General features: G+C 39.1%; 5 protein-coding genes across 7 annotated transcripts; all 5 read right to left on the bottom strand.

Moving 5' to 3' along the window:
* Nucleotides 1–10,228: 10,228 nt before the first annotated feature.
* acss2 (acyl-CoA synthetase short chain family member 2) lies at nt 10,229–30,866 on the bottom strand. 2 transcript variants are annotated; one of them, XM_056250013.1, is made up of 19 exons: nt 30,117–30,866; nt 29,359–29,554; nt 25,007–25,098; nt 24,762–24,865; nt 24,451–24,523; nt 23,163–23,238; nt 22,122–22,233; nt 19,860–19,904; nt 15,917–16,054; nt 15,630–15,800; nt 15,366–15,499; nt 13,128–13,260; nt 12,965–13,021; nt 12,191–12,271; nt 11,896–12,004; nt 11,723–11,791; nt 11,218–11,394; nt 10,666–10,740; nt 10,229–10,560 (listed from the first exon to the last, which is right to left on the bottom strand). In XM_056250013.1, exons 1-19 carry the CDS (start codon nt 30,241–30,243, stop codon nt 10,433–10,435), a joined length of 2,097 nt encoding a protein of 698 aa, XP_056105988.1. In that variant the 5' UTR covers nt 30,244–30,866; the 3' UTR covers nt 10,229–10,432. The 2 variants fall into 2 exon arrangements, with proteins under 2 accessions (XP_056105988.1, XP_056105989.1); XM_056250014.1 differs by lacking the exon at nt 19,860–19,904.
* A 2,514-nt stretch (nt 30,867–33,380) lies between these two features.
* Nucleotides 33,381–35,738, bottom strand: rps21 (ribosomal protein S21). 2 transcript variants are annotated; one of them, XM_056250015.1, is made up of 6 exons: nt 35,673–35,738; nt 35,263–35,347; nt 35,002–35,065; nt 34,514–34,585; nt 34,324–34,379; nt 33,381–33,442 (listed from the first exon to the last, which is right to left on the bottom strand). In XM_056250015.1, the coding sequence occupies exons 2-6, from the start codon at nt 35,310–35,312 to the stop codon at nt 33,433–33,435; spliced, it is 252 nt and encodes an 83-aa protein (XP_056105990.1). In that variant the 5' UTR covers nt 35,313–35,347; nt 35,673–35,738; the 3' UTR covers nt 33,381–33,432. The 2 variants fall into 2 exon arrangements, with proteins under 2 accessions (XP_056105990.1, XP_056105991.1); XM_056250016.1 differs by lacking the exon at nt 33,381–33,442 and having other exon boundaries at nt 34,320–34,379.
* A 118,381-nt stretch (nt 35,739–154,119) lies between these two features.
* On the bottom strand, nt 154,120–178,748 carry cables2b (Cdk5 and Abl enzyme substrate 2b). Its single transcript, XM_056250012.1, has 9 exons — nt 178,171–178,748; nt 166,612–166,704; nt 164,825–164,902; nt 160,928–161,036; nt 160,582–160,735; nt 158,337–158,431; nt 157,769–157,875; nt 156,259–156,463; nt 154,120–154,841 (listed from the first exon to the last, which is right to left on the bottom strand). The coding sequence occupies exons 1-9, from the start codon at nt 178,677–178,679 to the stop codon at nt 154,701–154,703; spliced, it is 1,491 nt and encodes a 496-aa protein (XP_056105987.1). The 5' UTR covers nt 178,680–178,748; the 3' UTR covers nt 154,120–154,700.
* Nucleotides 178,749–179,942: 1,194 nt separating this feature from the next.
* ccm2l (CCM2 like scaffold protein) lies at nt 179,943–193,881 on the bottom strand. The gene is made up of 10 exons (XM_056250011.1): nt 193,713–193,881; nt 189,359–189,526; nt 189,204–189,287; nt 188,922–189,105; nt 187,778–188,397; nt 186,217–186,346; nt 185,220–185,283; nt 184,712–184,862; nt 181,941–182,079; nt 179,943–180,232 (listed from the first exon to the last, which is right to left on the bottom strand). The coding sequence occupies exons 1-10, from the start codon at nt 193,740–193,742 to the stop codon at nt 179,952–179,954; spliced, it is 1,851 nt and encodes a 616-aa protein (XP_056105986.1). The 5' UTR covers nt 193,743–193,881; the 3' UTR covers nt 179,943–179,951.
* Nucleotides 193,882–201,987: 8,106 nt separating this feature from the next.
* xkr7b (XK, Kell blood group complex subunit-related family, member 7b) lies at nt 201,988–275,598 on the bottom strand. Its single transcript, XM_056250010.1, has 3 exons — nt 275,028–275,598; nt 212,896–213,095; nt 201,988–203,877 (listed from the first exon to the last, which is right to left on the bottom strand). The coding sequence occupies exons 1-3, from the start codon at nt 275,588–275,590 to the stop codon at nt 202,901–202,903; spliced, it is 1,740 nt and encodes a 579-aa protein (XP_056105985.1). The 5' UTR covers nt 275,591–275,598; the 3' UTR covers nt 201,988–202,900.
* Between the last annotated feature and the right edge of the window lie 12,760 nt (nt 275,599–288,358).

Genomic DNA, 288,358 nt, shown 5'->3' with positions numbered 1-288,358 from the left:
AAGTGACACACTTCCTGCTGCCAGTTGGTGGCGCTATAACTTTGACTCACAATAGTCACATCCATGTGATCGGCCTCTTACAGCGAACATACTGTTGAAGTTTCATCAAGATCAGTTAATGTATGCAGAAGTTATAACACACTTCCTGTTTCCATTATTCGCCATAAATTTGTTTCCTCGCCACGGCCAAACCGTTCGAGATATCAAAAATCCCCTGGCAATTTTTCATCCTCAATGTCTTGACATCATGCTGACCGAGTTTCCTTGCGATTGGTTGAATTCTCTAGGAGGAGTATATCGAATTCCAGGGGCATACGCTTCCAAACAAACCATAATAGCCGACTTCCTGTTGGGCTGGGGTAAAAAGTAAAAGTACAAAGGATATATGAACCGATGAGATCTATATGTGTACCGAGTTTCATATTATTACATGGAAGCGTGTTTGATTTATGGACCAAGTTTTCGGACCCCGTTCCAGGGGGCGCTGTCGAGCCCCCCTGCCACGCCCGGGTACCAGCTTCAGCCCGGCCCTGATGGCCGCGGGTTCTGACCAGTGTGCAAAGTTTCAAGAGTTTTCGTGCACGTTAAGAGCCCCAAAAGTGCCCGAATAGTCGATAAAATAATAATAATAATAATAATAATAATAATAATAATAATAATAATAATCCTAAGGAAAACAATAGGGCCTTCGCCTTTTCAAGGCTTGGGCCCTAATAATAATAAATAATCCTAAGGAAAACAATAGGGCCTTCGCCCTTTGGGCTTGGGCCCTAATAATAATCCTAAGGAAAACAATAGGGCCTTCGCCTTTTCAAGGCTTGGGCCCTAATAATAATAATAATAATCCTAAGGAAAACAATAGGGCCTTCGCCCTTTCAGGGCTTGGGCCCTAATAATAATAATAATAATAATAATAATAATAATAATCCTAAGGAAAACAATAGGGCCTTCGCCTTTTCAAGGCTTGGGCCCTAATAATCCTAAGGAAAACAATAGGGCCTTCGCCCTTTGGGCTTGGGCCCTAATAATAATAATAATAATAATAATAAATAATCCTAAGGAAAACAATAGGGCCTTCGCCCTTTGGGCTTGGGCCCTAATAAAACTCGCGTGCAAATTAATTAATGCGGAACTACTGTTAGATACGCGGGTTATTTAGGGACACATGATCTGTAGCTCCGCCTTAGCTCTGAAGCTCCGTGGCTATAATGAACAGGCTTCGATGTCAAGATTGCAATGCTGGAATATGTTGGTGTTGGTGTGTGTGTGTGTGTGTGAAGCAGCACTAAAGTAGAGAGAGAGAGAGACGCGAGAGAGAGAGAGAGAGAGAGAGAGTGAGAGAGAGAGAGTGAGAGAGAGAGACACGCGGGCGCGATCGAACAGTGGAAACATAAAAACTGGAAGAAATGTGCGCTGCAAATGACCGAAGTCTTGGATACCGAAGCAGCACTGAAGTCAGCGCGTTTGGTCCGAACAAAGTTGACCCAGGCACGGAACACAGACCTGCTTTTTGGGAAAAAGTGGACTCTGTGACCGGTTTTAACTGTGTTTTAGCACCCAGCACTACCGCAGTAATTCACCATTGTGAAAATACGCCTGCATATACCTAACTAACTACCTAACTTAAGTAGCTAACTAAATAAATAAATGTCCTAATCACTAATTATCTCGCTCTATCACTCGTACAATTATCAACACAGCTCACAGACTCACTTTCTCAGCGCTCTGGGAGATGTCTCCCTCTTATGACGTCAAGCGATCCGTTTGGGCGGAGGAGCAAGTTTAAGTGAGTCCTGAAAATAACAAACTTTTTCATCTTATATTCTGCCTTTAGGTATCGAAAATCATACAAAACAATACAACAACTTGTCAAACGTGCATTTCCCCTAACTATTTTGTGTTAATCCTAATTACAAATTTAACCTGACATACGCACTTTAAAGGGGCCACACCTTATTTCAACTCGTTACAGCGTCCATCCTACTGAACGGGTACCGGTGTACAGGGGGAGGGGATCCGGCCGTGAGTGCAGAGCCATCTCTGCGTGAGTGCTATTCACGACAGTACAAGTACTCCACAGCGACTCTAGGGGTCGCTGTTTGACAAAAACAGAATTCCTGCATAGTGCACCTTTAAAAGGAAGGGAATAGTACTTGACTGCATGTAATATTAATCTCAATAGATTATTAAACGTGTTTCCAATAATCTTACATTGCAAGTCAAGTCAAGTCAAGTCAAATATATTTATATAGCACTTTTCACAATACAGATTGTATCAAAGCTGCTTCACAGTATCAATCAAAACAACTTAACAGTGTTTGTTTATTACTGGAAAAAGACATCCAAGTTTGGTAGAGCTGATCAGTGGTATGATGGGTCATTTAATTTGAATATCCCCAACTGAGCAAGCCAAAGGCAACAGTGGCAAGGAACCGAAAAACTCCATCAAGTGACCCGATGGTGTCCTAAAACTCCATCAGATGACCCAATGGAGAAAAAAAAAAAACCTTGGGAGAACCCAGGCTCAGTCGGGGCCAGTTCTCCTCTGGCGTTTATGAAATAGAGGCCGAATTTACAGTAACTGTAAGATAAAAAATGTATATGAATGCCTGGCTAAATAGATGCGTCTTTAGTCTAGTTTTAAACTGGGAGAACGAGTCTGAGCAACGAACAATATCAGGAAGGCAATTCCAGAGCTTCGGAGCTAAATGTGAAAATGCTCTCCCTCCTTTGGTGGATCTGGATATCCTAGGAATGACCAGAAGCCTCGAATTTAGTGATCTTAAAGAGCGCGATGGATTATAGGGCGATAGAAGATCCGTTAAATAGACTGGAGCTAAACCATTTAGAGCTTTATAAGTCAAAAGCAATACCTTGTAATTAATACGGAACTTTATAGGTAACCAATGAAGTGATTAAAGAATCAGTGTTATGATCATATTTTCTTGATCTAGTAAGAACTCTAGCGGCTGCATTTTGGACTAACTGTGGCTTGTTTATTGAAGATGCAGGACAACCAGCAAGTCTATGGAGCAAAGCAAGCCAGTTGCCAGTTTACTGCCTTTATATGTATTTGATAGGAGTTAAAACATAAAATCACTTACTAACCATGCTAAGTTAAATTTAATCACACCTGTGATTAAATACTTATACTTCATATAATGTGCATTTAATGTTTATTCAGGTGCAATGCTTTGCCCCATAGACTTCCATTGTAAATGCATTATTATTATTTTTAATATAAGTTCAGAACCCACAACTTTACTTTTAAGACACAGAATGACAATTCCAGCGGCCTGACACAACATAGCTTGCGTACTCCAATTATAATAAACAGAGCTGTCTACAGTGACATCAGAGTTATAGATAATTAATTTAACATGAGGGCAACAGGAGTGAAGTAAATCATCTCTGTTTACAAGTCTAAGAGCAGCCATTAAGCACCTGCAGTATCAGTTGAGTTTAGAGAGCTGGAAGGCCGTCAGTGACAGCAGACAGTGAAGTGAACAGTCTGTGCTGTGATTGGGGTTGCAGATATCCAGCTGAGATTACCAGCTGCTCTCATGTTCATATGCACCCCTCTCTCTCTCTCTCTCCTCTTCTTCCTTTCTACCCTATTTCTCTATATCAGCCTAATTTTCAGTTTCAGATCCCCTTAGACTCCAACAGAGGGAGACAAGCAGAGGGGAAACTGAAAGATGTGTTGTGTAATGGGGCTTTTTCCTCCTCATCTTTGAAACTGGGATTTTATGGGAATATCACTACTCTTGTCTTGTTGACACCCTGTTCTGGGGAAATGAATGGGAAACTCCACTGGAGACTTATGGGGATTACCTGGATACTGGAAAACAAATGAGATCTTTTTAATATATCTAGTAATTCTAGACAGCAATGATATCAAAAGGAGAGCAAACAGAGGCTTTTCTCATGAGAAAAAGGCTCACACACGTCTCTGCATGAACATTGTTTCCATTACAATTTCACAAGACTGTTTTCTTTATAAATATCTATTCACAATTTATCAAAATTAGTCCACAAAGTCTGGTCACTTTATTTAAAAAAACATTATTTATATAATATTTAAAAAATAGTATTATATTATATTTAGAATTTAATTGTTATTTCCCTGAAAATATATACAGTATATATATTTTTTGTCATTGTTTATGCCCTTTTCTACTCCTTGTTAATCCAGCTCTGTTATTCCTGTATATATATATATTTTTTTTTTAGGATTTATCCTATTCAAAATAAGTCCACGAAGTCTGGTCATTTTATTTAAAATATATAATTTTACATATATTCAAAATATTATTGTATTACATTGAATTTAGAATATTATTCATTTTTCCCCCCTGAAAATCTCATTTTTCATATTCTTTTTTATCATCATCATTGTGCTCTTTTCTCCTCCGTGTTAATCAATCACTGTTATTGCTGTATTCTTAGTATGTAGCACTCTGGCTCTCGCATCCCTTATGACTCCTTTTGTTCCTTGCTCTCTATCTTTTTGGCCCTTCCATTTTCCCACCTGTCCCAGGCCTGTCTGTATCCTGGAGTGTGACAAGTGTGTGTATAATGAAGGCCCATTAGGAGAAACAATGGCAGCATCTCCGTGCTGCATATGTTCAGTGGTCAAATGTTGATGACAGCTGGGCCAACACACACACACACACACACACACACACACACACACACACACACACACACACACACACACACACACACACACACACACACACACACACACACACACACACACACACACACACACACACACACACACACACACACACACACACACACACACACACACACACACACACACACACACACACACACACACACACACACCAGAGACCTCCCTGGGTGTCCCACAGTCTGCCAGACGAAACGATGCAGACAGCTTCAACAGGAGGCTCGACCTGAGGATATAAACGGCGTGTGGGGGTCGTGCATGACACTGACATTATGGCACCATGACATTTTTGTCAGGCTGAATCCACTGTGTGCGTGGGTAATATAAACTAAAGGTAAATCATTAGATTCAGAGTATAGATCTTAATAGCCAGTTATATGATTAATCCATATCCAAGAATCTTGATGGATATTAAGTCATAAGCATCTGCCTTCTTTGCCAATGGTAGATTTGTATGTTCCTACCATATGTCTCATATTAGTGATAGGACAACAGCTTTTTCATTTGAATTCACAGTCCCATCACTAAAAGGATGATCTACACATCTACACAAAAACTTTACAGAAGAATTGAGCACTTTAACCAAAATGTAAGCATTTATCAACGTTTATAATGCTTATTCTCACCAATGCTGCATTTATTTGATCAAAAACAGTACAAACAGTAATATTGTAAAATATTATTACAATTTAAAAGAACTGTTTTCTATGTTGATATATTTTAAAATGTAATTTATCTCTGTGATGTCAAAACTGAATTTTCAGCATCATTACTCCAGTCTTCAGTGTCACGTGATCCTTCAGAAATCATTCTAATGATGATTTGCTGCTCAAGAAACATTTCTGATTACCGTATTGCCAATGTTGATTATTACCACCCGTTTTTACGGTATTTGTGATCAAATAAATGCAGCCTTGTTGAGCATAACAGACTAAAAAACAACATTAAAATATCTTTCTGACCTTTTCAGCAAATTTGCTTACCAACCTCACCAACTATACAGAGAGCAAGATTCACAAACCAATAGTAGCCTAAAAAGAGGCACACCTTTACAATTCTTCTTTAAGCTGTTTGTAATCTTTATGTAAACTATATTTACCACATGGAACACCAAACTGAAATGTGTTTGTTTATAATCGCTTACGACTGACAATGAAGTAGGCTAACATAAAGAGGCTTTCTTTTTTATTAAAACACCTCCAACAACAAAGATATAGCCTCAAGTGAATCAAACCGCATGTTGTACTGTGCGTTTTCACCTGCCTCTTGCCGCAGTAAATCCCAGCGCACAAAAACACGAGACCGGACAGCCTTCAGCCATACAGATACAAAAGACAAGAAGGCCGTAGAGCTTTCAGCTGAACCGCTAAACCTCCTGAAGAATATTAAACTATTATCTGACACAGGGCTTGTTGCCTCCCTGAAGTACCACAGAACAATACTGCCTAAAGATGAAAGGATGAAGAGACATGAATGGAAGGATAAATCAAGGAGATATGAACTGGTAATAATCTTAAAGGAGAAAATCTGTTGTTGTGTGTGAGTGTTAATATACTGTCGAAATGGCCTGAACTGAAGACTGAACAGAATTACAGTCTTGTGTTATGAAGATCAATAACATCAACATGGGATTCATGAAGTGAGCAGTTCACCAGCTGCAGACAAATGTTGTGTATTAAATATACTCCAACTGAATATGAAGCACTCTATCTTGTTGTCGCCAAATGCACAGATTCATCTGTTTCCACACTTGATTATCAAACCATACGTTGTCCTATGAATATCACTTCATCATGTCTTGTTTAAAATGCATATGTGAGGAAAGTAAAAATAGTATCATTAACCCACTCCCTGGCCTTCATATACACACAGATACACAAAGGAAAAGAAGTGGACTGCCCTCTGCTCCTCACAGCAAACTGAGCAGTGTGGCATGAATTATTCAGTCACTTTCACACGGCTTGAATAACAGATGGCCAGTGGGCTTTTCACCCAGGAAAAGAGCACCAAAACATGAACTTATGGGTTAATTAAATGGACACGTGTGTATTTCGGGCAGAAAAGGGGTGTTTTGTAATGGAAAAAAATGACATGAAACCTGCTTTGGATCCTTGGTAGACAGAGGACCTCTTTTCTCTTTGTCTTCCTGAAGTGAAAGACCTGGGAATCACTGCCATCTTGTGGAGGATTGTTGATGTGTAGTTGGAACATGGACCAAAAAAATAAAAATAAGATATGGTAAGTATACACGACGTGTATAAAATTATATTATATGCATTTTATATGCAAATCTTTATTTACTCACCCTCATGCTGTTACAAAAACGTATCTTCTGTGGAACAAAAATGTACACATTTACACGTCTTTTCCATTCAACAACATGGCCACATCTGTTAATCTCCAAAAAAAAAGCAACACAAAAAAGTAAGCCTACTATAAAAGCTGATCATACGACTGGACGCTGTATTATGATAGATTTGTGTGAGGAGCAGACCGAAATTTAAGTAATTATTGATAATCTTTTAAACCAGAGGTAACTCGAAAACGCTGCGACCATACTGAATCAGTGAACTGTGTACGAATGATTCGTTCAATCCAGATTTTAATCCGGATCAAATCCGACTCAAAAGAATGATTCATTTACTGATTTGGTTAAAGAGTTCAAGTTCAACTCAAGAATATTATTCACATAGCCTATAAATCTTAAAGGTACAACAGCAAAAACTGGCTTGTGAATTGTAACAAAATTGTTTTGACAATATTAAAGAATTGTAGGCTAAATTGTGTGCAGAGGTGGACAGTAACAAAGTACATTTAGGCCTACTTTAGTATAGTGTATTAAGTAAGTAGGCACTTTTTGAGTATCTGTACTTTACTTGAGTAGGCTATATTTTTTTCTGTGTGAAAAATAATAAGTGAAACTTTTTACTTTAACGCTACATTTGAAAGACAAATATCATACTTTTTACTCCACTTCATTTCTGTCAAGGTCCTCGAGTAGAAAGTAGTAGCTAACGTCAATCAGTGGATGATTTGCAGGGGTTGCATTTGTTGCATGGTTGGAAATGAAAGCCGGGTTGACGCCAGAACCAGACTGATGCTGGTTTCTGACATCAACCCGCCTGTCCAACGTTGGAGATCAACATCAATCTGATGTTGGATTCTGACATCAACCTGATTTTCATTTTCAACGTTGGGTTTGGTCTTCTAAATGCGAATTTTGTCATTGTTTTGGAGCACACTAGTTTATAGATTAGTAAGGCTGCCATATTCCTATTAAAAGTAAAAAAAAACTTTAGGGCACTATTTGAGGGTACAGCCATTTGGGTGTCCGGGTGTCCATTTGGGTGTTGATATTGATATGAGAGTAGGCAGGCATATATTCAGAGGCATAAGGTACTACATACAACAATGCAACAATAATAAAACAATGCATTGACATTTACTTTTTACTTTTGATACTACTTTTAAAAATACTTCTGTACTTTTACTTAAGTAAAAATAGGTCTTTACAACTTTTACTTGTAACGGAGTAGTATGTACTTTCAAGTAAGGAAGTTGTGTACTTTGTGTACCACCTCTGATTGTGTGCCTCTTTTTACTGGTTTCCGAATTGTTGAGTGTTCAAAAGCTTGAAGTCGTTAAGATTTCTTATTGTTTTTAAAAGAAGTCTCTTATGCCCACCAAGGCTGCATTTATTTGATCAAAAATACAGTAAAAACTATAATATTTTGAAATGTTTTAAATATTTGTGAAAATGTTAATATGCTGATTTTGTGCTCAAGAAACATTTCTTTTTATTATCAATGTTTAAAACAGTCGTGCTGCTTAATATACTATGTGTTGAAACTGGTCATTTTTTTCAGGATTATGTGAGGGATATAAATAGCATTTATAGTCTTTACTGTCACTTTTGTTAAGTTTAATGCATCGTTACTGAATAAAAGTAATACTTAATACAATTTATATATACAGTGCTGCTCAAAATTTTACACACCCCTTGCAGAATCTGTGAACATTTATTAACAAAATAAGATGTACTATATGTACATAATACAAAATGCATGTTATTTTTTATTTTAGTACTGTCCTGAATACACTATTTTACATAAAAGATGTTTACATATAGTCCACAAGACAAAAAAAGAAGCTACATTTATAAAAAATGACCTTATTCAAAAGTTGATGTACCCCTTTTTATAAATACAGCTATTTTTGGAGCTATTCAGCTACATAATGTCTTGTGGACTATGTAAACATTTATAATGTAAAATATCTTATCCAGGACAGTACCAAATAAAAAATAACATGGATTTTGTAAGATCCCTCTTTTTTTTTTTTAAATAGTTAACATTTTCAGATCCTGTAAACGTTTGAGCAGCACTGTATATACAGACCCCAAACCCTTGAGACTTTAAGGACCAGCTCCACCATAAAATAAAATGAATTAAATTACCCTGCAGTACAGGCACATAATTCATCAGATAGTAAACATTGCAAAAGTAAAGCACAAACAGAATCCACACACAAGAAAGAGCACAAAAACTATTTCAAAATTTCAGCACTTTAATTCACCCAGTTCTGTTTGTTGCTCTGCACAAATGAATTGATTACAAGGAAAAAACCTATCTCAAGGTCAAAGGTTCAGTTGCTCATCATAGGCTAGTGAGTGTTTAGAGGGTTGAGAAAAGCACTGACAGCTAATACTCATCCACATCAAGAGCTATGAAAGTCAAAACTCGACCAAAAAAAAACAAAAACAATTAATGCCAAGCAGGAAAAAATCAATCTGACAATAATAACAAATGCAATCCAGTAGTGGTGCATGAGAGCGTCATACACTCATGAAACGGCAGGAATTTGATCACTTTTCTCCAGAAAATATTTTAGAAGAGGATACCTTCACAATATAAAATGGCAGATTTAAACACTTTGAAATATGATTTCATAAATGGAAAGCCCACTGAACAGGTCTAAGTGTTGTCTATAACAAGACCATAATGGTCAGAAATGTCATTTACTATATTTGAGTATGTTTTCAAATAAACACACAGCCTTTATGCAGTCAACCAAAGCCAATTCATAACTTTCCTGGAGAAATATAATATCAGTTCACACACAAACTTTCAAAGCCACAAACTGTTCCAGGGTAAATCATACATAGTTCAGTTATAACATATTGAAACGCCTGCATGATACCATGTTATTCTGGTAAATATTAATGCATGCTTTGGCTTGTTAGGAAAGTTAAATGTTAAAAATTAAACCTTCGACCAAAGCAGAGATTTACCACAGTGCTATTTCAGAGTACACAACAACAATTGTGACATGACAGTCTTATTTACCGTTTTAGGAGATAAAAACAAAACAAATGATAACCTGTTTTAGGTTATGTTGGCACATTGAAAGCTGGACAGTGTAGTCATATAAAGATTAATGAATAAACTGAACATGGAAAAAAGGAAGAGGAAAATATAAACAAAAATTTGGGGGAAACAATGATTTCTAATATACAGGTGATTCTTGTAAAAAAAAAAAAAAAAAAAAAAGTGGTTAAAACTGTGCCCCTCCCAATCCTTAGGTTTTCTTAGAGAAGTCTTTCATTTTTTTCATTCTGTCTGCGCACTAGCATTATCCTAAACTCCATTCTAAGCTCAGACTCATCCTTTTCCTTCCAGAACTGAAGCTTGTATTGGGGCCAGACAGTGGCGTTGTGTTGGATGCCCCTGGTGGTCACACAGCAGAACAGCAGCGGTTCTCAAACAGCTGGTCAATGACGGAGCTGTCTGCTAATGTGGACACGTCACCTAAATCCCGTTCATTGCACGCTATCTTCCTCAAGACACGACGCATAATCTTACCTTTAAAAAAAATCCAGAAGAACACAAGAATCATCAAATATTAACGTTTTAATAATAATAATAATAATAATAATAATACAAAAATTATCCATTCAATATTAATACCTGATCTGGTTTTTGGAAGGCTGGGCGCATTCTGAATATAGTCAGGCGTAGCTATGGCACCAATCTTCTCTCTCACTGTTTCATAAAGGAAATGAAAAGAAAGCCATTACTCAGAGTTTATGATTCAACAAAAATCATTATTCAATGGTTTGTCAAGTAAGTTATTATTTAAATCAGCAGACACAAGCTCAAAACACAAGGAATAGTTTATAAAATAGGAATATTAGAATTGAAATAGGAAAATTTGTGAGCTCTGGCAGATTATCAGTAGAGATCATCAGTAAAAATAAATAAATAAATAAATTAACAGTTGTATGACTTCAAAAGATGGCGAATAAGCTGTACGGATTGTTTTTTTTTATGATACTTTTTAAGTTTGATGATATAAAATCACTTTCGCTGTAGGAAAGAGCAGTTCAAACATTCTGGCTAACATCTACTTTTGTGTTTTATAGAAGAAAGAGGATCATATGGGGTCCGACTTACATGAGAGTGAATAAATTATGACAGAATTCAAGTTTTTGCATGAACCATTCATTGAAGCACAGATACCTTGCTTTTTAAGCTCCGCCTCCAGCTTTTGGTTGAAGTTGATTCCGTCATTGAGGGTGACAAAACAGTAGAGACTCTCGCCTTTGACAGGGTGTGGTCTCCCCACAACCGCTGCCTCCGCCACGGCTTCATGCTCCACCAGAGCCGACTCCACCTCTGCAGTGCTCAGTAAGTGTCCTGGGAGAAACAAATCCACCAGCAATATAAGCTTTTGCTCTATTACTGGCTATTTATTGTACGGTTACTGGTATGTAAGCTACTTTAACGCTTTGTAAATCTCTAGAGTCATATCACTAAAGAGATAGAAAGCATGCAAGAGACAAATGTAATGTGTGTCCTGAATTTCATCAACTTGTCTTTCGAAACTCATTAATCTGCATTATTTCAACATCTGTAGGTCCAAGCCACACATTCTCTCTCTCCACACTGAGGGAAATTACACAACAGGAGACTTTTTTTTGTTGCAAATCAATAAACGAACAAAATGTCCTCATCCTCTACTCACCAGACACATTCAGCATGTCATCTATCCTTCCAGTGATCCAGTAGTACCCGTCTTTATCTCTACGACAACCTGGACAGACAAGACACGCTTAACTAAAGCACAAACTCTCACCTCTCACAATTATATGAAGCACACTTACTGTAAAACTGAAAACGAATCACAGCACAAATTACCGTCTCCAGTCACGTAATATCCAGGAAATTTCTTGAAGTAGGTGGTCTCGAACCTCTGGTGGTTTCCATACACTGTTCTCATCACACCCGGCCAAGGCTGTTTAAACACCTGAGGAAGAGAGGAGTGGAGTGAACACACAACAACTCGTGTTTTGACATGATTAATTAGTGTTAAGAATTTTAAAATTAACATGGAAATCAAGCAAAATGTATGGTTATCAAATCATCTCTTAACTAAAAATAGTATGAGGAAAAAAAATTACACACACACACACACACAAAAAGATCATTGTACCAGATAGCCTTCACTCGGTCCTTCAAGTTCCTCCCCCGACTCATTCAGAATAGCAGGTACAACCCCAAAAAAGGGAAATGTCTACAAACATTAACCACCATACAGAAGTTAGTAAGCGATTCTTCCACATTAATCTCAAATTAACATAATTCTGTTTTGTGGAAATTATTTAACATTAACTGTGGTAATGAATATTATGCAACAAATGCTGTTAATCAACTTGTATCCTTTAATGGTTACTTTGTGCAAATATATACACTTCTGTTAAAAAAAATTGGGGTCAGTAAGATTTTTTTTTTTGTGAAAAACACATACTTTTATTAAAAAGTGATAGTGAAGAAGACATTTAGAATGTTACAAAATATATTTCTATTTCAATTAAAGGCTTTTCAGTTTCCAGAAAACTATCAAGCAGCACAACCGGTTTCAACATTGATAATAATGAGAAATGTTTCTTGAGCATCGAATCATCATAGAATGATTTCTGAAGGATCGTGTGACACTGAAGACAGGAGTAATGATGCTAAAAACTCTGCATCACAGGAATAAATTACACTTAAAATTGTAAATTATTTAAAATTTTAATAATATTTCACAACATAACTGTTTTTACCATTTTTTATCAAAAACATGCAACCTTGGTGAGCATAAGATACTTCTTTCAAGAACATAATAATAATAATATCTTACTGACCCCAAACCTTTGACCACTAGTGTATGTTTTTATTCATTGCTATATTTTTATTATTTATTTATTGCACAAAGCTCACTCACGGCAGAGCCAGGCTTCAGGGGTGTAGCGGCCGGCAGAGGGGTCATCACATGCCCACCCTGAGGAACATACAAAAAAAAAAAGACAAGTGACCTTTATGGTAGACGGCTTCAAAGCAACATGGATGTAACTGCTCTGGCCAGAGTGTTATAATTCAGTTCATACCGTCTCGGTCTGCCAGAAAGTGTCCACCACCGGACATCTCTTCTCTCCCACCACGCTGTAGTACCACTGCCAGGCTTCTGGGTTTATGGGCTCCCCTACTGTCCCCAAAATCTTCAGGGAGGTCCGCTTATACCTGACCACACAGACCATTGCACGGTTTTGTAAATTTGACTATTTTTGTCAAATGTGGTAAATAGTAATAAAGACTGGCACATTCTGGCACCGGTTGTATGCAAAAACACACTATGGACGTATAAACGTGGCTCTGTTAGCAGACTTTGCACACAAAGAGACAAATACTATCAAGTGTAACTATATCATATCATTATAGTAGTTATCATAAAGTTACATCATCAAGTCGTGTTATCTGGAAATGGGAGAAAGTGTCCTAGACAGATAACATCACCAAGCAATGGCAATTATAAATAAACATTTATAATACTGTCAATAGACTCAGTACTTATTCCTAAACACCATACTTCATAATGTAAACACTATATTATATATACACTACACACAGTGTGTCAATGAAAAATATTACTGGATAAGAATTTCACAAAAAACTATTTTAAGGTCATATATTTTGATAGCTGAAGAACATAACAATGGGGGGTTCAGTGTCACATGTTCCTTCAGAAATCATTCTAATATGCTGGGTTTGTGCTCAAGAAACATGTATTATGATCAGAGTTGAAAACAGTTGTGCTTTCATCTTTTTCAGGATTCTTTGATGAATAGAAATTTCAAAAGAACATACTTTTTTTTATAATTTTGGTTGTAATATTATAAATATTCATATTTATGTAATATTGAAAATATGAAATTTTCAGCCGAAACAGCTATTTTCGGGTCGAAATGGTATTGGAGGGCCAAAATCAGTGGGCAAAACAGATGCTTAAAGGACAAGTTCGGTATTTTACACGTAAAGCCCTGTTTCAAGATCGTTTCTGATGAAATAGAACGGTTAAGATTAAAATTTGGACACATGCTGCTGTCCCGAGAAATGCTGCTGTTCTATTTCATCAGAAACGATCTTGAAACAGGGCTTTAAGTGTAAAATACCGAACTTGTCCTTTAATTAGCACTTCTCCGGCGGCATGATTTGACTGTTTTAGTGTCTGTTTCGTGACACAACGTGGATAAGCTACAACAGTGCTACAACATGTCAGCTGTGTGGACACTAGTCCTGGATTGACAATATTCATTTCTCGAATTTAATCGGTAATGATACGGTTTCTAAATCTAAAATATTTTAGTCTGTGCTGTTTTCTGTTGATGCGTGAACAAAACTTCACTAAACGTGTAGTGCCTGCCATTCAATAATCGCAAAAACCTTTGTGCTTTGTTTCTTTTAATATGAAGCAAAGTCTCAACTTCAAAATTCTGTCGATTTTATTACGAAATTCTACGAATAAAGCGCATATGAACCGATAATCTCTTCCTCTTTACTAGTAACAGCATGAAATAAACTTGGCTGAACCCCAGAAGGTATGTTGAAAGATATACTACAACTTACCGAAATTAAACCTCATGTAATCGCCGTTTCAACTGAGGAAAGTCATCAATAAAACAGCTTGTACACTATACAATGTCACTTAATGTTACATTTACCTCAAGAAAGCGATTCAAATGCCCATTAATTCACTATTTACTGTAGCTAGAAAAAAATAACTCCGAAGAAGAGCATTTGGCTAAATATATGCACTGTTTTACACATTCGTTATATTTTTACTTAACCTGTTAGTGATGTCTTCATGATTTAATGTATGTTTGAATAAATCTGTCATGAAAACAAATGATTACGGTTTATTGTCATTTAAATGTTTATATTTCACCAACAAACTAGAGTAGAAACAATTCTGTTATTAAAAACTTGATATAAAAACTGCCTTATGTGCAATTTAAATGTTTATACAACTCAGTTTTAGCCATTTGAGTGTTGATTAAAGTTTGATTAATTGGTTTTCAGCCAAGTGCATCCTGAATTTTTGGTTTCGGCCCGGAATTTCAATTTCAGTGCATCCCTATTATAAATGTATTAACAGTCACTTTAAAGTACTGCATTTCTTTAATTTTTTTTTTTTTTTCCTTTGTAAAGATTAATTGATTCCTCCAGGGCTGTAAATCACAATTTTAAAATGGTCTGATATTATGAAAACGGTCTGAAATTTCCCATGACTACAGAAACCCTCTCTAGTGTACTAAACCTAGGACAGACACAATAGACACCGAACTCACTTCTGAACGGGCTCGCTGCCGTACTTCATCAGTAGCCGGATGGCGGTGGGTGCTGTGTAGAACTTGGAGACCTGATATTTATCAACAATCTCCCACATTCGGCTCACATTCGGGTATGTTGGAAGACCCTCAAACTAGAAACAGAAGATAAAAAAATATATATTTATATTATACAACAATAAAGGCCTTTGTAGATAAGTCAATATGCTTTCAATCACTTAAAGACAGTGACTACAAAGAGCAAAATCAGGATGTACCCCTCACCAACACACTGGTTGCGCCATTGGCCAACGGCCCATATGTGATGTATGAGTGACCGGTGATCCAACCAATGTCCGCAGTGCACCAGTACACATCATCAGAGTGATAATCAAACACCAACTTAAAGGTGGCCGCAGTGTAGAGCATGTAGCCACTCACGGTATGCAACACACCCTAGTGGAGCGGTAGAGCGTGAGAAAAAGAGGGACAAATAAGAGCTGTATACGAAAAGCAAATAACGCAGTTATTAAAAGTAGTTCAAGGAGGATTGGGTTGTTTGGAGGATCTACCTTAGGTTTCCCAGTAGAGCCACTGGTGTAGAGGATGAAGAGCGGGTCCTCTGAATCACACCACACAGGCTCACACTCCTCTGACGCTCCACCAATCAGAGTGTGCCAACACATATCCACCTCAGGATTCCACGGCACCTGCACCAATCACAGCACAGAGAGCGCTCATAGTTAACTCGGCTCGTGTAACTTTGTTCACTCTTCCTGGTGTCACACGTCAGAGAATGATACAAAATTTAGGGAACCTGAAGTTATCAAATCAGTCTGTGAAGGTTATAAACTGCTGGATTGAACAGAACAAATGCTGCTTTCAAGTCATGGGAAGTGATTTTGGTTGTTTTAGAAGTAGTGCAACATAAATACTGAGCCAATGGTGTACATCATGTGCGTAACTGATGATGCTTTATTTACTTCAAGTACTTTATCATTGTCACACTACAACAGAGGATGACGGGTAGTTTGGTAGTCCGTCATCTCATAAATTGGCTAAATTAGTAATATTTTCTCGTATCAATAAAACGATAGATACCATTTGTACATATAAGCTATTACATTTCTGACACAACCTTATCAGTGTTATGTATTATTTATTTACTATCATAGTATTTTCTTTAGTACTAAAAGTTTGTTTATATAATGTGATATATATATATATATATATATATATATATATATATATATATACAAACTTTTATGTTAATGCGATTAATCGATTTGACAGCGCTATTTATTTTACATTTTGAATTAGCTTTGAATATTTTTGTTCAGTTTTAATTTTAGTTTAAGCTTCAGTAATTTTGTTGTTTTTTATTGTTTTTTTATTCCATTTCGCTTTAATTTATTTTTTACTTAAGTTTTATTTGTAATCATTTTTGTACTTGAACTTTTTTTTTATTATTATTAGCATTTCTAACTGCCGTTTAAGTTTTTCTATTTAATATCTATATCTATATATTTATTTTTATTTATTCATTTATTTATTACTTTATTTAACAAAAAAATTGATGGGAGAAAACATTTTTCAATGCTTTTGTGTTCGCTCGCAAAAGTTTTGTGTTCTTTGCGTCTCTGGGGGGAACGCAAAACATTTTTGAGAGAAAGCGAAAGCATTCACAAAATAATCTTTCCTCCCATCTCATATTTGTTTCCTTCACCATGTCCCTTTAGGGGCTCCGTAATAAACACTCAAGTCCACATGCCCCATAGACTTCTACTGTAATCACTCTATAACTACAATGGGTTTTCTATTTGTTTTTATAATGGAAAAATCATTGTTGTGTCAAGCATTCGTTCATCTCGTAAATACAACTATTCCAGAATGACTTGGAAAGCGGCAAAAGATGAAATGAAAAGATTGTATGCAAATAATATGTTAATTAGAGGCACACGTTGGTATTTATTTCAGTCAGACTTATTAGACAGATTCAGTTCAATCTAACCGAACTGAATTCAGCACAAATGCCCGTCTGCTTTAGCCAAAGCGTTTTCAAAACTGAAAGAGAAAGCATCTGAAAAGATCAGGTTTAGTTAACACAAAAACACTAGACGGACAAACAAAAAGAGACATGAACGCAACAGAAGTCTAAAGATCTAGTTTTTCATGCAGTTCAGAGACAGGGGGAACACTATAGTTCATTTAAGTGACAAGAGCATTAGCATGGAGCTCATAGGTGAGAGTTAGTGTTTGACTACTACACAGAGAGAACCGTCAAATCCATTAGACTGTCTAAGCAGAAAAGGGTTAGCACATAAAACTGCTAACACCGAGCGTTTAGAGTCTAGTCACTACCATGACATAAGAGCTTCCCAGATACATTTGTGATGAAATCGCAAAGCGTATGTGAGGAGATCATCTAGGACATGGACACACTTGTCATTTAACAGAGATGTGGTCCTTTTACTAGGAACAGTAAAAGGTTTCAGTGCTAGCTCCTGGATCAGAACTGGCGACCAAATCAAGTGGAAACACTTCATAATAACCATTAACAAAACAGGTCAGTAGTTGGCATTTCTAACCTTTTACATCTCTGAATGTATTGAGGTATTAAGGAATTATTTAATATTTTATGTCATAAATGTTTTTGATGTTAATGAACATTTTTATGAAGTGTTACTGAACAAACCAATACTTGACAATGAGGGACTGTTTCAGTCTTGGAGTAAAAAAAAATCTAAAAAAGAAAAACAAACACTTCCATATAAAAGGATGAGGTCAGTAAGACAAAAAAATGTTTTTCTTTTATTCAGCACGGATGCTTACCATTGATAACAAGTATCAGTAAAGCCATTTATAAATGTTAAACGAAACCATTTTCATCTCAAATAAATGCTGTTCTTTTGAACTTTCAATTAACCAAAAACCCTAAAAAATTATATGCATTTTATAAGAAATATGATGCAAAATAAGAAATGCTTTAAAGGGATAGTTTACTCAAAAATGAAAACATCGAACTTGAAAAACTTCGACATCAATTACTCGCCCTCATGTCGTTCCAAACCCGTAAGACTTTCGTTCATCTTTCGTTCAACACAAATCAAGATCTTTTTGATGAAATCTGAGAGATTTTTTTGTCCCTTCATTGACAGCTACGCAACTACCACTTTGTTGCTTCAAAAAGTTCATAAAGAGATCAAACGTCAAGTTTGAGTTTCTTCCGAACATTTGGACTAAACAGCTCAATTCATATGGATTAGTTTTACAATGTCTTTATGAACTTTTTGAAGCGTCAAAGTGGTAGTTGTGCAGCTGTCTATGGAGGGACAGAAAACTCTCAGATTTCATCAAAAAGATAGATCTTCATTTTGTGTTCCGAAGATGAATGAAAATATTAGGGGTTTAGAACAACATGGTGATGACAGAACTTTCATTTTTAACTATCCCTTTAAGGCTGATTTATAAAGACATTTATAATGTTACTATAATGTCCTAAACTATTTATCAAATAAATGCTGTAAAACCTCTACATTCATTAAAATATCCCGAAAACACACAATTCCATATAAAAATTGAACTGTTTTCAAGATTGATAATAAGAAATGTTTATTAAGTTCCAAATGGACTCGAGTAATGGCTGGTGAATTCAGCTTTGTCATCATAGTAATAAATTATATTTTAAAATACATTAAAATAGAAATGTACAATTCAAATGATATTTTACTATATTATAGAAATAGTGTATTTTTGATCAAATAAACGCAGCCTTAGTGAGCGCTAGAGACTTCTGTCAAAATCTTACCAACCCCAAACTTTTGAACAGCAGTGTATAATGTTGTAATTGTTGTGAGAACATTGTGAACGTCATATTGTGCAATACAGTCACAATTATGAGAAGTAATGTCACAGTTCTGATGAGAATTGTAATTACATTTTCATGTACAACTCTGAGAAAACACATTTTTAACACTCGCAATACTGTAAACTTGACTACTTTAAAAACAATAAGGAACATTCTAAATTATTTTCAACTTAATGTCTACTTAAATACCTCATCTATGATCTGCTGTCAACAACAGCAGTTTATTTCTATTAATTACTTAGTTTTTACAGTTTAGTAAAAAGAAATAAAAAGTCCAAACAAGTCAATTATCATAGGTAATCGACTGAATACAACATTAATGCATTCATTAAGACATTATTTAGCTCAAGTGAAGACATTAAGTTGTTAGTAAGTCAGAATATGCCTTTAATGTATGGCCTTAGAATTGAACGCCAAGTCTGATGAGTGTGTACATGGTGAAATGCATTTTCAAAAGCAAACACACAGCAACACACACAAACATCGTGTTGTGTGAGAATGTGAGGACAGGTGATAAAGGTCTCAAGCCGTTCCTAAAAACAAGAGAGCCGCCCATGAGCACACAAACAGGTGTTAATAAGACAACCAAAAAAAAAAAAAAACCCCACACACACACACAACTGATGCACAAAGGAGACATGAAATACCTGTGGGGGGGGACGGACCTTCCTTACTCTTTTCTGTTTCTCCTGCTAAAGGGGGTTAATGGAGAGATTACTCACACCGAAAGAGGAAAAGGACACAGACATGGACCCACATTGATGGAGAAAAAATTATCTTTTGCATAAAAAGTCAAATTGACATTATTAGAATTACAGGTTTAAAAGAGGTCAGCTTGCACAGGTGAGCGTCACACATAAAACGTTCAACTGTTTCAAAGGTCTTCGGCACAATAGCTCAGGGAAAACACACCAGACCTTTATGGATTTACAACAGTAACAGTTAGCCTTTGTTAAATAACCAGGAGATATCTCTAACACACAGGACAATGCAAGACTCAAAACTCCACAGGAGATGTACAGGACAAGAGTTAAAGGGTTAGTTCACCCAAAAATGAAAATTAAGTCATTAATTACTCACCCCCATGCTGTACCAACCCCGTAAGACCTTCGTTCATCTTCGGAACACAAATGAAGATATTTTTGATTAAATCTGAGAGCTGGATCACTCCTCCATAGGCTGCCTAAGGGACTGACACTTGACGGCCCAGAAAGTCATTAAAGAAAATGTTTAAATGTTTCATGTGCCTACAGTGGCTCCACTATAAGTTTATCAAGCGACGAGAATACTTTTTGTGCGAAAAAAAACTAAAATAACGACTTTATTTGACTATTCCATTGCTTCCTTGTGGGCCTGAGACGAGAGTTCAAGAGATTTCCAGGACGCATGCGCGAGAAGTGACACTCTTCTTCTACTACTATGTACAGCACGCGTCTTCCTCTGCTTGTAAGACGCGCGCTGTGTAGTAGAAGAAGAACGTCAGTTCTCGCGCATGCGTCGTGGAAATCTCTTGAACTCTCGTCTCAGGCCCACAAGGAAGCAATGGAATAGTAGAATAAAGTCGTTATTTTAGTTTTTTTTCCGCACAAAAAGTATTCTCGTCGCTTGATAAACTTATAGTGGAGCCACTGTAGGCACATGAAACATTTAAACATTTTCTTTAATGACTTTCTGGGCCGTCAAGTGTCAGTCCCTTAGGCAGCCTATGGAGGAGTGATCCAGCTCTCAGATTTAATCAAAAATATCTTCATTTGTGTTCCGAAGATGAACGAAGGTCTTACGGGGTTGGTACAGCATGGGGGTGAGTAATTAATGACTTAATTTTCATTTTTGGGTGAACTAACCCTTTAACATTTGAGAGACCAGAACAAAGACTTATGAAAGTCATTTTCTCATCTGAATCTATTCCCCACTTACATGGACAGATATCCATTGATTCAGGTGTAATAATAATCATTAATTTTTGCCATGTGCTCAGGAGGGAACCTGGTCTGCATCTGTTCTGATATCATTCCTTCCTCTCTGTTTGCAATTATATTCATGTATTATGAGTGATTATTTAGTAAAGAAGTGTTTATAAAAAGTAATCTCAGCAATTTTGTGTGCACTACTGTTCAAAAGTTTGGGGTCAGTAAGATTTTGTTTTTATTTGAATTAATACTTTTCAGCGAGGATGCGTTAAATTGATTAATAGCGACAGTAAGACATTTATAAGGTCGCAAAAGATTTCTATTTCAAATAAATGCTGCACTTTTGAACTTCCTATTCATCTAAGAAAAATGTATCCGTTTCCACATAAATATTAAGCCGTTAACTGTTTTCAACATTGATAATGTTTTTTGAGCAGCAGATCATCATATTAGAATGATTTCTGACGGATCATGTGACACTGAAGACTGGAGTAATGATGCTGAAAATTCAGCTTTGACATCATAGGAATAAATTATTATTTTTATTATATTTAATAAAATAGTATTATAATTCAAAAATGTATCATCATTTTAATTAGATTTTTTAAATTCAAGTTTTTTTTTGTTCAATTTTTGTTCAAATGAATGCAGTCAAAGCATTAAAACAATCATACAGACCCCAGACTATTGAACGGTAGTGTCTATCTTTAAATTGGTCACCCTGGTCTCTATTGGTATCGGCAATTGAGAAAAACCCATCGTGCTTGCTTTAATATCTATTTAATTGACCAAACAAAATGCATTTGTAACTGAGATATAATGTAATGAAAAGAAAAAAGAAAAAAAGAGTGCTCTGGGACTCTACTAAGATAAGCTTGAGATAGAAAAAAACACCTGTAGCAATATGGAGATGTCCAAACGAGTAAGAAACATAAACAAGACAAAATGAAGAATGAAGTCTGTTAGTTGTATGGCTGTGGTGCAGAGGTTAAGCTGTACCTGCAGGTCGGGACAGGAGCGCTTCGCTGGGGGTGACAGTGAGCCCGGCGGTGAGGCCTCGTCTTCCTTTGTGAGGTGTTTTAGCATTATACATTTCTCCACAGTGAAAGACCTGACAGTGTGAAAGACATTAGAGAATCAAGTGAACAGAAAATACACTGTTAAGCATGTACACAGCTACAGTGGCCACTTTACTAGGGGTTTCCAATATTAACCTACTTCCATTCTCCAAAACTGACTAAATTTCAGTAAGATTTTAATACTTTTATTCAGTAAGGACGCATTCAATTGATCAAAAGTGACCATAAATGCATTTATAATGTTACAAAAGATTTCCATTTCAAATAAACGCTGTTCTTTTGAACTTTATACATACCAAAAAAAAAAGAATGAAGACTGGAGTAATGATGCTGAAAATTCAGCTTTGTCATCAGATGAATAAATTCAATTTTAAAATATATTCAAATAGAAAACAGGCATTTTAAATTGTTGTAATATGTCCTGATTTGTTATTATAGCTCTGTTTGAATCTCAAATAATCTCACTGTGGCCCTCATTTATCATTCTCATAATATATCATATCTTTGTTTGTCAGTGCGTTTTGTGGTGTTAGGAATTGTTTTTCTGCGCATTTCCGCACTAACTCAAAACGTGCGTACACCACCTCCTGAGCTGGCGTAGGATTTGAGCGCGCCGTACGCCAACGTCCATATTGATAAATCTCAAAGTCACCGTGGTTTTGAGTGTACGCTGGAAATTTGGTGTACGCACTTTTGATAAATGAGGGCCTGTGTGACTAAAGGCTGCTACAAGAATGCAGGAATTACTGTCAAGTCCAGCATTTCTCCCTCAAAATGAACATTTAGAGGCAAAAATTGTTGAGAAGAACTGAATCAGAACCAAATTTGTTTCCAGTCTTCAAGAATATCCCTCTACTGCTACTATTCCACATTTGACTGAATGAATCTAATAAAGTTGCCACAGTGTGTTTACGTGCACATGATAAGCATGGCACTACTACTTAACTAGAGTTTATCATACTTGTCCCTGCATTTCTGTAGCGCTTCATCGGCTATAAGCTTCAGATTGATCAGCTTATCACCGCGGTAAAACCCATCTGGGGAGAGAAAGAAACACAATAAAACAACTTATTTACACATTTCACAGAAAATCCCGAAAAGACAAAGACAGTAAACGTTTATTAGGTGATAACAGATGTTGATCTTATCATGGCTGAAATGTTTATTTTATGGTTATAGTCCACTCTCAAGCTCAAAGATCTATCAGGCACTGTTAATATCCTGATATTTTTCCGCAAGACTGATCATTATAGTTAACAATGAACCATATGAATGAGCTCATTTTCAGAAAACTCAGCCAAGTACTGAACATAATGCTTTATCGTTGCAAATATTGTTATTTATCCTGATTTTTTTTAAACAATTTGACATTTTCATTATCTTGCATTGTAACGACGAGCCTCCATTATCTTTCCTGCTTGTGGTTGCCAGATGTCAGGAGAATAAATCCCCCAAACTGAGCTTTTCTCTTAAAAGTATATGTTTTCTATCCCTTGTTTTACTTAACATTCCTGCCCAGTAGAAGCGCTGATGATCTGACAAAACCGACAAATATGTAAGTTGAAGTTTAGCCATGTTCATTGATAAATAAGTATCATACAGCCAGTCTGCGTTCCTTCACGAGGCCACGTGTGCGATTTGCTGCTACTGTACTAAATCTGCAAGGTTTTCTGTGACAAACTGTAATAAATCCAAACATAAATCTCGACCACATTGTGTGCAATCATGTTTGACGAATAAATGCACTAATGCAACCTCTGTGCTAGAATACAAAGTAAAAATGCAACATTTGAAATTACGATTAGGAGCCACTGTGTGTGTGTGTGTTAAAATGATCTTTCCCTGGAATATCTGTTTATTATTTGTGATTAATAATTGATTATAATATAAGAAAATAACCCTTATTATACAGCACCATTCCAGCCTTCAAAAATAGCTTAATGATGGATTATGGGATTCTTCCAGGTCATATTTATCCCAAAAACATATTCCCCTTCGAAACATGTCAAACTCTTGGAGTGGAGTTCCCTGTTACTACTAAAAAATAAAAATAAATAAATAAATTCACAGGCTAAATAGCTTTTGATAGTAATACGATTACTGCCACATTCAATCCACAGACTAGTGAACAATGTGAAATGCAGCACTCCTTTGCAGTAGATGGAAACTCAGCAGATTAACTTTGGGATTAGCAGAGTTTATATACTTTGAGTAAATTACGATTGATTTTTTTGGCATGCTTTTCTTACCGGCTGTTATAAGAAGACAGCACTGAGAGTCCATGATCCTCTCACACAGCGACTCGGCGGAGAAACCGGCAAACTGGGTCGTGAACACAAAAAAACGTGAATAAATTGAATGTTGGAAAAGCATTTTTCCTTTCTGAATTTCTGAAATTTTAAACAGTTGGCAAACAGTCCAACTGTTGAAAGAAAGTTGAAACATGTATAGGTGCTTTTTTTTTTTCTTTTTTTTTTTTAAGCTGATTGGTCAATACAGTGCTCCAGCTAAATTCCAAGGGAAGACAAAGGAAATGAGTCTCAAATGACAAAGGACTGACCACAATAGAGTGAACCGCTCCAATCCGAGCGCAGGCCAACATGGCCACCACCAGCTCCACCACCATGGGCATGTAAATAGACACACGGTCACCTTTCTTCACTCCTGCACAGTCAGAGAGAGTAAGAGAGCAAGGGATGACAAGAGGACATTTCCTTAATACACTACATCGGTGTCAAATCTTTAACCTGCTGCTGGTCCATTATACCATTCTTAACCAGTTCAACAGCATTTGTGTGAGCATACCTTGTGACTTGAGGACATTAGCAAACTTGCAGACTTGCTGGAGCAGTTCTCTGTAGGTCACCGTCTTCTCATCTCCAGGTTCATTACCCTCCCTGTACAAATCAAAGCCAGAAATGTTACTCTCAATAGCATTCAATAATTTTCTCTTTTTTTGGCCCATTTTACCTGTAAAAGAAAACCTACTTAAAAATGATGCACACCTGAATACATTTATTAATACACCCTTAACATTTATATATCACTTATACATGATTAAATAAAAAATGAGCAGTAGTTATTAAGATTGATGAGGTTTGGAATTGGTAAAATGTGCTTGGAAATAAAATATGATCAGAATATCAACTTGCATAATCATTATGCACACTGTATAAAAAAAGTATTTTTATTTAGAAAATATGCATTAAATTGATCAAAATGACAGTAAAGACTTTACAATGTTATAAGAGTTATTTTTTAGAAAGCAAGATTTCTATTTCAAATAAATGTTTTTTTTTTTTTTTTACGTTCTATTCAAAGAATCCTGAAAAAATGTATCATGGTTTCCACATAAATATTAAGCAACAAAAACTGTTTTCAACATTGGTAATAGTAAGAACCATTATCAATAATTGAGCAACGAATTATCATATTAGAATGATTTCTGAAGGATCATGTGACACTGAAGACTGGAGTAATGATGCTGAAAATTCAGCTTTAACATCACAGGAATAAATTACATTTTAAGATATATTCAAACAGTTATTTAAAATTGTAATAATAGGTCACAATATGAATGTTTCTATTGTATTTTTGATCAAATAAAAGAGCATTAGAGAGTTTTTAAAACTATTTGTAAAACCGTACCCACCCCCAACTTTTGAACGGTAGTGTATTTCTCATAGACATATTTTCTTACTTAGTTCATTTAGTCACAGTCATAATCATGTACATTGCCATTGAACATAGCATTAGTACTCAAGGATCAAAGTATGAACTTGAGACACTGAGCAAGATTTGTGCATCTCCTAGATTCAAAGCCATGTTCAATTTTAACATTCAGTGTTTGTTTGTGATATGCTCCAATTACTGTAAACCTCTGATAACACTATTTTGGCGTGAGATGTGCCCTTAAATGTCCCCTACAAGTTAACGTGTAACTTTTTATTTTTCCTTGACTTTGGATGTCAGCAGACATTCTTAAAATACAGCTGCGTTCTGACACAAAGGAGAAGCCTGGTAAAAGACCACAACTGCAGAAGAGAGTCAAGTTTGAGTGTTACAAACTTATGTTGTATTGCTAAACTGGCATTGCAAAAGCAGAGAATTAGCAACTGCCCCAGGCAACATTCGTTGAAGTGCTTGAAGGCTATTTATGTAGATCTGAATGCTAATGAACAATGACCTTAAAAAAAGTCCTCATGAACTGCATGGACAGCATTCAGCACAGAAAAACCTGATCCACTGCAATGCACATGAACAAATGAAGCCTATGAAGATGCAACACTAAAGATACACTTCATTCTGGTTGGACTGCTATTGGCGGGACCTGGTTCAAGCTTACTAAAATAGCTCCAATGTGCCCCTGTCTGTCAACAAGCCTGTGTATTAAATTATTACACGGATATAATAACAGCATAGCAATACTGTATCGACTCAGGTAATCTGAAAGTGGACTAAACCATGTAGGTTTGTGGCTTAATATACAGGTCTTAACCTAAATACAAGTGTGGCTTAACCTAAAGGTTTTAGTGCGGGGCTGGTTACTGAGAGGTTGTAGATTGAAATTCGGTAAGGGCCGAACCATGAGCAATCATCATCAACCAATGTTAATTTAGAGGTATTAAAGTGCCCCTATTATGCTTTTTCGCAGTGTGTAATATAGCTGTTTTAAAGATCAAAGTGGACGACAAATAAAGGTATTGTCTCCTAAAAAAAAAGATTCGATTCTGAACTGCTGAAACAAGTCATCAGCAATTCCAGTCTCACTTCCTGTTACACACCTACATAACAATGTAACAAATTAGCAAAATCCCTGTTTATGGTCTTCATTAGCTCCCCACGAACAACATCTACTTTGACCCGCCCTCAAAATCTTTAGTTGTAACTGAGGACTGGAAGAGTTTGGTTTGTGTTGTCGAAATGTCGAGAAGATGCTGTTTTCACTGCTTCACTTGAGCTGGACACAGAAAACATCACATCAGCGACTCCACTTCTTGCGGCAGCTCAAAAAGTTTGGTGTCAGCCGAGTTGCCATGACCCACTTTTATAGGTCTACTATTGAAAGCGTCCTCACTTTCTCCATGCTTGTCTGGTTCGGTCATACAACCGCTCAGGACAAAACTAGGATGGAAAGAGTAGTATGCAGGGCTTCAAAAATCATAGGCTGTAGCCTCCCTTCACTTTCTTCACTCTTCTCCACTCTTATAATTAGAAAGGCTAAAAACATCATAGCGGACCACTCTCACCCTGCTCATCATCTCTTTAATCTCCAACCATCAGGAAGAAGATATAGGAGCATTAAGACTTCCACATCACATTCCGCTTCAGAGACAGCACCTTCCCTCTGGCTATTAGACATCTGAATTTGCACTGACTGCTAGCCGCACCTTTATTAACAGCAGGCACTGTGCACTTTCTGGGCCGTGGGGTATTATCCTTTGTACGACTGCAGGGTTCTGGTCTAATGTCTTAATGTTGTTGGGGACTATTGATGTATATTGTTGGTGTACTTTTGATGTCTGTCTTTTAGGTCATTTATGTCTGAGAGTTGTACCAAGACAAATTCCTATCAACTTGTTGACATGGCAATAAATTATTGAATTGAATTGAAAAACCGGCGCAGTCGTTACTGTTCGTATCATCGTATATCAAGTGCCGTGGAAGCTCTGGGGATGAAATTCAGATATGGTAATGGCCGTTTCATTTCGTAGACCAATCACAACAGACTGGGCCGTCTGACCAATCAGAGCAGAGTAGACCAATCACAACAGACTGGGCCATCTGACCAATCAGAGCAGAGTAGACCAATCACAACAGGGGCATGTTCAAGTTCAAAACGGTGCGCAACGTTTTGCTACGGTTTCCGGGTTGAACGTCGTGTTTCCTGGAAACGGCGTGCACCAGGGTTTGAGATGCGTTTTCTCTTGTTTGGTGGGTGTGTCAGAACTGCAGTCCAATCAGCAGCAACATGTATATAAAGCACGTGGTATTAAAGTGAACTCGCACAATGGGTTCAAGGAAAGTAATTTACAAATGTGTTCGATGCAGCTCGCTATACGCAACAACTGAGGATATTAGAAGACATGTTTGTCGTAAGTTTTGTAAAATTATAGGATATCAACATAATGATGTAGTTGTTTATATTTTTAGCTTCATTGCAAGTGTATGACATTTAGTATAGAAATAAACAATGGTAATTAAGTGTTTTTCCTAAAAATGAGAAAGAAAATACAGGGTATTAAAACAGTATGAACTACAAATAAAGTCAGTATGTGAGGCTAAATAGATGTGCTTTAGTCTGAATTAGGTAAGATGTGTGCTTCCATTTCAGTTTCCACAAATCCCTTTACTCGACTGGGATGTTCTCTTGTGTTCTGGGTGGCAAGTGCAGTAACTGTAACATCGGGCATATTTTGTAGTATTAAACACATATTTATACCGACTTCATCAGGCTCTGAAAATTCTTCACAAAGAACACAAAGAATGGCCTTCTCAGCTGCCATAGTTGCAACTCTTGCGTCATCAGAACAGTGTGTTCAGCGCATCACCGTTTCTGTTTAAAAAACGTTGTGCAACGTTTTGTCGGGGCTGAATGCAGCCCAGACTGGCCTGTCTGACCAATCAGAGCAGAGTAGACCAATCACAGCAGAGTAGACCAATCACAACAGACTGGGCCGTCTGACCAATCAGAGCAGAGTAGACCAATCACAACAGACTGGGCCGTCTGACCAATCAGAGCAGAGTAGACCAATCACAACAGACTGGTCCGTCTGACCAATCAGAGCAGAGTAGCCTGGCGGTAAAGGAGGGGTTTAGAGAGACTGAATCTTCGAACAAACCTTTTTCAGATTCTGAGAAATTAGGTGATGCTTCAATGTATAATATGAAAAAAATTTAAGCGTTTTTTGACCTTGGATGCATGTAAACCTATTGATGGAGACCTCCAAAACAAAATTAGGAATTATTTAAAATAGCACAGTAGGGGCACTTTAAGTGTACTCTAAAATGTTGTTTTGTATAATAATATTGACAAAGTAGATGAAGATCAAAACACTGACATCACCATTCTCAAAATAAAAAACAAGACTCTTAATGTCACGTGCACAACTTCCGGGTAAACTGAAACATTTAAACCACATGCTTCAAATACTTACCAGTAAAAAGCCACTCTGTCACCCAGTTTCCTCTCATGGACGATGCGGTCCAAAACATTATAGCAGATGTTGGTTGTGGCGCCTTCCATGCACTTCACGTAAATCTCACCCTTGGTCACGTCGAAATTGTAGTCCAGGAACTTCCCAGTGTATTTTGTCTTCCAGAAAAAATCTTTGGCGACATCTCCCCAGAACTCTGGACACAATGGGACAAACAAATGCTGATTCAGAACTTGTGTACAGAGAACCAGAAGAAAAACCACAGACAAATTCACTACCTATATGGTACTAGTACAAATTTTTTTTTTTTTTTTTTTAAACATACACAATAATAATAATGAATACATTAATGAAGTATTAGAATTATTATTAAAAACATTTTATTTCAATGTACTAGTATAGATGTTTGAGTCATTTGGTCTGTATGGATTTTTATCGTTTCAGAAAGTACAACAACAATAAATACATAAAGTGTGTATTATTAAAGAATAAACTATTATTTTATACATTAAATATAGATACAAGGCTACATGAAGCTTTGCTGGCTAGATCTAAGATTCAAAGCAAAGTTTACAACATCAAAATAATACACCGACCTAACCGTAATTCAAAAATAGAGCCTATAGGTGGTTAGATACAAACTGCTGTCTACCAAGGGCACAAGGCTTTAAAAAACAGCCATGTGAAGTTTTTGTTTTTATTTTGCTTCTCGAAAATATTTAACCCGTTAATAACCTGCACAAAAGCATGAAACTCACCCTCAGGAGACTCGACAGAGTTGATGTAGAGCTCTTTGTATTTCTCAAAACTGGGGATGTGCGCTTCTTTCTTCAAGTCCTCTGAAGCATGTAACACGTTATCGCCTGGTGCCTTATCAGGGATCATTTTAATAACCAATTAAATGAACGCAACTAATATAAAAACAGTAAGAAAGCACACAGTGATCACTGGCCTAATGTGTGTAAGTCACTTCCGTGTGGGAGAGTTTCACTCCCATTCAGCGCCGTGTATTTGAGCCTGAAATTATTATCAAAACGAGAGTAAAATCTAGATTTAGTTTTATATCTAGATGTGAACGCGCTGCTTTTGTTTTAATAAAGAAGTGGCGATTCGGATTCAGATTGCAAGGACGAGTCGTCTGAAACGCGTTAAAATTGCACTTTAAATAATTATTACTATTTTAAGTAAGCTCGAAATGTTGCTCCAACGACACTAGACGGAATAAAAAAGTAAGTTTGGATTTAGAAGAAGTCTCACATATATATTAAAAAATTAAGATGCACTTGAGAGCTGTCAGACAGCAGGTCTAGCTCCTTTAGCTGGAGGTTATATTGTGCAAGGTCGATTAAAGCTGGAAATAATTCCCCGCATTTGAGAGAAATCTTAGCCTGTAACTGAACCAGACATGTAATTAAAATAGCCGTGCATGCAGTATGATATTATTCATTCTTCCACGCGTGGATTACAAATCCTCAGTGTGTCTGCAGGAGGACAGCCATTGAAGAGTAGAAATAATGTAAACGCCTAGAAGGGCAAATTACCGATAAACGTATGTTCTTAGATGGGCGGGGCTTAGCCTTAAGGATGTTGATTCTTATTGGTTCCTTCACAATGTACATTTTATTTAAAAAAGAAAAATACTTATACAATACTATATTCAGCAAAGAAGAAAAAAGGCCAGAGCACATTTTTAAAAAATACACAAACTAAAAAAGAGTCTATGACAGAATTAAATCATTAAACGGATAGTTCACCCAAAAATTAAAATTCTGTCATTTACTCCCTCAATTTGTTCCAAAACCTGTATGAATTTTCTTCTTCTGCTGAACAGAAAAGAAGGTATTTTGAGGAATGTCGGTAACCAAACACTTGATGGGCTCCATTGACTTCCATAGTTTTTTCCCCCAATACCATGGAAGTCCATGGCTACCGTCAACTGTTTGGTTATCCATATTCTTTAACATATCTTCTTTTGTGTAAAACTGAAGAAAGAAACTCATGCAGGTTTGGAACAACTTGAGGGTGAGTAAATGATGACAGAATTTAATTTTTTTGGGTGAACTGTCCCTTAAACACCAAAAAGTTGGGTGTTTAGTAAATTGATTTATTTGAAATCTATTCAAATGTTTACAAATATTAATCCCATTTCAGACAATACATTTGGAGATTTTGCAACTTTTAGTCTTCTACTCCAAAGGGATTTCAAGTATGGTAAAAAACCGTTGTAATAGCTGCTCTATTATTATTATGTTTGGTAATCAGTTTGCAGTTTCCATCTAAACTGTCAAGTATATAAAGAGGGGGTAATTAAAAAAGATATTCAAAACAGTTGTCAAAAGGAACTCGCAACTCCCGGTATATCATATATTGTATTATGGTCTAATAAGACAATTAAAAAATAAATAAAAATAAAAAATAGAATGAGACAATGCAGCTCCGGCTTTCTGGGCCGCCAAACGCCCCCTAGAGGAAGAACACAGTGCGGCCTGAAGCTGTTAGAAAGATTTACGAGAAATGACAACAGGAGATGCACGAGTGTGTTTGAGCTCACAATGACCTCTACCGGACGGAGGACAATCGTTGACAGTGACGCTAAATATTCTAACATGCATTCTTGTTAAAAAAAAAAAAAAAAAAAATTTCCTGCAATTAAGCAAACCTTTTTGGGTGTAATTCGATAAAATTAGGTTTTTATGTTATGAAACAATGAAGTTTCGTTGTGACATCATGTTTTTTTTTATTGTGTTATTCTATCAAATTTAGTTTTTATGTTTGTACAACTGTTCAGAACTGTGCTAGGTAACCATGTGCTGGTTATCATCTTTGAACTCAAAAGTACCTTAAATTGTCACTACCAAAACAGTCATGACTGAAACATGCCATCATTGTTTTGGTAGTGACAAAAGGGAACACATAATCATTAATTGGGGGGTAAATAAACAAAAATTGTTTACAGTTAAGCAAATCATTAGTATCTTAGTATGTTTTAGTATGCGAGTTAAAATTCTGTAATGCGATGTGGTCGCTACCAAAACATTGCGGTCACTACAGAAAATGTGCCGTTTCGACCGAAACATGGATGTTGTGTCTAAAATAAAAGTATACTGAATCATCAACTAAGATGTTATTATAGTGTTTGGTTCTATGTATATTCAAACTAATGAATCCTTAACTTTGAAATCAATATGATTAACTTGATGGCTTTTACAAAGAAAGATTGGGTTCAAAATACAACAAATCTTATAAATTACACTTGAAATATTGTTAAAATTGTAATTGTTATTGATTAACCTGTGAAAACTTTTTTTTTAAAATAGCAAAAAATATATTTACAAGGTAAATGTAAACAAAATATTAATAGGTCAATATAAGCCTTATTAAATGATGTATTATTGTTTCAGTAGTAACAAATTTGGGGAGAGGAAAAATATTCCAAAACTTTCTGAAAATACAATATAATAATTAACTGCACAATTGTACTAGAAATGTGTACCTTGGATGTTATACAATTTGCATACAATGTTTATGGAAAAAGACACCCTTTTTTCCCCAAGACGTTTCCAACTCTGACTTTGAACCAATTCTGCAGAATGGCCCATATACAAAAGTGCGCTAGGGGCTGTTATTTTAGTGCATACCTTTGGATGCTTTATATGTTTAATTGATCATCTTTTAGTGGCTAGATGATATTTTATCTTGCTATTATTTCTACTGAAGTTAAAACTTATCCAAAAGCTTGCTTTGACAGTGTACCACACATACATCACTTGCTTTAACTGTTGCTCATTCAAAGACACATTGACCAACAGTGAATCTAAGGAAACTGTATCCTGTCACAGTAAAACACTGAACAGATATTCTCACAACACCACAATTGGTTTCCTTTTCCCATGGTTAATTAAATTCCCTTCTAATTTAATAATACTACTCCTCAAATAGTTCATTTTAATTATTCGCATGGAGCCTAACAGTCATTAATAACAACTTTAATCCACTCACATTATTAAAAACAAACACAGGAGTCCAATTTTACTTTTTATTTTACAAAGAAACTTCCAGATCCCATCCTTAAAGTTAGATGTTCCTGTAAAGAGAGAACGCAATCATTAGAATCATAATCCTCATCCGGCTGCCTGATTTAAACAGATCCGCAATTAAACCACATTTGATCAACAGCTATTACAATCAAAAGGCTTTTTAAAGTAGTTTGCATTATTATAAAAAATAAAAAAAGACTCTTCTAAGCAGTTTCAATACAAACAGTTTCACATAAGCACATATTTGCTTTGTCACTCTGCAAGACTTGTCATCTTCGGAACACAAATGTAGTTAGACCGCAACTACTTTGACAGTTTAAAAAGTTCATAAAGGAGTCTAAATGTATTCTTATGCAACATGTTTGAGCTTTCACAAGAGGTTTGTTCTTGCAGGTTTGGTTGAGCTTCTGTTTATGTTCGCTGACCAATGTTCATTTGTGAATAAAAGCATAAATCATTAATCTGTTCAATAATCTTTAATCTGTTCCACATAAAAAGTGATCGAGTCTCTTCAGAAAATTTGGACTAAACTGCTCAATTCATATGGATTATTTTTACGATCTCTTTTGAAGCGTTAAAGTGATAGTTGAGTAGCTGTCAATGGAGGAACAGAAATCTCTCCGATTATCAGAAAGATCTTCATTTGTGTTCCGAAGATGAACGAAAGTATTACGTGTTAGGAACAACCTGCGGGCGAGTAGATGACAATTTTCATTTTTGGGTGAAATAACCCTATAAATGTTCTCACTGAAGTTCACTGAAAATCATGACTAGGAAACATTTCTTACTATGAAAAGCAGTTTTTCCCCCCACACAATCATAATGGAGCAACACTTTAAACACTAGTAATTTTATAGAGCATTTACAAGCCGACAGAAAATTCAGAGGAAACAACAGCAGCATTAGTCGTCCACTGGCAGGAGCTTACTTTGCCACAATGCTGTCGTTCTTTGCAAGCCTCAGGAGGGAGTCATCAGCTTCACCCTGTAGATGACAACGCAAACGTCTTGAGACCACAACAGATGTGACACCATACATTTATATGAACACCTTCCAAACTTCACACATATGAGGTAATGTCACGGTAAAATGGGCTATAAGTGTGATTGAACACATACCATTCTACGGATGGCGCCACAGATGGCGTAAGTCTTGAACTGGCCATTGAACCTGCCTGTTGCCCTGTCCACCTGTAACAACAGGTCGAGAGCCTCATTAAAAATCACAACTCTTGAGGTTTTGTTGGTGTGATTATAATAGACTAATAACAGTATTGTTAAAGACAAAAACAGTTAATATTGTGTTTAAATAAGATCATAATCGTGTACACTTCATCTGCTTTAAATAAATAGCATTTTTTACTTTGCATGCATTATTTACATGACTTTCAATATATAAAAACAGTTTTGCTAATGGAAAAATTAAAAATCAAAAGCAATGTGTGTTTTAGCTAAATCTGGAGTAAATAGTGTAAAATAAGTGTTCATTTACGTGTACACTTACTTGCTCTAATTAAATAGCATATGGCTTGTATATATTATCAAATTGCATTTATGAATGCATGTCTGCAAAGACTAGCTCTGTAATGATCAAACTCATGTCAAACCTCAGCAATGTTGAGTTGGATGGAGGCATGGTCCTTGGCACCGATGATTCTGTTGCTAGCAGAGCTGGGAATACAAAAAAAACTTAATATTGACAAATTTGGGCGCTCAACGTATTTATAACTAGTATTCAACTGTTCTAATATGACTATTTCAAAGGTAAAACTGAATTCTAGCACACACAGCTAGTGACAATTCACATTAGTATTAATATAGGTATTTGATCGAAGGTTGAACCTTTCACAAACTTCATGTGAACTCACCATTTACGGGGGACGTACAGGTCCACGAATTCACCAGCATCGTTCTGCATCTTGACTTTACTTGATGACTGTCAATCAGCTCAGTCTGTATCAAACAAAGAAATCAGTCAATCAAACAACATTCTTTACAAGTTGGAGGCGGGGTTGATTCTTATATTTTTAGACACTTATTTCAATCGCAGACAGTGAACTAAAGGATCTGGAGAGCGGCCGCGATGAGCGATGCTCTCCACATGTGTAGCGACTCAGCCCTGCTGAGTTATTCACCATAAAACGCACAGAAAACGCGAATATCTGATACACCTTGTGTAGAACAGTCCCGTGCATAGATGGTGTGAGAAAAACGTTGTTAATGTTGGCTTGAAACAGTAAAAACTATAACAGTAAGCTAGAGCTCATGGTGTTCTTACCGAATTTCACAAATGGCCGACGCGGAAAGGAAGGAGAAAGGGTCAGGAAGTGACGTAACAGGAAAGACAGAATAAGAGTGCATGCTCTTTATTTAACAGAATAAATATTCTCACCAGTGCCGAAATTGGAAACTTTACAAACAAACCTTTGTAAAAGGAAAAGTCCGAATTGTGAAATAATTCCTTTTTAATTTTTTTATTTCGTTGCGGAAACAAGCGTCAAAGTTACATCTTTCTGACTAGTATTTTCATCTATTCTTAAAGACGCCACAAAACAAAAAAGCTTATAAAACAATACATTTTTAAAGCTTTTAAAATTCATGTAACTGCCCTACAAATTATGTATAACTTTTTATCCCCGTATTTTTAATTATTTGTAACAAGAATTGTGAACCTGGCTGTATCCAATTTTCAGATTATTTTTTCATAGTTAACATAACATTAAAAAAGCTTGTAGTACAAACCCCTTTTCTTAATGTGTTGTGATTAATGATGAAAATATGGTGATACCTATTGGTTCAATTTTTTTGCTTCGGAAACTAGGCTATATAATATTCAATGTCCAGTAAACTACACCTGAATTCTGATATTATTCTGATAATATAAAAATGTGTCAGTATTGTAAAATGCAAGGACAGCACATTTAATCAAGTTTATCAAATTAAAAACATTAGACACCAGATTTTCAAATGAAACAGAATACTCCTGTTATGAATGCAAATAAAAAGAAATTAGTGGCAATGTTTTAAGTATGAGGAAGACACCTTATCCTATCTGGTAAAGCCTTCCTTCTTGGACTGTCACAAGTTTTTAAATGCAAGCAAACATGCATGCACAAAAAGTTCCATCCGACATAGTAGACAAATACTAATTTCTTGTTAAATAATTTTTACAAGATAATGAAATTGAAAATGAGTAAATAAACCTCAGATACAGGCATCTCAAAGTATGGGTGGAAGCATTAAAGTTTTTTTTTTAAATATTAAAAGATATAATAATTTAAACCTTCACATTATACCATTTTAGGGCATGCAGACGATATCCCTGTCACAAGCTGTTTAGCCTACATCATCAAAGTCAAAGTATCTTTATTTGTCTCCCCGAGGATAAATTAGTTGTGGAAATAAAGAGATTGCTACAAATAGATTACAACAAGACAGAACAGAGGTATAGGTTTAAAACAGTTAAAAGACAAAAGTACATAAATCATTAAGGCTACACAAAGAGCTGTGCAAATAGCAAATCACTTTTCTAAAATCTGCTTGTGCAAAAGTAATATCATGTCCATAAATAATACAATCACAGATTTCACAGATATGCAGGGTTAAAAACAGTTAAAAGACAAGAAGTACATAAAACATTAAAGTCCCCTTGAATTCAAAATTGACCATACTTACTTTGTTTGCCTAAATTGATCGTTTTGTGGTGAACAATTCATCCATGCAAGTCAATCCACACAAAAAATTTTTTTGGCTTCGTAATCTTTAATCAAAATCTGAAATTTCCCCTCCCCTCTGCGTTGGAGGACCTTGCCTGATGACGTAGGCTTTACGGTTTGGGCGTCTTCTTAACATCCGTAATCACGCCCCTCCAACTGACAGTAGACAGGCTGAATGAAAACACCTACTTTTCTAGATCCAATCAGGTGCTAGTAGGGAAAAAAGCCACGCCCACCATTTTGCCTCATTTAGTATTCCGTTTCTCTCAGAAATACGTCACAACACTGGAGAAAAGTCATTTGCAACTTCCGGTTCACGGGGACTTTAAGGCTACTCAAAGAGCTGTGCAAATTGCAATTAACAATTTTCTAAAGTCTGCTTGTACAAAAGTAGTATCATGTCCCTATACATAACATTCAATTACAGATATACAGTACATTAATAAATTCATGGTCACACGTTCATCGCTGATCATTAGCCGCGTTTCCACTGCCGGGCCAGGGCCGGGCCGTGCTAGTGCGTGCCAGGGCCAGTCGCGTTTCCACTGTCACTTCCGGGGCTTGATCGGGGCTTACTCGGGGCCAACGGCCAGGATTTCTGGCCCGTCGAATACCTTGGGCCAAAGCGGGCCAGCTCGGGCTAGAGGAGTGGTTACGAACAGAGGCGGGGATTACCTGAGTCGAGAGACAGGAGCGCCGAATGATTCTGTCAGCATTAAAGACTTTTAAAATAATTTAACTCACTTTCATGTTTTAATGCCTTCTGTTTGTGATCCGATGTGGATTCTGATCACCGTATAAGGCAGAAATATTTATACGCGATGCAAAAGACTATGCATTGCGCGCTAACCATTACCATAGTAAACATAGTAAACGCTTGAAGATACGCATAGTAAAAAAACATGGTGAACGCTTGAAGAAGTCAGACCATTCATAAAGGCTATCACAATCCTGTTTTTATTTTATCTGTCAGTAGCCTATACTAGCCTACATAGTAGTCTCTTTATACCGGACTATCTACTTTTTTTTTCGGGAGCTTCCTGTTTCTCTGACTGAAAATATATCTGTAGCTACTGGGAGTCGAGACTGTGCTAACGCTCCTCAGGTCGTATTTTTGGTGGCATATAACATTATTTGTAGAAATGATCATTCTTTCTAAATGTGATATATGTCCTGTAACTACCAAATAAACAGAAACAGCCTCGACTGAATAATGTAGCCTAAGTGTGTCCTCTTTCTTTTTTGAAATAGACCTAACGGTCGTTTATTTCTGTGTGACTAATGTGCAATTTTGACATAAATTAATTCATTATGATCAATGTATCACTTTTTATTGTAAACCTGTGGTAAAACATCGATGCTTGGGTTTTAAATATTCAAGTAAACAACAAAAATGCCAGCAAACGGCCGCTTTTATCATGTTTGTTTTGCGATGCACGCTGTTTCCAGTGATTTCTTTCTGATTAGTTTTCTGGTAAAACTTCCATTTGTTGGTGAAATGATGGGTTAGTGTGACGTTGTTCCAGAGAGGCGTGTTGCGGGCGTGTTTTAGTGACGCGCTGTGGAGCTTCTGGCCCGACAGTGGAAACGCAGGCCAGGTGCTACTGGCCCGAGGCTATTAGCCCGGCACGGCCCGTTTAAAGCCCTGGCCTAGCACTGGCCCGACAGTGGAAACGCGGCTCCGCGGCTTCCTGTCTTCAGGATTACTAGGGCTAAGGCTATAGGCAGGAGAGGTTTTTTTCAGTGTTGGAGTCAAACTCTGCAGGATAGCGGCTCTCAAGGACCGAACTTGCCTACCCCTGCGTTAAGGGGTGCCGGTGTACCCATAATTTTACCTTTTTCGTCTGGACCAGATTAAAAACCTGAGTTTTTGATTTGACTGTCAAATTGCCAAACCAGCTGGTGATACCATACCGAAGAATGGACTATTGTTTTTTTGTCTATCATACATAGTTCAACAAAAATTCACTGGAATTTAATTTCAAAACAAAACACTATGCAATCCCACGGATACAACCACTTCTTTTGAGTGTTCTTTATTGGAGGAATAGCTATTTCACACCTGCTCTGTTTTCTCATTGTTGTTTTTTTCTCATGCACCAAATGCTAAACAATAGATTCCGGCTTGCGGCAGAATGCCATTACGAGAGTCTGTGGGAGATGTGAACAGCTTGTGGGCTCCGACAGACCATCAGAGTTACAATGCAATGAGAGAAAGGGAGTTCCATCCTATCAGTCATTCCTCTGTCTATGCCTTTAAATTACACTGTTTCAGGTTGACTTTACAGCTTAAATGATCATTTACATATATTTTTTTAATATATTGGTTTATTTCAGTATAGGGACAGTACAGAAAACATGATTCCAGCCAAAAGCTGTAAATGATGCATTGCACATAGAGAGTATAACATAGGCTAATTTGCATATTAGGTCCCTATTCAGACTTAAAAAAAAAAAAAAATATATATATATATATATATATATATATATATATATTAGGGGTGTAACGGTACACAAAAATCACGGTTCGGTACGTACCTCGGTTTTAAAGTCACGGTTCGGTACGTTTTCGATACAGCAAAAATTAAGAAATGCCAGAGAAATTTCCTATTTGTTAAAAGAAATTTTTTTTTTAAATAAGTGTGAGTTTTCCTTCATCTTGAAACTTTCAGGTTTATAAATGGGTGTCATCTTTGAAGGATGAACAAATAATGTTTTGGTCATCACATTAAAAATAACATTTAAATATATGAAGAGTTTAGATGCAAAAGCCATTTGAAATTTTCTTCTAGAATGATCATTTTTATCAAGCTTGTATATTTAAGTTCAGTAATTTCACTTAAATGGCAATGAATATTGCCTATTAATTGTCATTTGAGTGAAATTACTGAACTTAAATGTACAAGCTTCATAAAAATGATCATTCTAGAAGAAAATTTCAAATGGCACTTATAGAGGCTTTTGCATCTGAACTCTTCATATAGGCTATTTATATAATATTTGAGTTTTGAAGTGCTGGAAAAAGATGTGTGAAGTACTTGAAAGCATTTCACTATTCCAGCCAAACTGGTTACAATTAGTGTTACTATATTAAATCCATGGTGAATGTTGCTGGTCTGAGGACGTAAAGTATTACTAGTTCATTCACGGCACAATGTTTCTCCTGGTTTCCACGTCAGCGCTGTTTGATCTAATAGAGATCTACGGTTAATAACGGAGAAATTTGAATGCTTCTCACTAGATCTCGCAGCGATGTTATTACTTCAGTGGCGAATTCAAATGTTTTCTTTACTGGATCTCTTAGCGCTGTGTTGTAACGACTGTAACAGTGTCGCTTGATCGAGGTCGGCTCCATAGGTCGGCTCCCGCTGCACAGATGTTGCTGCTCCGAACCATAGACAGTAAAAGAAATGGACAGAGCGATCTCATTGGAACTCAGTTGAGACAGTTGAAGCCCACTTTTAGCGATTTTTGAGAACTTCCGTTCCTGACGCGCAGACTCAAACCGACTCAAACTAAGCTTGATGACGTGAGCAACCTGTCTGACAGACGTGAATCTTCTAGTAGCTGTGCGTGAAAATTGCCAACGTTAATCTTGCAGAGACGGGGAACTTGAGCAAAGAGTCCTTTATCGTGAGTGAGCAGGAGTAAGTATTCCGTTGCTTTTATGGACTCATTATCTATGGGCTTCTCTCTTGACGGGACGTCCCCCCGATTGCCTGCGAGCTTCTCCTCCTGTCTGTACGGTAATTTCTGTACAGCGCGACAGAGAGTCGAGTGGTTATGACGCAATCGTTAGCCTATTTTTACTAAAACTGTTTCTACGGGGCCATAATGTAACATAGAAGGTAATGGAGCCATTTATACATTGTCGTGTTTCTTTAGAAATAAATAATGGACAAATGGAGTCTTTAAACGCCTCAGATGTAAAGTTATTCGCTGTCAAAGTGACGCCAAAATGAATGGTAGTCAATGGAAATGCTAACGCAAGTGAAGTTCTGCTACAAGATGGCGGTACCCGGCCGGCTTCAACTTCCGGTCGATGGATTACCCCCTTGCTCCGAACTGATAAACGATCCGTGAAGCACAATAGCGCAGTTTCGTTCCGCTTTCATTACGCTTGCCATTTGATGTTGCGCAACGTTGTGGTGATCGCGCCAGCGCGGATTTTGTCGGCAGGAAAAATGGTCCAAGGAATCGTTCGGTTTGTATGCGTACCGAACCGGAAGCCTCGAACCGAAACGGTTCAATACGAATACATGTACCGTTACACCCCTAATATATATATATAACAGCCCTGCTTACCCCAGGTTACAACTTGTAAGATGTAGTACATGCAAATACCTAAATATCATATTTGTCACGGTGTGGTTTGGGGAGAAGAAGACTCAAAGTCCAAAGGCTCCAATAAAAACTTTTACTAACAACAAGCGGGCAAAGGGTGTACACACACAAAGGTAACATTCACAAGAACCTACCAGGACTGACTGAACAGAGGGAAACTAAGGCCCTGTCCCAAATGGAACCCTAAGCACTCGCGGTCTTCCTCTGAGTCCGCACTTTCGTAACGTAATGCCGCTTTGACTGCCGGGAAGAAGTCTGCTGTGGAGTCCGCATCAGCACGGGCTCGGCAAAAGTGGCGCATCAAGGGCGCAAATCGCACCCTTCTGAGATCTAAAAATGACAAATGGGACACACTACGGTCTCACGGACTTAACGGACACGCGCACGCGGCAGCCATTGTAAGTCCACAAGACCGAAAGTGCACATGAAGTGTGCCATTTGGGATTGGGCCTAAATACAGATACAAATGAACACTAACGAGGTGAGGACAGGTGACTTATGCTGTGTCCGAAATCTCCCACTACTCACTATATAGTGGTTTATATAGTGAGCTCGCCATTTTGTAGTGCTGTCCGAATGTATAGTGATGATTATTATACCCTACATAGTCCACTCAATGTATCCCACAATGCATTTTGAAAAGTAGTGTACAACCGATGGTCACTAACCCAAGCCCTACATACCATTATGCATTGCGCTGATCGTAAAAGACCTGTCAGCATCATCTTCATCTTTAACTTACAATTTGATGGCGTCTCGCTAGCGTAGCAAGAACAGCACGTCGTTTTCTTTGTCTAGAAATCCTGTTTCTTTTGCTAATCCGCAAAATCTTCTGAATCACGAGAACAAACAAACAAAAAAGAGAAATATTGAGTGGCATCTCCACATCAACCTGGTCTCACAGAATTCCGTGAAATGAACACGGACACTTAACTCAAAATCTGTGGCAGTTTCACGGAATCGCCGAAAATTCCGTGATGGGCCCACGGAAATGATGCCTATGTAAGTCAATGACAGGCAGCATCCGTGGCCCACACACGGATTCCCTGTTCGGACCTGCGCTCCCCCAATTGACGTCGTTTTATAATTTGGAAACGTATCGCTTCATTCTCAAAAATCTATTTAGCCCAGAGCTGGCTCGGCACCAGCTGACAGATGATGAATCAACGGCGCCGAGAGACGATCGAGTAGTGTCCGAAAGTGGTATTTCTATTATGCTGGTGAGGCTGAGCTCACTATATAGTGCTCTAATCACTACCCCCTACATAGGGGTTAGGGAGTAGTTTGAGTGGAGATTTCGGACACAGCCACAGATGATGATGACGAAGAACAAGTGGGTGATTGAGGGAGTGAGTTCAGGTGTGGAGACAAGGAGGATTCTGGGATGTGTAGTGAAGACGAAGACAGGATGGTGCAGACGATGACTGTGACAACAATATTACCACATAATATAGTTTAGGGGATACTTCTGTACATGTATGGTCTGTCTCCTATGTTTCATTGTGTGTTTGGTTTAGTCCTGGGACTTTCCCCCAGTCTGTTTAAGAAATATTTAGAAATACAAGACAAAATCATTACATGTAATGAGCTGCCTGATTTGAGATACTGTCTTATAAGTTTAAAACTATTTAGATGAATCCTTACCATTTTTGAATTTTTGTTTTATGTTCATCAAATTTAAGTTGTGAATCTAAAACTACACCTAAAAATTGTATGTGTCTACTACATCCTCTATTTCTTCTTTATGTACTCTAAGTTTTCTTTTTGGTTTTTATTAGAAAAACACATAAAAACTGTTTTCCTAACATTAAGTGAGATGATTTTCCTGCAGCCACACGGATATCCTCTCCATTTGTTCATTTAAAATTGTGACAACTTTGGCAGATGACTTATATCAGATAAGTAAATTACGTGTCATCAGCATAAAGTTGACATTCAGCATCTGGAAAACAAAACAACGTGGCAAATCATTTATAAACAAACTAAAAAGCAACGGGCCTATCCCTTCATCTTGTATTAGATCATTATTGGAGGGCCACCGGTAAAAATGACGCTTCAAGAAAAATGGTTAAATCAGTTTATTTAGTGTCCTTTATATTTACAAATTTTAGTTGCTGTGTACATGCACAGTTAAAATACATATTTGTCAAATGTCAAAATATATGTGATATATAGGTAGCCTATGCAATTCACACATAAAAGGAAGTTGTTGTCACGCTTAACACTTTGAAATACATTGAAATTATTAATGAATGTGCACCCAACAATCAACGTATAAACCTCTTTGGAGAGTCTGTAGCTGCCGTTGCTAGATCTAGATGCTTTCTAAAAGTGTTTATATGGACTCTGATTCCGGCTGGTTTTGCAGGCACTTCCAGCCTAAAGCAAGATTTATCACATACAGCATTACAAATGAACATCGGAATCCTCTCCATATCCACAGTGCAACTGGAAAAGACAACAGTTAATCAGATACACATTTTCAATCCAAGCATTAATAGAAGAACAATGCGAGGCAACTCCACTTACTTATATGTCCATGGAGACAGAGATGTTTAGCTGATATCATAATTTAAAATGGGGATTTTGAGATTTCTTGTAACACTTTGAAATTGTGCTGCTGTGCAGTTGAATGTGGAGCATTGGTTATGGACTTCAACAGTCAACAGCAACATCAGGAAACCAAAGCAGAAAAAAAGAAGAACATTTTAATGCAATTATTATACAAGATGTGTTTATGAGTATAAAATACCTCCAATACTCGACAATGACAGTACATAATAAAAAACAAAAAAAAAACTACATAATGGGAGTGAATGCACATGGATATATAATAAAATAGTATTAAAAAAATATGAATTTATGAATAAACATGTAAATAGATATTCCCAAACAATATAGATCATTTAAATACTCAACTGAAATGAAAATGTCTTTGCTTATTGAAAACTATTTAAGTTCTGTACAAAGTTACATTGACAATATAAAATGCTATTTTATGGTTTAGAATGAAAAACTAGTGAATCAAGTAAAAAGCATCATGTCACTTACCAGCAATAGACATCATTATGAGATCAGCTTTAGTTTTGTTGTATTACAAATTTATTAAATGTTTAATTTAGGTTCCAATACAATAGCATATAAACTGAGAAAGTTCTGTACATTGTGTTTTACATTTTATGATGATATCAGCTGTTAAGCATAGTTTCCACCACGAGATTCCTGCCAGTCCTTTTCTCATATTGTAAGTTAAAATGAGTCAGATTATTTCTTCCAACAGTCCAGCAATCACCTTGAGCGGACCCATCAACAAATGACGTGATCCACTGACGTTTCCCAAACAAATTTGCATATGCAAATATGCAAGAGAGCTGCCTCTCATATTCATTCTGCTACACTGGCCTAAGGCAATGTGAGTGTGACAATCACAATCAAAAACAAAGAAGCATAAAAAAGTAAATAATGTCATCTGTTGCAGGCATTCGCCCAATGTGTTGATAGATTGTGGTAAATGAGAAAGGTCAGTCGTGGGCAACATTTCTGCCAATCCTCCCACAGTATTCATCAATATGATGATGTTACTATGTTATTTTTTATTATTTATTTTTCCATATGTAAAGCTTATCTTGTAGTGTAACCATGACAGGCATTTTAAGGGTACTTTCCTTGTATAACAAAACCATAATAAAATATCTAACTGGTGATGAATATTTAAAGATTTTTGGTGTACATTCATCATAAGTAATTTTAAGCTTATTTTAAACTTAAGATAATTGTGATAATTATAGAATAATACAGTGAAACAGCACAAACATATGGTGAGAAAGCTATCCCTCTCTAAGCGGGCATTCTGTCATAGGGAATCAGATTAATTCTCCTTCAGCGACAATCATCTTCTCTTCACTGAAACTCCGAGACTAAAGCAGCCTTCCTCGCCGTTTAAAAGCCACGTAGAAGAGCAAGTTGAATCAGCGGCACTCTGCAGGCAAGCTGATTCAGCATCTCCCCTGCGGCTATCGGCTATTGCCATAAAGGTGATTTTCTGTGCATTCCGCTGACATTCAGCGGCTGAGAATGACGCTTCTCCCCTGCAACTATCAGTTGAGTAAAACTGCTTATTTCTCTAAAAGAGCATTTTTTAAAAGAGCGTCGCTTGCTGGGCCTGCCCCCACAAACCGCGTTCACTGAAGACAGACACTCTCTCAATGAGAGTGAGAGTCTTGCCTCTCTGGGTTCACGTATCACATTCTCTAAAAGAAAAACGACGACTCCCCTTGTTCTCCACCGTTCTCTTTCTCTCAAGCTTGAGGCGAAGAAACAATGGAGTTACAATGGGCTTACTGAACTGGACTAAGTGACCTCATGCCGGTCTACATCCCGCATGTCTTACTCTTCCTGCAGCAAGGGGATTCCTCAGTGCGGCTCTGTAATCATCAGGTGAGACTCATAAAGCATATTTCTCCCTAAAAGAGCATCTTTTCACCGGCGTTTTGTTCTTAAAACACCCACGCCTCTGAGAGCATCGCTTGCCGGGGCTATGCCCATCAAGCCGTGTTCAGAGACAGTTGCTCTCACTGCGAGAACACGAGCTCAGCATCGACCCAGGTGCCGAAAGGAAAGCCAGAAGTCAAGCCACGCCTGACCAAACGCTACTCATTTCATCTCAATGCTGTAACAGGTGCTGTTCTCCCGCATCAGCGGGAGACGCAGCCTGTCATACTTCAACCATTTACCACTCGACTCGGGGCATGGCAGGCTACTCCCGGAGCTAGATTTTGGGGACAATCAAATGAGGTTACTATCTTAAATTCTTCAAAGAGCTGTGAGAGAACGGCGCGAGGCAGGTGGCGTGACTGATAATGAGCCTCACCTGTGTGCCGCACCGGTCTCGAATCTCTCACAGCTTTTTTTATTGAGCTTCGGAAGCATAAAAGGAGGAGCGACGACAGTGAAGGACAAGAGAGGACCAGGCCTGAATTTTTATGTTATGTTTTGTTTATGTGTGTGCGGCAGTTGTCCGTGAGGGGCTGCCGCCTTTACTTACGTTTTGTTGTTTGTTTATTTTACATGATTAAAATGTGTTAAATATTTGTGGTTCAATATTGCCAAGAGCTCACTCTCTTCCAGCCAGCGAACCTAGTTCATGGATGTCGATTCAGCCCAAATGTGGGCCACGCTCATGCCCGAATGAGCCTTGCCGATTCGCGGCATCCTTCAAGGTTGGGTTCTGGATGCTGAGAGACATTTCTATGTTTGGTAAAATTTTGCTGACAAAAGTCTCCTCAAGTCATGAGCGCCACGCCAGAACCTTGTCAAGTCATGGTTACCAAGCCAGATACTCTCTTAAAACACCCACGCCTCTGAGAGCATCGCTTGCCGGGGCTATGCCCATCAAGCCGTGTTCAGAGACAGTTGCTCTCACTGCGAGAACACGAGCTCAGCATCGACCCAGGTGCCGAAAGGAAAGCCAGAAGTCAAGCCACGCCTGACCAAACGCTACTCATTTCATCTCAATGCTGTAACAGGTGCTGTTCTCCCGCATCAGCGGGAGACTGATGTAACAGGTGCTGTTCTCCCGCATCAGCGGGAGACTGATGCGGGACTGATGTAACAGGTGCTGTTCTCCCGCATCTGGCGTGGCGCTCAAGAGAGTATAAGTGAGGCTACAATGAAACTATTGTACAGTAGCCTATCAGATAAGGTCAGGTTTGCCGAAGTGCGTTTAATTTAGGCTATTTATTTATTTTTGTCCCTGCGCGCCGATCGGAGACGGAGTTCACTGCTGATATTCTGAGAGCTTTCTAGTCTCGCGGCTGTCATCAGCAGCGCCTTGTATCGCCCAATCAGCGGATGGCGGGCGGGTGCGGTTTTGAAAATTGGTCAAAAACGTTGGTGCGGATGGATGGCGGACGGATGATGAGTTTTGTAATGCGGTTGCGGATGAAATAATAGCCCATCCGCACATCTCTAAGTGGGACAAACCATTGTCACGGGGTGGACCCTTTCCCCCATAATAACACTCATCACTGAATTCCACAGCAAAACATTGGCACCTAAATAATATAACTAATGTTCTAGAACTCATTTCTGACATGTAATAATCATAATACAAACATGCATAACATACGAACACAAACTTAAACATTTAACACCTCAGAGCACTCTGTCACGGAAGGTCAAAAAGTGAAGCGAGGATTCAAGTGCATGTAAGGATATTTATTAAATAAATAAACAAAACAAAACTACAAACAAAACCTCCCCTCTGAGGAAAACAGGACAGTCATCAGCAGGAACATAACACAAAGAAAACAGACAACAAACAAGCACAGGACTGCAAACACAGGGAGACTAAGGTCTTGTCCACACGGACACGGGTAGTTTTTCCTCCTGCGTTTAAAAAAAAAATCCCGTCCACGTGAAAACGCAAAAACACGCTATCAAGCGCTGTCAAGAGCATGCCACACCAGCAGGTGGCGATATAACCCTAACCGTAAAGCCACGTTGGCCAATCAGAAGCCTAACAAAAAGTTATTACAGGTTCCGGTAGGTGGATAACGGTGCACAATCTGACGTCAAACACAGCGGATAACGACGCAAACTCTGACGTTGCAAGGCAAAACCCCCGGTTTTACTGTCTACACACGACAACACTGTCACCGGCGTTTCTGAAAATCCTCACCCTGGCAGGGGTTCTCAAAAATGTTCGGTTTCAGTGTCCTGATACTGCGTTTCCGTGTGGACGAACTGCGTAAAAAAAGTCACGGTTATAAAAATACCCTTGTCCGTGTGGACAAGGCCTAAATAGGAAGCAAACAAAAGAAGGTAACGAACAAGGCAGGTGGGGCAAATTAATCAATAATCAGGTAACAAGATGGGAGGGGCCAGACAATTGACAAGAGAGCACATGGCACAAGGAATACAAGAAACACAACATGCTCACAACAAACCAGACTAAACACAAACACATGACAAACCGGGAATGTCAGAGCACTCTCACCAAACCAGAAATAAACTAAACAGAGGTGACAGAGACCCTGACATTACCCCCGCTCAAAGGGATGCCACCTGGCGGAGACGTCCAGGGCGGCACAGGCTGTGCAGTCGACCAGGGCAGAGCAGGCCCTTCGGGCGGCCATGGCGGAGACGACCAGGGTGGAGCAGGCTGTGCAGACAACCGGGACGGGGCAGGCCCTTTGGGCGGCCTTGGCGGAGACGACCAGGGCGGAGCTGGCTGTGCAGGCGACCGGGATGAGGCAGACCCTTTCGGGCGGCCATGGCGGAGACAACCCTTTGGGCGGCCATGGCGCAGGAACAGACACCGGCTAAGGAACAGGAACAGACACAGGAACAGACACAGGAACAGGAATGACCACCAGAATGACCATCTTGTGGGACACTGGCTCGGCGGCGCCCATCCTGTCCGGAGACACTGGCGTGGCTGACCTGGTGCGAACAGACTCTGTTTCGGCAGACGTGACATGTCTCTGGCTCGGCAGGCACAACGTGGGGGGGCCCATATATATATATTTTTGCATATGGTCCCGAGTCCCTGATTAGTTAACCTTCGTCCACCTGTGTCTAATTAGTTCCCTCGTTTACCCTGTGTATATATTCTTCCCGTTCAGTTCCATCCCTTATCGGTTATTGTTCATGTCTATATTATACACGCTGTTACGTCCTGTTCACCTGGCTGTGTACATTAAAGCTTTGTTACATTTTTAAATGAAGCTTCGTCTGTCTGCTTCGTCAGCCAGAGCGTGACACTATGTCATATGCACGGTTTAACTTGAAGGTTATTTTACATGATTATTAAATAATAACCTAAAAATATCCAGTAGGAAACGTTCTGTATAAGTTATTTTTAGGTTGTTTGAAAATAGCCTATAACTGTTGAAAAATAATAGCCTAAAAATAACCATTAGGGAACGTTCTGTAGCCTATAAGTTATTTTTAGGTTGTTTAAAAATAGCCTATCCTGTTGCAAAATGATAACCTAAAAATAACCATTTGGGAACGTTCTGTATATAATAATAACCTAATAATATAATAGAATAATAACCTAAAAATAACCATTATGGAACGTTATGTAGGCTATAAGTTATTTATAACTCCCTGCAACATTTTAGGAACGTTATTTTATTGCAAAATAAATAAATACAAATAAAACCTAAAAAGAACGTAATTATTTGGTTCTCAAAAAAAATAGCCAAACGGGAACAGAATACTAACGTTAGGGTAACGTTCTGTGTTTGCTGGGGTAAACCTCGCTCCAGACCAAAACGAAATTAATTCGCTTCAGCTGTGCCTGCATCAGGTCAGTAACTAGTTTGCATGTCTGTTCTTCCTATGTGGAGTAGCGCATCAAAGTTCAAGGAAATATCAATACTTTAGTCTAGTAAACATGCTCATGTGAAAAGCCTTTATATAGTTATGTTGTGTTAGTTTTATGTTTGAGAGTAGATATGACTTTCTTTTCCTCACTGTAATTCCACCACAACTTGTGATATTTTAAAACAACATTTAGAGGCAATAAATATTAAGGCAATAGCGTTGTATGCATGTGTTGTGTAAACTTAAAGGGATAGTTCACCCTAAGATGAAAATTAAGTCATCATTTACTCACCCTGTGTTGTTCTAATGCCGTATGCCCTTCTTTCTTTTATGGACCACAAAAGGATTTAAAAAAAAAAAATGTCCCGCTCTTGCTCATGCATACAATGGCAGTGAATAACAGCCAGCATCAAGATTTAAAAAAAAGGCTAAATGGATGATATCCCTTTAAAGCCTGTCAATCAACATTAGAGAGCAACCCTCAGGCTGAATAACACAACCTCTGCCAAAAGTTTTCTGCGTGTGTTCAGCGATTACAATAATGTTTATCGTGAACTGACGCTAAGACCCAGAATCTGCCCTATACCTAAATAATTTACGGTCAGGAGCCACAATGGTCACAATAAGTCATTTCAGAATATTACAGATACACATCTTTTCTCCATGGTTCAAAGAAAAGGTGGGTTTACTTGATCACTTTCAAGCTGAATGTGACCTTTCCATAGTATAAACAAATCCTAAACAAAACAAGCAACCACAATGCAGTTCTAGCAGTGGCATTCACACTGCAGATGCATTTCTATTGGACTATAATGCTCTGGAGAAGACGTGTAGGTTGAAGTGTGGGCTACAATGGCTGAATCTTTCATTTCAGTTGAAGATCATTGTTAGCATCCACATGATCATAAAAACATTTGATGATCAATGAAACTGATAAAAAAGTGAAATTGCAAATAGAAAAAAATTATCAAAACAAAATATTTTAAATTTTACAATTCTTCTTATATATTTTGTAATATTTGTTATCATTACTGTTAGATATAGGCCTATTTTTATATATACACCAATCAAAAGTTTGGGGTCACTAAGATTTTTTTTTTTTTTACAAGAAGTTACCTTTTATTCAATAAGTTTACGTTAAATTGATCAAAGGTGACAGTAAAGACAATAAAAATGTTACAACAGATTTATTTTCCTTTCAAGGGAACTTGCGCTGCATCGATTAACTACGTCATGAAGCACATGTGAAAACAGTCCATTGGTGTGACGAGACGTCAGACGGGTGACGTCATGGACCAGGAAACTATAAAGCATGCCCAAACAATGTAACGCTAGCTTCTGTGTCTTCAGTAAGCGCTCTCTGTAAAATCGTTTGTCTTATTTGGTGTTGTCTTTCCCTCATAAGCATGGCCTTATCTCTGCCCTCACCTGCTATATCCAGTGCCTTCTCTCAAGGTTTGGAAGCACTTGCTGCGGTGTCTTCCGCACTGAGTGAGACACCGGTGCTACAATTATCTAGCTCTGAGGAGTTAGATGTTGTAAGCATTGAGGCAGGAGATATTGAGGACTCGCCACCTCACTCTCCTGCATACGAGGAGCTGGAGGATGTTGTGACTCGCGGTGTTGCCAGGTTAAACATTGACTGGCCAGCTGAGAAGCAGGACGTTCATCCAAAGAGTGAACTGGATGAACGCTTCATGCCCTCGTGAGCGCTGCCTCCTTGTCGGGACCTGCCTTTTTTTCCCAATCTCCACAGCGAGGTGTCAAGATCATGGACGAAACCAGTCTCCTATCGCTTGTATACAAACATCACACTATTCATCAATAGTTGGCTATAAAGAGCACAGCTATGTTTCGATGCCAAAGGTGGAAGAGACACTAGCCATCTATCACTCCCCTCAGTCTGCATCGTCCCTAAATGCCCCGACATTGCCCACCAAGCCGGTCAGAAGAACTTTGGCTTTGGTGAGTAAAGCACTGGTCAGGCTGCAGCATGTTTAAACACCATGTCATTGCTGCAAGCCTACCAGGCGGATTTGTTAGGAGACCTTGATGAGGGCAGGGGTATTGGCCCAAGAGAGACGCCCAGGTCCATCGGCCGTGCTATGGCAGCCCTGGTGGCCAAGTAGAGGCACATGTGGTTAAATTTGAGTGCCATTAAGGAGGGAGACAAGAGTTTTCTTATGGACACCCTACTATTACCTCCTGGCCTCTTCGACGACGCTGTAAAAACAACTGTAACCCAAACTTCAAACGGAGAAGGGTGATCGGGGAGCCGTTCTCAACCGCAGCCTTCGAGGGGTAAGACGGATCATTGTCGTCAGAAAGGCTGCGGGAAAGAGGTCCTGACGTCTGTGGTGCCAGACTTCTGAGGCTCTCAACCGCAGCCTTCGAGGGCTACGACAGATCTGAGGACCGTCATTATCGTCAGAAACGCTGCAGGAATTAGGTCCTGACGTCTGTGGCGCCAGACCTCTGAGGGCAGTCCCCTCTGGGGGGAAGTGGTCAACACCTCATTATACGGTGCCCATTTCTCCCCAGTGCCCTCAGGGGGCCGTTCTGCCAACCCCGCCACCCTGTGTGCTTCAGGGCGCAGACGATTTAATCTCGCCCGCCCAGATTTATGGTCCTGCCCACAGTGGTAGGCCCAAGCAGGCTCTGGTTATGAAACAAGAGGTAAAAACTTTGTCGGGGGAGGAGACCATAGAACGTGTACCTCCCCTCGACAGAGAAACCGGTTTCTACAGCCAAAGAAGGATGGGGGGTTGTGTCCCAAATGTGGATCTGTGTCATCCGAACCAGTCAGTCATGCAGCTCAAATTCTAAATGTTAACACTGAGACCAGGGGTGGACTGGCCATCTGGCAGACCGGGCACTTTCCCCGTGGGACGACGTGCTTTTTTGGCCGATACATCTCATACTTTTTTATTTTATTTGTATTAACGGCCCATAAAACTTGTACATCGGCGGCCCATTCTTTTTGTTTTGTTTTGCTTAATTGGCGGTGCTGGGGTCTTTGCAGCTCGAGGCAGTTTCCGTCAAAATAAAAGATCATGTGTTTATCTCTTTTAAGTATAGAAATTAGTACAAAACTAATTATGAAAGTTTCCTTTATTTTTCAGTGCATTTGTTTAACAATATATGGCTATTACTGTCATGGGATTAATATTATAATTATTATTATGTAGTAGTGTAATGTAGACAGACTGTCACGGTTCATTAATTCATTACTTTCTTCTCGTCTCCTGTCGTTGTTTTGTGTGTATGTGTGTGTGGGCGTGATCGGTTCCATTCAAATACTCACTGGTTTCTCTTCTCCATTGTCAGATCGCTGTTTGATGTCTCCGCGTGCTGTCTCTCGTGTCCTGTTCCTGTTGGCGTTCCTGTTCCGTGCTGCTGTCTGGTGTTCGTGAGTCGGTGTTTCCATTCGGTGTTGCAGTTCCTCGTTCAGTGTCTGGGTTACTTCACTCTCACCATCGGAATTCACCACATCACCACCATTCACCTGTGTTGTCCGTCTAGGTCCCTGCACCACTCATCGCCCTCGTGTTGCTGATCATTTCTTCACTCATTGTATTCTAATAAAGAGAGATTTCACTCGCAGTATTGCTTCCTCGCATTTGTGTCATGACAGAGCGATCTGACCAGTCAAAGGAAGCAGCGAGTGCGTCATTGATTTCCCTGGAGACATTCATCGCCAGAAGCATCAACAGGATGGATTCCCAGGAGGAGAGTCTGAACAACACGGGTCGTCCTGTTCAGGCTTTAGTGGCGCAGGTGTCCGAGCTCACCCAGCAATTCCAACTTCTGCAAGCTCCCACTGCGCCGCCCACGCCGCCGGTTCCCCCCACACCACCCGAGACCCCCTTCCAGTCGGAACCACGCCTACCTGTTCCCGAGTCATACTCCGGTGAGCCCAGTTACTGCAGAGCCTTTCTCACATGTTGTTCCATGCATTTCTCTCTACAACCAAGAACTTTCAATACAGAGCGAGCCAAGGTCGCTTTTGTGCTGACTCTACTGACTGGAAGGGTGGCATTATGGGGAACGGCGGTGTGGGAGAACCAGGATCCATGCTGCGCCTCATTCCAGGCACTCTCCGCTGAGATGAGGCGAGTATTCGACCGTGCCGTCGCTGGGAGAGAAGCGGCCAGAATGCTCGCCGACCTTCGTCAGGGAGAGAGATCCGTATCCGATTATTCCATAGAGGTCCGGATCTTAGCGGCAGAGTGTCACTGGAACGAGGAGGCACAGTGGGACATGTTCCTGCATGGGCTGGCTGACCGCGTCCAGAAGGAGATCTACGTCCTGGACCTCCTGACGACACTCAATGGACTGATTGAACTGGCCTTAAGAGTAGATGCACGGTTGTCCAGAGTCGAGCAACGCGTTCCTCTCAGCCGAGTACCTGGTAGAGCTGAGAGTCTGCGGTTCAGCGGCGGGGACGTGGTCAGCCCTACCTACGATCACGAGCCCATGCAGGTAGGGCGAGCTCAGCTTTCCCGGGAGGAGAAGGAGAGGCGGAGATCCCAGGGCCTCTGCCTCTAATGTGGAGGGGCAGGGCACTATCTGAACAACTATCTTCAGCTTTCGAGAGGTTGCAGGGAGCGTCAATCTTCACAAAACTAGATTTATGTAATGCTTATCATTTGGTCCGCATTAGGAAGGGGGATGAATGGAAGACTGGTTTTAACACCCCCAGGGGGCATTTTGAATATTTGGTCATGCCTTTCGGTTTGTCTAACTCCCCAGCAGTCTTCCAGGCTCTCGTAAATGACTTGCTGTGAGATATGGTAGATCAGTTCATATATGTCTACCTGGATGACATATAGATTTTTTCGTCTTCTCTCCAGGAACATGTGCAGCACGTCTGTCGAGTACTTCATAGGTTGCTAGAGAATGGGCTTTTTGTCAAGGTGGAGAAATGCGCTTTTCATGCACAGTCTGTTCCTTTCCTAGGGTACATCATTTCGTCTGAGGGAGTGCGTATGGATCCTGAGAAGGTTAAGGCTGTGGTTGAGTGGCCAAGTCCAGATTACCGTAAGGCCCTATAGAGGTTTCTGGGGTTCGCTAACTTCTACCGGTGTTTTATTCGCAACTTCAGCCAACTAGCCGCACCTCTGACTGCCTTGACCTCCCCCATAACTACGTTCAGGTGGTCAGACACAGCCGAGGCTGTGTTTACCAAACTGAAAGGCCGCTTTGTTTCAGCCTCCATCCTTATAGCCCCTGATCCTTCACGTCAGTTTGTGGTGGAGGTCGACGCGTCAGAGGTGGGGGTAGGTGCAGTGCTATCCCAACGCTCTTCCGCAGACGACAGGATGCATCCCTGCGCGTTTTTGTCTAATCGTTTATCTCCAGCCGAACGCAATTACGACATTGGTAACACAGAGTTGTTGGCAGTCAAGTTAGCGTTGGAGGAATGGCGTCACTGGTTAGAAGGGTCAGGGGTACCTTTTATCGTCTGGAGCGATCACAAGAACCTGTAATATATCAGAACCGCCAAAAGACTGAACTCCAGGCAGGCTCGGTGGGCACTTTTTTTCGGTCGTTTTTATTTTTCTCTCTTGTACCGCCCGGGTTCCAAGAACATCAAACCCGATTCTTAATCGCGTATTTTTGACCGTTCCGAACGCCCGTCTACTCCCGAGTGCATTTTACCCGAGACCCTATTTGTCTCCACACTCACATGGGAGGTCGAATCGAAGGTCATGTAGTGTATCTGGACTGTGTCAGGATGACTCATTCAGTTCTACATTCTGAAAAACCTTTGAGCCCTGACTCTTGTTCCATAACTCGCCAGTATGGCACCAGAGAGTCTGATTCAAATTGCCCATTGACACCTTTATGGCATGCGAATGTTTACACACAAATGGATGAGGGAATCGATCGCGCGGGCGCGGGCGACAAGGAGTGTGTTTCGTGAGCAGGTGAGTGTGTTGCCCTCCCTCCCTGTTAATTAGTTTGGTCTACTCCATTGGGTATCTTGAAACACGCACTCTTTCACGTCCTGGAAACACACCAAGCCAACGCCGATGAACTAGCGCAGATGAAAGCCGACTGTGTTGTGGCGTCGCCTGTGTCGCGGGAAAAAAGCTGCACTTGTACACACCGAGAGAACTACTGCCGACTGCACCTGCGTGTAAATGAGGCAACTGTCTATTTCTGCAGATATATTCGTCTATATTCGTCATTCAAAAAGAGAAACTGACGCTGCAGGCTGCAGATACACATACCGTAAACAAAGCAGTGCGTGCTTACTGTTTTGAATATCAATCCTGCTAAACACTTTCTTTATTCCACTCCGCTCATGTTAATATTTAAATATTCGCCAAGGAACACTCAGGTAATATGACGTAACATTAGAACAGCCTTCTATCTGTGCTGCTTTGACTTTTTTGCTCGCTGTTTTGCTAATATTTCAATGACTCGTTCACTAAGCTGAAAAGCCAATCAGAGTTCATTCTTTCACTGACATGTCGAATCGGGGGAGGGGGAGAGGGGGGAGAGGGGGGAGGGGGATGGGGGGAGGAGGGGAGGGGGATGGGGAGAGGAGGGGAGGGGGATGGGGAGAGGAGGGGAGGGGGATGGGGAGAGGAGGGAGGAGGGAGGAGGGAGGAGAGGGGAGGGGGAGAGGAGGGGAGGGGGAGAGGAGGGAGGAGGAGAGGAGGGGGAGAGGGGGGAGACGGGGGAGAGGGGGGAGAGTGGGGGGTACTGTCACGGTTCATGAATTCATTGCTTCCTTCTCGTCTCGTGTCATTGTTGTTTTGTGTGTATGTGTGTGTGGGCGTGACCGGTTCCGTTCCTCTAATCAGCGACAGCTGACTCTCGTTAGCACGCCAGCTGCGGCTCATCAACAACTCATCAACTCACCTTCAAATACTCAATGGTTTCTCCTCTCCTCTTGTGTCATGACACAGACACTATAACTAAAAGAGGTTTGAGTTTTTCTTTGTTCAATTTGCCCACTGAATATGGGTTGGAGCTTTTAATTTGATTGATTGATGAATTTAACATTAAAATGCACAAAGTTTTCTTCCGGGGGGGGGGGGGGGGCGGGCATGCCCCCGAACTTCACTAGAGGACCCGAGGTCCACCCACCACAGTTTTACTAAAAATCCTGTGAGAAACACTGGTATTGTCACAAAGTCAGCCACACCGTCACAGCCCCAATCATCATTCAATCACCAGGACCCACCTACTCGTTCACAATCCCCAGAGTACTCATTCGCTGCACTTGCACTCCCTCATCAACACACCCTTTATATGCCCTGTTCAACTTTTCTTGTCTGGTCTCATCGCAGTATACACTGCTAATATCAGACTCCTTACCAACCTGATCACCAGAGATCATCCCGTCCAGTATCCTGTCCCCTGTCCATCTCATCCTGTCCCCTGTCCATCTCATCCTGTCCCCTGTCCATCTCATCCTGTTTCCTGTCCATCTCATCCTGTTTCCTGTCCATCTCATCCTGTTTCCTGTCCCCTGTCCGTCATCCAGATCCTGTTTGTCTGTCTTTGTGTTCACTCGTTACCTGCACAGATATCCACTTCAGTCAGTGCCAGCCAAGTCACCATCCTCTCACCATCACCTGGTTCCCGTTGATCCACCACCACTCTGCTTTCAATAAACACTGTGTTCACTTAAACCTGTCTGTCTCCTTCTGTGTTTGTGACAGGCATTGCTATGCCAATGCAGCTTATAGCTTGTTTTAGGATTCATCACTGTGGAGTATAGTTCATTTGTTTAAATAAATGACAAAATGAAAATATTTGTAAAAATAAAATAAAAATTTTTTTGGGCCAAAATGCCCAGGCTGATTTTTTTTTGTACCAGCCCTGCCTGAGACAGATCATGTCACAGATCAGATCCGAGGGCTGGTTTGTCACGATAGATCTCAAGGATGCATACTTCCATATATCCATCCTTCCACAACACAGAAAATTCCTGAGGTATGCTTTTGGGGACGAAGCATACCAATATCGGACTCTAACCCTAACCTAACTTGATCTCTACAGCAGAGGGCCAGGTGCTTTTGTCACAGGCCGGGGCGGTTGACCGGCCTGGCGCGGACCGCCCCTGTAACCCGTACCACCTTGAGGAGCTAGCAGAGAACACCACCAGACCAGACAATCAGATAACAGGTAAAAAGTTCTTCTTTATTGAATTAAAAGTATTTCTTAAAATAAAGTATCACTCAATCAGCTTCTTCCTCTTCTCAGAATCCTGGTCTTCCCCCTCTTTGATCGAGGTGTACACGACTGAGGTAAGTACGTGGCTGGGAGTTCCTCTTCAAACTGTACAGTGGCGAATAAGCAGATAACTGGTCCTCTTCAAGACAGGTCAGAACATCAAGGGACGAATGACTCCCGTCTTTAACGGATCGACTCCAGGCCGGACAATGGTAAGTACATGGGTAATGGCTCCTCTTCAAGACAGGCCAAGACAGCAAGAATCGGCTCTAGGCCGAACAACTATGAGTGTACAGATAACGGTTCCTCTTCCAGGAAGGTCAGGGCAGCAAGTATCGGCTCCAAGCCGAACAACGATGAGTGTACAGGTAGTGGCTCCTCTTCCAAGCAGGTCAAAGCAGCGGGAGATGGGTAACTCACGTCTCTAACAGCTCGAGTAATGGCTCCTCTTCTAAGCAGATCAAGGCAGCGGGAGATGAATAGCTTACGTCTCTAGCGGCTCGGTTCCAGACTGGACAATAGTAGGTACACAGGTAATGGCTCCTCTTCAAGACAGGCCAGCACAGCAAGAATCGGTTCCAGCCAGACAACGGTGAGTGTACAGGTAATGGCTCATCTTCCAGGCAGGTCAAGGCAGCGGGAGATGAATAACTCACGTCTCTGACGGCTCAGCTCTAGACTGGACAATGGTAGGTACACAGGTAATGGCTCCTCTTCAAGACAGACCAGGACGGCGAAAATCGGCTCCAGGCCGAACAACGGTGAGTGTGCCAGTGATGGCTCCTCTTCCAGGCAGGCCAAAACAGCAAGTATCGGCTCCAGGCCGGACAATGGTGAGGGTACAGGTAATGGCTCCTCTTTCAGGCAGGCCAAGACAACGAGAATTGGTTCCAGCCAGACAACGGTAAGTATACAGGTAATGGCTCCTCTTCCAGGCAGGCCACGACAGCAGGGGATGAATAGCTCACGTCTCTGTATAAGACACACTCAACAAGCACGAGTTAGTAAAACCCAACACCCCTTGAGTTTAGACGATCCAGCAGGTCTCAGCAAAAGCACTTCAAACACTTCACACGTGCAAATATCCACCATAAGCACTGCAATCCACACACTCACAGTGAACTAGGGCCTTTGCTCGTAGCCCCGACCAGGTACCTCGTCTTCGATGGAACCAAAACTCGGGGGCAGGTGCGGGAGCTGAATCCTCGTCCTCTATGTATTTGGACTCAAGACAACACGAAAGATGGACAGCAACAAGCGTGGCTGGTTTTGAGAGATCAGAACATCATAATGTTAGTTTGAAGCAAACCATCATCGGAATGGCTTGTACGCACAGGAACAGAATCTTCAGCTTCGTGGAGACTATAGCTCAAAGACAGCGTGAGAGATGAACAACTGGACAGCGACAAGCGTGACTGGTTTTGAGAGATCAGAACATCATAATGTTAGTTTGAAGCAAACCATAATCGGAATGGCGTGTACACACAGCAACAGAATCTTCAGCTTCGTGGGGATTATACCTCAAAGACAGCGTGAGAGATGAACAGCAACAAACATACTGGCTTTGAGAAAGCAGAGCATCAAAGAGTTTAGTTCTCAACCAGTAATCATCCGACCATCACATCCATGTAGGAACAAAGAGTTTTAAATATAGAAGATAGTGTGGTACTTAACTTGTTCCAAAGATAGCATGTGCACATCCGTTCTTCGTTCTCCGAGAATCCTCCTTTACAGAATCATTTTTACCTCCAGTCAACAGCCTGCGAAAATCCATCTCTACCCCGCTTCTTCTCTTCCCGATCTCTCTCTCTCTCTCTCTCTCTCTCTCTCTCTCTCTCTCTCTCTCTCTCTCTCTCTCTCGCTCGCTCTCGCGCTGGTTTCTTCCACTGTGTGCCTCTCTTCCCCTCAAAGTCTCTTTTTATAATCCGTATCTCAATCACCGATCGCCATCCTCTTCTCGCGCACCTGACACTCATTTCCTTCTCTAATCCCCGTTTGATCATAGCTCATATGACAACCGGAACCGGTCGGGTGTCGCACCGGAACTGCTCCGGTTCCAAAAGAAAAAAAGGTTCCGCTTGCCTCTAGTCACTCCGTGACACTTTCGTCTTAGTGCTTTTCTCATTGATTTCACACTAGACAGACACTTGTCATTATGGCTGTGTGGGTATAAACATTCCCACAGCTTCAATCGACACAGCGTCTCATTCCCACTTCAAGGAACCAAGGTTACCATCGTGACAATGTTTTATCTGTAAAACATCTGATACATTAAGCTGCATAACTGTTTTCAACAATGATAATTAGAAATGTTTCTTGAGCATCAAGTCAGAATGGTAGAATGATTTCTGCAGGATCATGTGACACTGAAGACTGAAGTAATGTTTATTTAAAATTTTTGTTTATTGGAAACCGTATTTATTTTTATTTTTTCATAATAATAAATTGACACATGTGCTTCCGTCATGTGCACCTCAACTGTGTCTCTCTTCTGTACTGATTTAGGAATAAGTCAAGCAAACTGTCTAAATTAAAAGCAACTTATTTTGTAAATAGAGTGAAAAAGTTCTCTTTAAAAATAATAATTAATTTTGAGAAATATAACTTCTCCATTATCATTAGTAGCAAATTATTCAAGTGTACATTTACATTTAGCTAAGACACTAAATCACGTGTGAGTATTTTGCAATGTGTTACTGTTACGGATGGTGTATGGCTGGAAGCACGAGGAGACGAGGATACCAGGAAAACAGGATTTAATAAACAAAAACTCAGGAACCATACAACACACTCAACATTAACGAGAACGGACCAGGAATGAGGGAGAACACAAGGTTTAAATACACAGGGAACAGATTAGGGAAACAAGGCACAGCTGGGACAAATTAACTAAACACAGGTGGAGGAACTGAACACAAACGAGGAGCGGGAAAACTGAGACACAGGAATAAACCAAATACACAATGAACGGGGGGAAACTCAGGACACACATGTAACATAACGCCCCCTCCAAAAAGGTGCGTCCTCGCGCCGTATAACTTCAATAGGGGTTGGGGGGCGGGCGCCCTGGAGGCTGACGAGGGCGTGGCCTACCCTGAGCAGGAAGCCTCCAGGGCGGAGCAGGCTGGTCAGGGGGCCATGGCGGAGTAGGAGACCACCCCTCGGCGGTCCTGGCGGAGAATCCCCTTCGGGCGGCCATGGCAGAGAATCCCCTTCGGGCGGCCATGGCGGAGAATCCCCTTCGGGCGGCCATGGCGGAGAATCCCCTTCGGGCGGCCATGGCGGAGAATCCCCTTGGGGTGGCCATGGCGGAGACGCACCTTCAGGTGGCCTATATCCCCCCCCCCCAAAACTTTCTTGGGGGGAATCACAGGCTCTGGGACAGGCTCTGGGACGTGGACAGTCTCTGGGTGGGCAGACGGGACGTGGAAAGTCTCTGGCTGGGCTAGCGGTGAAGGCCCGGCTATGCTGGATGGAACCAGTGGTGAAGGCTCAGAAGGGCTGGACGGGACCAGCGGAGAAGGCTCTGGCTCGGCAGGCGTGCAGGTAAGCTCAGGCTCGGCAGGCGTGCAGGTAAGCTCAGGCTCGGCAGGCGTGCAGGTAAGCTCAGGCTCGGCAGGCGTGCAGGGAAGCTCAGGCTGGCAGGCGTGCAGGTAAGCTTAGGCTCGGCAGGCGTGCAGGGAAGCTCAGGCTCGGCAGGCGTGCAGGGAAGCTCAGGCTCGGCAGGCGTGCAGGGAAGCTCAGGCTCGGCAGGCGTGCAGGTAAGCTCAGGCTCGGCAGGGCTGCAGGGAAGCTCAGGCTCGGCAGGCTCGGCAGGGCTGCAGGGAAGCTCAGGCTCGGCAGGGCTGCAGGGAAGCTCAGGCTCGGCAGGGCTGCCGACGGGCTCAGGCTCTGGCGGGCAGGCGACGGGCTCTGGCTCTGGCGGGCAGGCGACGGGCTCGGATTGGCTGGACAGAACCAGCGGTGCAGGCTTGGCTGGGCTGGACGGAACCAGCGGTGAGGGCTTGGCTGGACTGGATGGAACCAGCGGTGCGGGCTTGGCTGGGCTGGACGGAACCAGCGGTGAGGGCTTGGCTGGGCTGGACGGAACCAGCGGTGAGGGCTTGGCTGGGCTGGACGGAACCAGCGGTGAGGGCTTGGCTGGGCTGGACGGAACCAGCGATGAAGGGTCGGCTGGGCTGGACGGAACCAGCGGTGAGGGCTTGGCTGGGCTGGCTGGGATCAGTGGCGGAAGCTCTGTGTCCCAGTCAATAAGCTCCTCCTCTTCCCCTGGACCGATGGTGAAGGGAGAGCCACAGCTCGCCAATACCCACTCAACAAAGGCAGCGAAATCATCCCGTGGACCTTCTCCGGACAACTGCGCTCTGCACGAGCCGTTTAGACTCACCAGATAGAATGTGCAGAGGCAGTAGTCCGGGTAGTGAATCAAATACGCCGCCTCAAGAAAGGTCCGGGTGTGGTCCTCCAAAGTTTGATCCCCCTGTTCGAGACATAGGAGGCGAACAGCGGGGATAGTCATCTTAAGGTCCGTTCTTCTGTCACGGATGGTGTATGGCTGGAAGCACGAGGAGACGAGGATACCAGGAAAACAGGATTTAATAAACAAAAACTCACGAACCATACAACACACTCAACATTAACGAGAACGGACCAGGAATGAGGGAGAACACAAGGTTTAAATACACAGGGAACAGATTAGGGAAACAAGGCACAGCTGGGACAAATTAACTAAACACAGGTGGAGGAACTGAACACAAACGAGGAGCGGGAAAACTGAGACACAGGAATAAACCAAATACACAATGAACTGGGGGGGGGGGGGGAAACTCAGGACACACATGTAACAGTTACATTGTTGAGTAATACAAGTAAAAGTGTGAAACGGAAAAGCTTATTAAACATGACGTATGATGTGAGGAATTTCTGTCAAGGCAATGCAATGAAGATCGTCTTTGTGTCCAGGATTTCTCTAGCAGTATTAATCTTTGTGGTAAAGAAATCCCACACAAAAGGAATCCCCACTATGGAACAATAGCTTCCATAATAGCAATATTGCCCATCACGGTTTGATCCGATCGGAGGCGCATGTATTGTTTTGCATGTCATCTGAAAAACAAAACAGAAAATGAATGCCTGAAGCAGCATTAACTGTTAGTCTATGCTTGTTCTGATACACTCAGAAATGCAATAAATTGAATAGAAACAATACTATAAAAAAATATTTATAGTTCTCACCAATATTGCCATTTAATATTATCAAAGGTATCGTCATTATGCTCATCTTCAGATAAAGACAAATTAAGCACAAAACAACGATTTATTTATGTATTGGTTTGAAAAATGTAATGTATTTTTTAGTGCTGGGCAAGTTAACGCGTTATTATCGCGTTAACGCATTTATTAATTAATGCCGACAATTTTTTTATCGCGCGTTAACGCAGTTTTTTTTATTATTATTATTTTGAAAGTCCGTTGCCCACTGGCTCTGAATACACATAGGCCTACAGTCAAACCATGATCACAGGAGGGGTGGGATGTTGGTCAGCCAGCAAATAACCCACCCAAACAAGCAGTGGAGAGGCTTTGGCAGGTTCTCTCAGGTGAACAGAAAGGGAGACAGAGCTCCGCGAGTGAATGACAGGCGCTCCATGGATAGTAACCATGCAACGGCTTCTGTGCGCTACGCAGCTGTAGCCTTTTTAACTTAAATTAAAATTATACATAACTTTACCTGATAGGCCTGCGTTTAGTTTAGCGGGGATGCTCTGCCATGTGAATTCCCTCCTGTTGATGTCCTGATAACTATTTAGATTCTGGAAACTCACAAACAGCGAGCCAAGGATCAGTCTCTCTTCCAATGATTTGTGCTGCGCGTCGTGTACAAAAAGTTAGACAATTCAACTTCGGCAACGCGCGGGCGCGTGCGTGAGGCGAGCATGACCGCAGCAGTTTCACAGAAACGCACCCGCTTGTTGCTGCACCTGTGCTCGACCACTTCACCTCACTCTAGGCTGATTTATAATTCTGCGTCGGACCTAAGCCGGAGCCTCTACGCTATAGACTACGCGTTGGTTTTCATTTAAATATATCTGCGTCGTTGTCCGCGTTGACGCGCAATTACACATGCAGAGGGAGAGTGTGAAACCCGGGGAGTGGTTCTAGCAATCACAGCGCTTGCGGTACGCGTAGAATTGACGTTACATTTTTGGAGAGATGCACGTCAGGGTACGCGCGCTACACAGCTACGGCGTGAGTTCGACGCAGAAGTATAAATTGGGCTTTACCTCTGTTTAATGTAATCTTACGTGGGAAACCATTAACCTGACTCCGCCAGATGGATTTGCTCCGCATATCCATCTGGAAACCTTCCGTTGAAGTAGTTTTGGTAAGGGGCGAAAATACTGGTTAGCTGATTGCAGGGGCGATTGGATTTTTTCAACTGGGGGGCACAAGAGGGGCCACAATTATTACAGAGGGGCCATTCTTATGTTGTGTATTTATGTAGAACTGTAGATATCCAAATCATTTCAAGTTCAGTAAGCTTTAAAATCAGCAATAAACAGTGATACCCTATTATCTTTTAATAGCAGTTATTCACTGCTCAAAATCAAAACAATAAAATACAATTTATATTAACTTTTCACTTTACAAAAGTGAAAGAAAAACTGTAATAAATAAAATAATCCAATGTTTTAGTGTACAACTCACAAATATTAATAGAACAGCCTTATTTATATAAATGCATAATTATATTAATCATTCATATAATACACAATTAATGAATTCATATAACTGTAATAAAATTGTATATAATAAATCTTTTTTAAATCCTTGATTATGCGGCGATGGAATATGCAGGATATTTATGCAATTTTATGTGATGAAATTGTGGGAACTTGCAAAAACTGCGGTTTGATGAAAAAGAGAGAAAAAGTGATTCCCTAACACCCTGTTCTCACTAGGCTACTATCTTAATGTAAAGAGCTATTTCTTATTACTTCCTATGATAAGCAAGCATACTACATCACAGAAAGTGCTGGAATATTTAATCTTGTTTTATTTCAGACCTTAATAAACGCATGGCTCAAACTTACAAAACATTGATGAGTCAAACAAGTTCTGTAGCTTTACAAAAGGAATATGCTACAACTTCTGTAAAAATGAATAAATAAAATATGAAAAAAATGTTTCCTGTTTCACAGTTTTTCAATGATGTTCATGTCGCGCAATTACGTCACTTCATAACGTTCCCATGGCAACAGGGGGAAATGGCTGCTCTTGTGTGAAGTAAACGCAACATTTTTCAACTTTCTGCTAAGATATATGTGACTTTCTTTTTTGCAACAAAAATGCGGGGATTATGAAATCATACAAGCCCCGCATATTTTGCGTGGAAATCGGCAATTTATACGGCAAAAGTGCGGCGTATTTGAAAAAATGCCCCCGCATAAATATGCAGACTTTGGCTGATTATGCATTGAATCATCATGCGATCGCATAATCGCGTTTTTCTGGAGGGACTGAAAGGTGATGTTCATAATAATAAATTCTAGATGGAATAGCAATTGGCATTTTACAGCACCCTAGTGCAAATTTTGGGAACATGCCATGATAGCTTACAGCAACCTATTTTTGTGAAATCATACTCGAAATAAAAAAAATATTGCAGGACTTGGGACTTTCAGACAACTGTGGACATCTATACTTTATTTTTATGAAATAAAGATATTTTATGATATTTACAATATTTCAGTTAAACTACACTTGAACAATAACTTTTATCTTAACGTTACTTCTTAACAGTTGGACAAAAAAAAGTGTTCAATGAGTAGTAGATTACATCTAGCCTACAGTAATTTTATACAACAGACATTTTATAAAAAATATATCAATAAAACCTAAATCAATGTATTCGGTAGGCATCAATTTAACATTGACATTAGATGTTGAATTTACATTGAATTTTGGTCACCCGACGTCGCAACTAAAATTTAACCAAATATCAACGTCTTATGACATTGTGTGCCTGCTGGGAATAATCTGTTATGTCTCATTTAACAGACGCTTTTATCCAAAGCAACAAGTAGGAGAGCATTTAACACACATTCGACACAATCGAGACACAAACTATCTTACTGCGTTACAGTAGGTTAAATCATAACAAGGACACTTTACGTGTGATTCATGTCATCGCGACATACTGTAACACATTATACTTACAGTGTGTGTCAAAAAAAAAGATGTAATCGTCCTCTGCTCTTTTTCTGGGGTGCATGCATGGAATATATTAGACGGCCAAACTGCAACTAAACGAACACGAAAATTCGCAAGAGCAACAAGAGATTTGAAGCACAACATGGCAGACGCGCCCAATAGATGCTTCGCGCTGTGATTGGCTGAATGTTAGTTCACTCAAGTCTAAGTAACAAATCAGAGAACACGGGCGGAAATATTGGCGCTGAGTCAAAAAAAATGAAAAAGAAATAGAAAAAACTCTAGCTCGCTATTCTTGGTCCTCGTTGAGAAGCATCGCGGCGCGGAATCATGAATTATTCTACTACAAACTGAAAGATTATGATTTGAATTTTTGAGTGACAGACAAGTAGAAGGGTGGGGGCACACTGGGGGGCCAATCAGTTTTCAGGAGGGGCCAGTGCCCCCATGGCCCCTCCCCTGTCTACGCCACTGGCTGATTGGCCTATGTTGGTGATAGACGGGCCAAATCAACCAATCAGATCAACGAAGCATATGACGTACTAACAGAGCGTATCTTTTCCTCTGAGAAAAGCCCCCAGAGCAGTGTTTTGCTCTTCTTTCAGTGAAGAAATACTCTGTAATTCCGAAAAAACTTGCTCGATAGCCACGCTGATGCTAGTTTCATCCGCTGAAGCCGACATGTTCTTTAGACTGAACTGTCGCGCTTCTCGTTGCATCACACCTCAACCCGCCTCAAAGCCAACGCTGATTGGACGTTCGTTTGGTGAACTGCTCCCAAATTTTCTTTAACGGAAAGTATCCAGACTGATCTGCGAGTGAAACCTTGAAAGCTCGCGAGATCAGGATGGTCTCACGAGGCTAGGAAACCATGGCATGCCATGACCAAACCTAAGCTGCTATCAGAGATGTAACGTTGGTCGACTTATATCTGTAGTAGTGATCATGACCCTTTGACTAGACTGTTTCTGCTGCTCCCTGATAAGATAGGCCTACCTGTTCAGAAAAAAAGAAAAAAAGAAAAAAAAAGAAAACTGGACTCTTTTTAACAAGCTAGATAAAAGGTAATGCCCTGGCAGTGGCAAATAGCTTTGTTTAAATATTTGATTTGATTACGTTAATGTTTAAGTTGAGATTTACAAGAAATATTGTATTGATACTGTGTAAAGGGAATACTGCTGGTATAAAAGCACCTTATTTGTTTAAAGTTTTTGCAAACCACATGTTATTGCACTTTTGTAGCAGTACATTTAAATCAAAAGTGCACAATACACTACTTTAGAATTCATTATTCAATATTGCGCGCAACAATGCGATTAATCGCGATTAAATTTTTTAATCGTTGCCCAGCACTAGTATTTTTCCCAAGTACCCTACATGTCTTACCACCACAGTAAATATTTCGAGCAATTGATAAGATTTTGTCCTCCTGAAACATTTATCATGTCCTTTAATCTGTATGTCCATCAGAAAGAGAATGTGTTTTGTTGTTTAGTTATGGAGTTTTAAGGCAAACATCTTATAAAAGTTCAAGATACATTTAAACTATTCATGTTTTGTGCAATCATCTGTGCACTGCATTATAATGTACTGCACACCTCAATACAATAAAACAAAATGCGATGCAATGCAAAAAGAAATCTATACAGCTTTTTCCCCCAATGCATTTCTAAGTCACAGCGTTGGTAAAAATAATGCATTATGTCTTTATAGAGCACACTTAAGCTCATTTCCCCTGGAGCATCATGACTGTCAGTACGACATTGTAGTTGCTCTTTATTCTTTTCGATGGGTTTTGTGTGTATGCGACTTTATCACACTCAATACAAAGGGAGAAAAAGGTTTATTCCCTCACCTGAATGCACAGGTCACTGTATCATTATGGAAAAACAGAGCAGGCACAAGCGCCGCCACTGTTTGTTCCATGCAAATTTGTCATGTAGGAAAGAGGTTGGTGGACTAGCCTACGTCAGTCGAAATCATGAACTTCAAGGTATAAAAGTGATCGTGAAGCACACTATGGCAATATTCCTACTTTGCCTTGCAGTTTAAGAGTGACACTGAGAGACTGAAGAATGAATATCTCTGCTCTGAGGGTGAGTAAATCTAGAAATATTATGTGCAAAATTTGACAAAGAAATTGTTCAGGATGTATATATACAGTATGTGTATTATTTGGTGTATATGAGTGTCCACTAACTTGTGCTTGTGTTTAAAACAGGTGTTTGTTTTTGCTGTCATGTCAGCTTATGTTTATGCGAATATTCGCTGCTCTGACTGCTATCGTCCATGTCCTGCGGATCAACTGAACAACGTTACAAAGGAGTTCACCAAGATCATGAACTTTCCACATTGCGGAAAGAATAACGGCATGTCAAACAAAGCAAATCCTAAATGGGATTGCATGTAAGTATTCATACAATGCATTCAATTAAATTTATGATAGTAATTTTTTGTGTGTAATGTTACATGAGAGGCTGTTGGGTAGTAAAGGAACAGTTCACCCATCATGTACTCACCCTCAAATCGTTCCAAACTTTTATTATTTCTTTCTTCTCTGGAACACAAAAGAAGACACTTTGAACAATTATTGGTAACACTTTAGAATAATGGTCCGTCATTAATAAGTAACTATGCAGGAAGTAATGCAGGACTAATGATTAGTACTACTTTAACACCTCAGCTAGTAGTATTAACTAATATGGAAACAAGCTTAACTAATCAGTAAGTAATATCAGAATTAGGACTAAGCTTATTAGGTAATCAATAATTACTTAATTACCTAATGATGCCAATCTCATTATGACAAATTATAAAGAATTACTAATTAATTACTTGATTACAACATTAACGTGCCTGAGACGTTAGCAATTGTCTTTTGTTTTACTTTCAACATGGTCATAAAATGGTCAAGATCACTAGTAGGTCCTGCATAGTGACTAGGTAACACTTGAGTAATTAGTGATGTACTTTGTTACTTATATTCTGAGTAAAAATGATGACTGATTACGTCTCAGACACACGATAATGTTCTTTTATAATTTGCCAGTTAGTTATTAATGAGGCTAATCTCATTAAGTAATTATTGATTACCTAGGAACTATCTTAGTCCTAATTTGAATATTACTTACTGATTAGTTAAGCTTGTTTCTATATTAGTTTATAGTAGTAGCTGAGGTGTTAATGTAGTACTAATCACTAGTCCTGCATTAATTCCTGCATTGTTACTTATTAATGACGGACCATTATTCTAAAGTGTTACCCAAATGATTCATATGTTTGGACGTTCATCGTGTAGACAAAAATAAATAAATAACACTTTAATTGCTTTAGGATAAGACATATTTTTAGCTGCGATGGTGATAAAGAAATATGATCTGTAATGGGGCTCCAACACTTATGACTCTTTCTTTTCTCAGAGTATCAGAATCTGATATCGACAGGAATCCTAAGACATACTACTATGCCAAATGTGGACAGTGTGAAAACGAGGCAGAGGCAAAGGCAGAGGCAAAGCCGATTTTACAAGATTTCAACATGTTATTCAAACGGAGTTGCGAGAGAACTCATAGTCACACTCTCTATGTATTAGAATTAAAACCAGTCACGGTCTCATTAGGCTGTACGTGTGTTAAGAGATGAAGCTGAATAACATGTGAATCATGTATGAAATCTTGATAATATCTCTGAACTGCAATTTGTTTAAATCAAAATGTTCTAAATGTTTTTCTTAAATGTTTCTCCAAGCCAAACATTATCTGCAGGGACTGGGTTTTATAATATACAAGTTATACATATCTGAAAAAATTACAATGTTATTTTTTGCTGATCTATTCTTCTTATAGAAGTGGATAAAGCTTGTTTTCTTTTTTGTGCATGATAATAAAAAATACTCTACATTTGTGTATAGCTGCTCATTCAGATCCCACACTATGTCACATTATAGTTGTTTTTCATCTCAATTCTATAGTTCTATCTTCTGTTTAGACTTTCTGTTTAAACTTGCATAACATAACATGAGGGATTCCTCTGTGTTCAGGGTAAAGGAGATCCTCTTTGTTTGAATGTAGTAATCATTGTGGTAAGGATATCCCACACGAAAGGAATCCCCACTGTGGAACTATGACGGTCATGCTTCAGTATCTCAGACAAACAGTATCTATTGTTTTGCATATAAACTTTAAATAGAGGTTAAGGTTGTTTGTTTATTTAGAGTCAGACACCTGATTAGTACAGTATCACTGTGAAATAATTTGATTCAGTTTCATACATTTCATTCTAGAATAGAACAGAAGCGTGAACTCTTAAAATCCAGCCAATGTCCCACTTTCATACATATAATAACCTATTAAGGGACTATGGTTCTAGGTGAAGGAAATTCTGGTTGTAGATTAATTCAGCTACACACCTTTTGTAACCATATCCTATGTAAATGTAAATGAAAATTAGGGTAAGTCTACCCATTAAGCCCATGTTCCCTTTAAACCTACTTTCAAATCAAAGTCAAATTAAAAAAGGAGAAAATCATATTTTATGCTGCTCATTATTTTAACCCAGTGATTTGTTTCTTCCGTGACATTTGTTTATTGCACACAAATCACATTTGGCAATGATAAGCCCCACACATGTGCATGCTGTCTCGGGGGACTCACACAAAGACACCCAAAAACTTTGGTGTTTCGGAATCCTGCAGAAATCAACACATTTATGCCATTTTTAGCCATTTCTATGGTAAGTACGATATGTCAAATAAGAGATACATGTATTGTTTTTGAACAAATAGTACTTTATCATTTTATATCATTTTCCTTTTTAGATAGATGAGTTTTATTAGCTTGCGCACAAAGTTAATCTCAAGGTCAAACCATTGGCCTTATTCAAAGTTTGACTGCCAAAGAATTAAGCATGTGAACTACAAACACTAATTCAATTAGGGCATTTAAGTAGCTTTTATAAATGTTCCTTAAAAAACAAACATTTCTGGTGTGCATCTTAAGACAAAACAATGGCTTTGATATATTTTTTTTGTTTAAGTTGCTTTCAGTTAAAACAGTAACACATTTTTGTCTAGGACTCTACCAGTCTCCATATGTTTTACAAATAAATGCATCATTGTTTTGTAGACCAGATTATTATCATAAATTAACTTTTTTTAAAAGATGGACTTAAATGGTGCAGGGCCACAAAACCCAGTATAGCCAATGCAAGCTAAACTTGACCCATTTCTTAATGTGGGCAAAATGAAAATTACTATGATGCTTAGTCCACAGTATATTTAATCTCAATTCATGTATTTGTACATATCTTACATTTTAAAAGAAAAACGTTGTCTTTTCACCATTACTGCACTGTGGAACCATTTAAGTCCACCTTATGTGTTTCAATGAGGAATCCCTTACAAACTTTGATCAATTTTCTGAGTGAAAGTGTTTAATGATAACAGTTCCCTTTCAGGAACGTCGAGCTGCGTGAAACGCTGTGGGAACGCCTCTTGCACTGTGCGTCATGAAGCACGTATGGAATCAGCTCAATGGCGAGACGGAACGAGTGACGTCATCGACCAGGAAACTATAAAGCACACCCCTGAACACAATGGCGACAGCTTCTGTTGTCTTCAGCAAGCGCTCTGTGTGTGAATCTGTCCCTGTGTTTTGTCTGTTCTTAGTGATTGCTAGGCAGGAGTTTTTCACTTAAAAAACTATTTATATTCACATATTATTTTGACGAGCGAGCAGTAATATAGAAAGTGTGTTCCCCCCTGTACTCGTTTTCTTACGGGTGGGGATGCACACGATCTGTGTGTTGCTTGTTTGGGAGTGCAGCATGCCCAGTCAGCTCTCGAGGGGGCTGATTGTGAGCATTGCGAGCGTTTTCCATTAAGAACGCTCTGCTCCCGCCGATCACTCTTCGAGGAGAGTGGTTCGGTTCGCGCTCCCCGCGGCTCGGGTCCCGCTTCTGTCGAGGCAGAGCGGCGGCGCCTGTCGTGGGGATTGCAAATGGATCTGTCAGCGGGGTTTGAGACGGGCTCTGCCTTATCTCAGCCTTTATGCCAGTTCCAGTGCCTCAGTTCCGGGTGTGGAAGCACGCATTGCGGTTTCTTCCCCCCAGGCTGAGGCACCAATACTGCAGCTATCCAGTTCTGAGGAGCTGGATGTTGTCAGTATTGAGACAGGGGATGTTGAGGACTCGTCACCTCATTCCCCTGAACATGAGGAGCTTATGGAGGTGCTCACTCGTGCTGTGTCAAAACTAAGCATTGAGTGGCCAGCTGCTAGGCAGGAATATGTTTCTAAAAGTAAGCTTGATGAACGATTTTTGCCTTCCCGCATTCAGCCTCCACGGCGGTGCCTTCCGTTTCTTCCCGATCTCCACACCAAGGTGTCGAGGTCGTGGAAGAGACCCGCCTCTTATCGAGTGTTTAGTCCCCAGACTTCCACGTATTCTAATATATCGGGGGCTAAGTTATATGGTTATGGGGCGATGCCCAAGGCGGAGGAGACTCTAGCTAGCCATCTTTCTGCTGAGTCTTCCTCGTCTCTTAAGGCACCAGCTTTACCCACCAAGCCTCTCAAAAATACTTCGGCTCTGGTGGGTAAGGCTTATTCGGCGGCTGGTCAGGCTTTGGCGTGTCTGCACACGATGTCGATATTGCAGGCATACCTTTAAAAGATATGAGTGAGAGTGAGGAGGTCAGCACTGACCTGGTTCGAGAACTGCGTCAGGCTGCAGATTTATCTCTGCGTGCCACCAGGGAATCGGCTAAACCATAGGTCGGCAACCCGCGGCTCTAGAGCCGCATGCGGCTCTTAAGCGCCGCCCTAGTGGCTCCCTGGAGCTTTTTCAAAAATATGAAAATGGAAAAAAATATTTTTTGTTTTAATATAATTTCTGTAGGAGGAAAAACATGAGAAACATTCTTAAAATTTTTCAACGTTGTAAAAATGTGTATAATAAATATTTAATTTCAACATTTCTGTCAACAAAGAATTTACGTCATACTGCGACACACGTTTCTGTCAGATCGGCGTGATTCCAGACCGTTGGCTGAAAAATAAACAAACAAACCGGCGGGTGTGTCATGGGCCATGGATCCCAAGGGGAAAAAGAGAAAGATTGCTGAGGAGAACAGAGGATTCAACAGTTCTTGGACCGAATCATTTGCTTTCATTGCCAATGCGGAGGGATTGCCTGCATGTTTGCTTTGTAATGAGAAGTTGTCAAATAACAAAAAGAGTAATCTGGAAAGACATTTCCAGGGAAGGCATGCTACATTTGCAGCCAAGTACCCAGTTGGGAGTGAGAGAAAAAGTGCGATTGCATTACTTCTGGAGAAATTAGAGGAGCGCAAAGATAAATTTAAGAAGTGGGTTGCATCTCCAAACTCCACTACTGCTGCTAGTTTTGTTGCAACCCGGGAGATAATAAAGCGTGGGAAACCGTTCACAGATGGTGACTACATGAAGGATTCATTCATTAAAATATCAGAGCACTTATTTTCAGACTTCAAAAACAAAACCGAGATAATACAGATAATTAAAGACATGCCTCTCTCCGCAAAGACAGTGAAGGAAAGGGCCATTAAAATGGCAGGCAACATCACCAATCAGCAAATCAAGGACATTAATTCAGCTCCAGCATACTCAATTGCCTGTGATGAGTCGTGTGATGTGATCGATATTGAACAGGCAGCGCTGTTATGCAGGTATGTTAACTCTGATGGGCCGCAAGAAGAAATGGTCGAATTAATACCACTGAAAGGCCGGACACGCGGGGAGGACATATGTGAGGCTGTGCTGAAGTGTTTAAATGACAATGGAATAAACACCAACCACCTGATTTCAGTGGCTACAGATGGGGCACTCAGTATGAGGGGATCGCAAAAGGGGTTTGTGACTTTATTACAGAAAGCGTTGGATCGATATCTGCTTGCATTTCACTGCATCTTGCATCAAGAAGAAACTGTGTGCACAAACATTCCCACCGGAGTGGAGGTGATGAATCTTGTCATCGAGATGGTGAACAAGATAATTGCAAAAGCATTAAACCACCGTCAGTTCCGTGCATTGCTAGATGAAGTTGACAGCGAATATTCCAATCTCCTGCTACACAACAAAGTCCGATGGCTGTCCAGAGGTGAGGTTTTGCGTCGCTTTGTTGCTTGTTTAGAACATGTGAAAACATTCCTGAAAAGCAAAAACCTGAACTACCCGCAACTGGAAGATACCGAGTGGCTGGAAAAACTGCACTTTATGGTAGATATGACAAGTCACCTAAACATGCTGATTAAAAGTCTCCAGGGGCGGGGAAACACTGCACTGCAAATGCTGGAAGCTGTTTTGTCAGAGTATTCATTTGCCAGAGATGTACAGCGAGGCACGCTCTCTCACTTCCCCTCCCTGAGAGAGTTCAAAGAAGCCTATCACGATCACACACTCAACGGTGATTATTTACAAGGTGCGATCGTGGATATGCAAACTGCATTTGGGAGCAGATTCAGCGAGTTCCGAAAGGAAAAAATGACACTATCTTTCCCTGTCACTCCCCTGGAGATTGACCCGTCCTTGTTGAACACATTCCCAGGAGTAATTCAAGCTGACCTTGAAATGGAAATGGCCGATATAGCTGACAAAGATTTGTGGGTGTCCAAGTTCAAAAGTCTGACAGCCGAGCTTGAAGACGTCACTCGCCAGAAAGCCCAGCTTGCCCAAAGCCACAAATGGAGCGAAATTGAAAGCCTCCCAACTTTCGAGAAACTTGTGTTTGAAACATGGAATGCTCTTCCTGACAGTTATAGGAACATGAAGAAATATGCATTTGGAGTATTCTCCATCTTTAGATCAACATATCTGTGCGAGCAGATATTCTCAAACATGAACTACATCAAATCCAAATACCGTACCCGCCTCACAGATGAGAGCTTGCAGTCCTGCGTGAAGATTAAAGTTACATCTTACATGCCCGATGTTGAGAAGCTGTCCAGTGATGTCCAAAAACAGAAGTCACATTAAACGGGTAAGCACATAATCCTGTCATAGGCACATATTTAGTAACAAAGTGGGTTTTTTATAAAGTGATTTCTGATTTTTGTCAGTATATATTTGGAATGAAACATATATGGAAGTAAAACAATGTCAAATGTTTTTGAAACAAAAAGCAAGTTGAATTGCACCAATTGAAAAAAAAATATGCATTGCGTTAACCATGCTTGCATTTTAATCCATTGTATTTTTAAGGCTTGCATTTTTATGGGCTGAAATTCAACATGGTTGAATATTTAAGCTGTGAATATTTCAATTAAAAACATTTCAAACACATTTTCATTATTAAAAATTCAATAATCCATATTCACCTTTCATATTTCACTTCCAAAATTTTCAAACTGTTTAAAAATACAACCTATAATATTCAACAGGCAATTTTCGGTCCATTTTATTTCGCCTTGTAAATTCGCTTCCACAAATTCAGTGGTTCAAATTCAACAGAAAATACTACGTTGACATCCAGGAACTGCAGGAAAAGCAGTAGATTGCCGAGCATATTCTCCATCTGCTGTTAGTCGGCTTCACCAGCAGGGGGTGCAAGCGCGTGTTGACAAGCACCAAAGCAACAGCTAGAGACTAGAGGCCTTCACAAAATGTCAATTGCTGAAATGGACAGAGCGGTACGAGTTATAATTTATATGTGTGTGGAAAAGGTTGATTAAGTACGGAGCCCGGGAGTCACCTGTTGAAAAAAAAAAAAAACCCGTGGCGACGGTTTTGCAATCCGTCCGCTTAGTTTATAAACCGTAGGCTACTCAAGAATTCTCAAACTGTTCCCTCGGTTTAACAAACCATACCCACGAGTTTCTAATCCGTGCTCTCAGATTTGTAAACCGTGCCTTCAGTTTTTGCAATCTGTACCCACAAATTCATAAACCGTGCCAACGCTTTCGCAATCCGTTCCCACGGGTTTGTAAACTGTAAGCTACTAAACGACTTACAAAAAAGGAACACAGCAATTAGTCAAATGTACGGAGCCCGGGAAGTCACCTGTGGGGAAAAAAACAACAATCCGAGGCGACGGTTTTGCAATCCGTCCCCTCAGTTTATAAACTGTACTCACGAATTCTTAAACTGTTCCCTCGGTTTAACAATTCGTGCCCACGGATTAATAAACCGTACCCACGAGTTCCTAATCCGTGCTCTCAGATTTGTAAACCGTGCCCTCAGTTTTTGCAATCTGTACCCACAAATTCATAAACCGTGCCCACGCTTTCGCAATCCGTACTCACGGGTTTGTAATCCGTACTCACGGGTTTGTAATCCGTACTCACGGGTTTGTGGCTCGTCCCCCAGAGTGTGCCGCGTGATTCAACCAGGCCTCCTGTTTAGATGCGGGATGCATTGTTTTTAAAAGGACTTCACATACAAAAAAAAAGATATATATATATATAACACAAACACAAAGTTATAGGCCTATAAAAATAAAACATTCATAAATTGTTTTATGATTAACATATTCCTGTCTTAAGTGAACTCATTTAAAGTTATAAATGCAAATAATAGAACTAATAATAATAATTAGGCTATTATTATTACATTTAGGCTACATATTTAGATATAAGACGCTTTTATCAAAAAAAGAAACAAAGCAATTCGTCAAATGTCAGTCATAATACAGGTTAGACAATAATACAGGGCTGAGATTATCACAAATAAACACAAGATTTTGACGCATATCCAAGTGTTTGTGCACAAAAAATAAATACCATTGACTTTTTGCCTTTATTAAACATTTAAAATTTTCGCAAATTAATATGGAAAAAAAAATAGATTTTACTTTCTAAAAAGTATATTTTGCCCACAGTGCTAAATGAGAAGAGCATGTCTCTGAAACCATAAAGAGAGATGATTTATAGGTGATTTATAGGCTAATCATAATAAATGTTTCTGAAAAATAAAGATGGATTTTTATTGTTTAAATCAGTGGTTCTCAACCTCTCCTGCAGGGACCCCCTGACACACCATGTTTCTGTTTTAACCCTGAAATGGCACACCTGATTCAATTAATTGAAGGCTTAATGAGTAGTTGACTAATTGATCAATTAACTAATTCCTACTTCCTACTCTAATAATGACTCATTAAGCCTTTAATTAATTGAATCAGGTGTGCCATTTCAGGGTTAAAACAGAAACATGGTGTGTCAGGGGGTCCCTGCAGGAGAGGTTGAGAACCACTGGTTTAAATAAACAGTTTTCTAGTGACGGGCTAAACATATCTCCATCTCCGCTGTAAATGATGCACCTTTAGAGAAATGCAGCTTTCGGATTGTATAATCAGACGGTATTTGCTTTCGATGCGAATTTGTTCGTTTAAAAGTGGACATTTCAAGCTTCATATAGGCTTTTGTTTCAGTTCATTTATGAGACGCGCTCCGGAGATCATGAAAGCGCGCCTGATTGTTTTATTTTATTTTACAAATACACAACGTTTTCTTGTTATTGTGAGTTTACACAAATAAAAGTAGTTGCAAATAATGTATTATGTATAATGTATTTTTTCTGTATGACCAGAAATGCTAGATTATTTTAAGTTGTTCCACTGTTGATAGGAACATGCAAGTGTTTGCGGCCGCGGCTCAGTGACATGCAGTGCGCGCTCCACACAAACACTTGGATATGCGTTAAAAACCTGTGTTTGTTTGTTATAATCTTAGCCCATTATTATTGTCTAAGACTGACATTTGACGAATTGTTCTTTTTTTTTCTTTTTCTTTTTTTTGTGGATAAAAGCGTCTTCTAAATAGGCCTATGTAGCCTAAATGGATTTTGATAGCTAATGATTATTTGCGTTTATTACTATGAATGAGTTCACCGAAGACAGTAATATGTTTAGCCTAACATAAAATAATTTTCGCTTATTATACTGAGCTTTTTCCTCTAAAAAATGGACTTCAAAGATAAAAGTAGCCTAAATATAGTTTTTTTTTTAGAAAATGCAAGAAATTATCCATTTAAAAAAAAGGGTTTTAAAAACAATGCAATGCATCCCGCATCTAAACAGGAGGCCTGGTTGAATCACGCGGCACACTCTGGGGGACGAGCCACAAACCCGTGAGTACGGATTACAAACCCGTGAGTACGGATTGCGAAAGCGTGGGCACGGTTTATGAATTTGTGGGTACAGATTGCAAAAACTGAAGGCACGGTTTACAAATCTGAGAGCACGGATTAGGAACTCGTGGGTACGGTTTATTAATCCGTGGGCACGAATTGTTAAACCGAGGGAACAGTTTAAGAATTCGTGAGTACAGTTTATAAACTGAGGGGACGGATTGCAAAACCGTCGCCTCGGATTGTTTTTTTTCCCCCACAGGTGACTTCCCGGGCTCCTTACTTAATCAACCTTTTCCACACACATATAAATTATAACTCGTACCGCTCTGTCCATATCATCAGCAATTGACGTTTTGTGAAGGCCTCTAGTCTCTAGCTGTTGCTTTGGTGCTTGTCAACACGCGCTGCACCCCCTGCTGGTGAAGCCGACTAACAGCAGATGGAGAATATGCTCGGCAATCTACTGCTTTTCCTGCAGTTCCTGGATGTCAACTTAGTATTTTCTGTTGAATTTGAACCACTGAATTTGTGGAAGCGAATTTTCAAGGCGAAATAAAATGGACCGAAAATTACCTGTTGAATATTATAGGTTGTATTTTTAAACAGTTTGAAAATTTTGGAAGTGAAATATGAAAGGTGAATATGGATTATTGAATTTTTAATAATGAAAATGTGTTTGAAATGTTTTTAATTGAAATATTCACAGCTTAAATATTCAACCATGTTGAATTTCAGCCCATAAAAATGCAAGCCTTAAAAATACAATGGATTAAAATGCAATCATGGTTAACGCAATGCATATTTTTTTTTCAATTGGTGCAATTCAACATGCTTTTTGTTTCAAAAACATTTGACATTATTTTACTTCCATAGTCATCCTCTCCAGGATGCGCTGCAGGATAAATAAACATTTAATTATGAATGCTCATTATGTATTTGTAGCCTACTTATCATTTTGATACTAGGGGGCTAATATAACACTTACAGCATGTGTTGCCTTCATTACAAGGCTTATATAAGGCTTTTAATTTTTTGCGGCTCCAGACAGATCTTTTTTTTTATTTTATTTTTTATATGGCTCTTTCAACACATTGGGTTGCCGACCCCTGGGCTAAACTAATGGGCCGTTCTATGGCAGCCCTGGTGGCCGCAGAGAGACACTTGTGGCTTAATCTGTCTGATATGAAGGATAAAGAGAAAGCTTTTATTTTGGATGCTCCACTTTCTCCATCTGGTTTATTCGGTGACGCGGTAAACACGGTCATAGATGAATTTCAGGAAGAAAAGAAACAAGCTGCAGCTTTTCAAAAATTCCTCCCACTTAAAGTTCATTTCCCAGGGTCTGCTGGGCGAGGGCAGACCAAGCCGCCGACAAGCTCCTCACATAGGGCGCAACAAAGGCAGAGTGTCGCGTCTCGTGGCCCCCCTTCTAAACAGTGGGAACAGACGCGACAGTCTCAGGCGAAGCCTTCTGGTGGTAAGACTGATCTGAGGACAGTCATTATGGCTAAGAAGGCTTCGTCTAAGAAGAAGTCCTGACGCCACTGGTGTCAGGATGCTGAGGGTGGTCCCCACCGTGAGAGGGAGGTGTTCACCGCTTCAGACGGTGCCCGTTCTCTCACGGTGCCCTCAGGGGTCCCTTCTGCCAACCCCGCGTTCGTGTCGGGGCGCAGACGGGCCCAGTGAGCGCTTTCCCGAGGGACGCTCGCCCCCTCTGAGGAGGGGTTTAGAGCAGTCAGACCAGTTGTTCCCTGCCGGTGCGCCGTTACAGGGCGCTGTGTCTGCTGCTCAAAATATTCCAGAGGCCAGCCTCGAGAGGCTGGTACCCTTAGTAGATTTTCTGGCAGAGTGGAAAAGCCTTCCAAAAATATCTCAGTGGGTTCTGCATTCGATAGAAAGGGGTTATGCCATTCAGATCAGATCTCCTCCTCCTCGATTCAACGGGGTCCTGCCCACCGTGGTGGGCCCCGAGCAGACTCTGGTAATGGAACAAGAGGTGAAAACGCTCCTTCAAAAGGAGGCTATAGAACGGGTTCCTCCTCCCAGCAAGGAGTCAGGTTATTACAGCCGATATTTCATTGTTCCAAAGAAGGATGGGGGGTTGCGTCCAATTTTAGATCTGCGCCTATTAAATCGTGCTGTAGCCAAGCTCAAATTCAAGATGCTTACGCTAAAGCAAATCGTGTCACAAATCAGGTCCGAGGACTGGTTTGTCACGATAGATCTGAAGGACGCATACTTCCACATCTCCATCCTTCCGCAACACAGGAAGTTCCTGGGGTTCGCTTTCGGGGGCGAAGCGCACCAGTATCAGGTTCTTCCGTTTGGCCTATCTCCCCGCACGTTCACGAAGTGCATGGATGCAGCGCTAGTCCCGCTGCGGCTCCAGGGCATTCGTATATTGAACTACATAGACGATTGGTTGATTCTCGCTCAATCGCAGCAGCAAGCGGCTCGGCATCGAGATGTCGTCCTCGCACACATCAAAAGATTGGGGTTGAGGCTAAAAGCCAAGAAGAGTGTTCTATCTCCATCACAGAAGACATCTTTTCCTGGGGGTACTATGGGATTCTGTAGCAATGCAGGCTCGCCTGTCGCCTGCCCGCATCGCTTCGATTCGCTCAGCTGTAAAAAGAGTAAAGCTAGGTCAGTTGCTCACTGTAAAGCAGTTCCAGAGACTGCTGGGTCTGATGGCAGCAGCGTCCAGTGTTATACCCTGCGGCCTGCTGTACATGAGACCATTACAGTGGTGGCTCAGGACCAAGGGGTTCTCCCCGAGGGGAAACCCCCTCCGCGTGATCAGAGTCACACGGCGTTGTCTCCGTGCTCTGGTCAGGTGGAGGGATCCTTGGTTTCTGTCCCAGGGACCTGTGTTGGGAGCTCTTTGTCGTCATGTAACGCTAACGACAGATGCTTCCGTCACAGGCTGGAGGGCGATCATGAGTGGTCGCCCAGCCCAGGGTCTGTGGCAGGACCATCATCGGTTTTGGCACATAAATTGTCTAGAGATGTTGGCAGTGTTTCAGGCTCTGAAACACTTCCTGCCAGACCTGAGAGGTCATCATGTTCTTGTCCGGTCCGACAACACATCGGTGGTCTCTTACATAAACCATCAGGGGGGTCTGTGCTCTCGCCCGTTATACAATCTGGCTCGCCAGATCCTTCTATGGTCCCAGGGGAAGCTTCTCTCATTGAGGGCGATTTATCTCCCGGGGTATTTAAATCAGGGAGCGGACATCCTGTCGAGGCAGGGGACGAGGCCCGGGGAATGGAGACTCCACCCCGAGGTGGTGGAGCTCCTTTGGATGCAGTACGGTCGTGCCGAGGTAGACCTATTTGCGTCCAGGGAGACATCACACTGTCCACTGTGGTTTTCTCTCAGTCATCCAGCCCCGCTGGGGTTGGACGCCATGGTGCAGGCGTGGCCGAGGTCACGCCTGTACGCCTTTCCCCCGATTGCTCTGCTCCCAGGAGTTCTGGAGAGGGTTCGCCGGGACGGGGTCAGTCTATTATTGGTAGCCCCGTTTTGGCCGGCCCGAGTATGGTTTGCGGACCTAGTGTCTCTTCTAGACGGCTCTCCTCTGGAGATTCCGATCAGGAAGGACCTTCTCTCTCAGGCGAGCGGGTTGATACTTCACCCCCGGCCAGAGTTGTGGAAGCTATGGGCTTTGCCTCTGAGGGGGCCCAGCTCGTAGGGGCTGGTCTCTCAACCGAGGTTGTTGAGACCATCCTTCACTCCAGAGCTCCTTCCACGAGGAGGTTATACGCCTTGAAGTGGAGGCTCTTCACTTCTTGGTGTGGAGAACACCTGTTGGACCCAGTTAACTGCCCAGTGGGTGCAGTGCTGGAGTTCCTGCAGGAGCGTTTCTCCTCAGGGCTATCCCCCTCCACACTAAAGGTGTATGTGGCGGCACTTGCTGCTTACCATGTCCCTTTCATTGGAGTCTCTTTGGGAAGACACCCATTTATAACTCGCTTTCTTCGTGGTACTTTGAGGCTGAGGCCTGTAGTCCGCACGAGGGTGCCAGCATGGGACTTAGCTATCGCCCTAGAAGGTCTTTCCCTAGCTCCCTTTGAGCCTATTGCAGAAGTTGCTGATAAGTTCATTACTTTGAAGACTATTTTTCTCCTTGCCATTTCTTCTCTTAAGAGAATCGGAGATATTCAGGCTCTCTCGGTTGCTCCTTCGTGTTTGGAGTTTTCGCCTAGGATGGTGAAGGCTTTTCTCCACCCCAGGCCAGGTTATGTCCCTAAGGTTCCTACCAATGTGACCAGACCTATAGTTCTGCAGGCCTTCTTTCCTCCTCCTTTTACATCATCTGATCAGGAAAAACTTTATCTGCTCTGCCCTGTTCGGGCTCTAGATGCTTACGTCCACAGAGCTGCCCTGTGGAGGAAATCAGAACAGCTGTTCGTTTGTTTTGGACTACCTAAGAAGGGGTCCCCAGTGTCTAAGCAGAGGATGAGCAAGTGGGTGGTTGAGGCCATCTCACTTGCCTATGAGTCGGTTGGTCAGCCTTCACCTTTGGCTGTCCGAGCTCACTCTACCAGGAGTATGGCACCTTCCAAAGCCTTATTGTCAGGAGTATCCCTCCAGGACGTTTGTGATGCGGCAGGCTGGTCCTCACCGCATACTTTCATCAGGTTTTATTACCTAGACCTCAGCTCCACCCCGGGGCGCAGGTGCTTTCGGCTGAATTTAATCCTTGATTCACACAGTCGGTCACTTGCTCTTATGGCGCCGTGGGTATTAGCGTTCCCGAAGCGATTCATGCAGCTCGACGTTCCTGAAAGGGAACGACCCGGGTTACGTATGTAACCCTAGTTCCCTGAAGGAACGAGACGCTGCGTGTCGTTACCATACTCCCGGCATTCCCTTGATCGACTTGCTTCAGACTTTTTCCAGAAGCTGTCGCCATTGTGTTCAGGGGTGTGCTTTATAGTTTCCTGGTCGATGACGTCACTCGTGATGTTCCGTCTCGCCATTGGGCTGATTCCATACGTGCTTCATGACGCACAACGCAAGAGGCGTTCCCGCAGCGTTTCACGCAGCGTCTCGTTCCATCAGGGAACTAGGGTTACATACGTAACCCGGGACGTTCTTTATGTGCTTTTACACTAACCTTTTACCTTACCTTACTTACAACCTTCATTTACAACTAAATTTAGATACAAATTACACACTGTGTAGCACCATTTTATAATACTCAGAGTCACTCTTGGTGGGCATAGAATTCAATTTCCACTGCGGTGAAGCTCTGAAAAATCTGGACTTGGGAAACTTCCATCCCAAGTAAGATGCACCATCACAAATAAAGCTCAGACGCCCCTGGGGGAATGTCATCCTCAAAAATGGACAAAGTCCAAAATGGACTTGAGAAGGATTTTTTTTTTAATACTTCCCTGTCACAGAATAAATATATTTAAATATGTTTTACTTCTTTAAAATCAATAAAGTTTTATATTTTGTGAAACAATCATGATGTGGGCTTTTGGAACACATCCAGGCTTAAATGGTGCCAAAGCACCAATTATGCCCATGCCAGACTTCTGACTTTATTCATAAAATATCTTAATTTTATATTCTAAAATGTACATTAACTAACTAATACCTTTTCAAATGAGAGATAAATCATGCATTTTAACAAATTATTTTTCTTATAAACCATGTCAGTATTGAAAAACTTAGATTTAAACTTAGATTTTGGTGGGCTTAATGGGTACACTTACCCTACTTGTATTTGTTGTGAAATTGTAGAAGGATAATCTTTCAGTGGCAATATCCATAAGCATAAAAAAAGTCACTTACACAATTTTTCAGTGATTTTTAGAAAATATATTTGTGAAAGTGCATGATAAATCAACAATTATGACAATCAAATTCTTTATACACAAGCTAAATAAATGAGCTAAATTAGAAATAACAGAGAAAGAGAGAGATACATTTTTTCACTTCTATTCTTTCTTTATTTTAACAATTAATACTTGCAACTTAATCAAAACATATGAACTCTTTCATCGCCAGCGCAGCTGTTTTATCAAGTTTCATAAAAAAAGCAAAATTTTGAGCAAAAAGCTGAGAAAATCAAGTTCCCTATCAGTCAGTCACGTTCAACGTTACGTCAGACATGATCTGACGAATTGGGATCTCGCCTGAGAGCCCAATCACCCTTGAGTGTAAACTAAACAGGCCAATGGACTTTTGTCACGTTTGATCAATTAACTTTCTCTCTCTCGTCTTGTGTGCTGTGTGTGTGTTTAGTGTGGGCGTGGTCACTGATCACTTCTGATCAGCAGCGCCAGCTGGTTTCACTTTGTATGTGGCTTTATATGCTCAGTAACTGGTGTCTCATGTTGTCAGATCATTGTTCGTCTCTGGTGTGTTCCTGTTCCTCGTGCCCCTGTGTATGAGTGGATTCCTGTTCTTCGTGTCGTCGTCGCTGAGTGGTATTCCTGTTCCTCGTGCTGTCGTTCCCGGTGTGGATTGTGTATCTCGTTACGTGTTCTCTGGATTGTCTTCACGGGACTTCCACAAGCAGTCACGGATACTCACCACGGGATCACCGAGCACCTTCACGGAGGATTATCACCAGCACCTGCACCATCAGCTCACCTGGGTCCCTGCGCCACTGTTCCATCTGTGTTGTGCCGTCTCGACCCTCTTTGTGTCTGTTCTGACCAACCTGTCATTGTGATCTTTAATAAAGCGTTATTTGCAATTGCATCCAGTGTCGTTCTGAAATGTCACAGAATGATCTGACCTCAATGGATGCAGCAAGCGCATCAAACTGGGACAACTTCGCTGCCAACAGCATCGCGAGGATGGACCAACAAGAGGAGGGCATTGAGAACATGGGTCGAGCGGTTCAAGCACTTGTGGCGCAGGTGTCCGAGCTCACCCAACAGCTACAACATCTTAGAGTTCCCACTGCGCCACCCACACCGCCCGTTCAGCCCACACCCCCACAGGATCTGAGTCTTCGCGAGCCTCGCTTACCCACACCCGAGGGATATGCAGGTGAGCCCGAGTATTGCAGAGCATTTTTGACCAGATGCTCTATGCACTTTTCGTTACAGCCGCGGACGTTCGCTCAGGAACAATCCAAGGTGGCGTTTGTACTAACCCTGCTGTCTGGAAAGGCTGCACTCTGGGGAACGGCGGTGTGGGAGAACCGAGATCCATGCTGCGCCTCGTTCCTGGCACTCTCGGAGGAGATGAAGAGAGTTTTCGATCGGGCTGTGGCGGGTAGGGAGGCGGCCAGACTACTCGCCGATCTACGCCAGGGAGACCGCTCGGTGTCGGAGTATTCCATCCAATTCCGCACCTTGGCCGCAGAGTGCCAATGGAACGAGGAGGCGCAGTGGGACCATTTCCTGCATGGGTTGGCTGACCGTGTCCAAAATGAGATTTACATGTTGGATTTACCCGCGAGACTTAATGGACTCATTGAGTTGGCTCTTCGGGTTGATGCTCGGCTGAGCAGGAGGAGTCGGGTCGTCCAGAATCGTCATTTCGTCAGCACGGAGAGGGCACGCGCCTTAAGCGAGGACACGGTCAGCCCCGTCACGATCACGAGCCCATGCAGGTGGGCAGAGCTCGGCTTTCCCGGGAGGAGAGAGAAAGGCGGAGATCCCAAGGACTGTGTCTCTACTGCGGTAAATCGGGGCACTTCATCCATTCGTGCCCGGTAAAAGAGCAAGCCCGATAGTAACAGTGAGGCTACTATCGGGTGGGATCTCCGCCGAGAAGACCTCATCATCTACTCTCCTCCCGGTAAGGCTCAGGTGGGCTACTCACTTTCACGACACCAAGGCTTTACTGGACTCTGGGGCAGAAGGTAATTTTTTGGACATTAGACTAGCTAAGCAGCTTCTCATCCCCATTTCCCCACTCCATCACAAGATATCCGTCAACGCACTCAATGGTCAAGAGCTCCCTAACATTTCCCATGTTTCTGAACCCATTACACTCACTACATCTGGCAACCACACTGAAACTATCACATTTTTCCTCATGGATTCACCCATTGCACCAGTGGTTCTCGGGCACCCCTGGCTTACACTGCACAACCCGAGAATTGATTGGGGCCAGAATTCTGTGTCCGCTTGGAGTAATAAGTGTCATGAGTCTTGTCTCGTATCTGCGTGTACGTCTGTACCTGTTTCTGTGTTCCAGGAGGAGGAAGTGAATTTGTCAAACGTGCCCGAGGAGTACCAAGACCTGAGAGAAGTGTTCAGTAAGTCTCGTGCTGCTTCTCTACCTCCGCATCGTCCTTACGACTGTGCCATAGACTTAGTGTCAGGTGAGTCTCCGCCTAAGGGCAAGTTATATTCACTTTCTGTACCAGAGAGGGAGGCTATGGAGAAATATATTTCTGATTCTCTAGCATCCAAGTTCATTCGCCCTTCCTCATCTCCAGCGGGGGCGGGGTTCTTTTTTGTGGGGAAGAAGGATGGATCCTTGCGACCTTGTATTGATTACCGAGGGTTGAACAACATCACGGTAAAGAATACTTATCCTTTGCCGTTGATGTCTTCAGCTTTCGAGAGGTTGCAGGGAGCATCCATCTTCACAAAACTGGATTTACGTAATGCATATCATTTGGTCCGCATAAGGAGGGGCGATGAGTGGAAGACCGCATTTAATACCCCTAGGGGGCACTTTGAATATTTGGTCATGCCGTTCGGGCTGTCCAACTCCCCGGCGGTCTTCCAGGCACTCGTCAATGACGTGCTGAGAGATATGGTTGACCAGTTCATATATGTTTACCTGGATGACATATTGATTTTTTCATCTTCTCTCCAGGAGCATGTTCAGCACGTCAGACGAGTGCTTCGGAGGTTGCTAGAGAATGGGCTTTTTGTCAAGGCGGAGAAATGCGTTTTTCATGCACAGTCTGTTCCTTTCCTAGGTCACATCGTTTCGTCTGAGGGAATGCGTATGGATCCTGACAAGGTTAAGGCTGTGATAGATTGGCCAAGTCCAGATTCCCGTAAGGCCCTACTGAGGTTTCTGGGGTTCGCCAATTTCTATCGGCGTTTTATTCGCAACTACAGCCAGCTAGCCGCACCTCTGACTGCCTTGACCTCCCCCAGAACGACGTTCAGGTGGTCCGATACAGCTGAGGCTGTATTCGTTAAACTCAAGAGCCGCTTCGTTTCAGCTCCCATTCTTGTCGCCCCTGATCCATCACGTCAGTTCGTGGTGGAGGTCGACGCGTCAGAGGTGGGGGTAGGAGCAGTTCTTTCCCAACGCTCTTCCTCAGACGACAAGATGCATCCTTGCGCGTTTTTGTCCCATCGTTTATCTCCTGCCGAACGCAATTATGACATAGGTAACAGAGAGTTGCTGGCAGTCAAGTTAGCGCTGGAGGAATGGCGTCACTGGCTAGAAGGGTCAGGGGTACCTTTTATTGTTTGGACTGATCACAAGAATCTAGAATACATTAGAACTGCTAAAAGACTCAACTCTAGGCAGGCTCGGTGGGCACTGTTTTTCGGACGTTTTGACTTTTCTCTCTCGTACCGCCCGGGCTCCAAAAACATCAAGCCCGACTCATTATCTCGTATTTTTGATCAGACCGAACGCCCGTCTACTCCCGAGCGTATTTTACCAGAGTCTATAGTAGTCTCCGCTCTCAGGTGGGAGGTCGAATCGAGGGTCTTATCGGCCTTAGAAGGGGTAACGCCTCCGCCCGAGTGTCCACCGAACCGTTTATTTGTGCCAGAGGGGAATCGGTCCGAAGTTATTCAGTGGGGACATTCTTCCAGCATAGCGTGTCATCCAGGAGTTAACCGCACCAGTTTTTTGGTCAGACAACGATTCTGGTGGCCCATGATGGCTCGTGACATCCGCAATTTTGTTTTGGCTTGCTCGGTTTGCGCCACTGGTAAGACTTCCAATCGACCTCCAGATGGGTTACTCCAACCGTTGTCAGTCCCTTCGAGACCCTGGTCCCACATCGCTCTAGATTTTGTTACCGCCCTCCCGCCCTCCCAGGGTAAGACTGTCGTTTTGACGGTCGTGGACCGGTTCTCGAAGGCGGCTCATTTCATTCCCTTGCCCAAATTACCCTCAGCCAAGGAGACAGCGGTAACTGTCATAAATCACGTCTTTCGACTTCATGGCCTCCCGATAGACGTGGTCTCTGACAGGGGTCCCCAGTTTGTGTCCAAATTTTGGCAGGAGTTCTGTAGGTTACTGGGGGCGACTGTCAGTCTATCTTCAGGGTTTCATCCCCAGAGCAATGGACAAACCGAGAGAGCCAACCAAGACTTGGAGAGAGTGTTGCGATGTTTGGTTTCCAAGAATCCTTCCTCCTGGAGCCAACAACTCCCTATGGTGGAGTACGCCCACAATTCGTTACCAGTGTCATCTACGGGCCTCTCACCGTTTGAATGTAGTTTAGGTTACCAACCACCAGTTTTTGCTAGTATGGAATCCGAAGTCGCGGTCCCCTCCGCTCATGCGTTTGTCCAGAGGTGCCACCACACCTGGAATAGAGCCCGTGAGACTCTCCTCCAGGCGGGGAAGCGCACCAAGGCTAAGGCCGATCGCCACAGGTCAAGGCCTCCCGTTTACGTCGTGGGTCAAAAGGTGTGGCTTTCTACGAAAAATATTCCTCTCCGATCCGTATCTAATAAACTTGCCCCCAAATTCATTGGCCCGTTCCCTGTCACCAAGATCATTAGTCCGGTGACAGTCCGCCTCAAACTTCCTCCGGCGTACAGGAGAATTCATCCCGCCTTCCATGTTTCCAAAATTAAGCCGGTGTTTTACGCACGTATTAATCCGCCAGTCCCGGTTCCCCCACCGCCGCGTCTCGTAGACGGGGAACCAACGTATTCGGTAAATCGTATTCTGGACTCGAGAAGGAGGGGACGCGGATTTCAATACCTGGTGGATTGGGAGGGTTACGGTCCGGAGGAGAGAAGTTGGGTACCTGCTAGAGACATCCTGGATCACTCTCTGATCGATGATTTCAATCGACAGGTAAGGCGTCCTGGGGACGCCAGGAGGCGTCCCTAGGGAAGGGGGTACTGTCACGTTTGATCAATTAACTTTCTCTCTCTCGTCTTGTGTGCTGTGTGTGTGTTTAGTGTGGGCGTGGTCACTGATCACTTCTGATCAGCAGCGCCAGCTGGTTTCACTTTGTATGTGGCTTTATATGCTCAGTAACTGGTGTCTCATGTTGTCAGATCATTGTTCGTCTCTGGTGTGTTCCTGTTCCTCGTGCCCCTGTGTATGAGTGGATTCCTGTTCTTCGTGTCGTCGTCGCTGAGTGGTATTCCTGTTCCTCGTGCTGTCGTTCCCGGTGTGGATTGTGTATCTCGTTACGTGTTCTCTGGATTGTCTTCACGGGACTTCCACAAGCAGTCACGGATACTCACCACGGGATCACCGAGCACCTTCACGGAGGATTATCACCAGCACCTGCACCATCAGCTCACCTGGGTCCCTGCGCCACTGTTCCATCTGTGTTGTGCCGTCTCGACCCTCTTTGTGTCTGTTCTGACCAACCTGTCATTGTGATCTTTAATAAAGCGTTATTTGCAATTGCATCCAGTGTCGTTCTGAAATGTCACAACTTTGGCATCCGAGATTTGCATCGTGCACCTCACCCCGCAAAGTGGGTACGAATGGAAGCGTGCTTGCATCGCACATTCAGCTTTCCGCTATGGAGCCGAGCACTTGTTGTTGTTCAGTTGCAATCATCTGTTCGAGTGATTTACTACGAGTCAGGGAGAAGCTCTGCTTACCAGTGTTGGTGTGATGGCACTGGTCACGATCTTCAAAGAGCATTTCCTGCTGTTTCAATAACAGCCTAAAAGAGCTTTCCTTACACACTGCAGCCTGCACTAGTCCCTGCAAGCTGTGCTGTGGACATTTCCCCTGTGCATTTCAGCACCGAAAGAGCTTAATTTCCCCTAAAAGAGCAAGCTGCGTCTTTTTAAAGATGGCATTCCACCAGTGTGTTTCTGGATGCGGTCGTTTCCTATCCTCATTTGGCGGCCAAAATCACAGCCTCATATGCCTGGGCATAAGCATGCTGAGACTGCGTTCATGGGTAGCTCATGTTCTCACATGAGAGCACGTCGGCACGTTGTTCGAGACAGAGGTCCACAGTTCATCTCCCAGGTATGAAAGGCCTTTTATAAACTCCTAGGTGTGACCGAAAGTCTCTTGTATGGTTACCATCCTCAGTCGAACGTTGCCGGGGTTTCCTCAAGGCTTTCCAGGACAACAACCAACATCATTCACTCTTCAGTGGGCACTGGCCACCCAGGGGCCAACCGTATCCTCTCACTGCTAAAAGGATGTTCGGACTGTGCCATCTCCAAGAGCCGACTCCATCTTCCATCTGACAAACTCCACCAGTTGTCCTCCACCAGTTGTCCGTTCCACAGAGCCCATGGTCACACCTAGGAGTGGATTTTGCCACTGACCTGCCTGCCTCTGATGGTACGTATCCTAGTCATTGTTGATTGTTTTTCTAAGTCTTGTCATCTGATTCCTCTAAAGGGTTTGCCCACGGCCATGGTCACAGCTGAACTCCTGTTTAACTGTTTTCCGGTACAATGGAATCATTGAAGGCATTGTATCAGACAGAGATCCACAGTTCATCACCCAGGTATGGAAGAATAAACTCCTAGGTGTGACCGTACGTCTCTCATATGGTTACCATCCTCAGTCCAACGTTCAAACGGAGAGGAAGATCCAGGAGATTGGGTGCTTCCTGAGAACTTTCTGCCATGGCCACCAGAACTCTTGGAACCCATTCCTAGGCTGGGCAGAGTACGCAAAGAACTCCCTCCGTCAGCCTACAACTGGACTCACTCCCTTCAAGTGCGTGCTCGGCTACCAGTCTCCACTGTTCCTGTGGTCCGGGGAACCATTGGATGTCCTGTCAGTCGACTATTGGTTCAGAGAGAGTGAGAGGGTCTGGGACGCTGCACACCACATCTGCAGAGAGCAGAGTGCAGGCAAAGAATTCAAGCTGATGCCCGGAGAACCGAAACACCCACATTCCATCCGGGACAGAAAATTTGTCTCTCCACCCGTGACATCAAGATGCGCCATAATTCTTAAAATGTATTTCTGGGTTAAACGTGTTTTGTTTAAATAAAACTGCACTTGGGTTCTGCAAACTCGCCTACAGTCAGTGGACACGCTACAATTACATTAAAAGATAATTATTATTTTGTAAACATTGTTTCACTTATACATTATGTGCTGATATTACATTATGAACTTTGATTACATTATAAGTTGCCACAGTGCCTTCATAATGTAATACATTTCTCATACAATAACCTATTACATAATGTGAAAAATCTTTATTACATTGGAAAGTTGTTATTATACAAGATTGAATACATTTTGACAGAAATTATTACATTATAAACATGTTATTAATAATGTAATACATATTTCATTATGTGAAATTATATGCTTAACATTATGAGCAGCTACAAGTGTTTTTTTTTTATTGGAGGGATATACTATTTCACACCTGCTCTGTTTTCTTGTTGTTTTTTCTCATGCGCCAAATGCTAAACAATAGATTCCGGCTTGCGGCAGAAATCCATTACGAGAGTCTGTGGGAGATGTGAACAGCTTGTGGGCTCCGACAGACCATCAGAGTTACAATGAGAGAAAGGGAATTCCATCCTCTCAGTCATTCCTCTGTCTACGCCTTTAAATGACACTGTTTTACATTGACTTTACCCCTTAAATGATAATGTCTTAATAGATCAAACTTGAACTCAGTTGGCCTAAAGCATCATCACTGTCAGCACCGCATTGAATTTACTCTGTTTTTCTTCTGCTTTATGTGTAAATGTCACTCGATGCACAGAGAGGAAAAAGAGAAAGACTCTGTGAAGGCGTTTATTCCCTCACCTGCAACGTTACAAGCTTGACATGGGAAATATAAAAAAAATTATGCAAATATATAGTGTGGGAAAGAGGTTAGTGGAGGGTGATTATGTTGCACAAAATCAATGGGGTCTTGTGAAAACGGCAATAAATATTTGCTTATATAAATTATATTCGTTTTTGCAGTCTCTTGTTGTTCAGTGATCCTTGTAAAAGTATACGCTAAAAATACCAATCATACCTCAGTAATGTGCACAAGCTATCAAAATGACAATCTCTGAAATCCCTTTCATTTAAATAAATTCAGTGAATTGTGAAAAATATTGTTGTTTTTAACAACTGAAAAGTTTATTTCGAAAATAAATGTTATTCCTTTAAAGGCACACTATGCAAGAATTGTACCTTAATATAACAGCTTCAAAGTCATTTCGGTGGGAAACAAACTCATAGTAGGGCGAATCATCCTGGTAGTAAAGCTTGGGGGGGGGGACGCCGCTGTAAAAACCAGCAATGCAAGTTTGAGAGGAGCGCCCCCGACAAATCTCGCGAGAATCACGACATGCTTTACGGCAACGACGTCACACACATCAACAACAATATATGAAGCAAGAAGACACTTGCGTGCATTTCAGACGTGATACTCGACGATGGAAAAAGCAAAGAAAACACGGTCGGAAGAGACTAGGAAAAGGAAAAGAGAATCTGACCGCGCGAGGAACTGGAAAAGAGTCCCTGATTCGCCCTCGCTATGTGTGTGCGTGTTGTGTGAGTGAGCGCGGCTGATCAGCGCGGCTGATGAGCTGATCAGCGCCAGCTGTTTTGAATGAGGATGTCCTATATATTGTTTTTTTTACCTCGTCCTGTCTATGTCAGATGGTAGTTGAGGCTACCAGGGTTCTACTCACCGTGTTCTCCTGCATTCCACTCCTGTACCCATGCAGTGGTTTCCTGAGATTTTCCCGGAGGAATTTCTACCTGTTCCTGCATATGTGTCTGCTCACTGCGTCCCTGTTTTTCCGAGCCTGAGTCTTCTTCTGCCTGCTTCCATTTTGACCCACACGGCTATCTACTATTGTGCTCAATAAATTACTGTTTACTCGCAACTGAATCCTTTGACTATTTCCTTCAGAGTTGTGACAGTCGCACTCGGTCGGGCTTTCAGTAGACGGCGCGAGCTAAAAAGCAGCACTGGATGCAACAGCGATGCTGACCTGGCTATCTTGTTGATAGACTAGTAAATAAATCTCTTATTTCTAAACTTGTTTGCGTTCTATGTTGTTGCGCTTGCTTGTAGTATGTCATTTTTTTTACGATGCTGTTCATTCATCCATTGTTGATAATTAGACCAGTCCAGTAATTTCCACATATGTCTAGCTAGCTATTTACGACAGTGCAAGTATTCCACAGCGACTATAGGGGTCGCTGTTTGACAAAAACACAATTTCTGCATGGTGTGGCTTTAAATAGTGTAAATTACGTGGGTTTTCGAATAGGCCTATCTTAAATTTTCTAAATTGTCTTATTCAAGCAGATTTTTTCTTGTCCACAATCTTTTGTTGTGCTGATGTTTAATCCTTCTTGTATTAGATTATTATTGGAGGGCCACTAGTAGAAAAATTAAAATTCAAGAAAATGGTTAAATCAGTTTATTTAGTGTCCTTTATATTTACACATTTTAGTTGCTCTGTACATGCACAGTTAAAATACATATTTATTAAATGTCAAAATATATTTTATATAGGTATAATGATTCATATAAAGCAATTCACACATAAAAGGAAGTTGTTGTCATGCTTAATACTTCTTTGAAATACATTGACATTAGGGGTGGGACGATACAGGTACCTCACGATTCAATTCTGTGGCGATATGTGGTCCACGATATGATAATATCACGATTCGCGATATCTACGATATTCAATATATTGGAAGAAATTTCATCAACGATATATCACGATATATGTGACTGAAAAGAAAAAGAAGGAATAAGGAAATAATCAGGCACACGAATATACTTAGTTTACTGTCATTGTGAGGGGAAAGGCCGTTTTCATTATGTTAGGCACAAGATTAATAATGCATGTGTACATATTGAGAATTAATATACCGTAAAACTTCCCGGGTTTTTATTTTCCCAAATCGTCGAACTGCACCGGCATGTATTTGAGACAGGCGTCTATATGAGACAGGCCTTTATAATTTAGTGTTGAGATGTTGTTCATTGAGTTTAGGCGAGTCTCTTATCTCTAAAAATCTCCAAATGCTCCACGTGAAACTGCGGTCTTCCGACCTTTTACTATCGTGTCAATTGATTTTGATTAATATGCGCGAGGGAGAGAACAAGACAGCGCTCGTGTTGTTTGAAGACGTGAGAGTGCGCGCGCGCGGCCGTTGCGCTCTTTCTGCTCGTAAAACCCGAAGTGTCTCCACACTTTAGAGTGGAAACTAGCGGGTGGGTCTTTGATTAGTTTTTTATTGTTTTCCGACATTCTTCTCGCTTCTCTTTTTTTCTGCAATTCTCTGTTGTTGTTAGTTAACTTGTGTTCTTCACTGGCCGCTGTTTGCGCCACTTTACCCCTATTTACTCGAACAGCGCCACCCGCAAACAGAATGGTAGATATTGGGTAGTGACAGTGAAACTGACAACGGGTAAATTAATCATTTTGTGTTGTAATAAAATATCGATATTGGGCGTTAGTGTATCGATTATTTATTGCGACAGAGAGCACAACAATATTGCAATATCGATTTTTTTCCCCACCCCTAATTGACATTATTAATGAATACATGCACCCAACAATTAACGTATAACCTTTTTTGGAGAGTCTGTAGCTGCCGTTGCTAGATCTAGATGCTTTCTAAAAGTGTTTATTTGGACTTTGATTCCGGCTCGTTTTGCAGGCACTTCCAGCCTAAAGCAAGATTTATCACATACAGCATTACAAATGAACATCGGAATCCTCTCCATATCCACAGTGCAACTGGAAAAGACAGCAGTTCATCAGATACACACATTTTCAATCCATGCATTAATAGAAGAACAACGCGGGGCAACTCCACTTACTTATATGTCCATGGAGATGTTTTGCTGATATCATAATTTAAAATGGGGATTTTTGGATTTTAATTGTGCTGCTGTGCAGTTGCATGTGGAGCTTTAGATATGGACTGCTCCGGACAGTCCCGTCAACAGCAACATCAGCTGGAAACTAAAGCAGAAAAAAAAGAAGAAAATTAGAATGAAATTATTATGCAAGATGTGTTTATGAGTAATATCTAATATATTCAACAACGACGTGACAGTAACAGTACGTAATTAAAAAAAAGACATCAAGCGTAGCGTCAATTCTGGCAGGTCACGTTAGTCAAGCTCGCATCAGCTTACTCTCAGCTGATCCACATCAACCTATAGGAATATGACGCCTATCACTGTATACATATATAAGCTTCTTCAGTATTATCAGCTGCTACAGTATCGAGTTTCTCAGGAGCTTATTACCCTCCTCCATCCCCAGCTCCTCCTATCGTCCAGTCAGTTTGGCATTCTGATTCCCCTTGAATCAGAATAAATTCTCGAATTATGTTGTACTTTAAAACCTTGAATTAATGATATCTGCAATACATTTATGTTGGTTGTGTTCTGTTACCCTGAGGCGGGTTATTGCTGCTCTTATGCTAGGCTGCATGGATGCGCAGGGAGTTCTCGCCCAGAACAGAACTATACCGCCAATCCTAACTGTATGCTAATTGTCAATCATATTTGACGATAGTGGTCCTGACAGAAATAATGGGAATGAATGTAAATCGATACATAATGAAAAGAATTTTAAAAATTATTATGAATTTATGAAAAAACATGTAAATAAATGTTCCCAATCAATATAGATCATTTAAATACTCAGCTTAAAAAATAATGTCTTTGTTCGTTGAAAACTATTTAAGTTCTGTACAAAGTTACATTTACAGTATTTTATATTTTAATATGCCAAATTTTCAAGCTAGAAAGAAACAAGTGTTGATAAATCTAGTGAATCAAGTAAAAAGCATCATGTAATTCACCAGCAATATAGACAACATTATGTCTACCTATTTTGGTTCCCGAGCTGCATTTATATTCACCGTGAGCCGACCCATCAACAAATGACGTGATCCACTGACATGTTTCTCCAAACAAATTTGCATATGCTAATATGCTCCATAGGCTCCAGTGGATAGATTCCATGCTTTATGGTTTCCATAATGTAATCAGATAGCTGCCTCTCATATTCATTCTGCTACACTGTTCTAAGGCAATGTGAGTGTGACAATCACAATCAAAAACAAAGAAGCATAAAAAAGTAAATAGTGTCATCTGTTGCAGGCATTCGCCCAATGTGTTGATAGATTGTGATAAATGAGAAAGGTCAGTCGTGGGCAACATTTCTGCTAATCCTCCCACAGTCCCATCATCAATAGTATGATGTTACTATGTTTTTTTAATTATTCGGTTTTCTATAAGACATACACAGGGCCATTTATCTTGTAGTGTAATCATCAGAATAAACAGATAAATGACAGATGTCAGATAATGACATTTTAAGGGTGCCTTCCTTGTAGAAAAATAACAGTCAAAACCATAATGAAATATCTAACTGGTGATGAAGAATATTTACATTCATCATACCTAACAATTTTAACTTTATACTTGGTGTGTATTTTATAATTATGATAATTAGACCCCACAAAGGAGGAAATCCCACCAACTACATATAGCAATGAGTAGGAGATATTCATGCACTGGAATGAACCGTCAGCAGTAAATACAGTCAGAGGAAAATAAAGCCCTGCTTTGCATACTCTGCCTTAGAAAACAAAGTGAGTACTTCATGCAAACATAAATGTATGAAATATCACCCTTGATTTTTAGATATTTAAATTCAAATCCACATTATTTATTAATGAACAACTCAATACAATATGTCAAAAACAAAATGAGTATTTATTTATTTATGAGTGAGTGAATTTTAAATACATTTAAAAAATAAAACCTTTACAATCGACCATCTAAACCTCTAACATCTTCCACAGGCATTGAAAGTGATGCTGTCACATTCGTTTGTGGTTTTGTTTCAAGTTGATGTTTTCATGTATTTTATTTTGAAATGTCATGGTTCCTGTTTGTCAGATGATTCCTTGTCCCACATGGTATCTTGTCTTTTGGTCCCTTTAGTTAATGTGGCATGTCTGATTAGTTGCGTTTAATACTGTCAAACACCCTTTTGTTTTTTTCTGCACTGGAACTTTATGGTTTTGGTGAACATTTTTGGAGTATAATTGCTAGTTTGTATCAGAATACTAGGATACTTACTGTTCTGTTTCATTGTCAGAAGGGACTACTCCATGCTTTAATATGAACCGAGGTATTCGTAACTTTTTATTTTGGCAGCTGAAATGCTTGCTCTCGCAATCAAAAATTAAGACATTGAGCAACTGAAGGTTTTTGATGATTCCATAGTGATGTGATCAATCAAATGAGTCTTATTTTTAAAGAATATTGTTCAGGTTCCAAAAACTCTCAAAATTCCTCTGGCTTATGTCTTAATTTGAGTAAATGTAAAATAATTACTTTTAAAGATTCTCATCTCACAGCAATTTGTGGTGTACCAAACAAATCTACTGGTGACTTGTTTTACTGGCCATGTGCTTGTGTTCATATCTCGTTTGGTGTGAGCACATGGCTTGTCATGTGTTTCCTTGTGCCATGTGCTCTACTGTCATTGTCTAGCCCCTCCCACCTTGTTACCTGATTATGGATTAATTTGCCCCACCTGTCCTCCCTCGTTACCTTCCTTGTTTGCTCCCTATTTATTCTCCTTGTGTTTGCATTCCTGTGCTGGTTTGTTGTCAAATGTACGTTTTCCCTTGTTTGTGTCAAGTCAAGTCTTCCCCCTCGGGGTTGTTTTGTTTGTACTTTCTATTTTTTGCTTAATAAAAAACCCATCTTCCTGCAATTGAGTCCTCGCTTCATCTCCTCAACCATCACACCTAGCAGCAACGTTCTAGGAATATTATTTTATGGTTGAAAAATAAAAATAACCATTAGGGAACGTTCGTTAGGCTATAAGTTATTTTCAAGTTATTTAAAAATAACCTATACCTGCAACGTTTTAGGAACGTTATTTTATTGCAAAAAAAAATAAAAATAAAATAAAACCTAAAAAGAAATGTTACGGGAACCGAATACTAGGGGAACGTTCTGTGTTTGCTGGGGTAAACCTCGCTCCAGACCAAGACGGAAATCAATTCGCTTCAGCTGTGCCTGCATCAGGTCAGTAACTAGTTGTCTGTTCTATGTGGAGTAGCGCATCAAAATGAATGAAAGTATCCTTTATAGTTTAAACATGCTCATGTGAAAAGCCTTTATATAGTTATGTTGTGTTAGTTTTATGTTTGAGAATAGATATGACTTTCTTTTCCTCACTGTAATTCCAGCACAACTTGTGATATTTTAAAACAACATTTAGAGGCAATAAATATTAAGGCAATAGCGTTGTATGTGTTGTGAGAACTTAAAGGGATAGTTCACCCTAAGATGAAAATTAAGTCATCATTTACTCACCCTGGTGTTGTTCTAATGCCGTATGCCCTTCTTTCTTTTATGGACCACAAAAGGATTTTTTTTTTTAAATGTCCCGCTCTTGCTCATGCATACAATGGCAGTGAATAACAGCCAGCATCAAGCTTCTTAAAAATGTCTATATGGATGAGCACGAGCAGGGCATTTTTTTTTAAATCCTCCTTTTATGTGGTCCATAAAAGCAAGAAGGGTTATAGGGTGAACTATCCCTTTAAAGCCTGTCAATCATCAACATTAGAGCGCAACCCTCAGGCTGAATAACACAACCTCTGCCAAAGGTTTTCTGCATGTGTTCAGCGATTACAATAATGTTTATCGTAAACTGACGTACGGTCAGGAGCCACAATGGTCACAATAAGTCATTTCAGAATATTACAGATATGCACTTGCTTTGTGTGACCTTTCCATAGTATAAACAAATCCTAAACAAAACAAGCAAACACAATGCAGTTCTAGCAGTGGCATTCACACTGCAGCTGCATTTCTATTGGACTATAATGCTCTGGAGAAGACGTGTAGGTTGAAGTGTGGGCTACAATGGCTGAATCTTTCATTTCAGTTGAAGATCATTGTTAGCATCCACATGGTCATAAAAACATTTGATGATCAATGAAACTGATAAAAAAAGAGTGAAATTGCAAATATAAACAATTATCAAAACAAAACATTTGAAATTATACAATTCTTCTTATATATTTTGTAATATATGTTATCATTACTGGTAGATAGATATCACTAAGAATTGTTTTGTTTTTTTACAAGAAATTAACTTTTATGCAATAAGGATACATTAAATTGATCAAGTAACAGTGAGAGTAAATACAATTAAATATGTTACAAATTATGCATTTTCCTTTCAAGGGAACTTGCGCTGCATCGATTGATTCTGTAGGAACACTCTGCGTGATTACGTCGTGAAGCATGTGTGAAAATGTCAGAGTCGGGTGACGTCATGGACCAGGAAACTATAAAGCATGCCCAAACAATGTAACGCTAGCCTCTGTGTCTTCAGTAAGCGCTCTCTGTGAAATCGTTTGTCTTATTTGGTGTTGTCTTTCCCTCATAAGCATGGCCTTATCTCTGCCCTCACCTGCTAGATCCAGTCCCTTCTCTCAAGGTTTGGAAGCACTTGCTGCGGTGTCTTCCGCACTGAGTGAGACACCGGTGCTACAATTATCTAGCTCTGAGGATTTAGATGTTGTAAGCATTGAGGCAGGAGATGTTGAGGACTCGCCACCTCACTCTTCTGCATACGAGGAGCTGGAGGATGTTGTGACTCGCGGTGTTGCCAGGTTAAACATTGACTGGCCAGCTGAGAAGCAGGACGTTCATCCAAAGAGTGAACTGGATAACCTCCACACCGAGGTGTCAAGATCATGGAAGAAACCAGTCTCCTATTGCGTGTACACAAACATCACACTATTCATCAATAGTTGGCTAAAGAGCACAGCTATGTTGCGATGCCAAAGGTGGAAGAGATGCTAGTCAGCTATCACTCCCCTCAGTCTGCATCGTTCCTAAAAGCCCCAACATTGCCCACCAAGCCAGTCAGAAGAACTTCAGCTTTGGTGAGTAAAGCAAACACTGGTCAGGCTGCAGCATGTTTACACACAATGTAATTGCTGCAAGCCTAATAGGCGGATTTGCTAAGAGATCTTGATGAGGGCAAGGGTATTGGCCCTGACACAATCAAATCACAGGGTTGTGTCGGGCCACAGATCTTTCTCTCCCTTTGGAGACGGCCAGGTCCATCGGCCGTGCTATGGCAGCCCTGGTGGCCAAGTAGAGGCACTTGTGGTTAAATTTGAGTGCCATTAAGGAGAGAGACAAAAGTTTCTTATGGGCGCCCTACTATCGCCTCCTGGCCTCTTCGACGACGCTGTAAACACAGTCGTTGAGAGGTTTCAGGAGGCCAGTAAGCAGGGCTGATCTCAGGTCTCAGGGGTCCCCAAACATCTAAAGCCAACTCCTAACACCGTGCCACCCAAAAACAGAGCGTCACTACACGAACTCCCCCCAGAGAGAAGGGGGATCGTGGCAGGCGCTCTCAACCAATCAACTCAACCAATCTCAATCATTATCGCCAGAAAGGCTGCGGGAAAGAGGTCCTGACGTCTGTGGTGCCAGGCCAGAGCAGATCTACTGGAGGGGCATTGGGTCATCAGCGGGGGGCACTGCCGTTTGAGAAATATTTGACGCAAAAAAACGAAACACCTTTTATTATTATTATTATTATTATTAATAATTATTATTTGCGAATTTCCCCACCACTTTTTGCCAGGGTCGATATTGTCCCCACCACTTTTAAACATCTCGCGGCACGGATGTACCAATACAAATAAATAAAACATCTCTAGTTAACTAGCAGAGCATTCATTTGTTAAATAAGAGGCGATCTAGCAAGCTGAAATGTATTGTTTTTGAAATCAAGTGATCAAAGTGCTCGTTGACTGCGATCAGTGGTGCTGATAAAGTGTTCTCTTGTGGCTCGCGCTGCCGCGCACAGTCTTCACACGGATGTGCGTTTTAATCCGTTGCGGAGAAATCTCTATTCTTTCCGGTGAAACCACAAAGTAAAATGCACACAAACGTGTCCCTGCTTGATATACAACCACTGATAAACATAATCGGTTTTAATGAGGAAAAAAAAACTATACGAGTGCGGATTAGAACCCAGAATCTCTGACACGCTTGTGGTTCTGCCACTGGACCATTAAAACACATACAAAAAAAAGTCGGATTGGATATATCTATTTCTTCACGTGAAAAGTCTTGGCACCAACACATATTAGATGTCATTAAACGACAAATTAAACACAATGTGCTATTTAAATAGATTGCTGGACATCGGTATTGTATAGCCTACATCTGATTTATGATTTAGCATTGTATTAGCAAATGTGGTAGAAGGGGGAAACAATGACCGTTGGGGGGGCACGGGCCTCGAATGCCCCACCATAGCGCCGGCCCTGTGCCAGACCTCTAAGGCTCTCAACCACAGCTTTTGAGGGCCGTCATTATCATCAAAAAAGCTGCGGGAAAGTGTCTCTTTGGGCAGTCCCCTTCGGGGGGAAGTAGGCAACACCTCATCATACTGTGCCCCCTTTTCTTCTCTGTGGCTTCAGGGGGCCGCTTTGCCTCCTTCGGGGCACAGAGGATATAATCTTTCCAAAGAAGGATGGGGGGTTGCATCCCATTTTGAATCTGCGTCATCTGAACCAGTCAGTCTTGCAGCTCAAATTCAAAATGTTAACCCCCAGATAGATCATGTCACAGATCAGATCCGAGGACTGGTTTGTCACGATAGATCTCTAGCACACATACTTTCATGTATCCATCCTTCCACAACACAGGAAATTCCTGAGGTTTGCTTTCGGGGGCGAAGCATACCAATTTCGAGCTCTTCCATTCGGTCTAGCTTTATCACCCTGCACTTTCACCAAATGCGTCGATGCAGGACTGGCGCTGTTACATATTCAGGGTCTCTAGGAGTACGGCTGTCTCTAAGGCTCTTCTATCAGGAGCATCACTTCAAGAAGTTTGTGATGCGGCAGGCTGATCCTCACCACACACATTTGTGAGGTTTTACAACCTAGACTTGATCTCTACACCAGGGGCCAGGTGCTCTCGTCTTAGTGCTTTTCTCATTGATTTCACACTAGACAGACACTTGTCATTATTATTATATGAAAGCGCTATATAAATGCCTCATTCATTCATTCATTCATTCATTATGGCTGTGTGGTATAAACATTCCCACAGCGTCAATCGACACAGCGCGAGTTTCCTTGAAAGGGAACCAAGGTTTCCATCGTAACCGAAGGGTTTTCAAATAAATGCTGTTCTTTCTGTTGACTTTTTATTCATTAAAGGATCCTGAAATGTGTTTTCTGTAAAACATCTGAAACATTAAGATGCTCAATTGTTTTCAACATTGATAATTAGAAATGTTTCTTGAGCATTAAGTCAGAATGTTAGATTGATTTCTGCAGGATCATGTGACACTGAAGACTGGAGTAATGATGCTGAAAATTCAGCTTTGATCACAGGAATAAATTACACTTTAAAATATATTCAAATTATAGAAAACATTTATATTAAACTGTAATAATATTTCACAATATTTCTGTTTTATTGTATTTTTGATCAATTGAATGCAGCATTGGTGAACAGAGGAGACTTTCTAAAACATAAAAGTCTTACCGACCCCAAACCTTTGAACGGTATCGTAAATAGATAATCCCAAAAATCTTTATTTATAATGTGTTTATTGGAAACAGTATTTTCATAATTTTTCATAATAATAAATTGACACATGTGCTTTCGTCATGTTAAGAGATGAAGCTTACAAAACAAACATAACTGCTATTGACATATTCAGATGAATAACATGTGAATCATGCCTGCAAGAATATCTCTGAACTGCAATTTATTTAAAGCAAAATGTTCTAAATGTTTTTCTTAAATGTTTCTCAAAGCCAAACATTATCTGAAGGGATTAAGTTTTATAATATACATGTTATACATATCTGAAAAATGACAATATATATATCTGCTCATTCAGATCCCATCCCACACTATGTCACATTATAGTTATTTTTCATCTCAATTCTATAGTTTTATCTTCTGTTTAGACTTTCTGTTTAAACTTGCATAACATAACATGAGGGATTCCTCTGTGTTCAGGGGAAAGGAGATCCTCTTTGTTTGAATGTAGTAATCATTGTGGTAAGGATATCCCACACGAAAGGAATCCCCACTGTGGAACTATGACGGTCATGTCAACAGTATCTATTGTTTTGCATATGCAAACTTTAAATAAACAAACAGCCTTCACCTCTATTCAGTCAGACAGCTTATTAATACAGTGTTGTGAAATAATTTGTTTCAGTTTGATTCGAACAATTTTGAATGAAACAATTTCACTTCGGTCTCACTTTTTTACTGTAATGTACTTTAGGAATAAGTCAAGCAAACTGAATTAAAAGCAACTTATTTTGTAAATAGAGTGAAAAGGTCCAAAGAACAGACAGTTCTCTTTAAAAATATAATTAATTTCGTGAAATATAACTTCTCCATTATCATTAGTAGCAAATTATTCAAGTGTCCATTTACATTTAGCTAAGACACTAAATCATGTGTGAGTATTTTGCAATGTGTTACATGCACTGTTGAGTAATACAAGTAAAAGTGTGAAACGGAAAAGCTTATTAAACATGACGTATGATGTGTGGAATTTCTGTCAAGGCAATGCAATGAAGATCGTCTTTGTGTCCAGGATTTCTTCTAGCAGTGTTAATCTTTGTGGTAAAGAAATCCCACACAAAAGGAATCCCCACTATGGAATAATAGCTTCCATAATAGCAATATTGCCCATCATGGTTTGATCCGTTCGGAGGCGCATGTATTGTTTTGCATGTCATCTGAAAAACAAAACAGAAAATGAATGCCTGAAGCAGCATTAACTGTTAGTCTATGCTTGTTCTGATACACTCAGAAATGCAATAAATTTAATAGAAACAATAGAAAATATTTATAGTTCTCACCAATATTGCCATTTAATATTACCAAAGGTATCGTCATTATGCTCATCTTCAGATAAAGACAAATTAAACACAAAACAATGTTTTATTTTCAATTTTTCCCAAGTACCTTACATGTCTTTTCACCACAGTAAATATTTCGAGCAATTGATAAGATTTTGTCCTCCTGAAACATTTATCATGTCCTTTAATCTGTATGTCCATCAGAAAGAGAATGTGTGTTTTGTTGTTTAGTTATGGAGTTTTAAGGCAAACATCTTATAAAAGTTCAAGATACATTTAAACTATTCATGTTTGCAATCGTCTGTGCACTGCACTATAATGTACTGCACACCACAATACAATAAAACAAAATGCGATGCAATGCAAAAAAATCTATACAGCTTTTTCCCCCCAATGCATTTCTAAGTCACAGCGTTGGTAAAAATAATGCATTATGTCTTTATAGAGCACACTTAAGCTCATTTCCCCTGGAGCATCATGACTGTCAGTACGACATTGTAGTTGCTCTTTATTCTTTCGATGTGTTTTGTGTGTGTTTGACTATATCACACTCAATACAAAGGGAGAAAAAGGTTTATTCCCTCACCTGAATGCACAGGTCACTGTTTCATTATGGAAAAACAGAGCAGGCACAAGCGCCGCCACTGTTTGTTCCATGCAAATTTGTCATGTAGGAAAGAGGTTGGTGGACTAGCCTACGTCAGTCGAAATCATGAACTTCAAGGTATAAAAGTGATTGTGAAGCACACTATGGCAATATTCCTACTTTGCCTTGCAGTTTAAGAGTGACACTGAGAGACTGAAGAATGAATATCTCTGCTCTGAGGGTGAGTAAATCTAGAAAGTTTATGTGCAAAATATGACAAAGAAATTCTTCAGGATCAGAATATGTATATATACAGTATGTGTATTATTTGGTGTATATGAGTGTCCACTAACTTGTGCTTGTGTTTAAAACAGGTGTTTGTTTTTGCTGTCATGTCAGCTTATGTTTATGCGGATATTCGCTGCTCTGACTGCAATCGTCCATGCCCTGCGGATCAACTGAACAACGTTACAAAGGAGTTCACCAAGATCATGAACTTTCCACATTGCGGAAAGAATAACGGGATGTCAAACAAAGCAAATCCTAAATGGGAGTGCATGTAAGTATTCATACAATGCATTTTATGATAGTAATATTTTTTTGTGTGTAATGTTACATGAGAGGCTGTTGGGTAGTAAAGGAACAGTTCACCCATCATGTACTCACCCTCAAATCGTTCCAAACTTTTATTATTTCTTTCTTCTCTGGAACACAAAAGACGACACTTTGAACAATGATTCATATGTTTGGACTTTCATCGTATAGACAAAAATAAATAAATAACACTTTAATTGCTTTAGGATGGGACATATTTTTAGCTGCGATGGTGATAAAGAAATATGATCTGTGATGGGGCTCCAACACTTATGACTCTTTCTTTTCTCAGACTATCAGAACCTGATATCGACAGGAAGCCTAAGACATACTACTATGCCAAATGTGGACAGTGTGAAAATAAGGCAGAGGCAAAGCCGATTTTACAAGATTTCAACATGTTATTCAAACGGAGTTGCGAGAGAACTCATAGTCACACTCTCTATGTATTAGAATTAAAACCAGTCACGGTCTCATTAGGCTGTACGTGTGTTAAGAGATGAAGCTTACAAAACAAACACAACTGCTATTGACATATTTAGCTGAATAACATGTGAATTTTTGATAATATATCTGAACTGCAATTTATTTAAAGCAAAATGTTCTAATGTTTTTCTTAAATGTTTCTCAAAGCCAAACCATTCTCTGAAGTGCTTTTTTAATAATATACATGTAGTACATATCTGAAAAATGACAATATACTGTATATATTTTTTATTTTTTGCTGATCTATTCTTCTTATAGAAGTAAATAAAACTTATTCAAATAAAATAGACTGATTTTCTTTTTTGTGCATGATAATATATATATATATTTTTTATAATTAGTATTTTATTGAGTTTTGAACACCACTGTTACATTGTAGTCAACATTACAATTGACATCTTAACATATATCCCATAGTGATGATACATTTTTGAATAAAAAACTAAAAGGATTAAGCCAGAAGAGGTAATAGAAATCAAATAGAAATATATATATATATATATATATATATATATATAAAAACACTCATGGATCAAATGCACAGTATTTTCCCCATTTCGCCACATATTCATTATTCATCATCATTGATGTTGAAAGAGATTTTTTCGTATGATGCCACTTTTGCCACCTCCGTGCTCCACTCCTGGAAAGAGGGCTCACCTGGGTTCTTCCAGTTTCTCATTATTATTTGTTTTCCAATCATTTTACTGGTCTGAATAAAGTCTGCTGCTCCACAGTTCGATGTCATTTGAGGATCATTTAAAACATACAACCTCGGGAAGAACTCCAAGCTAGTCCGGGTAAATGTTTTCAATGCGATCATGAATCTTTAGCCAATAATTCTGAATCACGGGACATTCCCAGAGCAGGTGAAGAAGAGTCCCTTCCGAGCTGCAGCACTCCCAGCAGTCTGCATTATCCCCCAGCTTCAGCCGAAACAGCCGGGTCGGGGGCCAATAAAAGCCATTAAGAATCTTAAACTAGATTAATCTAATTTTAATGTCCCTTGAAACCCTCTCACAAATACGATCCCACTCTTTATGCGTGACATCAATGTTCATATCTGCCGACCAAGTTAACATTGTTGCATTAGATATGGTAACTGTCTGTTGGAATAACATTGCATAAAATAGCAGCCTCATGCCCCAAACCCATTATTTCCGTAGTCTGAGAGAGAAGGTTTGACTGCTGAGGTTCTATTCCTCTCCCTATGACAGTAACTAACAGGTGACGCATTTCTAAATACTTCCAGAAATTATTTCTGGGTAGATTGTATTCACCAGCCAACCTTTCAAGTGACTTTATATTATCCCTATCATATATGGTTTGTTAGTGTAATAATTACTTTTTCTACCCAATCTTTCCATAGAAGGGAATGTTTATTAATATGTAACTTTGCAGTTATTCCAAATACAAGATTCAGAATTAAGACATTGATAAGCTTTAGAAAACTTCTTCCACACATTACAGAGGTTGGGTATGATAGGGTGAGATTTAATTCGGAGTGTATATTGCTAGACAGAGCATTTATAGGGGTAAGTGGGGAGAACAATCTCCGTTCAATCTCAAACCAGGGAGGGAGGTGCTCTCTCAGGTGTCCACTGAGCTATATGTCTCAGGCAGAAGGCATAATGATACAGGGCTAGTTTGGGGAGGCCCGTGCCATCCTTATTGATTGGCACTTGAAGCCTTTCTAATTTTATCCTTCCACGTTTACCATTCCATAACTTTTTGCAAATTTGGTCGAACCTTTTAAAGTACTTTTGGGGTATTGCAATAGGAAGACATTGAAGCAAATAATCCAACCTGGGGATACAGTTCATCTTCAGGACGTTGACCTTTCCCCATAATGATAAGAATAGGGGTGACCATCTAGCTGTATCTAATGAAATTTTATTAAAAAGTGGGTCCAAATTCTTTTCGATTATTTTATCAATTTGGTGAGGGAAGAGAATGCCAAGATATTTTATGCCTTCAGTAGGCCACTGAAACAACCCCGCCTGAAATAAAGTTTTTGGGCAGTATAAAGTCAGTGCAAGGGCCTCTGGCTTAGACCAGTTTACTTTATACCCTGATATCTTGGAGAACGACCCAATAACGTCCAATAGTGCTGGGACATATCTGGCTGGGTCCGAGGCAAGCCACAAAATGTCGTCCGCGTAAAGCAGAAGCTTATGTGTAGACTCATTCATTTGAACTCCCTGAATATTCTGATTCTTGCGAATAGCTGCCGCAAGAGGCTCAAGAGCTAGACAGAAAAGCCCTAGCGACAATGCAGAGCCCTGCCGGGTACCTCTACGAAGTGTGAAATAAGAGGACATCAGACCATTTGGAGTCCCGCACCGACCACATAATATTTATAAGGCGTCTCACATTATCAGAAGAATTTCTCTGTCTAATAAAGCTCACTTGGTCAGCATGGATAAGTGACCCAAGTGTTTTATCCAATCTATTTGCAAGTATTTCAGATAAAAGTCTACAATCAACAGATATTGAGCTTATTGGACGTTAGCTTTTACAGTCAGTCGGATCCATTTCTTTTTTAAGTAGAAGTGTGATAATTGCTTGGTTTAAGGAGGGAGGTAATTTGCCAAATTCAAATGCTTCTGCAAGCATATTTTCAAATAATGGTCTTCTGCATAACATTTAAAAAGCTCTGCTGTAATGCTGTCTTGGCCAGGAGATTTACCTGATGGTAGGGCCTTAATTGCGTCAAGTATCTCCTGTGAACTAATAGGTAAATCTAAGTCCTCCTGTTGTGAGACACTCTCAGCTTAGGAATGTTAAAGTTGTTAAGAAATGACATTATCTCTTTGTCTGTGGCAGTGTTTTCAGATTTATAAAGATTTATATAAAATTTCTTGAATACATGATTTATTTCCCTAGATTTAGTTGCGAGGCTCCCTTCCCCAGTCGCCACTGCTGCTAGCGGAGATTTGGACTCTTTTTGTTTAATGTACCTAGCCAAAAATGTCCCTGCTTTATTCCCCGATTTATTCCCCGGGGGGGGGGGGATATTATAATATTATCATATTTAAGGTGGGTCAATTCTTTTAAAATAGATTCAGATATATTCCTTTTTGATTTAGCTTCAATGTTCTCAATTCTCCTTTCTAGATCTGTGAGTTTAGCAGCATTGACCTTCTTTTTATGAGAAGAATATTGAATAATAAATCCCCTTAGAAAGGCCTTCACATTATATTATATTATATTATATTATATTATATTATATTATATTATATTATATTATATATTGTTATAATTATTCTGCCCTCCTCATATTTAACCTCCCTCCTGAGCCTTTGTTAATTAATATGGCTACTTCTCGACTTTTAGATGACCCAGCAGCACTAAAGTCCTACCCAGTCCCGACTCCCTACATAATTTAACTGATTCCTGGGGACAACAATGTGTTCTGTGCATGATAATATGTATAAAAAAAAACTACATTTGTGTATCTGCTCATTCAGATCCCACACTATGTCACATAGTTATTTTCATCTCAATTCTATGTTTTTTTTTATTTTTATATATATTTTCAGTTCAGACTTTCTGTTTAAACTTGCATAACATAACATGAGGGATTCCTCTGTGTTCAGGGTAAAGGAGATCCTCTTTGTTTGAATGTAGTAATCATTGTGGTAAGGATATCCCACACGAAAGGAATCCCCACTGTGGAACTATGACGGTCATGCTTCAGTATCTCAGACAAACGGTATCTATTGTTTTGCATATAAACTTTAAATAGAGGTTAAGGTTGTTTGTTTATTTAGAGTCAGACACCTGATTAGTACAGTATCACTGTGAAATAATTTGATTCAGTTTCATACATTTCATTCTAGAATAGAACAGAAGCGTGAACTCTTAAAATCCAGCCAATGTCCCACTTTTATATATATAATGACCTATTAAGGGACTATGGTTCTGGGTGAAGGAAATTCTGGTTATAGATTAATTCAGGCTACACACCTTTGGTAACCACATCCTATGTTTTTGTAAATGGTGGAAAGAAAATTAGGGTAAGTCTACCCATTAAGCCCATGTACCCTTTAAACCTACTTTCAAATCAAAGTCAAATTAAAAAAGGAGAAAATCATATTTTATGCTGCTCATTATTTTAACCCAGTGATTTGTTTCTTCCCTGACATTTGTTTATTGCACACAAATCACATTTGGCAATGATAAGCCCCACACATGTGCATGCTGTCTCGGGGGACTCACACAAAGACACCCAAAAACTTTGGTGTTTCGGAATCCTGCAGAAATCAACACATTTATGCCATTTTTAGCCATTTGCCCATTTAAGTACATTGATATGTCAAATAAGAGATACATGGATTGTTTTTGAACAAATAGTACTTTATCATTTTATATCATTTTCCTTTTTAGATAGATGAGTTTTATTAGCTTGCGCACAAAGTTAATCTCAAGGTCAAACCATTGGCCTTATTCAAAGTTTGACTGCCAAAGAATTAAGTATGTGAACAACAAACACTAATTCAATTAGTTAACAAAACAACAAATTTTTAAGCAATCAGAAATCTGAGGGGGCCGGACATGTAAATGAGGGGGCCTAGGCCCACCCAGGCCCCCTCGTGGCTACGCCACTGAGTCGAACGTTGCCGGGGTTTCCTCAAGGCTTTCCAGGACAACAACCAACATCATCCTCTCTTCAGTGGGCACTGGCCACCCAGGGGCCAACCGTATCCTCTCACTGCTAAAAGGATGTTCGGACTGTGCCATCTCCAAGAGCCGACTCCATCTTCCATCTGACAAACTCCACCGGTTGTCCATTCCACAGAGCCCATGGTCACACCTAGGAGTGGATTTTGCCACTGACCTGCCTTCCCACTGATGGTACGTATCCTAGTCATTGTTGATTGTTTTTCTAAGTCTTGTCATCTGATTCCTCTAAAGGGTTTGCCCACGGCCATGGTCACAGCTGAACTCCTGTTTTCCGGTACAATGGAATCACTGAAGGCATTGTATCAGACAGAGATCCACAGTTAATCACCCAGGTATGGAAGGCCTTTTATAAACTCCTAGGTGTGAGTGAAGTCTCTCGTATGGTTACCATCCTCAGTCCAACGTTCAAACGGAGAGGAAGATCCAGGAGATTGGGTGCTTCCTGAGAACTTTCTGCCATGGCCACCAAAACTCTTGGAACCCATTCCTAGGCTGGGCAGAGTACGCAAAGAACTCCCTCCGTCAGCCTACAACTGGACTCACTCCCTTCAAGTGCGTGCTCGGCTACCAGTCTCCACTGTTCCTGTGGTCCGGGGAACCATTGGATGTCCTGTCAGTCGACTATTGGTTCAGAGAGAGTGAGAGGGTCTGGGACGCTGCACACCACATCTGCAGAGAGCAGAGTGCAGGCAAAGAATTCAAGCTGATGCCCGGAGAACCGAAACACCCACATTCCATCCGGGACAGAAAATTTGTCTCTCCACCCGTGACATCAAGATGCGCCTGCCTTGCAAGAAATTGAACAAAGACTGTTAGTATCTTCAATTTCACTTTCAAACTACTATCACTGTCTGCAAATACTCACCTCTATTACTTACTCATCTGTGTTTAATAAAGAAACTACTATTTGACTTCATCCCTGTCTTGAGTCTCTGTTCTGTAACAACTATTATTATACTTATACATAAGGTATACATACTGTTAAATGACAAACAGTGTTACATACCAACACTGTTTACAAAACCCCCCCCCCCAAAAAAAACGTGTGTGATCAAGTTATCAGTTTCAGTCAACAGCAGCACGGAGAGCAAGTTAAGCAAACATTTCTTCACTTTAATACAAGTTACAGCAAAACAAAGCCTGAATGTACATGCTGTAAAATACAGTACAACTTACAATCATGTACAGTGGTTATAAAACGTCTACCCACCCGTGTTAAAACAGTTTGTGTGATGTAAAAAAGAAAGAAAGAAAGATAAATATAATTTGAACTTTTCCACCTTTAATGTAAAATTACAGCCTATGCAATGCCACTGAAAAAAAAAATACTTAAGAATTAACTAACCATCAAGCTCTAATGCTACATGTCTGTATTCACCTGAAGTGACTCCACATAATCTCAGCTGTTCTTGTAAGATTTTTTCTGACATCTTGGAGTATTTTTGGATGTAAATTAAAGACTTTAAGTGAATCTCCTTCATCATGTTTACTGACCTGAGCAATATGTGACAATGGCCAAAATTATTAATACATTTTACATTTTTGTAGAATATAAACACGTTTTTATGGCAACCATTTAAATGACTACTCATAATTCTTAAAATGTATTTCTGGGTTAAACGTGTTTTGTTTGAAATAAAACTGCACTTGGGTTCTGCAAACTCGCCTACAGTCAGTGGACTCGCTACAATTACATTAAAAGATAATTATTATTTTATAAACATTGTTTCACTTATACATTATGTGCTGATATTACCTTATGAACTGTGATTACATTATAAGTTGCTACAGTGCCTTCATAATGTAATACATTTCTCATACAATAACCTATTACATAATGTGAACAATCTTTATTACATTGGAAAGTTGTTATTATACAAGATTTAATACATTTTGACAAAAATTATTACATTATAAACATGTTATTAATAATGTAATACATATTTCATTATGTGAAATTATATGCTTAACATTATGAGCAGCTACAAGAGTAGTATTAACATAAACCATATGTCACTTTTTGACTGATTTATGACCCTATGTTGGTACAGAGTTGTGTGCCTGTCAACTGTCGTAGTGTTCTTGTATCAAGAAAACAGTGTTTCTGATTTACGGTGGTAGCTGACAGGCTCCTGTATGTCTAGGAAGTTTGGAGCCGTGTGACATCCTCCTTTGGTGAGATCCGGGAAACTTTTAAAAGACAAAAAAACCTTTTGTTTGATTTTATGACCATCTTTTGGTAGATTTAGGCACCCCTTGTCACTCATGATTGACAGAGACTCCATGTGTCAACAAAAATCTGGGCTCCTTCCATTCAGCTGGGGGGAAACTGATTGTATTTTCCTTTGATTGTTGGGGGTGAAATTCACCCAAGCAGGTATCACGTAATGGTGGCACCCTGAGTGTTGAAAACCTTTGTTGTAAGGTAGCCTATATGTTAATTGAGTCAAAACATTTGAGTCAAGGCATTCAGGAATACCATTAGCCCTACGTGTGTGTGTGTGTGCCACAGTAGGATGTAGTACCTGAACTATAGGTTTATGTTAATACCTAAGACAAAGAATCAAATTTTTTTTCTAAAATCACAGTTAAGGTGTTTACAAGTGGAACTGGCAGGGGGAAGAGTGCAACCTAAATGGGTTTGTTAATGGTTTTACGACATTTGCTTAGGCTGGATGTTTAAAGAATGACACTTCATCAAAAGCTTTCTGGTGATTCTCTGGGCTCGCACACAAAAAACATTTTTAGTGTATATCAATTTGGTCGTTACTTTTGTTATTTTAGTATTTTTTAAAGAAAATGTTTTAGTTTTTACCCCAACCCATAGTGTATGTGTGTGTGTGTGTGTGTGTGTGTGTGTGTGTGTGTGTGTGTTGCAAAACAACAACAGATTTACATATTTTACTTCAAACTAAGGGATTTTAAATGTTCAGACATTTATACATTTGTTTGCCACAAAAAGCAAGGAAAGTTGTCTATTTTCTTTAAATAAAACTTTTACTTTATTGTATTCTTTAAAACAGACTGATAACCAGCAACTGGTATTAGAACTGTAGCCGAGCAGTTTCCTCACACGAGTAAAACACAATTTTCACTAGAAAATGTATGACTGAACCTTTTTCTTTTGACAAACCTACATTTCAAATTATACCTGAGGTGTGTAACAACCACACATTGATTCCTAAGATCCGGGGCACAGTGCAAACAAGCAAAAGTCAAGAAATCAAATCTCTGTGAGGTCAGAAAACAAAACTTTATGTTGAGTGATCCAGATAAATCTTTATGCTACAAAACATCATAGAAGTCACTATAGCACTTTAAACATCCAGCACAAAATTAAAGAGATGAGCTCTATTACACATCCTCCAAAAATGTGTGTGTGTGTGTGTGTGTGTGTGTGTGTGTGTGTGTGTGTGTGTGTGTGTGTGTGTGTGTGTGTGTGTAAATAGTACTGCTAAACTCTGTGCGTATTTTTACAAGCTAACATATTTTGACAGGGGGTATTTCACACCGCAGTGATACAAAGTTTTCACACTCTTGAATAACTTTCAAACATAATCTTTATATAGTTACTGTATGTGTGTCCAAAAACATCTGTAAGATTCAAAAGACTAAATCAGTAAGAAAAGAGGGCACAGCATACATTGAAAAGCAAAATTTATAATAAATACACAAAATCCATTTGTGAACAAATGTGAAAGTTGGTACATTTTGTTTTGTAAGTAGTGTTTTTATCACTCCACTAGTGTTATTCGTCTTATTCAGATATTTTGTTAAAATATTTTGTTTGTTGGACTCTTCTTTGAGAACTGTCAACATTCAGTGTTTATAGGAATAAATGCAAATTAAGAATTTAAGTGATAGTATTTCTGCTTGAGAGTGTTTGACTAAATTGATATTTCTTGCAATGCAACTTTACAGCTATCTATGATTTCAGTTTACACAAAGCATCAACACGAAAAATAAGTTATGCTTTTAGTTTAAGTTTTACACTTAATCTGTTACAACTGAATCGCATCTGACTATTGCACTGAGAGCTATACATTGATTCATTTCATCAACTTTAATAATGGTAAATAATGTTCCACACTCTGGCAAAATGAAAAGAAATAATGAAGTGTGCATATATCACCATGTAAATTCAAGACCCCAAATCACTAAGAAAATAAATTACGCCATACAGACATTGTTTATGATGCATACATAGAAAACTCAAATGTTGAGCAATTTGTACTTTTGTTTCATGTTTTGTAAATATGGTTTTGCAAAGGCTTTTTTATCGCACCACTAGACATAGTCATCTTGTTGAGATGACACTGTTCACATTTCTTTCTTTTTTTTTGTTTTTGTTTTAGGTGAAGACAGAAACGATGTAAGTTTATGCTGTTCCGCACATGGGAAAACATGTGTGATGAACGCATGGCTTACATTTAAGAGGCTTTTTTATTTTTTTATTTTTTTTATAAATGACTGAACTTTCTCCTTTTGACAAAACCAGTATTTCATATTATATTATACTTAATATTATATTAAGTTGCTCAACGTCCCGCTTAGCATTAAAGATTAGTTTGTTTTTAATTGGTATCATCACCTCCTTTGACTCAAATAAAGTTACTATATGTGCTATAAATCTTCGTAATTTTTTTTTTTTGCTCTTCCGACAGATTTGTTAGAGGAACTATATGCCACAGTATTGTAATGCAAACACATTAAGAACAATAAAGTTACAGGTCCTTGTAAAGACTATGAGTAAAATTCAAACAATCGTTATACAGGATTTATGTTTGTACAAAAGGAAATACAAGAGGTAAATTTACTTCAACCGTGTGTACGGGGTATAAGAGGGTTGAAAAGCTGTTTATAATAAACACACATAAGTGTGCAAATGACGGTTCTATTACGCCGATAGATTTAGTCATCTTGTTCAGACAGCAGATGATACTGTTTCACAGTATGTATGTAGGACTGTATGTTTTTAGGTGAAGACTTTTCTTAAAGAGCTGTCAACATTCTGCGTTTTATAGGAATAAATGACAATTCATTTAAGTAATAGTCTTTCTGTTTGAGAATATTTGACTAAGCTGATACTTTGTTTAGGTCAACTTCCCCCATCTATCTATGATGTGGTCTATATATGCTGTTTTACACTTAAAACCATACGGCAGAGTCACATTTGACTATTGCACTGAGAGATGCGTATTCATTAAAGCATGAGGTTTGTTAAACAAAGTTCCACACTTTGGTAAATCCTGCAGATAAAATTGCACAAAAGCAAATTCTAGAGGTCAAATTGCTAAAAAAAAAAAAAAAAGTAAATACAACATGAGCCATTTAAAACAGATACAGAAACCCTCTCTTCCGATCTATTGCTAAAGTTTAAGAATAAAATGCTGTTTAAGAACAGCATAAGAAAATTACACATTTAAACCGATATTATTTTAGGTCTGTCTAAGAAGAGGTCACAAGACATATAATAGGACCAACATGAAAAGTGAGACTTGATGTTTTTATGTTACATACATACAACTGTTACACTTAAAACAAAACCTATCGATTAGCTATATTATGAGTCAAGGTGTCACAGACACACAATTCGTCATGTTTGTCTTCACAATCGGGGATTCTTTAAGAAAAACAGTATGTGTCCATCATCAGTGTATACCAAATTTGTTTAACATATCTTCATTTTCCACAATTATAAATATTGATTAGCAACAGCTCAATGGTTACCAAATGCTAGTGAAGAGATTATCTACAGAATGTCACTGGCACATTAGTTAGCTATTAGTGATAGTGGCCCTGGTATCGTCACATCGTAGTGAGTACACATATAAACCACAAAGTTTTGACTATGAAGCCAGGCCAAAAACAGAAAACAGCAATTAGTTGTAGCAGTATGGAGATTGAGTTATGTTCTTTGATTTTGCAAAGAACATAACAGCAGCATTCTTATTGTAATGTCGGGTGTGATTGTAATGCTTGTGTGGTGTTTTCTTTACACTTTCCCCATTGATGTCTGTTTCCCATGTCATGTTAGTGAACTCTAGGTCTTCTCGCCTTCTATTTGGTCATAAGTGACAGTATTCACATGAATTTGCATGATTTAATAACTTCGAATGCTGGGTGTTATATCCATATCTGTGTTACACAACATATTTTCAACACAAGCTGTTTATGTTGAGCGTAAGCATCGGTAAGTGTCAACATGTATGGAAAAGACCATTGTGTTACAGCAAAACCACTATCGGTGGAATGATATTGTAATGTATAGAGTTTTTTGCATTAATAAATTAACTTTTAATTAACATTACCTCATTGTTTCTTGACATATGTTTATAACCGTGATCCAATTTTCACATCTCAAAGAATCTTACAGACGGAAAATGTTTATCCAGAATTTAGACTACTGTTAAAAAAAAGTCGACGTGTAGGGATATATACAATCGCTACATTGTATTTAATGTCACTATAGAGACAATTTAATGCACGCTTCAGGGGCTGAACTTAACATTTTAATCTTTGGTAAAAGTTAACTTAAAGTCTGCACAAAAAGAAAAAAAAGAAATTCCATCCTTTCTAAATGCATGTTATGGATCTATTGAGAACAATTCACCAGTGCCTATGTTTTGACCTTGTAATGTTTAATCAAATTTGTTGGAAAATCAAAAATACATGTAGGCTTTACTCAACTTTTTATGTCAACAGGTTTTACGTAGATGCCGCATTTAATTAACATTGTTTATTTCAGTAAACTTAGCTATAACATTGATTCAATTTCATTTAGTGGAATCAGGTTAACATTCTTAATTTTGTCCAAAACTATTAAGTTCAATTATCCTAAACTGTTATATCCAAGGCATGCCCAAAGTAGTTGTTTTTATTATTATTAAAACCACTTTAATTATTGTTAGCACGTCCTCACCCCCGGTCTACACTTTACCACAATGGTAACCTCCAAAAACACTAACACACCAGAAACTCTTTTAAATATAATCATAAAAGAACATTAAACATTGACAAGTACCAATTTTTTTTTTTTATCCTGATGAAAATGATGGGAAGGGGGAAATCCTCTGCCTAGTTTTCTATATTTGCTATATTGCTATGGGTATGTAATCTCAACCAAATGGATTAAGTAAAATGGTTGAAAAGAATCGTGTTGGATTAACTCCATTTACTTAAGTATATTGAACAAGCATCAAATGTTATTTTTGGTATACTGAAACATGAAAATATTGAGTTAAGTCAAACGCAACTGTTTCAAGTCAGATTAACGCAATGTATTGTGTTTGAATGAGAAAGCTAATACAACCGTGTTAAATGAAATTATTATTTTTTGACTGAATTCTCTCTGGCGACATCAAGGACTTGTTGTTTATGCAGGACATAGTTATTTATGGCTTCCTGAAGACCACCCCGTACACCGTTACAATGATCTCCAAGGATCTCTGAAATATTTAATCTTTTAAATCATGTAGTATTTTTTAAAATGCAGCAAAACAAAGAATGAAGATCATTAAATTATTACTCTACAAGAATCAATATGTATAATACCATTTTTTAGCTTAGACACGGTCACATAAGAATGATGACTTAAGTGGATAAACCTTTTATTTCAACATTAATTACATATACATAAAGTAAAACAATAACTCCATTTACAGGTGATCGAGCCAGAATAGGAAATCGCGGCATGCTATCATGTTTTGCTCCAGGATGAAGCTGACTAAAGTTTCAACAATTTCACCGACGTCACATAATTTCTCATTTTTTGAAAACAGTGACACACATAGATCTGTTACAAACGTACACATACAGAGAACTCCAAACTCGTTACTACAATCAAACACCACACCCAGAACTTTTCTGAGAATTACACAGACTGGCTCGTTGGCATTAAGACACACAATCGTAACATCATGCCACGAATTTGTTAGGCCTCTTACAATCATTTCATTTTTGAGATTTGTTACACGTCTGGTATCTCCCGCACAGTCATTATTCGAATCACACGCACCATCGATGATCTTATGCATCAAGTCAACCATCTGGCCTCTAAAATAATCTTCAAACATACAGTCTATTGTAGCTCTTAAACGGCACTCTTTGCTCGTGGCGCACTCGTACACTGTAGGCTTGTGCGCAGCATCTTCAGAACTCAGCGGGCAGTCGCGCTCCATCAAGCCTTTAGTTAGAAATTTTTAGATTTTTTTTTTAGAACAAAACTTCATGGATGGTGTAAACTTTGTCCCCTATTCGATGTTGAAAGATTCGGATAGTTCCTGGAATGTCATGTGAATGAGTCCTTGCAGCACAATCGTCCAAGTCTTGTGCATTAACACTCTGAAGTTTAGGTTTATGGGTCTGATCCTCCAAAGTGTTATTAGTCGAAGAAGCGCGATTTGTGTCATGCTCAGGTATAGGGGAATGTTGAAGCGGTATTTGGCAGTTCATGTAGCAATCAGACAATGTTCCTTTGATCGCTGAGATGTTAGTAGAGATGTCCACACTGGAACATGTACTCTCCTGTTAGGGCAGCTCTGTCAGCAGGTCACCAGAGCTCTGTGTAGCTCTGTGAGATTATCAGGGCGGATAATATAACCCCCCGCTGGAGGGGGTGGTCTTCAGGAAGCCATAAATAACTATGTCCTGCATAAACAACAAGTCCTTGATGTCGCCAGAGAGAATTCAGTCAAAAAATAATAATTTCATTTAACACGGTTGTATTAGCTTTCTCATTCAAACACAATACATTGCGTTAATCTGACTTGAAACAGTTGCGTTTGACTTAACTCAATATTTTCATGTTTCAGTATACCAAAAATAACATTTGATGCTTGTTCAATATACTTAAGTAAATGGAGTTAATCCAACACGATTCTTTTCAACCATTTTACTTAATCCATTTGGTTGAGATTACATACCCATAGCAATATAGCAAATAAAGAAACTAGGCAGAGGATTTCCCCCTTCCCATCATTTTCATCAGGATAAAAAAAAAATTGGTACTTGTCAATGTTTAATGTTCTTTTATGATTATATTTAAAAGAGTTTCTGGTGTGTTAGTGTTTTTGGAGGTTACCATTGTGGTAAAGTGTAGACCGGGGGTGAGGACGTGCTAACAATAATTAAAGTGGTTTTAATAATAATAAAAACAACTACTTTGGGCATGCCTTGGATATAACAGTTTAGGATAATTGAACTTAATAGTTTTGGACAAAATTAAGAATGTTAACTTGATTCCACTAAATGAAATTGAATCAATGTTATAGCTAAGTTTACTGAAATAAACAATGTTAATTAAATGCGGCATCTACGTAAAACCTGTTGACATAAAAAGTTGAGTAAAGCCTACATGTATTTTTGATTTTCCAACAAATTTGATTAAACATTACAAGGTCAAAACATAGGCACTGGTGAATTGTTCTCAATAGATCCATAACATGCATTTAGAAAGGATGGAATTTCTTTTTTTTCTCTTTTTGTGCAGACTTTAAGTTAACTTTTACCAAAAGATTAAAATGTAAAAATTTCAGCCCCTGAAGCGTGCATTAAATTGTCTCTATAGTGACATTAAATACAATGTAGCGATTGTATATATCCTACACGTCGACTTTTTTTTTAACAGTAGTCTAAATTCTGGATAAACATTTTCCGTCTGTAAGATTCTTTGAGATGTGAAAATTGGATCACGGTTATAAACATATGTCAAGAAACAATGAGGTAATGTTAATTAAAAGTTAATTTATTAATGCAAAAAAACTCTATACATTACAATATCATTCCACCGATAGTGGTTTTGCTGTAACACAATGGTCTTTTCCATACATGTTGACACTTACCGATGCTTACGCTCAACATAAACAGCTTGTGTTGAAAATATGTTGTGTAACACAGATTTGGATATAACACCCAGCATTCGAAGTTATTAAATCATGCAAATTCATGTGAATACTGTCACTTATGACCAAATAGAAGGCGAGAAGACCTAGAGTTCACTAACATGTCATGGGAAACAGACATCAATGGGGAAAGTGTAATGAAAACACCACACAAGCATTACAATCACACCCGACATTACAATAAGAATGCTGCTGTTATGTTCTTTGCAAAATCAAAGAACATAACTCAATCTCCAAACTGCTACAACTAATTGCTGTTTTCTGTTTTTGGCCTGGCTTCATAGTCAAAACTTTGTGGTTTATATGTGTACTCACTGCGATGTGACGATACCAGGGCCACTATCACTAATAGCTAACTAATGTGCCAGTGACATTCTGTAGATAATCTCTTCACTAGCATTTGGTAACCATTGAGCTGTTGCTAATCAATATTTATAATTGTGGAAAATGAAGATATGTTAAACAAATTTGGTATACACTGATGATGGACACATTGTCACGTTTTCTATGTGTTTAGTTATGTTCTGTGATCTTGTTTTCCCCCTGTCTTTGATTTTGGTTCAGTCCTGTTAGTTTTTCCCGCTCCTCGTTTGTGTTCAGTTTCTTCACCTGTGTTCAGTTTGTTATCCCATTAGTCCCTGTTCATTTAAGCCCTGTGTTTTCCCTCAGTGTTTGTTGGTCGTCGTCCGTGTATGGTTGTGTGTGTTTGTATTACTGAAGTTCTAGAGTTTGTTATTTTGTTCCTGTATGTTCCTGAAGTTAAGTTTTGTAAATAAATCAACTATACTGCAGAACCTTCTGTCCTCGTCTTCAGCTACCTGCACTCAACCTGACACACACACTGTTTTTCTTAAAGAATCCCCGATTGTGAAGACAAACATGACGAATTGTGTGTCTGTGACACCTTGACTCATAATATAGCTAATCGATAGGTTTTGTTTTAAGTGTAACAGTTGTATGTATGTAACATAAAAACATCAAGTCTCACTTTTCATGTTGGTCCTATTATATGTCTTGTGACCTCTTCGTAGACAGACCTAAAATAATATCGGTTTAAATGTGTAATTTTCTTATGCTGTTCTTAAACAGCATTTTATTCTTAAACTTTAGCAATAGATCGGAAGAGAGGGTTTCTGTATCTGTTTTAAATGGCTCATGTTGTATTTACTTTTTTTTTTTTTTTTAGCAATTTGACCTCTAGAATTTGCTTTTGTGCAATTTTATCTGCAGGATTTACCAAAGTGTGGAACTTTGTTTAACAAACCTCATGCTTTAATGAATACGCATCTCTCAGTGCAATAGTCAAATGTGACTTTGCCGTATGGTTTTAAGTGTAAAACAGCATATATAGACCACATCATAGATAGATGGGGGAAGTTGACCTAAACAAAGTATCAGCTTAGTCAAATATGCTCAAACAGAAAGACTATTACTTAAATGAATTGTCATTTATTCCTATAAAACGCAGAATGTTGACAGCTCTTTAAGAAAAGTCTTCACCTAAAAACATACAGTCCTACATACATACTGTGAAACAGTATCATCTGCTGTCTGAACAAGATGACTAAATCTATCGGCGTAATAGAACCGTCATTTGCACACTTATGTGTGTTTATTATAAACAGCTTTTCAACCCTCTTATACCCCGTACACACGGTTGAAGTAAATTTACCTCTTGTATTTCCTTTTGTACAAACATAAATCCTGTATAACGATTGTTTGAATTTTACTCATAGTCTTTACAAGGACCTGTAACTTTATTGTTCTTAATGTGTTTGCATTACAATACTGTGGCATATAGTTCCTCTAACAAATCTGTCGGAAGAGCAAAAAAAAAAAATTACGAAGATTTATAGCACATATAGTAACTTTATTTGAGTCAAAGAAGGTGATGATACCAATTAAAAACAAACTAATCTTTAATGCTAAGCGGGACGTTGAGCAACTTAATATAATATTAAGTATAATATAATATGAAATACTGGTTTTGTCAAAAGGAGAAAGTTCAGTCATTTATAAAAAAAATAAAATAAAAAAAAAGCCTCTTAAATGTAAGCCATGCGTTCATCACACATGTTTTCCCATGTGCGGAACAGCATAAACTTACATCGTTTCTGTCTTCACCTAAAACAAAAACAAAAAAAAAGAAAGAAATGTGAACAGTGTCATCTCAACAAGATGACTATGTCTAGTGGTGCGATAAAAAAGCCTTTGCAAAACCATATTTACAAAACATGAAACAAAAGTACAAATTGCTCAACATTTGAGTTTTCTATGTATGCATCATAAACAATGTCTGTATGGCGTAATTTATTTTCTTAGTGATTTGGGGTCTTGAATTTACATGGTGATATATGCACACTTCATTATTTCTTTTCATTTTGCCAGAGTGTGGAACATTATTTACCATTATTAAAGTTGATGAAATGAATCAATGTATAGCTCTCAGTGCAATAGTCAGATGCGATTCAGTTGTAACAGATTAAGTGTAAAACTTAAACTAAAAGCATAACTTATTTTTCGTGTTGATGCTTTGTGTAAACTGAAATCATAGATAGCTGTAAAGTTGCATTGCAAGAAATATCAATTTAGTCAAACACTCTCAAGCAGAAATACTATCACTTAAATTCTTAATTTACATTTATTCCTATAAACACTGAATGTTGACAGTTCTTAAAGAAGAGTCCAACAAACAAAATATTTTAACAAAATATCTGAATAAGACGAATAACACTAGTGGAGTGATAAAAACACTACTTACAAAACAAAATGTACCAACTTTCACATTTGTTCACAAATGGATTTTGTGTATTTATTATAAATCTTGCTTTTCAATGTATGCTGTGCCCTCTTTTCTTACTGATTTGGTCTTTTGAATCTTACAGATGTTTTTGGACACACATACAGTAACTATATAAAGATTATGTTTGAAAGTTATTCAAGAGTGTGAAAACTATGTATCACTGCGGTGTGAAATACCCCCTGTCAAAATATGTTAGCGTGTAAAAATACGCACAAAGAGTTTAGCAGTACTATTTACACACACACACACACACACATTGTTAGCGTGTAAAAATACACACAAAGAGTTTAGCAGTACTATTTACACACACACACACACACACACACACATTTTTGGAGGATGTGTAATAGAGCTCATCTCTTTAATTTTGTGCTGGATGTTTAAAGTGCAAGTGACTTCTATGATGTTTTGTAGCATAAAGATTTATCTGGATCACTCAACATAAAGTTTTGTTTTCTGACCTCACAGAGATTACACTAAGATTTGATTTCTTGACTTTTGCTTGTTTGCACTGTGCCCCGGATCTTAGGAATCAATGTGTGGTTGTTACACACCTCAGGTATAATTTGAAATGTAGGTTTGTCAAAAGAAAAAGGTTCAGTCATACATTTTCTAGCGAAAATTGTGTTTTACTCGTGTGAGGAAACTGCTCGGCTACAGTTCTAATACCAGTTGCTGGTTATCAGTCTGTTTTAAAGAATACAATAAAGTAAAAGTTTTATTTAAAGAAAATAGACAACTTTCCTTGCTTTTTGTGGCAAACAAATGTATAAATGTCTGAACATTTAAAATCTCTTAGTTTGAAGTAAAATATGTAAATCTGTTGTTGTTTTGCAACACACACACACACACACACACACACACACACACACACACACACACACACACACACACACACACACACACACACACACACACACACACACACACATACACTATGGGTTGGGGTAAAAACTAAAACATTTTCTTTAAAAAATACTAAAATAACAAAAATTGATATACACTAAAAATGTTTTTTTGTGTGCGAGCCCAGAGAATCACCAGAAAAGCTTTTGATGAAGTGTCATTCTTTAAACATCCAGCCTAAGCAACTGTCGTAAAACCATTAACAAACCCCATTTAGGTTGCTCTCTTCCCCCGCCAGTTCCACTTGTAAACACCTTAACTGTGATTTTAGAAAAATGTTTTGATTCTTTGTCTTAAGTAACATAAACCTATAGTTCAGGTACTACATCCTACTGTGGCACACACACACACACACACACACACACACACACACACACACACACACACACACACACACACACACACACACACACACACACACACACACACACACACACACACACACACACACACACACACACACACACACACACACGTAGGGCTAATGGTATTCCTGAATGCCTTGACTCAAATGTTTTGACTCAATTAACATATAGGCTACCTTACAACAAAGGTTTTCAACACTCAGGGTGCCACCATTACGTGATACCTGCTTGGGTGAATTTCACCCCCAACAATCAAAGGAAAATACAATCAGCAACAGTTTCCCCCCAGCTGACTGGAAGGAGCCCAGATTTTTGTTGACACATGGAGTCTCTGTCAATCATGAGTGACAAGGGGTGCCTAAATCTACCAAAAGATGGTCATAAAATCAAACAAAAGGTTTTTTTGTCTTTTAAAAGTTTCCCGGATCTCACCAAAGGAGGATGTCACACGGCTCCAAACTTCCTAGACATACAGGAGCCTGTCAGCTACCACCGTAAATCAGAAACACTGTTTTCTTGATACAAGAACACTACGACAGTTGACAGGCACACAACTCTGTACCAACATAGGGTCATAAATCAGTCAAAAAGTGACACATGGTTTATGTTAATACTACTTACAAGTGTTTTTTTTTATTGGAGGGATATACTATTTCACACCTGCTCTGTGTTCTTGTTGTTTTTTTCTCATGCGCCAAATGCTAAACAATAGATTCCGGCTTGCGGCAGAATACCATTACGAGAGTCTGTGGGAGATGTGAACAGCTTGTGGGCTCCGACAGACCATCAGAGTTACAATGAGAGAAAGGGAATTCCATCCTCTCAGTCATTCCTCTGTCTACGCCTTTAAATGACACTGTTTTACATTGACTTCACCCCTTAAATGGCCTAAAGCATCATCACTGTCAGCACAGCATTGAATTTACTCTGTTTTTCTTCTGCTTTATGTGTAAATGTCACTCGATGCACAGAGAGGAAAAAGAGAACGACCCTGTGAAGGCGTTTATTCCCTCACCTGGAAAGCTATAAGCTTGACATGGGAAATATAAAAAAATTTATGCAAATATATAGTGTGGGAAAGAGGTTAGTGGAGGGTGATTATGTTGCACAAAATCAATGGGGTCTTGTGAAAACGGCAATAAATATTTGCTTATATAAATTATATTCGTTTTTGCAGTCTCTTGTTGTTCAGTGATCCTTGTAAAAGTATACGCTAAAAATAACAATCATACCTCAGTAATGTGCACAAGTTATCAAAATGACAATCTCTGAAATCCCTTTCATTTAAATAAATTCAGTGAATTGTGAAAAATATTGTTGTTTTTAACAACTGAAAAGTTTATTTCGAAAATAAATGTTATTACTTTAAATAGTGTAAATTACGTGGGTTTTCGAATATCTTATATTTTCTAAATTGTCTTATTCAAGCAGATTTTTTCTTGTCCACAATCTTTTCTTGTGCTGATGTTTAATCCTTATTGTATTCGATTATTATTGGAGGACCACTAGTAGAAAAATTTAAATTCAAGAAAAATGGTTTATTCAGTTTATTTAGTGTCCTTTATATTTACACATTTTAGTTGCTCTGTACATGCACAGTTAAAATACATATTTATTAAATGTCAAAATATATTTGATATAGGCATAGGTATAATGATTCATATAATGCAATTCACACATAAAAGGAAGTTGTTGTCACGCTTAATACTTCTTTGAAATACATTGACATTATTAATGAATACATGCACCCAACAATCAACGTATAACCCTCTTTGGAGAGTCTGTAGCTGCCGTTGCTAGATCTAGTTGCTTTCTAAAAGTGTTTATATGGACTCTGATTCCGGATAGTTTTGCAGGCACTTCCAGCCTAAAGCAAGATTTATCACATACAGCATTACAAATGAACATCGGAATCCTCTCCATATCCACAGTGCAACTGGAAAAGACAACAGTTCATCAGATACACATTTTCAATCCATGCATTAATAGAAGAACAACGCGGGGCAACTCCACTTACTTATATGTCCATGGAGATGTTTTGCTGATATCATAATTTAAAATGGGGATTTTTGGATTTTAATTGTGCTGCTGTGCAGTTGCATGTGGAGCTTTGGATATGGACTGCTCCGGACAGTCCCGTCAACAGCAACATCAGCTGGAAACCAAAGCAGAAAAAAAGAAGAAAATTAGAATGAAATTAGTATACAAGATATGTTTATGAGTAATATCTAATATATTTAACAACGACGTGACAGTAACAGTACGTAATAAAAAAAAAGACATTAAGCGTAGCGTCAGTTCTGGCAGGTCACGTTAGTCAAGCTCGCATCAGCTTACTCTCAGCTGATCCACATCAACCTATAGGAATACGACGCCTATCACTGTATACATATATAAGCTTCTTCAGTATTATCAGCTGCTACAGTATCGAGTTTCTCAGGAGCTCATTACCCTCCTCCATCAGGCCATAAGGCCTTTTATCTTGTAGTGTAATCATCAGAATAAACAGATAAATGACAGATGTCAGATAATGACATTTTAAGGGTGCCTTCCTTGTAGAAAAATAACAGTCAAAACCATAATGAAATATCTAACTGGTGATGAAGAATATTTACATTCATCATACCTAACAATTTTAACTTTATACTTGGTGTGTATTTTATAATTATGATAATAAGACCCCACAAAGGAGGAAATCCCACCAACTACATATAGCAATGAGTAGGAGATATTCATGCACTGGAATGAACCGTCAGCAGTAAATACAGTCAGAGGAAAATAAAGCCCTGCTTTGCATACTCTGCCTTAGAAAACAAAGTGAGTACTTCATGCAAACATAAATGTATGAAATATCACCCTTGATTTTTAGAAATCCACATTATTTATTAATGAACAACTCAATACAATATGTCAAAAACAAAATGAGTATTTATTTATTTATGAGTGAGTGAATTTTAAATACATTTCAAAAATAAAACCTTTACAATCGACCATCTAAACATCTAACATCTTCTACAGGCATTGAAAGTGATGCTGTCACATTCGTTTGTGGTTTTGTTTCAAGTTGATGTTTTCATGTATTTTATTTTGAAATGTCATGGTTCCTGTTTGTCAGATGATTCCTTGTCCCACATGGTATCTTGTCTTTTGGTCCCTTTAGTTAATGTGGCATGTCTGATTAGTTGCGTTTAATACTGTCAAACACCCTTTTGTTTTTTTCTGCACTGGAACTTTATGGTTTTGGTGAACATTTTTGGAGTATAATTGCTAGTTTGTATCAGAATACTAGGATACTTACTGTTCTGTTTCATTGTCAGAAGGGACTACTCCATGCTTTAATATGAACCGAGGTATTCGTAACTTTTTATTTTGGCAGCTGAAATGCTTGCTCTCGCAATCAAAAATTCAGACATTGAGCAACTGAAGGTTTTTGATGATTCCATAGTGATGTGATCAATCAAATGAGTCTTATTTTTAAAGAATATTGTTCAGGTTCCAAAAACTCTCAAAATTCCTCTGGCTTATGTCTTAATTTGAGTAAATGTAAAATAATTACTTTTAAAGATTCTCATCTCACAGCAATTTGTGGTGTACCAAACAAATCTACTGGTGACTTGTTTTACTGGCCATGTGCTTGTGTTCATATCTCGTTTGGTGTGAGCACATGGCTTGTCATGTGTTTCCTTGTGCCATGTGCTCAACTGTCATTGTCTAGCCCCTCCCACCTTGTTACCTGATTATGGATTAATTTGCCCCACCTGTCCTCCCTCGTTACCTTCCTTGTTTGCTCCCTATTTATTCTCCTTGTGTTTGCATTCCTGTGCTGGTTTGTTGTCAAATGTACGTTTTCCCTTGTTTGTGTCAAGTCAAGTCTTCCCCCTCGGGGTTGTTTTGTTTGTATTTTCTATTTTTTGCTTAATAAATAACCCATATTCCTGCAATTGAGTCCTCGCTTCATCTCCTCAACCATCACACCTAGCAGCAACGTTCTAGGAATATTATTTTATGGTTGCAAAATAAAAATAACCATTAGGGAACGTTCTGTAGGCTATAAGTTACTTTTAAGTTATTTAAAAATAACCTATACCTGCAACGTTTTAGGAACGTTATTTTATTGCAAAAAAATAAAAATAAAATAAAACCTAAAAAGAAATGTTACGGGAACCGAATACTAGGGGAACGTTCTTTGTTTGCTGGGGTAAACCTCGCTCCAGACCAAGACGGAAATCAATTCGCTTCAGCTGTGCCTGCATCAGGTCAGTACTAGTTGTCTGTTCTATGTGGAGTAGCACATCAAAATGAATGAAAGTATCCTTTATAGTTTAAACATGCTCATGTGAAAAGCCTTTATATAGTTATGTTGTGTTAGTTTTATGTTAGAGAATAGATATGACTTTCTTTTCCTCACTGTAATTCCAGCACAACTTGTGATATTTTAAAACAACATTTAGAGGCAATAAATATTAAGGCAATAGCGTTGTATGTGTTGTGAGAACTTAAAGGGATAGTTCACCCTAAGATGAAAATTAAGTCATCATTTACTCACCCTGGTGTTGTTCTAATGCCGTATGCCCTTCTTTCTTTTATGGACCACAAAAGGATTTTTTTTTTAAATGTCCCGCTCTTGCTCATGCATACAATGGCAGTGAATAACAGCCAGCATCAAGCTTCTTAAAAATGTCTATATGGATGAGCACGAGCAGGGCATTTTTTTTTAAATCCTCCTTTTATGTGGTCCATAAAAGCAAGAAGGGTTATAGGGTGAACTATCCCTTTAAAGCCTGTCAATCATCAACATTAGAGCGCAACCCTCAGGCTGAATAACACAACCTCTGCCAAAGGTTTTCTGCATGTGTTCAGCGATTACAATAATGTTTATCGTAAACTGACGTACGGTCAGCAGCCACAATGGTCACAATAAGTCATTTCAGAATATTACAGATATGCACTTGCTTTGTGTGACCTTTCCATAGTATAAACAAATCCTAAACAAAACAAGCAAACACAATGCAGTTCTAGCAGTGGCATTCACACTGCAGCTGCATTTCTATTGGACTATAATGCTCTGGAGAAGACGTGTAGGTTGAAGTGGGGCTACAATGGCTGAATCTTTCATTTCAGTTGAAGATCATTGTTAGCATCCACATTATCATAAAAACATTTGATGATCAATGAAACTGATAAAAAAAGAGTGAAATTGCAAATAGAAATAATTATCAAAACAAAACATTTGAAATTATACAATTCTTCTTATATATTTTGTAATATATGTTATCATTACTGGTAGATAGATATCACTAAGAATTGTTTTTTTTTTTACAAGAAATTAACTTTTATGCAATAAGGATACATTAAATTGATCAAGTAACAGTGAGAGTAAATACAATTAAATATGTTACAAATTATGCATTTTCCTTTCAAGGGAACTTGCACTGCATCGATTGATTCTGTAGGAACACTCTGCGTGATTACGTCGTGAAGCATGTGTGAAAATGTCAGAGTCGGGTGACGTCATGGACCAGGAAACTATAAAGCATGCCCAAACAATGTAACGCTAGCTTCTGTGTCTTCAGTAAGCGCTCTCTGTGAAATCGTTTGTCTTATTTTGTGTTTTCTTTCCCTCATAAGCATGGCCTTATCTCTGCCCTCACCTGCTATATCCAGTGCCTTCTCTCAAGGTTTGGAAGCACTTGCTGCGGTGTCTTCCGCACTGAGTGAGACACCGGTGCTACAATTATCTAGCTCTGAGGATTTAGATGTTGTAAGCATTGAGGCAGGAGATGTTGAGGACTCGCCACCTCACTCTTCTGCATACGAGGAGCTGGAGGATGTTGTGACTCGCGGTGTTGCCAGGTTAAACATTGACTGGCCAGCTGAGAAGCAGGACATTCATGCAAAGAGTAAACTGGATAACCTCCACACCGAGGTGTCAAGATCATGGAAGAAACCAGTCTCCTATTGCGTGTACACAAACATCACACTATTCATCGATAGTTGGCTAAAGAGCACAGCTATGTTGCGATGCCAAAGGTGGAAGAGATGCTAGTCAGCTATCACTCCCCTCAGTCTGCATCGTTCCTAAAAGCCCCGACATTGCCCACCAAGCCGGTCAGAAGAACTTCAGCTTTGGTGAGTAAAGCAAACACTGGTCAGGCTGCAGCATGTTTACACACAATGTAATTGCTGCAAGCCTAATAGGCGGATTTGCTAAGAGATCTTGATGAGGGCAAGGGTATTGACCCTGACACAATCAAATCACAGGGTTGTGTCGGGCCACAGATCTTTCTCTCCCTTTGGAGACGGCCAGGTCCATCGGCCGTGCTATGGCAGCCCTGGTGGCCAAGTAGAGGCACTTGTGGTTAAATTTGAGTGCCATTAAGGAGAGAGACAAAAGTTTCTTATGGGCGCCCTACTATCGCCTCCTGGCCTCTTCGACGACGCTGTAAACACAGTCGTTGAGAGGTTTCAGGAGGCCAGTAAGCAGGGCTGATCTCAGGTCTCAGGGGTCCCCAAACATCTAAAGCCAACTCCTAACACCGTGCCACCCAAAAACAGAGCGTCACTACCCGAACTCCCCCCAGAGAGAAGGGGGATCGTGGCAGGCGCTCTCAACCAATTAACTCAACCAATCTCAATCATTATCGCCAGAAAGGCTGCGGGAAAGAGGTCCTGACGTCTGTGGTGCCAGGCCAGAGCAGATCTACTGGAGGGGCATTGGTTCATCAGCGGGGGGCACTGCCGTTTGAGAAATATTTGACGCAAAAAAACGAAACACCTTTTATTATTATTATTATTAATAATTATTATTTGCGAATTTCCCCACCACTTTTTGCCAGGGTCGATATTGTCCCCACCACTTTTAAACATCTCGCGGCACGGATGTACCAATACAAATAAATAAAACATCTCTAGTTAACTAGCAGAGCATTCATTTGTTAAATAAGAGGCGATCTAGCATGCTGAAATGTATTGTTTTTGAAATCAAGTGATCAAAGTGCTCGTTGACTGCGATCAGTGGTGCTGATAAAGTGTTCTCTTGTGGCTCGCGCTGCCGCGCACAGTCTTCACACGGATGTGCGTTTTAATCCGTTGCGGAGAAATCTCTATTCTTTCCGGTGAAACCACAAAGTAAAATGCACACAAACGTGTCCCTGCTTGATATACAACCACTGATAAACATAATCGGTTTTAATGAGGAAAAAAAACTATACGAGTGCGGATTAGAACCCAGAATCTCTGACACGCTTGTCTAAAGTTCTGCCACTGGACCATTAAAACACATACAAAAAAAAGTCGGATTGGATATATCTATTTCTTCACGTGAAAAGTCTTGGCACCAACACATATTAGATGTCATTAAACGACAAATTAAACACAATGTGCTATTTAAATAGATTGCTGGACATCGGTATTGTATAGCCTACATCTGATTTATGATTTAGCATTGTATTAGCAAATGTGGTAGAAGGGGGAAACAATGACCGTTAGGGGGGCACGGCCCTCGAATGCCCCACCATAGCGCCGGCCCTGTGCCAGACCTCTAAGGCTCTCAACCACAGCTTTTGAGGGCCGTCATTATCATCAAAAAAGCTGCGGGAAAGTGTCTCTTTGGGCAGTCCCCTTCGGGGGGAAGTAGCCAACACCTCATCATACTGTGCCCCCTTTTCTTCTCTGTGGCTTCAGGGGGCCGCTTTGCCTCCTTCGGGGCACAGAGGATATAATCTTTCCAAAGAAGGATGGGGGGTTGCGTCCCATTTTGAATCTGCGTCATCTGAACCAGTCAGTCTTGCAGCTCAAATTCAAAATGTTAACCCCCAGATAGATCATGTCACAGATCAGATCCGAGGACTGGTTTGTCACGATAGATCTCTAGCACACATACTTTCATGTATCCATCCTTCCACAACACAGGAAATTCCTGAGGTTTGCTTTCGGGGGCGAAGCATACCAATTTCGAGCTCTTCCATTCGGTTTAGCTTTATCACCCTGCACTTTCACCAAATGCGTCGATGCAGGACTGGCGCTGTTACATATTCAGGGTCTCTAGGAGTACGGCTGTCTCTAAGGCTCTTCTATCAGGAGCATCACTTCAAGAAGTTTGTGATGCGGCAGGCTGATCCTCACCACACACATTTGTGAGGTTTTACAACCTAGACTTGATCTCTACACCAGGGGGCCAGGTGCTCTCGTCTTAGTGCTTTTCTCATTGATTTCACACTAGACAGACACTTGTCATTATGGCTGTGTGGGTATAAACATTCCCAGAGCGTCAATCGACACAGCGCGAGTTTCCTTGAAAGGGAACCAAGGTTTCCATCGTAACCGAAGGGTTTTCAAATAAATGCTGTTCTTTCTGTTGACTTTTTATTCATTAAAGGATCCTGAAATGTGTTTTCTGTAAAACATCTGAAACATTAAGATGCTCAATTGTTTTCAACATTGATAATTAGAAATGTTTCTTGAGCATCAAGTCAGAATGTTAGATTGATTTCTGCAGGATCATGTGACACTGAAGACTGGAGTAATGATGCTGAAAATTCAGCTTTGATCACAGGAATAAATTACACTTTAAAATATATTCAAATTATAGAAAACATTTATATTAAACTGGAATAATATTTCACAATATTTCTGTTTTATTGTATTTTTTGATCAATTGAATGCAGCATTGGTGAACAGACACTTTCTAAAACATTAAAAGTGTTACCGACCCCAAACCTTTGAACGGTATCGTAAATAGATAATCCCAAAAATCTTTATTTATAATGTGTTTATTGGAAACAGTATTTTCATAAATTGACACATGTGCTTTCGTCATGTTAAGAGATGAAGCTTACAAAACAAACATAACTGCTATTGACATATTCAGATGAATAACATGTGAATCATGCCTGCATGAATTTTTGATAATATCTCTGAACTGCAATTTATTTAAAGCAAAATGTTCTAAATGTTTTTCTTAAATGTTTCTCAAAGCCAAACATTATCTGAAGGGATTGAGTTTTATAATATACATGTTATACATATCTGAAAAATGACAATATATATATATATATATATATCTGCTCATTCAGATCCCACACTATGTCACATTATAGTTGTTTTTCATCTCAATTCTATAGTTTTATCTTCTGTTTAGACTTTCTGTTTAAACTTGCATAACATAACATGAGGGATTCCTCTGTGTTCAGGGGAAAGGAGATCCTCTTTGTTTGAATGTAGTAATCATTGTGGTAAGGATATCCCACACGAAAGGAATCCCCACTGTGGAACTATGACGGTCATGTCAACAGTATCTATTGTTTTGCATATGCAAACTTTAAATAAACAAACAGCCTTCACCTCTATTCAGTCAGACAGCTGATTAGTACAGTATTGTGAAATAATTTGTTTCAGTTTGATTCGAACAATTTTGAATGAAACAATTTCACTTCGGTCTCACTTTTGTACTGTACTATACTTTAGGAATAAGTCAAGCAAACTGTCTAAATTAAAAGCAACTTATTTTGTAAATAGAGTGAAAAGGTCCAAATAACAGACAGTTCTCTTTAAAAATATAATTAATTTTGTGAAATATAACTTCTCCATTATCATTAGTAGCAAATTATTCAAGTGTCCATTTACATTTAGCTAAGACACTAAATCATGTGTGAGTATTTTGCAATGTGTTACATTGTTGAGTAATACAAGTAAAAGTGTGAAACGGAAAAGCTTATTAAACATGATGTGAGGAATTTCTGTCAAGGCAATGCAATGAAGATCGTCTTTGTGTCCAGGATTTCTCTAGCAGTATTAATCTTTGTGGTAAAGAAATCCCACACAAAAGGAATCCCCACTATGGAATAATAGCTTCCATAATAGCAATATTGCCCATCATGGTTTGATCCGATCAGAGGCGCATGTATTGTTTTGCATGTCATCTGAAAAACAAAACAAAAAATGAATGCCTGAAGCAGCATTAACTGTTAGTCTATGCTTGTTCTGATACACTCAGAAATGCAATAAATTTAATAGAAACAAAAAAAAATATTTATAGTTCTCACCAATATTGCCATTTAATAGTACCAAAGGTATCGTCATTATGCTCATCTTCAGATAAAGACAAATTAAACACAAAACAATGTTTTATTTATGTATATTGATTGTGAATAAATACATTCAATTTTTCCCAAGTACCCTACATGTCTTTTCACCACAGTAAATATTTCGAGCAATTGATAAGATTTTGTCCTCCTGAAACATTTATCATGTCCTTTAATTTGTGTGTTTTGTTGTTTAGTTATGGAGTTTTAAGGCAAACATCTTATAAAAGTTCAAGTTACATTTAAACTATTCATGTTTGCAATCGTCTGTCCACTGCACTATAATGTACTGCACACCACAATACAATAAAACAAAATGCAATGCAATGCAAAAAAAAATCTATACAGCTTTTTCCCCCCAATGCATTTTTAAGTCACAGCGTTGGTAAAAATAATGCATTATGTCTTTATAGAGCACTAAGCTCATTTCCCCTGGAGCATCATGACTGTCAGTACGACATTGTAGTTGCTCTTTATTCTTTCGATGGGTTTTGTGTGTGTTTGACTATATCACACTCAATACAAAGGGAGAAAAAGGTTTATTCCCTCACCTGAATGCACAGGTCACTGTTTCATTATGGAAAAACAGAGCAGGCACAAGCGCCGCCACTGTTTGTTCCATGCAAATTTGTCATGTAGGAAAGAGGTTGGTGGACTAGCCTACGTCAGTCGAAATCATGAACTTCAAGGTATAAAAGTGATTGTGAAGCACACTATGGCAATATTCCTACTTTGCCTTGCAGTTTAAGAGTGACACTGAGCGACTGAAGAATGAATATCTCTGCTCTGAGGGTGAGTAAATCTAGAAATATTATGTGCAAAATATGACAAAGAAATTGTTCAGGATCAGAATATGTATATATACAGTATGTGTATTATTTGGTGTATATGAGTGTCCACTAACTTGTGCTTGTGTTTAAAACAGGTGTTTGTTTTTGCTGTCATGTCAGCTTATGTTTATGCGGATATTCGCTGCTCTGACTGCAATCGTCCATGTCCTGCGGATCAACTGAACAACGTTACAAAGGAGTTCACCAAGATCATGAACTTTCCACATTGCGGAAAGAATAACGGGATGTCAAACAAAGCAAATCCTAAATGGGAGTGCATGTAAGTATTCATACAATGCATTTTATGATAGTAATATTTTTTTGTGTGTAATGTTACATGAGAGGCTGTTGGGTAGTAAAGGAACAGTTCACCCATCATGTACTCACCCTCAAATCGTTCCAAACTTTTATTATTTCTTTCTTCTCTGGAACACAAAAGAAGACACTTTGAACAATGATTCATATGTTTGGACTTTCATCGTATAGACAAAAATAAATAACACTTTAATTGCTTTAGGATAAGACATATTTTTAGCTGCGATGGTGATAAAGAAATATGATCTGTGATGGGGCTCCAACACTTATGACTCTTTCTTTTCTCAGACTATCAGAACCTGATATCGACAGGAAGCCTAAGACATACTACTATGCCAAATGTGGACAGTGTGAAAACAAGGCAGAGGCAAAGCCGATTTTACAAGATTTCAACATGTTATTCAAACGGAGTTGCGAGAGAACTCATAGTCACACTCTCTATGTATTAGAATTAAAACCAGTCACGGTCTCATTAGGCTGTACGTGTGTTAAGAGATGAAGCTTACAAAACAAACACAACTGCTATTGACATATTTATCTGAATAACATGTGAATTTTTGATAATATCTCTGAACTGCAATTTATTTAAAGCAAAATGTTCTAATGTTTTTCTTAAATGTTTCTCAAAGCCAAACCATTCTCTGAAGTGATTGGGTTTTATAATATACATGTTGTACATATCTGAAAAATGACAATATATATATATATATATATATATATATTTTTTTTGCTGATCTATTCTTCTTATAGAAGTAAATAAAACTTATTCAAATAAAATAGACTGATTTTCTTTTTTGTGCATGATAATATATATTGTTTTATTATTAGTATTTTATTGAGTTTTGAACACCACTGTTACATTGTAGTCAACATTACAATTGATATCTGAACATATATCCCATAGTGATGATACATTGTTGAATAAAAAACTAAAAGGATTAAGCCAGAAGAGGTAATAGAAATCAAATAGAAATATATATATATATATATATATAAACACTCATGGATCAAATGCACATTATTTTCCCCATTTCGCCACATATTCATTATTCATCGTCATTGATGTTGAAAGAGATTTTTTCGTATGATGCCACTTTTGCCACCTCCGTGCTCCACTCCTGGAAAGAGGGCTCACCTGGGTTCTTCCAGTTTCTCATTATTATTTTTTTTCCAATCATTTTACTGGTCTGAATAAAGTCTGCTGCTCCACAGTTCAATGTCATTTGTGGATCATTTAAAACATACAACCTCGAGAAGAACTCCAAGCTAGTCCGGGTAAATGTTTTCAATGCGATCATGAATCTTTAGCCAATAATTCTGAATCATGGGACAATTGCCAGAGCAGGTGAAGAAGAGTCCCTTCCGAGCTGCAGCACTCCCAGCAGTCTGCATTATCCCTCAGCTTCAGCCGAAACAGCCGGCTCGAGGGCCAATAAAAGCCATTTCACGAGTTCACACTTACCAATAATCAGGGAATAAAAATGGTTATGCGTATTTGGCGTGCTGTCCGGGGGGAGGGCTCCGAGCTCGGAAATTGGGCCCGAACCCAGAGTACTCCCCCGTATCTCTGTTTAGGAAGATAACTAGGCAAGTGTGAGGAGATGGGGTGGTGGAGGGATGCTGAAAACTGTAGAGGAATATGGGTGAGTTGACTGTGTGTATTTATAGGCTTTATTTGTGCTGATTGAGTGGACCAGTTGATTACTGATTGCTGACAGCTGGCTGACTTGATTGTTTGATCATTAGAACGTGTTCCTCCCGAACCTTGTTAATAAAACATCAATAAGAATCTTAAACTGGATTAATCTAATTTTAATGTCCCGTGAAACCCTCTCACAAATACGATCCCACTCTTTATGTGTGACATCAATGTTCATATCTGCCGACCAAGTTAACATTGTTGCATAAGATATGGTAACTGTCTGTTGGAATAACATTGCATAAAATAGCAGCCTCATGCCCCAAACCCATTATTTCCGTAGTCTGAGAGAGAAGGTTTGACTGCTGAGGTTCTATTCCTCTCGCAATGACAGTAACAGGTGACACATTTGTAAATACTTCCAGAAATTATTTCTGGGCAGATTGTATTCACCAGCCAACCTTTCAAGTGACTTTATATTATCCCTATCATATAGGTTTGTTAGTGTAATAATTCCTTTTTCTACCCAATCTTTTCATAGAAGGGAATGTTTATTAATACGTAACTTTGCGGTTATTCCAAATACAAGATTCAGAATTAAGACATTGATAAGCTTTAGAAAACTTCTTCCACACATTACAGAGGTTGGGTATGATAGGGTGAGATTTTAATTCGGAGTGTATATTGCTAGACAGAGCATTTATAGGGGTAAGTGGGGAGAACAATCTCCGTTCAATCTCAAACCAGGGAGGGAGGTGCTCTCTCAGGTGTCCACTGAGCTATATGTCTCAGGCAGAAGGCATAATGATACAGGGCTAGTTTGGGGAGGCCCGTGCCATCCTTATTGATTGGCACCTGAAGCCTTTCTAATTTTATCCTTGCACGTTTATCATTCCATAACTTTTTGCAAATTTGGTCGAACCTTTTAAAGTACTTTTGGGGTATTGCAATAGGAAGACATTGAAGCAAATAATTCAACCTGGGGATACAGTTCATCTTCAGGACGTTGACCTTTCCCCATAATGATAAGAATAGGGGTGACCATCTAGCTGTTTCTAATGAAATTTTATTAAAAAGTGGGTCCAAATTCTTTTCGATTATTTTATCAATTTGGTGAGGGAAGAGAATGCCAAGATATTTTATGCCTTCAGTAGGCCACTGAAACAACCCCGCCTGAAATAAAGTTTTTTGGGCAATATAAAGTCAGTGCAAGGGCCTCTGACTTAGACCAGTTGACTTTATACCCTGATATCTTGGAGAACGACCTAATAACGTCCAATAGTGCTGGGACATATCTGGCTGGGTCCGAGGCAAGCCACAAAATGTCGTCCGCGTAAAGCAGAAGCTTATGTGTAGACTCATTCATTTGAACTCCCTGAATATTCTGATTCTTGCGAATAGCTGCCGCAAGAGGCTCAAGAGCTAGACAGAAAAGCCCTAGCGACAATGCAGAGCCCTGCCGGGTACCTCTACGAAGTGTGAAATAAGAGGACATCAGACCATTTGGAGTCCCGCACTGACCACATAATATTTATAAGGCGTCTCACATTATCAGAATAATTTCTCTGTCTAATAAAGCTCACTTGGTCAGGATGGATAAGTGACCCAAGTGTTTTATCCAATCTATTTGCAAGTATTTTAGATAAAAGTCTACAATCAACAGATATTAAGCTTATTGGACGTTAGCTTTTACAGTCAGTCGGATCCATTTCTTTTTTAAGTAGAAGTGTGATAATTGCTTGGTTTAAGGAGGGAGGTAATTTGCCAAATTCAAATGCTTCTGCAAGCATATTTTCAAATAATGGTAATAGGTCTTCTGCATAACATTTAAAAAGCTCTGCTGTAATGCTGTCTTGGCCTGGAGATTTACCTGATGGTAGGGCCTTAATTGTGTCAAGTATCTCCTGTGAACTATAGGTAAATCTAAGTCCTCCTGTTGTGAGACACTCTCAGCTTAGGAAGGTTAAATTTGTTAAGAAATGACATTATCTCTTTGTCTGTGGCAGTGTTTTCAGATTTATATAAAATTTCTTGAATACATGATTTATTTCCCTAGATTTAGTTGCCAGGCTCCCATCCCCAGCCGTCACTGCTGCTACCGGAGATTTGGACTCTTTTTGTTTAATGTACCTAGCCAAAAATTTCCCTGCTTTATTCCCCGAAAAATAGTCTGCCTGGCCCTGAACAAAAGATGGTCAGTTTTTTGGGATATTATAATATTATATTCATATTTAAGGTGGGTCAATTCTTTTATTGACCCACTCGATGTTTTGAGCCATCATTTACTATCTAGTTGTTTATACTACTAAATACAGCTTACCCAACATCTCAGATTAACCTTACATCTCTAGCTTCCGTTATTGTTAACACAGCACGCTAGTAACTCGCTAACGTTAGCCTGCTAACGCGCCACCCGTGCGCTCATTTATATATTTATTTTCTCTCGCGCGCCCGCGCCTTTGAGTTCATAAAGTCCAGGTAAGTAAGAAATCAGTCAACAAACACGGTGAGTAATGTCTTCTTGTCCTGTTATTGTCACCTGTGTCACATGTCATATGTTTAGTATAGCCTTCTCCGATGGCAATATAGGATTTATATGTGATAAATGCAAGGAGACAGTCAGGCTGACGGAGAAGATTTCAGAACTAGAGACACGCATCCAAACTTTAATTGAGGATGGTAAGAATGCTAGATCTTTAGATAGTGTTTTGGATGCGCCTAGCATAGTGAACTCTTTACATGATACGGTTCCGGCTGAAGTAGAGCCCGTGCAGCAGGGCAGATGGGTTACTGTGAGAGATCACCGCTCTAGTCGCGGATCAAAGAACCACTCTTCCGTTCCGATTCCCATAACAAATCGATTTGCCCCACTCAGTGAAACACCCACTGAGAATTCTGTTGATTGTGCCCTGGTAATTGGTGATTCGATCACACGGAACGTGAAAATAGAGACACCAGCCACCATAGTCACATGTTTGCCGGGAGCCAGAGCGCCTGACATCAAAGCAAATTTAAAAGTGCTGGCTAATGCTAATCGTAAATTCTCTAAGATCATTATTCATGTCGGCACTAATGATGTTCGACTCCGCCAGTCGGAGATCACCAAAATTAATATTAAAGAGGTGTGTGAACTCGCAAGTACGATGTCAGGCACTGTAATTTGCTCTGGCCCCCTTCCTGTACGCAGGAGTGATGAGATAGTTAGCCGATTGGCCTCACTGAATGGTTGGCTGTCGAAGTGGTGTCCGCAGAATAATATAAAATTCATAGACAATTGGAAAAGTTTTTGGGGCAAGCCTGATCTGTTGAAAAGAGATGGTATCCATCCCTCCTGGGCTGGTGCTGCTCTTCTCTCTAGTAATTTGGCTCATAGTCTTAAAGCTAAAACATGACAATCTGGGGCTCAGGTCAGGAAGCAGACAGACTGGCTAAACCGACCGTCTGCTAGCGGCCTCACGTCACCAAGGTCAGATAAATCCCATCACATAGAGCCTCTTTCACCTAGATATCATCATATAGAGACTGTGTCTGTTCCCCGAATTTGGAAATCCAAAAAACGTCAGGTTAAAAATTTAATTGATGTTCAACAAATAAAAAACAGATATAATACAGATGAGCAAATGATAAAGCTTGGGTTGCTGAATATTCGATCCCTTACTTCAAAATCTCTTATAGTTAATGATATGATTTCAGATTATAATCTTGATATGCTGTGTTTGACAGAAACCTGGCTAAAACCAAACGATTACATTACTTTAAATGAGTCAACCCCACAAGATTACAGTTATAAAAATGAACCTCGTCTGAAAGGCAAAGGGGGAGGTGTTGCTGTAATTTATAGTAATATTTTCAAAAGCACTAAGAAATGTAGCTTTAAATATACTTCTTTTGAAGTATTGGTGCTTAATGTAAAAATATATAGTGTAAACGATAAATCACATTTGAGAATTCTGCTGGCTACTGTGTACAGGCCACCAGGGCACCATAAAGATTTTATCAAAGAATTTGCGGACTTTCTATCAGATTTAGTATTGGCTGCAGATAAAGTACTAATTGTTGGTGATTTTAATATACATGTAGATAATGAAAAAGACGCTTTGGGATTGGCATTTAAAGACATTGTAAACTCAATTGGAGTTAGACAACACGTGTCAGGACCTACTCATTGTCGTAATCATACTCTAGATCTAATATTATCACATGGAATAGATATTGATGCTGTTGAAATTCTGCAGCAGAGCGATGACATCTCAGATCATTATCTAGTCTCATGTAAATTACATTTAGCCAAGGCTGCAAAGCCGACTCCGTGTTATAAATACGTTAGACCTATAACTTCTGCCACTAAAGATTGCTTTATCAATAATCTTCCTAATCAGTTTCATCATCTCAGCATCCCAGATAGCTTAGAAGAACTCGATATTGCAACAGAAACGTTTAACTCTCTCTTTTCCAGCACTTTAGACGCAGTTGCTCCGTTGCGCTTAAAGAAGATTAAAGAAAATAGTCCAACGCCGTGGTACAACGAGCACACCCAGGCCCTTAAGAGAGCAGCCAGAAAAATGGAGCGCAACTGGAAGAAAACTAAACTAGAGGTATTTCGGATTTCGTGGAAAGAGAGCTCAATTGCTTACAGAGAGGCTTTAAAAGCTGCTAGATCTGCTTATTTTTCAAACCTATTAGAAGAAAATAAACATAATCCTAGGTATTTATTTGAAACATTGGCTAAACTAACGAAAAAGAAAGCTTCAAGCTCAGAAGTGTCAAAGCAACACGGCAGTGATGACTTTATGAACTTCTTCACTTATAAGATTGATAATATCAGGGACAAAATTATAACTATGCAACGGTCTACCACAGTATCGCATCAGGAAGTGCATTGTAGTGTCCCTGAGGAAAAATTTGATTTATTTGTTGCTATAGGAGAGGAAGAATTCTGCAAACTCGTTAATTCATCTAAATCGACAACTTGTATGTTAGATCCTATACCGACTAAGCTACTGAAAGAGATGTTTCCAGAGGTCATATATCCTCTTATTAATATCATTAATTCATCTTTGTCTCTAGGATACGTACCAAAAACCTTTAAACTGGCTATGATAAAACCGCTTGTTAAAAAACCACAACTTGATCCTACAGAATTAGTCAATTACAGGCCGATCTCGAATCTGCCTTTTCTGTCAAAGATATTAGAAAAAGCAGTATCTTCACAACTATGTTCCTTTCTAGAAAGAAATGATATCTGCAAGGATTTTCAGTCCGGATTTAGACCGTACCATAGCACTGAGACAGCTCTCATTAGAGTCACAAATGATTTGCTCTTATCATCCGATCGTGGTTGTATCTCTCTATTAGTGTTACTCGATCTTAGTGCTGCATTTGACACCATTGACCACAATATTCTTTTAAATAGACTAGAAAACTATGTTGGCATTAGTGGAATTGCATTAGCATGGTTTAAATCATACTTAACTGACCGTTATCAGTTTGTAGCATTAAATGAAGAGATGTCTTATCGATCACAAGTTCAGTATGGCGTACCACAAGGCTCAGTACTAGGACCGCTGCTGTTCACTCTGTACATGCTACCATTAGGAGATATCATTAGGAAACATGGAGTTAGCTTTCACTGTTATGCCGATGATACTCAGCTGTATATTTCTTCAAAACCCAACGAAACTTACCAATTCACAAAATTAACGGAATGCATAGCTGATATAAAAAATTGGATGACTAGTAATTTCCTACTACTAAATTCTGAAAAGACAGAGATTCTAATTATTGGACAAAAAACTTCCACACGTAATAACCCAGAATACTGTCTAACACTTAATGGCTGCTCTGTCAAGTCTTCGTCGTCGGTTAGGAACCTGGGTGTGCTATTTGATACCAACCTTTCTTTTGAAAGTCACGTGTCTAGTATCTGTAAAACTGCATTTTTCCATCTTAAAAATATATCTAAATTACGCCATATGCTCTCATTGGGAAATGCGGAACAATTAGTCCATGCGTTCATGACCTCAAGGCTAGATTATTGTAATGCTCTACTGGCTGGTTGCCCTGCACGCTTAGTAAACAAACTACAGCTAGTTCAAAACGCCGCAGCTCGAGTTCTTACCAGAACCAGGAAATATGACCATATTAGCCCGGTTCTGTCAACACTGCATTGGCTCCCTATTAAACATCGTATACATTTTAAAATATTGTTGATTACTTACAAAGCACTAAATGGTTTAGCTCCGCAGTACTTGAGCGAGCTCTTAATGCATTATAGTCCTTCACGTCTATTGCGATCTCAAAATTCCGGCCAGTTGATAATACCTAGAATATCTAAATCGACTGCTGGCGGTAGATCCTTTTCCTATTTAGCACCAAAACTTTGGAACAGTCTTCCTACCATTGTCCGGGAAGCAGACACAATCTGTCAGTTCAAAGCTAGACTAAAAACACATCTCTTTGACCTAGCATACACATAATACATTATAGACTTCTATAAATTCAATGTTAGGCTGCATAGATTAGGTCAGCCGGAACTGGGAACACTTCCCTTAAAGGGTCATGAAACCCCCCTCTATCAGCTCAAGTCTAGCTCATAATCTTTTTGAAAAATGCAACTTAAATGGGCGTGGATGGCTGTGAGAAGAAGGGAGGGAGTGGGTGTGGCACGGCAGGGGAGAGAGGGAACTGTCATCAGCCAGCAGTGTTGCCAGATGTACGATAATTATCGTATTTGTACAATAATTTTGACCTCTGTACAATGTACGATCAATAATGAACAATAATCTCAGAGTTTTCAGTCGTTCGTCCAAACACACATCCTACCGCTTGTTTTGTATAACATTGAAAAACCTCCCTCGTCATTTCCGGTTGTGAGAACGCTTGGCGCGGTTGTGCTGCCGCTTCACGCTGGTACCTGTCTGTCTGCTGCTGTTACGTTCGTGTTTTTTCTTGGATATGTTTTTCTCTGTTTCAACCCTCCTGGATTAGGGTTCGTGTTTTTTCTTGGATATGTTTTTCTCTGTTTCAACCCTCCTGGATTATTTGCTGGACTATTCTCATACCCTCTAAACTTTTTGAATTCGCTGGACTATTCTCAAAACTTTTGGATAACTGGATAACTGACCTGGGTGTCCCTGTGATCCTTCACACAGATCGGCTGCGAGTCCTCTCCGTCAATATCCTGTCATCCCTCTCGACACCTGATACTGTGAGTCTCCACTCTCTTTTGTCATTTGTCTTTTGCGATGTAAATCCTTAGTATGGTTGGGTAGCCGTCCCTTCTGAGGATTGTTGATTCTGACGCGGTTCTGGCTAACGCAGTGAAACCGATAAACTGTTGTGTTAGGTCGAACGGGTCATCACTCGTCATGTCGTCACATATACACTGGCAGTTTCTGTTTTTGTTTTTTGGTGGTCTTATCTGGATCTTCTTGTCTGTTGATGAGACGAATCACAGTTTTTTCCCCAAGATGGCTTTGCAATATTCCGTTGCTCATCTCAGATCATTAAAAGGAGTTTCCCGCCTGGCTCCTGATACTTATAAACGCTGTGAACAGCTTGAGGTTTTACGCCGACCTCGCTACATTCACCGGTCGCGGAAAAAACTCCGGAATTACTATTACTCGCCCCCCAATAATATTCCGGTTGTCTCTACCATCACCCGTGTTCTGGATACAACACAACTGGATAAAAGACATAGACTTATCAACTTTGGAAATTTAAGATTGCTGCGTCCTGATCCTGACCTCGGAATCTGCAGACGTGCATCACCTGACCTGCGATGTGCGCTGCTAAACACCCGCTCTCTAATGGCGCTTTTCCATTACCAGTACCAGCTCGACTCGACTCGACTCGGCTCGCTTTTCGCTCCGTTTTCCATTGCAGAAAGTACCGCCACAAATAGTACCCGGTCGTCATAGCGACGCATTTCGTTCCTCGTTGCCCCATCAAGCTCTCGCTGGATCCTCTCTTCGGCAACCAAACAAAGGAATGTCTGCACCTCCTCGTTTGACCACGGCGTATTCTTCCGAGTTGCCATAATAATAGTAGTAAGTTTAGTAACTATCTCTGGCCAAACTATTTAAAAATGGCGGGGTTATTCTGGATACTCCATCTGGCGCGTGCAATGATGACGCAGATTCTCTGTGACCAATCAGCAGTCGGCATTGTTTTCACGTCACATTTTAGTATCGGCTTAGCTCGCCTCAGCTCGCTTATGGCGCTTTTCCACTACACAGTACCAGCTCGCCTTGGCTCGGCTCGGCTCGGCTCGACTCGCCTTTGTTTGGTTTTCCACTGTGTAAAAGTTGTACCTGTACCTGCTTTCGGGTACTTTTTTTCGTACCACCTCCGGCGAGGTTCTAAGCGAGCTGAGGCGAGCTAAGCCGATACTAAAATGTGACGTGAAAACAATGCCGACTGCTGATTGGTCATAGAGAATCTGCGTCATCATTGCACGCGCCAGATGGAGTATCCAGAATAACCCCGCCATTTTTAAATAGTTTGGCCAGAGATAGTTACTAAACTTACTACTATTATTATGGCAACTCGGAAGAATACGCCGTGGTCAAACGAGGAGGTGCAGACATTCCTTTGTTTGGTTGCTGAAGAGAGGATCCAGCGAGAGCTTGATGGGACAACGAGGAACGAAATGCGTCACTATGACGACCGGGTACTATTTGTGGCGGTACTTTCTGCAATGGAAAACGGAGCGAAAAGCGAGCCGAGTCGAGGCGAGCCAAGGCGAGTCGAGTCGAGTCGAGCTGGTACTGGTAATGGAAAAGCGCTATTAGAACCTCGCCGGAGGTGGTACGAAAAAAAGTACCCGAAAGCAGGTACAGGTACAACTTTTACACAGTGGAAAACCAAACAAAGGCGAGTCGAGTCGAGCCGAGCCGAGCCGAGGCGAGCTGGTACTGTGTAGTGGAAAAGCGCCATAACTGATAAAGCATCACTATTGAATGACATAATCATTGACACTGACCTGGACATGCTATTTCTAACGGAAACCTGGCAGGTGCCAAATGACTATTTGAGCTTAGACCTCTTAACGCCGTCTGGATACATCTTTTTTTCTCAACCACGTCTTCATCGCAGAGGTGGAGGACTGGTTGTAGTTTGCCGTGAGACTATTAAAATATCCAAGATTGAGTTACACGATGTTACAACATTTGAATATTTAGCGCTGAAAATGACGGGCCAAACGTCACTGGTGGTAATCTTAATTTACCGACCACCAAAAAGTCCCTCTGACTTTTTTTCTGATATTAGTGAGATACTTACTCTTGTCTGTGCTTGTCATTCATCTGTTATTTTGCTTGGTGATTTTAACATACATGAAAACACTGCACAATGCAAAGAGTTGATGTCAGTATTGGACTGTTTCAACTTGATTCAAAATGTAACTTTTGCCACTCACTCCAGAGGCCACATACTGGATCTCATATGTACATCTGGCTTGAATAATATTCTTGTTAACGGCTCTGATTTTGCACTTTCAGACCACAAACTTATAAATTTCAGTTGTAGTTTTCCTATATCTATGTCTCCTCAGAAGAAAATGCTGACCTATCGTAAAATTAACTCTGTTAATTCAACTTCTTTTTCTGCTTCTATAAGGGCTTCTACTTTATCTGAATGTCTACTGTCTAACCATCCATCAGAAATCTGCTGTACTTACAATAATGCTCTGTCTCAAATACTTGATATGCATGCCCCTGTTAAAACTAGACTGGTTCCATCTACTCGTGCCTCACCCTGGTTCACTCCTGAACTTCGGATGATGAAAACTGAGGGTCGCCGTCTAGAAAGACTATACAGGAAAACTGGACTCATTGTGCACTCTTTAGCTTTTAAAGAACACCTGCTCAACTACCGGACCGTCCTTAACAATGCAAGATCCACTTATTTCTCCTCCACTATTAGGAATTCCTCGTGCAGACCCAAATCACTCTTTGCTATGGTTAACAAACTAACAAATCCACCACAACATGTGGCTCTGAGGCTCTGTGGAGCTTGTAAATAGCTTCTCTAAATTCTTTTCAGACAAATTGATGTCTATCACTTCTTCCATCACCAAAAACACGCATACAAGTGACTCAAACTTAATGATAACTGGACCAGCCCACTTGTCAAACCCTCTCTCTACTTTTACTCTGACTACTCCTGTTGCCATAAGTGACCTAATTGTGAAGTCAAATTCTACATCCTGCCGGCTCGATCCTACACCTACTGTTCTACTTAAGAAGTGCGTCCTCGAGGTCGCACCATTCATAACTCACATGATAAACTGTAGTTTAGCTCGTGCCATTGTCCCAGCGGAATTAAAAACTGCTGCAGTGACTCCCATTCTTAAAAAACCTGGCCTTGATCACCTAAACATGGACAATTACAGACCGATATCAATCCTAACATTCTTAAGCAAAATCCTTGAAAAGGTTGTTGCTTCTCAATTACGCTCTTATTTGGATATGAATGGTCTTTTTGAACCTTTTCAGTCGGGTTTTCGCCCATCTCACAGCACTGAAACTGCTCTTCTGCGTGTGGTTAACGACATTCTCTCATCGATGGATTCAGGGTTAATAAACATCTTGATGCTCCTTGATCTAAGCGCTGCTTTTGACACAGTCTGCCATGAATTGCTTATTTCTCGGCTTTCTGATATTGGTATCACTGGTTCCGCTCTTTCCTGGCTTATTTCCTATATCACTGACAGAATGTATTATATCACCATACAAGGTCATAATTCTGCCACCAATTTACTTACACGGGGCGTTCCTCAAGGTTCGGTTCTTGGTCCACTCTTGTTTATCATCTACATACACCCACTTGGTAGCATCATACGCAGGCATGGACTACAATTCCATTGCTATGCAGATGACATCCAAATTTACCTCACCACCAGCCCCGATAGACCATCCCTGCCTGACTCACTCACTGCATGCATCAGGGACATAAAGCATTGGATGTCCCTTAACTTCCTCAAATTAAATGATAATAAAACTGAGATATTAGTGATTGGTTCTCCAGCCTCAGTCAAAAGGATGGACCAGTCCTTCTATATTGATGGTTTCCATATAAAGCCTTCATCACTGACTCGCAACCTCGGTGTCTAATTTGACTCAACTCTATCTTTTGGCTCTCATATTTCTTCCATTGTTAAAAACTCTTTCTTTCATCTTCGAAATATTGCTCGTCTAAGACCATCTCTCACTTTAGCTGACGCCGAACTCTTAATTCATGCATCAATCACATCACGTCTGGATTATTGCAATGCTTTATTTCTTGGCCTTCCCAAAAAACTTATTGCAAGATTGCAGTACGTCCAAAACTCAGCAGCAAGAGTTCTCACCTCCACCAGGCGTTCTGCTCACATTACTCCGGTGCTTCATGACCTTCACTGGTTACCTGTTTCATCACGTTTCCACTTTAAGGTATTGCTTTTAACATATAAGGCATTAAACGGTCTTGCACCCCCATATTTGTCTGATCTACTTTTCACCTACCGTCCTGCACGCTCTCTCAGATCAACTGAACTTGGTTTACTGTCCATCCCTCGTTTTCGATTATCTACAGTAGGTGGAAGGTCATTCAGTGTTAATGCGCCAACATTATGGAATTCACTGCCACTTTCACTTCGAAATATTTCATCAGTGACTGCTTTCAAGACAAAGTTAAAAACATATCTGTTTAACATGTACTTCGTCTAAATGTGATTATATGTGTCCTTTGTGATTGTAAAGTTGTGCGTCAGTGTTAAATGTATTATAAAGGTACCATGTAAAGCGACCTTGAGCTTCGGAAAGGCGCTATATAAATAAAACTTCTTCTTCTTCTTCTTCTTCTACCGCTTCTCTCTCTGACCCCGAATCATTTCGCAGGCTCGCCTGCCTGCACGTACACACACACACAACACGGTGTCGCCCGGCCCGCACGTCAACACTACACATTCACAAGTCTCCCGCATTAAGCATACAATTGATATATTATCGAAATATCTAAAATGTTCATAACGACCGCTTATTTAACAAAAGGCAAGTAAAATGACCAGGGTTACATTTTAGACACACACTCTGAAGGGATGGAAAAGACCTCAGGACTTGGTACCGCATTACTCGCAAGACGTAACTTGCATTGGTCATCGACAAGGCCGAAGTCCACCATTCTCCAATTCTCGAAGCTCTCTCGGGTAAAATGTTTGCGGCACTTGCGTCCCATGATGGTCTCTCTCCTTTACTACGCGATATCACAGTTTGACATGTCTGTGGAAAGATCCACGTGGTGTCATGAATAATTAAGAGACCGTGTCTTCTCATAGGATATAAAAACTCAGTCTCATTAATAATTATGAGAGACCGATGAGTCATCAACGCACTACACTGTGCACTGCCACGTCACAGCCTGCGATGAAGATTTTAAACCCGGAAGACGAAAATAGCTGGAAAAAACTCAAATTTAACCATTTTCGCCCTACTATTAAATCTAACAGATGCTAACATTGTCTTCAATGTTGTTCAACACACATACCTCTGTTAAAATCTCAGAAAATTTGGTTTAGGGTTTCATGACCCTTTAAATCTTGATGTACTCGCTACATCATAAGAAGAATGGCATCTACGCTAATATTAGTGTCTTTGTTTATCCCGAGGTTTTCCCGCAGCCTGCCGGATCCAGATCTGACAAAGGAGATTCGCCTGGACCCGATGACAATGCAGTGCTGAAGTATCCACTATCCTCTCCCTATGGAGGATCCCTTTCCCACTCTACAGATAAAGCGCTGTGAATTCCGGCTCGCGTACCCGGAAGTGAAAAAATAAAACAAAATTCTGTATCAAAATTTATAGGCAAGAAAAGTAGTTTGTTTAGGCTGGGTTGTATGCATTACAAACCTGCACACATATTTTAAAAAGCACATAACTATAGAATTCTGAATGTGCATGTGAACGCCGTCAGCGTTAATCACAGGTTTGCGTTTAAAGTCTGATCATTTCGACGGAGGTGAATCAATCAAAGTTAACTTTAGCTGGAAGTAACATTATTCAAGAACCGCTATAACGCCAAAACAATCTGTTACCTTATATAGATTATATGTTTATCTCTGTAAAGCTGCTTTGAAACAATTCATTGTTAAAAGCGCTATATAAATGAAGATGACTTTTAAAATAGATTCAGATATATTCCTTGTTGCTTCAATGTTCTTAATTTCTCCTTTCTAGATCTGTGAGTTTAGCAGCATTGACCTTCTTCTTATGAGAAGAATATTGAATAATAAATCCCCTTAGAAAGGCCTTCATATTATATTATATATTATAATAATTATTCTGCCCTCCTCATATTTAACCTCCCTCCTGAGCCTTTGTTAATTAATATGGCTACTCCTCGACTTTTAGATGACCCAGCAGCACTAAAGGACACTAAAGTCCTAGCCAGTCCCTACATCATTTAACTGATTCCTGGGGACAACAATGTGTTCTGTGCATGATAATATAAAAAAAAAAAAAACTACATTTGTGTAGCTACTCATTCAGATCCCACACTATGTCACATAGTTATTTTCATCTCAATTCTATGTTTTAAAAAAAAAATATATATTTTCAGTTCAGACTTTCTGTTTAAACTTGATGCATAACATGAGGGATTCATCTGTGTTCAGGGGAAAGGAGATCCTCTTTGTTTGAATGTAGTAATCATTGTGGTAAAGCAGGGGCGTAGAATTTAGTAGGGACGCTAGGGACGTGTCCCTACCAATATGCAGTGACACTGATATATCCCTAGCAATAATTTCGATCAAAACTTAAAATATCCACGTCTGAGTGTCCCCGTCCCCACCAATTTAAAAATCAAACCTACGCCACTGGTGGTAAGGATATCCCACACGAAAGGAATCCCCACTGTGGAACTATGACGGTCATGCTTCAGTATCTCAGACAAACAGTATCTATTGTTTTGCATATAAACTTTAAATAAACAGCCTTCACCTCTATTCAGTCAGACAGCTGATTAGTACAGTATTGTGAACTAATTTGTTTCAGTTTCATTCGAACAATTTCGAACTTCTAGTTATAGATTCATTCAGGCTACACACCTTTTGTAACCATATGCTATTTTGTAAATGGTGGAAAGAAAAGTACTTGTATTTCTAGTCATATTGTGCAGAAGGATGATCTTTCCGTTGTACAATATCCAGAAATATAAATAAGTCACTTGCACAAGTAGTCAGTGATTTTAGAAAATATATTTGTGAAAGTGCATGATAACTCAACAATAATGACAATTAACCGACAAATAAAATTCTTCATAGACAAGCTAAATAAAGGTCACCTGTAACAACAGAGAGAGAGAGAGAGAGAGAGAGAGAGAGAGAGAGAGAGAGAGAGAGAGAGAGAGAGAGAGAGAGAGAGAGAGAGAGAGAGAGAGAGAGAGAGAGAGAGAGAGAGAGAGAGAGAGAGAGAGAGAGAGAGAGAGAGAGAGAGAGAGAGAAAGAGAGAGAGCATAGCTAAGAAGGACATGAAAAGACAGCTGTATGGAGTTGGTTTACAGGACATCAGTGAGAGAGACGTTATATCTCTACCTAAGAGGACAAATTACAGCAATACAATGCAGCCATATCTCTTATCTGCTGCTGGTGTCCTTCCCAGCCTTCCTATCATAATTCATAAATGGAAGATTAGCTAAATCTGTTCAACTCCATGGAAGAGATCAGAGGAAATGCATTTTACTCTGTCTGTTTTCTGTTCTCTTGAGGATTCACTCTCCTTCACCTCTGACCTTTGACATAAACAATAACAGTAGAACTGTAGACAACGACACAACTGAAACATCCAATGGAGATATAACACTTATCACACACTGAACAATCACAACCGCTGAAACGGTCCACTGAGCTGAAGTATAATAATCATGAGCAGAATAGAAGATGCCGTGCAAAAATAAAACATTAGGCTGAGCAAAATCAGGTCTCTCAGAATATGATCTGTCCAGTGAGAGATGGGTTTACCTCAGCTATGCTCAGATTCGAATTAAATTGTGTGTTAATATTGATATCAAATAACAAAAAAAAAAAGATCTTGACAAAAAAAAGGAAATTGGTACCGTTTTGCCTCTGGAGGGCAACATTGGAGGCTATAAAAATATCACAGTGTAAATAAACTAAATAAAATTGCTTTTATTTCCATTTTCTCTCTTCACAAAATTATTCATTACAAACATTCCTAGGCACTTTAATTGAACGTGTGTAAAAGTAATTTTTCAGATTTCCTATTCATTAATACCTGCTATCTTAGTTTTTTTTCTGGGGCTCTCGGTCTCAAAAAGTAGCACACACGAAAAACAAAGTAATAAAACCTGGAAAAATGTCCAATCTATGAGTGATTTACATAGATATCTCCTGAGTAAATGAGCTTGTTATGTCGCAAAATCCACTTCCTAACATCTCTATTGACATGTGATTGTAAATCGCTTCCTCTAGATGGCGCCATAGCACACGCGCTGCTTCAAAGTGCAAATGTCTCGCTTAGCACAATATCTGAATAAGAAAACATTACTGGAAAACAAAGCTTATTTCAAAAATACATCATAGACGTTTGTAGACAATATTACCAGCACATTATCTAGGCCTAAGTAAATACAAGGATGTATTGATTGAGACCACAGTACGTAAAATACACCGTCTATAAAGGACAAAGCAGCAAACTGGCTACCGACACACAACACAAAACCTTTCCACAACAGTCTGCACTGAAATATAATCTATAATATCAGGCATGAATGTGTGATTTGAATTGGGACTGGGATATTTTGTGAGGAAATGGGACAAAAAGAATCTACAAATATTGCATAGATTGTGGGTGCTGGAAGACATGAAAACTTGTTTAAGTTCAACACAATGGCTGGCATTTCTACAAATAACAAGTTAAGTTTTTTTTCATGATAATTCTCATGATACAGTATATGGTTACTAGTCAATGAAAATTGAGACTGAACACAATGTTTTATGGCAGTTAATAAATAAACAGTGAGGCTCAGCAAGGCTGCATTTAATTGATTAAAAATACAATAACAACAATAATATTATAAAATATTGTTATCATGTCAAATAACTATTCTGAATATATTTTAAAATGTAATTATTATTATATAATTTATATGGTAATTTATTGATGGTAAAGCAGAATTTTCAGTATCCTTACTCCGGTCTTCGGTGTCACATGATCCTTCAGAAATCATTCTAATATGATGATCCGATGCCCAAGAAACATTCATTATTATTATCAATGTTGAAAACAGTTGTGATGCTTAATATTTTTTTTTAATGTCCTTTTTGTAACTTTTGATCAATTTAATGCATCCTTGCTGAAATATATATACACATACAAACACACACAGCACCCCAAAAAAACTTCTGTCATAATTTACTCATTTACATCATTTACAGGGCTTTCTTTCTTCTGTGGAATAAAAAAAAAAAGTGGATTTCTTTTTAATTCTATAAAAAGAAAAAAGTGAGAACAACACACAGCACTGAAAATGTGCTTTTCTTGAAACCAGCTCTAATATAGAGCACTCTTCACAGTAAAATGAAGCCCCAAATACATGTTGGGTTTGAATTCCAAGGTAGATTTAGTCACTCAATAACGCTTTCAAGAGTATGCTACTAAATTAAATGCATATATGTTATGCAATCTGTGCTAATGATTATATTATTATAATTGCATAAGGTTTAGATAAAATACATGTATAGATAAAAAAGTGCTTTAGTGTTACAGTGAATGGTAGGTGGTTCTGTATAAAAGGAGAGGTCTACATTAAATAAAAGTTATTTTTGGTAAATAGAAATGGAATGTTAAAAACATGCATTCACACTTGTACATTTCACACAAGTGAAGTAGCAGGAGTTAAACTCTTCCCTTGTCGTCTGAGAGTAAAAAACCCTCTGTTTTCAATAAAGGAAAATTCCTTTAGCAGTATTCCCATGGTGGTCACAAAAACAGACAGCCACGAAAAACAAATGCCGCAGGCCCGACTGCTATAAAAAGCATCATTTGGAACATCAGTTCTTCCTGTGTTGATGTGTACTCGCTCTGATACCTGAAACCGCAATGATGGGAACGCAGAGTCCCACACTTTGGGCTGTTTTACGCATCTCATCTGCATGTTCACGACTGCCCTGAGCCCACGTCAGGTCTGCTGCACCAATCTACGGTAGTGGGGCATGACTTTACTCTCCGGAAGGTAAAGTGCCATTTCCAGCGCTACCAAGATGGTGAATTCAAAAGCAATCAGCTCCCGACGGCTAATCCGGAACCTCTCCTCAAATTTCTGAGGGCAGAGAAAAAAACAGATAGATGTACAATAAACACTGACAACTTTGACAAGGGCGAGTGGATTTTGGACTGACACATAGAGTGTACATAATCTGCATATAAAAGAAAAAAAATAAAGCACTCGATAAAGATTTATTTTACTCTATTTAAAGGGTTAGTTCCCCCCAAAACTTTCGTTAATCTTCGGAACACAAATTAAGATATTTTTGATAAAATCTGAGAGCTGGATCACTCCTCCATAGGCTTCTTAAGGGATCGAAACTGGCCGGCCCAAAAGTTATGAAAGACATCGTTAAAATAGTCTGAGTGACTACAGTGGCTCAATCTTAAGTTTGAATACTTTTTGTGCGCAAATACTCGAGAATACTTTTTGTGCGCAAAAAAAACAAACAAAAATAACGACTTTATTCAACTATTCATTTCCTTTTCTGTTGGCCTCGAGATTTCACGTAATGAAACTACGCAAAGCTTCTAGGTTGTACGTCACACGCATCACACACATGACCAGCGTCGGCCAATAGTGAGCCTACGTGTGACGTGCAACGCAGAAGCTTTGCGCAATATCACTACGTGGAATCTCGAGGCCCACAGAGAAGGAAATTAATAGTTGAATAAAGTCGTTATTTTTGTTTGTTTTTTTTGCGCACAAAAAGTATTCTCGTCGCTTGATAAACTTAAGATTGAGCCACTGTAGTCACTCGGACTATTTTAACGATGTCTTTCATAACTTTTGGGCGGGCCAGTATCGATCCCTTAAGAAGCCTATGGAGGAGTGATCCAGCTCTCAGATTTTATCAAAAATATCTTAATTTGTGTTCCGAAGATGAACGAAAGTCTTACAGGGTTGGAACAACATGAGGGTGAGTAATTACTGACAGAATTTTCATTTTGGGGTGAACTAACCCGTTAAGGCTTGTACACCACTGTTTAAAAGGGTCAGCAAGTTTTTTTTTAATTAATACTTTTAATACTAAATTCTTCTTTTGAACTCTCTATTCATCAAAGAATCCCAAAATAATGTATCAAGGTTTCCATAAAAATACTAAGCAGCTGCTTAGTACAATACAACTACTTTAAAAATTGATAATAGAAGTGATAATAGAAATGTTTCTTGAGCATCAAATCATCATATTAGAATGATTTTTTTCTGAAGGATCATGTGACACTGAAGACTGGATAAATTATGCTGAAAATTCAGCTTTGCATCACAGGAATAAATTCAATTTTAATATATTGAAACAGAAAACGGTTGTTTTAAAACTGTAATAATATTTCAATATATTACTGTTTTTATTGTATTTCAGATAAAACAAATGCAGCCTTGGTGAGAACGAGAAACTTCTTTAAAAAACAAAACTTGTACGGTAGTGTATGTGTGTTGACTGGAAAGTGTGTGGCAAAGCGTCACTCACGTCAATCAGTTGTTTGACCTCTTGTTTCTTCAGGTCGCTGCTGATCTTGGCAGCGAGTAGGAGGCACGCTGCCGCCACCAGCTTCCTGTTCTGCTTGTTGAGACGCCCCTGTAGGACCAGCTTCTCGAAGTACACAAATGCCATGGCAATGGTGGCCGGCTGCAACAAAGACTCCTCTCCCACTGAACGGATTTCTCTCTTCAAACTGATGACGAGAGGGAATGACAGAGATGTTAGGAGAGATAAAGAGAAGAAATTAAAAAGGTTAAATAATTGTCATTGTATTGAATGTGCAATGAAATTAAAGAGCTTTACACCTGGTATTAAGTAGCATTTTCATCATTCGGATCGCAAGTGGACGACGCTAAATACAGGTGAGTATTTACTACCACTTCCAGAGGTAGTCGAAAACACATTCGACCAGATTGCTTTCGCTCATGTGGTCTAAACAACCACAAAAGACCACCTGCTCTCCACCTACTGACCAAACGCGTAAACATTATAGGATGCGGGATAGCCAGACGGGATTTAAACTTGAAAAAATGTAGACTCAAGACCCAAGTTTGGTTTGAAGACGAAAATGCTCTCTTGAAGCACAATGTTCTCGCACCATTCCTGATTTCTAAAACGTTTTCTGTCGTCTCCAGGCAAGTTCATATGTAAATTGTGTGAGCTTACTTCGATCGGTTTCATCATTAGATCGAAAGATCCGAAAAATCCCACACAGTTACCTGTCCAAGACAGAAATGGTCGAAAGTGGACAAAAGAGACAGAACACCAGGTGTAAACAGGGCCTATGAATTTTAACACACTTAAGTACACTTATAAAAAAGTGCACTTTGTAATAATGTCAACATTTTACTATAAAGTACATTTTAAATCATTGTTTTAATAAATATTTGAAATAATAAAGCACATGTAAAGTACTAATTCCAACTGTATTGTGTAATTCAATATTGCAATTTCATAATTACAAATATATTTAAATATGACATTCAGGTTTCACTAGAAATTACATTAAAGTATATTTTAGTTTACCATAAATGCTTGTTAGTACATTCGGCAGTACACTTGAACCATATTTCATTAGACAATAAAAGTCATTATGACATTACATAAAAAGATGTACTTAAGTCCTACTTAAGTGGGACAAAAGTACCCCAAAGCACTCGGAAGTTCAGCAAATTGCATTTAGAATACATTTAGTCTATAATACATTTTCATTTAATTGCAAGAACATGCAAGTATGTGTCTGAAAACATTACATGCAGTTTGCGCTCGAGCATATTCTTTTAAAGCATGTTATTTCTATAATAAGTACTCTTTTTACAAGTATGCTTCATTTTCACAAGGGTTAAAGCTGTCTTTTAAAGAATTTTGGCTTAAACTGGATATTGAAATAGGATTAACATGTTCGCGCATACAACGATATGACCATATTCTGATTAACATAGGAATATTCCTGTGCATGTAAACAGTTATTGAAATAAGAGTTAAAATTTGTGTGTACCTTCTGATTTTGCTCAGTGTGAGTTTGATGTGGGGGAATTTTTCTTTAAAAGTCTCATTCATGTCCTTCTTCAGATCTGATGGTTTGACGTACTCTATTACTGTCGTCTGTGAGAGAACCACAGTGTGAGAAAGAGAGTGACAGTAAACACTAAGGATTTACATGTTAGTAAGATATTCAGCAATAAAAAAATTAAATAAATTACAGTGTATAAGCAGTATTTTCCAGTGGTCAGTAATGGCGTCAGCTGGATAAGTTATTTTTATCCGTGTCTGTTGGTCAGACTGACCTTAAAATCACACAGATAGCCATTCATCCCTACAAATGTGTCTGATGGGTAAATTCATGTCCAAAAACAAGAAACATGACCAAACTGGGCTGCATTAAATTTCCAAAAACACAAACATCTGTGAAAAGCTAAATGGCTGAGCAGTTGTGTTATAGGGGGAAGATTCTCAGAAAACCTTTTAAGAACAAGTCCAGGTTATATATATATATATATATAAAGATATATACTGTATATGTTCAATAGAATAATGGATATATATGTACTGTATCTCCATCTCACCATGTATGAGGCAAAGATGAGCACTCTTTTGTGTTTTCCACATGGCCACTGGGGGTCACTGAGCATATTAGGGTCATACTCAGTGTCTTCTAGGCCTGAAAAATCAAACATAAACACACAAAAAAACAGCTGTCAAATGATCCAATCAAACCACAGATAACATACAGTAACTAAATACGACGTGTATACATGTTTTTGAGATAATGGTGCATCTTTCTGCACTGACTGAGCAGAGCTATATTAAAGGCATAGTTCACCCAAAAAAGAAACATCTGTCAGGGTGAGTAAATGATGACAGGATTTTCATTATAGTGGGAAGTTATACCCCTTTAAAACAACACACATAAACAGCACTTGTATTATGTATGTGTATGAATGAGTGTATGAATGGGTGAATGTGAGGCAAAATGTAAAGCGCTTTGGTGGCCATTGGGTCTGTGAAAGCGCTATATAAATGCAGTCCATTTACCATTTACCACTTGTACTCAGTACTTACAATCAGCAACAACTTGGCTGACACAAGTGTAGCTAATGTAGGTTTGTGAAATAAGGTACAAGAATACAGAGAGCTGAAAGAGCGGTGATGACTCACACACTCACTAAGTATTAGACCGCAGGGAGAGCAATATTAGTAATTATCACACACACACACACACACACACACACACACACACACACACACACACACACACACACACACACACACACACACACACACACACACACACACACACACACACACACACACACACACACACACACACACACACACACACACACACACACACACACACACACACACACACACACACACACACACACACACACACACACACACACACACACACACACACACCTGTGCCTGAAATACTGTGATAATAACTGTGTCTATCAAGTTGATTGAAATGTCCCTACCCACTCTGTGAGTAACATAGCATTAAAACCTTTATTAAGCTCCCATCAGTTACTACACACTTCTTTGTGCAAGACGTGTGTGTTTGTTTTCTGAGTGTGAGTGTGTATGTGTGTCGCATGCTTGTGTGATTTAATGTGACCATTTAGACATGCATGAAAGAGAATTTCACCATGTCCACAGTCCAGAATTAGCTTTAAAATGCTTTTAGGTGTTATGACACACACACACAGTACCACACGCACAGTTGTACATCTACTTTTGTGAGGACATTCACTGACACAATACAATCTCTAGCTCCTTACTCTAACCCTACCCATCACAACTAACTGCCTAACCTAAACCTCTCAGAAAGTGAAGACTGGCCAGAATGTTCTCACTGCGATGGGCTAAAACTCAAACTGGTCCTCACAAAGATAGTTGTACAAGTAGACACACACAGACACAAAGTCACAAGCAAAGGAATCCGCAACAGAAAAGAGTTACAGATGTTGTCAAATTTCACTGTGGCTGAGATTTAAGTGGTTACAGAACTGAGCAGAGAAAGGGTGCGTGTAATTTTGTTAACATGTGTGAGGGCCAAATATTGCAAGAGATAAACATGAATAAACATCAGAAGTTTTGTGAAAGATATAGTAGAACTTACCGAAATTTATCATGTCTCATGTAATTGCTCAATCCGTATTTCAACCGCGAAAATAAAACAGCTTAACGTTACATTTACCTCAGGAAAGCCATTCAATGTCCATATAGCTAAAAAAATACATTCCGTAAGAAAAATTTACATGTACAGTACCCGATACAAGAAACGTTATCGAATTGAACTGAATCGAGACTGGAATTCATTCCCTCGTTTTATTCATTCCCTATGTTTTTGAAAGAACTCTTAAGATTTTCAGCATCATTACTCCAGTCTTCGGTGTCACATGATCCTTCAGAAATCATTCTAATATGATTTGATGCTCAAGAAACATATCTGATTATTAAACCGTAATACATTTTTTTAAGATGCTTTGATGAATAGAAAGTTTAAAAGAACAGCATTTATTTGAAATAGAAATCTTTTATAACATTGCAAATGCCTTTACTGTAACTTTTGATCAATTTAATGCATCATGCATCGTTGTTGAATAAAAGTATTAATATCTTGTATATAACCTATTACACAACTAAAAAGTATAAAGGTTTTAAATTGGTCAAGTAATACCAAATAAAGCCAAGGATGTGTAGGGTTAGGGTTAGTCTACAGCAATGCAGTAGATGACTATGAGAGGTCCTCACAAGGCTAGATGTAGTAGTTTGTGTGTATGTGTTTATGAGTGTGTGACATACCCAGGTCCAGACCGACGGTGCTGTTGAGGCGAGAGGGAGGAAAGCTGTGAGTGATGCTGGTTCTGGAATAGGGCAGGGGTAGAGCGAGATCCACAGCGGGCTTGTGGCGGTCCAGAGCGTTAGTGGGGTACAGGAACTGAGCGTATGACACCGTCTGCAATATACATATAAGATCATAACAAGCTGTCTGTCAGCCTGAAACATCCTGACAGCCCCTGGGTGCGTCAAATGAGGCGATATAAACCTGTCATTTCTGAGCAGGACGACTGGTACACTGAGAACGATGCTCTGTGACATTCCCTGACTGACTGATTGACAGGTGAGTGATGGGATGACAAGCTCTTACCCTGCCGTACATGTCCAGCTCCACCCCCTCCAGCCCGGGAAGCATCTCCAGGGTGGTGGATATTCCTCCGGATGAGTGCCTCCGCCGCAGACCGTCCAGACGAGGGTCACTGAGACAAAGACAGATGCTTGGTTTTCATTGATTAAATCGATAATTAAGAACAGGGATTCCCAAATTTTTTTCATTCGATTTTCAATCATTTAACAACACGTTTGCACATTAACTGTTCTCTAATGTGGGATAATTGTCACATGACATGCAGGTAAACAAATAAAATATTATACATTTTTTTAGGAAGCGTTTTATTTTTGAACTTTACATTTTTATTATTTAATTAATTATTAACTTTTTACCAACTAACTCTAACCCTGAGAGCTTAAGAGCAAACATTACATAATTTCTAGGCTAGCTAACCATAACTGAGGTGATTTACTTATAGAAGTCTTAAAGGTACAGCAGCAAAAACAGCCTGGGCTGCGTTTCTCAAAAGCATCGGTGGTAACTGGTGGCAATGATTCTATGATCTACTTAGGCTTATGATGCATTTGGGAAATGCATCCCTGTTCAGTTCTAAGGGTCAGAGAAAGCATGCAATGATCATGTAAAACCAATTTTGACTGAGAGAAAGCTTTAAAAAAATATTAGAAATAAACTTTAGGGATTCATATTTTAGTGCTGCAAAAGTGTTTGTGTATGAAAAGGAGAGTTTTGTGGCCTTTGTGTCTATGTCTAACAGCTCTGAGGTCATCCATATTTTAGTGTACTCCTTGTAGTTGACGATATGTATTTTATTTGATATATGAATTCAAATTTTTCTTTTCCTCTTCTAAAAAAAAACAGACCAAAAATATTCATGACTCATCTTGCACTCACAAAACTGTCCAATCAAATGATCTCTATAATGTCCCTCCACCTATTACCATTACATATTACCCTACCTCTGACCAGCTTTGACTAACACTACATATATTGGCTAAATAAAGTCCTTCAAGATGAGCTAAGAGCTGCACCATTCTGGATAGTCACATTTTTTGTTATTGTTTCAAACAGAGGTCACGATTCTCCCACGATTCTGGAGAGACAACTAAACAAAATAACATGTGATTTACTAGAGGTTCTGACAAAATGTTAATTGCTGCAGTTATTAAAAAAAATATCTAATTAATTTAAATATTTTTAAAATTTTGTTTTAATGAATTATTCAATGACCCACTTATAAAGACTTCACATGTTTCATTACTGGATGAATCAGCATTTTTGAACAAATCTCTTGAATGAATGATTCAATGACAAATACATTTTTTAACAGTCACTTGTCGCCGCCTACTGGTGTAACGATATAATTGATAAAATCTTTATTTGAAGTGTCAAGTAACTTTCAAAAGGTGATTTACTCTATTTTAATCTCTACTGTAGACATCAGTGTTTATATACAAACTATAAAAGTTTTTCCCAGTACTTCTGTGAATTATTGTAAGACAGAAATAATGATTCTGTGTGGGTGAAAAGTTTATGAAGCTATTTTATTCCTATACTTGACAACTGCTCTCTCTGGGTCAGTGGCAGAGCCAACGCAGATCTGACTCGCTGTGATCGTACTTGTCAAATGTTTAATAGACATCACCGTCATTTAGGAAAAAGATTGTGTGGGTGTTTGAATTTGAGGTTGCAATCTTTTAATGAGTAATTGTGCAGCTCTATAGCCTTTCAATAAGTCCCACCCCCCAAAAAGATGGAAAGACATGTTTGCTCATTAAATGTAATGTTACCTGGTTTAAAAGAGCACCAGACAGATCTTTACTGACTCAAATTGGAGGCAAAAAAAAAAAGTTTAAATACAGAGCCAACTCAACAATCACAGGTCTAATTCACCTAATACAGACAAATTTAACCCGATAACCCAATCATTTGCTTTTTCTTCAAGAAGTAACTGAGAGTGTTGTTGTGTACAGCTCTGCTCTTCAATCATTAGCAGAACAGACACATATTTCCCCTTCCTCTAGCATTCCTTATCTACAGTCTCAAACCGCCTCGCATAGCATGACTGTGTAATTGTCTTCTCTCTTTCAGAAATGTGATGTATCCACCTTTTTCCTGAGCAAATGATTCTACTTTCTATTGGGTCCTGATTCCAATAGAATCTTCGGATTCTACCTTCCATTTGGGTCCTGTCTCCATAGGAACCCATTGTTAAAATGGGGTAAAAGAGCAACAAATAAATAAAAAAACTTTTTGAGCATTACTAAAGTTAAAATGAGCACAGGGTTAAGCTGTGCTGTTGTTGACTGCCACAACGACAGCAATAAACTGAAGAAATTCCTGGAAAGTATGTGTTTTGAGCACCAATAAATCTGAAAAGAATGTCCGTATACAGCGCCATATGCCTTGCATTTAATGCCAAAGACTGACAAGAGAAAACGAGCATGGCTTGCAGCACTTAAGTTCAAATGCTCCCCATAAAAGCTAGGGTGAATTCATGGTGATTGGGATGCTTTTTGCCATAAAGATGACAAGGAAAAAGTTTCCCAATCGACCTGAATTCACCCCTATATGTGCGCTATTATCATTTTTAAATTCAACTGATCGGCAGCAATATGTAGGATATAAGCGCACATCTGTTTTCAATGTAGCTAACTTCGGGCAGCTTCATGTCATCTACGCACTCGTTAAACTTTGACGGGTGAGACACTAACAAAAGACGGTCACAGCAACACTGTAACGTGATGGTAATATGGAGCCATGTGCTTTTTAAAAACTATTTTCATAGGTTTAACATTACATTATCAGCTCTGAAAATGAAATGTATGACCAGAAATGTAAAGGATAATTCCGCTATGAGTTGGGCGAGACTACGTGTTCAAGAAAAAGGTAGATAAGAGAAAGTTTCACAAGTTTTCAATGTTAATTTTTTTTATTTCAGCATTTTCTGGAACTGTAATGGAGATGGTGGGAAGGGAGAGGGTGTTGTCGTTCGTGTCAAACTAGGCCCAGCACAAGGATGTGGGAAAAATTCCTTCCTGCCCCATTTTTCCCGAATCTCACCCTGGATATGAATCCCCAGAGGAGAGCAGAGGAACCCAAATGACTGCACATTCAACTCGAAATATCTCTTTGTGTTTATCTGTCTATTTAAAGATCATGCAAGGACAAGTGTCGTGGGAGTGAAGGCTAGGAATGAGAATCCAATGAACAATTCTGCATCCTTAATAATCAATGATTCTATATGATTAGTATATTTTAGTATAGAAACTTTAAACCAGTCAACCAATTGTGAATAACTGCTGCTAACTAAATAAGTAACAAATATCCTAAGCAAAAACAATAATATTTTTGGTAAAACCCTGAGACAGGGTTTAATCGGACCAAATGGTTAGAGAAGTCCTGTATACACAAGCAGAGAGAGTCTGTGGTTTTTGTATTAAAGAAGGTAAAAAATACATAAATAAATAAATACAAATAAATTAAATATGCACAGATGAATCATTCAAATTAGATCAATAACATGAATCTGTCATGAAAAAAAAAGAGATGAATAACAGTACTACTCTGAGCTGTCCTCAAAACTGGATTTATGCATTTGTATGTCAACAATATCAACGCCGAAATGGATCTGCAGCAGTCAGGTGGTACAAGAGCGAGCACTTTACGTTGTTTAGTTAATTATTATTGTAATGTTTTGTGCTTTGACGCATGAGGTTATATAACCCTGTTCCTTGTGAGGCTTTGTAGACTCTGCTCTGGCTGTGCCATGTGTTTTGAAGGAGGCGTGGCTTTGGAGACGCTCTGAAGGGGTGGGATCTTCTGCTTTCAGAGCTAGCTCACTATTGTTGGCCTCTCCGAAATTGCCTACCCTAGTTTTAAATAAGTATTTTTTTTAATGTGTGTGTGTTTGAATACCTGATGTGGAAGCTCTCTCCATACGGCAGCACAGAGAAGGCAGCACACAAAGACCTTCTGGCACAGATAAGGACGATCCTGCAGTGGCGAACACAAACTAGTTAACATTACACACTTTTTTCTTTTGCGTTTTCATGTTTTATGAGGACTTTCCATAGACATCATGATTTTTAAACTGTGCAAACTGTATATATTGTAATCTAACCCTAAATCTACTCATAACAGAAAACTGCATTTTTACATTTTCAAAAAACATCACTTAGTATGATTTATAAGCTGTTTACCGTGGGACCCCCACAAGGACAAAGATTTCTGGTATTACCATCCTTTTGGGGATATTTTGTCCCCACAACACACACACAGAGCCAGAACACCTGCATCATCAGCCTCGGTGTACACTTGTCTCTCACTTCTTTCACACAGGAAGTGGGATGGTGTCTGTGTTAGCTATCGGTATGTGACTGCATTTTAACCATAGAATTGTGACAGAGAAGTAAAATGGCAGTTAACATGAAACTGAGGGGTCTGCCGCAGCAGCCAAGAGAATTTTTTCGTCAATAGTCACATGACAGTGGAGAAATGGCACCAGAAATAATAGAGAGTATGAGTTGCCCATTAACTGAATCATTTTCTAGAGATTTCAAAGACAGATTTCCACTTGTACCACAATAGGAATCTTTAATAGATTTCAACAAGCATAATATTCATGTACAAATGTCTTCTTAAAAAAACATCTTAAGATTTAAATGCGGCCCAATGGAGGATTTGCTATTTCAGATTGTTTTATAAACTTAGAACTGGTTTTATTGAAGAATGCCAACTATATTGATCCCAAAAATAGAATATGACATCATAAGGTAAAAATTTTGAACTGACTTTAGATAGCGTAACATTATAATTGGATATTATGTAGACTCTTATTACAGTGCCCCTTTGTTTCTCACAGGGAACGGTTATTAGTCTACAGCATTTGCTGGCCCTTTTTTTTTTACACTCTGCCGTATCGCGTTTATGCAATAGATGAGACCACTGAACACCAAGCTTATCTGGATCTGTGATCATCCAGTGGAAAATATCCTATCGGTTTTATTTTGCCCCAATCCTGTCTGTGACCCTGTGAGTAGGAACATGCATATTTGTGTGTGAAAACCCAAAGCCTGGGAACACAAGCGGAAAATAAGGACCGCTGTCTATTTGGGGCAGTTTATAATGGGACTTTAGTAAACATAGCTGCTGTTCCTCAGATGGAAAAAGGCCAGATCTCATGGAGAACAACCACTTCCTTAAGAGAACAACAAACAATCCTTATGTTGAGCGGCCTATGCCAAAACTCACAATAATTTTGTAATCTAAAATCAACAATTACAAATGATTTATCTGAGCACCTCATAATCATTATTTTTTTCATTCATGTGCCCTTGCAATCCTTTAAAAAAAAAAAAACTTCCCCTCTACAGTGTCTCAAACTGTCAGATATGATAACCTCACATGATGAATCGTACATAAGCCACAGCATGAAGCAAGTGTAACGGATCACCTTCAAACTGAGAAAATAATGATGACGAGAGGCAGATTGTTTGTTTTGAAGCACAGAGAGGGGAAAACATTACATAGTGTGGAAAAGACAGGCACAAACACACACACACACACACACACACACACACACACACACACACACACACACACACACACACACACACACACACACACACACACACACACACACACGACTGTTATCACCAGTATTAACAACCCCAATACCCACACAGAGAAATGAACAAACATACCTGCTGCCCCTGGTGTCGTACTGCCTCATGTTCTTAATAAAGTGGATTTTCTTCACGGGTCGTGGACGAGGAGAACCAGATAGGTTCCGACTCCTGAGGGACAAAACATGGGCAAAACATGAAACACATTTGGACATATTTAAGAAAAGCGTTTAGCCTATCATATTGGGCTTCACCTCTTCGTTGTTATGTAAACCACTGATTTAAGACAACACACAACTTTTATAATACATGCTGCTGTGACTACATAGTAGTACGTACTATGCAAAACAGCCCAAATGCCCACAAGTATTTAACCCAAACCTAACGACTTCACTTTAACGGAAAGAACCCAACACAGATTTCCAGCTTGCAATAGTTCTGACCTATAAAGGATTTGCTTCAATTTGTTCCCTGGTTCCTTCCCGTTAAGCCAAGCACTGTTAATGGGATGTGCTGTTTAAATGTAGCTGAAGTGTGTGTCTAAACTGACTGGCTGTTTCCTGTCATTATTGTGGCTAATGAAACTGGCCATGAGTCATGACCTGCTCCGCATGGTACCTTCATTATAGCTCATAGCTCAATCAACTTCCAACTACATTCACATTTTACTTAGAGGCAAATAATTACATTCTGAGACAATTTCCTTTGGAATAATGTGCATTGATTAATCATTCACAATGAAGCATGGAACCTGTAATAAATGTATAATTTTATATAACATGTTTAAGATTTACTTTTCTGGTATCTTGCTGGTAGGACAATAAAGATCTGACAGGATGCAATGTGTGAGAGAGAGGGGAACGAGTTCGGAAAGTACCACAAGCCGAGACTAAAAGCCCAAGTCGCACGAAGCACAAACACACAATGTTTCGGAGCCCTGCCCATGAGGCAATCGGCTCCAACAATATGGTCCATTTTTATTTCATATTGACTTAAAATCCTATAGAAAATAATATCCATGATGACATTTATCTTGCCGTTGTTTTTTATTTATTTATTTTTTACCATATTTATTAAGTGGAGACAGTAAGACAAAAGATTATTCGGGTGAACGGGGTCAAGATGGGTCAGGTTCAAACCTAAATTACCCACATCAGAACCATGGCTCATCATGTCAGGAGCATGTGTGCAAACTGCTATGCCACAGCTCTCCTCACTTTTTATTTTTTTGTGATTTTACTATTTATTTTTCAAACTACTCAAACGCTACATGAATACAAGAGTGCCAAGAGCTCTGCAATTCTTTGGATTATGGAGCATTAAAGGAGATCAAGTTTTAAAGACCAAATACCAAGTGCCAGATCACTGGTCAAATCTCACTTGATAGATTTAGTAAGTTTTTAGAATGACACTTCAACTTGTCTGACTTAAGGAACCCCAAACACGATGTATAACAAATATTAAATTAATTCCTCAAAAAATCCTGCCGAAAAATCAGCCTGTAGGATTATGTTTCTTACCATAGTTTCATTACAGTTACATAACTTTCAGTCTATGTCTCATCGGTGTGTGTGTTCTAAACCCCTCTTTCCCTACATCAGCATCACAGATTTCTGCCACATGCTTTAGGCACAAAACCAGGCCACATCTTTGTTCTGTTTGGTTTGAAAAGTATTACACAACCCTAGTGTGTGAACAAACACAAACAGCTCCCCCTACTCGCACTCTCCATCTGCTCCGCCATTTGTGTGGTGATACACCCTCCCTCAGAATCCAAATGACTGTTATCTCATAACCCAGGGCGGGGAACCGCACCTGTGTGCAGGCGAGTGAGAAGAAGAGAGCAACGGAAAACTGAAGACTGTGACCCGAACACAAATGACTTACAACCCTTTTCTTTCTATCCAGAATGAAAAAGATGATGAACTCTGAAGCAGCTGCCAGCTTTGGGTAAACCTCATTCTCTCTCGGCCCATCTGTCACTCACTTGATTCCAACGTGTAATTTTTTGTGTCTCTCTCTCTCTTTATTTCCTAGTAAATCCTCTATCCATTTGCATCCAACTCAAACCCAGAAAATGGGATGCAGAGGAAACTAAGACATAAGCTTGTTGAGGTGGGACACTAAAGGTCATATCGAATCACAGACACAATCAGAGTGGGCAGCAGAGCTTTTCTCATTATTGATTAATCGGGTCTTTTCACTATGTGTAGCAATGACGCCACTTTAAAACAAAAAATGCATTTCTTCGAAAACAAATATATTTTCATAACATATTTACTTGTGCACTGATATTATAATTCTGGAATTCAAGCTGAAAATTTTCACATTATGGCTGAAAATGTTATACAATTTCATCTAAATAAATTAAAAACAAAAATTCAGTAGAGTATTGAAAATGGATATTCATTTAGAGGTGCTAAAAAATGGCATTTTTCAATTAATAGGAATATTCTGTATCCGATTATAGACGCTGCTTTCAAATGCTCCCGTTCGTGTTTGTTCGAGCACTCCAAGACATAGTATATGTAAAGGGCTCTATCTTGCACCCGGCGCAAATGACTTTGTACACTGACGCATGTATCATTCCTATTTTGCACCCGCGCAAAGCGGACTTTTCCCTCCACAGACGCACGTCGGTTAACTAGGAAATACACTTGCGCTCCCCGGGGCGGTTCAGCGCAAAGAGGAGGCGTCTTCCAGTGCAAACTTTCCCTCATGCTATTTTGCTGTTCTATAAAACAAATTTGCGTTGCGTTCTATAACGCAACTATATAAAACGCTGTTCTATAAAACAACGTTTCGCGTTGTTCATAATGCTATTTTAAGCGCGCATGCTTGGCCATAATGTAGCGGGTGCACAACGCGCATACACTTTGATTCTCTCATCAACACAGATGCAGCAGTTTTTATTTTTGCAAATCATACATTATAACAAGGAAAAAATATTAACACATGAGGGAAATCATTGTGGTGTCCATGAAGATGTAAAAAAATTAGTTTTTTTTCCTCCCATGCCTGTTTAACCGACGCTGATTTGGGTGGGTTTCTCCCATCCCCATACAACGTCACTTCTCTGTCTTTCACGGTCCTGACAAGAACGTCGGTCTCCTCGGCTGTGAACCGCTCCTGGCGCGCGCCTGCAAATCCGCCATTATAATAGCAATCCGCCATACAACATGCGCGCCTGCGCTTAAAGGGAATGTGAGATGACGCTCTGATTGGTTTATTTCACGTTACGCCCAAACCACACCTATGAATAATGAAGCTACTTCAGACCAACCCCTTTTAGATTTGCGCCAGGCGCAAGAGGCATTTATCCCGCCGGGAAAATAGCAACAGTGCCGGGATCCACCCACAAAGTTGCGCTTAGACACTTGCGTTTCAGATCGTTAAAATAGGGCCCATAGTGTGTTGAGCATTGTAGCCAATCACAATCATATCTGTTGAGCACGTGAACGCAATGGCCCATCAGAGGTGCTAGTCAGTAAGTTAGTCAGAATCTGCTTAACACCGCTGAAAACTCACAAGATTTTGTCTTGTTCAACGTGAGCCGCAAGCTTGCAAATCCTTTCATTGTGACCAAAAAAGTATAAACATGATGTAAATATTCATTGTACATTTAAGACAGCTTTTGTATTATAATGGGAGTTTTCACGAGAATGCAGAATTCAGTGAGCTTGCGCTTTAGAGATTGACAGCCTTTGTAATTATAAAGGGAGGCTCTTCTCTTTCTTTCTGTTTATAATCCATTCACAATCTGAATACAAGTTTAGTTCTTCATGCTGCTGAGAACACTGCAGAGTTTGAGACAACCGTATTTAAATGCGCAATTGAATCGGAAATGGCGATGATTGACAGTGATAACCATTGGATGAGACAAAAAGGGACACCATTTTTCAAGTAATTCAACAACAGTTTTTGCTCTGGTATCAAAATTGCTAGAGAATCGTGATATTTTACTGGTATTGGTACTGACTACTGGTATTGTGACAACCCTAACCCCTACATGTATTTTACTATTGAGCACTGTAATAATTTCCATTTAGCAAAAAAGCACATTCTAACAGAAATGATGCTGCTGCTGTCGTTAAAATCCAAATATGATGGCACTTTTCTGCTATTTTTAAACAGTAAAACGCATTTTTTAAACTCTTTTGTGCACACAATGTATAGCATATTGAAAATGTTATGACAGCTGTGTGTGTTATGACACTAGAAACATTCCTTAAACTAATAATACAACTTTTAATAACAATTGTGAAACAAGTTTTAGGGCAAAATGCACAGGAGAGGATGAATGTCATCAGCCCGAGGAATCTCATACACCAGGCTGGCAAAGATAAACAAACAGTTAAGAAAGAATGTACAATCCTATTGGAATAACTCAAGAGGCAGAGGGAATGTTAACCCTCTTTCCATACATGTAGTGTACCACTGCTCCTCTCTCTTTATATACCACTTGTGTTATATATCTCACAATCTCAGGTCCAGTAGATCCCTGCTCCTCATTCCTGACATCCCTGACACAGGCAGTCACGTCACAAGGCTTTGAATAAATACCCTGGCGTAATCCTGCCAGGACTGGACAAGCACAGTATTAAAGCGCTAAGAGAACATATGGCTTGATTCCATGCTTTCAATGTTCAAATAGCACACATGAAGCACACGAAAGGCTATATTACCAGCACTGGTGCAAAAGGCCGAAGCACTATTACAGGCTGAAGAGGAAGTGCCACAGAGAAACGAGTGGGTGAAATGTCAGGCCTCAATCAGTGGGCCTGTGGGAGGTGCTACATGGGTTACAACAAAATTTATGAGTGAGGCCATATTTGAGTTTGGTAGCATTATCTAAAACAACTGTATGTAGAATCAGGTTGTTTTGGATAATACATATAAATACACTGAACAAAATTACAAACGCAACACTTTTGTTTTTGCCCCCATTTTTCATGAGCTGTACTCAAAGATCTAAGACTTTTTCTATGTACACAAAAGGCCTATTTCTCTCAAATATTGTTCACAAATCTGTCTAAATCTGTGTTAGTGAGCACTTCTCCTTTGCCGAGATAATCTATCCACCTCATAGGTGTGGCAGGGCTTGCAAAATCGCTAGCCCGACGTCCCTGGGCTATTGTGTTTTCCAGTCGGGCTACCAAAATGCATAACCGGCATGCCCAACGGGCATTATACATTATAATAAAGTAAAAATGCACATTTTAGTGTGGCCTTTCATTGTGGCCAGCCTAAGGCACACATGTGCAATAATCATGCTGTCTAATCAGCATCTTGATATGCCACACCTGTGAGGTAGATGGATTATCTCTACAAAGGAGAAGTGCTCACCAACACAGATTTAGACAGATTTGTGAACAATATTTGAGAGAAATAGGCCTTTTGTTCTTTGAGTTCAGCTCATGACAAATGGGGGCAAAAGCAAAAGTGTTGCGTTTATAATTTAGTTCAGTTTATATGATTAATGTACACTATAGTATCAATCAAAAAGTTGTCAGTAATTAAAGAATCCTGAAAAAAAATGTCAAAAATATGAAGCAGCACAACTGTTTTCAACATTGATAATAGAAAAATGTTTTTTGAGCATCAAATCAGCATATTTTAGAATGATTTCTGAGGAATCATGTGACTGAAAACTGGAGTAAAGATGGTGAAAAATTTGCTGTGCCATCATAGGAATAAATTGCATTTTAAAATATCTTAAAATAGAAAACAGTTAATATTTCACAATATTATGTGAAATCTGAATATGTGTATTCTACACATATGTGAATGTGTAGAATATTACTTTTTTTAGTGTATTTTTGATCAAATAAATACAGCCTTTGTGAGCATAAGAGACTTCTTTGAAAAGCATTACAAAATCTTACAGATTATAATGGTTGTGCAACTACGTATGAGTAATATATCCTCTAATTGGATATATGGTGAGTTTTGGCACAGATTGGATACACATTGTTCTCTTTAGGAAAAAATTGATTTCCATGAGATCTGACTGGTCTCATTCCATCCGAAAAACAAACTCTTACTGACCCCAAACTTTTGAACAGTAGTGTAAATAATGTGTAAAAAGGGTGCATCATTCACCCTCATTCATGCAAAGAGTAACATTTGTTTTCAATGGCAATGTGTAGAAGAGCTTCCTGTTGCATTATTTATATATAATATAACACATCAGATCTAGTAATACTTAGCATATCTAATATAGCAATGGTAGAGGACAGCCAAATTACACTATTAGCACCCTTCACACTGAAGAGTGTTTTTCCAGAGTACCTCAGCTTCAATTTCTGATTGTGCTAAGGGTGCTATTGACATAAGAGCATGAGCCAAGGTCAGTCAGCAAACACGGATACACTCATCATTACTAGTCCAGTTATTAACTCACATGTAAGGACTTGCATGAACAAGGAGCAATAGTTTCCACTGTCAAGATTATGCTGATTCAAGCTACGGTTTCACTTTATTTTCACTGAAATTCACATTATTACAATTTTATTAAGCCATTACAGATGAATCCACATAACGGTCATCACACAGAGATGTCGTTTATTTATTTATTTCTACTCCTGGCATGTACAGAACAGGAGTGACTGAAGTCATGTGATTCACAAGTAATCATCAGACTCAACGTGTCAAATAGTGGTAGACCTAATTAGGGATGTCCCAATCAAGTTTTTTAGGCCCCCAAACCAAATAATGTAATATTGAGTACTGGCTGATATGGAGTATAAAATGATATAAACTTGCAAATGCGAGTTATAAAGTCAGAATTGTGTGATATAAACTTGCAATTGTGAGTTATAAAATTAGAATTGTGTGATCTAAACTTGCAATTGCGAGATATAAACTTGCAATTGCAAGTTATAAAGTTAGAATTGCTTGATATAAAGTCGCAATTGAGAGTTATAAAGCCAGAATTGCGGGTTTTAAACTTGCAGCTGCGTGTTACTAAGTTAGATTTGCGAGATATACACTTGCAATTGTAAGAAAAAAAGTTGCAATTATCTTTTAAATAGTTTTTTTTCCATGGCAGAAACAATCTTCCATATTCGTGTCTGCTAATTAGTATTAGCAGAATTGTGCAGTTCCATCTTCACAGGATATCTTTTGATCAGAAACACCATCAGCTTTACTCGTGGATATGAAAAATTAAAATATGCTTGACTGTCCTTTTAACATTTTGGCGATAATAACTTATTTTTAATAGAATAATTCGTCAGGTATACACTCTCTCCAAACTTTTCGCTACTGCGCGCAAAACAATAAGTAAGCATCAACCAGTGAATGATTTTGAATTAAAGAAAGCTGATTGGTCAAAATATAGCCTATATGTTGAGGGTCAATAGCAAGACATAACCTCCAAAAACATCACCCAATACTGTTATCAGTTACTTTGATGTTGATCTAAACCCACAAGATTTATGTTCATCTTCGAAACACAAATGAAGATGTTTTTAGTAAAACCTGAGAGATTTCTTTCCATCCATTCCACCAAAACGTTGACGTTTCAAAAAGTTCATAAAAGGATACTGAAAGTAAATCATATGAATTTAGCGCTTTAATCAAAGTCTTCTGAAGAGACTTAAAGGTGACCTATAATTCAAAATTTAATTTACTTTGGTATAGTCAAATAACAAGAGTTCAGTGCATGGACATGACATAGAGTGAATGGACATGACATAGAGTGAATCTCAAACTGGACTGTTTTCGCGTTCTCATTTAATTCACGTTTATGAAAAACACCCCTGAAAAACGGTCGGTTCTCCACACAATACCGACTGTGACGCAATAGTCGGGATCATTAATATGTACGCCTCCAAATATTTGCATAATGCCAGCCCTCAATGCCAGGCGGAACTGCGCAGCCGAAGCATGGCAGTTGCTCAGTGTGGATGTACACATGAACACAAAAGTATTTTTTAGTTCCTTCATCTGAGCCTCTGAAGAAACAATGGGTTAATTTTATTTTCTCTGGAAATTTCCAAACATTTTACCGACTGTTTCCTCAACTTGGGCCAATACAGAGCTGGCCTCGGATCGAGCTACCAAGCAACACTTTCTGATGTGTAATTGTTCAAGTTCAGACAGGTAATCTTTCTCTCAAAATCGTTCAATACTGTTTATGCATCAGTAAGTCAAGCCAGTGACTAAAATATCAGCTTCACATCGTTTCTTTTAGTAGGATGAAAATAATCGTATTTAAATTGTGAACAAATTATATACAGAAAGCGGTCAAAGAACAATCTTTCCACACAGCGCGAGTTTATCTGGACACTTGCCAAACTCGTTATGAAATCAATGATGCACGTTACTGCACAACGAAGCTCTTACTGTATTTACATCATCGTGTTTGCATTGGTGAAAGCAGAGAGAGTGCAGAAACTGCTTTGCAATGATAAGATCTTCATTCTCGCGATCAACACACTGTCATCTGCTCAATGCTCATCACGGCAACATTTTATGTGATGGGAATAGATCTAAATACTTTAAAAACATCTCACGATTCGTTAATCTCGATAGCTGTTATAGTAAAAACGTATAATAGTAGTAGTAACAGTATTCGGGAGAGAGTTTCACATGTAATGCGTTGCTATTTCATATGCAAGCATGTCAGCCAATCACAGCAGTGGCCGCGGTTACACTGAATCCCACAGCAGACACGCCCCTTCAAACAGAGTGTTCAAATCAGAGGCTAAAAGCAGGCTAGGAAAAATGCCATTTATTTCTAAATTATGATTATTTTTTATCTAAAAAACATACTAACATTATAAGGGTAACCCAGGAAACATTATATAAAAAAAAACATTCTAGGGCACCTTTAACTGCATGATGAACTAATTTAATTTGGGCTTTTATTTACATATAAAACTTTGATCAACGTGCAAATAGAGCACAACAGATATGGTAAATGGAACGTTTTTTTGAAGCATTAGTATTGGTGGAACAGACTTCCAATGGACGTTCAGAAATCTCTCATGCAGGTTTCATTAAAAATATCTTTGTTTCGAAGAAGAACAAATGTCTTATGGGTTTGGAATGACAGGAGGTTGAGTGACTGATGACAGAATTTTCACTTTTGAATGACTAACCCTAAGGTTGGAGAATGTCTTCATCAAACATGATCTTTTCATCAGAAAAACATTGGTACTAGAGCTCAATGTGAGAACATCTTAAATGAAGAGACGGTAAGATACAACATCTTTGTAAAACTCTATTAATTACATACCAGCTTTGTTTTGAGCAACTACATAAACAGTTTAAAGCCTCAAAGCATTCTGACAATGCACGAGGCTGAGAATTTGGCAAGAGTGGCCAACAAGCTCCTACTTGTTGGACTATTCAGACTATCTTTTTGTCTTTATTGTGAATGTCACATCACTCACTCACTCACTGCGTTTGACTTCCGATGATAAAACCACGATAAGAACGGTTATGCTCTACAAATATAATTTACCCTGAAAGGTGGTTTTTAAGCAAGGACATGGCCATTTAAATGCCTGCTGGATGCATTTTCTGGAACTATTTTAAGAAACCGTAACATTTGAATCAAGCAAGTTCATGCTATGTAGCCCTGATTTATTCTCCAGTGCGGAGACGGTTCATTCCCTCAGGCCTGCAGAGACCCTTTGAAGGGTTGAGAATATGACAGAATGTCTTCAGCTTTAATCTCTGCAGGTACTGTGTGCACAAAGCAGCGTGCAGCGCTGGAAGAACACCATCACCCTTACATGCAGCACGGACTGACCTCAAAGCTCCAACTGATAAAGCAGAGCAAACGACTGCCTTGGCCGTCAGTCTGGTTTGAATCTACATGTCACAGCCACACCCTTTTTAAAGTAAAAAGGGGAAGAGGGTTGGGGGAGGTACAGTCGAGGGAATAAAGACCTCCTACTGCTCAATGAACTATTACTGAGATTAAGAGCAAAACAAACGTCGTTCTCTCACTAGTCTTTTCACTTCCTCATGGGGAGAGATAAACCAACCCAGTTCATGCACAAATAAATGGCCATTTTTAGGCAACGTTTATTTGGCTGTGAAGTCATCTGGATTCCAGAAAAGGGCTTGTTCAGTCTGTGGTCAATGAGTGTACTAGTGAGAATGAAAACACAGTCTTTTTCACATACTTTCGTGTCTCTGGAACAACATTTAAAAGTCAAGCAGATCAAATCTATAGAGGTGGCTTGTCACTTCAGCCTCGGTTTATCAGTAGTTCAGTCTGAAACTTTCATACTTTTTTTTTCAAAAGACATTTTTTGATATTGGTAAAAGTATTATTTGGAAAGGAATTTGGAAGAAAACTGGAAAAAGGTGCGTTTCAAACCAGCTACCTACAGAAGTACGTAATTGTAGATGGTTCATTCACTGTAAAGAGGGGTTTATATTTAAAGCACAAACAAATTGAACTCTGATTGGACAGATATACAGTACTTACTCAAAATCACATGAAGAAACATTAAATGCTCCTCCAACCATAAATACAATTGCATAATATACTTGCGTTTTGTATATATATTTGCTGTAAACGGTTCTTTAGAATTTATAGTAAATAATTAAAAAATATGAAGTGAATGATGAGGTTGACAACATTAAGTCATCTCTCACAAACATTTCCAACTCCTCGTATCATTAGCCTGAATGACTCTATGGTGCCTCTCCCACTAAATATGTAGGTTGGGTCAAATTTGTTACAAAACATGCTTATTAAAACTGGTCAGAGTAATGACTAACACCTTACATCATGTGTCCATGCTGTGCTGTATATATTTAACTAAAGAAGCAATAAATGCAAATTATAATGCTCCAAAAATATGTACACATTAATTTTATATTGTTCAACAGCATTATTATGTAATAAGTAAAAAAGAACACTGATGTAAAGTGTGACTGTGACCAGGTAATGTTTTAAAATGTCTTTGTATCACAAGAACGAGTGTCACAAAGTAAGCAGCAAATGAAATGGATGTGTAATGCAGTGTTGCATAAAAGCCATATGCCTTCTCAGACCCGCCTCATGTAAATGTAGCATTAGAGCCACCTTAGACATTTTAATTAGGAATTTATACTAGTATTGGAATGTTCATTAATCATGCACTATTTCTGCAATTATAATTATTGTGAAAATGAATTTATGCTAAATATGTTAAGTAATGCATCTATTGATATTGTTTTGATGCTGATGTTTTAAAATATCTGATATGCAGAACCAACTTTCCACCTTTACTTTTTGACAAAAGATTATAGTTAAGTGCTGGACCACAAAACTCAAAACAAAATATCGATTTTTAACGGTTCAATAGTAATATCTAATAGTAATAATTTTAGAGAAAATACAATGGGTCCAGCATTTCTAGAAAATCAATAAATAAATGTAAGCATGAATAGCGTTTAGATAAAAAGTCGAGTAATAATATCAAATAATGCAACCTTGACAGTTTAGATGCCCAAATACGCTGTCTAGGTAGGCACTAGACAGCTCGCTAGATTTTGAGACACACACAACCCAAGTGGACTGTCTCTCTCAGAAGTTCATGTAAACTATCAGAGTGCATTAAACCGCGCTATCTCGAGCGCAAAGCCTCTAAAGTGAAAGCCTTCTTCAGAAACCTGAGCTGAACCCACCGCGGTCTCGAGTCCAGCGAGGAGCCGCAGCTCTGCACGGACAGCAGCGTCGGAGACTTCCGCGCCCCGAGAGGAGTGGGCTGCAGACTGCACGGGGACAGGAGGTTATTCTGCGAGGAGAACGAGCCTCTCTCCCTCTCCAGGAACACCTCGGTGCTCCCGACGTTACTGAACTCAGAATCCGACGGAAGAACCAGGATGGGCGGGACACTGAGCAGCCCGAGTCTGGGCACAGCGAGGCTGGAGAAGGTCCCATCGCCACTTGCAGCAGCAGCAGCGGGCAATTCGTTCACAGTCGCGCCGATGTCAGCGCACTGAAACTCGGCATCCTGGGGTCCCGCTGCACTCGCATTGCTCCGCACAGGCCGTCCGTCCAGGGATATATTAGTGAGAAATAAAAGCGCGGCTTGTCTCCTCCGCGAGTCTTTACTTTTCCGCAGGTGCTCTCTGTGCAGTTTGCCAGTGCACGGGGTTAATGAACTCTGCGGACTGCACGCAGCAGCCGCCATTCTCGGGTGAAATAAACCGTCGGCTGATGCTCAATTCTGTTTCTTCCCCGCCGCGACTCATCCGGACACGCCCACTCTTATCTGATTGGCTTGGAGTACAGGATTTTAGTAAATAGAGCGAGCATGCGTGAATTTGATTGGCTGATGAGTCCCGAAGCGTCTGAAATAAATCATCAGGCGCGCTCTGTGAGGGAGAGAGAGAAAATAAAGCAAGCACTGATGCAGTTTCTGCTGTTTTGTTATTATGTTTATTTTAAATATTCATATTGCATAGATCAAAGGTCTATATTTAAGGCGTTCTGATATTAGTCTTACTTTAAATGCCTCATTGCAGAGTAGCAAAATGTGTCCTTTCAACTCACATTTTAGGTATCACAATATTTTACTTAATTATATTTTATATTGTTGTACATAATTATAACAGTACTGTGGACCCGGAAGTCTCCAAATTAGCACTTTTTTGAGTCAAGACTGTATATGATGTAATAATGTATGAGATCTCCATCCTCTGACTCAATGACTAGGCTTTTCCACAGAGGACATTAGTTGACCCCTTGTCACAGGGCCTGGGACAAAATGTGTTCCCAGTTGTCCCCTGCTGGTTTGTGTACTAAGATTATTTGGGTGTGAGAAGAGGTTTAACTTTAATCCAAACCCTGCGTGGCCCTGTTCTTCTGTCTGGTTTCATTACATAACAAACGTTTAGCCTGACAGATGTATGTGCCATTCTGATAACCCCTAATGCTGGGCGCAGTGCCCATCAACCGCCTGTGGTTGGCACAGATAAGAGGGCAGAGAGGGGAAGGGCATCAGATTGTGGCAAGGTGACTGTCACTGGAAAGAATGTCAAGGCTGAGTTATTCTCCCTGCAGACATCAGCCCTATTGACCCTTCGGCTCCAGCAGGTTACTGTGTACTGTACACTGGGTGGAAACAAACTCTTCATCATTGTCATCATCATCATATTTCTCATTTTCTTCTTTTATATCTAAGTGACCTTTTCTCCAAATAATGTCATTTCTTGTTTTCTTTTGTGGCACTTGCTCACTGAAGCTCTTTTGTAAATCATTCACGCAGAACATAACCAAACTTGCATGCAAATAATACGCAGATTTACAGATGCAAATCTGATGCAAAAACTTTTTTCATGAACAGCAACTTAGTGGCCTAATAAAGTGCACATATACTGTAAATGTTTAACTATTTAAAAGGTTTCATAATAAAATTCCAATTATATATATATATATACTGTATGAAGTCTTTCTGTACGTTTCATAGGTAATAGTCCTCCTCTTCTATGTCTCCATTCCCCTCCTCAAATCCCAAAGCCTCAATGTTGTGTGTGATGTCATCAATTCTGCGGTTAAAATCCTGGGAACCGGAGGGGAGGGTCCAGCCATCATAGTCACGGACTGCTGTGGCCGATGTGTTGCTCATGCTCCGCTTGATCCGGCCAAAACTGTCCGTCAAAATCCCACCCTCTCGGATCCCTATGTCTTCCAGAAATGTCTCGAACACTCCTACATCCTTGTCTGGAATAAAGGGCCTCATGCCTGGTTACAGAGGAGAGGAAATACGTGAGAATGCACCATAGTCCTGTATTCTTAGAGAGTAGGAATTTGTTGGATCATAATTGAGAATATTTGTCTTATAAGATGTTAACTGTTAAAATAAATACATTATAAAGAATTTTTATATATATAAAAAAATCACTATTCAAACATTTTGGGTCAAAAAGATTTTTTTTTTTTTTTATGAATACATATATTCAGAAAGGACACACTAAATTGATCAAAATTGGCAGTAAAAACTCCTGTTTTTAATGAATGCTGAAATTTTTTTACTACAGTTGCAACATTTTTCACAATATTACTGTAATTTTGATCAAACAATCCCAGCCTGGGTGAGCATAAGAGACTTGTGAATAGTAGTATACATATTTTTAGAAATAATATACAAATATTTTTAGAATTATTATTTATTAGTATAAATACATTTTATTTTTATTTAAACATTTCATAATTTACCACATAATGTGATTGGTATCATGGTATGCCAATGATTGGTATCATGGTATGCTGTGTTTTCATGTTTTGTGGACTTTCCATAGACATAATGATTTTTAAACTGTACATTTATATTCTCTTACACTAACCCCACTCCTAAACCTACACATCAGAGAATACTTTATGCAATTTACCTTTTTTTAAAAAACAAAACAAAACAAAAACCCTCTTTCTGTATGATTTATAAGCTGTTTTTCTCATAGGGACCAAACAATATCCCCACAAGGACATGGATTTCAGATATTGACATCTTTGTGGAGACATTTTATCCCCATAATGAAGGTTTACCAGGACACGCACACACACACACACAAACCACTTCACGTTATGAGATCTCTAGACCAGATAAACATACTAATTCCATTTAAACTGCTTTTCCCCTGCATTCAAAAATGTTTGTGATGAAATGTCTCCATTCAGCGCTGCAACTAACACTAACAATACTGAATGGTGATTACAGTCAAAGAGTGGACAGTCTCACACTCATTCAGACCAGTATTAAGCTGACTCAGCCTTTTGCTTGAGTGTCAGGATAGATGAGGTATAAGTGGCTCAGTAAGTCTTATGTAATTGTGTCCCTGTCGTACACAATTGCTGCGAGTTGCTTTATCCTTTACCAACTCACGTATCCACAAGGTTTTTTAATCAACTTGGACAAGTTTGCGTCACAGTGGGAAGAATACTGTACAATTCATTTTAATTATTTAATGACTCTATTCTAAATCTGTATTAGATACAGATCTATTTGGGATGGTAGTTATTTATAGTTGTGAATCGTGGTCATAGAGCTATTTATAGTCTGTGTCATGTTTCTTTTCTCACAGCGACTGGTGTTGTTTTAGTGACTTTTGCAATTCTGTCACGCTGTGAAAGTGTGATGTTGTTGGAAAGGCTGCAAGCCAGGTGCTCATGAATATTCATTAGGCTTCATGTTACTCTAATCCCTCTAATGAGCTAATGATAGACAGACAGCAATTACACAGGCCCTGCATACAATGCCAGTTCTGACAAATCATGACTTTTGAAATACGACTTGTATAAAGAGAGGATCTCAACATGAAATAAATCCAGTCGTTCAAACAAGCCCCCTTGAGAATTTAAACAACAGGCACTCAAATTGTTCAAAAGCAGCAAAGAAAGAGAAAGAGAGAGAGAGAGAGAGAGAATGGTGACTTTTGTATTGTGTGTTTCTCACCAAGCAGCAGGAACTTGCGTGAGTCTCCATAGAGCTGCAGCAGGTCAGTGCAGAACTGCTCTATCGGAGCACCGAGTCTGTATTCTCTCAGGAACAGAGCAAACTGCTGAATCTCCTGAGGCGTCAGCTTGCTCCTCAACTAACCGATGAGAAAACAATACAACAGAACAACAAAGAGACACAATTATTAAGGATAACTGCAGGGAAATAAATCGTTCATCCCGGTGTAAGACTGTAAAACTTGTTGGAGAAACTGTCCTGACCACATGGTCTATTGAAACAAAGGAACTTGCTGAAAATTAACATTCGACCTCCCCCTCACGCAGTCTCACCTGATTTCATTCTCTCACCCAGTAACAGCTAAACCCCCACACAAGTATATATATGGTTTAATGTGAATGATTATTGTGTTTAGTATCATTTTAAAGGTCACAGGGTGGCTGGTTCAGATGTCTCATTCCAAATAAGTAAAACAAAAGGTAATAAGGTTTTTTTAGAAGTTTAGAGAAACTGGCACACAAAGAAAGGTGGACAAATGGCCTTTCTCCCCTACCCCCAAAATAAGGTGTAACCTGAATGCAAATTACCATTGAAAAGAAGTTCTGGCTATTTAATGGAATGCAGCAAGGAGTCGTGGCTTTTTTCTGTATTTCAGATAGCCCATGAGGTAGCTCATGTAGTTCGTAAATGTTGGGTTTGCATCTATTTCTCTAATCCTAAAACATTTGATGATTTGCATTGATTATCTTTCAATTGATTATGGAATTGTTATAATACATTTACCTGCCATAATAAATTGTTATATTTGATTATTCTAACAGACTTTGACTTCATTTTCATTGGAGTTAAAAGGAATAGTCAAACATTAACGTATATTTAAAGATGCACAGATATCATTGAAAAACACTTTCATTTTATGGAGTCAGATGAAACGAGTTAATACATAAAACAAAATGTATTGTATTTAATTAAAAATCCCTTTGCCATTGGAAGAGACGGAACGCGCATGTGACCTTCACCTCTAATCGATACCGCCATTGGATCGAATTAGACGGACTGAATGAAAATGATGCTTGTCATATACTCATCTTCAGGTTATTTCAACCTCCCAAAGTTGCTTGTTTTCAGACTGGGAGTATTGGTATATTAGCCTGGGAAAACCCAGACAACTTCCGACAAATTTAGATTTGCTCTGAAAGTTAGTCTGGCAAAGAGCTCATTCAAGCCCATTTCCAATCCGTCGAAATCGCGGCACCAATCAGAAACATTGGGGCGGGCTTCACACGATGACGACAGCGCTGGGATTTTGAAGCAGATTTTGTAGCCTACATTACAAAGATGGATGCCGCCGTCGAACATCACTAGTTCGAATCAGCTATCACGTCTGTTTTAAGCCATTTGAACGTTTCCTTTTAGTTAAAAACCGAGCAAAGAACCACACTCGTAAATGTTTCTCCGCCGCTCTGCATACGCCATCTCCTTCATCGCTCTGATTGGGTTTAGGTCTATCCGCGACGTCCGTTGGTGACGCCCCTCTGGAAATGATTTGTCTATGACGCTTTGCCAGACCATAACTCAGTTACAACTGGTGGTACAATCTGGTTTTAACGATTCTGTGATTTTAAAAGTTTCAAGAATTGCATGTTTTTCTTCTTCTTCTTAAAAACAAACATTGGTCCATATATTAGGTGTCTTTAACTACTATGTAACATTTAAATTAATAATTTGATACAATGCACTAATTGTGTACGTTTTTACATTGTACTAATATTTAAGAAATACTTGAATGTAATTAAAGCTGTAACTAATTTCTGTAATTACATCTCTTTTTACACTGTTGACCCTTCCTTTACCCCTTAACTCACCCTTAAACCTTCCTATACCACGGAACCTGTTTATAAGGTATAAGGTAGGGCCCTTATACCTTAACTTTATACCTTAGGAAATATTATTTCACTGTACATCTTGATTTTATGTTTTATAGCACCAGCCAAAGAATTTCAACGTAATAGAAGATGTAGATCTTTACTTTAAACTTGTTTTAATACAGTAAAACTAATAAACCCCTGAACTAATAATTAAAATAAATTGGTAATAATAATAATAACTTGATTATAAGTGCTAATGAAATGTTAGTTTTAAATGTGACTTAAATTTCAGTCTGTTCCTCACACAAAGGCTTCAAAAGACTTGAAATGTATAGCACAAATGTTCTGAATAAATTTTATGATGATTTCTCCTGTAGACAGCGTGACCCTTAAAGTCCCCCTGGTGTGAAAATCAAGGTTTTAATGTTGTTTATATGTCTAAGTGGTGTTTTTCATATGCGTTGAGACAAACCATGTACAAATTCATAAGTCAACACAATTGCGGAGTATTTTCTCCTTAAAATTGCAGTGAACCAAAGACAGTCTCAAAAACGCGGTTTGAAATCGCTGGTGTTTCTGACGTCACAAACTACCTTGTAACCAATCAGATCGACGTGCGATCATCAACGAGTGGATCTCTGAGCTGGTGTGAATGAGTGGAGGCGGGGCTAATTTGCATATTCATAAAACCACGTTTACTAAAGGAGGCAAGGGTGTAAAGTTACATTCAAGCTATTTTAAGGCATGATTTTCAAGGGAAAAAAAACGTTTAAATATGTAATTTTGGTGATCAAAGATGAGTTTTAAGGGGTTTGCGAAGGGAGGATAAATGATGGCATTTTCATTTCGTTTTTAGTAGAACTGTCCCTGAATTACACAATTATATGTGCGTAAGCATCTTACAATGATCATGTACTCCTGCAGACTGGCATTAGAGGGCTCAGAGTCGCTGTGTGTGGAGGCCAGGCTTCGACGTGACTCATGGCAGGAGAGAGATGAGCTCTCACTGTAGTTCTCACTATAATACGGATCAAATGCTTCCTGTGAACCATCACTGTGAGGAGAGATAACACACATGCACAGTTCATGAAGTCAGATGTGACAGAGCTTCAAAGCAATTTTGAACACTGCACACAACCCCTGCTACCTCAAATACATATAAATAGGTTTTGAAAAATAGGCAAAAAACAGACTGCAGCATATGTTAGTCAATCAAAAAATGGGTGTGATGGGACTACCTGTTTGTCCGAACAATGGTAGACAAGGTCGTCATTTTATAATATCGTTTGAGCTGCTAGTAACTGAGAAGGCAATTAATAAAATCAAAATGTACAACCTAAAAGAGTGCAAGAATGTAATGATAATTCATAAACAGATTTTGCGAGATTATAAGGCACAAACAGACACTCACTATGAACTGCAGCAGCTGAAGTCTGTGTCATAGCCATATGTCATGTCAGAAAGGCAGCTGTCACCTTGGACAAGAATTGATGGAGAATTTTTAAGAGACAACTGAAACTACACTGCAAAACATTTTATTGGTTAGAGCAGTGTAGACATGCAGTATATGGACGCTTGTTTCCGGCACAGATTAAAATACAGGTAATTTTTTTTTAAATTAAAAGGTCTTTTTTTGTCTTATATTTCACAATTGTTTATGTTTATGTTTATATTTCACAATTTGGACTTTTTTTCCTCCAGATTGTGAGTCCAAATCTCGCCATTTGGACTTTGTAATTTCATTAAAAAAAAAGTTGCTACCTTAAATTTGTAAGTACAATCAAGTCAACTTGGATGTTTAAGTCATTTCAACTTAAATTACATTATACTGACTAAAGCAATGCAAAAACCATATGTTGTTAAAATATTATTTTTCAAAGTGTTGCAATTGTGAGTTTATATCTCACAATTCTGAGAAAAGTCAGATTTACGAGAACTTTGACTGAGCAAAATATTTAACAATCATTTTTTGAACACATTTACAGAATTTTATCATATTATGATTTAATATTGAGCAGAAAAGATAGAAGTAAATAAAATATTTTCCAGATAATATTTTGCTTTAAAAATCCAAGTATTTCTTTTAGTAATAATGTTGTCTTCATTCATAATTGATGTTTTTTTTAAGGAAGGTGTCCCTCACAGGGATCATCATTTTTATGGGATCTTGGCATCAACAAGTTTGAAAATCCTTGATTTAGATCAATAGTTTACAACTGGGATTAATGTAGGGTGTCGCTAGACCCTTTTTACTAGGACACGAGCTTCTGAACAACTCTATATTGCAGTTAAGGACAATTTATATCCATTTATATCCAAAACAGGATTTAAAAAATATCAAAATATGGGCACACTTTTTTGATGAGGCCTGTGCCCCTGATGAAAGGCTAAAAACGCTTGTCACTCACTCCTCTGCAGCCAATAGCGGTCAGGCATGGTGTAGTGATATCCCGCCCTGTCGACACATTCAATGGTTTGATGTCCATAGATGATCTGAAACATTTGACAGATGAGGGCGCAGTACTCCTCTGCAGAATCCTGTGTGTGTATAGGTGATCAATACAAGAATCAAATAAAGAGAAAGTCAATTTTCTAATGCTAAACAGGGATCCAGCCACATACAACTTTTATATGCTTTCACATTTCTGCGTTTCTGTCTCACACAGATGCATATATTGCACACCCACAAATGCAGCCAGACTGTAATGTGGGTCAACACAATCCCATCCATATTAATGTCCGCAGGCACACACAGAGGCGCACAGATCACTGACACAGCATGCTGTTACATAAGTCTGGGCATTACATCACAGGGGAGTCTACTCTGAGCGCACCGTTTACATCACAGCTGACACAACTCATCTCGTCAGCAAAAGCACAGCTACAGCTCAGCGGAGCATTCTTATTCCTGATGCTGACACACACTGATGAGGACTTAGAGGAAGTCATTCTTCATAATCATCTTAAATATATACAAAAGCAATTACGTATTTATCCAAGTGCCACAAAAACAAGGTTTGAAAGCTTGTGTTGACCATCCATGCATCCATCTATCCACATTAATGGCATTTAACCCATCCCTCACTTCCATCCAGACATCTCATGTTAACCCTTCCATCCACCCATCCATTATTAACCCTGACCTCCATCTATCCATCTACACACCCACAACATATTAATTCATCCCATCCATTTATCCATTCATCCATCCACATTAATGGAGTTTTAACCCATCCCTCACTTCCATCCAGACATCTCATGTTAACCCTTCCATCCACCCATCCATTATTAACCCTGACCTCCATCTATCCATCTACACACCCACAACATATTAATTCATCCCATCCATTTATCCATTCATCCATCCACATTAATGGAGTTTTAACCCATCCCTCACTTCCATCCAGACATCTCATGTTAACCCTTCCATCCACCCATCCATTATTAACCCTGACCTCCATCTATCCATCTACACACCCACAAGATATTAATTCATCCCATCCATTTATCCATTCATCCATCCACATTAATGGAATTTTAACCCATCCCTCATTTCCATCCAGGCATTTCTTGTTAACCCATCCATCCATCCATCCATCCATCCATCACTTTTTAACCTTTCCATCCACCCATCCCTTTAACCCTGTCCTCCATCTACCCACCCACTACATATTAACTCATCCATCCATATTAATGGATTTTAACCCATCGCTGACTTATATCCTTTCATCCAGACATTTATTGCTAACCCTTCCTTCCATCCATCCATCCATCCATCCATCCATCCATCCATCCATCCATCCATCCATCCCTTTTTAACATTTCCATCCATCCATCCATCCATCCATCCATATTAATGGATTTTTAACCCATTTATCAATGCACATCCATTGCTTATTAATCCATCCACAAGTATTGCTTAATAATCTATCCATCCATCCATTCATCCAAATGGCTCATTAACCTCACCCTGTTTTCCACAGCCAGTATGATGAGGTTGCAGTAGGCATCAGGGCATGGCATGGGCTCCAGAGGATTATGGTTCCTCCTCTCCCAGCTGCCATAGGACTTTCCCCTCTCCCAGCTTCCCGTGCAAGCCTGCCTGCGTTCCCAGCTCCCACCTGGCGTGTGTTTCCGTTCCCAGCTTCCACCTGGTTTAGCTCCAGTCCCATGCCTCTTCTCCCAGCTACCTCCTACCACCCCACCACCTCCCCGACGCTCCCAGCTGCCCCCTACAGGCCTCCGGTCCCAACTGCCACTCACTGGCCGTTTCTCCCAGCTACCTCCGCACGGCTTCCGGGTCTGCCTACGCTCCCAACTCCCGCTCACGCGCTTCCGTTCCAGGCTTCCACCATCACCACCGCCGCCTCCTCCTCCGCCCCCAGTCCCACCTCCTCCACCCGCACTACCCTGTTTGGGCTCATGGCGGGAAGAGAGCTTCCAGTCCACACCACAGATGGTGTGGCGGCGCTCCATGGTGCCCCCTGCAGGCCTTGGGTCAGTGTTGCTTATAGTTTGTCTGCGGCTCTCCAGACCAGTGGGCCTGTTCTCCAGACTGTTAACAGCCAGTACAGTGTCCACATTCAGACCTGAGAAGACAAATACATTAATGAAGATCCCTCCCATCCTGGATATTATTTATTTCAAAAGCTACCTTGGAAATTCAAACCACTTACCACTTAAATGTCTCACTTACATTTAAATGTATTCATTTGACAGATGCTTTAATCCAAAGTGACTTACATTCAAGGTATCGTTTTTATAAGTTAATGCTTTCCCTGGGAATCAAACCCATGACCTTGGCGTTGTTAGCACCAAGGCCTTAAACTTTGCTTTGTGTCTCAGACTTTGATATTACATTCCCATATGTATCTGCTTCAAATAAATAAATAAAGGTAAATTAGAAATATGCAATGTACTGTATGTAATGAATGTCAAATTAAGTACAAAGACTGCTGTTGTTGCAATCTACTCTACTAAAGAAACATAGACATTTACAAATGTATATGCATTCATTTTTTCTTACTACAAATATTTACTAAAACAGAAAAGACAGTAACCAGGGTAAACTCCGGTATGTTACATGTAGATCCTTCCTGACCTTCCTACTGACCAGTTTTGAGCACCAGTAGGTGCAGTGCATCATCCCGCAGGTAGGAGGCTGCGGCGATTTCATGTGTGGGGATTCTCAGCAGCAGTTTTTCATTGTCTCTCCAGGTAAGCAGCAGACAGCGAGCAGACAGACTGAGAATAGAGTCCTGTTCCACACTGGTCTTCAGAGGCAAAACCCTCAGCTTCTATGGACGGAAAGAGAGAGACTGAATGCATAATTTAAGCCATCTTCTGAATCTAAAAACAACATTACAATGACTCTCGTTTGAGGAATTGCTCTTACCCTGGCTGTGTCCAGAAGCTGAAGCAGCTCGTCTCTGCTCGATGGGTTCAGGGAACATGACACCCATGTCAGGTGTCCCAGGAACTGTTGGTAACAATTGCAAATATCCACAAAAGTCTTATGTGAATGAGTTCTGTTTGAATTTTCAGACTAACCTTGACTTCCTTCTCCACATAATCGTAGATGAGTCTCTCTGGGTGGATGAGGTAGTCGGGTGGATAGAGGGGGACAGTGTGAAGGGGTCTACGGTACACGCTGCCTTTGTCCGCCTGTCGCCGGCTAGATTTAGGGAACACCAGACGCTTTATCGGAGACACAAATCCCTGAGAGAAGAGATTGGATAGAGGAAAGCAAGATGTAAAGTGACAACGAGAGATAAAAGGTGTAATTATGAGGGGAAAAATAACAAGTGTGAGATATAAAGTTGCAATAGCCCATAGCATGAGTTCCTTTATATTTTTTTTTACTCTCAGGCAGAAACAGGTTTCCATATCCAAAGCAAAGTACAAAATAAACACTGTATATTCTTAGTAAAAAGTCCATATATTGCACTATTTTAGAAATATAAGCTTTGTTTTAGTAGCACGACCCTTTTCAGATTTGAAATAATTCAGAATATGAGCATGCATGCACAAAAAGTCTTCACAGTGTGTATAATTTCAGTTCACTTGCTTGACGTCAGTTTGTGAAAGCCTGTTTAAATCTGCTTTTATGATGATGTAACACACACATCAGCCTGCTTCTCCAACTGTGACATCATCAGCGAGACAGCTGTTCGACGTGGAAGACAGATTAGAGACAACATGTCCTACTGACAACCTGCAGATTTATACAGTAGGCTAGGTGCGTGTTTATGCGTGTGAGGAAAAGAGTCAAATATGTAAGGAATGTGTAAAGCTGTGAATCAATCACATCCTGCCGGTAACGGTGTGTAATCTAATGGGGCTTATCAATCATCCTCACTGCTTTCAGTGTGTTAGTTAAAACGCATTCCGTTTAAGAGAACTCTCTGGGCTCGGCGGTCTCGCCGGCGATACCAGCTCACTTTTTTCCTTATCAGTGCAAAAGAGACTCAAATTACTCTGTTAATTTTGATCTTACATATAAGTGTTGTACATCATTCGATCCTGTTAAGTTTGTATTTTTTTTGTGGAACCTCATAATAAAAACAAAGTGTTGTGCTTTTCGCCTAATAAAGAAAAATAAACATGATGCGCGTTCTGCGTTCTCTCTGTCAGTGAAGTCCATTCTGAAACGCGTCCGAAAAATCATCTGTAACTCTGCAAATACTCAGTCAAACAGTTATACAGGCACACAGGCATGAAGCCTGAATTATCTTCTTTTAAATGAAGTAATTTATATTAAAAAAAAATTTCTCATTTTATGTAATCTGTACGAAAAGAGAGAGATGATAGTCGTTCTCGTCTCAGCTCATTAAAGTTAATTTGACCACGCCCACGGAGCGCGCGCTCTATTCAAACACAAATGCTCTGAGGCGATCCACGCCCACATCAGCTGGATAACCCACCGAAAGAGACTCAGATTTACAACGCTGTGAGGAATAATAGTACTATCTTAATAATAATCCTGGAAAAAATTACCTCAGAAGTAGGCTACAGGTAGTTTCATTTGGAGGAGCAACGGATCCAGCCGAGGAAATAGGTACATTCTTTATTTTCAAGTGCTTTGTGCTAATCGCGATATGGAATAGTGTCTGTAAACAAAAAGACTGTTTGAATCGCGTTTTTGTGTGTGTGTGAATGAATGAACAGCTTTTACCTAACTATATTCCAATACTGAGATGAGTAAAAATCGACTGAAATATGTTGAAATAAAATATTTTTGTATAAGCAACGGATTAAACTGCAAATTAACATTTATATGTCCTAATCATAAAAACGATATGTTACATATGAAAGACAAGATGTCGTTTTTACTGTAAAATACTGCCACATCAAATAAGCTTGTTTGCTAAGATGTTATTATAGTATTTGTTCGATTGTAAGCTATATTCAAACTAATTAATCCGCAACTGTGAAATATGTATGATAAAATGTATACTTTAGTATATAATACAAAGAAAGATTACATTTGAAATATAGTTAAAATTTTAATTGTTGTTGTAATTGTAACCTTTTTATTAAAATAGCAAAAATATATGTAGGCTACATATAAATAAATCTTAGGTAAATCTTAAAAGCTCAATATAAGCCTCCTCTTTAAATTATTTGTATTGTGTTTTATTAGTGACACATTTGGGATACATTCCCAAACTTTCTGTAAAAACAGTATGATAATTAACTGCACAATTACTATACAGTTTTACATTTGATATTATACAATTTGCAAGCACAATTTGAAAAATAAATAAATAATTGGAACTGTGAACCAATTTTGTATTATATAGGCATATATATATATATATATATATATATATATATATATATAGTCATTGCATTCTTGTGGCTCAGTGACACACCTGAATGAAAGGGTCATTAGTATGCAGCCCCATTATGCGCTCATTATGCGGGCCCATTGTCTTCTCAGGTTTGAATCACAGCAGGTCACACCCCTGCGCATATTGCCTTTCCAAACAAAAAGTGTCATTTTTAAATTTAAACCAATCTATTGTGTTATGTGAATGATAAGGCAGGATGATTTTCAGATCATTTTGAAGAAAAAACTCTAGGCCACAACATCCATTAGTCAAAAGTCTTGTGGACACATATTTAGTATGTGTTTTGTGGCCTTATTTCAGAAACTTTAAGTTTTAGTTTTTTCAATAACCACGCATAAACAATATTCTCTCAAAAATACAAAAATGTACATACATGTTGATAACACATTATGGTAGCCCTGTGTGTGCTAAATAGAGTGTAATTACACCTTTGCCAGTAATATGTTTATAAGCAACTGAAAAAAGCACAAATGTCAGAGTATGTCAAAACATCTCAAGGACCCCAAAAACACCTTGGACCCCAGAGGGTTAAGAGAAGGCAATACAAAATAACTTCAGCTACAATGATTTTTTTCACAGAAATACAAAATAAGCGAACCCTTTGAAGATAATATAAATCTTTAATTGGCCTTCTTATACTGTAGTGTCCCATGGCTCAGAGGATTTGCGATCTAATTAGTGGTCCAGAAATAGAGCAGAAGCTAAAATATTTGTTATTCATTTCATGCTACAATATATCTTTGTTTCAAATGTTCCAAAATCCTCAAACTTTAGTATTTTTTTTCCTGATGTGATCAGCGCAGGATGGTACTGATGATGTTGCATATGGATGCAGTAGCAGGAAATCTCTTGAGTTTAAGTTTGTCCTGCTGCCAGTGCAACCGGTCCAACTTGACCCGCTCCAGGCGGGATTCGAACTGGGGTCTCTGGCGTGGGAGGCAGGCGCACTAACAAGGACGCTAAAGACCACAGCATCAGTCGCTAGAGCGCCTCTTGAGATCAGGGGAGTGAGGTTTACACACACAGCTCTTACTGGCCTAGGACAGTTATACCAGCAAGCTTCAGTCCTCTGAGACGACGCTTTAAACTGAGATGTGGCTCAGCACTGCAATCTCTGGAAACATAACCTCAGAAGAATTGGTATGCAGCACACTGCATATTGCCATATAGTAATTAAACTCTCTCTGGTACACATTATGATACCTTTGGGTTTTTTTTCTACTTAAATAGAACACAGTCAATATAAATATTTGTAAATATTTTGGAGGAATTTTGTTGCCTCATGCAATCAGCACTTTAAATGCTAGAAGAATGCTAAGCTCTGCACCTTATATGAAACAATGAAAGATACAAATGTAAAATGTAATTATTGAGTTGATGTGTGTGAGAGAAAATTAAACAATATAATTCAAAAGTATGAATTATTTCTTGAGCATCAAATCTGTACTCAGTCAGATACGGAGTCTTGATGAAGAAAAAACCCATGCGTGGACGCAAAACTGTACAATAGAAGGTTAAGACTGTCACTGAAGAGACAAACCACAGTAATGATTGAATGCGAGAGAAACTGAAAATTAATTTGTGTACATGAATATGAAAACATTTGTGTGGCATAGCAGATAAAGATTAGGGATGGAGAAGGGAAGGTTACGATCTGATTGTCCCTGCAATTAGTGCGCTGTAATTTACTTTTGATAGAAGTGTCTGGTAATTTACTTGTAAAGAAGTAAAATCTTAATCTTCATATGTTCTTCATCAACAAACTATAGGCCTCTATCAATGTACATGCATATAAGAAATGAAATTCCAAATGAGTTGTCGGGTTTTGCAAACACCACAGCAAACAGCATTACTGGCACAGTTATCATCATACATGGGAATTTTAGCATATCATGTGATGTGGTACACACACAGTAGGCTACATGTAAATGTAAACATAAGTTGTTACATGATCAGGTTCACATAGAATACGCAACATACTTGGCAACAAACAAATATTCCTAAATACATATCCACCTAGTTTCAATGTATAATGTGACAAAACAGCTTACCTTCTTGGCTCGCTTGGGCTCATAGTCCATATTGACCAGCCCGATGGCTAGCTGTGTCCAAGAGTGTGTGTGTGTGTGTGTGTGTTTCTGTTTAGGACAGGCCCAATCTCCTCTCAGCCCTCTGGAGCCAGGCAGGACTGGGCAGGAAACACTCTTCCTGCTGGACAGGAAACTCCACCAGAGAGTCTGATCTAAAATCCTCAGCACTTCCACTCTCAAAGTACTGATAACACATACTCATACAGTACACAAAATGGGGTTGCACACACACGCACACACACAAAGAGTGTTAAGAGTCATATTTTTGGTTTTTTAACCATTTTTCACCCTCTCTCTGACCCTTATTGTTAACCATAATGTGTTTTCTGCAACAGTGCTAAGAAACAAATTAGCAATAGACTTGAGACAACAAAAAACGGCTGCAAGTAGCAAAAGAAAGAAAACTAGTGATTCTCCAACATTTCAGCAGCAAAAAAAATGTGTTTTCGGTTTTGGTCGAAATGGTTTTGAAGGGTCACTTACTTCACTGATGTCAAGTTTTGAATGTTTGCATTTATTTTGTGCACTCAACATGGATAAGCAAACAGGTGAACATGTCAGCACTGTGGACGCACTTCAATGTGACCCAAAACAATGCCGAATAACATTATGTAAAATGTGTTTGACTAAAATATCAAAAAGTGGCTTGTGTCTAAAGAACTTTACTATGACTGGGTTTAATTTATCACAAGACCCTGAACAGCATAAAGAGTTCAATTACACAATTATCATAATTTAATTAACGAAACAGCAAAAAGTTGTGAGTCACTAACGAGTAGCAAATGATTTAAATTAGCTCATCAACAGGCCTGAGAAAACAGCAAATGGCTGTAAATTGTAAACAAACAACAGCACTGAGATGGACAAAAAACGCTGTGGGTGAAATGGTTGCAAATTGTAAACAAGTAACGTTAATCAACAAGAAGCACTGCGATGACAGCAAACTTCAAGCAAAAGAAGCAAGTTTAGCTAAATAAACTCTAAAAAATTAAACAAAGATGGAATCAATGAAAGATTTCATGTGGCATGATTGTAGCTTCAAAACAGTGTTCCTAGCCTCACAGACACAGACTGTAAGTGTATGATCACTTTAAACACAATTTTCATTTGTTTACAAGGGAATATTGGACATGTAGTAGCTAACTGATCGTATATCTTACTATAGATACTATGATGAGAGCTTTCAAAACACGGTTCTTGAAGCTTCGAACCCTTTGCGAATCATTTATTTAGAACCAGTGATTCGGAGTGCGTATCAAACTGCCAACCTCACATGAACGATGCTTACATCATAGTTCACCGAAAAATTTAAATTCTGTCATTATTTACTCATCTTCGGCTTCATGTCGTTACAAATCCGTAAGACTTTTGTTCATCTTCGGAACACAACTGAAGATATTTTTGATGAAATCTGAGAGCTTTCTGTACATTAACGTTACCTCCATTGACAGATAATGTTACACAACTGACACTTTGATGCTTAAAGGGATACTCCACTTTTTTTGGAAATAGGCTCATTTTACAACTCCCCCAGAGTTAAACTGTTGAGTTTTACCGTTTTTGAATCCATTCAGCCGATCTCCGGTTCTGGCGGTACCACTTTTAGCATAGCTTAGCATACATCATTGAAGTGGACAAGACCATTAGCATTTCTAAAAGAAAAATGACCAAAGAGTTTCGATATTTTTCCTATTTAAAACTTGACTCTTCTGTAGTTACATCGTGCACTAAGACCGACGGAAAATGTAAAGTTGCGATTTTCTAGGCTGATATGGCTAGGAACTATACTCTCATTCCTGCGTAATAATCAAGAAACTTCACTGCCGTACCATGAGAGCAGCAGGCGCAATGATATGACGCAGCGCCTGAAAATAGGCCACCTTCCGTCAACACAACGGAACTATTTTCAGGCGCTGCGTCATATCATTACGCCTGCTGCTCTCCTGGTACGGCAGTGACGTTTCTTGATTATTACGCAGGAATGAGAGTATAGTTCCTAGCCATATCAGCCTAGAAAATCGCAACTTTACATTTTCCGTCGGTCTTAGTGCACGATGTAACTACAGAAGAGTCAAGTTTTAAATAGGAAAAATATCGAAACTCTTTGGTCATTTTTTTTTTAGAAATGCTAATGGTCTTGTCCACTCCAATGATGTATGCTAAGCTATGCTAAAAGTGGTACCGCCAGAACCGGAGATCGGCTGAATGGATTCAAAAACGGTAAAACTCAACAGTTTAACTCTGGGGGAGTTGTAAAATGAGCCTATTTCCAAAAAAAGTGGAGTATCCCTTTAACGTTCATAAAGAGATCGTAAGACTAATCCATATGAATTGAGCGGTTTAGTCCAATTTTTCTGAAGAGACTCGATTGTTTATATGATGAACAGATTGAATTTAGGCTTTTGTTCACTTTTAACCCGTTACGCCTACGATCACACCAGTGTGATTGTGCATCACGTGATCAACTGCTAAATGCATGAATCACGATTCGCGCTTTGGCTGGCGCTGAGCCAGAGACAGACGCACTCAACGCTTGATATACTATTCGGTGTTTTAACTTTTCAACCACATAATCTTTGTTTTAGGTTTCAGACATTTACACATGTTACACGTTAATTTCATGTGTCATAGAATGGAAGAAAGTCTTCCAGGAGTGCGCGTAAACGTCACATCCTTTTGATATTCTTGGCAAAAACGTACCGATTCATTCACATCTGTGTTTTTAAGCTTCGCTACAAGCTGTTCACACAGGGGCGTTGCTAGACCCATTTTACTGGGGCACGTGCCCCAGTATAAATCTGCTGTGCCCCAGTAAATCTGAAGTTTGAGTTTAACAATTTATTTTATTTGTCAGTGTATTTAATATAAATTATATTATAGGGTAATAGAAATGATATTTGCAACGCAGTAATAAACCAATCAATGCTTGTAAAAGCAACGCAGTTTAACCGAAACAGAAGCTGACCCACGCGACAGAAATCCGCGCGCGTCTGTGTTTCCTAGCAACAGCAGCGCGCACACATCTGAGCACACCGAAGTCCGGTGTTGGCACGCGAGGTAGGCTATGAAAACATGACGAAACAAAAGTTTCTAAATAATAGCCTACAAATAATCTTAAAAGTAAAATTGAGTCAGAGTCAAGTGATTGACCGTTATGCCAAAATGAAGCATAGGCGGTAGCCTACAGTTTAATGTTCAACAAATAAATCAACTTAGTTTGGACTTGGCTGGGCAACTTTGTTTTCTTTTAGAATATACATGCTCTTTATTTTATATAGTATTAACTCTTTATTGATTTATTGAAATGATGTAATTGTAAATTCTTGAAAAATATAAAGGCTAATTATTCATTATTAACATTGTGTAATGTAGAAGAATGCAAATGTGCAAGAAAGTTTTCTCTCCGTTTTCTATTTTCATGCCTTTTATGGCACAAAAAAAAAGAAATTCGTGTAACATGATTTTAAAGCTATTGTTATCCAATTTGTTGGCATTCAAACACCTTAAAATGCACATAAGTAGGTCCGAGAAATCCAAATTTTCTCGGGGGAGCATGCCCCCAAACCCCCCTAAGTTACTCCCAGCATGGTGTTTTTAAACAAACAAATTTAATTTATCTATCGATAAGCCCCGCCCTCCTTAGTTACGCTTGCTATCTCAGACAAACAATGGGGGGCCTGTGCCCCAGTAGAGCTTAATGTCTAGCAACGCCCCTGTGTTCACACATTGGCAATAAACAAGCTATGAATACGTGAAAATTCTAACATATAGCCCATTTAAAATAAAAACTGCACGTGCTTTTATAAACCGTCATTTAGAGCAGGGGTTTACATGGGGTCCGAGGAAGAGAAAGACTGAAAAAACTGTAAAAACAAACAAACAAACAAACAAAACATTTAAATAAATAAATAAGAATCAAATAAATAAGTAGGCCTAGTCCCAAATAAATAAATTAGATTACAATAAATAAATACAAGAACAGCACGATTAAAATAAAAAAATATATGTGATTAATATAAAAAATAAATAATAGGCCTCCATATAACAGTAGGCTACATTACTAAAATGAGCAGAACAAATATATAAAAATGTAACTTCATAGAAACTAATTTTAGAGTTAAAATATTAATTTTGTTTAAATTTGTTTAGTTTGGTGTTTAAATTTGATGTTTATAAAAGATAGATGCCTTTGAAATTTTAGGACGGTGGTCCCTAACGTGAGGATGATCATATTTGTGGGTTTGTGGAAACCCCTAATGTAGAAGAAACTACAACATTTCACTATGTTCCCAGAGTGCAAAAAAAAAAAAAAGACAATTCTCAGTGGTTTGAATTTGACCTTACCCACTACAGCTCAGTCATATCAATGTTACTCGCAGTTACTCAAAACATCCACTGGGAGGCAATGTGGCTCAGCTCTTGCGCTTCAATGGGGAGTGGCACTTTAATGTGAGGCAACACTGGAAGATAGCTAATCACCTGCAGAGAGACGGCATGCTCGCTCATTGCCTTGAGCTGAAAAAAAAAAAAAAAAACTTTGTTATATCCTTTATACTCTGTAGAGGAACAGTGTCTTACAGTTAAATTAGCATTTGGAGTTTGTTGGCCTGTTTACCCTTGTCAAATTGAAAGAGTTGGCTATTTGATTGTGCATTGCAACAGTTCCGTTTTCACCACGCACTGTGACATACTAACTAGAGGAATTTAATAAAACTTCATCATGAGGGTAAGTTGAATTAATCTTAAGTCATACAGAAATGTGCAGTTTGTCAGAGACATTGTGCTTGGATTGATCTGGATGGTTAAACAGCCCAGGGGATGGGGAATGTACTGGTAGCTCAGTTTAGGGGGAACATAACCCAATGTCATACTGGGACAGTGGCCAACAGACCCTTAAAATCAAAGATCTGGGCCATAGGGGAGGAGTAAGCAGTGTACTAGTGCGTTTAAAGTCATTGTGCAATCAACTTTCTTAATACTTATTCTTGGTCTTATTTTGAAGGACAATACTTTGCTGATGTGACCCAGGCTGTGCAGGGGAAAATATTGTTAGTCAAATAGCTATGAGGCTCCTGTATGCATTATGCAGCCTGACTAAAATCTTGCCAATAGTTAACCCTGTAATTTACAATACACTTTAAAAAGTGTTAACATTGGGATTTGATGCTCGAGGTTGAATTTGACCTTCATGCGCTGGTCAGAAAGCCCCTGAAATAATTATAATTCACTGAAACACACATTCAGGTTTGGCTTCATTCTGCTCTGGAACTCAAATATTAGATATTCAAGTCCAGCCGGTGGAATATCCTCCTTCACTTAAAACTATTACATCATATTAGAGAAATATAAAAGATATTGCAAATATGCTATACTGCATTGCATGCCATGTACTGTACATGAAGGGTTTTCTCTTGAGTGTACTGTTGACCTGGAGAGCCTCACTGTACATGTCCTCTATGTGTGTGTGTGTGTGTGTGCTTGTTACAGTAGACGAGGACACTGTTGACCCCCTTAAGGGTATGAGTGGAGAAGGGAGGAGAGCTAATGGTGGGTCAGTTTTCAGAAGAGGGGCCACATTGAAAAGCTCTTAGACTACAAACACACTTACACACACACATCACATATACCTGCAGCCCTGCTTAATGATCCTGCAGTTACCACAGCAACCTGTGAAAGGATACGAGTCATCTCGAAGTGTCTCATGCTCTCTTTCTGTCACTAGATTGTTTATGTTTGTCATATGTCACATACTATAGTCTATGCTTTACACATGAAATAATGTAGAATGATAGGAGAGAAATGGGACGGTAACTAATTTGTAGCCTACTTTGTTACTGTACAAACATTTTAACTTAAAGGGCAACTTAAAGCAAACCCTATTGTGGATTTAAAAACCTACTGTCAGGATTTACTAAAGACAGGTGAAATATTAGCGCTGATAAGCGTGAACTTGGATATTTTTGCGGCTGACCTTATTGCAGTTTCTCTTTCGGGACGCTAAATGTATGGCAAGAGAGTATTGAATCATGAATCATGCAAGGTGATTTAAGATGTATTCAGTGCTAGTCAACTTACTGGTATTTGCTCCATTATTTAAACCCCACAAAAGCACGTCTTAAACCAGGCGCTAATTTGCACTGCTCTTGGTAGATTGCGTTTGTCATTATGGAAATAATACGTCATTGTTCTTTAATTTGCGTGTCATCTGTAGATCATGCGCAGAACTTTCCACTCCCATCAGCGCTTTTTTGGAATTGCGCTTTCACGCTAATTTGCCCTGTTTAGTAAATCTGGCCCTCAGGATCTGTACGTACAGTAATTGACAGTTTTTGCTATGTTTCACAGAACCAAGTTGTAATAGGACAGTTTTAGAGTGTAGCTGGCGACTTACCACCAGCTCTTGCTTGAATATACTCTTGTATACTGCATGTTCATTTTTTGTTGTTCGTTCGTCGGCTTCACTTTATTTTTCATGAAGCATTATTTTGCTTCAGTTTCACTGATAAAGAGACATCCACTCTTGCAGACAGCAACATACATCTGGGCCGACATTATGTTGCTGTCTGGGTTGCTTGTTCATGCATTTTGAGGGCGGAGCAATGAAGGGAGACATGTGTTTGTTTGGGTTGAATTTCAAATATCAACAATGTTTCTCAGAAATCTTTTACTGCACCTTTTAAGCACGGATTCAATGATCCGGTCGGAGAGAGTCTAGTTAACTCAATCTGAATGGGTCTTGTCTGGTTCAAACATAACATGATCCTCAGAATGTGCAGATAAAGTATATCAAATTGAAGTAAAAAAATGAAACAAATGATAGTTACTGTTGGTGTTGTGATATGGGCGTGATTATGCAAATGAGCAGCAACTCTCAGAGATCCAAGAAATGGGATGTGATCCATCACGTGACATTTAGTAGTTTACAGTGATACTGTAAAACTTAGTTATTGTTAGGTGCGATTCTGCTGATCTATCAGATGTGTTTATGCCCATGTACGGGGCTATAATTAAACAACGATTCATGGAAATTCATGTCAAAAGTTGTTAGCATTTCAATTTATGCATTGCTTATTGTTCATCCTGTTCATGACACTGTATGATGACTGTGACAATTTCTATACAAACTCCTGAATTAATTTTAGCTGGTTTTTTGCCTTGTCAAATTACATTTACATTTAAATTTATTCCTTAATCAGACACTTTTACCCAGAGCGAGAATAATTCAAGCAGAAGGAATTAATCGAAAGGCAAACTCTACACAAGTAGTGCCACTATACCAACTTTCCAAAGTATCAGAGTTGTTCAATGCTAGAGTGCAGAAGGGCTGACTTCTTCAAAGGCTAGTTAGTGAAGAGGTCTTCAGCTGTTTTGTGAATTTTTGACTTGACTTGAAATCAGAATCATCTTATTTTACCAGTAATGTGATCAGATTTGAGCGAGGTGTGCAGACAATGAGGTTAAAGCATCTAGCAGAATGGAACGGCCTTTGCAAACAACAACACAGTTTCTCCATAACCTCCTGCAATAAAATCACTGTAAGTGTGAACATCCCACTATGAGGCAGCGTGATTACAGCCCCCGAGCATCATTTGCTGTCCATCAGCGTCTTCAGACTGGACAGCAGGATTCTTGTCTTTGGCAATTACCGACCATGACTCTGGGTTTTTTTTTTTCTGCCTGGTTTTTAACCAGGCAATGGAATTTAACAGCAGCAAGAAAGACCTCACAGATGAAGAGAGAAAGAGACAGAAAAACTTCAGCTGATGTCTTTTGCTGGGTCTTGTAATTGGGGTGATTTCTTTACAATTGTCGTTACTCAAAAAAGCCCTGGAAAAGAGCTAAGCTGTTAAACTAAAAAGAGATCTTAACATTTTATGAGGTGACAAAAAAGTCTTTCTTTCTCTCAAGCAGGCATTCACACACACATTTTTGTCCCCAATAGTCGTCATTAAGTGCAGATTTTCATGGCCAAGAAGAGCAATTACAATTGGCAAACCATAAAACCCCCATCAATTCAGAATCTAAAATCATCATAACCACAACAATGGCCGCCCCATCCAAATAACAAAATAATGAGTGAAATGAACACATACAGATGTAGAAGGGTTTTGAGGCTTGCGGACGGAGCAAACCAATACTCGCTGGTCGCTGCTTTAGTTACTGTAAAGAGAGCTCTCATACAGCATTATTATGAATTCACTGTCAATCATTTGTGTTCTCTGTGTGAAATGCAACACAAACACTCAGACGTTTGCAAGTTTGTTGGTTCCAGATGTCCCAAAACCATTTTCATGAAACACTCAAACACGCATATTCAATTTTTTTTAATACTTTTCCGAGGCTGTCATCTGTATTATTTTTTTTACAGCATTATTTTTATCCAACTACAATTTGATCACAACTTTTTGTCTTACTATATGACATATTTTCTTCATCTTTACAGATAAACAATGCAGCATGACCAGTCAAACATACAGAATCCCCCCCCCCCAAAATAAAATAAAACATTCATACCAACACACTGGCACCATTCTATTGTATACATATAACAAAAGATAATATATATTTATGAATATTCAATAAGAAGAATTATATCAAAGACATGGCCACAGAGTCATTAAAAATAAATCTAATAAATAAATAAGTCAATAATTACAGAAGAACTTTTTTGAGGAAATGGATGATTGATTGAACTCGCTAACCTCACCATTCACAGAAGCAATAATACACATTTTGTACTGTTTTCAGGTCACTGAAACATTAAACTTAGACCAAAACAGTCACTCAGGATGGACCTGCGAAATACTGATTGGTCAGTTTATCTATATTTTACATATGTCCACTTTTTCTCATCACTGTCAGTTAAACTCTTTTCTAATGTTCAGTGCATAGGCAGAAAGTTAAGTCCCTTTCCTAGATTCACTTCCCATGCAGGTCATGTAAACACCACGTTATTCCTATCCAGCCTGATGTGCACTCTCGGACCAGTCAAGCGTTCCCAGGCATCCGGATGCCAAACATGCTGAGGTCCCACCGTGTAGCACCATGCCGACCATAAAAGATCGGACCGTAACCTCATGGTGGTATCTGCCTCCTGAGTCCCACCTCTGCATAGAAATGCCATATGGAAGGTGGAGGTATGAACAACACTATACCGTAGTCTCGTACTCCATCACTTCTTTGGGGTTGCTGAAGCTCTGGTACTGGATTCGGGGCGTCACAGGAGACGTATTCTCTAGCACCAGGATGGTCTTCCTCAGCCTACGGTCGATAAAGTGGGCGTCCCAGGCCGGGTACCTTTTTCTTGGGAGGTCGATGCGGATAACGGGACCTTCAGTTCTTGATGGACGTGGGGAAGAAGCTGGGGGAACACTAGGAGGCCTTACCTGAAACACAGGGAGGCAACTGTCTCTATCCCCGGCCCCAATCTCCCGATCCCCACCATTAGTCCTCTGGAGTGTTCTGGGAGGGCTAGTAACCACGTCCGGTTGGGGCAAGGGTGTCCCCAAATCCCCAACGCCTCCCAGGCCGATTACCCCCATTCCCTCCTCCACACAGCTCCACTGAGCGCCCAGGATGGGTCCGTCCGGGTGGAGCAGACAATAATAGACGAACATAAAGAACGTTCCCAAAGCGTAGCTACACACAACCACACATACGACGATCAGGGCGTAGAAGTCCAAAGTGCGAGGTCCCCTGTGAATATACCAAGCGGTGGTGAGTGCGACATTCTCAACTAAGGTCACGCAGCAATACACACCCAGCCGAAAGCGGGCACGGCCTTCCTTCACATTGAACCAGCAAAAGATGTAGATGATGCCCACCACCATGTTGTAGATGATCTCCTCCCACTTTGACATGCAGAAGTCGGTCTCGCCCTGGATGATCCAGAAGGTCATGGCGCACCAGTGGGCCACGATGAAGATCCCGAAGTAGAGCTGGAAGACTGATGCGAAGAGGGCGAAGGCGATGGTTCGAGCACCGATGGTGAAGAGATGCCAGAGCATCTGAACAATCACAGCCTTGTAGGACATGGGGAGTTTATCATCACGAGAGTCGCGCAGAACCTTCTGGTAGGAAGCGATCATCCAGGCGAGTGAAACCAATGAGGCAGATGCAGAGAGACCTACAGAGACACAGCAAGAAGAACAGAGAGACCGCTTAAGTAATGAAGCATAAAGCCAGAAAACACTTTACAAATGTATGCAAAATAAACTTGGCAATTGCACTGCAAGGCATGTTCTACATACATATGAGATGTTTCTTGCATTACAGTGCTGGTTAACAAACCTTACTCAAGGCTCAATGGAGTTACCTTTAAATGTCTGTGCTATTAAACAGGATTTGCTATTGTTCATGTAGCAGTATAAATGTCAACAATTTAACTAATTCTTAACTAACGTGCTCAGCAAGATTCCCTTCAAACTGCTGCCACACCATGACAGTAAACTAGCCATAGATGATGCTAAACCACTGCTGCTTAAAAGAACAGCTTGGACCAGTGCCATGAAGTTCCATGCTGGTCCAAGCTGGTTTATGCTAGTGCGGTGCTAGTCTAGCTGGTAGATTGCTATTGGTAATGTTAAAATGAAAACATTTTCATGAACTGAAACAATAACCGAAAAAACTGAAACTAAACAAAATACTGTTCAGGATTCCAACCCCCCCCCCCCCCCCCCCCCCCACCAAAAAAAGGCCACAAATTATTTTTACTTTTTGATACATGGCATATTTAAACTTCAAATCTTTACAACCCGCCTGTATTGAAAAATGAAAAGGCCACTTGATAGCACTCAATTAACAAGACTACTGTAAAACATTTTTAAGCCATACAGTTGGTGCATATAACTTTGGTAGCCCTAAATACTAAAACGAAAAAATAAATATATAAATAAAAAAATAAACCGAAAATATGGAAATTCTGGAAAACTAAATTCAATTGAAAATAGAAACAGAAATAAAATAAAAATAGCGAAAAACTATAAGAACCCTTCAAGCAAAACAGCTTGTTTTTTTCTGGTGATGCTGAGAAATGCTTGAGAAATGACGTTTTGCTGGTTAGACTAGTCAAGAAGCTGGAACACCAGTACAACAGGATCACATGCTGGGCTCCAGCAAACAAAACACAACACCAGCTCTTTTTAAAATTTTCAGCAGGAAATGCCTTGTAGCTGAGAATGCAGTGCATTGCGTTAAGAATTGCATTCTGACACATTTTGAAAGGCAACGATGCATGAAATCAAGCCTGCATAGCTAGAAGCGTTTGCATTCACACACATGCATACAGCAGATTTCAGGTCTGAGTGTGAAAATGACTGGTCATTTGAAAGAACAGTCATTTAAACCGCACAAATTGTAGAAATGATACACAAAATGTAAATGGATGTTATAAAACCTTATGAAAATACATTTTAAGTCTGTCTAAAAGGTTAGTTTATAGCTCAGTCTATAGTGTAGGTATCTTATACAGATGCAAATGAGACACGTGTGATAGCATGAGAGTCTCACTCTCTCACGCTGCCCAAGTAAACCCAGACAGCAACATAGTCTCTGGCCAGATCCGGCCCTCATCTGGTACACGTGGAATCCACACGTACCAGATGTGGGCCGGATCTGGGCCGAACACACGTATTGACAAGGTATAGGTTTTAATCACAAAAATGTACCAATCACAATTTCTACACATCGTGCAAGGTCACTGTATAAACTGCTGACCCACCTGTGCATATAGTAATTGACCTATGGCTAAGCCACGCCCCCTCCACTCACTCGGACAAACAGTCAACATTCGGTGACAGGCGCTGTCACAGTAGGAGACATTTCACAGGTGGCAATTGATGATTTTTGGAGACAGAAAGATTATATATCATCTCAAAGTCACCGAAAGGCCTTAACTATTCATTGGAGGGTTATATTAATAATTTTATTGTTGAGAAGGTTGAAAGCTTCAGCTCCAGGCAAAAATGTACAGGTCACAGTGTAAACGTGATAAACCGCATCTCGTTGCCATCACCATCTCAGACAACAAGATAGAGGATCAGCATTGTTCATGCACTGCAGTATTTACATGAATCATTCAGCACAACATTGCTAACATTTGTTATCTCGGTTATTTAAAGATACGTTAATGAAGCTAAGTGAGATGTACAACGCAGCTAGAAGCTAACGTCAACGTTTTCTAATGTTAGGCTAACGTTAGCCTAACGTTACGTTTGAGATGTTAAAGATAACATTCAAATACGTTGTTGACTTAGAACAGATGTAGACATCCTTGTTTAATTCTTGTTTAATTTATCCACGTTTAGTTGGTGTTGTGGTCTACCGCATAACTTTATCCAGAGCAGTCACTTATCTCGGTTGAGATGTGGCTTGGGAAATGGTAAAAAATACACACCGTCGCCCTGCCTCTCGGGATACCTAGTGTCGGAGTTGCATGTACCCCATGCACACCGTTTGACCATTTTAAACTTAAAATGACAAGAAAAAACATATAAAAACGAATGAAAACTGACTAACTGCAATGCATTTCAATGGACGTGGAAGCAGAGAATGTCCGAGTGTATTGGGTTAGCTATGCGCACTGTGATTGGCTCATCGCGTTTGGGGGCGTGGCTTAGCCATAGGTCAATTGTGCACAAAAAGCAGATTTACATGTCTAAGATAGCTATTGTACTTGATATTTAGCTACTGTACTTGATATTTATCCAAATTAAATGATATTGAATGAAGATCGGAATCGTATCACAAGCTTATGAATTGAAACTCTTCTTTTTTTTTTTTACATCAGGCAGCAACCTGGGTGTTGCATGAAGCTCCTATAGCAGTAGCCAATTAACACTAGAAGTGCCAGAATTCCATAACTAGAACTGCCACAAGATAGATTCCAAACTCTATATCTTTAATGATAAATACCCAATTGAGAGATTAATGCATTTATTGTATTAGGATATCTTTAAAAAAAACAAAACAACACCAAACTGTACCTTTAAACAAGTTTAATTATACATTTATAAATAATAATATATCATTAGTAGCCTACCGTAATTATCGCATATTCACAACAGATAGGCTATTTTCATATCCATTCAACACAACTCAGAAGAAGATAATAACAACTAAAAGTATTATTTAGATATTCTGTTGACAGTGAGAGAGACAAAGGTCAACCGCGGGAAATGTAACAAAAGAATACCGTGAAATTCAGTGCGGTCAGTATGACCGTCTATGGCTGAAATAGGTAAATATGTTCATTTGTTTTTTTGCCTTGTGTGTAATTTATATGAAAAACATTTTAACTGAAAATACAGACACTTTTAGGTAAAGTCAGCTATCAGCAGGATTTCTTTTCTTTTTTTTTTCAACAAAGTTATTGCAGATATAAAATTCAAAATGACCGTCATGGCCGTTCTAGTGTTAAATAGCCTCTAAAAGGCAAGTACTAAATATAAAACCTAATCAAAATCATTAAGAATCACTACATTTCCACATTCTCAGACTTCTGCCTTCAATAATTAATTAGATATGATTCATTGCTAAATGAACATGCGATTGAATAATTAACTTTCAAAACATGAATAATTTAGGCCCTAATTGATGTCGCTTGCCTCTCTGGACTCATAATATATGAATGTGCGAATATACCTTGCATCATTTTGAGAGAATATATTCTTACGAGGCAAAGAAGCAAAGCGATTTTAATTCCAGACATCACGCATCAAACACACACACGGCTCTTATGAAACACAAACTGACGTGAGCTGGCAGAGATGCGAGAGCTGCTCTTTCAAGGGTGATGGCAGGAAAAAAGAAACTGTTCAAAGTTTTGTAACGTTTGTTGCTCTTGTTTTAGATTTCAAATCATATTTCATAGAAGCTACAACACCTGCTGAGACAACAAATCGCAGGGCTTGTTCCCCAACTGCCTGAGAGGATGTCTCTCTAGAGAGACTGAGTGTGAGTGTGTGTGTTTGACTTGCTGACAGGGGAGACAGACGGGCGCTTTATATTTTGTTTGCGAGTAGTACGCTAAAGCGCAAGGTAGAGTGAAAAGGTGAAGAGGAGGTGTGTGTGTGTGAGTGTGTGTGCGATTGAGAGATGTGCAGCAATCTCAGGAGGCTTCCACACTGAGCTGATGTTATCATGGGGATCAGCTCTTAAATACAGCTCACTGCATGTTTGTGTATCTGGTGGGTCCAGGCAGATTGGCTTTATTCTGGTGCTTGATTCCTCTCCTGTCCTACTACAAGCACACACACACACACACACACACACACACACACACTTGTAACTTCAACCCATTTAAAGTGTCATGAAACCCCCTGTTTTTAGCACTGCTTGTTCACACCTCTGATTTGAAAAAGCCTCAAAAAATGGGCGTGTAAAGCTGTGGAAAAGTGGGAGTGTAGAGGGAGGGAAGAAGGAAGGCAACAACCAATAAAACACAGACCTGCAACACACTCATTATACAGTCGAATGAATATGTAAATATGAGCGAAGAAAAACAAACAACAGATTTGGAGGTACCTTGATGTATTTTAAAAATATAACCCTATATGACAACAAACTCACAAAAATCGTATCATTGGAGACTATTACCAACTGTCACAAACGAAGCAAATACGTTTCGTTAAATTATTCTCCTAAATATCAACAAATCAGCATTTTAACTTTGCAGAGCTATTGGTCTAAAAACGAGAATAAAAAGCATAGTTACTTTTTTGTCCATTCTTCTTTGAATTTTCGGTCTACATCATTGTCTTCGGTGTATCAGAATAATCCATCTTGTCATCGCGTTCATGATCAGACGTACTGCTGGATCAGTGTCCATTTTGCACATATATTTTATTAGAAGAAGACATGGTGAAATATGTGCGCTGCATGGTTCATTTTTTGGAACAAGTGAGAATGAAATATACAGATAAAAACTTGAAACACACTTGCTCCAGTTATGAATTTTGATTGTTGATCCTGGTTCAAATTAGTAATCGACTAATAAGGATTTTTATATCCGGGCCTCATCTGGGACAACTATAGCACATATGGCTAAGTTCTGGCCCGCACACATCAAGCCGGTTTTAGTGTGAGTTGTGGCTTGCTGTGTGTGGGCCCATGTGACTTTTGCCGCTGCAGAACTGAACCATATGTGCCATAGTTGGCCCAGGTGAGGCCCAAATATGTATGCTATTGAAGTAAAGTAACATGCTAAAAATGTGTTAAACAGTTCTGAATACTAATTTATTAAACGGAGCTATTACAGAGGATGAGTCTGCGCTCAAGCACTGTGTTCTTAGCGCTGTCAAAATAAGTTGCTTATCAGCTAAACAGAAAACCGTATCAGCTGATGGCGATAATTATATATTGACCATGTCAACCACTAGTATAAATCATTTTGTACAAGCCTGACCCTTGCTTTTTATTGAGTGTTTACTCTTTTGCATTTAATTTCCTCTCCATCTCTCTCTCTCTCTCTCTCTCTCATCTCTCTCTCTCTCTCTCTCATCTCTCTCTCTCTCTCTCTCTCTCTCTCTCTCTCTCTCTCTCTCTCTCTCTCTCTCTCTCTCTCTCAGCCCTCGTTCTGAGCAACTCATTTGGTGCAGATCCAGATTAAGTGAGGTCTTAATTAGCACAGATCTGAAAGGCATTAGTCTGCGTTTTCCCGCTCCGCTTCCAGCTTGCCCGCATGCCTCTCCACGTTCTCTCCCGGCCTCTTTTCAGAGGCTCTCATGGAGCAATGCGCTGGCAATCTTAATTAAATCAAAACATCAGACGCAGCGCAAGCCCGCTGCCACAAAGACTGTCTCAGATTAGAATGCAGTTTAAAGAGAAAGGGATAAGACAAGTTAAAGCCCAGCACTGCCAGTGCTGAGAGAGAGAGAGAGAGAGAGAGGGAGGGAGGGAAGTTTAAGTTGCTACTGCGCTGCATTTAACATGATGTGGTGGAAGAAAGTGCAGGAGATGTTTGATAATGCGTTTGATAACAGTATTTGTGCTTTAGATTGAATTAAACGGCTACATGGCAGTTACAGTCAAGTCCTCAAAGAACAAAAACTCTCTACAAGACCTCAAGGACCTTAAAACACACAATGGGGAATACACAAAGAAAGAATTGTGCTGGCTGATTGTGCGGTTAATTTGCATGCCATGTCTGTGTTGTTTCATTTTCTAAAATGCTCTTCTGTGAATTACTTTCTTATGCTAGTGAATAACCTTGCTTAAAAACAGCTCAAGCCTCTATTACTAGTTTAAAAGCATCACCTATGTGTTGAAAGTAATGTGTTTGAACAAGTAACAACTTGGTTTTGTTTTAAGCATTAGAGAAACACATTTCTGTGTGTGTGGGTAAACTTTGAATGAGAGAGAAGAGTGTTCATGATTACCTGTGGCTTCTCTGGCTGTCAACCAAATACTTAAGTGATTTATTCACATTATTACGGTATTTTTAGCTAGGAAAAAAAATGGTTATCTTTTGCTTTTTTTGTAACAGGCCTGCAGTTTACCTAAATTTTTTAAAAAGTAATAATTTCATGCCCTTTGACTATACACTGTGTATATAATATATATATATATAAAATATTAGTGATGCGCAGATCGGAATTTCATGGAAACGAATAAAACTTACCAAACATGCTCTGAAGAGGGTATGTTAATTAACACAATTATGTAATAATAACATAATAATAAATATTTTAAATCAGATTGAATAAAACATCTTAATGCTTTTAATACTTGCAAGTCACGAGACAAGTAGGGAATGTAAAACTAGTCTTATGCGCTTTAGGAAACTTATATATAAAAAAATCAATCAATAAAAAGGCATTTTAAAAAGCCCTCCGAAGCTCACAATGTTACAATTGTATATAGCCAGGAAAATCATAGCGAATATATTGTTAAAGGCACAAATGTAAATTTCGCCGCTAGATTTAAAACAAAAGGCGTGGCTTGATGATGCCGTGAATGAGCGTTTAGATTCATGGGAGTTGTCGTCTTTACCTCCCCAGCTGATGGAAAGCTATCATCTGTTTTGGCATCCCTCCACCTCCCCAACCCCACCAACTTAATTAGGCATCTTGTTACCATACTCATCATCCAAGCATTAGTAGTCCCACTGGGGGATATATATAGTATATATATATATGACCTTCCTTCCTCGAGCCCCTCTACTGCGGACAGCAAGCCAAATACAGGGAAATTGAGGGAAATGCTTATATGGCGTCATTGACAGGCGACGCAATGACACGGACATGGTCCGTGTCCTGGTTAAGATTGCTTAGTTCCCTGGATTTAAACATTGTTGGAAACGTTTGAGATAATGTAAGTACACAAGGTCAACAAATATATATAACATTGTTCTAGTGGATTTTTGTATATTTTTTTCAAATATCGTACATATTGTGCCTTTAATATTCCTAGTAGACATCTCTTTGTAGGTCCATTCATTTGAAGCTTAGTTCTTTAAAAAGGACATAGTTAAGTGAAACTGTAATGTGCTCAACAAACTAGGCGCTACTCTACTTCATAGCAGTGCAGTTATAGAAAAACAACATCATCCCATCAGAATCATTGAATAAAACAGCATTGCCATAGTATAGGAGACTGCACCCCTCAGAGCGCTCACTTCAAGTGCTCTGCTCTCCACAGTGAGTGCGGCATACAGGCGCTCACTTTCAAATGGAATTTGCTGACACAATGTAAAGGTCAAAGGTCTGAGTCAGACTGACAGGCAGAGCCATGAGACCAGATGAAAAAACAAAGGAAAAGCCAGTGAAAGAAGATAAGAACAACAAGGTAAAAGCCTTTCTGTTTGGTAGTTGGAAACCAAACCCATGACCCAGAATTAATCAGAACATCTCTGAGTCTGTTCAGTCCTACAGTGTGTCCCTCTGAGCTCTCTGTGCGGCTGCTATACACCTAATCCTCTCTCTCTCTCTCTCTCTCTCATCTCTCTCTCTCTCTCTCTCTCTCTCTCTCTCTCTCTCTCTCTCTCTCTCTCTCTCTCTTCTCTCTCTCTCTCTCTCTCTCTCTCTCTCTCTCTCTCTCTCTCTCTCTCTCTCTCTCTCTCTCTCTCTCTCATTCTATCTTCTCGTCTTTTTCTGCTGACTATCCTTTTCCTCTCATCTTTTGTCTCCTGAGTGCTGTTCTCTCTCCCAGTGGTGTGTGTGGTGGACTTCTGAGGAAGCAAAAAAGTCCTCTCTGTGTTTTTTGTAAATTTTTTACCTTACTTTAATGATTTATACATCATTAAATCTCATTGTTCTATATAATAAGAATATACTATATATATATATATATATATATATATATATATATATATATATATAAAATACCCTCCAAAAGTTTGGAATTGGTCTCTTATGCTCAGCAAGACTATATATATATATATATAATATATATATATATATATATATATATATATATATATATATATATATATAAATTGTGAATGTTTTCTATTTTAATATATTTTAAAATGTAGTTTATTCCTGTGGTCAAAGCTGAATTTCCAGCATCATCATTACTCCAGTCTTCAGTGTCACATGATCCTTCAGAAATCAATATAATATGCTGATTTTATGCTCAAGAAACATTTCTCATTATTATCAATGGTGAAAACAGTTGTGTTGCTTCATATTTTTGTGGAAAACATCTTTTTTTTTCAGGATTCTTTGATGAATAGAAAGTAAATCATTTATTTAAAATATATATATTTTTAAAACAAAATATCTTTACTGTCACTTTTGTTCAATTTAATTCATCCTTGCTTTTGAATGGTAGTGTGCTTTTATTATTATTATTATTTATCATTTTTATTATTAAACTGTTGATTATTTTATATATTTTCATATCATACCTATTGCTGTCCTCCCCTCCCCCCCCCCCCCATGCTTGTATCTGAGTTGCCAGAGTCATTTCATATGCCATTGCACAGAGTTGAGCATGTTAAACGTTTTGTTTAATTCATCACAAGCAAAACTCTTCTCAGGAGTGGCCAGATGAATAAGTCATGACGATCAAAGCACAATCGCACAAGTGTTCTGTCCTCTCTCTCTCGTTCTCAACACTTCCCATTATATATGCACAACTAAAAGCATCTCATGGAAACCTTGTGTGTGTGTGTGTGTGTGTGTGTGTGTGTGTGTTCTCTCACCCTGTAGGGGCAGTATGTGGTTGCTGTGGATCATGATGCTGAGCTGTAGCACGAGCTGAGGTGCGCTCTTCAGGAAAGCCTCCAGCAGCCGAAGCATGTTGATGTCAGCGCTCTCGAACATCAGACGCCAGTAGAAATGACGCTGACCCGGGTCGCTATGCCAACGACTTTGCACTCCCAGGTACAAGGTGTGGACGTACCTAGAAACATGCAGAGGGGAAATGTCAAGTTGTTATTTAGGTTCAGTAATTAAAGGTCAAACGACGTTCCATTCTTGCTCTCTGTAGCCACTCTTTAAAAGGTTTGTAAATATACATTAACAGTTAGACCACTGCAGGTAATGGTCAGAAATTAACCAGGGTTTCAAAATGGCAATTATTCAATAATTAAATGTATTAAATAATTATTCAAATATTCAGGCCTAATTAGTGAAGCATTTAGTACAGTGTTTTGTTCTGCTGTGGTGGAATCCCACCAATGCACGAAAGTAGTTTACTGTACAAACAAACATATCTTGATATTACCAATATGCATATTTATGACAAGAAAAATTCACAATTTTGAATATGCATAAACAACAGCAGAAGTTTGATTTACCAGCCAAACACATAAAACAAACGCTGGGCCAAATATTTTCTCCAAATATATTTGTGACAGTATAAAGTGACTGATCAATTGACCATAGAGTTTGATTGGATGCTCAGCTTTTCTCATCCGCCTTTCTCTCCAATTCAGCACTGTTTTTCCTTGCTGCCTGTTTGTTATTTTATACAGCTTTCTACTGGGTAATCTAACAGAGTTTTGGACTGGTTTTAAAGTCCACTCTAGCAGAGCACTTCTTTTTTAGATTTAGAATTCCAATTAATTCATTCAAATGAAGTATTTGCTGAGTCTTATATGGTTCCAAAAACATGCCTTAAGGTAAAAACTGCAGCTGAAAATAAATTCCAGTTGAGGAGAATAACTTCTGACACTGCTGCTAGAAAATGATATTGGTTTTATTTAAATGTAGTTAACGTTCTTATTTGCATATTCATGGGGTTAATAACATTGATTGGACATGAACATGATGCAACCTGTTGGAATATTTGCATATGCGAAACATTGCTACAAAAATCAGCTATTTGTCTTATATCTCTTGAAATATACCACAAACACAATACTGCCTCTCTATCAGTTCAGTTAATGCGTTAGCCATCACTGTTTTTGACATTTTTAACTTCATCCCCTCAGACACTGAAACTAAACACAGTGTGTGAGTGAGTGTGACTTGCACAAAGTGCATGAATATTTAATGAGGTAGGCATTAAATGTTGTTACATTTGAGTTGTGGCTTTTGAAAGGAGCGTTTTCTCTCTCTTTGGCCAATCTATAAAAAAGCCTGTAAAATGACAAAATATCAAACTACTGTAGGGAAATTCTGGTGGAAACCTGGTTGAATGGCAAGTAGGTGAGACAGGTCTAGTACCTAAACTATCTGAAAACAAGCTTTGGCTGAGCTGAGTGAACTGACTGTCAAAGTGCCCATCACAATATGACACCACCAGGAGAGTGGCACTGAGCGCTTTTCACCTGTCAGCAGCTTTTGGCAGGAGAAGAAAAAGACACAACCCGATACCATATAAACACACACGCGGTCAATGCTGTGAGCATAAGCTCAAGCCATCTTTTTTTTGTTCAGAAGGATGCACTGAATGTGTCCATGGACAAAGATAACTGAATGACTGATTCTTTCTCTTTCAGACAATTTTCAGATTCATTTTCTCAAATTCTATTCAATCTCTTTCTCCTTTTCACTGTCAAATTGATTTACTTACTTCAATAATCAATTAGATTCTCAATTCTCAATTACTTCAACTGAATTGGAGTAATGTTAAAGGCTCAGGGAAGAAGAAGACGAGAACAGGCAACCGTTCAACGTATTTTTTATTACCAATTAAACAAACAACAAAACGAAAGTAAAGCGGTAGCCCCTCAAGGACAACTGCCACATAAACTAAAACAAAACAACAACAAAGTCCAGGTCTAGTCCTCTCTCGTCCTTCACTTTCGTCACTATTTGATTTCTCGTTTAGCCCGGCCCAGTAAAAATGTTTACTTGCTTGCTAAAATATTACGGGGCTTTTCCCCCACAAAAACAGCCTTGTGCTTCTTCATTCTAAACTTTTCTTCACAGGTTCAAGGAGAGTGATCATTTATGGAAAAATCAGAGATGAAGAGTATAAGTGTGATGATATGACTTAAAATTTGTCTTTTTGTTTATTATTGTGATTATGGGTAATCAGAATGATAAAAAGTGAGGAGTTGTGGTGGCAATTTTAATGATATTCATTGATCTTTAGTTAAATATAGATGATTCAAAGAATGTCACATGTGTGTCTCTCACTTGTAGTGAGAGAAGATTCTGTTTATGTACCTGGGGAGGCAGAAGGGGGAGACACTCCAGAGAACAGACGAACAAGGACCTCTGACCTAGATGTCAGAAGGCCATTTGGTGCAGGGGAGCTTAGTGGGCCAACTAGGGACATCTATGGAAAACTACTGGGAGGAAGGCTCTGGGGGGAAGAAGGCCTTGAAACTAAGATAAAAGCTAGTTCAGTCTGTCTGGGGGTGTGTCACTCTTCTGCACAGGGTAACAACTGTGTATTAGACTGCTCCTATTCTTGCAAGAATAAATACTTCTATTTTATATAATTTGACTCTGAGTGTCTCTTACGCAGTGATGTTTGTTTGAGATGAATTTTTGCCACAACAATACATTTTTATATTTTTCAGAAAAATTGCTAGAGAAAACCCTTATACATTGCCTGGGGTCATGTGGAGCCCTTTGAAGCTGCCTAAAAATGTATTTTGGACTGTCAAAAATGGACTACGGTGAGCCTTGTTCACTTGCAATAGATGGAGAAAAATCCTGGGATGGTTTTCTTTTTCAACACAGTCTCATCCCAAGGCGTCATCTAACTGACGCTTCTGACCATGCGTCAACATGCCGACGCACACACCACCCCCCAAACGTCAACATGAGACGCTCATCCTCGGGCGTCATCAAATGCCGCGCACCCTTTAGCGTCAGTTAGATGACGCTTCCGTTATGGGTAGGTTTAGGTCTGGGGTAGGGTTAGGATTAGACCACTAGGAGGCGCGTCTCATATTGACGCTCAAGGGGTACCCTGTGCGTCGGCATATTGACGCATGGCCAAACATGGTCAAAAGCGTCAGTAAGATGACGCCTTGGGTGTGAGACTGGGCTGCTCAAAAAACATAATTTTTCTTCGACAAAAAAAAAAAAAAAAGTCAAATACTTATTGGACTGCCTGGGGATGTGTAAATAATCATTTTTGGGTGAACTATTCCTTTAAACTTTATTCTATTGCACTTTCAAGCTGAATTCTAAAATTAAATTGGTTCAGTTAAACAATTCAACACTGATTTAAAATAACTCTCAAAATCATCTGCAGAATGTTCGTATTGATTTGATTTAAATAAATTAAGTCACTAAAGTCGCATAAAGTTGTAAGTCGCTTTGGATAAAAGCGTCTGCTAAATGACTAAATGTAAATTATGTATTATGTATTGTGAAAATTTGTAGAACTTATTCAATTAAAGAATTCTCAGATTCAATTAAATCTCTTGTTCTCAATCCTGTTGTCTTTTTCTTTCTCTTTCTACCTCTCTCTTATCTTGGCTCTAACCAGCTTCAGGCCAGCTGCATTATCTAAAGGCGGCAGAAGAATACTTTATCCCGAGCTCTACACTTTCAGCCTGCAACGGGAGGGATTTTTTCATGCTTAACTCTGATAGGCGGTGAGGGCCAAAGATTGCATTTCATGCTTCTCTCTGATAGGCTAAAGGTTTTAAGGGAACTGAGCCTGCGTAGCACTATATGGGAGATTTTGAGATGATCCATTGCCAAGTGCTCCATGTGAAGTGAATGTACAAAAAAAATTTATCAGAGAGAGAGAGAGAAACGAGAAAGACAGAACCGAAAGCAAAGACATGCCAAATAAAAAAAAAAATCAGAAACAATATGCTACAATTTGTGCTGTCTGTGTGTGTGGTGTCTCAGACAGACGTTTAGCCAGCATGTGCGCTCCAGCACATCCATTATCAAAAGGATGAATTCATCTTGAGGTCTCCAGGGCTCTGGAGTGGTTTGGAGTGATGAAGCCTGTGCAAAATCAGAGAACCAACTCAGATGCAGCAAGAATCTAGTTTTTCTACAAATTTATCTTAGAGAAATGCCTTTTTGAGGCTGATGAAGAATCGTAAGGACAGGTAGCAGTGGAACACATTGCAGATGAACCTGAGAACAAGAGAGAAGAGACTAAAGCAACCAAGCTTTACAGTATGAAGGACTTCAATTGCATTACGCATTGATTCTGGCATAATGAACCCTGATTACTTTATACACAGGACCTGAAGGAGAGCAGAGAGTTCCATGTAAGGAACTATACAGAGAGACAGAAAGAGAGAGCGAGAAAGAGAAACTGAGCATGTATGCGTGTGGTTAATTTATCCTCTGCAGTAATTAGCACCCCTGTCCCTGTTGAGACTGCCGAGAAGCATTCTTGTCTAACACGCTTACAGTCAACACTATTTAACGCCGTCCGAATTTCAGCAGTAAACAGCATTATTATCGGGTGTCTATTAGCAGATGTGCCATCTGCTGTGTATAGAAATGAAGGAATGCGTGAAACTTCCAAATTGAATCTGAATTTCTCACAACTGAAATCAACAGAGGATCTGTAATTCAGTTGATTCCATTAAAGAATGAAGAATTCTAAAATTCACTGGTTCAGCCAAGTCCAGCTCGGCTCATTTCCTGCACGGATTAGGCTAAAAAAATGTCTTTCACTAATCAGACATAACATATTTTTTTGTTATTGTGGCATTTATGTGATTATGACACTGCACCTTTAAAGTTGTGTTAAAATCGAAGTAACAGGAAGCTCGAACCGAATGCTGCTCTCCTTCCCTTATAATCCCTTCTTTATCCATAATTTTCCTTTCATCTCCCAGTTTTCCCACTCCAGGTCTATGTGGAGTTACTCAGAGGCAGCACTAAAGGCTATGTATCTGTGCCATGTTGTCCCTTCTGCTCTCATAGTTAGCCGCTGGTCCTGTCTGGAACCACAGCATCAATATTCTACTACAGAATCACAAGTCAAACTTCTATACACTGAAAATGTGCTGAAACTACGTCTACTTATACATAACCCAATGTTTTAATCAAATTTGACTTTCGAATGACCAATACATTTATTGTGCAGTTTTAAATGTGACGGCAATACAAGCATACATGCACTTCTATGACACACACACACACACACACACACACACACACACACACACACACACACACACGCACGCACACACACACACACGCACGCACGCACGCACGCACGCACGCACACACACACACACACACACACACACACACACACACACACACACACACACACACACACACACACACACACACACACACACACACACACACACACACACACACACACAATTTGAGAGTCTTTAATAGATACATCTGTTTTGCTGTAAAATGTCCAAGGTGGCATGTTGAAAATGAAAGGTGCCACAAATGTGAAGGAGACCTGCACCTTAAAATCATTTCTTTTCAATACCACTTATGTTTACACACACACACACACACACACACACACACACACACACACACACACACACACACACACACACACACACACACACACACACACACACACAGCAATGCCAGGGAATGAACTGACATTGTGCTGAAACAGCTGACCTGCTGTTTCAGTCAGTCTAATTAAAGTGTACAACCCTCAGACCTCCATTTCTCCTTAAAGGGTCACTCCACCCATTTCAACATTAATCTTTATTGAAAGTGGGTTATATATGTAGTCGAAATGTAAAAGACATTTTAAATTTGGTGCCCTCTTGACCGAGAAAAGACAGAAAATAACTTTGGGGCGCATTTGTATGTAAGACAACAACTCCCACAATGCACCATGTTGCACAGCTCCGCAAGCCACTCCCACTAATCCAGAACAGCGCAAACATCAGAGAAATCGCTCTTCCGTCTACAAGAAGGCTAGCTGCCAAATGAGTTTAAAATTCATTTCACAAATGTCTAGTTAGTTGTGGCGAGCAGGACGAGGGCGAGGGACGTGAGAGGACGACGCGAGTGATAATGAATGGCACCTGTGCAGCGGTCTCATATCTCTCACGGAGGAGCGGAAGCACAAAAGGAACAGGCCTGATTTTATGTTTTGTTTCTGTTGTGTGTGGCCAGCTGGCTTATACTTTTGTTTTGTATTTGTTTATTTTACTATTAAAACGTTTAAATGTTCGCCGGTTCCAGCCTCCTTCTTCCCACAACAACGAACCCCGTTACATTGGCAAACTCATTAGTGAATTACTCGTTTGTATTTCTTTCTATATGGTGAATTATTGCATGATACCTGCATGTTCAGTCAGGCGAAACTAGGATGGTTCACATCACAACACAAACGTCCGTGTGGTCGTCTGATTCAGAGATTTCGTCCAGGAGAAACTGCCTTGTTGAAATTCTCTGCAGCAGACGGACTCTATCTGTGTCCGTAGCGCACAGCGAGAGCACACGCACCAGCAGTCCGCCCAGCTCAAGCCAGCCCGGGCTCCTCGTCCGCGACAGGCAGCCGCCTCCTGATCCTCCATCAGCCTCAGCTGCTCTTCACTATATTGCGGCTCGTAAAGATAGCCACGAACAGCGGATTCGAGCAGCAGAATTTCAAAATCCTCTTCTTCCATATCATGTTTAGTTTCTTCCGTCATTGTCGTAACTTCCTATATCCACAGCGCTTGTTAGCTTAGCTTATAAACAAGATGGCTGATATTGCTTTCAGTATCTGCAAGTGAAGTCCCACCCACTGATCTGTGATAGCTCTGTTAGCGCATTAGGTCCAACCCCCTATGGGCGGGTTTGAAAGGGTGGGAATTTGTGCTTGTAGTCTATACAGAAATCCCCCCTTTTTACACTTCCTCCTACAATGACGTCAAATGACGATTTTTGCGTCATTGTAGGAGGAAGTGAAAAAGGTAAATAGTAGATTTCTCTCGTCTCAGGGGAAAATGAAAGAATGTTGCACGACCATTCAATAGTATGACTGGTTGTCTAACAATGGACCTCTTAATGCAAATGGGTGGAGTGTCCCTTTAAGCACAAAGTCTACTTTGGTTTTTACTCATATGCTAGGAAATGAACAGGCGTCGATTTCGGTGGGGACGGTGGGTACGCGTCCCCACCAGATTTCGTCATGAGTCATTTTGTACCCACCACTTTTTTTTTCTTTTTTTTTAAACCTCAAGCTCAATTTAGCCGTTCTGCTGCTGCGCTGGCTACACACTTCTCTGTTCATATCACTGCAACAACTGTAATCGTTTGGTGATCGTTGTTTAGGTACATTAAACCACGTAAAGCTTTTTCACGTTAGGACTTATATATAAAACCCATGAGAACCTTGGAGAGTCAACCCACAGCAGCTCTGCTGCCCTGCTGAAAATGTGAAGCTTAAAGGGATACTTCACCTCTGGAAAGATGAATGTGTATTTAAAATGGGTCATTTATGTAGAAGAAATGTGAAATAATTTTTTAATTTGGAGCTTTCTAGACTGAGAAAAGCCAGAAAATGTATTTTTGGCTTATGTGGATGAAAGACAACAACTCCCAGAATGCACTTGCTTCGCTGCCCTAGGAGGCCACGCCTACCGGTAACGGAGCGCAGTCGTTAAACAACAAGTCTAGGCTACTAGTGAGTCTCCGTGTCCGTGATGATTCTGCCCGAAAATGTGTTTCGAGATCGGGATTCGGCTTTTGCGTTCTACAGTCGCCATTCATTATATTTACTGTGGCGAGCAGGACGAGACTAGGGCCGCTGGAGAACGGCGCGAGGCCGGTGGCGTGATTACCGATGAGCGACACCTGTGAGACGCACCGGTCTCGTATCTCTCACGGAGGAGCGGGAATTTTCTTAGCAATGTTAAAACGCACATCAACCGATCACTTGTTTAGCGTTCATGTAAACACTACATTCAGATTCACCAATCGGAATGAATTCAGTTAGATTGAAACAAAAGGTGTGCATGTAAACAATGAATGGCGACTGCAGAAAGCAAAAGCTGAATCCCGGACATCGACGGCCGGACATGTCCGGGAAAAAGAGGATGGTAACCCCTACTACTCGGCCTTCTCCACAGAACAAGAGCCTGCTAGCTTAGCTTCCAAAAAAAAAATGGCCGACACTATGTGCACATTCTGTGAGTGAGATCCCACCCTCTATGGGCGGGTTGAGAACATGTGAGACAGCCCCTACTACTGGCTGTAGTCTTTAGCCTCTGGCCAAAAAATCCTCCGATGACGCAAAATGACGATTTTTGCGTCATCGGAGGATTTTTTCCCAGACAAAAAATACATAAATCTCTCGTCTCAGGGGGATATGAGGGTGGAAAGCACAGTAATTTGAAACTACTACAGGTTTTCTACTAATACAAAGCTTAATGCTAAATCCTGAAGTATCCCTTTAATGTCAGATAACGTCCATAATAATTGGACTTTGGGTTCGATTTTTTTTTTTACCATGTTCAGAGGTTATGAGGAGCAATATGAGAGAGAAATTTGGTAATCATTGTTTATGTCATATTGTCAACATGGTACTTATGAAGCAGAATAGTGGGTCATATGTCTAATGCTTTTTGAAAACTTAAGGCTTTCTTCATAAAACGAGTCGGACATCACATTTTTGTACATTTTTATTTATTTACAGTTAGCTACAGGACAAGGTCTTTCAAAACATGAACTGCGCGAAAGAGAAAAAAAAAATGAATGCGTCATTGTACCCAGCACTTCTGAAAATGCACTTCCGAATGCGTCTCTGTCCCCAGCACAGTTCAAACCAAACTGACGCCCATGGAAATGAACAACAACGACAAACTCTACTGGAGATGCAACAACAATGGACAGCCACGCTGACGAGTGTGAGGGGGTTAAGAGATAAACACAACTCTAGTTTAAATTAGTACAAAGACATTTTAACTTCTGGAGAGAAATAGCACAGACACCGGACAAAGATGAAACTTTCCAGTGTGCATGTGTCGAGCACCTGTGTTTGCACACGCTATCAAATGGAATGTACTTTGAAAGGTTCAACAGTAGGCATACGCTAAGCATTCACATCAAAACTGAAGTATACTTTGGGCTTTAAAAAAGGGAAAACTTTAAATCCTCAAAGGTGAGAGCTAGACTTCAAAGAGATTTCATTGGACTCTAGACTCTTTGGAGGTCCCCCTCTTGTCGCAATTATGAGATAATATTCACATACTGTAAAAATATCAAAATTGCAAAACAAATGTGTAAAATAAAGTCAGAGTTGTTTTTCGTATAGTTGGACATACAAAACTGTTTTATGTGCAATACATTGCAAAAGAGATTGTTTTGGTAGTTTTAGTGCATTTTGAATGTGAAATTAACTGCTGTGCCTAGTTGGAGAACTGCGTGAAGAGCTTTGAAAAAGTGACCTAAGTGTTGAGAAATGTGTACTAGTGTTTGTAAGAAAACCTGCAATACAACACCAAAGCTGCAAAAGTACTGCTTAGAATAGATCAAATTTCAATTTTTTTTAGCTTATTGCACTCTGTGGCGATACTCACTGGCACACGTTCAAGTGCTCTTCATCTATCTACATCAATATTACATCTGCAGTGGCTTGTTTCCAGGAGTCTGGAGGCCCCTTGCAGTCAGAGACCCCAGGGAACTGGCCCCATTGGCTCGATCCATAATCCATCCTTCCTTAAGATGGTATGACCTGTTTTTTTCCATTTGGAACGAGAGCTGGTGTGGTTGTTTAAGGTGACAAGGAGGTAAACACTTGTGCCAAACTGAACATGTGGAATCAAAAAACACATGTACATCAATCGCCTCTCAGATACACAGGGATTCCAAAGTGCATGCTCTAAAATATGTGTGCATATGTGCAAAATTAATTGAAAAAAAAAACATCTTGTTACTGTCGTAACCCTCGTTCCCCGATGGAGAGAACAGAGATGTTATGTCGATGAATGAAAAATAAAGTCAATTGGGAGCCCCAATCACCTCGAGGCCAATGGAATTGGTGAGTGGAATTTGCCTGCCAAGCTACTCCCCCCTATATATGGGTATATAAGATGGCGGCTCGCATCCGCTCAGTCAGGATTTTGCTAAAGAACCGAGACATGGTCCCCGCCATTGAATGATTCAGGGTTGTGGCAGGAGGGAAATAACATCTCCATTCCCTCCATCAGGGAACGAGAGTTACGACAATAACCAAGATGTTCCCTATCTGTCAGTCATGTTCTACGTTATGTCGATGACTGACAAATGGGGTCCCATGGAAAGCGCCACGGCTACTGAACTGTGTTACGAGTGTTGGAGACGCAGATACTGGCAAGCTGAACAACTGGCAGTTTTTGGCAACTGCTCTCTTAAGTTGTAATCTGGATAGTGACCTACGTAAGCCCCCAGTGATAGTTTTCCAACCAACGGGGTGGAAGGGACAGGGTTTTCCATGGAGACGGTCATAGCTACTGTTCCTTAGATATGTTACTTCATGGGTAGTCTCGCGTAGCCAGACCTTCAGACTGACAGCAGAAGGTTTGGACTCTATCGCAGCCAAGGACCGCCCAAGAGGACGTTTGACTGACATGTAACGCAACCAATCACAGTTTGTTTTGTTATGCGTCATGTTTGGGGGCGTGAAAATATAATGTCGATGTCCCTACAATAACAGACCGGCGTTCATCCATAAATAATTTATTCAAGAATGTTGTGCAAGTTTAATGCAACAATGGTTCCGCGAACTTTGAAAATCCAGCGTTTAGTTGATCGAGAGAAGCGCTCATTGTCACAGTTGTAAACACGACAGCTTTCTTCTTCCAGGGGTTTTGGCGTCACAGCATTTGTTTCCAGGCGGACCGATAAAGAACGCAACACGCACATCTCCCAGACATCCTGTAGAATTCAACCAATCAGATGACGACTTCGAAACTCCTGAAGTGTTTACAGAAAGGTGTGCCATATGCATCAGACGTTCAGCCAACGGTCCGACTACTTCATGGGAAGAGTGCTTCGGCTTCCCATTTTTCACTTTTCTTTTTAGCCATTTGACCAGTGTCGTTAACACTGGGGAAGCATCCCTAATCTAATGGAAAGGGACGCTACGGAGGCCACTTCCTACCTGTAGGGAGAAAACCTGTGAAGATATGGACTGACCCGAGGGGGAATTATATTTTTTATCATGGCTGGTCTAAGATGGTTCTGCACATACTGTGGCTTACTTTAACATCATGATCTGCGCATATAAATGATTTAATTTAGAGTGAGTCAAGGGTGGAAAAATCGAATGCTATTCTACTTTTACTCAATATGAGCCACATGCTGCTTCAAAGACAGGATGGCAAGTTCCCTGCGACTCCATTAGCATTGCAAAGCAAAGAGCAGTGTGACTAACATCTCCTGTCTATCAGCCTGTCCCCACCTTAGTCCTCCACCATCCCAACAACCCCTAGGGTAGATCTGCTGTAATTAGCGTGATTAATGCTCGTATTGAGTGTGAATGAGGCCTGGGAGGTTTTTACAGCCAGAACACACGCACACGCGCACACACAAGTACACACCAATACCCAAATGGAGTCTGCCATACCCAGGTAGAGTCTTTTTCTGACTGACAGAGTTCCTCTGAAAACAAGTATCCAGAATGGAGAGGGAACTCATTAACTCAGCCAAATACAGCTAATTACACTAAACGAGGCTTAGCGCCCACAAAATACGGAAGCAGGGAAGATGCAGCTGGCGCGCAGGGTTCTAGGTGAAGAGCCTCTCTCTCTCTCACTCTCATTCACATTCACACATCCGCACATACATACATAAAACAGCTGCCGCCACATTAAAGCCTGACTGAAAGGACTTGACAAGATCCTCAATGACATTATGGCTGCTTTGAATAAGAAATCAGCCAATTCTACCTCAAACGTCACATTTAACTTCAATAAAAGAAATCCGTCCTGGTTTGAATTGGAAAATATTTTACTCAACATGTTTATCCATAGCAAGAAGCAAATATAATCCTCGTCACACAGAAATGAAGCCCTCTTTAAACACACCTGAGCTTCATACTCGTCTGCACACGCACACACACACACATTTCTGTTCAAGTGAACTCTTCTGTCATTACATCGAGATCTTTGTTTCCATTCTTTTCACTTGTCACCATAATTTCTCTAATTTCTACTTGAGTTTTAAAACTCAAAATAATAATAAAAAAAGAAAATTAAGCCAAATTTATGGGTCGATGACAAATTCTTGGAAAGTTCTAGGGAAATGTTGGTTTCATATGGTTTTGAAAAATGTAACGCCTTTAAAAAAAAGTTCTTTTTTGAACCTTGTTTTGACCTGTTTGAACTCTTTCGTAATTCAAAGTGGAAAGTTTTCTGTCAGGATGCTTTATACAGCTGCAATAACTTTTATTGGAAGACATGAAGTCCTCAGAGCGAGGAAGAAAGAAAGAAAACGAGCAGTTAGAAAACTAAACTGCTGCATGTGGTTTAACTAAATGAGGGTAATTATCCTATTTGAATGGAGAGAGTCCAGTTTAAGCCATGGATTATACACTAAACCCAGGTGAGTGACTGTCTAAATGACTTTACTTAAACTGTAAATTTAACCCACTAAGCAATTACAGTTCAAAGACATCATCAATATTTAGTGTGTGTACTTAGCTATAGTTTAGGAACAAAACTTCCCCCAGGAGTGAGCTGAATCAGAGAAAACCTTCCTTTGGTGACATTCAGAGACGTCCTGATTCAGAAAAAACAATTCATAAATAATGTCAATATCATTGCCAGTAACAAATGTGTGTGTCTGTTTCATCCCTAATGTGATGTCAGTGAATGCACACAGTGAACGTTGTGAATATCGAGTGTGCAAACATGCTTTCAGCACTCTGGGTTCAAACATTCTTTCACCACTGTCATTTTGAAATGATTTGAGTAAGAAGCTGATGAGGTGCTGACATCCATTGAATACATTAATACATAAACCTGAGTGCAGTAAATCCCTCTCTGCCAATAGGCAGACGAAAAGGTGTCCAGCCCTCCTTTGGTAAGCCTAAACAAGCACACACCTGCACAGCTCCATGAATTACAACATTACGCTCTTACTCCAAACCTTCACTGTCTCTCTGCAAAAAATATTCTGGCATTTCGTCTACGTATAACTGTCATTTCTAACATTAGGTATATTGACAATTCTATGTTATAGCCATCCTACAAACAATACTGCAAGTTTATTTTATTAAGTGCACTTAAGTCAAGTTCAAGTATATTTTAAGTAAGTATACCACGTGTATTTCAATACTACTTGGGACTAAATTGACCCACATTTTAGGGAATAAAAATATACTTTTATGTATGCCTTAAGTGTAAACTTTGAGTACACAACTAGTTTAACTATGTTTTTTGTTTGTACTGCAACTACAAGTCAACTTATAGGTATACTGATAGTTTACGAGTCTACTTGCAGAAGTATTATAGAAGTATGAATGAAGTCTGTTACAATACTCTTACACCTTGAAAGAATTGTCAATTAAATCTGCCAAATTTGTATCTGTTTCTGTGTGGGTTATCATCACTGTGTACAAAGGAGATCAGGTGCAGGTTCAAAATGTTGTCCATCTTGTTTTGAGTTTGTTTAACCCTCTGGTACTCTTTGGTAATTTTTGACCAAATTTTTTTTTTTTTTTTACTTCACCGGAATGGTACAAAACTTAGGTTTTGGCACTTGCTATGTGAACACACACACGACAAATATAAATAAATCATGCTCATGATTCGAAAGGGTTAATGGTCCTGAAAGAAATAGTCACACTTGTGCTCTTTGTGGTCAAAAATTACCGCATTGTAAATAAATGGGAGACGAATTTCATCTAGTGGAAGCTTTTGGTACTACGGCCAAACAAAATCTTACTGAAAGCTCATTTTTTGGAGATATCAAGCTCAAATTTGGAACAAAACTTGTTTTGATTTATGGCTTTGATTTTCTTGCAGTTTTAGAGTAAAAAGTATTTTTGAAAATATACATTTCATATAAGATTTAAGTTGAAAATAAAATTTTCAGGTCTATGCTCAAAAAGTGAATAAATGGACAGCGTAAATATAATTTAGTACCATAAAATCCCCTAAAAATACAAAATATTAAATAAAAAAACATTATATCAAACTATAATATAGTACATTAATTTCATTGAAATAAAAAAAAGCGGTCATTAATGCATTAATACGCCAATTGAAGAGCACCAGAGAAGATTAGCTGTTTGTTGGTCAATGCATTTTTGCTTTTTAATCATGAAACTTTACGTTTTTACAGTGTCAAACCCTCGAGCTGTGAAACAAAACAAAAAAACGTAGATATTAGAAAGCAAAACAGGACAGACAAGGTAACACTGAAGATGTTTTTTCTCAGTTAAATGTATTCACATCAAGATGATTAAAATGTGTTTTTAAAACATAATAAATCAGCCAGAGACAAAGTTAATCTAATTGGAGAAATCCCACGAGTCACATGACAGCCAATCACACACAATTGGACAAACATAATGCAGCCAATCACAACGATCAAACCCTGTAGTTGCTCTTTTAATACTAATGAGAATGATTGAATAAAATATTCATAGGTGAGCTGCAATGGCAGTGTCAATACAATTAGACTAACGTTTTTCTGAAGAAAATATGAGTGGTGCTTGTCTCTGCACAAATGTGCTGCCACAAACTAGAGCATTCTGGGTGGTTGCCAGAAAGGTGCCCTCAAGTGTCTATGATATTCTGGTCCTTCCATTAAAGTTGATGAGAATTTTTTTCCTGTTTACCATGCAAAAGTCATCAGTCGCTTGGAAAATTAATAGCACATCTCATATCCGTAACACAAATAGTGCAGGATGTTACACGCTAAAGCTTAATACTAAGGATTAGGGGTTTTGTTCAAAATATTAAAGGTATTGTAGGTAGGAATTTTATAAAAAAAACTTTTTTCCAAATTTGTTTAAACTTTCTGTATATATCAATGCATAATTAAAATGTAAGTACTCTGACAAAAAGAGTATAAAAATCGAGTGACTCTAGACCGTTTAATCTGCACTAAACACAGCTCATTATTTCCATCCGGGACGAAACAAAGGATTGGCTTAGGCGACTGTCACTCTCTCGCAACCATGGCAACCACCCTTTTGCCACACAGGACCTGCCCACTTGCGCGTACCCGTTTGATTTGAGGAATTCAAGAGGCACGGAACCTAGGAATAGCAAAACAATGGCAGAGAAAGACCAATCAAAATTCACATATGCAGTTCGCGAAGGCAAACCAGGCAAAAAAAGGAAGACAGTAACGTTACTAGAAAAGGTAATGAACAAAAAGTCTTTGGATAAACAACGAAATAAAACGCGTGTCAATATCGGCATGGCTTTCCAGCGATGGCGAGAACTGAGAGACCTCAAGGGGCTGAAAAGTGACGCCTTGTGACGACCTCCTCTGCTTCGCCCTCGACCCCGGATCTGTCCTGAGCTGACGATGCGGTACTTGTCTCTGGAGTGTAGTCCTCATCAGAGTCAACAATGCTTTCATCATGGAAACTCTTACATGCAGAACACCATATATGTTATGAATCTTGCACGAAATTCATCTTCATCACAGTGTAAATGATGGCAATGGAAAAACGTGTATCATGCAACCTCTTTTTAGCTTTGCCTTATAGATAACTAGCTCGTTAGCGAATCAATATATATTTTAAACTTTACCAATATCAATATGCTAGCTTGATAGTGAGTACTAAAATAAATCTTATTTGTTTATCTTTATAACGATAAAGTTAGTTTTTTTTTATTACATGTGATTCTGACATGATGTCACTTCATGCACTGCGCTCCTTCCTCTCTGCTCGTCTCAGGTAAATAATGCGTCTTCAGCTCAGCGGTCGGAGTCGCGCGTTCATGTGTTTTTGGGGCGTGGCTTTGGAAGGAGCCCAGAAGGGAGGGGGTGGAGTGAATGGAAATAATGAGCTGTCTTTAAAACAGTCGTGAGAGGTCTACAGACACTCGATTTTCATTTTTATACTTTCTTTTTCAGAGTACTTACATTTTAATTATACATTGATACAGAAAGTTTAAACAAATTTGGAAAAAAGTTTTTTATAAAATTCCTACCTACAATACCTTTAACCCTGAGAAGTATATGGTTAAAAAGTCATGATTAAAAAGCAAAAATGCATTGAAATATTCCTACTTAGATGCAGACTTGCTTTTGCATGCATTATGTATGTAGCAGGCAGCACAGCACAGTGTCTCATGCAGGTAAACACATTTTCAGGAATGTTTATTGATGTGATGCACGCACACACACACACACACGCACACACACACACACACACACACACACACACACGCTCTTTCTCTTGCTGTACCACTGTCTCTTTCTCTCTGTCTTGTCCAGCACTGGTCAACAGTAGTCAGCACTGTCAAAAAAAAGCAGAGCGATAAGACTCTTGCTTTTTACAAGAAGTCCAGAATCTGATTGACAGCTGTCCTGTGCCATGAGGCTTTGAATAACACTTTCATAAAGTTCAGCGCTCCAGAGAGAGATAAGCCTCTGCAATACCAGTGCTATTTTTAAAGAATGGAGAACATATAAACTACATTTTCCATTTTCTTCAACAAAGAGGAATCAACAGCGGAAAATAGAAGTAAATTTAGTAAGAAAAATCATTTTCGGATATGAATGAAGGGGGGGAAAAATCACTTTAGAATTCCCCAGTGTTATTATAAACCCTAAACAGTATCTAATGCCATTTTCATACTTTATTTCCTGCTTACTGGTGCATATGTGTACTAGTGCATGAGTGAGTGAGTAAGTATATGCAGCTCAAGTTTTGTATTGTTTCTCTGTCCTTCTCAATCCCTCTATTCTGCCCAGACAGCAAAGACAAAACTCAGAAAAACAAAGAGCTGGAGAGCGATAAAGAAAAAGAGAAAAATCATGTCAATCTATGTAAAGCTGAAATGACTCAATCTTCAAAATGATCTTCATTTTTCTGTTGTCTTCTTCAGTTGTCACTTTCTTGTATGTTTGAGAGAACGGGAACAAAGACCAACTTTGTGAAACAATCCCACTCAAGCCCACAATCTGTCCATCTATGCCCTCTCTCATGCTGCTCGCCTGCCAATCAAAAACACAGATTATCGCCATGGAGACAGAAGGCTTAGTGACATCATCAAACTAGATTTCAGAACAGCATCAGAAAGTCACTCGCTGGCGGAAAGAGTTTACTTTACTTCTAAAGTTAACTTAACCCTCTGTAGAGTCAAGGTCAAGTGACGGTTTGGTTTTAAAATGCCATGATTCTCTCTCTTTATTAGTTTATCTAGTTCTCTCTCAGACAGAGCAAATCTTTCCAATTAGTGAGGCCAGTGGTCTGGAACAAAGAGACGCACAAAATGTCTTTACGGGATTAGCACAATGTTTTTCTCCCACCCTGGCTCTTCCCTCATTAAATTGGCTCTGGAAATATAGAATGGTACACATCATGACACACACACACACACACACACACACACACACACACACACACACACACACACACACACACACACACACACACACACACACACACACACACACACACAACACATCACATTAACTACAGTATTTATCTAAATGGGGATATTCCATAGATGTAATGGTTTTTATACTATACAAACTGTATATTCTTTCCCCTTAAACTAACCCTAAACCTACCCATCACACACTACGCATTTCTGCATTGTTAGATAAAAAAAACAAAAACATTTATTACTTTATTTTTATACCAGATTTACAAATGAGGACGCCCCTAAAGGGAGGTTTTTGGAGATTTTGTCAGGTTTTGGTCACATCTTGGTACAAATTTGTCCCCTTAACCCTCTGGGGTTGTTCGTTTAACAGTCACACTTGGGGTGTTCGGGTCCAAATGGACCCAAAGGGCAGGATTCATATTTAAAAAAAAAAATCATAATTTTTTTTTTTTTACTTGTTTTTTATAATTTTTTTTCTTTTCTTTTTTGGTGTTTTGAGATATTTCATGATTTATAATTAATATTTATGCAATAATTATGACCCATTTTTTCCCATTTAACATAATAGAATTTTTTTTTTTTTTTTTTTTTTTATCAAAGCTGTATTACATTTTAGAGTGAAGCCTAGGCCTCATGAAAGCAATTTTTGAAAAAATATAGATGCCATCTGGTGGACACACTGAGCATTTTTATCACGCAATAGCACATTTTTACCACTAGTGGATTTACAGCTCTCTGTAGAAAGGCTTGGGGATTCTAGTGATTTTTGCAAATATATACCAATTTTTTTTCAGGTTGTTGATTTTTAAAATATAATAACAGATTCTCAAAGACTATTTTTGTCTTGTTTTTTGTTTGTTTGGTTGGTTTAAATGGTAATTTGAAGTGCCAGTTTTACTTTATAATACAGATTATTATAAATATATAATACATTTCCAATGGGGGTCATTTGGACCCGAAGGTCCTAAGTGTGAGTATTTCTTTTTTTTTTTACAACCACTTAGACTATTCTAATAGGCTATTCTATTTGAATAGTCTGTGTTTTCATATTGAATAATCTGTGTTTTCATATTTTTTGACAATTTCACATTCATTTCCTATCGGGGTCCATTTGAACTCGAAGGTCCTGAGTTTGACTATTTTTTTTACAACCACTTAGACTATTCAGATCCTGTCCCCAATTTTTTTGTGTGTTCACATACCTAATACCATAAAGGTCACCTTTAATGGTCATTCCGATTAAGCTGTGATTTTTAAAAATTCAAAACAGATTTATGTAATCTGAATTTATGAGTGTGTATAATTGTGTGTGTGTGTGTGTGTGTGTGTGTGTGTGTGTGTGTGTGTGTGTGTGTGTGTGTGTGTGTGTGTGTGTGTGTGTGTGTGTGTGTGTGTGTGTGTGTGTGTGTGAATGTGTCTGTTTTGCACTCTTGATGTTTTATAGATTCACCCCTTCACTGTTGTGTGCTTTTTTTATGGATTGTGGCTGATTTGTAGATTGTACGCACCAAAAAACTCTGTTTTTTCACATTTTTGCCAATTTCCCATTCATTTCCTATGGGGGTCCATTTGGACCCGAAGGTCCTGAGTGTGACTATTTTTTTTACAACCACTTAGACTGTTCACATCCTGTCCCCAATTTTTTTGGGTGTTCATATACCAAATACCAACAAAGTCACCAAATTTCGGACCATTCCGAAGAAGCTGTGATTTTTAACATTTTTTTATTTGAATGATTCGGGTCCATTTGGGCCGAACAACCCCAGAGGGTTAAATATAGTTAAGTAGGTACACACACGCACGCATGCACGCACACACACACACACACACTAATCAAGCGCTATCAAGGCATTAATCATTTCTTTAAAAATGTCTATAGGGTTAAGTAAATATTTAAATAGACAAAATAAATTCATTTACATGTTAAATTTAAATATATGAAAGTTAAATATACATGTTCAGTCCAATGAATGTTAAATATACAAGTCCTCAATCTAAATGCAAGTCTAAAGCAAGATCTTTAGCACGTACAGTATGCAAATGTATGATGCCTGTGGGTAACATCAACCAGTGGCGCACAAAGTTGAACTAATATGCTGAACTAGTGCTACAGGCAGCAGCAGAGACATCAGGCTCTGGATTCAATGTCGACTCCGAGCTAAATATCTTCAGTGAGCTCTATAACTGGCACACTGCTGCTAGCAGGAAGTCAGATCTGAGTCTTTATGTTTTTCTTTTAACCTGTTGCACAGTCACAGTCAATGGCTTACTTCCTCTGCTTAAAGGGATACAAAATGAAACAAATTAAATAATTTACTCACCGTTCCAAACCTATGTGACTTTTCATTTCTTCTGCAGAACGGAAAAACTGATATTTTGAAGGAAAAAAAAGTCAGTGGGGTTCAGTGTTGTTTTGGACCCCATTGATTTTTTATTGTACAGAAACAAACAGTTGAAACATTCTTCAAAATATCTTCTTTTGTGTTCTGCAGTAGAAAGAAAGGCATACAGGTTTGGAATGACATTAGAGTGAATAAACGATGACAGAATGCTCATTTTGGGGTGAAATATCCCTTTTAAACTGTCTGTGGAACTCAAATTGATTGAAGTCAGAACACCCCTTTAAGCTGTAGATTTAATATGTATCTACTATTAAAAGCCAAACCGGGAAAAAGCGGCACTAAATTTACATATGGCATGCTATCATAAAGTAAAAAGACTCCATAATGCTCTCTCAAAGCCAAGCAGGATTACAGAGCCTAAAAGAGGAGTATTGAGTGACACCATCGTTGGTCTTGATCAGACTGAACTGGTTTAGTTTTTCTCTGTGGGATTGGGCAAACTTGGTTTAGCACTCAACCACAGACATATGAACTGCCAAAGTCTGTCTTGATCGGTCTCTCCACGTCTTGTTCTCTCCCTCTTATCCCTGCTGTCTGCCACTTGATGTCATCTGCTACCATGACCTCTGCTGTTTCCATGGAGATGTGAGAGTGGTGGCATACTTGCTCTTTTAATAATTAACATGTCTGGAGAACGGAGCTGTTCCAGAGGAGCTGTTCAGGTAAATAGCTGTGTCTCAAACATTTCACAGGTCCTCCACATCCCAGTGTGGCTGCTCTTCGCAAACATCCACCATTCAATGGCCCTTACTATAGTAATGTGGTTGTATGGTACGGTGATTTTAAAATGCCATGGCACTCTGATATGTACTGAATGATACCATATTCATGTAAAATGGAAAAATTAATACTTAATTTCAGTTTAATGGACAATTTATGATGACTAAATTTTCAGTTTAAAGTAAATTAGATGCGACTGACTAAATTAGACATGTCAAAGCGTTTGGGGAAAAACTTTTTATCTACAATAATTGTTATATCCTAAATAGATAGTGTTATGCACTTAATAGAGTTTCTTTCTAAATGAATTCTGCTTGACAAAACATGGTATATACATAGTAGCATACATGTCCAGAAATCTGGCAAAAAAAAAAACTTGTGGCATTGCCATGGCAATATGTAACAAAAACTGTTAGTGGAGAGGATGAATCCAACGAAAAGAAAAAAATATGGTCAAAATACATGGTATTACCATGGTACATGTCAAGTACTTTGATATATAACATGATCCTGAATGACATCCTATTCATTCCGTGGTGTTTTCACGGTATTTCAGAAAACCAAGATAAAAAGAGAGTGAGTGAAGCAATAAAGGAAGAGCTTGGAACTTTCAACATCTAATGCTTTGATGAAACCAACCAGTGTTTGTGTGTTAGAGTCATCTATTTTTTCATTAGAAAACCCAAAGATCTATCCATCAATAGGACATCAGAGAGTGGGAAAGTCAGAGAAGGAGCAAGCAAGTGAAAGACAGAATGAGAAAGACAGGTATTTAAAGCGAGAGAGACAAGGAGGATCGAGGGCAAGTGATCAATGTGTGCTGTCAACCTCTTCAGCTCTGATAGGATCTGTATGTGAGCTGTACACATTCATTTGCAAAAGAAATCACACATGAAAAAAGCTGCACACATCTAAGTAAGTGTGCAATGTATGTTCGTTTTAAGCACGTCAGTAATTGCATTAGATGACATGCTTATACTTATGTATTGGTCTATCTTTGTCGCAAGTGTGTAAAAGTCAGACTGTCACTTAGTGTGTAGCTGTCACAGTGTTGAATGGGCATATTGTGAAAAAGAAAAGTGGCGAGTAGGTCAGTCACAGACAAGACTGAAATCAATTCTCATTTAGGACCGTAGACACATACACACACACACACACACACACACACACACGTACACGTCCTTGAGATAAGACAAAATAGTGCTGCTGAATAAAAGTAAATAAGCTAAATCACATTTGTGTGTTTGTTTTTCTGAATATCACCTGGCTGTGGGTCTAGTGTCGGAGATGATATTCAAACCAACAGCAGAATTGTGCGTATGATATTGCTTTGACAAAACAGTTCAATAATCAAGAAGTTAAAATTGGGTTAATATTTCATATAATACTGGTTAGTTTGTTTGCCACTGACGAAAATAGTTCCAAACACAGTCAAAGTAGAATTAATTATAACATCTCTCAGCAACACAGTAGGGGCTGCGTCCGAAATCACATACTCTCTGAGTAGGTAAATACTTACACAAAGTACTCACTTCGCAATGTTAAAAAAGTATGTTTTAGTATGAATGTAATCTTGATGTACTTCATTATCGTGTGACCTACCAGCATCGCTTCGTGTCCTTCACAAATCCTCTCTTTGGCCTCGAGGGAGTGTCCATCAGATGCACACCTCAGAATCTCGCCATAATAGAAGGGAAGTATGCAGCCACGATTTTTGAATGAATCACTTTAGTTAAGTGAATAAGTCAATGACTCATACAAACAATCACTTGTTTTGTCCCTGAATGAATCAGTGTGTTTGAACGAATCGGCGGAGTGAATGATTGAATGACTCACTCATACAGACAGACACTTATCGCCACCAACTGCCTTAATCCCCACCACTAATGCAGCGTTGACTTTTTTTTTTTTTGTTACTTAATGTCAGGGTAATATAAAACAAAGTATCATCATTTACAATGTTGATCATTGCAGAAATGTGACATATCCGCACATGTTTCTACTGTAACTCTTAAAATACTCAGCCAATCAAATTCATGGACTGGAACTAACTATTATTGAGTGTTTAATGAGTGTCATTACAAGCTGTTTCTATGCATAAACCCGCATCATCTCTCTTCCTCTATCTCTCGCTCTTTCTTCTTCACTCTCTTCTTTCCTCTAAAACTCACAGTCTCTCCTTTAAAGCTCTTCTCATTTGTGCAGCAGAGTAAGCAGAGCTCAGTGGACCTTTACAATTGTGTTATTTATGGGAGCAAGACAAGTCTTGCATAGGGGATAGTGGGATTGACAGTGAAACAGAATTAATCATGAAATTAAATAAAGGTGTCATTTTTTTTACAATCTATAATCATGATGACTTTCATTGACTTTGTATTAAAAGAATAATCTTGCTGTATGTCACAGCTACAAAGCAGCTTTTGTGCAGGTACTGTTCTCCGGAGGAGACAACTGCAGGGAACATTGTCTCAGTCTCTACAATGACTGTGAGCAATAAGAATGTCCTGGTCCAGTGTGACAGGCCTGTTTGATGTCCATAGCATGCAGAGAAAGAGAGTTGATAAGGCAAACGTGCTGACAGAAGGACAAATAAACTCAAGCTACAATAGACAGGATGACAAGTGAATAAGCAAAACAGCAGGCAGACATACAGAGAAAGAGACAGACGGAAAATTAGAGGGACAGGTGGCCAATACAAACAATGACACATACTACGCTCACATTCCTCCTATGGACTGACAGTAATATCACATCGCTCAGTTCAACCATAAACCTGACCAGGTCTGCTGCCTGAAACAGATTGTGGCTGACTCCCGGACCGCTCATTGTGAACGATTCAGTCCACCCGCTGACAATAACAACTTTATATAGGTAGTACTCTATTCAGTTTCTGATTAGAAATCCTAAAAACTGTTTTAAGTTTAACTATATATTACTGCAACCAATATGAATATCTTTTAATTTATGTTAAATACATAAGTATATCACCAAAATTATAGACTGTTAAATTAAACATTTCTTGTTCGTTGTGTTTTCTTAGTCCCTGTTTACACATGGTATTAAGAAGCATTTTCGTCGATTGATTGATTTGACTTTATTGTCCTCCAATGTGAAAATTCCCCTTTAGCTTCTCATAAAAAACACAATTATACACATACACAATACACAAGTTATACACATACACAATGTAACAATATAAAAGTGGGTGATGCTAAATTCAGGTGTAAATGGGGTCTAAAAAGCTTGTCCACTTTCGACTACTCCCAGAGGTAGTCAATAACACATTTGACCGGATTGCTTTCGTAGTGTAAACGCTCATGTTGTTAAACAGCCACAAAAGATGCGTAAACATTATAGGAAGTGCGCCAGGCAGATAGGATTTAAACTTTGTCGACTCAAGACCCAAGTTTGGTTTGAACACAAACAATTTACCAAGCAGAATATTCTCTCACCATTTCTGATTTCTAAAACACACTCACTGCGTCCTAGCACAACACTAGCCGATTAGCTAGCTTATCCTGTTCACTCAAACAAATGTCAAGACTCAGTAGAAGCAACAGATCCCATTAAATGAGTGCAAAATTGACGAGTCAATCAATGAACATAAACCCACCTGACTCTACTAGACTTAAATATAAGCACTGTTGGTCCTGAACCTGATCTAAACTTATCAAGTCAAGACTTCAGCTGCAATCTCTCATTTCATACGATCCCTCTTAACTTATCAATTTACCGCTCTCTTGATCTTCAAGTATGTGCCATTTTCACTGGAAGATTGCTGTGATCTCCTCTATATAGAGGAATGACAAGAATAGGCCAATGACACACTTCTGACGGACAAGCCCTTCTGATTGGCTGTAATTTATGATTGATTATATACTGAATATAAAATTATATTATGTGCATTACATCATCTTTCAATTGATTAGTTATGATACAAAAGTGTTACATCATTGATATTACTGTGCAGGAAAATGTCACTAAACCTAACCAGGCATCATCAGTTTAGGTGCAAGATATAGATTACAGATTATGTCGCATCATGCAACACATGACAATAATGCTTTGTATCATGTTTAGAAAGTGAGTGAGACTATGTGTGTGGGTGTGGGTGGGTGGATGGATAGATGGATGACTCTCATAGCAAGCCTTCTGGACTGAATGGATAAAGCCATAGAAAGTTTAACACCCCTGCATGTGGTGTGTGCTCTGTGTGTGCATGTGTGTGCCGAGATGATAAAGGGTTCACTCGGATGCTGCCATGGATACAGAAATCTCTGGTTGGCCGTATGGCAGCTCTGATCCAAATACATGCATCAACGTAGCATACAAATTACACTATGGTCAGCTTACCTTGGTGTGTGTGTGTGTGTGTGTGTGTGTGTGTGTGTGTGTGTGTGTGTGTGTGTGCGTGCGTGCGTGTGGTATACCCTACGTTATGGTGAAAAAATGTGTCCCTATGAGGAAAACAATGTCCTTGTGAGGACATTTTTTGGTCCCCATGAGGAAAACAGCTTAGAAATCACACTAAGAATGCTGAAAATTTTCTCTTATGGGTAGGTTTAGGGCTTGGGTTAGGGGATATAATATACAGTTTGTACAGTATAAAAATCATTGTCTATGAAAATACCCCATTAAATATAAAAAAAAGAAATATAAAAAGAGAGGCTTTGCACCCCCCTAAAAAACAAAAACATATCAATTAAAATTTTCCCCAGAAGGAATCTGATTGTATAGCCTTCCTGTATCTCAAACAGTAGAGCATGGTGCTAGCAACACCAAGGTCATGGGTTCAATTCTCAAGTTAAGCAAGAACTGTGTTCCTTGAGTTGCTTTGTGTCTTTTTTAAGTGTCTGTCAAGTGCATAGATTTTGAATCAGCAGTATTCCAATAGATGTATTCCTTAATGCTTTTTAAAAAAACAAAAAAAACTTGATGTTGGCTGACATATAAACTTCTATCTATAGTTATGTGATTGTTAAAGCGGAGGATTTTTTTTACCAATATAATTCCAATGTAATTTTCCCGAACACAATGACTATCTTATTCAAATGTGTCCTTTTATGCGATGGTGTGTGTTTGTGAAAAGCCTCTCTTTCTCACTCAATTTCTTTCCACATCTATTTGGAAAGAGAATAAAAGCAAGTATTTTAGATGTCAGTTAATCAACTATAAAACAAAATGTGTGCCAATATGTTGATCCCTGTGTGAGTACAGAAATGCAAAAATAATGACCAAACGAATTGATGTTTGTAAATAAGTTTCTTAACACTCAATTTTAAATGTGTGTATTTGCAATAACTATTTCATTAATATTGAGGACTTTGAGTAATTGCTACAAAAAAAAAAAATTCCATTTTGATTTCGTGATTTCTCTATGTTGTGATAGAAGAGAGCATTTTTTCATCCGTTTTAACTGTTGTATTAACTCAGTTGGTCAGTGGCAGTGTGTGTGTGTGTAAGCAGGTATATCTGAAGTGTTGAGATTACGCGCGTGCATCTATAAATAGTTCTTCCTTCAGTGCCACTCAGTATGAATCAGCTGTCTCTCCTGAAGCTGCTGGCCCATTTGCCCAGTCAACCACAGTGTGACTTCCCCTCCGACACACATGCAGGTTTGGAAGCACGTGTTTGCATTCACATACCTTTGTATTTGCACACACACACTCAAGTACAGTTAGCCGTCAACATCCCTCTTGGCTTCATTACTCTTTGTGTGAGTGCCCTTGGACGCGCTTCACCTCACTGGTGAACCTCTGGATTGCCTCTCAACACTCGGAAAACTGAAGCACCAAGTACTCACCTCATATCGCTGATGAAAGCTATTATATAGTCTCAATGCCAAGTGCAAATGCATACAATATCCGCTAACTACAAGGCTAACATACGCTAAATGTAAATATATATCGCAACATGCAGTTTATTGCATGTTAATATCGTCAAATGTGTAAAAAATAAGTGTACTTTTAATAAGAGTATTTATTGTGGAAAAATATACTTTAAAATAAACTGATGTTTTCTGAAACTTAAATGCATGTCAATTGCATTCATATGAAAATATTATAGTTTAACTTCATATTAAATAAATTAGCTAAACTTTAGAGTGCTTTTTGAACCATTTAAATCTTTATATGTCATTTCACATCTGTTGTCTTTGAAATGGTTTAAGTTTACTGTTGAGTGTACTGACATTTATGGTAAACTAAAATATACTTTAATGTTATTTATATGTCATTTTAACTTGTATGTCATCTATTAAAATATATTTGTCATTACACATGTGATGAAGTTGCAATTTAGAACATTTGAATTATAATAAAATGCAATATTAAATAACAAAACAGTACTTTAAATGTGCTTTAGGATGTTAGTCAACACATAAGTGTTGAAACAAGATTTTTTTAAACAACGATTTAAAATGCACCTAAAAGTAAAACTTTTAATTTGACATTCTTACCAAAAGCAATTTTGTTAATGTAAGTGTACTTAAGTGTGTTACGAAACAGTCATGAAAGTGTACTCTCTCTAGGTAGGCTACACTTAAGTAGCCTTTTGTTTTATTAATATATTTGAAGTACACTACAACTGCACATTTAATACAATAAAGTGCACTTCTTTCTCACAAGGGTTACCAGACTATCAAATTTTTGCACTTGACTAAACTTTAGCCTAAGGAGACAATGTCAAAAATATGCTCTAACAAAACACAAATGTGGTTCCAATTAAAATATATTAGCCTTTTAAATTACCTTCCCCTGACTTCCTCAATGCCTGATTCATACAATATCCACAAGCCGCTATGCTAATTTAGATATACTAGCATATGGTAACATATACAGCACTCACAACATTAGGATCATCAAGAGCCCACAAACTAAACAAACTGACATGGCTCCATCAATCCCCTGTTCACAATTAATTGTGAACCACACCATCTGTTCCCTAAGACCTGTGTATTGCAATCATTACTACAGTCGTCTCAAAAAGAACCAAACAAATGTGTGTACCCTTTTTATCAGGATGAAGAGCAGGTGCAGATGGATAGCAGAGAAGAATATTTTATTTATTCATTTAGTACATTAACTCTCAATGAACTGGATTAAAAAAGCAAACAATATCTTACCGAATGGATATATCAAAGTGCCCCTATTATGCCCCTATATTACCTTTTATGTAGTGTAATATAGCTGTTTTTGAATGTAAAGGGTCAATGTTTTAAAGATCAAAGTGCACGATAAATAGAGTTATTGTCTCCCAATAGAAAGAACTGATTCTGAACTGTCTGAAACGAGTCGTCGGTAATTCTAACTTCATGCATGAACAAATAGATTTGTAACAAATTTCCATAATGTCAGCCTATGGTCTTCATTGGTTGCCCACGAACAATGTCTACTTTGACCCGCCCTCAAACACTGTAGACCTGGAAGAGTTTGGTTCGTGTTTCGACATGAGAAGACACTGTTTTCTGCGCTGTCAAAGCAACTCCACTTTGCATGCACAACCAAAGGATGAAGACTCCAAATGATATGGTAAAACAGACACAATCATTACTGTTTGTATGCATCACAGTGATAACAAGTGCTGAAGAAGAGCTGAAATTCAGATATGGTAATGGCCATTTCTTTTCCGATTCACACTGTAAGTGGCAGACCAATAACAACAGACTGGGGTATCTGACCAATCAGATCAAAGTAGACCAATCACAACAGAATGGCTATCTGACCAATCAAAGCAGAGTAGACCAATCACAACAGACTGGCCATCTGACCAATCAAAGCAGAGTAGACCGACTGAGCCATCTGACCAATCCAAGCAGAGTAGACCAATCACAATAGCCTGGCCATCTGACCAATCAGAGCAGAGTAGACCGACTGAGCCATCTGACCAATCCGAGCAGAGTAGACCAATCACAATAGACTGGCCATCTGACCAATCAGAGCAAAGTAGACCAATCACAATAGACTGGCCATCTGACCAATCAGAGCAAAGTAGACCAATCAGAATAGACTGTACCATCTGACCAACCAGAGCAGAGTAGACCAATCACAATAGACTGACCATCTGACCAATCAGAGCAAAGTAGACCAATCACAATAGACTGGCCATCTGACCAATCAGAGCAAAGTAGACCAATCAGAATAGACTGACCATCTGACCAACCAGAGCAGAGTAGACCAATCAATGGACTGACCATCTGACCAATCAGAACAGAGTAGACCAATCACAACTGACTGAACCATCTGACCAATCAGACCAATCAGAGTAGACCAATCACAACAGACTGAGCCATTTGACCAATCAGAGCAAAGTAGACCAATCACAATAGACTGAACCATCTGACCAACCAGAGCAGAGTAGACCAATCACAATAGACTGACCATCTGACCAATCAGAACAGAGTAGACCAATCACAACTGACTGAACCATCTGACCAATCAGAGCAGAGTAGACCAATCACAACAGACTGAGCAATTTGACCAATCAGAGCAGAGCAGACTAATCACAATAGATCTCAAAAGATACAGATACAGTTGTTGCTTTTGTTGTTGTTGATTTTTGTTTCGTTTTTACCTTGGATGCATGGAAACTTATTGAAGGAGACATTGAAAACAAAATTAGGAACCTTTGAAATAGCATAATTGGTGCACTTTAATGAATATAACTTGATAGCTGCAATAGGTGTATGCTGCTAAGCAGCTCAAGTACTGAAATGTGCATTCTGTGGAAATTGCTTACAAAGCTTAGACTGGTTGTAAGTGAAAAATCTTTTCTCAGTACTGAAGTAGAGCCAAATCTTCCCCCTTTTACTCTGCGGAGCTGAGGCTGGAGTATATCGCCATCGATCAGCACAATTATTCACCTGAGCGCCATTAGATCTCAGGAAATGAGGCTGTCTGTGTCAGTGTCTGGTTTCACAGGTCCATTCTTTTCAGTTAGGGCTGAGAGACAGCAGGCAGCTCTTCCTTACCACTGAGATCTTACTAAAGATGAACTTCTGTGGCTTGATTTTGAGTCAGTCTCTGAGTGATAGTTACTGCATTAGCCAAAGGTGCATGATGGACATAAAATATGTTATAGGGATAGTTATAACACCTAAAAATTACAATTCTGTCATCAATTACTCACCCTCATGTTGTTCCGAACCTGTATGACTGTCTTCTGTGGAACACAAAAGGAAAACATTTTGAAGAATGTACTGGTAGCCCTTTTCCATGCAATTACAATGAATAGGGACTGGAGATTTCAAGCTTTGAAAATTACACAAAATCATCATAAAACCAACAAACTATTTAAAGGCATTGTTCATGCAAAAAGTTCTGAGAGGGAAATGTTCACCTCCCAAGGGGCTGAATATTAACTGTTAATAACTGCAAAAATGATATGTAAAACACAATGAATCTCACAAAAGCCACACATGTGATGAAAGACAGTGGCAAGAATGTTTGCTCTAACTATGTCCATCATGCAGTATTATTCTTGAATATTAGTTACATCATGATTTGTTGTTGGGAAATGACAAAATGTGTATATTATTCACTGTCCATTTAAATAGTGCCGCTGTTAGAGAGAGTGAGGTGTTGTGCTGAAGTAATTGACTCATCATGGAGAGCTATTTGTGCTTTCAAACAGATCGTGGGAGAGGGGGGAAATAATTACCAGGGGAAACAAAACATGGCGATCACTTCTTTGATTTATGATATATCATTATTGAGTTAATAGAGCAGAACAATATCAACAAGCTGGTACAGGGCCCACCGAGCAGACATTAGGAAAGTGTGTGTTTGTGTTTGAACTAAGTACTAGAGGGGCTTCAAATTAGCTGGTGAAGGAAACACATGGCTGAGTGCCATTAGCTCATCTGTGTCGATGCAGTCGGGAGAAACTTTATGTTTGTACTTTCCTCTAATCATGGGGTCCGCTGGCATCAACACCATCAGCAACACCAACATTCGTGTCTTCATCTATATTTTCCATTTCATTAACAACTTCACTTAGAATTTGTTATCTGGTGTCAGAAATTACATTCATGTGGGGCACTTGTTTATCTAAATTCTCATTAGCTGCAATCCCTGCAATTCAAGTGTGCCATTAGTATACTTATTTTAAACTAAAAATAAGAAACTACACTTTTTATGCACTTCCCGGAAATATAGATACAATTATACTTAACGATACTTGACTTGACAGAGAAGTTTAAGTATATTTGTTTTTTATATGTACTCAATCTATTTATCGAAATATACTTATATACTATTATATATAGAAGTATAATCAAGTATTCTAAGTATACTTGGTTGTTGTTTTGTTTACTCTTTTGATTGGGTAGCCTAGAACTTTTTTCACACAGTTTTACATTCTGTCTTATAACTTACGTTGTTTGAAAATATTGATTTATAATGAAAATAGATATGGTCCTAATTCTGAGTATGTGGATATTTGTGTAGTGCACTATAGTGTACAAAGGAATTTACTTTAAATCTACTTAAAATCAAGCGTAGCGTTAGTTCTCGCCCAGAATGGAACCATACCGCCAATCCAAACTGTATGCTAATTGTCAATCGTATTTGACGATAGTGGTTCTGACAGAAGTACAGTTAATTTCAAGTATTAAAATTAATACCTAAATAAGAACATAGTAATAAAGTGTAAAAGTAATATGTAAATAGCAAACTATAAGAATGATGATTCACTTAAAGAAAAGAATGATTCACTTAAAGAAAACTTACAAGTATACTTGCAGTATAAAACTACTAAACTAGTAGTCTTCACTTCACTTCACTACTAGTAACTAGTAAACTTCAAAGTATACTTTCATATACTAAAAAGTGTGCTACAAGTTTTTGACTAAATTGTTGGCTGGTAATATAGTTGCAGTACAAACGAAAAACGTTGTTGTAAACTAATTGTGTACTCAAAGCTTATACTGTTACACTTAAGGCATACTTAAACATACGTTTACACACTAGAAAGTGGGCCAATATTAGTACCAAGTAGTATTGAAATTGTACACATAAGTAGTACAGAACATTGATATTAGTATACTTAAAGTACTACATAAAGTATAATTAAAAATACACTTGAACTAGTATCCTTAAAATGAACGAAGTATACTTATGCAAATTGGTTCAATGCAAAGACACATACAAAACACACATTAAAGAGTTTACACACACACACACACACACACACACAGATAAAAAAATGAAAAAAAAAATGATAAAAAGATTGATAAAAAACAAATTAAAAACAAATCTGTGACTCGGGATAAATACACCCTTGCAATTGCAAAGCAAGAATTGCATGCTGTTTGATTAGCAAATATTGTGTGTGTTAAAGTCCCCGTGAACCGGAAGTTGCAAACGACTTTTCTCCAGTGTTGTGACGTATTTCCGAGAGAAACGGAATACTAAATGAGGCAAAATGGTGGGCGTGGCTTTTTTCCCAACTAGCACCTGATTGGATCTAGAAAAGTAGGTGTTTTCATTCAGCCTGTCAACTGTCAGTTGGAGGGGCGTGATTACGGATGTTAAGAAGACGCCCAAACCGTGAAACCTACGTCATCAGGCAAGGTCCTCCAACGCAGAGGGGAGGGGAAATTTCAGATTTTGATTAAAGATTACGAAGCCAAAAAATGTTTTTGTGTGGATTGATTTGCATGGATGAATTGTTCACCACAAAACGATCAATTTAGGCAAACAAAGTAAGCATGGTCAATTTTGAATTCATGGGGACTTTAAGCTGGAATGAAAGAAGTACACATTTCGAAATAACTTTTTAAAAACACATTATTCAGTAAAAGCAGATTGATTGAGCCTCTAGGTAGTAATGTATAAGAACTAGTTTTCACTTTTTCTAAAATAAAAAAAAGGTTGTTGTAGGTGATTGCCAGGCGTTCTGGTTAGTTTTACTCCTCTTTTATTAATCCTCAACTCAAAGTGTAAAATGGTCTCTAGCTCTACGGTACACACACTTAATAGAATAGCAGTATTCCCTCAATAAGTCCAAATATAGGGCTTATGTTTCTGTTCTGTCTTTTGTTGTCCAGAAACGCTCATAGCTGCAGTATTACTCCTTTGGAGCTGGTTTCTCAGGCATTAAATGTAACTTCTTGTGTATGGCTCAAACAAAATGAGCCAGTGTTTGCACCCAAACAATGATCAGCTCATCTTCCTCAACTCAAAAATGTGCAAATAGGACTGGGTATCAACACAGCTTTATATACTTATTTGAATCGTTTGTTTTATGATTTAGATTTTTTCATACTGCTCGGGGTCAGTAAGATTTTGAGGTTGAATAATGTTTTGAAGATGTTTTAAGAAGTCTTTTATGCTCAACAAGGCTGCATTTATTGGATAAAAAAACAGGAACACAGTATTGTGACATATTATTACAATTCAAAATAACTGTTCTCTGTTTGAATATATTTTAAAATGTAATTTATTCCTGTGATGTCAAAGCTGAATTTTCAGCATCATTACTCCAGTCTTCAGTGTCACATGATCTTTCAGAAATTATTATCAATGCTGAAAACAGTTAATATTTGTGTGGAACCCATGATAACGTTTATCAGGATTCTTTGATGAATAGAAAGTTCATAAGAACAAAAAATCAAAAGAACGAAAATAAATCTTTTGTAATATTATAATGTCTTTACTGTCACTTTTGATCAATTTAATGCATCCTTTCTGAATAAAAGTATAATTTGTTTTTACTTTTGAATGGTACTGTGTGCACATAAATATTTATACATATTTATTGATATTTTTGCTTTAGTTAATTGCTTATGTACAAGCAATGCTAACTAAAGAAAATGTGTTTAAAAGAGTAATAGAATCTGACTACAATGGTCACACTTTATATTATACAGTACTTGCTCATCACATTTGGTTTCAGGTCGCCTGGTGTCATTGGTTTGTTATTGGATGGGGTGAGATCTGGTCTACAACTGCTTATTGAGATGAAGTGCCTGCTACCATTCTCAGCAAGTGATGAATAGGACCGCTATTTGTGTTTAATGGACTGGTGAAATCAAATAATTCAGAGTCTAAGGAGCTACTGATTTTGTTGTAGGTTTTAAACACAAGCTTGCAGGATGTTGATAGACCTCCCAAAATAGATGACAAGAGTTGTCTGTGTTATGGTGGGGAGGACAGATCACCCAAAAGATGAAATGTCTGGCATAATTTGAGTTGTGCATGCAACATTTCAACTATCAACATCAGAATCTTCAACATCATGCATTTCCATGCTGGTAAGGTCATGGTAAGGCTGGTAAATAACCGGGTGGGGACACCAGCATCCATATGGTGTTGTTTTCAGCAGGGTTAGAACACAAAATGGCTGCTGCCACATGACATCATGTTTCACATGCCCCTGATTAGATCACCTGACCAATTAGGACATGATTGTCATAACAAAAGGGTGATGTAACAAAAGTGAGGCCAGTTAAAGAACAAACAAAGGGCAAAAACCATTTCAGTTAGACTTCAGTGGCACTGGTTTTAGTCCATTTTAATGTTACTCACTACAGACAGATTCAAACGTTACTCCTATTTGTACATATTTTGATAAAGCATAATGAGACTTGTTTCAGTTGTGAACCAGCTTTAACAAATCAGTGATAATGATTGTTAAATGATTCAATGACTCATTAAACACAAACCGTTGTTTTAGTATACTGTATATAATATTATTTATATACTATTGTAGTAAAATGACAGTAACGCGATTTATAATGTTACAAAAGATTTCTATTTTGAATAAATGCTGTTCTTTTGAGCTTCCTATTAATCAAAGAATCCTGGAAAAAATGTATCACATTTCCACAAAAATATGAAGCAGAACAACTTTTTGTCAACATTGATAAATATTTATTATTCTCTTTTGAGCACCAAATCATCATATTAGAATGATTTCCGAAGGATCATGTGACACTGAAGACTGGAGTAATGATGCTGAAAATTCAGCTTTGACATCACAGGAATAAATGACATTTTAAAATATATTAAAATAGAAAACTTATTTCACAATATTACCATTTTTGATCACATAAATGAAGTCTTGTTGAGCACAAGATACTCCTTTTAAAAACATTTTAAAAAATCTTGTTGTTGGCATCCTTCTGTCTTCGAGAGACAATGGTTTAGAATCTGCACCCAGGTCAGTCTGTGGTTTGGTTGCAGACTCTACTATGACTGTAGAGTCCGATACGGGAGCGACAGCACCGGTGGCACTTGCTACAGGTGTAAGCAGTGGTGATGTCAATGGGAACAGGCTGAACGCTTTCCTGCCGGCGAGTCCTCTTCTCCTCCCACTGCATTGCTATTTTTTCTTCGGCTAAAAGGACACCAGTCTTAACGTAGGATCGCCAATTTTCGCGGTCCGATGTCACTGCTTCCAAATCAGCCGGACAGATGCTGCACGTTTTCAAGTCTCGCTTGCAGGCGTCCTTGTAGCGCAGGGTTGGCCGTCCAGATGGTCGTGTTCCTGTGGCAAGCTCCCCGTACAGAACGTCCTTTGGGATACGACCATCATCCATCCTGCACAGCTGACCAAGCCAGCGCAGTCGCCTCTGTGTAAGGATGGTGAACATACTTGGCATACCTGCCTGGGCCAGGATGGCTATGTTTGTGATACGATCCTGCCAGGTGATGCTCAGGAGTCGTCTGAGGCAGCGCATATGGAAGGCATTCAGTCTTTGCTCTTGGCGAGAATATAGAGTCCAAGCTTCACTGCCATAGAGTAGGGTGCTCAAGACGCATGCTTGGTACACCTTCAGTTTTGTTTTGAGTGTCAATAGAGTGTTATCCCAAGCCCTCTTTGCTAGTCGAGCCATGGCGGTGGCTGCTTTGCCTATCCTATTGAGCTCAGTATCCAAGGATAGGTTGCTGCAGATGGTGGAGCCAAGGTATGTGAAATTCTCCACTACCTCCAGGGTGTGGTCGCTGATAGTGATTTCAGGAGTGGTGTTGACATCTTGCACCATTATTTTGGTTTTCTTGATACTGATGGCAAGGCCAAACTCTGTGCATGCATCTGCAAAACAGGTGATAAGTCGTTGGAGGCCACCCTCAGTGTGTGCAGCAAGAGCAGCATCATCTGCAAACAGCATCTCCCGTATGAGTACCCTGCGGACCTTAGTCTTTGCTCTGAGGCGGGCAAGGTTGTAAAGGTTCCCGTCACTCCTAGTATGGAGGAAGATCCCGTCTTCAGAGTTGCAGAAGGCATAGCGCAGGAGCAGGGAGAAGAACACGCCAAAAAGTGTTGGCGCCAGAACACACCCCTGCTTCACACCGCACTTGATTGGAAAAGGGTCTGAGGATGACTCGCCATACTGGACTGTGCCCATCGTATTCTCATGAAATGATGTAATCAACTTCAAGAGCTTGGGGGGGCATCCAATCCTGTGTAGGAGAGTGGAGAGGCCAGTCCGACTGACCATGTCGAACGCCTTGGTCAGGTCTATGAAGGCAAGGAACAGAGGACGTCTCTGCTCACGGCACTTCTCCTGTAGCTGCCTAAGGGTGAACACCATGTCAATTGTTGACCGTTTTGCTCGGAACCCGCATTGCGACTCTGGGTACACACGATCGGCGAGCAGTTGTAGGCGGTTAAGGATGACACGTGCAAAGGCTTTCCCCACAACACTGAGGAGGGAGATCCCACGATAGTTATTGCAGTCACTGCGATCGCCCTTGTTCTTATAAAGCGTCAGGATCTTAGCGTCTCGCATGTCTTGGGGTATAATGCCCCCTTCCCAGCATTTGAGCAGGAGGTTGTGGAGGTGGCCAAGAAGAGAGCTCCCCTTTCCTGCCTTGATAATCTCTGGTGGAATTCCATCACTGCCTGGTGCTTTCCCACAGGCCAGTGTATCGATGGCCTTCCCAAGTTCCTCGATGGTGGGTGGCGAGTCAAGCTCCTCCATGATGGGCAGAGGCATGGTATTTCGAATGGCTGTGTCAGCAACAATGTTCTCTCTTGAGTACAGTTCCTGGTAGTGCTCAACCCATCTCTCCAACTGCTTTCGGCGATCTGTGATGATCTCGCCGGAAGTAGATTTTAGGGGAGCAGTCTTGATGGCATTGGGACCAAACGCTTTCTTCATGCCTTCATACATGGCTCGGATATTACCACAGTCTGCCGAAGTCTGAATATCGCCACACAACTTCAGCCAGAAGTCGTTCGCACACTTTCGGGCAATCCTCTTTGTGTTATTTCGTGCCTCTCTGAGGGTAGCCAACGTCCTTGCAGAAGGCTGTCTCTTGTGCTCAAGGAGAATGGTACGTTTTGCAGTGATGGCAGGCTCCAGCACCTCGATCCCTGCCACTTTGGTAACTGTAGTGCACATTGAATAAGCCATATTTATAGACCAGAAAGTCTTGTAGACTTGAGCCAGTATATAACCACCTAGCAACCGCATAGCAACACCCTTGCAACCACCCAAGTATTTAAAAAAGCACCACTCACATTTCATAAAATTCTAGCCTAGTTTACTATTGTACAATCTTTCCTAATCTAATTCAGTGTAATTTCTTCCTTTTCTCCTTACTACTTCACTCGCTGTGTTTGATTAGCCTTCTCTTTTAGACTCAATTAGAGGTTCATTTCTGTCTTTGATAATCAACACTCAAGAGAATGCAACTGTTCGTGCCAGCACTTCAAATGAAAAAAAGAAAAAGCACAGAATTTAGGTTTCAATCACTGCCCTTTATTCGGTCTGACTGTATGTCTCAGGATCGGAGAACATATTTGGGTAAATCTGTTTTGATTGAGATGTCGGTTATGCTCTGCATGTCAGAAATGGATCGTTGGGACGGGCGAGGACGTTTGATAGCTCATGGAGTGGTTTGGTGCTGTGGTGTTGCTCTCACTGAGGTGATTTAGAAACAGGGCTGTTGGAAAACTATTCCTGAGCCTTTATATCACAAGCAAACAAGGCCAATCCCAGCTGACAGATCTTTGTACACCAAAGAAGTGTTTTGCAGAGAAAAAGGGGAGCTGTAGTAACATATTTGGAAGCACTGGAAACCTGTGCATTATTTTATTTTTGCCTTTGATACAATATTGTTTATGGATGTCATTTTCTGTACAAATATCCATCTGCTGCTTCAGTGGGGCAGGACTTGGAATAATAACATCAAGTCCTGCCCCACTGAATATCACTTCAGAAATACAGCACATTAATTCAATATTTTATTTTTAAACATATGACCTGGGAGACATTTTTCAACTACTCATGAACTGTTTGAAGCCATTAACATTGAATGGAACAACACAAAATCTGTCTGCAAGTTCACCTATAAAGGGGAAGACTATTCTGTGCTAAGTTACTTGATCTACAGTATTTCTGCAATTCTTGCTAACTTCCTGACCAGTGATTTGTAATTGAAATGGTTGAGACTATTAAAAGACCACTAAATATTTTACCATTTTTGGCTTAGCACATTTCTTTGCCCAGGACTGTCGAATAGTTTCACCCGTGACTAATTTATCTGTACTTCATACTAAAATATATTCACTTTTCTATATATATGCTGTATATATGAACCCTAAACGCTACATGATTTGATATTCACATTCACAATATACAATATATATTATGGTTCAGTGCATCACCTTGCTTTTCCCTCTGAGGCTGACTCTATGCTGTGATAATCCTAGTCAACATACATCACTGTTCACTGTTCGCACTGTTGGCAGAAAACTGACAAGAACCTTTTCTTGTAATTAGCCATAAGCTATTTTATCTTCTCAAGCATAGCAGTGCAGAGAGGCTGAAAAGAGACACTCCAAGATAAGACACAGATGCATACTGTTTGATTTAAGTGCTATTTAGCAAATACTTCATTCCTTAATAGTGTATAATAACAAGAAGCGGTTCCAGCAAAAAAACTCCCCATTTCCACACAACCAGCGACTGCCTATGGGCTCGTGTGACATCTTTAGTAGGTCAGAATACATCAGAGTTACAGACTCAGAAAATGTGTATGTGTGTGTGTGTGTGTGAGGAGAGATAGAGAGGTTAATTAGCTCAGCTGAACAGTTTTCCAGCGTGGTTTCCACCTCGATCTACTCTCATGCCTGCAGCATGAGCGCTCACACATGTGTGTGTGTGTGTGTGTTTCATGTGAATGCCTGATCCGAACTGCACTTCCATCGTTCTTTTTCGGTCACAGTTCTGGTGCTTTGATTAGAGAGCTTTCATCTCAGTGTTAAAGCAAATGAGACAGGGCAGCAACGAAGCTGAAATTCCCCGATCCACTACATTCAAGTTTTGGAAGAACATAGGTTGCACAGGCAGCCAGGACAAAACAAGAACATCATGGAAAAGAAGGCAGTATCACTGAGATCTTCCTTGAGCAACTGCCTCTCTGCGCCGAGACGTCTCAGGCTCTCAGGCCAAGGCATACGATCTACGTCACTTACAGAATCAATGAACTAAATATGGCAGCTTCGCTCTTGGTCTCCTCTGACTTCACTCTGTATTGGCACAGTTTGTCATCTCTGTGCTCCAGTGAGATCTCATTTCTTCCCCACTGCAGCAAGCTGCTATCCAATATTCTCATCCATATGCCTCTTTCAATGAATCTTCAAACATTAATAACCATTTTTCACTATAAAGGGACAGTTTTTGAGGTTAGATAAGCAAAAAAAGGCATTTTGAAAAGCTTAAAGGATTAGTTCACTTTAAAAAAAACTTTTGCTGATAATTTACTCACCCCCATGTCATCCAAGATGTCCATGTCTTTCTTTCTTCAGTCGAAAAGAAATTAAGGTTTTTGATGAAAACATTCCAGGATTTTTCTCCATATAATGCACTTTGCTGGGCACCAAACGGTTCAAGGTCCAAAAGACAGTTTCAGTGCAAACTGCAAACTGTTCAAATGGCTTTAAACGACACCAGACGATGAATAAGGGTCTTATCAAGCGAAACGATCGGTCATTTAAAAAATAAATAACAAAGTTTAAGTTTTATAAGCTCAAATGCTCGCCTTGCTCTGTTCTGTGATGCACGTTCGTGACTCTCCTGTTGGAGCTCGTTCATCAAAATGAACAAATCTTTTTTCGAGTCATTTGGTTCATTTAACGAATAAAATGAACGAATTGACTCAGAAAAAGATTCGTTCATTTTGATGAACGAGTTCGAACAGGAGAGTCACACAGAACAGAGCAAGGCGAGCATTTGACCTTATAAAACTTAAACTTTGTTATTTATTTTTTAAATGACCGATCGTTTCGCTTGATAAGACCCTTATTCATCGTCTGGTGTCGTTTAAAGCCATTTGAACAGTTTGCAGTTTGCACTGAAACTGTCTTTTGGACCTTGAACCGTTTGGTGCCCAGCAAAGTGCATTATATGGAGAAAAATCCTGGAATGTTTTCATCAAAAACCTTAATTTCTTTTCGACTGAAGAAAGAAAGACATGGACATCTTGGATGACATGGGGGTGAGTAAATTATCAGCAAAAGTTTTTTTAAAAGTGAACTAATCCTTTAAGATTGACACTTTTTATACTGCATTTTTTGTTCTGACATTTTCTTCTCCATAATGTAGGTCAGGGATTCCCAAATGTTTTTATTTTATTTTTTTTACCTCCTTAGATTGTAAGTTAATATTTGAATTTAACAACAAATTTGCATGTTCATGACAGGGTACCATTAAATATCCCTGAATATATATATATATATATATATATATATATATATATATATATATATATATATATATATATATATATATATATATATAAAAGTGTTAATTGAAATAAAGCTGAAAAGAATATAAGTATTACACTGAAAAAAGGTTTTCAAGCAGTACTTCATTCAATTAATATTTTTTCTTTCAATTCAGTTTACTATTATTTGTTTTATTTTTTAAGTTATATTTTATTCGTTCAAAACAGTGTTAAATATAAATATTTTTCATTAAGATCTTAAATAAGAAAAATTTGTTTCAACGAATGTACAATTTCAAGGTTACACACAGGCCCGCGCATGGGCATTAAACATAAATCTCGACCAGTGACAGTCAGTCACCAGATCGCTCTTCAAGTCGCTCCGTGGATCACCATTTTCTTTCACCAGGCCAGACTTTGAGAATCAAACAACCATCAGAATCATCGCAGAAAAACTCTGGTAAGTGAAACAAACAACCATTTAAATCTGCTGTATTTAGTAGCTGTTAATTTTATGCCAGACATGGCGCTGACTTTCTCTTGTAACGTTAGATAAGCATGTAGCCTACTACGATAGTTTGAAATGTTAACTTGGTGTGTTAGCTAGCTGAGTTTACACAATATGTCGACGTAAATCAATTCCTGACCGATTTCAAAAGGGAACATACGTTTAAAGAAAACCCGTGGACTTTTTTGATTTTACAATGGTAATTAACGTGAACGTTTAAGCATTGAACGGAACGTTATCTCAGTCAGCCATAAGAATAACGTTAAAACCGTTAGAACGGTTAACCTGATCAACTAACTTAAGTGAATAAGCTAATGTTACATGTTAAGGGACTGGCTTAATGTATGGATAATTATGACTGACGAAATACAACATTTATTTATGTCTAATATTGCTCCATTGGCAAACTTTTTTTTTATTGCTGCATTGGCGCCAATCGGGCGATGTCGGTTGGTTTTCAAAAATAAATAGTACTAGCCAGAGGACACAGGGGGGCAGTAAAGCCACGTTGAATCCAACCTTGACACAGGATGCTGTAGACTAGTGTTTTTTCACTCTGTCGAACGAGCGACGTACGCAACAGTCATTCATTAATACGTTATTCGAGGTTAGTAAAATACTTCAGAATTCAGTTTATAATTAATATAAAGGCTTAATGTTTGTCTGTTAATGTAGATGACTTGTACTTAAGTGTCAAAAAACTACGTTAGGCTGAGATAAAAAAAAATAACGTTATGGCCTTGTAAAGTTAGCCCTTACATAGCCTATTACGATATCACACGAGCAAGAGCGCTTTCTCCCAAAAAACCAGCATGATTGCCAACATATTTATTTTATAAAACAGTTAAATAACTTAAAATTGCAAGTTTCATTTTAGACAGTATATATTTTTAGACACGTTTATTCCGCCAACGAAAATTTCATTCTAAATTAAACCACAGCAGATTCGTGTCTCCAAGCAAACAACACAAAGCGGTGAGACCAGAGGGTAGAGGGAATTTCTGGCTAAACTGATGTGATAGGTCCGCTTTGATCTGAACATCTTAAAATGATAAAAAGTATGCACACAGCTCTTTTTATAATGTAATTTCAATGTTATGATGCTTTAATAAACAGTTCAAATGAATTAATGTGTGACAATTCAAATCTGTTGAGATGATAAATAAATGTATAGCGCTTTCTACTTTTGACTATTGCCAAGACATTCTGCCTGGGCCTCTCTCATTCCCTTCTCTCTCTTATGCAGGATATTGGAGTTCACAGGTGGAAACGTCTCATCGGCCTCAACCTTATCATAGCTGCTGTTGTGGTGGTGGGAGAAACCCTCTAGAAGTATTTGTGCAGGTATTTTTGCAGAGTCCAAATTTTAGCTTTTTTGGGGGGGATTTTGTTTTTTTCGTGGGCTATTTTGGTTAACAAACGGATGTGGAGATGCAAGCATTGCATCTATTCTTATGCCCTCATGCGCATGTATGACCATTCATATTCCTACATAAACTAGCTCTCAATCTCACCCTTAACAAACCTTGACACACTCAAATTCATGGATTTTAATTTTTACTATCTTGATGCAGGATACTGACATCGCTACAAAGAGGGAGATTGCACTTAAATGTCTCATCCTTTACATGGGAGAAGCAGTGGAGGACCTCATCAAAGATTTCCTGGTAAGGCAAGATTACTTTAGAGATGAGAAAATGCTTGCTATATAAGGCTGTCCACTTCCAAATTAGACATCAGACTATGTTCAGATATATGTCTAAAAACAGTCTGAAGGCTAATTTCAAATAGAGAAATGTGCAAGCAAGGGCTACCTTAATAGTTTACAGTAGGGGTGTGCGATATCAAGATTTGATCGTGGCCGATTAAAATGTCTCCACGATCTACTTTTGAAGAAATATCGTAGTATCGTGCATTCTATCGGTTGCAGTTCTGGCGCCTCCATCTCAACATACTGTACAACACAACGTATATTCACATCAAATGTTAACGCAGTGGAACGGGACACTACAGTTCATAAAAGTTCATTATTTGCATGTGGTCTTATATTCAGGCCAATATGGTATTAGCTGGCCTGAATATAAGAATATACGATATAAGGCCGTCGGAATATTAATGGGGAAAACCCAAGCTGTATCGATTGCTTAATCATTTTTCTTTTTTCTCCTTAAATTATTTTCCAGGTGTCAGAGGAAGAAGAGGCTGGACAAATTCTTCAGCAAGAAACGATGGCAGTCTTCATCATCAGGAGATGCACAAGCTGTACCCACAAATATTGGCATCATTCTTGAGGGTCAAGAGGTTCTGAGCAACTTGCCGTCTGTTGCAAATGCTGTTGCAATTCTCCTGGGCCTTCTTTATGCGTGCAATCTGGAATATCCCAAGACATTGAAACTGACATTTGAATATATCCAGAAAGTCATCATGGAGCTGGACCCAAAAGGCATGTCCAACAAAGTTAAAAGGCTCTATGACCAGCTCTACAATAGAGCTTAATTCAGGGTTCCCACACATCCCAGTTTACACCCGTAAGTGATGTTATGTTTGAGATGTCATGTTTGAGTGACTGGCTATGGTTCGGCGTTCTAAAGAAATAGGTTCAGTATTTCAGTAGTAGAACCTGTCATGCCTTGAAGCAGCCCAGTTCAGATACAATTGCGATGAGACTAGTTGGAACCTGCAACTGCTTGCAGTTTATACCTATGAGATGAGATTCTGTACCTTCATTCAAATTTCTTCTGTGTTTTTTTTTACGGTTGGATATTATTTGTAGCATCATAAAATACAATGAGGACAGAGATAGTGAGATACTTACCACAGCTGCATTTCTGATAAAACTGAGTAATTGTTCCATTTCCCTAATTCACTGCATTGTTCTCGTTAAAGGAACACGCTACCGTTTTTTTTAAATGGGGGTTATTCACCGTCTCAGTGCGTGCATTGTCTTTGTCTGGCAGCACCACCGCTAACTTAGCTTAGCATAATGAATGGAATCCTTTGTTGCCGGATAGCATGTCGTGAGTAAAAGTGATTAAATAAAAACAACCTAATTCTTTCTCGTAATCACAACGAGTACAAATAGCGATGCAGATTAAGACTAGGCGATTTCCTAGGCAGATATTGATTTGGGACTATATTGGGATATCACGAGATATCACACGACTGATACATCATTCAGGTGTTGTGTGATATCTCTGCACCCAAGTAGTGCTTCGCCCCAATATAGTCCCAAATCAATATCTGCCTAGGAAATCACCTAGTCTTAATCTGCATCGCTATTTGTACTCGTTGTGAATGAAGGAATTAGGAATTACTCGTTGCGAGAAGGAATTGTTTTTTTTTTTTTACACTTTTACTCACGACATGCTATCCAGCAACAAAGCATTCCATTCATTATGCTAAGCTAAGCTAGCGGCGGCGCTGCCAGACTAAGACAATGCATGCACTGAGACGGTGAATAACCCCCATTTCAAAAAACGGTGGTATTCCTTTATGGCTGTAGTTTTCAGGTCAATGTTTGCCAGCTCAGAAGTTAAACATCTGACACTTGGAGCACTGAAATTGTGGATGTTGAAGTTGTGTATAAGATAATAAATATCAATGCAATGAAAATGTATGTCTTTTTTTATTATATTTTGGATAAGATTAAATATTAAGTACAATGAATGTTCCTTAATGGGAAACATGTTTTATTAAATCCATATATTTTTGTTTGTTTAAAATAAATAATTTCTATTAACTTATTTTTAAAAATTAGAAATAATTGTTTAATTAAATCGATATATATTTGATTCGAGAAAACAAATAATTTCTAATACATATTTCTTAAATGAGAAGTTTTGTTTTGATTAAATCTATATATTTTTGCTTAGATCAAAAATATAATTTAAATTAATTGACTTAATTCAACAAGAAAAATATACTTTGTGCCAGGTTTAAAAAAATAGTTTTAATAGACAGAGAAAATATTGGTTAGGGCAAGTTATTTATTTTTCATTGGCTCAAGTTATAAAATATAGATGTGAACCATTACCCTAAATTTTTTTAATTGGATGAATGAAAAACTTTTTTCAGTGTAGATGAAAAACTGAAACTAAATGAAAATTAGAAACTGAAATAAATGTAACCTGTCACAGTTATGTTCTGTCTTGTCTGCACCTGTTCTCGTTAGTCTCTATGGTTTCAGTCAGTTAAGTCTTGTCGGCTGTTCCTTGTTTATTCTGCTTGTGTGTTTATACCCTGTTCTGTTCTATCCCTTGTCGGTTATTGTTTGTGTCAAGTGCACACTGTCTCGTACGTTGGCTTGTTATCACGTTTGGAATAAATCCTCTTGTTATTTGAATCTGCATTATCGTCTTCATTTGGGAACCTATCGTTACATAACCAGTGTAAATTACTAAATGGAAATAAATAAAAAGTAAAACTGAATGAAAGCTGCAATTGAAATAAAAATAAATTAAACCTAAAGATAAAAAACAAATAAAAATGTCAACAAAATTACTAAAAATTAAACTGAAAATACAAAAATAACAGCTGATGCAAATTATTAATACAAATTGCAATACTAAATAATATTAATACATAAAATAAAAATATGAATAATACTAAAATAACTGTTTCATGGTTATCTGATGTCAATAAATGATCAAATGACTTGCAGGTAAACTATAAAATATTTAATCTTTTTAGTAAATGTTTTATTTGACTGTCTTTATTTTTTTTAAAATATTGATTTTAATTTGACATTTAATTGCATTTCATCAGCTTATCAGTTTGGGAAAACCTGACACAGGTGAAACAGAAACAGGTGAAAATTTTTTTTTTTTTTTTTTTCATTCTAATCGAATTTTGTGCAACTGGCAAATATCCAAATGCAGTAAATTGATTATAGATATTTTTTATGTATTTTATGTCTCAGGGTTATGTTAGTATGCTATGTGTGATCATGTTATGATATTTATTCTGCCTGTGAAACCTGCTGTGATTCATCCCAAAACTTAATTAGATCAAGCAACATCCTGTACAACACATCCACATGAAGTTTGATAGCAAAAGAGCATGAATTTTGTATTTACTTCTGCTGAGGAATAAATTAGAAAGAAACTAGATATTAAAAATTTTCTAAAGCAAATGTGAAAGGTGCTTGAAAACTCGAGCTCAAACACTAGAGCTCGGCGCTTGCAACGCTAAGGTCATGGGTTTGATTCTGAATGAATTTTAAAAAAGCATACCTTGAATGCCATGCAAGTAATTTGGATGCAGAAAAGTACTTTAAAAAAAAATAAAAAATAAAGTAAATCTCACAGCCACATATGCGTCACACTAATTATTGTGAAAAACCTGCTGATTGTGACAGACAAATTTGACAGGAAACAATTCAGGACAGAACTGAAGAAGATGAAAGTAGAGAATACTGACTGAATAATACAGAATTCGAATGTAATCAATATAAACATAGTCATATAAGATGATGGAAATGCAGGCTTATATTTAGAATATTACAGAAATAAAAACATTTCTGAAGGCAGAAGACAGTGATGCATTGAGCATTTGTGGAGAAAAGGATAGTTGTAAAAATCGATTTAACATAATACTCGAATGCACCGCCAGGCTTGCGCAAACACAATTCAATTCCCTTTCTAAAAGATTTAATTCATACTAATACTTTATTTTAGCAAGGACACATTCAATTGATCAAAAGTGACAGGTAAAGAATTTATAATGTTACAAAAAATCCTGTTCTCCTGAGAAAATATCACATTTCCCACAAAAATATGAAGCAGCACAACTGTTTTTAACATTGATAATAATAATAAATGTTTCTTGAGCAGCAAATCATCATATTAGAATGATTTCTGAAGGATTATGTGGCACTGAAGACTGGAGTAATGATGCTGAAAATTCAGCTTTACATCACAGGAATAAATGACATTTTAAATTATATTACAATAGCTAACAGTTATTTTAAATTGTAATAATATTTCACAATATTGCCGTTTTACTGTAAATGCTGCATGCCTTCCTGACAATATATATGTGTGTGTGTGTGTGTGTGTGTGTGTGTCTTCCTTTTCTCATTTTTGTAATTTTATTTGTAGTAAGTTAATTCTCTTTCAAAACTTACATGCTTTGAGTTATTTTTTTTTACTTTGTGTTTACTATTAGTTTGCTAGCAATATTGCAAAATTACAAATATATTATAGAAATATTACAAACTATCTGCACTGTTCCTATCTCACTGAGCGTAACTGCAGCCTCTATCCCAACATAAATGAACGTAACATACATTTGTCACTAAAAACAATATGCCATACCTTGTTTGCTCTTTGTTTAAATATAATCTGATTATTATGGATACAGACAGAATGCATACTTGATTAATACTTAAGTCATACATTTGATTGACAGGTAATGACTGCTAAAGCTGTTAAAGGCATATGTTTAAAGATTTAGACTAAACATGGAATGAAGAAATGAGCAAACGTGTTACAATTACTCCTCCTCTACCCTACAGCATAATGCCAGATCTACATGTATGTAGGCCTGTGTCATTTTTTTAGGCTAAACCCAATGCCATGCTTTTGAATATCCATTTTTATGTCCGTGTGCAAGCAAAAGTTTGCAGGTCTGCATGTGTGTTTATGTGTTTTGTGTGTGTGTGTGGGGGAGTGCGGTGGCATTGTGTGAAATGCAGACTCTTCACTCTGTATTGTTTGGCCTGTGAAAATGCTTCCACAGCAAACTCTGCAGCAATGGGAATAACTCTTCCGCCTTGTATCGCCTCCCCGCTCTTAAAATATATGTGTAACCCACTATATTTATATATAAATCAATGTATATCTCACAACGGCATATTTTCAAACAACCTGCAATAAAGCCGCCTGTTAAATCGACACTGCTGCACTTGTGGTAAATCGCAGTTCAAAGCGCAACGACTGCGGGATCAAGATTAAGATGTCAGGAAAGAAACTCTATCTCTGACGTTTCCCTTTCACAACCAACTTTTGTTTCCAGCTGACACAGTTTTCTTAAAGTGCACAAAAGAAACAGTGTTGTGAGTAAAACTCTAAATACTGTGACACACTGAGCTAAAAAAGCGCTGGTGAAATCCACTGATTATGGCTTGTGGAAATAGTGGCATTATTTCGGGATGTCACACCTCTATGGAGTTATCGTCTCCTAAAGCCTTTCTTTGGCTGCGCAAGAAAATAACTGGAACAGGCTATTCTTCTGTTTTCCATTTTCATCCTTGACCCTCTGAAGTGGTGGAGAAAAAAGGAGGCGAGCGCAAGAGAAGAAAAGGAATTCAATGCATTCATCAGGGGGCCGGAGAGAGCGTGTAGTTGAATTGTTAAATCAGAGGCTTTTTAGAGGAATCAGACTATGAAAGTGGAGGACAGTGTGAACGAGGGACTCTGGTCATTTTGAACGTTTTGTCGAATCAATAGCGTGACTAATGGGCACTGTGTTCTGCTTTATTGTTGGAAATAATTAGTGGTGCTTGCTGAGAAAAGCATGACTATTAATACTGCTCATTGGGACAAATCTCTAACCCTTTGTACTACACTATGATGCATTTGAGGTATGGACCTGAATGAAGCCGTGCCAAAGAGTGTTTTATAGAGTGTGGGGATGCTATGTGTTGTAGTTTCAGCTTCAGGCAGCTGATGCGTAAATTGCCACTATATGAAAATCAGCATCTCTGATCAGACTGGCTGGTTTTAAAGGGGTCCTATTATGCCCTTTTATGAAGTCTTGATTTTGTTTTTGGGGCATATTATAATATGTTTTCATGCTTGATTGTTCAAAAAACGCATTATTTTTCACATATTTTACATTATTACAGCTCCTCTCTCCCCAGTCTGGTTGGACGCGTCGTTTTCGATGAAGCTCCTCCTTCCGATATACGAAATGTGCTATGATTGGTTAGCTGGCCCAGTGTGTTGTGATTGGCAGCGCTTAGTGCGTTCAGGAAATGTCCCGCCCCTCCATAACTGTGAGCTCTACTCTAGTGTATATATTATGGATGGCGGCGATTTCAAACCAATTCGAGTCCGATTCAGACCCTGACAATGTTAATGAACAAGAGGAGCATCCACAACGGATTTCAAGTACGGACTTTGCAAGCAAGAATTTCACATGTTATTTTTTCTTTTGTAATCATCTTATACATTTTAGATACTATGTTACACCATTTATTCATGAAATTTGTCGGTAATACAATTAGTAATCGATCAGAAAACCATAGTTAGTTTTCCTAATAGGCGGTGAACAGCCTTACAATACGAGAGCTTACAAAAGCTACAGTAAACACTATATCAACACTAATGTTGGCTAGCATGCGAGAGTAACTACAGCATAAAACTTAACTGTTAATAGAAAACGCAACTACAAATAATAAGACATACTTAAAAGTTGTGATCCACAAACAACAGATTGTCAGATAAGTGGAAACTGGTCCTTTTCAGAAGAAGCTTTTGTGCGTATTGCCTGCATTGTGGTTCTGGAAGCATGTTCTCCGAAAAATGTGCAGCGCACAGATAAACATTGGGATTATAATGTTCAGGAACAGTGTTTCAAATAAATTTTAATCACAAGATTAACCAGTTCGTCAGCATTAGGAAGGTCAAAAAAATGAGTTGACGAAAAAACAGTGTCTCTTTGACATAGCAGCAGCTCATCCAGGCCTCGTCCGTTTTTTTTGCGAATTGCGTGGGCGTTAAATGAGGAACATTATGATTTCAATAGGCCAGGAAAAAACGTGTTGTAGTCCAAAAGAGCCGCTCATTGTAGGTCTTGGAAAGTGGATTCTGTTAAATAAAATATCTCCCTTTGGAGTGGACTTTGAGCTTTGTAACCTTGGAGATCTTTTTTATGCTTAAACAGCAACATTACAGACTAACTAAAGTTGAAAAAGTGGAAAAGCATAATAGGAGACCTTTAAACAGCTTCTGAGAATAAGGGCACACATGTCTTCTGAATTCGCGAAGTACCTTGTTAGTAGAAAAAAAAAACAGTTGTATTTGGGGCATTCAAGTAAACCAGACAGAACAGTATATTCTGCTGTTTTCTGAATGAAGTAAACTTTTAAAATGCATGTGCCAAATTCATATTAATGTAATCCTTGATTTCATGTTAGATTCATACATAAAATTATTTAAATAAATAAACAAATAATGTTAATATTTTGCAACAATTTCTAAACATAATTAGGTAAAAGGTTAATAAATATATAAATAAATAAAACAGTATTTTTTTAAAGAACATTTTGAATTGGTCATCGAATCCAAAAAAAAAAAAAACACGTTTCCATAAAAATATTAAGCAGCAACTGTTTTACCGCATTGACGATAATAAGAAATATTTCTTGAGCATCAGATCAGCATATTAGAATATTTCTGAAGGATCATGTGATCTCTCCACACAAAATCTTCACACATTTTTCATGATTTTTTCACTGTTTTCTTTTTTAGCAGTGACATCTGCAGTATTATTATAAATGTTTAATATGTATATTATTTTTCACAACAGTCTATTATTTTAGTGTAATATATTTCAAATTAGCCTTCCCCTAAACAGCACAGAAAATCGAAACAAACTGTGGTTGGATGCTTTACATGTCATTGAGAATGGAGAGCAACAGTTAAACACGCTTACAATACTCTCCCAGCCTCTTCCGATTGGTCCACTCTTGACCAATTTGACACTGATGAGCTGTGATCCATGTCAGTGAACCTGGGCCCTGACAAAAAGTTGCAAAACGTTTTTTAAACGGAAACAGTGGTGTGTTGAACACACTGTTCTGATGATGCAAGAGTTGCAACTATGGCAGCTGAGAAGGCCATTCTTTGAGTTCTTTTTAAAGAATTTTCAGAGCCTGATGAAATCAGTATAATGAAATACGTGTTTAATACTGCAAAATACACTCGATGTTACAGTCACTGCACTTGCCGTCCAGACTAAAAGAGAACTTCCCAATCGAGTGAAGGGATTTGTGAAACCTGTGGTTCGTAATTATTGAGATCCAACATTTGCCTCGCATTTCTGGATGAAAAGACAAACATTTCAGGTGAAGGATAATATACTTCTTACCTCCGAGGCTGTGTTATGACCTTATTATTTTTATTGTGAGTATTAGGCTTATCATTATTGCTGATCATTCTAATATCTTCAATTGTTATGCTATATTTTTACTATAAAACACGTCTTCTAATATCTTCAATTGTTGCCTATACCGAGCTGCAGCGGACACATTTGTAAATCAAGTAAACGACTTTACTTGGACCCATTGTGCGAGCTGTCTCTTTAAAGGCATACTATGCAGAAATTGTGTTTTTGTCAAACAGCGACCCCTATAGTCACTGTGGAATACTTGCACTGTCGTAAATAGCTAGCTAGACATATGTGGAAATTATTGGACTGGTCTAATTATCAACAATGGACGAATGAACAGCATCGTAAAAAAAATGACATACTACAAGCAAGCGCAACAACATAGAACGCAAACAAGTTTAGAAATAAGAGATTTATTTACTAGTCTATCAACAAGATAGCCAGATCAGCATTGCGGTTGCATCCAGTGCTGCTTTTTAGCTCGCGCCGTCTAGTGAAAGCCCGACCGAGTGCGACTGTCACAACTCTGAAGGAAATAGTCAAAGGATTCAGTTGCGAGTAAACAGTAATTTATGGAGCACAATAGTAGATTTTTGTGTGGGTCAAAATGGAAGCAGGCAGAAGAAGACTCAGGCTCGGCAACGCAGGGACGCAGTGGGCAGACACAGATGCAGGAACAGGTAGAAATTCCTCCGGGAAAATCTCAGGAAACCACTGCATGGGTACAGGAGTGGAATGCAGGAGAACACGGCGAGTAGAACCCTGGTAGCCTCAACAACCATCTGACATAGACAGGACGAGGTAAAAAACAATATATAGGACATCCTCATTCAAAACAGCTGGCGCTGATCAGCACATCAGCCGCGCTGATCAGCCGCGCTCACTCACACAACACGCACACACATAGCGAGGGCGAATCAGGGACTCTTTTCCGGTTCCTCACGCGGTCAGATTCTCTTTTCCTTTTCCAAGTCTCTTCCGACCGCATTTTCTTTCCTTTTTCCATCGTCGAGTATCACGTCTGAAATGCGCGCAAGTGTCTTCGTGCATCATATATTGTTGTTGATGTGTGTGACGTCGTTGCCGTAAAGCATGTCGTGATTCTCGCGAGATTTGTCGGGGGTGCTCCTCTCAAACTTGCATTGCTGGTTTTTCCAGCGGCGTCCCCCCCAAGCTTTACTACCAGGATGATTCGCCCTACTATGAGTTTGTTTCCCACCGAAATGACTTTGAAGCTGTTATATTAAGGTACAATTCTTGCATAGTGTGCCTTTAATACCGTGTGGTTTATAGACATGTTGCTGCTGATTGGCGTGCCTCTGATTTCTGATTTGACGTGCCTCTGATTTCAACAGGTACAACATTCCAATCAACCAATCAGATTCGATGGACAAGTTTAAAATGCTGGGTTGTTTCAACCCAAATTTGGTTCAAATATGGACACATTTTATTAAAAAAATTAACCCAACGGTTGGGTTTGTCCATATTTGACCCAAATCTGGGTTGAAACAACCCAGCATTTTTTAGAGTGTATAGTTAATGTCAAGTTTAGGCTTACAACCAGGGTTAGGTGCTTCTACATTCACCTATCATTTCCCTCTGATTTTAGGGATAACCTGGTAGGGTTAGGTTTAGGACTAAATTTTGGACGGTAATGTTGTTCCAGGATCAACAGAATATGTTGATCCAGGAACATGTCTACTTGGCAAAATCACAGTGATCGATCCAAAGTCAAAATAACTTTTTTTGACTTGTCAGGGCATCTAAAATGCAGCGTTCAGGTGTGAGACGCTGCAAAAACAGCAATACAAGGCACAATGATCAAAACGTCCATCTAGTGCATGTTTACATTAGAAAACAATCCTATGGGGTTCTGTGTGAAGCGTAGTTCTCGAACCAGAATAAACTCTAATACTGATAGTGAAAAGTCTGGTTACATAAGTCTGTAACATCCTTATTTGCACATTAGCCTCCATATATCCTCACAGCTGACTCTCACAGATAACCCCAGTGTCACGTCTATTCTCAACTCAGGCTTTTCAGCAGTCCACAAAAAAAAAAAACCAAGACAAGACAGAATCAGTGGCAGACTCAATTAAACCTCTGCCCTGATCAGTACGAATATACATATCATACATGAATATGCAAGAAACTGAGTCAAAGAGAGGTTACGCACCTAAGGAGCTCTCTTTTCTTCCTCTCCTGATGTGACATTATTACACTCGTTCTGTAATGGGGAAATCTTTCACTCAGAACAGAAATTAAAATGCCCCCCACAATGCGCAACTCCACGCCTCTACACAGAGAACAGCCAGTGCTTCTCTCTTACTGTAGCTCTTTATAACAGAAATAACAGAAAAGTACGTTGATTTATAATACATAAGAGTTGCTCATGTCTCAAGGTTCTTTTGGACACAAAGTGAATATCAACACCGGCTGACAGAGCGAGGCATAATTTCTTCACCATCTGTTGAACAAATTAAACTTTTTATCACTTTCTACATCATGGAACAGGTTACAATATATCACGTTATAAAACCTGAAAAGAGCTCTCTGGTTGTGTATAAAAAACGTGTCTGTGAGTAAACATAATTAACCCACGGTCATTGCCAATCCAGATGTTCAAAACGGTGGAGCTGCCCAGAACTGTCTCAGCCAATCAGATCACAGTAATACTATTGACAGGTGTAATTGCACAGGGGAAATAGACGGCATCATAGCAAACAGGTAAATCAATGTGCGTCCACCTGGGGATATTAAACTCTGAAATATAACCTATTTATCAGTCAAGGACAATCAAGAGAGATTTCATTAAAATTCTAATTTTAATAAACGTATTTGTTTTAGATTTTTCTGCCAGCCACAGATTGTTGTTTGATTGATGGATTGAGACAGTAAATAAGCCGTCACCCCTCATATACACTCCAACATTCATGAGTTGCCTTTTAAACCAAACGAATCATAAAGTTTCACTGCAGCTGAGTTGACCCCACGTCCCATGTGTACTCATAAAACAAAACACATCCTGTGAGCTCTGATGACCTGCCAGAATTAATCCATAAAGAAGCTGGGTCAATGACTGATAACCATGTCCATGGTTGTTGAGAAAAGAAAAAAGATTTAAAATCTAGTTTAAAATGTGCTTATGCCAAGCTCTTAAAAATGCAAATTTTTTATTCATGTCAGTTTCGTGTTTTTTTTGTGCAAAAATGCAAACTACCATTTCCAACAAAAGTTTTGATTTAAGGATTCTAAAAACACCAAGTGGTGTAGCCATCAATAAGCAAACCCAAACGTCAAAATACATGTGGGTGAATGTATTATTATTATTATTTGTAGTAGAATTTATTTATTATATATAGGCTATTTTTAAAAAAGGATAAGCCGTATTTATAAAGGTATTCTAACAAATAAAATAGATTTTGAATCCTGAATAAGTGTTATTTCAATAATATATATAGCTTTTATTAATATTAATATAAATATTAATATGAATTATACTAATATGAATTGGCTAAGTATTTCGTAAAAGTACTTAGTAATCCTGTTTATGGGCTTTGGTCAATTTTATTATTATTTTAGAATTTTTCTATTCTTTAAAAAAGTAATTAAAAAAATGCATTTGTAAATCGTGGCGATGATTTTTAAGTCAATTAAGTCAATTGTGCGCACAATATAAGTTCCCTCGTTTTACATGGCCACGTATATTAATTTGTCCCCTTGTTTTGATTTAACTAAAACAAGGGGACGAATTATTATAAAGTGTCTCGATCACCAGCTGGAGTGCCCTTGATAGCCACCAAAGGGCATTGCACCCCAGACTATTGTCATTCCATCAAGGACTGCATTACCCATAACTCATTGCCCGGACTCATCATCACTGATTGCCTACAGCTGTTTCTCATTACCTTGTTTATGTAAACCCTGTTCACTCAGCCATTCATGCGAAGTCTTGTATGTGTCTACACTGCATTTCTGAGTGCGCTGCATTTTGTTTTGCATTTTCATGGTTTTGACTTTCTGCCCGGTTTCTTTTTTTTTTTTTTTTTTTTTCATGTGTCCCGTGACTGTTTATCCTTTGCCTGTTTTTGGACTTCGATTGTGGATTACCATTTCAATAAATTCTGCATTTGGATCCTCAACCCTTCGTGTCTCTGAGCAGTTCTAGTCTAGGCAGAAATTCAAAACATCATTCTTTTTTTTAAAAGTTCATATGCCCACATAATCTTTACAACCTGTCACTCACATGACGTCACAGCACTAGCAAACCACAATGATCCAACCAATTCTCAATGGACAAAATCAAATCCCGTCCTACATTTTTTTTAGTTCAAGAAGCCGTTTTACTCGGATATACTTCACAATAGGGAAGAAAAGACTATCACACTTTGCACTTTGATGCTTTAATGCTGCTGTAATGGAGGCCAGCTATCAAAGAGCTGTGCGAGTAAACCTCACTCCCCTGGTCTTAAGAGGCACACTAGCAACTGACAGTAGAGGCTGCTGTCTTTAGCATCCTTTTTAGCGTGCCCACCTCCCTTCCCGGTGGCGCTGGTTCGAATCCCGCTCGAAGCAGTGTGAGTAGAATCAGTTACACTGCCACAGAACAAATGCTATAAGTTTGGGCATAAGTCCTGGGAGGAAGTCCCCTCTAGCTCTTAGAAACACCCAGTATTTAAATCAATATTGTAAATGTGCTGTTTGTTGTCGTCGCCAAAGTTGAAGTAACATCCCTGGACATACAGTCCCTAAATCTGCTGTCCCACACATCTGCTGGAAAAAACTCTCTTTAACTCACTCTGACAAGCAGATGGGTGCACAGAGGCATTCACATACAGTACAAACAACGCTCAGCGTAATCTATATTCAGCTGCTGTTTTTAGGAAACCTGTGAACACTCTCTCTCCTTCACAAACACACACACACTCAGTGTATCTGTCGCTCCATTGTGAGTATTTTTCAAGCATCTGCTGTGAAGAACTGGGTCAGCTCTGACAAGACAGACAGCATCAGGATCTTTAGGAAGGGAATGAGACAGACTGACAAGTGGATAGAGGGATGGCAGGGGAGAGGAGACAAAAGACAACACCCCCATTCTCTAACCTGTTCTTAATGACGGCCGTATCTAATAAGTAATTATTTTCTCCATTCCGGGCCCTGGGAAAATGTCACTTTGAGGTGTGTAGTTGAGATGGGTGAGGTGTTTTCTGCTTTAAAATGCTCCTCACGCACTCCGGCTGCGGTGTAATGCCTTCAGCTCGGTGAGAATATCCCCATCAACTCCCTTAATGGCCCAGCGGATACACTCCACTGCCTTACACACCTGCAACACACATATCACAACAGCTGCTCTGTGCTTGAGTGCATCTGAGTGTGTGTGTGTCTAGGGTGTTAAAACAGGTCCAACTAAGTCTTTACTTCAGCTTGGCAAAATGTGTTTTTTAAGACGATGAAAACTTGATGTAGCCTAAAAGAGTCTAGTGACTCACTTGCTGTACAAAGGGTTCGTACAGGACAGGTTGTCTGTATTTGAGTGTTATACACCCAAAACAGCTATGAATGCTTTAGTATACACTACTGTTCTAAAGTTTGCGATCAGTAAACACACACACACACACACACACACAAACACACGCTTTTAATTAGCAAGGATGCATTCAATTGATCAAAAATGACAAATTACAGTATACAGACATTTGTAATCTTACCATTTTTTTTAAACTTTCTATTCTTCAAAAATTTCCTACAGAAATACTTCGTGGTTTCAACATAAATATTAAGAACTGTTTTCAACATTGATAATAATCAGAAATGTTTCTTGAGCAGCAAATCATCATATTAGAATGATTTCTGAAGGATCATGTGACACCGAAGACTGAAGAGTAATGATGCTGAAAATCCAGCTTTTCATCACAGGAATAAATTACATTTTATAATACATTCAAATAGAAAAGTTATTTTAAATTGTAATAATAATGATAATGTTGTTACTGTATTTTTGATCAAATTAGAGAAAACTAAAAAATGACAGACCCCAAACTTTTGAACAGTATGGATAATATATTTAGTGTCAATGTTAAAAATGACAAATTACATTAGAAAACAAATCATGTGAAATTAACGTGAAACACAAACAATGTTTATCATTATCAATGATAAAGGTCACACAAATCATGTGAAAGATGAAAGATGTTTTTTTTAAGTATTTTTTAATAATTAACAACTGTAATAATTTTCATTTGCTGTTGCTACATTACATGTACGCTATGATATTGAGGTTGATGAAAATCAAGAGAAGGCAGCTAATACTATCTAACTTCTATCAGCTTTTTTTTTTTTTTTTTTTTGTACTGTTAGTTTTTTTTTTTTATATATATACATTAGAATATAAAGACAGTTTGTCTCCTTTCAGTCAATTTCTTGTACATTGCACACTTCTCACTGGATTTGTTGGTGTGTTCATTAAAACGTCTAAAATACAAAGCACTTCAAATTTAAACTGTCAGTCTGTTTACTTAAATATTAGTGTGCAGTTACAGTTCCCTAGCAGGGCTGTCGCTAGAGGGACGAAAGGGGGTGAAGATTCTAGGGGCCCCTGGGCCCCCTCGCGATTTCAACCAAGGGGGAACCACAACCTAAACTATCAGCCTCCACCCTCCCTGCTCCCTAGTGTTATTATTTGCCAAGGTAGAAGATACTTTTATAGAGTATGTGTTTAATGGTGTACGACGTTAAAAATCTTTTATTTATTTTTTGTATGTCGTACACCCCTCACATTTCATCAAATAATTTAGTATATCTTCTCAAGGGACAATACTATAGAAATGAAACTTGGATATATTTTAAAGTTGTCATTGTGCTGCTTGTATAGCAGTATATATTTACTGTCCTCTGAAAATAACTCAACATAAAGCCTTAATGTCAAAATAGCTGGCAACAAAAGTGACTATGTCAAAACTGTGTGCAAAGTGTCAATATTTTGTGTGAGCACCATTGTTATCTGGCACTGCCTTAATCCTCCTAGGCATGGAGTTCACATGGAGCTGCACAGGTTCTGGGATCCTCTTCCACTTCTCCATAATCACATAACAGAGCTGCTGGATGTTAGACACATGGCGCTTCTCCACCTTCCTCTTGAGGACGCCCCACAGGTGCTCAATAGGTTTCAGGTCTGGAGAAATACTTGGCCACTTCATCTCCTTCACCTTCAGCTTCCTCAGCAAGGCAGTTGTCATCTTGGCGGTGTGTTTGGTCGTTATCATGCACCGTTTCTGAAGGGAGGGCATCATGTTCTGCTTCAGAAGGTCACAGTACATGTTTCCCTCAATGAAGCGCAGCTCCCCAGTACCAGCAACACTCATGCAGCCCCGGACCATGATGCTACCACCACCATGCTTGACTGTAGGCAAGACACAATCTTCTTGGTACTCCTTACCAGGGCATCGCCACACATGCTGGACACCATCTGAGCCAAACAAGTGTATCTTAGTCTCATCAGACCACGGGACATGGTTCCAGTAATTCATGCTCTTGGACAGGTTGTCTTCAGCAAACTGTTCGTGGGCTTTCTTGTGATCCAGCTTCAGAAGAGGCTTCCTTCTGGGACGACGGCCATGCAAACCGACTTGATGTAGTGTGCGGCGTATGGTCTGAGCACTGACAAGCTGACCTTCCGCTTCTGCAACCTCTAAAGCAATGCTGGCAGCACTCATGTGTCTGTTTTTTGAAGCCAGCTTCTGCACCTGATGCACTGCACGAGGACTCAACTTCTTTGATTGACCCTTGCGAGGCCTGTTCCGAGTGGAACCCGTCTTGGAAAACCTCTGTATGACCCTGGCCTGTACTGTAACTCAGTTTCAGGGTGTTACCCATCTTCTTATAGCCTAGGTCATCTTTGTGGAGAGCAACAATTCTAATTCTCAAATCATTAGAGAGGTCTTTGCCATGAGGTGTCATGTTGAACATCCAGTGGTCAGTATGAGAGAATTGTACTCAAAGCACAAATTTGAACTCTAATACAAGATACAACAATTTGTATGGTCCTGTCAAGCAGACAAAAACATGAAAATGATGAATAGGACATGTGGCTTTGCATGGTTAAAAGATGTACAGCTATTATCACTTAGGGTGTAGTCACTTTTGTTGCCAGATATTTTGACAATAATGGCTGTATGTTGAGTTATTTTCAGAGGACAGTAAATGTATTCTGCTACACAAGCAGCACAATGACTACTCTAAAATATATCCAGCAAGTTTCATTTCTATAGTATTGTCCATTGAGAAGACATACTAAAATGTTTGCTGAAGTGTGAGGGGTGGACTCTCTGTATATACTGTATATACAGTATAGATAGATAGATAGATAGATAGATAGATAGATAGATAGATAGATAGATAGATAGATAGATAGATAGATAGATAGATAGATAGATAGATAGATAGATAGATAAAAATAATAACCATGATCAATTCAGTGATCTTAGACCAATATAAAAGGAGCATCTCCACCATTGTGAGCAACTGTACTAAGGTGCAATCACACCTACATTCTTCTCAAATTCACTGAGGATGACTCTGTTGATTTGGCTTGTTTTGTGAATCTAGTTCCAGCTCTCTGCAGCGGATTTAGGCTGTTCCAGTTCTGGTTTATGTGAGCGGTGTGCATTGATCACTCCTTTGAGTCGGAACTTCCCATAGCTGAATGTTCTCATTTGCTTTGTGCGTCTTTAATCTGCTCTTTTTGACTGCTAGATTAGTGCTAGATGTTGGACTACTGATATTCAAAAATATTGTCGACCTGGTAAGTCCATAGAGGTGTTTCTGTGAATGTATCAATTTGAGCTCAGGTCATGTGCCTTTCATCTGAGACAACTGAAACATCCACTCACAAACAACAAACAGACCGATAAAGCACTGCACAAATGTCCTACTGTAACATGATACTGTGTAAACGAACACACACACTTTTTCAAATCAGACCTGTATATCACCTCTAAACAACTGTGATTCCCAAAAGAGGAACCCAAGGAGATTCCATACACTGAACAAAATGTTGTGTTTTCATGTTTTAAGGGACTTTCCATAGACATGATGATTTTTATACTGTACAAACTGGATATTCTATTCTCATACACTAACCCCACCCCTAAACCTACTCATCACAGACAACTTTCTGCATTTTCACATTTTCAAAAAACATCATAATGGATTCTGCATAATGGATTTAAACTGGAAGCAAAACCAAAGTTCTCCAAAATATTTAATAAACAAGCACACAAAGGCAGAAGTTCAGAACTGATGCTGGGAAATCTGAGATTCCTGAGGACGTCTTCAGGTGCAGATTCCGTGTGGATCTGGTCACGGCTGATAGACAGAAAATGAAAAGATTCCCTCTTTCACACAGACATACACATCAACCCATGCAAAAATTCACTCACAGAGCATTCTGTTTACAACGGTTCACAATAATAAATCATATTTAGGGAATTCAAGTGGGAGGTAAGAGAGAGAGAGAGAGAGAGAGAGAGAGAGAGAGAGAGAGAGAGAGAGAGAGAGAGAGAGAGAGAGAGAGAGAGAGAGAGAGAGAGAGAGAGACTGAAAGAAGGAAAGAGAGGTAACAGGAATTTGTTGTGGAGAATGATGGCAGGAAATGCTATATCCTCTCCCACATAATCACTGAGACACACAGTCCTCCCCGGCCCTGTGTTAATAATTCAGCACTTAAATACCAGTAAAACACTCACACACATGTGGGAGTGAATCGCTTCCTCTGTCCCTGCTCTAGAATAAAGGAAAGCACCGTCTGACAAGGGAAAAGCATTCTTTCCTCAGGGTGCTTTCAGCAGTGCCTACAGAGCTCAGTTGTCATTAGCAAAACAAATCTGCTCGGTCCTTCAAGTGCCCGCCTGGAGTCTCTCACAAACACGCTGCATGCCCATTCCAGGCCTCAAGAAGCACAAAAGCCATAAAAGCATAAAGAAAACAACATATTTCTATTCTGTTTCCCCATTACATTTGACAGTGTCACCTCGAAGAGTGTATGATGCTCACAGCGATGGCACTTTTGATAACTTAGAAAACAATCAGACGTCATCCACAGAAAGCCAGATTAAGTGATGAAGGCAAACAGACAATGCAAGAATGAGTTATGATTCTTCCCGGTATGGAAGTTGTCTGTACTCCCTGTACTTTGCCAATAATGAACCTGTGGAGTTGCACAATGCCCATTTTGTCTGAAGAGGGCTCAGACTTTTCAATTTTTCTAAATCTGTGAACTGAGATGAGATCCACTGTTGATTTGACCGTGCCGCTTTGGTAAAGCACAAGCAGCAACTGTCTCTTTTTATAGGGCAGAGGTTCAACTGTTCTGATAGGACCCGGATAGGAACACAAATAATAAAATGCAATTGATAAAATAATCAAATAAAAAACAGTTTGTGGGTCCGGTCAAATTATATTGTCTCTTGGAATTTAAATTTAACTTAATGACATGAGCAGGTCGCATACTCATCCACGAAAATTTGCAAAGTAAAAGAAAATACAATACAGACAATATTAAATCCGTTTGGGTCACTACATAAAATATGATTTCAGAATCACTGTTTTTAGAAATTATTGGACACAAATGGGTGCTCGTGCACAGAGCAGATGTCTTCAGAATCAGAATGCGCATTTATTGGCCAATGATTTGCTCTTATTACTTAATGGTTTACTCCAAAGGACAACATAAGCCAAATACAACATACATTTCAACACAACCTGAGGGTGACATGACCACGGGGCCACCAGAGATGGCACCGGGTGCTCCGTCCACCTTGGCACACTATCTATGCTGGCAAAGACACGCAGCCTAGAGGAGCGAGTCGGGATGTAGACAGACAAGGATGGAGCTCTTTCCATCTGTTCCCAAAGCATCACCAAGCATGAGAGCCACAATAAGAGTAACATCCATTCCAAGAAAACAGAGACTATAGATGAAAATGAGCACTGACTGCTTTGCTGCGCTCATGGTCTCTAAGAGAAGTTCTGGATATTAGATGTAATGCATCTTACCTCCAGACCTGTCCGATCTGCAAGATGTGAATGACGGACTGGAAGAGCCACATGCACACTCTGCAGCATTTCCGCGTGCCGTTCGCAGGCAGGGATATCCGCCGGTCGCTGTCCTTGGTGCTGAAATCGCATCCGTCCCCAGTCGGGGACGCGCTCATCTCCGAGTAATCGTACACGAACCACCTGAAACTTAACACCTGAACCACCGCGGAGGGAACCACCACAAACACTAACGTGAGCCCGAACCACCAATACTCCCGCCTCAAGTAGTAGTCCGCTGCCAGCCACAGGTCGGTGGCTCCGTCGGAGAAGAAGACCAGGAGGGCGCACAGCACCCAGCAGCAGTCCAGCAGCGAGAAGCGCTTCTCGGCGTGAGGGTGCAGAGGAGCCGCGCTCTGCTCAGGGCCAAGCAGACACCGTGAAGCGCTCTCACACACGGCTGCTCCATCCGATTTAGCGGCCATGTTTGTTGTAGAAAGAGAGTGGGCAAAGGAAAGCGAAGTACAATGAGAGGGGAGGGGGATATGGTGTGTGTGTGCTAGAGAGTGTGAGCGAAAGCTCATGGGAGAGTTGGGAGAGAGGGAGAGAAAGAGCGAGAGCAGAGAGAGATAGAGGGGGAGAGGGGGAGGGGGGAGTGGGGTGTTACGGACAGACCTCGGGGATATAATTGGTTTGTGCTGGGATACAATCAGCCTTGTTTCACAAACATTTCGTTGGAAGGAAACAAACTACAAAGATATGCAGCGTCTTGTGAAACGTTTATTATTATTATATAAACGACCAACAGCTGTGAAAATGCAGATTTTACCTAAGTTAAATGAAAATGAATGATCCAACCATATTTAACCTAAACTTAGTGAATAATTGGCTTTAACGCTAAATGTTTTTTTTTTTTTTTTTTTTTTTTTTTTTATCTGACATTCCAGGATTTCCTTATTCTTCCTTAAAGGATTAATAAAAATAAAATAAAATAAACATAGTCTAATACTGCACAATGGGAAAAATTATGTAGAGATTTATATTTAGGAAGAAGACAGTAAATAGAAAGTAATTTAAAGGGATAGTTCACCCAAAAATGAAAATTCTGTCATAATTACCCTCATGTTGTTCCAAACATGAGGGTAACACCAAACACTCACCCTCATGTTGTTCCAAACCTATGTGAGTTTATTATCTGAATGAGATATTTTGCTGAATGGTGGTAACCAGACAGTTGACGGCACACATTGACTTCCATAGTAGTTTACCAACATTCTTTGAAATATCTTCTTTTGTGTCCAGCAGAAGAAAGAAACTCATATGGGTTTGGAGCAACACAAGGGTGAGTAAATGATGACAGAATTTTCATTTTTGGGAACTATCCCTTAAAGGGGCTATTAGGATTCGGAAAACCTTATTATATACATCTGACTATGTGAGACTATTTGAATTAATGCCATTTCTTTGCAGTAAAGAAATGCAGCTAATATCCTGTTTGTCATTTTCTGACCCAGTTATGCATTCTAGGGGGAAAAGTTAACTACTTTAGGGTAAAAAAAAGTATTTTAGCTGGTTGTTAATAAATCTCTACAGTCATAATTAAAAAGTGCAGTTTTAATAATTGCTCTTGAAATTACTGATGAATAATTCATTAATTTAGAGCTGTTCATTTGTGACGTCATTTGTTGGCCAACCTGGAAGGCTAATTCTCCATGGGTGCCCTCGAAGAAACAAAAAGATATTCAATTTTTACAAGCACACTCTTTAAATAATTCTTATACTATTGGTCATACCTTCCCCTAACAGTTGAAATTGTATTGTTTGTTTTGATTTTAGATGATAGATAGATAGATAGATAGATAGATAGATAGATAGATAGATAGATAGATAGATAGATAGATAGATAGATAGATAGATAGAGATAAAGATAGAAAGATATATAGATAGAAAGATAGATAGATAGATAGATAGATAGATAGATAGATAGATAGATAGATAGATAGATAGATAGATAGATAGATAGATAGATAGATAGATAGATAGATAGATAGATAGATAGATAAGAGTCGTCCAGAGAGGTGGAGCTGGACGTTAGTTAGATCTGCAGTGAGCACCGGTTGGTTAAAACTAGCCCATCCATCGCAGCTTATTTAATACACTGTATATTTTCCATGTGCTCTCAGGTCCATAAATGTAGAATGATAGCACTCGTGCTTTTGTGGTGAATGATTGTAAATAGTTTATTGATTAGTGGGGAGGACGCACAAACTCTCTCTCTCTGCATGTTACCACCCCCCTCGATAGTAAATCTAATATACCATCCCTAATGCTCAAGCAATTTTGGTTGATGTTGACTCACACTTGGTCAAATTAAATTTGACCATTTCCATATTATCGACTGACACGACAGTCATGGTGACCAGAACGTCTTTTGGACAAAAGCCTATTCAAAGTCTTCTGGAAGACATAGCTTAATATGACAGCTTAGTCTGAGTAAAAGATCCAGGGTTGCCAAATCTGTGTGCCCAGTAAACAAAATCCCTTGGTGGGGGATTTATTTGAAAATTAAAACGGTGGGGGGCTATTTACAGTTTTAGGATCTTGTTCTGATGCTAATTTTCTCCATCTTACAACATTTTAAAGTAAGCCAATTGTGCAGGAAAACCACAGACTTGGCATCCCTGAAAGAATCATAAAACTTTAAACAATAAGAAAATGAATAAGAATAAGAATAAGAAGAATAAATAGTGCACACATTTGCAAAATAAAGAATGGAATTTGAGAGCAGCAATAGGAAGATTTCCAATGAATACTAACTAAAATGCAACCTTTTCCCATTTCATGGGGCTTCAGAAGACTTGGAAGTCATATTGACAACATACACTCACCTAAAGGATTATTAGGAACACCATACTAATACTGTGTTTGACCCCCTTTCGCCTTCAGAACTGCCTTAATTCTACGTGGCATTGATTCAACAAGGTGCTGAAAGTATTCTTTAGAAATGTTGGCCCATATTGATAGGATAGCATCTTGCAGTTGATGGAGATTTGTGGGATTCACATCCAGGGCACGAAGCTCCCGTTCCACCACATCCCAAAGATGCTCTATTGGGTTGAGATCTGGTGACTGTGGGGGCCATTTTAGTACAGTGAACTCATTGTCATGTTCAAGAAACCAATTTGAAATGATTCGAGCTTTGTGACATGGTGCATTATCCTGCTGGAAGTAGCCATCAGGATGGGTACATGGTGGCCATAAAGGGATGGACATGGTCAGAAACAAGGCTCAGGTAGGCCGTGGCATTTAAACGATGCCCAATTGGCACTAAGGGGCCTAAAGTGTGCCAAGAAAACATCCCCCACACCATTACACCACCACCACCAGCCTGCACAGTGGTAACAAGGCATGATGGATCCATGTTCTCATTCTGTTTACGCCAAATTCTGACTCTACCATCTGAATGTCTGAACAGAAATCGAGACTCACCAGGCCAGGCAACATTTTTCCAGTCTTCAACTGTCCAATTTTGGTGAGCTCTTGCAAATTGTAGCCTCTTTTTCCTATTTGTAGTGGAGATGAGTGGTACCCGGTGGGGTCTTCTGCTGTTGTAGCCCATCCGCCTCAAGGTTGTGCGTGTTGTGGCTTCACAAATGCTTTGCTGCATACCTCGGTTGTAACGAGTGGTTATTTGAGTCAAAGTTGCTCTTCTATCAGCTTGAATCAGTCGGCCCATTCTCCTCTGACCTCTAGCATCAACAAGGCATTTTCGCCCACAGGACTGCCGCATACTGGATGTTTTTCCCTTTTCACACCATTCTTTGTAAACCTTAGAAATGGTTGTGCGTGAAAATCCCAGTAACTGAGCAGATTGTGAAATCCCGTCTGGCACCAACAACCATGCCACGCTCAAAATTGCTTGAATCACCTTTCTTTCCCATTCTGACATTCAGTTTGGAGTTCAGGAGATTGTCTTGACCTTGACCAGGACCACACCCCTAAATGCATTGAAGCAACTGCCATGTGATTGGTTGATTAGATAATTGCATTAATGAGAAATTGAACAGGTGTTCCTAATAATCCTTTAGGTGAGTGTATATTGTGCCATTATTGTGCTTTTTGTGCATTTATTTTCATGTTATGGAAAAGAGCTGTGCAAAGATTCTTAAAAAATTCTCCTTTTGTGTTTCACAGATAAGATGACAACATAAATTCTGAACAACATGGTTAACTATCTTTTTGGTTTTTGGATAACTCATTAAATGGCTATTAAAACAAAATGTCCACAGAGAGCTTTACAAAAGAGAAAGGATAGGCCTATGATTTTTGAATTGGTGAAAAATCTTTTTTTATTCAACTTAAAAACCCCTTATCTGACAGAACGGAAGTCCAGAAGCATCGCTCGTGGACCGTAAGAAATGAGCAGCAGACCTAGAGTAATTACACTTATTCCATTAAGTCAATTAGCGTTCTAGCTTGCTTTGGGATTCGTACTGGCAGAGTTGCAGGGTAGGCTCTTTAACTTCCAACAGAGATAAATAACGCTTAGCATTACTGTACAAATCAGATATACGGCATCCACTTTGACAGAGAACAGACTCTGACCCTGGTAGTACAGTCAGAAGGATGCAGTGAAATCAAAGACAAGTTCACAAAAGCTGTGTTAAACTTCAGTCTCCTTCGAGACTGTTGTCCAGTAAATGATAGCTCACCCCAACCCTTTTGTTTCAGAAGACATCATTGTCCTTTTCTGTGTCAGTTAAAGCTTTATGAGTGACTTGACTGCGTCTCTAGCAGACATGCACCAACATCTGTCTGAATAATGGGCTGTTTGGAGCGGTCAGAGTACTTGAGTACATGAGCATTAATTAAAGCTTTTTTAAGGTGTGTCAGTGCTTTCTTATGCTGCTGTTTCCATTGCCAGCAGTTGTGTGATTAGTGCTCTGAGACTTATTGGTGTGTGAAGAACCTGCTGTGAGAAGCCTCACATTTGCACCTTGCTTTCATCTGCTTTTTTTTTTTTACCCCTCTGGCATAATCATATGACCACTGAATCGGACTATATTGGTTCTTGTGTCAGCGGAATTTCAAATTCATCTCCTCAGCTCTTTCCATCATTGTATCGTGGGGTCTCATCATGCTGATCTTCGGAAGTAAAGGCAATGATTGTTATGCTCCGCTATGTGTGTGTGTGCGCGTCTTATTAAATCAAATTCACAAATGTCACTAGCAAACTTTTGTTCTGCAGTACCAAAGCACTATGGTACTGGATTCAAAAGTCAAGCCATATTCAAATCATCTGGAGGATTTCATTACTAAAATGCATATTTTCATCAGGTCATCGGGTCACTGGAAATATAAGTCTTCTTAAGCCAAGCAATAGTGTGTGTGGAATTGAAAATCTTCCTCTCCACTATAACTTTAAAATCTCATTCATGCTATTTCAGACATTTAAAGCATTACAATGTTGTCAATGTCAAATGCAATGTTTGAACAACTACAACATGCAAAGTTTAAATGTATCTTCTTGAATTATATTTTAGAGTGACTTGCAGTAAAGGCATACAGGCAGACAAACCATAAAAATAAAAAAAACGATACAAAAAATAAAAGACAATACAGAATCTATACAGAATCTTACAGATGTTGCAAGCATTATAGGATGTCAAAACATTGCTGGGGGGAATGGCTACTTCACTCACAAATGGAGAGTGAGCGAGTAAGTAGATAGTTAACATACTGTAGGATGGCATTTAGCTGGAAACACTGATACTTTCAAGATGTCACTGTCACGACTGCACCTCCTTCCATCATACACACTCTGGACTCCATTTCCCAGCATCCATCCTGGTTCTCACCTGCACTCAGTCAGCCATCACCCACACCTGCCACTGATTATCCCCTCATCAAGACACACACATAAGCACTCACCTCACCTACCCTCATTGTCTGGTCTCGTCACTCACTTCTGTGTGTATGGACTTATGACTGCTTACCTGCCTCGATCCTTATTGTCTTTCTCTGAGCTACAAGCTCTATCCCTTAAACCTCCAAAGGACAAAGAGACGTTCATTGAAAGTGGTGACTCAGTGACTTTCTCTGCTACAGTTTCTCTGCTTACTTGATTCATTCCTTGTTTACACGATATAATAAAGAATAGGGGTGTGAGAAAAAGAAATTGATGCATCGATTTATCGCGATTCTCTCTCTAACGCCCAGCCAACATTTGTATGTGGGGCCCATATAGGTATGAACTGGGCTGAAAAAAGGGCTCCATGTGGGATTGTCCCCGGGATCCGTAATGGCCCCATGTTAATTGCCCAGATAGATTTCATGTAGGATTGCACTTGGTACTAGGTGGGACCCAAGTGGACAACATGCACAAGACCCGTCTCGGTCCCAGCTTTAACCCAGCCGACATTTGTATGTGGGGCCCATGTGGGTTTAAAATGGGCTCTGTATGGGATTGTCCGTGGGTTCCATAATTGCCCAGATGGATTTCATGTAGGATTGCACTTGGTAGGCGGGACCCAAGTGGGCAACATGCACAAGACCCATCTTGGTCCCAGCTTATTCTGGTGTCCGTTTCCCAAAAGCATGGTTAGCCAACTATGGTCGCAAGATCCATCGTTATCAGCATAGTTCAACGAGTCGTGTTTCCCGAAACCATAGTTCCAACGAACATTCTCAAACAGCATTGTAAAGTTGTGTGGTTGGAACGACAGCTCTCGACCTGTGGTTAGAAGCATAGTTTCTTGTTTGAATGACATGTGGACTCAATAGGCAAAATCAGTATCTTGAGTCAAATAAGCTGACATTCAGTAGCCTACAATCTATATATTTTATTTAGAATACATGCAAATGGCATTTGCGTCTTTTAGTTTTTTCAAGAGATTTAATTAAAGCACCGTTTTTGAAGAGTGCGCATGTGCGAACGTGCGCTATAGTAGCCTACGTGAACGAGCCTATGATTGAATCTGGAAATAAAGCAAAAATAACTGAGAAAAATGAGAAATAGTTCTCAGATGCCATGTCCATAATTTAAAGCAAAACATCTAGCATTAATTCGATCTCAAACAGATTCATTAAAAGAAGTTATTACTCCACCACCTGCGTGATATCATTGACCAACGTGGTTTAACTACCAATTTGCAACAGGTTTCGGCAAACAGTCGTGACTAGTTGATTTCTTCAAAGATGTTACGTCGCTGTACGGGAAACGTACATTCTGTAAAATAATCTTACATAAAGTTCAGAAAGGTTGAAGCGAATTACAAGGACATCACGGGATTCATTGCACATCATGGGCCTATGCACTGAATGCGCATCAAATGTGGGCTTCATGCACTTTGCTTGATGTTACGCTTTCAGTGTGCGGTCTCGCCCGACAGTGTTTTCCGTACAAATGCTCTATGAAGGCATCATTTATGTAATTTATAATGCAGTGGGCTTATATATGAAAAATATGAAACTTACTGACAAAATGCTGCTTTCAGTTCCAAATGCTCATGTGCGCTTTGAAAAGAGTGCTTGCGGCTTGCGCATACGACTCCTTAAGTGGTTAAACTTACTGGCATCTCCAAATGGTTTTCTGATGCGAATAATGTAAACACAGTCAGTTGTGTCTTACAACAGTAAAGCTAAGGAAGAGAAAAATCACTCACAGCTCTTGAATGGAAAAAGTTCAAATACTCTTAAATACTGAAGCACTCTTTGTTTATTGCTTGTAATGGGTTTTTTTTGTTCCTCTTTATTATTTACGACTTGCTTTCATGTTTTGAAGCTATATTAGTGTATATGTTTAAAAATCCTAATTGTTTAATACATTTTTGTTATTTGTTTTTATTTTAAAAAGTAGCCTACTTATAATTACATATGTAATTAAATAAAAATAGATTTAAAACATTTCGATAAATTAATTAATAAGAAAAAAATAAGTACATCAAAAATCATGACTCTCAGAATCGTTAATAAAGGGTAAAAAGGATACCCTTTATTCACAGATACCCTTTATTACCCCCCCCCTAATAAAGGGTATCTGTGAATCTTTGTCTCCTCTTCTGTTAGGGACAGTTATACACTGAAGAGTCAGCACATCTGTCATCATCCCATCTCTATGTCCCAGGTACGTTTAAGTTCTGGTCTCAATGATCCACACTGAATGAATTAACGATATTGTGCCAACATTTCTTTTCCATTTTAATGGAATTTTTCTTAATTTTTAAGTATATACAATCTATTCCGACATATATGACAGTCCAAGCTCTCTAAGTGGCTGTTTGTCGTGATATGTGCCATACTCATTACTCTACTGCTTGAAGGCATGTGACGTTACGCAAGTCTCGTGTTTGAAATGCTCAGTTTGTTTGTGTGTCAGCGGCAGGAATCTCGTGCAGGCTGTCAGCTGCCATGCCCGCTCTCCGTTGTTTGTCTGGTCCTCTCACCCCAGTAAGACGACTGCCAAGCCACTGCTGCCACACCGATCTGGTGATCTGCCATATAACAGGCTTACATTGGGGGGAGATGGAAGAAACACAACGAAGCGACTGAAGTCATCTCTGAAAATCCAATAGAGAAAAGACACAAAGAAAACAGAAGTTTGGAAGCATGTTTTTGCGTCATTACGTCACATCTGTACACATAAAGAAGGAGTCTCGGCTGGTAGGCTATATTGCGTTTGAGGATGTTGGAGGTGGAGATTTATAGCCTTTTCTCACAGCACTTGATATAATTAAACTTATTAATTTGATGGTGGATCCATCAAGGTTCAAATGACAATCACCAGATTCACCCGTTGTAAAATGCAAGACTTCAGACTTCGGAGTGGCTACAGAAAAAAAGAGACTGCAACCGGCCCATGCGGAAACAAGGATACATATCGGAAGGGCATTAAATGTAGTCACGCAACGCTGATGTTGTTAACACGAACAATTTGAGAACAAAGTATAATTTGCACGGTTTGACGTGTTATGATAAACGATCGTTAGATGTTGCAGCATTGCAACCGATTTACTGCAATGGTTTTTTCCCCTTAGTTGGTCAGAACAAAAGTGGATGTTACTTACTTGTTCAGATGACATTTTCCGGTGAAAATTCTTACTGTATGTTGGTCATACTTCCAAAAAGTATAATCTGTGATTCTGAAGGGCAGTATCCACACCGGCACGGTGACTGACAGCCACACATTCTCCTCAAAACATTGGATTCATCCGCGCTGTGCCATGCCGAGGCACAACCCACGTAAAGTTGATAATTCCGCGAATAACTGCAATTGCAGATTTCGAACAGAGATGGCGACAAAGAGGAAAAACTACGGACTGCAGCTTTAAATAATATTAATTAGCTCTAATAAAAAAGATTGGTACATTAAGTACATCTGTTTGATTTGTTATTTGATTTTTATAGCATACTTGGAAACTCTTTAAAGTCGGCACGAGACGGAAGTCAGTTTTATCTTCGAGTCTTTAGGCTTGTTTGAGATGTGCCGTGCCTCGCCTGAAATGTATTTGAGAGTAGACGGCTGCAGTGAGGGGAGGAGTGAAAAAAGTGCAGGCAAGACAGACAGTTCTCTCTTCTCGTAGTGGATCAGACACCTTCGAGATCAAAGACGGAAATCGCGGGATCCACGGGATTCACGCTCATGCGCCGTGTTGATGATAAACTGATGTAATTTAAGTTCTGTCGTTTTTAATAATGGCTCATCCCTGGTCATTGTCACCTGTCAATGACGTAATATCCGCGTTATCCCTGGTTTCTGCTTGTACTGCCATAGTAACTCTGGCGACAGACGCGGTCAACTGCGTTAGGTCTAGCGGCACGCTCACGCTGTTGTTGTTTCGTTCAAACATTATGGACCATGGCAAGCAGACTTTAGGACAAAAGGAGAAATAAAACGAGGATCAAAATCGACACTTGGACACGTTTCTAACCGGCATCTCGCGGTGATCACCAGTGATCAGTTCAGCGCAGATTTTGCTCATCTCAAACAAGCCTATTGTTCCCTATTGTGACGTATATCCGAGTTAAATTCTTTCTTTTGCCTATCAGGAATTGATTGGATGGTTGTGGTTTGCTATTGCTTTGATGTCATGTGAGTGACAGGTTGTCCCGCCCTCGCGCCAATAAACACATCATCAGAGAAGAGAAGAGATTAGGGGAAGGGAAGTTATTTTGATTACAGATTACGAGGACACGTAAATAAAAAAATAAATATATATATATATATACTGTAATGTGCACGGTCATGGATAAATCATTTATAATAAATACTGCAATATTTTATAAGAAATAAGAACTGTATATATTGATTTCATGGTTATTTTAAGAGGAACATATCTTTTCAGATAATTTATGACTTGCAGATTACAGAATATCAATATCACATTTAAAAAGCTCAAGCATTAAAGGGATACTCCACCGTTTTTTTTCATATTAAACTATGTTGTTCCTTAACTAAGACGAGTTGATAAAAAATCCTGTGATGATATTACTGCGCCGAGTCGAAGTGCTCCCAAGCACTTGCTGTGGTATTCCGCCATACATTATAGTTATCCATTTTACACGCTTAGAAAAGCGCAATGTTTTATTTTGTGTCACCATTCTTGGTCGAGTTACACTACTCTAGTAACTGTATTTAAATAGGGAAAACGTGGAGGTGTTTGGTCGCTTCTCTTCTTGTATCCTAATGAATGAACTGGGCTAAGCTAAGTGCTAACAAAGTTTCGCCGCAAGACAGAGCGATTTAGTGCACGCACTGAGACGAGAGAGGTATGTATCAACTCGTCTTAGTTAAGGGAATAACATAGTTTAATATGAAAAAACGGTGGAGTATCCCTTTAAAGTGGCAGATGACATAACTGCAGCATATGCTTATAATTAACAGATTGCTATCATCTGTCAGTGTGCATGCTAAATAGTTTAAGGCTATCTTTAAAGGTATCGTTCTTGGTGTGAAGGGGCCTTTGTCATGTTTCACATTGGACATGAGTCAACTTATACTCAGGGTTCGAATTACAAAGTGGCTTTCGGGGGAGCCCTATTTTCCGATCCTCCCTGACCCTAACTTACTTTAACGCTTTTGGTGCATGTTCGGGCATTTAAAACAATAGGTTTACAGTAAACCTATTGTACAGTAAACCTATTACAGTTGTTTACTTAGTAAACCGTTTACTTCAAAACACAAGCGTCAGTCAGTGTTGTCAGTGTTAAGGCAAACAGCTCTGTCCACGGTTCTGAATCAACCGCGCTTAGGCCTACATCATGCAAATCATGATAAAAACAGAATAACTCACATACCAGCGGTGGTTTCTGGCGCCCAAGTCTCGCTATCCTCGGTGCTGTCACTAGCAGCAACTTTTAGTGGCGGCGGCGGTAACACCGACAAGCTAGTTGTAGCTGGTGCGCTGTCATCACTCCTCTTCGTTTGTTTTGTAAATCCAAATTGACTGAGGTTTGGCTGCTTTCTTTTTGACATTCTTATTAGTATCCACAGTGTTCCCAAAAAAACGAATAAAGTATGTTTTGAACTTGAAGCTAAGCTAACATTCAAATACCAACTCAGTGAGAAGTTCAAGTGGTGACGTAAACGTAGTAATTTCAGTGCAGCGCCGCCACGCATGGATGGTCACAGCAGGAGACACAGCATTGCATTTATTAGTGGAGACAGATGTTCGGAAATATTAATGTAATGAGCGAATAAACACTGACACATTTTTAATATCATCATTTATTTCAGGAACCTTAATGTACAGAAAATCAAAATCTATATGCGACACAAAAAATGGACAGTGTTTTAGAGCTCCCCCTAAATGTCTCAAAGTAGGCTTTCAGGGGAGCCCAGGTCCTTTTCAGGGGAGCCGAGCTCCCCTTAGCTCCCCCGTAATTCGAACACTGCTTATACTTACACTTATACGACTTCGCTTTATCATTTACATAGTTGGAACTCGTAAATATGATATTTCTGACTCCACTTGAAGGTCGCAAGAAACTCAACGATATTCAGAGATTTAATGACTGCCAGTGTAAACGCAGCATTGGCTGTCAACGTGAACTCTCTTGATGAGCTTTTAAAATCACACGTCACTCAGTCTTAGCTAACCTAAAGAGATCAAATAGAACACGCAACACAGACATACCATTGGCATACCACACATATTACCATATTTCTTCTTTTTTTTACCAGCACCAATAAGTTGAACAATAATAATATTGACTCTTGCCATAGCAAGCACAACAAATAAGAATGTTTAATTAGCTCCACAAGTTATTACATTTTAAGCAAATGTTTTACTCAGCACTTAGATTATACCACCACATGGACACAGCATAATGTGTGACCCTCCCTCTGTAAATAAATGGGAGATGTGTAATTTATAAGTATTGATCTATGGTGCAGAATTATATGTTGTTGTATCAAACAGTCTAAACAATGTATTAACTCCAAATGAGTCACATCTGTTCAGCAATCATAAGTATATCAGCTTGTTGGTGCCACATCTATTTTCTCAATCAAATGTGTTCTTAACCCTTTAGCTGTGTTGCTAGTTGGCAAGCTCTGGAAAGAATGATTCACACTTTCTGATTAACAGACCCAAAGTTGAGTCACATTTTGTATGATCTTTAATGATTATATCATCAATGGGAATTGGCCTCATCACAACCCTATAGCTTCAATATCAGTCTGTTCCACACACAAAACTATGGCTTCAGAAGACTTGATATACAGTACATGTGCTAAATGGACTATTTTATATGATGTTTTGGTTTCACTTTATTTGGATGGTCCCTTTAACACATTCAGTTGACTATAAGTAACATTGCACCTACATCTCTACTAACTCTCACTAAAGTGTTAGTAGAGTATTAGTAGACTGGTAGGGTTAGGGATAGAATAAGTTGACGTAGTTGCAAAGTTACTTATAGTCAGTATAATGTCTGTTGGAGGAGCATCAAAATAAAGTATTAGCAGATATTAAGCAGTCTAATAATACTCTAGTGAGAGTTAGTTGACATGTAGTTGCAAAGTTAGTTATAGTCAAAATAATGTTCAAAAGAGACCATCAAAATAAAGTGTTACCGATGTTTTTATTGTTTTTTTTTTTTTTTCGATACATTTCTGCTTTTGTGTTCCACAATCACATGACACAAGTGTGTAATAAAATTAGGGTTCAACCCAGAGGTCGCGTTGTACTTCTGCATTGTCCGTCATTATAACAGGGTCGTAAAAACTCCATCATAATCTATTATTACCAGTAATTTCAATTTAATATTATAATGATAATAAGCCATTTAATAGACTCTGTTTTCGTTCACATTTTCATTTTTATTCACAAACTTACAGGACAAGCATATAG

Source organism: Rhinichthys klamathensis, unplaced genomic scaffold (genome assembly GCF_029890125.1).
Source record: "Rhinichthys klamathensis goyatoka isolate OS25496 unplaced genomic scaffold, OSU_Roscu_1.1 h1tg000066l_1, whole genome shotgun sequence".
In the NCBI taxonomy this organism is placed as follows: domain Eukaryota; kingdom Metazoa; phylum Chordata; class Actinopteri; order Cypriniformes; family Leuciscidae; genus Rhinichthys; species Rhinichthys klamathensis.
Note: the sequence above shows the minus strand (reverse complement) of the source record. Positions and strands in the feature narration are given on the sequence as shown.

What these genes read in the sequence shown, in the direction of transcription:
- acss2 (XM_056250013.1), bottom strand. Translation starts at nt 30,243, where the DNA reads ATGATCCCTGATAAGGCACCAGGCGATAACGTGTTACATGCTTCAGAG. An exon ending in CTTTCTGGCAGACCGAGACG is followed by an intron (nt 13,022 to 13,127) that starts GTATGAACTGAA and finishes TATGTTCCTCAG; the next exon opens with GGTGGGCATGTGATGACCCC. An exon ending in GGCGGAGCTTAAAAAGCAAG is followed by an intron (nt 10,741 to 11,217) that starts GTATCTGTGCTT and finishes TTTATGAAACAG; the next exon opens with TGAGAGAGAAGATTGGTGCC.
- rps21 (XM_056250015.1), bottom strand. Translation starts at nt 35,312, where the DNA reads ATGCAGAACGATGCTGGTGAATTCGTGGACCTGTACGTCCCCCGTAAA. An exon ending in TCCAACTCAACATTGCTGAG is followed by an intron (nt 34,586 to 35,001) that starts GTTTGACATGAG and finishes CTGTTGTTACAG; the next exon opens with GTGGACAGGGCAACAGGCAG. An exon ending in GTGGCGCCATCCGTAGAATG is followed by an intron (nt 34,380 to 34,513) that starts GTATGTGTTCAA and finishes TGTCATCTACAG; the next exon opens with GGTGAAGCTGATGACTCCCT.
- xkr7b (XM_056250010.1), bottom strand. Translation starts at nt 275,590, where the DNA reads ATGAGCTTTCGCTCACACTCTCTAGCACACACACACCATATCCCCCTC. An exon ending in CAGATCGGACAGGTCTGGAG is followed by an intron (nt 213,096 to 275,027) that starts GTAAGATGCATT and finishes GCATGTTTCTAG; the next exon opens with GTACGTCCACACCTTGTACC. An exon ending in CCACATACTGCCCCTACAGG is followed by an intron (nt 203,878 to 212,895) that starts GTGAGAGAACAC and finishes GTGTCTCTGTAG; the next exon opens with GTCTCTCTGCATCTGCCTCA.
- cables2b (XM_056250012.1), bottom strand. Translation starts at nt 178,679, where the DNA reads ATGGCGGCTGCTGCGTGCAGTCCGCAGAGTTCATTAACCCCGTGCACT. An exon ending in TACGACACCAGGGGCAGCAG is followed by an intron (nt 164,903 to 166,611) that starts GTATGTTTGTTC and finishes TCGCCACTGCAG; the next exon opens with GATCGTCCTTATCTGTGCCA. An exon ending in AGGTCAAACAACTGATTGAC is followed by an intron (nt 154,842 to 156,258) that starts GTGAGTGACGCT and finishes CTCTGCCCTCAG; the next exon opens with AAATTTGAGGAGAGGTTCCG.
- ccm2l (XM_056250011.1), bottom strand. Translation starts at nt 193,742, where the DNA reads ATGGACTATGAGCCCAAGCGAGCCAAGAAG. An exon ending in AGCCCAAGCGAGCCAAGAAG is followed by an intron (nt 189,527 to 193,712) that starts GTAAGCTGTTTT and finishes CTCTTCTCTCAG; the next exon opens with GGATTTGTGTCTCCGATAAA. An exon ending in CCGCTATTGGCTGCAGAGGA is followed by an intron (nt 185,284 to 186,216) that starts GTGAGTGACAAG and finishes TTCTTGTCCAAG; the next exon opens with GTGACAGCTGCCTTTCTGAC.